General features: G+C 53.1%; 1 protein-coding gene across 1 annotated transcript; it reads left to right on the top strand.

Annotated features, from left to right (window-relative positions):
• The first annotated feature begins 109,652 nt into the window (after window positions 1–109,652).
• Window positions 109,653–276,650, top strand: ZNF618 (zinc finger protein 618). Its single transcript, XM_054393217.1, has 18 exons — window positions 109,653–110,928; window positions 125,705–125,794; window positions 145,790–145,815; window positions 191,631–191,674; window positions 209,289–209,545; window positions 213,500–213,601; window positions 218,005–218,082; window positions 228,360–228,398; window positions 245,690–245,779; window positions 247,159–247,194; window positions 247,967–248,044; window positions 248,991–249,080; window positions 253,800–253,988; window positions 257,935–258,018; window positions 259,086–259,142; window positions 266,612–266,689; window positions 273,496–273,597; window positions 275,137–276,650. Exons 1-18 carry the CDS (start codon window positions 109,653–109,655, stop codon window positions 276,648–276,650), a joined length of 4,230 nt encoding a protein of 1,409 aa, XP_054249192.1.
• The last annotated feature ends 4,228 nt before the right edge of the window (window positions 276,651–280,878 follow it).

Here is a 280,878-nt window from a genome sequence, read left to right as displayed (position 1 = left end):
AGGCTGCTGGAGGCCTGGAGCAGGCTGCCCAGAGAGGTTGTGGAGTCTCCTTCTCTGGAGAGCTTCCAACCCCCCCTGGGCATTGTGCTCCTGGGCAAGCTGCTGTGGGAGCCCTGCTTTAGCAGCAGGGGTGGTCTGGATGATCCCCAGAGGTCCCTTCCAATGTCTACCATGTTCTGGGCTTGCTGGAGCATTTTTTCAGCAGTTCTGTTGAGCTTTCCCAGTTTCCCAGGTGCAAAGCAGCACCAGACTGAGCCCTTTTGTTTTCCCTGGCAGCCAGCAACCAGCCACTCACCTTCCCTGTTGGCTCAGCTCAGCTGCCTCTGCTGTTTTACAAGCAACCTCCAGAGAAAAATGGGACATGGTGACTCCATCCTAAGAGCCTGCCAGAGCTGTGGTAAATTCAGTGTTGGCATCACTAGAGTTGCAGTTCAGGGAGCAACACTTTTTTTCTAGCCTGGTCAATAAATGAGTGGCAGGGAACCGCAGTAACCTGAAGCAAAAATAGAGTCCCACAAATGCAACTTTTCCATGGTAAGAACTAATAACTGCTCTTTGCTAAAATAACATCTTAGTGCCTACCAGCTCAGCAGAAACCCAGGGGCTGGATCAACCCCTTGCAGGGTTCCCACCAACCCACAGGAGTGGAGATTTTCCGATTCTCTGGGACAAAAGTCTGCAGAAATCAAGCTGCCTTGGATTGCCTAGAGACAGACCCACTCAAGGCACAAAGAATAATGGGGCTACAGTGAGCCCCCAGTGCTCCAGCACCCCCAGGAGCTGAGTCACCAGCTGGAAATATCCATGCCAAGTCCTGCAGAGGGTGAAGGCAGCTTCAGACCCTGCTCTCCTGGGGGGGAAATGTCACCCAGAGGCACTGCTGGGCTGCAGCCACATCGTCCCTTGGTCAGCTGTGGTTCGTTATGGCTCTTTAGCACAGCCAACAAAAAACAGCTTGGAGCCTGTGTCCTCCAGGGAACTCTTGTGTCTGCCCAGGGGTGTCTGACTGGGCCACAGCTGGTGCCTCTGGTTAGTCTCAGTGGCTGTTTCTCTCAGCAGGTCCAAGGCTTCTGCAGGAGAGAGCTGGAGAGCTTCATTCATAAAGGTTTGCTGGGAGGAGGGATGGTCTGTGCTGCTCCAGCAGCAGGGGGGATGCTGGCATGGGGGGAGAAGAGGGGCAGGGAGACCAGTGGGATGGTTCACATGTCCCAAGGGAGGGAAACTTCTCTTTCTTTCACTTCTGTGCAAGACTTGACAAGGCAGTGTAAAGGTGGTGCCAGGTGGTTAGACTTCCCCTTCCTCCTGCCTTGTCCAAACCAGATGGACAGAACTGACAGATGGAGAGAATCCTGGGCTGCATCAAGAGCAGGGTGAGCAGTGAGATGAGGGAGGTGAGGTGAGGGAGGTGATGCTCTGGTAAGACCCCACATGCAGCAATGTGTCCAGGTCTGGTGCCCCCAGCACAGGAAGGAGAGGGTCCAGAGGAGGCCACAGAGATGATCAGAGAGCTGCAGAACCTCCCTGTGGGGACAGACTGAGCATTGGGGCTGCTCAGCCTGGAGAAGAGAAGGCTCCAGGGAGACCTTAGAGCAGCCTTCTAGTACCTGAAAGGGCTCAAATGCCTCAAATGCCTCTAACTAGATGATAGGAAGGTGATTTATGGCAGAACCAACTCTGCTGGACATGGTAAACTCTGCTTGCCTGCAAATAGAAGATAGTAAGAAATGGGAGCAAGAAGAAGGTCAAGAGTCCACCTGCAGCACTGCCTCCAGTTCTGCTGCCCCCAGCACAGGAAGGACCTGGAGCTGCTGGAGAGGGTCCAGAGAAGGCCACAGAGATGAACAGAGGCTGCAGAACCTCCCTGTGGGAGAGTTGAGGCTGTTGAGCCTGGAGAAGAGAAAGCTCCAGGGAGACCTCAGAGCAGCCTTCCAGTACGTGAAGGGGCTCCAGGAGAGCTGGGGAGGGACTTTGGACAAGGGCTGGGAGTGCCAGGATGAGGGAGAATGGCTTTGAGCTGGGACAGGGGAGATTGAGAGTGGAGATGAGGAACCCAAACCATTCTGGGATTCCATGGCCAAGGAAGGAATGCTCATTTGAAGGCTTCACACAGCATCCCTGACAAAACCAAAGTGTTGGGACTGCAACCAAATATAACCCACACACTCCAGGCACTCAGAGATAATGAGCTAAGCTCCCTGGGTGGGAAGCCTTGCAGTTTTAGGAATCATTAAGAAAACACAAAGTGTGGATGACAAATACTATTTTCCATGCAAGAGAGAAACCATCTCCATCCTGACCCCGCTGCAAGAACTGAGCAGAGTGCACAGAGGACTGAGCAAGGAGCACAATGCAGACAGGTCTTCCTCTCTATATGCCTTCCAGTACCTAAAGGGGCTCCAGGAGAGCTGGAGAGGGACTTTGGATAAGGGCTGGGAGTACCAGGTTGAGGGAGAATGGCTTTGAGCTGGGAGAGGGGAGATGGAGACTGGAGATGAGGAAGAAATTGTTGAGAGTGAGGCTGGGGAGACACTGGAACAGGTTGCCCAGGGAGGTTGTGGAAGTCTCATCCCTGGAGGCCAGACTGGATGAGGCCTTGAGCAAGCTGGGCTGGTGGGAGGTATCCCTGCCCATGGCAGGGGGCTGGAACTGGATGATCTTGAAGGTCCCTTCCAACCCATTCACCCATTGTAGGATTCTGTCAATCTATGATTCAGTGAAAGGTGTTTGCAGGAGGGGTCTGATTGATGGGGATGTCACCTGTGGTTACCATACCTCTGCAATTAGTTTTCTCACCCAATTCCAGGCATGAAGGAGAAACAGCCAAGGAAAAAAAATAAAGAAAAAAAAACATTTTTCTGCATTATTATTTCATGTGAGCAACAAGAGAACCTCTGCTCCAGAGGTGGTGTCTGATGAGCAGCACTGTGGCTGCAGACACAAGACACTAAAAGGGAATATTAACTTTTTTTTTTTTTGATTGAAAGCAGAAACTTGCTGCTTACTGCACAGTGCAGAGGGCTTGGGAATCCACCTCCTGCTTTGGAGCCATTAATTATTGCTTAATTAGAGCAAGGAGCATTTGCAGATCTGTGATAGCAGCTGAGGGCTGATTCTCCTGAGAGACATGGATCTGGGTACAGAAATAGCAAATTCCTTGCTCAAAGGGCAGCTGATTTCCTTGGCAAGGGAAGAGAAGTGGCTGGTGGAGTGTGTGTGCTCATGGCCAGGGCATGTGGTGGTGGGGCAAAGCCACATGAATGCCCTGTGCCAGCAGGTGTGGTTTAGAGAAGGCAAGGGGAGGGGAAGGTGACCTGCAGAAGGTCTGGGTGCTGGCACGGGACACACAGCCCTGTGGAGGATGGAGAAACCTCCCCTCTCTTGGAGAGTGTCCTTTAGAGAAGCTGCCACCCAGCACCTGGGCTTCTGTGTGAGCATCATGAGGTGGGACAGAGCTCCCGACACTGAGGCAGAGCTCCCCAGGCTGAGGCAGAGCTCCCCAGGCTGGGGCAGAGCTCCCCACACTATGGCAGAGCTCCCCAGGCTGGGGCAGAGCTCCCCACACTATGGCAGAGCTCCCCATGCTGGGACAGAGCTCCCCATGCTGGGACAGAGCTCCCCTCACCGGGACAGAGCTCCCCACGCTGGGACAGAGCTCCCCACACTATGGCAGAGCTCCCCAGGCTGGGACAGAGCTCCCCACACTGGGACAGAGCTCCCCACACTATGGCAGAGCTCCCCACGCTGGGACAGAGCTCCCCACACTATGGCAGAGCTCCCCAGGCTGGGACAGAGCTCCCGACACTGGGACAGAGCTCCCCACACTGGGACAGAGCTCCCCATGCTGGGACAGAGCTCCCCACACTGGGACAGAGCTCCCCACACTGGGACAGAGCTCCCCAGGCTGGGACAGAGCTCCCCACACTGGGACAGAGCTCCCCACACTATGGCAGAGCTCCCCACACTGGGACAGAGCTCCCCACACTATGGCAGAGCTCCCCATGCTGGGACAGAGCTCCCCTCACCGGGACAGAGCTCCCCACACTGGGACAGAGCTCCCCACACTATGGCAGAGCTCCCCATGCTGGGACAGAGCTCCCCATGCTGGGACAGAGCTCCCCTCACTGGGACAGAGCTCCCCACACTATGGCAGAGCTCCCCATGCTGGGACAGAGCTCCCCACACTGGGACAGAACTCCCCATGCTGGGACAGAGCTCCCCATGCTGGGACAGAGCTCCCCTCACTGGGACAGAGCTCCCCTCACTGGGACAGAGCTCCCCACACTGGGACAGAGCTCCCCACACTATGGCAGAGCTCCCCATGCTGGGACAGAGCTCCCCTCACCGGGACAGAGCTCCCCACGCTGGGACAGAGCTCCCCACACTGGGGCTGACCTCACTCTGGGAGGTGGTTTAGACTCATAGAAGTGCTGAGGTTGGAAGAGACCTTTGAGATCATCCCATCCAGCTGCTCACAGTCCCACCATGACTGCAGACCACCACCACCCACCCACGTCCCTCAGCCCCACAGCATCTGTCCTTTAAACACCTCCAGGGATGGGGACGCCACCACCACCCTGGGCAGCCTGGGCCAGTGCCTGGAACCCCTTTTGTGAAGAAATTGTCCCTAATATCCAACCTGTCAGCCTCCTGAACCCTGAACAACCTCAGGACCTCACTGGGGGTCAGGAGGGAGGGGGCAGGCACTGCTCACTGGGATAGGATAAGGGGCAATGGATGGAAACTCCAGCACAGGAGGTTCCACCTCAACAGGAGGAGGAACTTCTGCACTGTGAGGGTCACAGAGCCCTGGAGCAGGCTGCCCAGAGAGGCTGTGGAGTCTCCTTCTCTGGAGCCTTTCCAGCCCCATCTGGCTGTGTTCCTGTGTGACCTGTGCTGGATTCTATGCTCCTGCTCTGGCAGAGGGGTTGGACCCAATGATCTCCAGAGATCCCTTCCAACCCCTGACATCCTCTGATCCTGTGATCCTGTGACTTGTGTTCAAGCCCTTCACCATCTTGGTTGCCCTTCTCTGGACACACTCCAGCACCTCAATGTCCTTCCTGTAGTGAGGGGCCCAGAACTGAGCCAAATCCTGGAGGTGTGGCCTCCCCACAGAGCTGCACAGCAAGGGGTGGTGCTGAGGTGAACCCAGCCAGAGCAGTGGGCAGTGGTTCGTTCCTGCTGAGCTCTCAACCTTTAGGGGTTGTCATTCTGGGTACCCTGGGGCCTCAGGCCTGGGGATCCTGGGTCAGGAGGACATGGGACAGGTACAGAGGGCTGCTGGGGCAGGTGGTACCTAGCCCATGGCTACCCAACAGACCTGAGGCAAAGTTTTGTGCCCCTGGGGCCAGCCACAACACTGCAGCCATGGGGGTGTGCCTTCAAGGGCCACTATGCTTCTCTTATGGCATGGAGATGATGTTAAGATAACAGCTGAAGCACCTGGGGTGCTGTGTCCATTTCTGGGATCCCCAGCTCAAGGAGGACAAAGAACCATGGAGAGAGTCCAGCACAGGGCCATGAAGATGCTGAGGCCAGCTATGATGGGGGCTGGGATATTTAGAGTGTCAGGGAGTGATAGGACTGGGGGGAATGGAGCAAAACTAGAAGTGGGGAGATTCAGATTGGATGTTGGAAGAAGTTCTTCCCCATGAGGGTGGTGAGACACTGGCACAGGTTGCCCAGGGAGGTGGTGGAAGCCTCATCCCTGGAGGTTTTTGCAGCCAGGCTGGATGTGGCTGTGAGCAACCTGCTGTAGTGTGAGGTGTCTCTGCCCATGGCAGGGGGGTTCAAACTGGATGAGCCTTGAGCTCCCTTCCAACCCTGACAGCTCTGTGATTCTGTGATCTCTCATGAGGAGAGGCTGAGAGCTGGGACTGCTTAGCCTGGAGGAGGGGAGGCTGAGGGGGATCTTGTTAGTGCTTACAAGTACCTAAGGGGTGGGTGGCAGGAAGATGAGGCCAGACTCCTCTCAGTGGTCCCCAGAGACAGGACAAGGGGCAATGGGCACAAACTTGAACATAGGAAGTTCCATCTAAACATGAGGAGGTCCCTTCCAACCCCTACCATTCTGTGATCATGTGAAGAGCCTCTGAAGTGATCTCTCATTCACTCAGTGACAGCTGTACTCTATCTCCCAGCCTACAGACACCATTTGGATTGTGGCCTCCCCAAGGAGATGAAAAGAAAAACCTTTTCTTACTTATCAAAGCCAGTCCAGTTAGAACTGGATCTCTCTTGTGCAGAAGTCAGACACTTGAGTTCCAGCCAAGATTTGATTTGCTGTTTTGAGGCAGGAGTGCATCCCTTTCAGAGGGCTCTTCAGCAGATGGCACAGCTTGCTTTATCCCTCCTGCCCTGCTCCAGCCATCACCTTCATCCCCCTCACAGCCATGCTTGAAACCAGTTCTGTGTCCTATCACCATGGCTCCTGTGTAGACTTGAGTGACTTTCCTCCTGCTGGTCAGGACCAGATCTGCTCTCAGCTGCCTCTCCAGCTCTGTTCTTGCACTGCCATTGCTCTTTAGAGATCCCTTCCTCCCCTCAAGTTCACTCTGTTCAGTTTCTAAAGACCTGTTGCTCCCCTTCCAGCCTGGCTTCACACCCCAAGCTTTTCATCTCCTCCTGGAGAATGGACTCCTCATGTCCCTTTGTGGCACTTGCTCCAATATCTGCTCCCCCCTTTGAACTGCAGCTGTGCACAGTGTCTCAGATGGGGTCTGTCAACAGCTTGTGCAGCAACAGTGGCACCTGGGAACACTTTGTCTGGTGTTGCCTCACAGCCTCCAGACTTCAATCACATCACCACAGGGACAACACAGTGACTGCATCCTGGCTGGGATCAGAAGCAGGGTGGGCAGCAGGGGCAGGAGGTGACCACCCCACTGTGCTCAGCACTGCTGAGGCCACACCTCCAGTGCTGTGTTCAGCTCTGGGCCCTCACGGCAGGAAGGATATTGAGGGCTGGAGCATGTCCAAAGAAGGGCAGTGAGGCTGGAGAAGGGTCTGGAGCCTCTGGGCTAGAGGAGGGGCTGAGGGAGCTGGGGGTGTTCAGGCTGGAGAGGAGGAGGCTGAGGGAGACCTCATTGCTCTCTGCAGCTCCCTGAAGGGAGGTGGGGGTGAGGAGAGGATAGCCTCTGCTCCTTGGTGGTAAGAGACAGGAGCAGAGGCAATGGTTGCAAGCTGCACCAGGGGAGGCTCAGGTTGGACATGAGGAAATATTTCTGCACTGAAAGGGAACATTGGAATAAGATGCCCAGGGCAGTGCTGGAGTCACCATCCCTGGGGGTGTTAAGTGCCACGTGGACCTGGCACTTAGGGACCTGGTTTAGTGTTGACCCTGCAGTGCTGGGTAAAGGGTAGGACTGGATGAGCTTGGAGGTCTCTGCCAATCAGATATATTCTGTGATTCTCTGATCTCTCTACCCCCTCCTACTTCGATCTCAGAGCCCTAGGATACAGCAAAATTGTGGGACTGGGCCCACAAATACACAACCTAAGGCCTTACTTGGGAATTTCATTACATTTCTCGTTGCTCCAGTTCTCAGTCACCAAATTCTTTGGACATTCCACACATCCACCTTCTCCTTCCAGCTCTGTGCCAGCAATAATTCCATGACCTCATTCCTGCTTCCTCTGCCAAGGTCACAAAGTAGAAGATCATAGAATCACAGAATCACAGAATCAGTCAGGGTTGGAAGGGACCTCAAGGATCATCCAGTTCCAACCCCCTGCCATGGCCAGGGACACCTCACACTAGATCAGGCTGGCCAGAGCCTCATCCAGCCTGGCTGCAAACACCTCCAGGGATGGAGACTCAACCACCTCCCTGGACAACCCATTCCAGGCTCTCACCACTCTCATGGGGAAGAACTTCTTCCTTATGTCCAGCCTGAATCTCCCCATTTCCAGCTTTATTCCATTCCCCTCAGTCCTGTCACTCCCTGATATCCTAAAAAGTCCCTCCCCACCTTTCTTGGAGCCCCCTTCAGATACTGGAAGGCCACAAGAAGGTCACCTTGGAGCCTTCTCCTCTCCAGACTGCACAACCCCAACTCTCTCAGTCTGTCTCCATAGCAGAGCAGCTCCAGCCCTCTGCTCATCCTCATGGCCCTTCTCTGGACACCTTCCAGCATGTCCAGATCCTTCCTGTAAGAGAGGCTCCAGAACTGGACACAGAGCTCCAGGTGTGGTCTCAGCAGAGCTGAGCAGAGGGGGAGAATCCCCTCCCTGCCCTGCTGGCCACACTTCTCCTGATGCAGCCCAGGCTCTGCTTGGCTCTCTGGGCTGCAAGTGCTCACTGCTGGCTCTTGCTGAGCTTCTCCTCCCCCAGCACCCCCAAGTCCCTCTCCTCAGGGCTGCTCTCCAGCCAGTCCCTGCCCAGCCTGCATTTGTGCTTGGGATTGCCCTGCCCCAGCTGCAGGACCTTGCCCTTGGTCTTGTTGAACCTCCTGAGGTTGTCTTGTGCCCAGCTCTGCAGCCTGTCCAGGTCCCTCTGGATGGATCCCTTCCCTCCAGCCTGTCCAGGTCCCTCTGGATGGATCCCTTCTCTCCAGCCTGTCTGCTGCACCACACAGCTCGGTGCCATCAGCAAACCTGCTGAGGGTGCACTCAGGCAGGGGGATGTCCCTGCTGACTGCAGGGAGGTTGGACTGGATGACATTTGGAGGTCCCTTCTGGCCTGGACCATTCTCTGATTCTCTGATAACTGCTGGGAAATCTTCACTGCTTGGAAATCTCTGCTCTGCTTTGGACCACTAGAGGGAAGTGCCTGAGCTGCTGGAGCCCAGCGAGCGCTGTGACTTTAAAGCGTTTGTAGATAACATGAAAACATCAAACAGGAACTTGAATCCCTGCTACCAGGCTGACAAATGGCAAATGAAATATGAAATAAAAGCTGTCAACTGACAAATGTGCTGCTGAGGGTATGGAGAGCTGATGAGGGAATCACACGGGAGGGGAAGGCTGTGGGTGCAGCTCTGCTGCTGGGTGATGGTGGGGAGGGAGCAGGGGATGGGAGGGGAGAGATCTGAAACAGCAAAGGTGCCAAATGTCCAGAAATTGCTTTGCAAATCAGATGCCTGCTCTCAAGCATCCTCCAAACACCAGGATCAGGTTTTTTTTCTATTTGTATCCCCCAAGGCAAGGCAGCAAAACTGTCCCCCAAGGCACCAGGCTGGGGTGGGCTCTGCAGGGGAGCTGCAGGGCAGTGTTGAATTGTGGGAGCAAGTGGACTGTTGGCCAGTTTGGGACTGAGGGAGAACCTCAGAAAGCAGCATGTGCAGGAAAATTATTTGGGCAGTTGCATTTCTCCCAGCACTGAGTGCAGCAAACCTGAGGAAGGCAAACTAAATCTGATGGCAAACTGCTCAGGAGTCCCAGCAATGGTCCCTGGCAGTCCTGAGACAGCTGTGTGCTGAGCTGCATCCAGAGCAGGGAGAGCAGCAGCACAGGGAGGGGATTCTGCCCCTCTGCTCTGCTCTGCTCACACCCCACCTGCAGCACTGCCTCCAGCTCTGGTCCCCCCAGCACAAGAAGGACCTGGAGCTGCTGGAGAGGGTCCAGAGAAGGCCACAGAGATGATCTGAGGGCTGCAGAACCTCCCCTGTGGGGACAGGCTGGGAGAGTTGGGGCTGTTGAGCCTGGAGAAGAGAAGGCTCCAGGGAGACCTCAGAGCAGCCTTCCAGTACCTGAAGGGGCTCCAGGAGAGCTGGGGAGGGACTTTGGACAAGGGCTGGGAGTGCCAGGACCAGGGACAATGGCTTTGAGCTGGGAGAGGGGAGATTGAGACTGGAGATGAGGAAGAAATTGTTGAGAGTGAGGCTGGGGAGAGACTGGAACAGGTTGCCCAGGGAGGTTGTGGCTGTCCCCTCCCTGGAGGTGTTGAAGGCCAGGCTGGATGAGGCCTTGAGCAAGCTGGGATGGTGGGAGGTGTCCCTGCCCATGGCAGGGGGTTGGAACTGGATGAGCTTGAAGATCCTTTCCAACCCAACCCATTCTATCATGCTAAGAAGGGGATGAGGCAGAGCAAGCTGTCCTGCAGTGAGATGTGCCAAGGAGAAGTTGTGCATATGGAGAACAAGTCTCACACTTCAAATGTGCTATGGAGAAGCAATGCTCCTGGTGTGGCACCTGATCCCCAGCTTCCTTAGCCTGTACCTGCTCTTGTGAACCTTCCTCCTCCTGTGCTTTGCCTCCTCCAGCATTGGGCACTGTCCCTGTGCATGTCCTGTGTGTGCCAGGAGCATGGAGGGAACCTCAGTGCTGCTGTCACCTGCCCCATCCATCCCCACAGCCCTTCCTTGTCTGTTACTCTGTTATGGGGGATGTGGAGCAATTAGCAGCTCACCTTTCTGCCTGTTTTCTGGCTTTTGCTTTTTCTTTCATATATTATTCATTTTTCCTCCTTGTATTCAATGTTTGTAAGCCTTCCTGCTTTGAGCTGTGCAAAGAGCACTGGGCTTGAAATGCCTGCTGGTGGTTGTACCCTGGATTTTTTTATGTTGGTGTGTGCCTGAGCAATTGTGTGTCTGAAAGTGGAACTGATGAGCCAGGAAGAGAGGAGTGGGATCTAAGAACAGGCTGCAGCCCTGGCTCCCATGGAGACACAACCCAGGAGGGGGGACCTAAGCCCTGCCCTGGCCAGGTCTACCTCAGAGATCACAGAATCATAGAATCAGTCAGGGTTGGAAGGGACCACAAGGATCATCCAGTTCCAACCCCCCTGCCATGCCCAGGGACACCTCACACTACATCAGGCTGGCCAGAGCCTCATCCAGCCTGGCCTGCAAACACCTCCAGGGATGGAGCCTCAACCACCTCCCTGGACAACCCATTCCAGGCTCTCACCACTCTCATGGGGAAGAACTTCTTCCTCATGTCCAGTCTGAATCTCCCCACTTCCAGCTTTGTTCCATTCCCCTCAGTCCTATCACTCCCTGACTCCTAAAAAGTCCCTCCCCAGCTTTCTTGGAGCCCCCTTCAGATACTGGAAGGCCACAAGAAGGTCTCCTCAGAGCCTTCTCCTCTCCAGACTGCACAACCCCAACTCTCCCAGGCTGTCCTCATAGCAGAGCAGCTCCAGCCCTCTGCTCATCCTCATGGCCCTTCTCTGGACACCTTCCAGCACCTCCAGATCCCTCTTGGAACAGAGGCTCCAGAACTGGACACAGAGCTCCAGGTGTGGTCTCAGCAGAGCTGAGCAGAGGGGGAGAATCCCCTCCCTGCCCTGCTGGCCACACTTCTCTTGCTGCAGCCCAGGCTCTGCTTGGCTCTCTGGGCTGCAAGTGCTCACTGCTGGCTCCTGCTGAGCTTCTCCTCCCCCAGCACCCCCAAGTCCCTCTCCTCAGGGCTGCTCTCCAGCCAGTCCCTGCCCAGCCTGCATTTGTGCTTGGGATTGCCCTGCCCCAGCTGCAGGACCTTGCCCTTGGTCTTGTTGAACCTCCTGAGGTTGTCTTGTGCCCAGCTCTGCAGCCTGTCCAGGTCCCTCTGGATGGATCCCTTCCCTCCAGCCTGTCTGCTGCACCACACAGCTTGGTGCCATCAGCAAACCTGCTGAGGGAGCCTCAATGCCACTGTCCATGGCACCAACAAAGATGTTGACCAAGCCTGGTCCCAGCACTGAGCCCTGAGGGACTCCACTTGTCCCTGGCCTCCACTGGGACATGGAGCCATTGACAGCCACTCTTTGGGTGCAGCCATCAAGGCAGTTCTTTATCCATCTCATGGTCCACCCATCACACCCATGTGTCACCAGCTGGAGAGCAGGATGTGGTGTGGGACAGTGTGGAAGGCTTTGCTCAGGTCCAGGTCAGTGACCTCAGTTGCTCTCCCCTCATCCATTAATGTTGTGACCAGGTCTGTCAGGCAGGATTTGCAGACGATCAGAGCAGACCTCTGCCTCTCAGCCTTTACACAGTGACCTTAAACCACTTCACACAGCAGTGAGAGGCTTTGGACACAGGACCTGGCATTTCTTTCACTTGCAGCTGCAAGTGAAACAGGGCCTCAGGAGCAGAGCTGTCCACAGGCAGATGAGAAAAAAAAATCTTTCTCTGTGTGGTGCAGTGAAATTAACCACCTGGAGCCCTGTGTCCAGTTCTGGGCTCCTCAATTCAAGAGAGATGTTGAGGTACTGGAAGGTGTCCAGAGAAGGGCAGCAAGGCTGGGGAAGGATCTGGAGCACAGCCCTGTGAGGAGAGGCTGAGGGAGCTGGGGGTGTTCAGCCTGGAGAAGAGGAGGCACAGGGCAGACCTCATTGCTCTCTACAACTACCTGAAGGGAGGTTGTAGCCAGGTGGGGCTTGGGCTCTGCTCCCAGGCACCCAGCAGCAGAACAAGAGGACACAGTCTCAAGCTGTACCAGGGAAGGTCTAGGCTGGGTGTCAGGAGGAAGTTCTTCACAGAGAGGGTGATTGCCCATTGGGATGTGCTGCCCAGGGAGGTGGTGGAGTCGCCGTCTCTGGAGATGTTCAAGAAAAGCCTGGATGAGGCACTTAGTGCCATGGTCTGGTTGGTTGGGTAGGGCTGGGGGATAGGTTGGACTGGAGGATCTTGGAGGTCTCTTCCAGCCTGGTTGATTCTATGATTCTCTACCCCCAAACTAAAATTGCCAGACCAGCTCAGATCAGGGCACTTGGACACAAGCACCTAACTCCAGAGGGTTCCTGCTGCTGCTGCCCAGAGGAGGACAGCTTAAATCCCTTCTGAGACAGGACCAGGGCTGGAAATTCTGCAGGTTAGGTGGAGGTCTGTTGGTTTGTTCATCTGCAGAGTGGACATATTTGGGTGGGGTGGGTGGGTTGAAATTCCCCCCAGCATAAAATTGCCAGAGCATCTCAGGTGGAAGCAAATGAAGCTCCATTTACAAGCACAACTACATGCTAGAAATGTGGAATGCAATGAATATCTACAAAATCTACAATATTTACATAGAGTTACAATGTACAAAGAACACAAGAACCCTCCTGGCCAAAACCAAGGGGCTGCTAAGAGCTTTCCCCTCCCTGCTCCCTTCCCCCACCCTATACAAGGTAAAAGAGAAAGAGAAAAGAGCAGAGAGTAGTTTGTTAGTACTCAGCCACAACAAGAATGCAGCCAAGGTCAGCAACAGCCAAGCAAAAGCTGCCAGCTGGGATCAGCTAGAGTGAAGAAAGCAATTTATAAACAGCACAAGAACCCCCCTGGCTAAAACCAGGAGGCTACTAACCAGGAGGCTTCCCCCCTTCCCCTCATGGACAAGGGAAAAAAAAGGGGGAGAAAAGCAGAGAGCAGTTTGTTAGCACTTAGCCACAACAAGAATGCAGCCAAGGTCAGCAACAGCCAAGCAAAAGCCATCAGTTGGCATCTGCTAGAGCAAGGAAGCCAAAAAACAGCAGGAGTTAGTTTCCACAACTAACTTCATGTTTGTTGTCAGAACAATGGGATTATTACCCTGGCACAGGTTGTCCAGGGAGGTGGTGGAAGCCTCATCTCTGGAAGTTTTTGCAGCCAGGCTGGACGTGGCTGTGAGCAACCTGATCTGGTGTGAGGTGTCCCTGTCCATGGCAGGGGGCTTGGAACTGGATGATCCTTGAGCTCCCTTCCAACCCTGACAATTCTGTGATTCTATGATTTAGACCCTTTTACATCCAAGGGTAATTTCTTTACATTCTAACACTTTGCCTCAATCTGGAAAATTTCCCTCAGCAGAGCCTAAAACTGCCACACTCTGGAACTTTTGAAACATGCTGCCTGAGTCCTGAAGGTCTGACCTCAGTGCTGGACACACATTGCACAGGCTTCCCAGTCTGGTTGTGGTTGAGGGATCAACAACCTGCTAACTCAGACAGAGACTGTCAGAAAAGAGAGGCTCTGGGTCCCCCCAAAAAATCATCTGAGGAGGTAAAACTGCATGGAGCAGTTCTGGCTTGTGTCAGAATGAAGCCCCAGAGCTCAGAGGCTCTGAGAGGTCAGAGCTGGAGAACTTGTCTGATTCTTCAGAAGAACCAAACCAAATAGCTGCAGATGACCTTTTCATACAACACTGAATTTGATCGGAACAGAAGAACATCCACACCCCAGCATTTTCCTTCAGTAATAGTACAGCCAGGACTTGTTCCTCTTCTACCCATCCTTGAATGACAATGGAGATAGAATCATAGAATGGCTTCAGTTGGAAGTGACCTTCAAGATCATCCAGTTCCAAGAATTTCTTCCTCATCTCCAGTCTCAACCTCCCCTCTCCCAGCGCAAAGCCATTGTCCCTCATCCTGGGACTCCCAGCACTTGCCCAAAGTCCCTCCCCAGCTCTCCTGGAGCCCCTTCAGGTACTGGAAGGCTGCTCTGAGGTCTCCCTGGAGCCTTCCTTCTCTTCTGCAGGCTGAACTATTGATGATGTTCATGGTAAGAGTGTTTTATCACATCAGAAGAGTGGCTTTGTCCATTCCTGCTAGGATTTGGGTTAATGCATTCAGGTCTGGTGAACTCTGTTATTGTGACACCAAAACCTCCCCCAGGGAAGAATTGATTCCTGGAGACAGTTGTGGAGAAATCCAACAAGTCACTCCCTGCACACTGATTGTAGAGACACCCACAGGGACTTTGCTTTGCTTAGATCTGTCCTGAAGGAAAGAAAATCTCAAAGTAGATCAAATCCTGTCATTTGGGATGGACTGACATGCAAAACTGGGGTTGGTTTTCTTCTTTTTTGTTGTGTTTTTTTGGTTGGTTGATTGGTTGGTTGTTTTTTTTGCAATTCTACTCAGGCTTAGCCCTGTGGGGAGCTCCAGTAGTGGGCAGCCTGACTGGCTGATGCCAGCAGGCAGGTTTGGAAGCAGTGCACATCAGAGGTTTTTGAGGGAGATCAGTTTTCCATCTACCACCTGTCCAGATGCATTTTATTAAAGTTGCTTTGCAGCTCTGCAGGAATTTTAAGTGGGATGGAGGTTGGAAGGACCTGGCAATGATGATTAACATGGGAGCTGGGACTCATCAGTGTGAGAAAACAATAACAAAGCATTTCAGCTCTGTCTGCAGCAATCTGCAGGCTGTTAAAAGGTCTAAAATGTCTTCAGCAATAGAGCTCTGAGCCTTTGTATCCACACAAGAACCAAGGAGGAGGAAGAGATGTCCCAAACAGAACAAAACCAAACCAAACCCAAACCTAACCCCAAAAATAGAATCACAGAAGATTTAGAGGTTGGGAGGGACCTCCAGAGATCATCCAGTCCAACCCTCCTGCCAGAGCAGGGTCACCCAGGGCAGGGCACACAGGAACACATCCAGGGGGGGTTGGAAGCTCTCCACACAAGGAGACTCCACAACCCCCCTGGGCAGCCTGCTCCAGGCCTCCAGCAGCCTCACACCAAAGATGTTTCTCCTCCTGTTCAGATGGAAGCTCCTGGGTGTCAGTTTGTGTCTGCATTGGTTTAGTACAATCTGCATACAGTGATGAGACCAATAAGTGAAGAAGTTTAAAAGCATCCTGTGATGGAGGGCTGAGGAGTTTTGGCAACTGATGTAGAATCAATTGAAAAACCTCTTCTACATCAGCTCTCTGTGTGCAGAATCACAGAATCATCTTCGTTGGAAGAGACCTTTCAGATCCTTGAGTCCAACCCTTAACCCAACACTGCCAGGGCACCACTAACCCATGGCCCTCAGCACCACATCTACACAGTTCTGAAACCCCTCCAGGGATGGGGACTCCACCACTGCCCTGGTCAGCCTGGGTCAGGGCTTCACAATCCTTTTAGGGAAGAAATTGTTCCTCATGTCCAGCCTAAACCTCCCCTGGAGCAGCATGAGGCCATTTCCTCTTGTTCCCATCTCCTGTTCCTAGAGGGAAGAGACTGGCACATCCCTGGCTCCACTCTCCTTTTATGTATTTGTAGAGAAGATGACTTGGTGGTCATCACAAGTTTGGTCTTTGTCCTGCTTGGATGGGTCCTGCAGTGTCCAAACTGGAAGTGGTTCCTGACCTGTTGGGGTTGTACTCATGTAAAAGGACATTACCTGACTTTCAGTTTCACACAGGACATCTGTCCAGCCTGGCAAGGTCCCTTAGTAGGAGGGCTCTGCAAAGGGACCTTGCCAGGCTGGACAGATGGGCAGAGGCCAAGGGCATGAGAATGAACACATCTAAGTGCCAGGTTCTACACATTGGCCACAGCAACCCCATGCAGTGCTACAGGCTGGGGGCAGAGTGGCTGGAGAGCAACCAGGCAGAAAGGGACCTGGGGGTGCTGGTGGACAGCAGCTCAACATGAGCCAGCAGTGTGCCCAGGTGGCCAAGAGAGCCAATGGCATCCTGGCCTGGATCAGGAATAGTGTGGCCAGCAGGAGCAGGGAAGTCATTCTGCCCTGTGCTCAGCACTGCTTAGACCACACCTTGAGTGCTGTGTCCAGTTTTGGGCTCCTCAATTCAAGAGAGATTTTGAGATGCTGGAAGGTGTCCAGAGAAGGGCAATGAGGCTAAGGAGGGGTCTGGAGCACAGCCCTGTGAGGAGAGGCTGAGGGAGCTGGGGGTGTTCAGCCTGAGGAAGAGGAGGCTCAGGGCAGACCTCATTGCTGTCTACAACTACCTGAAGGGAGGTTGTAGCCAGGTGGGGTTGGGCTCTGCTCCCAGGCAAGCAGCACCAGAACAAGAGGACACAGTCTCAAGCTGTGCCAGGGGAGGTTTGGGCTGGAGGTGAGGAAGAAACCTTTCACAGACAGAGAGATTGGCCATTGGGATGTGCTGCCCTGGGAGGTGGTGGAGTCAGTGTCCCTGGAAGTGTTTAAAATGAGACTGGATGAGGCACTCAGTGCCATGGGTTAGTTGATGAGATGGTGTTGGGTGATAGGTTGGACTTGATGATCTCAAAGGTCTCTTCCAGCCTGGTTAATGCTGTGATCCTGTGATCTTGTCCCTACTTGTCACCATCTGCAGTGACAGCCAATGTGATGGAGAATCACAGCACCAGAGAATGGTCTGGGTTGGAAGGGACCTCCAAAACTCATCCATTCAAGGCCCTCTGCAGTCAGCAGGGACATCCTCTACTAGATCAGGTTGTCCAGAGCCCTGTTGAGCTTCATCTTGACTATCTCCAGGGATGGGGCCCCAACCACCTCCCTAGGAAGTCTGTTGCAGTGTTCCTCATGGTAAAGAGAAACCCAGCAACATCTCCAAGCTTGAAAGTCCTCAAACCAGAGGAACAATTCAGCACCAGGAAGGATTCAAGGGCCACTTCCCCATCATTGGGAGAAGTCTGAGGAGGAACATCTGCCTTTCCCCCAATGGGCTGGCTTGCTTTGAGCCCTGGCACAGATCCAATGAGCAAGTTGTGATGGCAGGAACAGACTCTCCTCTGCTGGGGGAGCCCAAATCTTTTAATATTAATAATTGTCAAGGTTTTGTACTCAGTACAGACGTGCCTGAAACTACAGAAACAGCTTCAGGGAGTTGCAAGGTGCTAAAAAAAAATACATACAAAAAAAAAAAATGTTACAAACTGTCCAAATTGGAATAATTTAAAGTGAGTTAAAAAAAAAAAGGGGGGGGAGGGGGGTTGGAAATTCAAGAATAGACTTGTTCTAAATGTCTCCAAGGCTGATTTCAGTGCCTCCAAACGTGAGGTGCAGGTCTTTGTGGAGTCAGAAGTAGGTCAGGTATTTTTGTCACTCATTACTGCTCCTGGAGAATGTGGGTGGCAAAGACAGCCCTGAGACTGCTGCCTGGGGGATGCAGCTCTCTGCTTGCAGCTTTTGGGGGTCTCTCTCCCTCTCCCTCTCCCTCTCCCTCTCCCTCTCCCTCTCCCTCTCCCTCTCCCTCTCCCTCTCCCTCCCTCTCCCTCTCCTCCCCTCTCCCTCTCCCTCTCCCTCTCTCTCTCCCTCTCCCTCTCCCTCTCTCTCTCCCTCTCCCTCTCCCTCTCCCTTTCTCAAAGGCAATGTTTCCTGATGGCACTCCAAAATCCAATTGTTCCCTCAGCCCAGCACATTGGTTGGCAGCAAGTTCTCCAGGGGACAGCAAAGTGTCCTGGGGACCAAGAATAGGCTCCTGCAGGACATTCAAAAGAGTGTGGCCAGCAGGGCAAGGGAGGATCTCCTTCCTCTCTCCTCTGCCCTGGTGAGATCACACCGGGAATACTGCATCCAGTTCTGGGCTCCCCAGTTCAGCAAACAGAGGAGCAGTTCAGGGATCAGGCTCCCACCCCTGACCTGAAGGGTCTTGCTGAGACATTGAGTCTTCCTAGGAGGGATTCGTCTCACCCAACTTTAGCTCTTTGCAAATAATCCACATTGCCACTGGCTTCACCAACACCCAGCAAACCCTGGGGACATTTTCTATCTCCCTACCACCTCAGGGCAAAGCCTCTGCTTCCCTGAGGCTTTGCCAGCATGATCCCAAAGCTCCTGACAAGTTGACTTTGAAAGGTCACAAAATTGCCTTAAAAAGCACTGAGTAATATTAAGGCTCCAGAGGGACAGGGATCTGCTGGAGAGAGCCCAAGGGAGGGCTCCAAGGATGCTGAAGGGCCTGGAGCAGTGCCTGGGGGGGAGAGGCTGAGAGCCCTGGGGCTGTTTAGTCTGGAGAGAAGGAGACTGAGAGGGATCTGTGAGGCATTCTCACACCTTAACACGAGCCTGAATTTCAGAGAAAAACCTCAACCCACTGGAACAGGCTGCCCAGAGGGGTTGTGGATTCTCCCTCTCTGGAGATATTCCAAACCCACCTGGATGAGAGCCCTGGGGGTGGTTAGTCTGGAGAAGAGAACACTGAGAGGGATCTGATCAATGTCTGTCAATAGCTGAGGGCTGGAGATCAGGAGGGAGGGGACAGGGACAGGCTCTGCTCACTTGCACCCTGGGACAGGACAAGAGGCAATGGATGGAAACTCCATCACAGGAGGTTCCACCTCAACAGGAGGAGGAACTTCTGCACTGTGAGGATCACAGAGCCCTGGAGCAGGCTGCCCAGAGAGGTTGTGGAGTCTCCTTCTCTGGAGACTTTCCAGCCCCATCTGTCTGTGTTCCTGTGTGACCTGTGCTGGATTCTATGCTCCTGCTCTGGCAGGGGGTTGGACTGGATGATCCTTAGAGGTCCCTTCCAACCCCTAACATCCTGTGAGCTGTGAAAGTCCTTTCTGCTCTCACAGAGCTGCCTCTGGAAATGCTGCTGTTGATTTGTGTCCCTGTGTGCTTTCCAAAGACCTGGATGTGTTTTGCTGAAGTTTGGTGAGTTTGAGTCTCACCTGAGCTGCAGAGATCTTCCTCTTGCAGTTATTTCATAGACTCAGAGAATGGGTTGGGCTGGAAGGGACCTACAAGTCCATCCAGTTCCAACCCCCTGCCATGGGCAGGGACACCTCCCACCAGCCCAGGGTGCTCAAGGCCTCATCCAGCCTGGCCTTCAACACCTCCAGGGAGGGGACAGCCACAGCCTCCCTGGGCAACCTGTGCCAGTGTCTCCCCAGCCTCAGTCTCAACAATTTCTTCCTCATCTCCAGTCTCAATCTCCCCTCTCCCAGCTCAAAGCCATTCTCCCTCACCCTGGCACTCCCAACCCTTGTCCAAAGTCCCTCCCCAGCTCTCCTGGAGCCCCTTCAGGTACTGGAAGGCTGCTCTGAGGTCTCTCTGGAGCCTTCCTTCTTTTCTGCAGGCTGAACAGCCCCAAGTCTCAGCCTGTGCCCATAGGAGACGTTCTCCAGACTCTGGTCATCCTGGTGGCCTCCTCTGGCCCCACTCCAGCAGAGAGCTGAGGGGTATCCAAGGCTTCCTCACCCTCATGCTGAAGCACAATGGCTGCACGGACAGGAGGTGCTGCTTCCTGAACTTCTGCAGAGCAGATGAGGACAGATCAGTCTGCAGGGGTGTCCCTGAGAGGTGTGGATGGACACAAGGGACAGATCAAATCCTGGGTGGGATGGGGTGCTGTGGTCAACCTGGTGCCTGGGTAGAGCAAAAGTAAAATGGCAGCTGGACACTCTGCCTGCAGGTTCTTCCAGCACTGCAGCTGTGGCTGATACAGAGAATGTTCTAGCAAGGACAGAGTCACTTTTGGACACAGAATATGCACAGAGCTCCTTGAAACTCCTGTGGGAAGGGCAAGTCAGCCCCAAAGTGCCTCAGTGAGCTTTCCCTCATGCTCTTTGGGGTGTGGGGGAGCAATGGAAGGAGGACAGGCTCCTGCACAGATGTCTTCAGTTTGCCCTTTGAAATGTCAGCAGCAATATGGATGTTGGAGTCATGGCAGGGGTTGGAAGGGACCTCTGGAGACCAATGAGCCCAATCTCCCTGTCAAGGCAGGGTCAGCCAGGACAGGTCACACAGGAACACATCCAGATGGGGCTGGAAAGTCTCCATGAGAAGGAGACTCCACAACCTCTCTGGGCAGCCTGCTCCAGGCCTCCAGCACCCTCACACCAAAGAAGTTTCTCCTCAAACTCAGGTGGAACCTCCTGGGTTCCAGTTTGTGTCCATTGCCCTTTGTCCTATCAGAGGACACCACCAAACAGAGCCTGGGCCCTTCTTGCCCCCCACCCCTCAGGTATTTGTAGACATTGATCAGATCCCTCTCAGCCTTCTCTTCTCCAGGCTAACCAGCCCCAGAGCTCTCAGCCTCTCCTCATCACACAGCTGTTCCAGGCCCTTCATCATCCTCATAGCCTCCCTTGGACTCTCTCCAGCAGATCCCTGTCCCTCTTGAACTGAGGAGCCCAGAACTGGACACAATGCTCCAGGTGAGGTCTCACCAGGGCAGAGTAGAGAGGGAGGAGAACCTCCCCTGCCCCGCTGGCCACACTCCTCCTAATGCACTCCAGGAGCCCATTGGCCTCCTTGGCCACAAGATGTTTCTGCTCCTTCACTCACAATGTTCCCTGCAGCTCCAAAGAAATTTGTAGATAATTTACAGCTAAAGATTTTTTTTTTCCATACTTGCACATTTTGGGTAATCTCTTGGGGCTTTTCTTCTTCCTTAGGGAAAAAGACAAATAGAAGAAAAAGAAAAAAAAGGACAACCCAGATTTTTAGATTTTTCTCCTTCTGGCACTGTAGGCTCTGCTAAATTCCGGCCTCAAGGCTCAAATGTGATCACTTATTGCCTTTTATTTCACTGTTTTGAAATGTCATGTCATGCCAACTCCACAGAACATTCTTTGGTGTCCCAAATATGAAAATAATGAATCAGAAAGTTTACTTCTTCCCTCTTGTGACGGTTTGAAACTGTCTTTTTAATTTTTCTTTGCAAAGTTCAAGCAGAGAAAGTGAAAGAGACACACTTCTAGACCATTTCCTACCACCTCACCTGGTCTCCTTTTTGTCTCTTTCAAAACCTAATGCTCCCTGTCTGGGAAGTGTGTCCTCCACAGACCACCCTTCTCTGGGCTGTAACAGCTGCTGCAAGATGAAGTTCTGCTCTTCACAGGTGCCTAAGGGTTTAGAATCTAAACTCCACAGAAACTGAAGGGAAGGAGCTCCCTAAATGCTTTTGAAAAGCTGGGGCTGGGACTTCTTCATTAGATGCATTTGAAAGCCCAGCTCCAAGCAGAACTGAAGGCAGCCACAGGGCTGACATGCAGAAAATCTGAGCTACAGGTTTAGGATCACAGATCACAGGAGGTTAGGGGTTGGAAGGGACCTCTGGAGATCTTGGAGTCCAACCCCTGCAGTGCAGGAGCATAAAATCCAGCACAGGTCACACAGGAACACAGCCAGATGGGGCTGGAAAGTCTCCATTGAAGGAGACTCCACAACCTCTCTGGGCAGCCTGCTCCAGTGCTCTGGGACCCTCACAGTGCAGAAGTTCCTCCTTATATTGAGGTGGAATCTCCTGTGATGGAGTTTATATCCATTGCCTCTTGTCCTGTCACAGGGTGCAACTGAGCAGAGCCTGTCCCTGTCCCCTCCCTCTTGCCCCCCAGCCCTCAGCTATTGATAGACATTGATCAGATCCCCTCTCAGTCTTCTCCTCTCCAGACTGCACAGCCCCAGGGCTCTCAGCCTCTCCTCATAGTGAGATGTTCTTCAGATAGAAATTTCCACACCCTCTCAACCCCAGTTGTTCCTAAAAAAAAAACCCCAGGCAAAAGGCATCTCTAAAAGGGAGCTGAGTCCATTTGGAGAAGCTCTCCAAGTGCAGCTGGGATCTCATGTCACCAGCTGTGTGGCAGCAATCCTTTGCTATGGGCCCTCACTGGGAAAGCAGAAGAGTTAACCCAGCCCAGGATGGCTGCACACAAAAGGCTGCTCAGCAGGCAAACAAGGCCTCTGCTCTGTAGCAGGGGAGAGGTCCTGAGCCCTCACAGAACCACAGAATCAATGTCAGGGGGTGGAAGGGACCTCCAAATATCATCCAGTCCAAGCCCCCTGCCAGAGCAGGGTCAGCCAGGACAGGGCACACAGGAACACAGCCAGGCAGGTTCTGAATATCTCCAGAGGAGACTCCACAACCTCTCTGGGCAGCCTGCTCCAGGGCTCTGCACCCTCACAGAGTCAAAGCTTCCTCTTCTGTTCCCATGGCACCTCCTCTGCTCCAGCTTGCCCCCAGTGCCCCTTGTGCTGTCCTTGGACATCCCTGAGCAGAGCCTGGCTCCAGCCCTGCACATCTTCACCCCAGCAATGAGGGCAGCCCTCAGGCTCCTCTGCTCCAAGCCTCAGATCCCTCAGCCTGGCCTCAGAGGGAGATGTTCCACTGCCTGCAGCAGCTTTGTGGCTTTGTACTGGACTCTTTCAAGCAGTTCCTGAGCAGTTCCCTGAAGCAGTTCCTTCTTCAACTGAGGGGCCCAGAACTGGACACAATATCCCAGATGTGGCCTCACCAGAGCAGAGGAGAGTGGCAGGAAAACCTCTCTCAGCCTAACCTACTAACCACAGCCCTTCGAATACAGCCCAGAATGGCATTGGCCATGATGATTAGGAAGAGATTCTTGACACTCCCCGCCCAGGTTGCTCAAGGCCTCATCCAGCCTCACACTGAACACCTCCAGGGGGAGGACAGCCACAGCCTCCCTGGGCAACCTGTGCCAGTGTCTCCCCAGCCTCACTCTCAACAATTTCTTCCTCATCTCCACTCTCAATCTCCCCTCTCCCAGCTCAAAGCCATTGTCCCTCTTCCTGGCACTCCCAGCCCTTGGCAGAAGTCCCTCCCCAGCTCTCCTGGAGCCCCTTCAGGTACTGGAAGACTGCTCTGAGGTCTCCTTAGAGCCTTCTCTTCTCCAGGCTGAACAGCCCCAACTCTCCCAGCCTGTCCCCACAGGGAGGTTCTCCAGCCTCTGATGATCTCTGTGGCCTCCTCTGGACCCTCTCCAACAGTTCCAGGTCCGTCTTGTGTTGGGGGCCTCAGTACTGGGTGCAGTGCTGCAGTTGGGATGTGGGATGTGTGGATATGGAGGGATGAAGCAATACAGGGAAAGATGATTGTCTGCAATGCTCATTTCTGGTACCAAGAGCTGGAAGGAAGCAGCCACATCCAGAGGGGAGCTGGAAGGGTTCTGCCTTGTGTCATTCCCCTGATTTAGCCTCTTTGGCCACTGAGTGGGTTGGTAACCCCTCATGTCCTTCTGTAGGGCTTGCAGTGCTTAAGAGCAGGCAAAACATGACCTGAGTCTGTCTGATGCTGTGGGGTTTAACAATAAAAGCAGAGCAGACTAATTCCAGACCAAATTCCTGGGTTCCAAGCAGGGTTTGCCTTCACTGCAGCTTTCTCAACCCCTTTTTTAATAAGTGAGATGAGACATCAGCCTGTGATCTATCACATCACATTGCATCAGTCAAATTGTGTTACATCCAATAATAACCCTCTGCAGCTGATGTTAGCCAAGGTGACAAGCTGAACAGGAACCCAGAGCTGGAAAATTCACAGCAAAGTGCACTTCTGATCAGCCAAGACCTTAAAAATATCTCAGCTGCTTTTGATGGTGATTCTTAGATTCATTCTGAAGTCTAAAGCCCTTGGAGGAATTGGACTGGCTGGGAGCAAGAAATCTTTTTCTATTTCTATTCTATTTCTAGTTTTGAGGATGTGTGTCCTGGAATTAGTTTTCAAATAAACTACAACTTAAAATAAGCTACAGAAATAGAAGCTCCTTGTGTGCAGTGGGCAGTGGAGGGACAACAAGAAAACTCCCTCTGGAAATGGAGAGTCAGAATTATACAGAGAATGGGTTGGGTTGGAAGGGACCTCAAAGCTCATCCAGTCCCAATCCCTTGCCATGGGCAGGGACACCTCCCACCAGCCCAAGGTGTTCAAGGCCTCATCCAGCCTGGCCTTGAGCATCTCTATGGAAGGGACATCCACAGCCTTCCTGGGCAACCTGTGCCAGTGTCTCCCGAGCCTCACTCTCAACAATTTCTTCCTCATCTCCAGTCTCAATCTCCCCTCTCCCAGCTCAAAGCCATTGTCCCTCATGCTGTCCCTCCCAGCCCTTGTCCAAAGTCTCTCCCCAGCTCTTCTGGAGCCCCTTCAAGTACTGGGAGCACTGAACAGGTTCAGTTCTGGCCTGGCTCAGACCAGGACAGCCCTTTGGCCACATGGAGCAACCTGCTTGCTGCCATTGCCAAATCCCTTGATGCTTCCCTAATAGCCTCACTTCTCATTGTCCCTCATCCTGGCACTCCCAGCCCTTGTCCAAAGTCCCTCCCCAGCTCTCCTGGAGCCCCTTCACGTACTGGAAGGCTGCTCTGAGGTCTCCCTGGAGCCTTCTCTTCTCCAGGCTGAACAGCCCCAACTCTCTCAGCCTGTCCCCACAGGGAGGTTCTCAGCCCTCTGATCATCTCTGTGGCCTCCTCTGGACCTTCTCCAGCAGCTCCAGGTCCCTCTAATGCTGGGGGCAGAGCTGTATCAGGACATCCAAGCATCCAGTTTTGGGATGCTGCAGGCCAGCAGTGAGCTCCTGTCCAAGGAGGGATGGGTGGAAATGCATGGAAAGGTCCAAGCCTTCCTGGCTCCTCATTGCCATGCCATGCAGCCAGACATTTAGCTGCACGGGAATTTGTACTAGAGGGAAGAGAATCTCATCAATCAACCCAAAATAACCTCCCCTGGCTGAAGCATCCTGGTGGTGGTTTTGCCTTTGCTTTGTTGTTTCAGGAGCCAGAATGGACACAGAAAATGTCCTTGAGATAGAGGGCAATAAAAATATGAAATCCTTCAGCTAGGAGCTGGAATAAAAGCTGAGTTGTCTGCAAAGTGCTAATTCTTGCAGGAGGAGTGGCATCATCTTATTTTCCTGCATCTTCAAGGGGACTTCAAGGGTGTGCACAGGAGGAGGAATGGCAGGTTCAGATCCCTGTGTACTTCACCAGAGGACTTTTCAAAATGCAAATATCTTGGCAGGCTTCAGCCCACTTTGTTCTGAGCCATTTTGTCTGATTTAGTTGGTTTCAGTGGTGCCCAGGGACAGGCCAAGGGGCAGTGGGCACAAACTGGAACCCAGGAGGTTCCATCTGAACAGAAGGAGAAAATTCCTTGGTGTGAGGGTGCTGGAGGCCTTGGAGCAGGCTGCCCAGAGAGGTTGTGGAGTCTCCTTCTCTGGAGAGCTTCCAACCCCCCCTGGGCACTGTGCTCCTGGGCAAGCTGCTGTGGGTGCCCTGCTTTCTCAGGGGCTTGGACTGGGTGAGCTCCAGAGGTCCTTTCTAACCCGCTCCATGCTGAGACTCTGGGATTTAGTCATAGCTAAATGTGTGCTCTCTAGTAGCAGCAGAGTGCCTTCAAATAATTCCCTACCTAATAGGCATGAGGAACATTTCAGAAGTTCCTGCAACTATAAACTACTCTCCACCTGCATTTGAGAGATGTTCAAGGATTCCAGTCATAGATATTTACTCAAAATTAGCAATTAAAAGCTACTGTCTAAAAGTCTAAATCTCATCAGCCATCCCTTCTGGCCTTTCTGAGCAGTAAGCCAATGAGGATTACCAGGAATCCCCAAATCATCTTTAGTTTGAACTGGAAATGTCCTGAGCTCAGTCAGTTCTGTTGGTAAGTGCTGCATTGGGTCAAAAACTCACAGCAGCAGCTGCTGCCCTGGAAATGCAGCCAGAGCCTTGCTCCTGCTGTTCTCCACATCACTGTCAGAGATTCACAGATCCATAGAATGGTTTAGGTTCAAAGGGATAGGGATCATCCAGTTCCAACCCCCTGCCATGGGCAGGGACACCTCCCACCAGCCCAGGGTGCTCAAGGCCTCATCCAGCCTGGCTTTCAACACCTCCAGGGAGGGGACAGCCACAGCCTCCCTGGGCAGCCTGTGCCAGTGTCTCCCCAGCCTCACTCTCAACAATTCCTTCTTCATCTCCAGTCTCAATCTCCCCTCTCCCAGTTCAAAGCCATTGTTCCTCATCCTGGCACTCCCAGCCCTTGTCCAAAGTCCCTCCCCAGCTCTCCTGGAGCCCCTTCAGGTACTGGAAAGCTGCTCTGAGGTCTCCCTGGAGCCTTCTCCCAACTCTCCCAGCCTGTCCCCTCAGGAAAGGTTCTCCATCTCTGTGGCCTCCTCTGGACCCTCTCCAGCAGCTCCAGATCCTTCTTGTGCTGGGGTCCCCAGAGCTGGAGGCAGTGCTGCAGGTGGGGTGTGAGCAGAGCAGAGCAGAGGGGCAGAATCCCCTCCCTGTGCTGCTGCTCTCCCTGCTCTGGGTGCAGCTCAGCACACAGCTGCCTGCTGGGCTGCCAGGGACCATTGCAGTGGAGATAGAATCATAGAATGGCTTCAGTTGGAAGAGACCTTCAAGATCATCCAGTTGCAAGAATTTCTTCCTCATCTCCACTCTCAACCTCCCTTCTCCCAGCTCAAAGCCATTGTCCCTCAGCCTGTCCCCTTCTTGCCTGAGACAATAAATCCTTTCCCACAGTGCAGTTTCCAGATGGGGGGATAGGGCCATCAGGATCTTATACTACAAGTCAGGAGTCCTTCAAAGGCAAAATCCTCTTGAACCTCAGAATTTTTTCCTCCTACCATGAAACAAAAATTGGAATCCCTCAAATTTTGCAATGCCTCAGTCTGCTTACTGGAGGCTTTGCTATTAACCCAAACCCTCTCAAGCTGCACCTACTCTTAGCATTTTTGTGTTCCTGGGTGGGGGGTGGGGGAGGAATTAAACTTAGTATAGGCAGTGTTTGTTACCCTTTTTATTCCACACACAAAGAGAAAAGAGATTGATTGAGCTGAAATCTGAAGCCAGTCTCAGGGGATTAGTTTCATATTCACTTAGTTTCCTGTAAAGCCTCAGCATTTATAGTTCTTTTTAAAGAAAAGCTAAACTGAAGGTTGAAAGCCATTAGCAATAACTCACTTGGATCTTAACTCATTCTGATGTTGACTTATTTTGATTTTAATGCACTCTGATATCCTTCTGCCATTTCCTGGAATATTTCCATGTAGCCAAGGAGCTGAATTGTTCTTCTTTGCAATACTGCAAGGAAGAAGGAATTCACAGAATTGTCAGGATTGGAAGGGACCTCAAGGCTCAGCCAGTTCCAACCCCCCTGCCATGAGCAGGGACACCTCACACTACAGCAGGTTGCTCACAGCCACATCCAGCCTGGCTGCAAAAACCTCCAGGGATGAGGCTTCCACCACCTCCCTGGGCAACCTGTGCCAGTGTCTCACCACCCTCCTGGGGAAGAATTTCTTCCTAATGTCTAATCTAAATTTCCCCTCCTCTTGCTTGGATCCATCCCCCTCAGTCCTGTCACTCCCTGACACCCTCAAAAGTCCCTCCCCAGCTTTCTTGTAGCCCCCTTCAGATCCTGGAAGGCCACAAGAAGGTCTCCTCAGAGCCTTCTCCTCTCCAGACTGCACAACCCCAACTCTCTCAGGCTGTCTCCATAGCAGAGCAGCTCCAGTCCTCTGCTCATCCTTGTGGCTCTTCTCTGGACACCTTCCAGCACCTCCAGATCCCTCTTGTAACAGAGGCTCCAGGACTGGACACAGAGCTCCAGGTAGTGGATTCAGAGTACGAGGTCCAACCAAATACTCAACTGCCTGTAGATTTAATCTACTCATTTAAGTTCTGTTAATAAAGATTTCCTTTAATCCCTTCAGAAATGTCACCTTCATCCAGCCTGACACAAACATGTGTCCAGAGAAGGGCAACCAAGCTGGGGAAGGGTCTGGAGATGAGGGTTGGGGAGAAGCAGCTGAGGGAGCTGGGGATGTTCAGTCAGGAGAAGAGGAGGCTGAGGGAGACCTCATTGCTCTCTGCAGCTCCCTGAGAGGCTGGAGCCAAGTGGGGGTTGGTCTCTTCTCCCAGGGAACAAGTGATAGGATGAGAGGAAGTGGCATCAAGTTACACCAGGGGAGGATTAGGTTGGACATGAGGAACAAATTCTTCTCCAAAAGGGTTGTCAAGACCTGGCCTAGGCTGCCCAGAGAGGAGTTTCAGAGCTGTGTAAATGTGGTGCTGAGGACCATGGTTTTGTGGTGACCTGGCAGTGCTGAGTTCATGGCTGGACTCAGGGGTCTTTTACAACCAAAACTATTCTGGGACTCTAAATGCCTCCAAATTCATTGAAGGGTATTTTGAAGGTCATAAAGTGTTAAGAGCCACAGCAACCAGCTGTAATATTTCGTTTGGTGTAAGTATGGAGGTGATGAGCAGGTAGCAGCCTCCCACAGGCTGCTGGGGGCTGTGTGTGACTGCAGGCTCTCTGCCTTTCTGTGGCAGTTTAGGCTGGGTGCCCCCTGCCACTGCCGCATGAGATACACCTCTGGTGTCCTGGGTGCCCACCCACAGGGGTGGACACAGGAAACGACGTATTTCTACCCATAAATCCTGCACCCTATAAGGCCATCTGCAAAGTCATTCTCTTCCTCTTTCTTCCCTCTCTGCTCCCATGGGAGATGTCCTCTCTTATCGGGTAATGCCGGGGGAGTATCCTCAAGGCCTCTTAGGCCTGTCTAGGCCTAATGCCAGGAGGAGAATGGAGGGGGGGGCAGTCTCAGACCTGGCCAGCCTGAGACTTGCCTAGCAGCGGGAGGGGGAAGAAAGAGCCCTGGGGGTTTGGGTTTACCCTCAGGTGGGAAGAAGGGAAGGATTGGGAAGCTTTGGGAATTCTGTGAGGGGTTCTGTACGCTTTGGGATACTCTTTGTCACTATGCTTTGTAGTTTGTAGTTTCTTTTGTAGCTTCACCAATTGCTTTTCCATTTAAACTTTCCATCACTCTCCAATCCGTTTGTGTGAGTCTCATTCTTTTGTCCCTTTCGGGGCAAGAGACGATCTGTCTGGCCCCAAACCAGTACAAATTTTTTGGTAGCAGAGGATGGTTCCTGTGCTGAACTCTGCAAATTGGATTGGAGAAGTGCAGAGGTGGAAAAGTTAAAATGGTATCTGGGCGTTGCTGGTATTGGGTGGTTGGGCTCAAGGTTTTGTGCTGGGGCGACCGTGTGGGTGTTTTATGGGTTCCGAGGGGACACCCTGGTGCGTAGCCGTGGCGTGGAATCCCTCCTGCTGTTCCGAAGCGGCAGCGGCGATTCTATAGCTGCAGGCACTGGGGAAAAGCTTAAGAATGCGGTGCCTGTCCCTTTCCCTTTTGTTCCCCGCGGCGCCAGCGGCGAGCAGAGCGGCGCGGAGCCGAGGAAGGGGGAGGGACAGTCGGAAGCAGACCAGGGTCGGCTTGTCCCGCGGCGGTGGGGGCTAGCCGCAGCGGGGCGGTGAGCGGTGGCTCCCGCAACTCAAGAAGGCGGGCGGTGGCTCCAGTTCAAAAGCTGCTTCCGAGGGCCCAGGGAGCGAGTATAGCTTTGGCTGGAAAAGCCGCTCGTGTGGCCCGAGGGGTGGCGGCGGTTTTGATCTGTACCGCGGCTGCAGAGGTGACGGCGGCTCTCGCTGTTATCTCTCCCTTGACTTTCGGACGCGTTCCGAAAATGGCGCCTAGCACCTGGCTCCGCCTCTCTTCTCGGCGGGTTGCAGTGCAGCCACTCCCTCTCCGGGGGAGGGCTGTGTAGCCGGATGCCTCCATGCCTCGGCATGCGTACGCTCAGGGGGAGCGGTGTGCCTGTGCGTGGTGTGCATCCGTATTAGCCTCGGGCCGCGGCTGGAAGCGGTCAGCACTGGGCTTGGGAAAGGTCCGTGCAGCTTTGGAAAGTCTCAGCGTGCTGTTGCCTGCAAGGGGTGGAAGGAGTCGAGTTGAGGAGCCTGATTGCTCAGACTCGATTGCCCCGAGGGGTGGAAACATGCCGCTTGAGTGGATGGAGAAATGTTTGATTGAGAAGTTATGAGGTTGTTTCCAGGTGGCCAGGATGCTCCATCGGATCCATGAAGAGTTCACCGTGCAGAAGAATGAACTCTGCGTCGCTGGGAGGTTCCACAGGATGAGGGAGAAGAGCTGGACTGAACTGTTACCTGAGCCCGAGGGAGAGACTCTTTGGAAGGACGCCCAGATGGAGACTTGGACTTTGCCAGACATGTCATCTGAAGGATGTTTCTGATTTGATGATATGTTTTGGGTGCAGGAATTATGGGTATGAAATAAGGGGTGGAATGTGGCAGTTTAGGCTGGGTGCCCCCTGCCACTGCCGCATGAGATACACCTCTGGTGTCCTGGGTGCCCACCCACAGGGGTGGACACAGGAAACGACGTATTTCTACCCATAAATCCTGCACCCTATAAGGCCATCTGCAAAGTCATTCTCTTCCTCTTTCTTCCCTCTCTGCTCCCATGGGAGATGTCCTCTCTTATCGGGTAATGCCGGGGGAGTATCCTCAAGGCCTCTTAGGCCTGTCTAGGCCTAATGCCAGGAGGAGAATGGAGGGGGGGGCAGTCTCAGACCTGGCCAGCCTGAGACTTGCCTAGCAGCGGGAGGGGGAAGAAAGAGCCCTGGGGTGTTTGGGTTTACCCTCAGGTGGGAAGAAGGGAAGGATTGGGAAGCCTTTGGGAATTCTGTGAGGGGTTCTGTACGCTTTGGGATACTCTTTGTCACTATGCTTTGTAGTTTGTATTTTTTTTTTTATCTTCACCAATTGCTTTTCCATTTAAACTTTCCATCACTCTCCAATCCATTTGTGTGAGTCTCATTCTTTTGTCCCTTTTCGGGGGCAAGAGACGATCTGTCTGGCCCCAAACCAGCACACTTTCCCATGTCAGAGTAGGAATTTCGAGATGGTCCCTAGCTTGCTCTCTCTGCTGACAGGCTCCAGAAACTGTCCAGTTGTGATGTGATTCCAGGCTCAGGCTTTAAACAATCGGTCCCAGGGAGAAGTGAAACAGCAGGCAGGGCCAAGGCAGGCAGGGTCACGGCTTTGGTGGCAGGCTCCTGAGCAGCATTGGTCCCTGTCTGGTGAATGCAGGCAGGTCCCAGGCTGGCAGTGGCAGGCAGGTCCCAGGCTGGCAGTGGTAGGCAGGTCCCAGGCTGGAGGTGGCAGGCAGGTCCCATGGCTGGTGGTTGCAGGCAGGTCCCATGGCTGGTGGTGGCAGGCAGGTCCCAGGCTGGTGGTTGCAGGCAGGTGCCATGGCTGGTGGTGGCAGGCAGGTCCCAGGCTGGCAGTGGCAGGCAGGTGTCAGGCTGGCAGTGGCAGGCAGGTCCCAGGCTGGCAGTGGCAGGCAGGTCCCACGGCTGTGCCAGTCCCAGGTGAGCCTTGCTCAAACCTTGCTTCAAACCTTGTTCAAGCCTTGCTCAAACCTTGCTCAAGCCTTGCTCAAACCTTACTCAAACCTTGTTCAAGCCTTGCTTAAACCTTGCTTCAAACCTTGTTCAAGCCTTGCTTAAACCTTGCTTCAAACCTTGTTCAAGCCTTGCTCAGACCTTGCTTCAAACCTTGTTCAAGCCTTGCTTAAACCTTGCTTCAAACCTTGTTCAAGCCTTGCTCAGTCCTTTCTTCAATCCTTGCTTCAAACCTTGCTCAAATCTTGCTCAAACCTTGTTCAAGCCAAGAAAGGGTTAGGTTGGAGACGAGGCAAAATTTCTTTGCTACAAGAGTGGTCAGGGCTTGGCACAGGCTGCCCCAGGAGGTGGTGGAGTCCCTATGCCTGGAGGTGTTCCAGAAACCTGTGGCCATGGCACTTGGGGCCATGGCTTGATGGCCATGGTGGGGTTGGGTTGCTGGTTGGACTGGATGACCTCAGAGGGCTTTTCCAGCTGCATCACTCTGTGATTCTGTGATCCAGTTGGCTTCTCCTGCTGGGAAACCTCATTGCATTGTGCAGTTGTTGCTGTCAAACCCCAGCCTGCTCTGCTCACAGCCTGAGCAGACAATCCTGCAGCAGAGCATTTGGACAATTTTTAGGTGAGTGGGACTCAGCCCCACTCCCTCAGCTATGGGAGGCTGATGCTGCAGAACTACACAACTCTGCTGCTGTAACTTCTTTCCCTGCTTGTTTTTGGAGCCATATATTGAGGGCAGAACCTCTCCTGTGATATTTATCTTATTGCAGTCAGTGCTTTTGCTCTTCCTCCATGAGCAAATCCCTTCAAAGTTATTTCCTCCCCCCCCCCATTTTTTTGTTTCCCTTCCCTGAGCTTATCAGGTCATTGCAGTGTGCAGAAGCCTTGTCCTGAACATTTTGTGTTTTGACCTTCACTATAAAAAGCTTGAAAAAGCTTCATTTTCCCAGGAAAAAAAAAAAAAGGAGGGGGGGAAAGGCACAGAACAGGAACAATTCAGCCACAGAGCAAAATAAAAGCCATCAGGTTTGCCTGGCATGATTTGCTTTTTAGCAGTCCTGTCCTTTATTCCTTATTGATGTTGCTGCTGCATTCTGGTGTCGTTCCCTGCCTCCACAATCAGTGCTGCAGACAAGCACCCCAGGTAGGGTGGCATTGTGGACATACCAAGCTGGAGAGCATTTCTGAGGCTGTGGGATGGACTGAGGACACAGCTTTGTGTTCTCTGCAGAGCATGCCTCAGCTATCTGGACATCTCCAACTGAAGAGGGGCTAATTGCATCCACACTGCCTGCAGACAACCAGACACAGCTCTGCTGGCCAGCAGGTAGCCCAGCAGTGCTGGTTTAATGGCTGTTAAACCTTTGAGAGTGATTCACTGCCACCAGGGTATTTAAAAATGAGAAGGACTGTGTGCAATAAGGATTTGTTACCTGCTTGGAAAGAAGGAGGGCAGCAGGTCAAAGGAAGGGATTCTGCCCCTCTGCTCTGCTGAGACCTCAACTTTCACAAGCATGAAGATTGGTCACAGAGTAACAGAGTTGTTTGGGTTGGAAAAGCTCTCCAAGGTCATCCAGTCCAAGCATCAACCCAACCCCACCATGGCCACTAAACCATGGACACTAAACCATGGCCACACCTTTCTTCAACACCTCCAGGGATGGGGACTCCACCACCTCCCTGGGCAGCCTGTGCCAATCCCTGACCACTCTTGCAGCAAAGAAACTTTTCCTCATCTCCAACCTAACCCTCCCCTGGTGCAACTTGAGGCCATTTCCTCTCCTGTCACCTGAGATTACAGAAAAGAAACTGATCCCCACCTGGCTTTAACCTCCTTTCAGGGTGCTGTAGAGAGCACTGAGGTCTCCCCTCAGCCTCCTCCACACTAAACAACCCCAGGTCTCTCAGCTGCTCCTCCCCAGCCCTGTTCTCCAGACCCTTCCCCAGCTTTGTTGCCCATGAGCACAGCTGGGGCAGTATTTGGCTCTGCCAAGACAACTGCTGCCCTTGCCTTGAGAAGCTGTGGGCTAGGCAATGCCAGCATGCATCGATGGACCTGCTTGGGCTGACCTCTAAAGACTCTGAACTCAGCCTGTGAGGCTGTCAGGACACTGAACAGGCACAGGAACTCCAATGAGAGCTCCCAAAGAGGCAGGAGTCTGATTATCCCAGACTGGAGGTGGCCATCAAATGGCTCTGCCACCATCTCCCTGAGGAGCCCTGATCAAGTGATCTACCTGCACACATCCTGAATTGCTCACAGATGTTGCAAGAGAAGAGGTGAGACCAAAACTCTGGAACAAATCATTTGCCCAGTTCTGCTGGCAGTGTGCCACCAGGTGACTTGGAAGTCCTGGGGTGTTTCCAGCCAGGAAGAATGAGTTGATTCTCTTTGGGATTCCAGCCTGGGTTTGAGCTGCCAGCACTTCACAGGAGAACCAAAGCACCCAAGCACCTTTCCAGCTGCTATGGCTGTGCTTGCAACTTGGTTTTTGTTTTGCACACTTCAGTTCCCCCTGAGATGTTAACAAACTCAGCTGATTGCTAGCAGGGCACTTAGAGAAACTTCCTTCTTGTCTGCAGAGACCAGGGTGGGGGAATCTGCCCTCACCTGCTGCTGTGGCTGGGTGGGCTTTGGAACAGAGTCAAGAGTGGGGCCTGGCTGTTGTGGTTTAAACTTTCCTGCTAACCCAAAATGTTACAGATTTAGGTTGCCTCCCCTCTCCCTTCTTCCCAGTAGGGAAAAACAAATTAGGCAGGAGAAAAGAGAGGGAAAATCATGAAAGAAACAGTCTAGAATCGATTGGGAAGTAAAAAGGTAAGTTTAACAAAAAATAAAAAGCATTTGAGTAAAGGGAAGGTCACAAAGGTGTAAGGAAAAAGGGTAAATAAAAAATATATACAAAACCAGACACAGCTGGCAAACGATTCCTTGGTGCAAGAGGGAGTCTCTGGTGCAAGATGGAGTCTCTTTGGATGCAGGATGGAGTCTCTGGTGCAAGATGGAGTCTCTGGTGTAAGATGGAATCTCTGGTGCAAGATGGAATCTCTGGTGTAAGATGGAATCTCTGGTGCAAGAGGGTGTCTCTGGTGCAAGATGGAGTCTCTTTGGATGCAGTCCATGGGAGCCTGGAGGAGCATGGAACAGGCCCCTCCACATGGTTACAGCAGCAGCAGGAGGATGTCAGGCAGGAGAAGAGAGCAAGGCAGGAAATGGCTCCCCCTAAAAAGGCTGTGGACAGGACGTGGGAGTGGAATAGACTTTGACCTGGGGACCCTTCCCCCTGGGAGGGGGCAAAATCTCTCTGCCCACCTGGGACAGGTTTCTTTGTCTACCCAGGGCTAGGTTCTTTGCAGTGCACCCCCTCCTGGGCTGGCTGTCACCTAGCACTCTGAGCCCTCCTCCCTCCCCACAGCAGGACATGTGCTGCTTCTCTTCAGCTGGTCTCACAGAATCCCAGAATGCCAGGTTGGAAGGGACCCCAAAGTTCATCTGCTCCAACCTGTCTAAGTAACAGTGCAGTTGGGATGAGCTGGCCCAGCAGCCTGCCAAGCTGAGTCAAGTGTAGGGGAATCTTCTGCTTCCCTTGGGAGCTGATTCCAAGAGAGATGTCTCATAGAAGAGTGTCTTCTCTTAATGGCTTCCACATGGATCCATTTGAGAGCAGAACAGAACTGGCACCTTTTGCCCTTCAGCTCTCCTCTACCCCCCAGTGACAAACTGCTCAGAACATTCCATCACCTGTGTCCAGCAGGAGCAGGCAGGGGATTGTCCCAGCTCTGGGGAGGCTACACCTCGAGTGTTGTGTCCAGTTTTGGGCTCCTCAGTCCAAGAGAGATGTGGAGGTGCTGGAGCCAGTGCAGAGGAGGGAAAGGAAGCTGGGAAGGGCCTGGAGAAGAAATCTGATGAAGAGCAACTGAAGGAGCTGGGGATGGTTAGGGTGAAACAGAGGAGGCTGAGGGGAGACCTCCTGGCTCTCTACAACTACCTGAAAGGAGGTTGTGGAGAGGCTGCTGCTGGTCTCTTCTCACAGGTCATTAGTGACAGAACAAGAGGGAATGGCCTCAAGCTGTGACTGGGGAGGGTTAGACTGGACAGGAGGAAAAAAATTTTTCATGGCAAGAGTGGTCAGGTCTTGGAATGTGCTGCCCAGGGAGGTGGTGGAGTCCCCAAGCCTGGGTGTGTTTAAAGGTGGTTTGGATGTGGTGCTTGGGGCTCTGGTTTAGGGGTGAGCCTTGCAGAGTAGGGCTCTGGGTTGGACTTGGTGATCCTGAGGCTCTTTTCCAACCTGAATGTTCCTGTGAGTCTGTGAAGAGCATACTAAACAGGCCTAGAAAGGAGAACAAGAGGTTCCCTCCTTCAAAAGCAGCCAACAAAGCACTTGGAGAGCCTGGAGATGACAGCAGAGGTAGCCTTCAGTGCTTGGATTTCCAGAAAGGTCCCAGTAAACATTCCCCAGTCCAGAAACCAATTTATAAACAGCACAAGAACCCCCCTGGCCAAAAACAGGAGGCTACTAACCAGGAGGCTTCCCCCTCTCACCCTCATGGACAAGGGAAAAAGAAAAAGAGGAGAAAAGCAGAGAGCAGTTTGTTTGTACTTAGCCACGGCAAAGAAATGCAGCCAAGGTCAGCAACAACCAAGCAAAAGCCACCAGCTGGGACCAGCTAGAGTGAAGAAACCAAACACCAGAGAAAGTTCATTCACAAAACTAACTTTATGATAGTTATCAGACCAAGGAGACTACTTAGACCTTACCATTATTTTAACACCCAGTGGTAATTTGTTTACATTCTACAACGTTTTGATCAAGATCTGTGCAAAATTTCCTAGGCATCAGACTAAAACTACTACATAGGGCAGAAGAGTTCAACGTGGCACTTCCACTGTGGCTGCAGCAGGTGTGTAGCAAAAGCAACTTTACAAGCAGGTGTGTAACAAAAGCACCTTTAGCAGCAGGTGTGTATCTAAAGCATCTTTAGCAGCAGGTGTGTAGCAAAAGCAACTTTAGCAGCAGGTGTGTAGCAAAAGCACCTTTAGCAGCAGGTGTGTAGCAAAAGCAACTTTACAAGCAGGTGTGTAACAAAAGCACCTTTAGCAGCAGGTGTGTATCTAAAACACCTTTAGCAGCAGGTGTGTAACAAAAGCATCTTTAGCAGCAGGTGTGTAGCAAAAGCAACTTTAGCAGCAGGTGTGTACAAGCACTTTACAGCAGGTGTGTACAAGCACCTTTAGCAGCAGGTGTGTATCTAAACACCTTTAGCAGCAGGTGTGTAACAAAAGCACCTTTAGCAGCAGGTGTGTATCTAAAGCACCTTTAGCAGCAGGTGTGTAACAAAAGCACCTTTAGCAGCAGGTGTGTATCAAAGCACTTTAGCAGCAGGTGTGTACAAAGCCTTTAGCAGCAGGTGTGTAACAAAAGCACCTTTAGCAGCAGGTGTGTATCAAAGCACCTTTAGCAGCAGGTGTGTACAAAAGCACCTTTAGCAGCAGGTGTGTAGCAAAAGCAACTTTACAAGCAGGTGTGTAACAAAAGCACCTTTAGCAGCAGGTGTGTATCTAAAGCACTTTAGCAGCAGGTGTGTACAAAAGCTTTAGCAGCAGGTGTGTAGCAAAAGCAACTTTACAGCAGGTGTGTAACAAAAGCACCTTTAGCAGCAGGTGTGTATCTAAAGCACCTTTAGCAGCAGGTGTGTAACAAAAGCAACTTTAGCAGCAGGTGTGTCAAGCACTTACAGCAGTGTGTACAAAGCACCTTTAGCAGCAGGTGTGTATCTAAAGCACCTTTAGCAGCAGGTGTGTAACAAAAGCATCTTTAGCAGCAGGTGTGTATCTAAAGCACCTTTAGCAGCAGGTGTGTAACAAAAGCACCTTTAGCAGCAGGTGTGTATCTAAAGCACCTTTAGCAGCAGGTGTGTAACAAAAGCACCTTTAGCAGCAGGTGTGTATCTAAAGCATCTTTAGCAGCTGGTGTGTAGCAAAAGCACCTTTAGCAGCAGGTGTGTAGCAAAAGCAACTTTAGCAGCAGGTGTGTATCTAAAGCATCTTTAGCAGCAGGTGTGTAACAAAAGCACCTTTAGCAGCAGGTGTGTATCTAAAGCACCTTTAGCAGCAGGTGTGTAACAAAAGCACCTTTAGCAGCAGGTGTGTAGCAAAAGCAACTTTAGCAGCAGGTGTGTAACAAAAGCACCTTTAGCAGCAGGTGTGTATCTAAAGCATCTTTAGCAGCAGGTGTGTAACAAAAGCATCTTTAGCAGCAGGTGTGTAGCAAAAGCAACTTTACAAGCAGGTGTGTAACAAAAGCACCTTTAGCAGCAGGTGTGTATCTAAAGCACCTTTAGCAGCAGGTGTGTAACAAAAGCATCTTTAGCAGCAGGTGTGTATCTAAAGCACCTTTAGCAGCAGGTGTGTAACAAAAGCACCTTTAGCAGCAGGTGTGTAGCAAAAGCACCTTTAGCAGCAGGTGTGTAGCAAAAGCAACTTTAGCAGCAGGTGTGTATCAAAAGCACCTTTAGCAGCAGGTGTGTAGCAAAAGGACCTTTAGCAGCAGGTGTGTATCTAAAGCACCTTTAGCAGCAGGTGTGTAACAAAAGCACCTTTAGCAGCAGGTGTGTATCTAAAGCACCTTTAGCAGCAGGTGTGTAACAAAAGCACCTTTAGCAGCAGGTGTGTAGCAAAAGCAACTTTAGCAGCAGGTGTGCAGGAAAAGCAACTTTACAAGCAGGTGTGTAGCAAAAGCAACTTTAGCAGCAGGTGTGTAGCAAAAGCACCTTTAGCAGCAGGTGTGTAGCAAAAGGACCTTTAGCAGCAGGTGTACAGCAAAAGCAACTTTAGCAGCAGGTGTATAGCAAAAGCACCTTTAGCAGCAGGTGTGTAACAAAAGCACCTTTAGCAGCAGGTGTGTATCTAAAGCATCTTTAGCAGCAGGTGTGTAACAAAAGCACCTTTAGCAGCAGGTGTGTATCTAAAGCATCTTTAGCAGCAGGTGTGTAACAAAAGCATCTTTAGCAGCAGGTGTGTAACAAAAGCATCTTTAGCAGCAGGTGTGTAGCAAAAGCACCTTTAGCAGCAGGTGTGTATCTAAAGCACCTTTAGCAGCAGGTGTGTAACAAAAGCACCTTTAGCAGCAGGTGTGTAACAAAAGCATCTTTAGCAGCAGGTGTGTAGCAAAAGCAACTTTAGCAGCAGGTGTGTAGCAAAAGCACCTTTAGCAGCAGGTGTGTAACAAAGCACCTTTAGCAGCAGGTGTGTAGCAAAAGCAACTTTAGGAGCAGGTGTGTAGCAAAAGCACCATTAGCAGCAGGTGTGTAGCAAAAGGACCTTTAGCAGCAGGTGTGTAGCAAAAGCAACTTTAGCAGGTGTGCAGCAAAAGCAACTTTACAAGCAGGTGTGTAGCAAAAGCACCTTTAGCAGCAGGTGTGTAGCAAAAGCACCTTTAGCAGCAGGTGTGTAGCAAAAGCAACTTTAGCAGGTGTGCAGCAAAAGCAACTTTACAAGCAGGTGTGTAGCAAAAGCACCTTTAGCAGCAGGTGTACAGCAAGAGTAACTTTAGCAGCAGGTGTACAGCAAAAGCACCATTAGCAGCAGGTGTATAGCAAAAGTACCTTTAGGAGCAGGTGTGTAACAAAATCACCTTTACGAGCAGGTGTAAAACAAAGCCAGCTTTAGCAGCACGTGTGTAGCAAAATCACCTTTAGCAGCAGGTGTAGCAAAAGGACCTTTAGCAGCAAGTGTGTAGCAAAATCACCTTTAGTAGAAGGTATACAGCAAAAGTACCTATAGTAGCATGTGTGTAGCAAAAGCATCTTTAGCAGAGTGTGTACCAAAAGCAGCTTTAGCAGCAGGTGTGTAATAAAAAGACCTTTAGCACCAGGTATACAGCGAAAGTAACTTTAGCAGCAGGTGTGCACCAAAAATACCTTTAGCAGCAGGTGTGTAGCAAAAGCACCTTTAGCAGCAGGTGTAGCACAAGTACCTTTAGTAGCAGGTGTGTAGCAAAAGTACCTTTAACAGCAGGGTGTAGCATATGCACCTTTAGCAGCAAGTGTGTAGCAAAACCACCTTTACCAGCAGGTGTACCACAAGTACCTTTAGTAGCAGGTGTGTAGCAAAAGTACCTCTAGCAGCAGGTGTGTAGCAAAAGCACCTTTAGCAGCAGGTGTACCAAGAGAACCTTTACTAGCAGGTGTGCAGCAAAATCACCTTTAGCAGCAGGTGTGTAGTGAAAGTACCTTTAGTAGCAGGTGTGTAACAAAAGCACCTTTAGTAGCAGGTGTACAGCAAAAGCACCTTACAGCAGGTGTAGCACAAGTACCTTTAGCAGCAGGTGTGTAGCAAAAGCAACTTTAGCAGATGTGTAGCAAAAGCAACTTTACAAGCAGGTGTGCAGCAAAAGCAACTTTAGCAGCAGGTGTGTAGCAAAAGCAACTTTAGCAGGTGTGTAGCAAAAGCAACTTTACAAGCAGGTGTGTAGCAAAAGCACCTTTAGCAGCGGATGTGTAACAAAAGCACCTTTAGCAGCAGGTGTGTAGCAAAAGCAACTTTAGCAGGTGTGTAGCAAAAGCAACTTTACAAGCAGGTGTGCAGCAAAAGCAACTTTAGCAGCAGGTGTGTAGCAAAAGCAACTTTAGCAGCAAGTGTACAGCAAAAACACCTTTAGCAGCGTGTAGCAAAAGTACCTTTAGCAGCAGGTGTGTAGCAAAAGCAACTTTAGCAGCAGGTGTACAGCAGAAGCAAGTTGAGCAGCAGGTGTACCAAAAGCACCTGTAGCCGCCAGAGTGTAGCAAAAGTACCTTTAGCATCAGGTGTGTAGCTAAAGCACCTTTAGAGCAGGAGGTGCAGCATCTCGTTTAATGGGGAGAAAGTAGTCAGGACTTAAGGACCTAGAGCATCTCCTCTCAGTGTTGTCTGGTATCCTCCGAGTATCCTCAGTGTTGCATTATGTAGACTAAAATCTGCCTTCAGGTACTGGAAGGCTGCTCTAAGGTCTCCCTGGAGCCTTCTCTTCTCCAGGCTGAACAGCCCCAACTCTCCCAGCCTGGCCCCACAGGGCAGGTTCTCCAGCCCTCTGATCATGTCTGTCACCTCCTCTGAGCTCTCCCCAACAATTGGAGAGGAGGAGCCTGAGAGGTGACCTCATTGCTGGTGATAAAGATGTGCAGGATGAGTGCCCAGAGGCTGGAGCCAGACTCTGCTGGGTGATGCCCAATGCCAGCACAAGGGGCAGTGGTGGAAGTTGAGCCATAGGAAGTTCCATGGAAAGAGGAGGAAAATGTTTTCCCTTTGAGGGTGACAGAGCCCTGGAACAGGCTGCCCAGGGGGTTGTGGAGTCTCCCTCTCTGGACATATTCCAAACCTTCCTGGATGTGTTCCTGTGTGACCTGCCCTGGGTGCTCCTGCTCTGGCAGGGAGGTTGGCCTGGATTTCCAGTCCATAACATTCTGTGACTTTGTGATCACTTTGCTGCTTGAATTCACTGAGAGTGCAGCCAGGAGCTGCTTCAGCTTGGGTTTGACAAATTGCTGCTGTGGATCAGAGCAGGCCTAAGGTCTTCATGGAGGTACCAGCCCTGAGTGACAGCAGCATGTGGAGGAATGACTCCAGCTTCATTTCCTCCAAAATGTTTTAAAATTCAGAAAATTCACCCAGATGTTACATTAACTGAGAAGTGAGGCTCTTAGGGAAGCACCAAAGGATTTGACAATGGCAGCAAGCAGGTTGCTCCATGTGGCCAAAGGGCTGTCCTGGTCTGAGCCAGGCCAGAACTGATCCTGTTCAGTGCTCCCAGTACCTGAAGGGGCTCCAGAAGAGCTGGGGAGAGACTTTGGACAAGGGCTGAGAGTGCCAAGATGAGGGACAATGGCTTTGAGCTGGGAGAGGGGAGATTGAGAGTGGAGAAGAGGAAGAAAATCTTGAGAGTGATGTTGGGGAGGCAATGGCACAGGTTGCCCAGGGAGGCTGTGGATGTCATAAAAATCACAGAACTGTCAGGGTTGGAAGGGACCTCAAGGCTCATCCAGTTCCCAATCCCCCTGCCATGGGCAGGGACACCTCACACGAGAGCAGATTGCTCACAGCCACATCCAGCCTGGCTGCAAAAACCTCCAGGATGAGGCTTCCACCACCTCCCTGGACAACCTGTGCCAGTGTCTGGATGATCTTTAAGGTCCTTTCCAACCCAACCCATTCCATGAATGTATGAATCTATGACTCCCACTCTCCCCAGCCAGCCATGCTCTAGGCTGTTCTTTGGAAAGCTGTTGGTCTCCAGATGTAATTGAGGCACTTCCCAAGTGCTTATGTCCACTAGAAAAGCACAAACTGGTGCTTGGAGTTCCCCCACTAAGAAACAAGAGTGGCTGAAAAGAGTCCTGGGAAAGTCTGTTCCCTACCACCATGAAGTCAGCAGAAATCCTAGTACTGCTGCTGCAGATTTCAGAGACAGGAGGGCTGGGGGTCAGGAAGGGAGGGACAGGGACAGGCTCTGCTCACTTGCACCTGGGACAGGACAAGAGGCAATGGATGGAAACTCCAGCACAGGAGGTTCCATCTCAACAGGAGGAGGAACTTCTGCACTGTGAGGGTCACAGAGCCCTGGAGCAAGCTGCCCAGAGAGGTTGTGGAGTCTCCTTCAATGGAGACTTTCCTGGTTGTGTTCCAGAAAAGGAACATTTAGCAGCTCAGCTCTGCCAGGGAAATTGCCCTCCTACAAGAACAACTCCTCCCAGGAGCCCCTGCATGCAGCACAGGTCTCTGTTTCATCTCCTGTTGCATTCAAAGCCAAGCAAAGACACTGGGCTGGGAAAGGCATCTGTAGGAAGGGAGGTGAGTGGGAGGTGCAATAATAATGATGGTGTAATTGTCCTGATTAGATTTATAAAACAGACTTCAGAAGAACTCCATTGTTCACCCATGCAAGCCTCAGCCTGCACTCTAGTGGTGTCTCTGTTCACCAAGCAGAGCCTGGACTACAGCAAGAGAAGTGTGGCCAGCAGGGCAGGGAGGGGATTCTCCCCCTCTGCTCCACTCTGCTGAGACCACACCTGGAGCTCTGTGTCCAGTTCTGGAGCCTCTGTTACAAGAGGGATCTGGAGGTGCTGGGAGGTGTCCAGAGAAGGGCCACAAGGATGAGCAGAGGGCTGGAGCTGCTCTGCTATGGAGACAGATTGAGAGAGTTGGGGTTGTGCAGTTTGGAGAGGAGAAGGCTCTGAGGAGACCTTCTTGTGGCCTTCCAGGATCTGAAGGGAGCTACAAGAAAGCTGGGGAAGGACTTTTGAGGGTGTCAGGGAGTGATAGGACTGGGGGGATGGATCCAAGCTAGAGGAGGGGAGATTCAGATTGGACATGAGGAAGTTCTTCCCCATGAGGGTGGTGAGACACTGGCACAGGTTGCCCAGGGAGGTGGTGGAAGCCTCATCCCTGGAGGTTTTTGCAGCCAGGCTGGATGTGGCTGTGAGCAACCTGCTGTGGTGTGAGGTGTCCCTGCTCATGGCAGGGGGGTTGGAACTGGCTGAGCCCTGAGGTCCCTTCCAACCCTGACAGTTCTGTGATTCTAATAACCACAGGCAATTAAGGTGCACCAGAAACCTGCTTCCAGTTCCTAAAGGCATTTCCCAATGTCCAAATGCTTGATTTGCAAAATGAATCAGCTGCTCAAGTCCCTTGGTGTGAATCAGCACATCTCAACTGACCTCAGCTGACATCCTCTTACACTCCCTAGTTGAAGGTTGGGTGTTTTGTAAGCCATGTAAGCTCTGGGAAGCATAGAATGGTCTGGGCTGGAAGGGAGCTCTAAAGCTCATCCAGTCCAACCCCCCTGCACTCAGCAGGGACATCCTCCACTAGATCAGGTTGCCCAGAGCCCTGCTGAGCCTCACCTTGAATATCTCCAGGGATGGAGCCTCAACCACCTCCCTGGGCAACCTGTTGCAGTGTTCCAGCAGCCTCCTGGTGCAGAACTTGTTCCTCACATCCAATCTCAATCTGCTCTGCTCTGATTTGAAGCCATTGCCTCTAGTCCTGTCCCTGCAGGCCCTTGCAAACAGCCTCTCTCCATCCTTCTTGTAGCCCCTTCACGTACTGGAAGGCATCTCTTAGGTCTCCTTGGAGCTTTCTCTTCTCCAGGCTGAACACCCCCAGATCCCCCAACCTGTCCTTGTAGCAGAGCTGCTCCAACCCTCTGATCATTTTCATGGCCCTCCTCTGGACCTGCCCCATCAGGTCTATGTCTTTCTTCTATCCAGGGCTCCAGTCCAGGTGAGATCTCAGCAGAGCAGAGTTATGCTCATTGTCAATATTTGCAGTTTGATCTTAAAAGTTAATTGGGGCACTGTGAGCAGTGATGGAATTGAACAGCAGCCAGTGGCCCAGCCTAATGGGCAGGCTTACACCCCCCCACCCACTGCAGAAAGGACTGGATGTCAAGTCCTCTGCTCACAACTGTGTTGGCTGACGCTGCCCTCAGGGGGGAGACTCTTTCTGAAGCCTGAAGTGTTCAGGGCTGCTTTGAGTGAAAGCCCCTTGCCCCAAACCCTGCCTGGATTCAGCTGGTTTAGCCTTCAAGGACCAGCCCCACTCCTCCCAAGGACCTGATTTCCATTTCTGCTCCAGAAGGAGTGCAAGGAGCAGTGGCAGAGAGACACTTCTGCCCCAGCAGCAGTGGGATCCCCCCTTCCCCCCTCCAGCTTCATCACCCTGCCCACAGGGATCTTGTCCTACACCCAGGGTCACACTCTGGAGCAGCACTGACTTGTGTCTGGAGCAACAGTGTGGCCAGCAGGAGCAGGGAACTCATCCTGCCCTCTGCTCAGCACTGGTTAGACCACACCTTGAGTCCTGTGTCCAGTTCTGGGCTCCTCACTTTAAGAAAGATGTTGAGATGCTGGAAGGTGTCCAGAGAAGGGCAACAAGGCTGGGGGAGGAGTCTGGAGCACAGCCCTGTGAGGTGAGGCTGAGGGAGCTGGGGGTGTTCAGCCTGAGGAAGAGGAGGCTCAAGGCAGACCTCATTGCTGTCTACAGGTACCTGAGGGGAGGTTGTAGCCAGGTGGGGGTTGGGCTCTGCTCCCAGGCAAGCAGCAGCAGAACAAGAGGACACAGTCTCAAGCTGTGCAGGGGGAGGTTTAGGCTGATCTTAGGAAGAAGTCCTTCCCAGCCAGAGAGATTGGCCATGGGAATGGACTGCCCAGGGAGGGGGTGGGGTCGATGTCCCTGGAGGTGTTTAAGCACAGCCTGGGTGAGGCACTTAGTGCCATGGTCTGGGTGAGTAGTTAGGGTTGGCTGAGAGGTTGGGCTTGGTGATCTGGGAGGTCTCTTCCAGCCTGGTTGATTCTGTGACGATTCTGTGATTCTGTGACAGGTGTACCTTAAGACAAGGCAGGAGTCTGGGAGCTGCTGGCTACATCCCTCCCCAGGGCTGCTGGCATTCCTCAGGCTTCAGAGGCATCCCTGGGACAAGATTGGAGATCAGGCATCTTCACTGCTGCCTCCTTCCATGTTGCTTCTCCTTGCCCAGGCTCCAGGCCATGCTGTATGAACCCAACCCCATGCAGAGGAGAGCCTGAACATCCTGCAGCAAACTCCCTAACTTCTGGGGCAAGAGTTTTGACCAACTAAAATAGAAGTATGGGAATTGCTCCAGAAATCATATGGGTCCTGGGCTGAGCCCCAGCAGTGTGGGCAACAGGGGCAGGGAGGGGATTCTGCCCCTCTGCTGAGCTCTGCTGAAACCCCTTCCTCACCCCCCTGCAGTGCTGGGGCAGCTCTGGAGCCCTCAGCACAGCACAGACAGGGACCTGGTGGAGCAGGGCCAGAGGAGGCCACAGCAATGCTGGCAGGGCTGGAAGCTCTCTGCTTGAGGCCAGGCTGAGAGAGTTGGGGTTGTGCAGCCTGGAGAAGAGAAGGCTCCAGGGAGACCTTCTGGTGGCCTTGCAGTACACAAAATGAGCCTGTGAGAAATCCAGGGACAGATTTTTGAGCAGGGCCTTTTGTGGCAGCATGAGGGGTGATGGTTTGAAACTAAGAGAGGGAGATTCAGACTGGAGAGACAGGAGAAATGCTTGAGACTGAGGGTGGTGAGAGCCTGGCTCAGGTTTCCCAGAGAGGTGGGAGCTGCCCCATCCCTGGCACCATTGCAGGTGAGGTTGTCTAGGGCTCTGAGCAACCTGCTCTAGCTGGGGATGTCCCTGCTGGATGCAGGGAAGTTGGACTGGATGAGCTTTGAAAGTCCCTTCTAACCCAAACCATTCCAAGCTTCTCTCCTATGAAATCCAGAAGGAGATATCTCATTTGAAATGGATCAGGAATTGAGACCTTTCCATGAAGCTGCCTGTGTGTAACTGCTGGCACCTTGCTCTTGTGCCACACCAGAAAGGTGACTGCAGCTCTGCAGCTGAGTTGCTGCCACAGACCAGCCCAGCCCAGCCCAGAATATTTCTGCTGGAAGGGACCTACAACAAGCATCTGCTCCAACTGCTTGACCAGTTCAGGGCTGACCAAAAGTGAAAAGATGTTGTTAATCAATAAAGAGATTGAACAGGATGGGGACCAACGCTGGTCCCTGGGGGACACCACTAGTGCCTGGCTGCCAGCTGGCAGTGGCACCATTCACCACTACTCTCTGGGCTCAGCCCTCCAGCCAGTTCTTAACCCAGCACAGAGTGCTCCTGTCCAAGCCATGGGCTGCCTGCTTGGCCAGGAGTTTGCCATTGGGGGTGGTGTCAAAGGCCTTGCTGAAGTCCAGGCAGACTACAATCCACAGCCTGCCCCACATTTGTACAGATTCATTGCATTTCATCAGAGATTGCAGTTTTGCCTGTACCATACAGCTTCATTTGCTTCCAGACTGAGCCAGCCTGGTTATTGTCAGTGTGGGAGGGGGATTTCAGCTCTCACACTGTTACACTAACCCAAGCCAGGAGGCCTTTGGCTTTCCTGGACACCTGGGAACTGCTGGCTGATGGTCAGCTGAAGGACAAATTCTCCTCATAGCTTATTGCCCCGAAGTCTCACTGAGGCCGTGGGAACAGAAGACTGAAAAAAAGAATCATAAACTGCCCCAAACATCATAAAGACTATCAGTGAGCCTTAGAGATGTGAATCAACATCTTTGTTGGTGCCATGGACAGTGGCATTGAGGCTCCCTCAGCAGGTTTGCTGATGGCACCAAGCTGTGTGGTGCAGCAGACAGGCTGGAGGGAAGGGATCCATCCAGAGGGACCTTGACAGGCTGGAGAGGTGGGCACAAGCCAACCTCATGAGGTTCAACAAGACCAAGGGCAAGGTCCTGCAGCTGGGGCAGGGCAATCCCAAGCACAAATGCAGGCTGGGCAGGGACTGGCTGGAGAGCAGCCCTGAGGAGAGGGACTTGGGGGTGCTGGGGGAGGAGAAGCTCAACAGGAGCCAGCAGTGAGCACTTGCAGCCCAGAGAGCCAAGCAGAGCCTGGGCTGCAGCAGGAGAAGTGTGGCCAGCAGGGCAGGGAGGGGATTCTGCCCCTCTGCTCCACTCTGCTCAGACCACACCTGGAGCTCTGTGTCCAGTTCTGGAGCCTCTGTTCCAAGAGGGATCTGGAGGTGCTGGGAGGTGTCCAGAGAAGGGCCACAAGGATGAGCAGAGGGCTGGAGCTGCTCTGCTATGGAGACAGACTGAGAGAGTTGGGGTTGTGCAAGTCTGGAGAGGAGAAGGCTCTGAGGAGACCTTCTTGTGGCCTTCCAGTATCTGAAGGGGGCTACAAGAAAGCTGGGGAGGGACTTTTGAGGGTGTCAGGGAGTGACAGGACTGGGGGGAATGACATGAGGAAGAAGTTCTTCCCCATGAGAGTGGTGAGAGCCTGGAATGGGTTGTCCAGGGAGGTGGTTGAGGCTCCATCCCTGGAGGTGTTTAAGGCCAGGCAGGATGAGGCTCTGGCCAGCCTGATCTAGTGTGAGGTGTCCCTGCCCATGGCAGGGGGGTTGGAACTGGATGATCCTTGTGGTCCCTTCCAACCCTGACTGATTCTCTGATTCTAAATATGATTGCAATAATCACTTCTGGGCACATTAAATCACATTTAGAGCTAATAGAACTTCCCTAATGTCCTTTTGGGTTGAAGCCATCCTCTTCACCTAGCTCATCTTAGAGCAGTCTTCCAGTACCTGAAGGGGCTCCAGGAGAGCTGGGGAGGGACTTGTGACAAGGTCTGGGAGTGCCAGGATGAGGGACAATGGCTTTGAGCTGGGAGAGGGGAGATTGAGATTGGAAATGAGAAAGACATTTTTGAGAGTGAGGCTGGGGAGAGACTGGAACAGGTTGCCCAGGGAGGCTGTGGCTGTCCCCTCCCTGGAGGTGTCCAAGTCCAGGCTGGATGAGGCCTTGAGCACCCTGGGCTGGTGGGAGGTGTCCCTGCCCATGGCAGGGGGCTGGAATTGGATGATATTGAAGGTCCCTTCCAACCCAACCTATCCTATGAATCCATGAATCTCCCCTTACAAACATGCCTCATTTCAAGTGGTGTCAGACCTGGTGGACCAAAGTGTGAACTGTTGCCAAAGGAAGACTTACACTGCAGCTGCTGTCCTTCATTTCCTACTGGGGACACCCTCTACTAGTGGCTCTGACAGAAAGTGAAAGGTTGAGCTCTAAATCTTATGCTAAGTCAGGGATTTGGGGCATTTTCCTGAGGTAGCAGCCAGATCCTGAGAGAACTCAGAGCACAGGAGAGAGAAAGACTCAGCAGCCAAGTGCTGGCTTGCTTTTGACAGCAGCTGTTAGGGAGCTGCTCTGCAGCAGCTCCATTGGAGAAGCTGGGAAGAGGGAAGAGCAGACAGTCAGAGGGGTGCAACAGAAAGAGATTTTCCTTCTACCCCAATCAAGAGAATGATCAGGCAAAGGTTTGTCCCACTCTGTGAGCAGGGGAAGGGATCTCAATAGGGGACTTGAGGGTGCCCAAAACATGCAATGCCTCCCTGGCACTCATGAGAAATTCAAAGGCAGCCAGGCAAGGGTCACCATCAGGCCCAGTGTTAAATGGGAACTCCTTAGCCTTGAATACCCACAGGGATGTATTTTCATTTGGCAGGAGAAAATTGCCTGCTCTTTAATTCCATTGTCTACCCTTTCATTTCATTCCAACAGTAGGAAAGGACTTGTGTGGGCAAAGGAGGAAGTTCTTCCTCATGGGGAAGAGCTTCTTCCTAATACCTGATCTGAATCTCCCCACTTGTAGGTTTGCTCCATCCCCTCCTACCTGACACCCTAAAAAGTCCCTTCCCAGCTTTCTTGGAGCCCCCTGCAGATCCTTGAAGGCCACAAGAAGGTCTCCTCAGAGCCTTCTCCTCTCCAGACTGAACAGCCCCAACTCTTTCAGTCTGTCCTCATAGGAGAGGTGCTCCAGCCCTCTGCTTGGACATTTGGTGATGGGGGATCCAGCAGCTCCCCATTCCTCTGACTGCTGCTCCACACTCTACTGTTAGCTGCACCCCACCTGTGATAACTTCTCCTTCCATCATCAGGGATGAGTGATCATGGAATCATAGAATGGATTGGGTTGGAAGGGACCTTCAAGCTCATCCAGTCCCAACCCCCTGCCATGGGCAGGGACACCTCCCACCAGCCCAGGGTGCTCAAGGCCTCATCCAGCCTGGCCTTCAACACCTCCAGGGAGGGGACAGCCACAGCCTCCCTGGGCAACCTGTGCCAGTGTCTCCCCAGCCTCACTCTCAACAATTTCTTCCTCATCTCCACTCTCAGTCTCCCCTCTCCCAGCTCAAAGCCATTGTCCCTCATCCTGGCACTCCCAGCCCTTGTCCAAAGTCCCTCCCCAGCTCTCCTGGAGCCCCTTCAGGTACTGAAAGGCTGCTCTGAGGTCTTCCTGGAGCCTTCTCTTCTCCAGGCTCAACAGCCCCAACTCTCCCAGCCTGTCCCCACAGGGAGGTTCTGCAGCCCTCTGATCATCTCTGTGGCCTCCTCTAGACCCTCTTCAACAGCTCAAGGTCCTTTTTTGTTCTGCGTCTTCAGAGCTGGATGCATTGCTGCAGGGAAGGTCTCATGAGAGCAGAGTAGATGCTGCTGTCACATCATCCTCAGGCTGCCTCTGGAGCAAACTGGCTGAGTCCCAGCTTGGCTTTGGCTGTAGTTAGTCCTGAGTCCTTGCAAGCATCCCAGAAATGGTCTCTGCTTGACCCTGGCCCCTGGGAGAAAAGAACCAGACAGCACTGCTGACCTTTGGGGTGATTTCTTCTTAACCAGAACAAACCCATGGAGGTCTACAGCCATGCCTTGTTCCAGAGGGGCAGTGGGAAGCCCAGTGCCTCACCCTGTGCCATTGTGTGTGTGATCTGAAACAGCAAAGGGCAGATGCTGCAGCACAGCATGGCCTTGGCATTCAGCTAGCTAAATCATAGAACCAGAGAATCAGTCAGGGTTAGAAGGGACCACAAGGATCATCCAGTTCCAACCCCCCTGCCATGCCCAGGGACACCTCACACTAGATCAGGCTGGCCAGAGCCTCATCCAGCCTGGCTGCAAACACCTCCAGGGATGGAGCCTCAACCACCTCCCTAGACAACCCATTCCAGGCTCTCACCACTCTCATGGGGAAGAACTTCTTCCTCATGTCCAGTCTGAATCTCCCCACTTCCAGCTTTGTTCCATCCCCCCAGTCCTGTCACTCCCTGATAGCCTAAAAAGTCCCTCCCCAGCTTCCTTGTAGCCCCCTTCAGATACTGGAAGGCCACAAGAAGGTCTCCTCAGAGCCTTCTCCTCTCCAGACTGCACAACCCCAACTCTCTCAGTCTCTCCTCATAGCAGAGCAGCTCCAGCCCTCTGCTCATCCTTGTGGCCCTTCTCTGGACACCTTCCAGCACCTCCAGATCCTTCCTGGAACAGAGGCTCCAGAACTGGACCCAGAGCTCCAGGTATGCTCTCAGCAGAGTGGAGCAGAGGGGGAGAATCCCCTCCCTGCCCTGCTGGCCACACTTCTCCTGCTGCAGCCCAGGCTCTGCTTGGCTCTCTGGGCTGCAAGTGCTCACTGCTGGCTCCTGCTGAGCTTCTCCTCCCCCAGCACCCCCAAGTCCCTCTCCTCAGGGCTGCTCTCCAGCCAGTCACTATGACGGATGGCAACCTGCAAATCATTCTTGATGGTTGACTCTGGACTCCTCAACAGAGTAAGGACATAGACCTGCTGGACAAGGTCCAGAGGAGGGCTGTGAAGATGGTCAGAGGCTGGAGCATCTCTCCTACAAAGACAGGATGGGAGTGTTGGGGCTGTTCAGCCTGGAGAAGAGCAGGTTGCCCAGGGAGGTGATTGAGGCTCCATCCCTGGAGATATTCAAGGTGAGGCTCAACAGGGCTCTGGGCAACCTGATCTAGTGGAGGATGTCCCTGCTGAGTGCAGAGGGGTTGGACTGGATGAGCTTTGGAGGTCCCTTCCAAACCAAACCATTCTGTGATTCTATGAAGGTTCCAAGGAACCCTTAGAGCTTCATTTCAATATCCACAGGGGACCTCCAGGCAGGCTGGGGAGGGACTGTTCAGAAGGAGCTGTGGGGACAGGACAAGGGACTGGCTTGAAAGTGGAGCAGGGCAGAGTCAGGTTGGACATCAGGAGGAAGTTCTGCACAGTGAGGGTGGGGAGAGACTGGAACAGGTTTCTCTGAGATGTGATTGAGGCTCCATCCCTGAAGACATTCAAGGTCAGAATTGCTGTGGCCCTGGGCAGCCTGATCTGGCTGAAGGTGTCCCTGCTGCCTGCAGGAGGCTTGGTCAAGATGACCTTTGAGAGTCTCTTCCAAGGCCATGCAATGTGTGACTGCAATGCAGAGGATGGAGGAGCAGTGGTGCTCAGTGGTGTGCAGGCTGTGTGTGTGCAGCCCTGGCTGTGTGCACAGGCACTTGAGGCTGTTTCATTTCAATCAGCTCAGCATGCAAATATATATTTCTGCTGTAATTCTGTTCCAACAGCCAAAGTAGAAACAGATGTATTGAAAATATAAATCCAGGGCTTAATAAATATTTCATCATCAAGTGTTTCAAGAGTGTCATCTTTAAAAAGATGAAAATTCAGCCCTGGGAGGACCAAAAACATTTAATCACTCTCAAGAAAGTCTTTAAAGGGGAATCTCTTCACATCAGATTCCTTCTAAAGAGAAGAATGAATTTCCAGGTGCTGGGAGCTGTATTTATTTTCATCAAAATCACTCAGTTAAAAGAGAGAGAATAATCATCAGTGAGGTCATTATGAAGGCAGATAACCACTTCTGAATGAATGCTCTCATTAATCTGATTAGAAAATGGCAGTTTCTGACTAATTAGGGCTTCACTGACTCACTGAAATGTGAGGCTGGAGCCTCTGCCACTGACCCATGCCAGGCTCCTGGCACTGATGCCCCACAGCATAGAGTCATTGGTTGGGGTGGGAAAGACTTCCTGGATTCCTTCATTCCCAGTTCTTTCCTCCTGTCCTTGCAGCCTCTCTGTTTCATCCTAACAGGCTTTGGGCTGAAGTTATTCAGAGAATCATGGAATTGTTTGGGTTGGAAGAGGCCTCTGGGGTCATCCAGTCCAACCAGCAACCCAACCCAACCATGGCCACTAAACCCCAAGTGCCATGGCCACAGGTTTCTGGAACACCTCCAGACATGGGGACTCCACCACCTCCCTGGGCAGCCTGTGCCAATCCCTGACCACTCTTGCAGCACAGAAAGTTTTCCTCATGCCCTGAATCATTTTCTCCAACCTGGAGAGCTATGGATGTGATGAGTGGACTCTGGAGTGGATAAGGAATGGGTTGGATGATCACAAGAGGTAGTGGTCAGTGGCTCAGTGTCCAGGTGGGTGCCAAGTGGTGCCCCTCAGGGGTGCTGGGGCCAGTGCTGTTCAATAACTTCATCAATGATACAGAGAGTAAGACTGAAGCACCCTCAGCAAGTCTGCAGATGACTCCCTGGTGAGTGGTGTGGTTGGTAAGACTGAAGGATGGGATGGCATCCAGAGGCACCTAGACAGGTCCTGGGCTGGACCAGCAGGTCAAGGAAGGTTCTCCTCTACCTCTACTCTGCCTGGGCAAAGCAACATCTGGAATCTTGTGTGCAGTTCTGGGCTCCCCAGTCCAAGAGAGACAGGGAACTGCTGGAAAGAGCCCAGTGGGGGCTGCAAAGCTGCTGAGGGGCCTGGAGCAGTTCTGTGAGGAGCAAAGGCTGAGAGCCCTGAGGCTGAGAGCCTGCAGAAGAGCAGCCCCAGAGGGGATCTGAGCAATGCTCAGCAAGAGCTAAAGGAGCTGTGGGGGGCAAGAGGCTGGGGCCAGACTCTGCTCAGTGGTGCCCAGGGACAGGCCAAGGGGCAGTGGGCACAAACTGGAACCCAGGAGGCTCTGTCTGAAGAGAAAGTTGTTTGGTGTGAGGGTTCTGGAGGCCTGGAGCAGGCTGCCCAGAGAGGTTGTGGAGTCTCCTTGTGTGGAGAGCTTCCAACCCCCCCTGGGCACTGTGCTCCTGGGCAAGCTGCTGTGGGTGCCCTGCTTTGGCAGGGGGCTGGACTGGATGAGCTCCAGAGGTCCCTTCCAACCCCACCCTGCTGGCATTCTGTGCTAAATTCTTTGTGATATTGCTGTAAACCCTTCACCCTTGCACACAGGTCTTGCTCCTCTCCTCAGCTCCTCTCTCTGCTGCTTGCAAGCAAGGAGAGTTTGGAACAGACAGGTTTGCTGTTCCAGCTCACCCTGCCACAGCTCATTGCCTGACTCAGCACTGGTGGCTCTCTGACAGTGCTCTGCTGAGGGGGGAGAGCTCTCAGCTCTGCACCTCTGGCTGCTGCCAGGTGAAGGAGCAATGCTCCTTGTGTAAAACATCTACAACAAATACAGGAAGTGGAGCTTGGGGAGAAGCTAAAATGACATCTCCCTGAGTGAGCTTCCCACACAGCAGGACAGGCCCTTAAAGATTGGAGAAGAAAGAGAGGATTGCACGAACCATAAAGTGTGTGCAGTGCAGTGGTGCCTCTGCAGCAGCAAGGGAGGGGGAGGGGAGGGGAGGAGAGAGGAGGGGAGGGGAGGGGAGGAGAGAGGAGGGGAGGGGAAGGGAGGGGAGAGGAGGGGAGGGGAGAGGAGAGGAGAGGAGAGGAGAGGAGAGGAGAGGAGAGGAGAGGAGAGGAGAGGAGAGGAGAGGAGAGGGAGAGGAGAGGAGGAGGAGAGGAGAGGAGAGGAGAGGAGAGGAGGAGGGAGGAGAGGAGAGGAGAGGAGAGGAGAGGAGAGGAGAGGAGAGGAGAGGAGAGGAGAGGGAGAGGAGAGGAGGGAGAGGAGAGGAGAGGAGAGGAGGGAGAGGAGAGGAGAGGAGAGGAGAGGAGAGGAGAGGAGAGGAGAGGAGAGGAGAGGAGAGGAGAGGAGAGGAGAGGAGAGGAGAGGAGAGGAGAGGGAGAGGAGAGGAGGGAGAGGAGAGGAGAGGAGGAGGAGGAGGAGAGGAGAGGAGAGGAGAGGAGAGGAGAGGAGAGGAGAGGAGAGGAGAGGAGAGGAGAGGAGAGGGAGAGGACTCTGGCAGAGGCTGCCCAGGGAGGCTGTGGCTCCCTCCTGCCTGGAGGTGTTCAAGGCCAGGCTGGATGAGACCTCGAGCAGCTGAGTCTAGCTGAGAGGTGTCCCTGCCCATGGCAGGGGGGTTGGAGAAGATGATCTCTGAGGTCCTTTTTTGAGCCTGAGCCATTCTGTGATTATTTGCTTGGGGGAGGGGGGGAGGGGAGCAGAAAAAAAAAAAAAAAAGAGAGAGAGGAAAGATTTTTCTCCTCCTTATTAACGCCTGCTAAGGATTTTCACAACTATTAGCAGAAACACAACATTTCATCTCACTTCAGCAGATCCAGCAGCCAAGTCCTGTCCTACCAGACGTGTTTTGAAACTTCCAGGAAAAACACTTTGCCACAAATCAGGAGGGAAGTGCCACTTGCTGCCACACTCCCTCTGTTTGCTGCTGCTGCTGCTGCTCACAGCAATGGTCTGCAGCCAGGTGCATGTGGCTCTGGAAACAGAAAAAGCAAATTGTGGTTTCAATTAGGTAAGAAATGTTACTTGGAACCCACTGCAGAAAAGGTCTTCCAAGTTAAAAAAATGAAACTAAATGAAACAAAACAAAAACAAACAAAAACACAAAAACACACACAAAAAAAACCACCACAAAAATCCAAAACAAAACCAAACAAAACCCACAAAACCCCAAAACAAAAAACAAACAAAAACCCACAAAACCCCAAAACAAAAAAACAAACAAAACCCCCACAAAAACCCCAAAACAAAAGCAAACAAAAAACACAAAACCCCCAAACAAAAAACAAACAAAACCCACAAAAATCCAACAAACCAAATCAAAAGCAAACCAAAATAAAACAAAATGAAAAATAAACAAAACACAACCCAACCCAACCCAACCCAAACAAACCCCAAAACCCAAACCCAAAACAAAACAAAAAAATAAAATAAAACAAACCCAAAACAAACCCAAACTAAACCCAAAACCAAAACAAACCCAAAACAAACCCAAAACCAAAACCAAAACCAAAACAAAACAAAATGAAAAAATAAAGAAACAAAACCAAAAACCAAACCAAACCAAAGCAAAACCAAACATTCAGTTTAGCTGCCCTGGATTGTGAGAAGGTGCCCAGGGAAATGAAGCATGTCAGGGAAGGCTGCAAGGATTGGGACTGCTCAGCCTGCAGAAGAGAAGGCTCCAGGGAGACCTCAGAGCAACCTTCCAGTACCTGAAGGGGCTCCAGGAGAGCTGGGGAGGGACTTTGGACAAGATCTGGGAGTGCCAGGATGAGGAACAATGGCTTTGAGCTGGGAGAGGGCAGATTGAGACTGGAGATGAGGAAGAGATTGTCGAGAGTGAGGCTGGGGAGACACTGGCACAGGTTGCCCAGGGAGGCTGTGGCTGTCCCCTCCCTGGAGGTGTTGAAGGCCAGGCTGGATGAGGCCTTGAGCACCCTGGGCTGGTGGGAGGTGTCCCTGCCCATGGCAGAGGTTGGAACTGGATGAGCTTCGTGGTCTCCCTGGAGCCTTCTCTTCTCCAGGCTCAACAGCCCCAACTCTCCCAGCCTGTCCCCATAGGGGAGGTTCTGCAGCCCTCTGATCATCTCTGTGGCCTCCTCTGGACCCTCTCCACCAGCTCCAGGTCCTTCCTGTTCTGGGGGTCCTGTAGCTGGACACAGCACTGCAGGGGGGGAGGCCAGGAGCAGTTCTGGTGTCTTTGCTGTCATCCTCTGAGCTTCTCCCCCTGCAGTCTGGGTCTGCCAGATGAAGGGTGGGGCAGTTCAGATAAAGAGCAGCCCCCAGCACCCTCAAACCTTCCACCCTTCACCCTCCCAGCCCAGGCTGCTGCTGGCTCTTTCGCCTGGGGAAAGGCTCTCTGGGTTCAAACTAACATCACCTCCAGCGTCATTGCAAGCTCCTAACTAAGCAGGCTGGGCTGTGCTGCCCTCCAGCCAGCTCATTCCCCAATGTTTAGCCATTAGTTCTTTCCCATTTGGGCTGCTGCTGCTGCTGGCAAGTTCGGTCTCACAAACAATTACTCTCAATGCCAGCAGTGCCCACAGCTCTGCCCCCTCAGGCAGGGATGGCTGCAGCTGGGCAGACAGTTTGACATTGGACATCCATGTGTGGGCAGGGAGAAGGGGCAGCCACAGTCCCAGAGAGGACTTTTAATTGCAGGAGCCTCATGGGCTGAGCACACAGCTGCAGGTTACAGCTATCTCCTGACACCTCCCGAGCTCAACAGAGACCTGCTGGGAAACCCAGGTGCCACCATCAGAGGTGTAGAGAGGCACAGATTGCACTGGGTGGGAAGGGAGCCTCCAAGGGCATCTTGTCCAACCCCCTGCAGGCACAGGGACACCTCCAACTAGAGCAGGCTGCCCAGGGCTGCATTGAGTCTGATCTTGAATGTGTCCATGATGGGGCCTCAGCCACCTCCCTGGGCAGCCTGCTCCAGTCTCTCCCCACCCTCACTGTGCAGAACTTCCTCCTGAGGTCCAACCTAACCCTGCCCTGCTCCACTTTCAAACCACTGCCCCTTGTCCTATTACAGTTTCTCCCCAGCTCTCCTGTAGCCTTCTTCAGGTACTGGAAGGCTGTTCTAAGGTGTCCCCCAGAGCCTTTTCTTTTCCGAGCCCCAACTCTCTCATCCTGTCCCCACAGCAGAGGTTCTCCTGCCTCTCAGCATCTTCATGGCCTCCTCTGGACCCTGTCCATCAGGTCCATGTCCTTCTTGTGTTGGGGTCCCATAGCTGCTCTGCTCTGGAGAGACCTCACCTGCAGTTCTGTGTCCAGCTCTGGATCCCTCAATACAGGAAGGACATAGAACTGATGGAGCAGGTCCAGAGGAGGGCCATGGGAATGTTGAGGGGGCTGGAGAACCTCTGCTATGGGGACAGGCTGAGGGAACTGGGGGTGTTCAGCCTGGAGAAGAGAAGGCCCCAAGGACACCTAATAGTGACCTTCCAGCACCTGGCTGCAGGGGGACTGCTCACAAAGGCCTTCAGGGACAGGACCAGGGGCAATGGCTTCAGACCAGAGCAGAGCAGATTGAGATTGGATGTGAGGAACAAGTTCTACACCAGGAGGCTGCTGGAACACTGCAACAGGTTGCCCAGGGAGGTGGTCCACCCATCACACCCATGTGTCACCAGCTGGAGAGCAGGATGTGGTGTGGGACAGTGTTGAAGGCTTTGCTCAGGTCCAGGTCAATGACCTCAGTTGCTCTCCTCTCATCTATTAATGTTGTGACCTTGTCACAGAAGACCACCAGGTCTGTCAGGCAGGATTTGCCCTTGGTGCAGCCCTGCTGATTGTACCCAAACACCTCCTCATTATTCTTCTGTCTCAGCAGTGCCTCCAGGAGGATCTGCTCCATGATCGTCCTGGGCACAGAGGTGAGACTGCCTGGCCTGGAGTTCCCTGGTTCTTCCTTCTTACCCTTCTGAAAATGGGAGTTATGTTTCCCCTTTTCCAGTCAGTGGGGACCTCCCTAGACTGCCATGAGAGATATTTACAATTAGTGAGCAGCACAAGGACCCCCCCTGGCCAAAGACCAGGGGAGGCTACTAGCTGAGGATCATAGAATCATAGAATCAGTCAGGGTTGGAAGGGACCTCAAGGATCATCCAGTTCCAACCCCCCTGCCATGCCCAGGGACACCTCACACCACATCAGGCTGGCCAGAGCCTCATCCAGCCTGGCTGCAAACACCTCCAGGGATGGAGCCTCAACCACCTCCCTGGACAACCCATTCCAGGCTCTCACCACTCTCATGGGCAAGAACTTCTTCCTCACATCCAGTCTGAATCTCCCCATTTCTAGTTTTGTTCCATTCCCCCCAGTCCTATCACTCCCTGACACCCTCAAAAGTGCCTCCCCAGCTTTCTTGTAGCTCCCTTCAGATACTGGAAGGCCACAAGAAGGTCTCCTCAGAGCCTTCTCCTCTGCAGACTGCACAACCCCAACTCTCTCAGTCTGTCCTCATAGCAGAGCAGCTCCAGCCCTCTGCTCATCCTCATGGCCCTTCTCTGGACACCTTCCAGCACCTCCAGATCCCTCTTGGAACAGAGGCTCCAGAACTGGACACAGAGCTCCAGGTGTGGTCTCAGCAGAGTGGAGCAGAGGGGGAGAATCCCCTCCCTGGCCCTGCTGGCCACACTTCTCCTGCTGCAGCCCAGGCTCTGCTTGGCTCTCTGGGCTGCAAGTGCTCACTGCTGGCTCCTGCTGAGCTTCTCCTCCCCCATCACCCTTTTCTTCCTCCCTGCCTCCCCCTTAGCCCCCTGTACACAAAGGGACAAATGAAAGAGCAAAGAGAGTTAGAACTTAGCCAGAACAATGCAGCCAAGGACAAGCAGAAGCACAAAGTAATATCTCCCAGCCCAAGGAAGTGAGAAAAGAGAGAAAAATTATTCACAAACTAATTCTTGTGAATGATATCTCTCCAATGGGATTGTTTAGAACTATCTTCAGTTTCCTTTTTACACCCAAGAGTGATTTATTTCCATTCTACTACTTTCTGTCCAAGATCTGTGAAAAATTTCTAAAGGCATAGCCTGAAACTACCACACAAAGCAAGTGGGGATATCCTGGAGGATTGGGCTCCAGGTTCACCATAATGAACAGTTCCCACCCCTGGAGGTGTTCATGAAATCTGTGGCCATGGCACTTGGGCACCAGCTCCAGCCCTCCAGCAGCCTCACACCAAAGAATTTTCTCTTCCTATTAATGGACTCATAGAATCAGTCAAGTTGGAAAAGACCTCAGAGACCATCAGGTCCATCCCATCCCCCAGCACCTCATCACTAACTAACCCCTGGCTCCAAGTGCCACAGCCAATCATTTTTGAACACCTCCAGGGATGGTGACTCCACCACCTCCTTGGGCAGCACATTCCAATGGCCAATTACTCTTTCTGGGAAGAACTTTCTCCTCACCTCCAGCCTAAACCTCCCCTGCACAGCTTGAGACTGTGTCCTCTTGTTCTGGTGCTGCTTGCCTGGGAGAAGAGACCAACCCCCAGCAATGAGGTCTGCCCTGAGCCTCCTCTTCCTCAGGCTGAACACCCCCAGCTCCCTCAGCCTCTCCTCACAGGGCTGTGCTCCAGACTCCTCCCCAGCCTTGTTGCCCTTCTCTGGACACCTTCCAGCATCTCAAAATCTCTCTTGAATTGAGGGGCCCAGAACTGGACACAGTACTCAAGGTGTGGCCTAACCAGTGCTGTGTACAGGGGTACAATGACCTCCCTGCTCCTGCTGGCCACACTATTGCTGATGCAGGCCAGGATGCCATTGGCTCTCTTGGCCACCTGGGCACACTGCTGGCTCATGTTGAGCTGCTGTCCACCAGCACCCCCAGGTCCCTCTCTGCCTGGCTGCTCTCCAGCCACTCTGTCCCCAGCCTGTAGCTCTGCATGGGGTTGTTGTGGCCAAAGTGCAGCACCTGGCACTTGGACTTGTTGAATGCCATCCTGTTGGACTCTGCCCATCTGTCCAGCCTGTCAAGGTCCCTCTGCAGAGCCCTTCTACCTTCTAACAGATCAACACCTGCTCCCAGCTTGGTGTCATCTGCAAACTTACTGATGATGGACTCAATCCCCTCATCCAGATCATCAATAAAGATATTGAACAGGATGGGGCCCAATGCTGGTACCTGGGGGACACCACTAGTGCCTGGCAGTGGCACCATTCACCACTACTCTCTGGGCTCAGCCCTCCAGCCAGTTCCTAACCCATGGCACTTGGGGTTTAGTGGCCATGGTGGGGTTGGGTTGCTGATTGGACTGGATGACCCCAAAGGCCTCTTCCAACCCAAACAATTCCATGATTCTCTGAATAACTTCAGCCCAAAGCCTGTTAGGATGAAACAGAGAGGCTGCAAGGACAGGAGGAAAGAACTGGGAATGAAGGAATCCAGGAAGTCTTTCCCACCCCAACCAATTTGATGACTCTATGCTGTGGGGCATCAGTGGCAGAGGCTCCAGCCTCACATTTCAGTGAGTCAGTGAAGCCCTAATTAGGACCAAGCAGGGAGACTGCAAGGAGAGGAGGACAGAACTGGGCAGCAAATGAACCTGCATCATGAATCCCAGAACGAGGAAAGTGGTGAAAGTCAAGCTGAGATCAAACTGAATCCAAGTAGATTGTAAAGGACTCATTCATGCCATGAATAAAAAGAGAAGAAAGAGGAAGGTTTGCTGATCAGGAGCCATGGAGATTAAAGATCTCCTGGATGTAGCCCCAAAGTTCCACACTTTTTCTTGTGTGTGTGTCAGTCTTCAGTAATAAAGAAAATGTTGAATGCAGAGATGAGAGGAGGATGCTGCTGGGAAGCAGGGTATGGATCCAGGCCTGGTCACCCCCACGGAGAAGCAGCTTCTGAAGACCTCAATGCACCAGAGTCAGGGGGGCTGAGAGGCTCTGCCTCCAAAGAGCAAAGCATCAAATTTCAGGCCCAGCAAAGATTGTTTCATACAAATCTGCTAAGCTGAGGGTGGCACCAGAGGAACAAAGGGTGGGCAGGGGAGTTCCCAGGGCCAGTTAGATCCCTGTGGTCCCCAGGCTCTTAGAGGCAATTTGGGCAGGGAAGAATTAAAGATGTGGTATAAATGAAAAGAGCTCAGTGTGGGTTTATTGAGCTGGGAGGTGCAAGACTAACTTGATGACTTGGAACAAAAAGAGCTTTTCTCAGTCAGGACCTGCAGGGCCTTCAGTGACTGACACTAGAGGGAAGCTTTTGATCAGAGAATCAGAGAATGTTTGGGGTTGGGAGGGACCTTAAAGATCATCCAGTTCCAACCTTCTTGCCAGCTTTTTGGCTGCTCACAGTGTTTCTGATACGGAGACCTCATAACTGCATTTCAGCATCTGAGGGGAACCTAGAGGAAGGCTGGGATGGGACTGTTTAGATAGGCTTCTGGTGATGGGGTGAGAGGGGATGGCTTGAAACAGGAGCAGGGCAGAGTTAGGTTGGGCATCAGGAGGAAGTTCTGCAAAATGAGGGTGGTGAAATACTGGAACAGGTTGCCAAAGGATGTGGTTGAGGCTCCATCATGGAGACATTCAAGATCAGATTGGATGTGGCCTTGGCAGTCTGACCTACTCATTGAATGGCTGGGTTGGAAGGGACCTTCAAGATCATCTACCTCCAACCCCTGCCATGGTTGCTCAAGGCCTCATCCAGCCTGGCCTTGAGCACCTCCAGGAAAGGGACAGATATATGAAGGATCTGGAGGTGCTGGAAGGTGTCCAGAGAAGGGCCATGAGGATGAGCAGAGGGCTGGAGCTGCTCTGCTGTGAGGACAGACTGAGAGAGCTGAGGTTGTGCAGACTGGAGAGGAGAAGGCTCTGAGGAGACCTTCTTGTGGCCTTCCAGGATCTGAAGGGGGCTCCAAGAAAGCTGGGGAGGGACTTTTGAGGGTGTCAGGGAGTGACAGGACTGGGGGGGATGGAGCAAAACTAGAAATGAGGAGATTCAGATTGGATGTTAGGAAGAAATTCTTCCCCAGGAGGGTGGTGAGACACTGGCACAGGTTGCCCAGGGAGGTGGTGGAAGCCTCATCCCTGGAGGTTTTTGCAGCCAGGCTGGATGTGGCTGTGAGCAACCTGCTGTGGTGTGAGGTGTCCCTGCCCATGGCAGGGGGGTTCAAACTGGATGAGCCTTGAGGTCCTTTCCAACCCTGACAATTCCCTGGTTCTATGACAGCCACAGCCTCCCTGGGCAACCTGTGCCAGTCTTTCCCCAGTCTCACTCTCAACAATTTCTTCCTCATCTCCACTCTCAATCTCCCCTCTCCCAGCTCAAAGCCATTCTCCCTCATCCTGGCACTCCCAGCCCTTGCCCAAAGTCCTTCCCCAGCTCTCCTGGAGCCCCTTCAGGTACTGGAAGGCTGCTCTAAGATGATCAGGGGGTTGGAGCAGGCTACAAGGACAGGCTGAGCTTGGGGAGTCTGGAACTGAGGGAGCTGTGGGTGTCCAGCCTGGAGAAGAGAAAGCTCCAAGGAGATCTAAGAGCAGCCTTCCACTACCTGAAAGGGCTACAGGAAGGCTGCAGAGACACTGTTGCCAAAGGCCTTGAGTGACAGGACCAGGGGCAATGGCTTCAAATAGGGAAGGGCAGATTCAGATTGGATGTTAGGAACAAGTTCTTTACTATGAGGGTGGTGGAACACTGCAACAGGTTACCCAGGGAGGTGGTTGGGGCCCCATCCCTGGAGATATTCAAGGTGAGGCTGGAGAGGGCTGTGAGCAACCTGATCTGGTTGGGGATGTCCCTGCTGGCTGCAGGGGAGTGGATGGATGAGCTGTGGAGGTCCCTTCCAACCCAGCCCATTCTGTGATGCTGTGACACAAGAGGGGGTGGCCTGGCTGGCAGTGATGTGCTGTGGAACTGCTGAGGTCACTGAGGTCCTCCTGCCAAGCCTCTCAGGGTGACCATGGAGCTGCTGGCAGGACAGGGCTGGGGCTGGGACTGCAGGGGTGCACAGGCTGCCCACACAAGTTGTGCTGGGGGGATTGTGTGTGTGTGAGCTGCAACTGCTGGGTGACTCCTGCAAGGCTGACCCTTTCCATCTGAAACCCACAAACCCACTCATTAGAATTTTTCTTTCTACATTTAGCTTTGGAAAGGGAAGGGAAAAAAAAAAAAAGAAGAAGAAGAAGAAATTAAAAATGTATAAGGCCCTGTGCAGTGCCCATGTATATTTTATTGCTGTATAATTGGGATCTTCATTAGTTCCCTGGGAAGGGAGGTGACAGCCTTTTCATGTGCTGCACACATCCAGGCACTCACATCCTGGCCTCTCTTTTTTGTTGTTGTTTTCTGGGGTTTTTGTTTTGTTTGTTTTTTGTTGTGTTTTGTTTTGCTCTTTTTCCCAAGCTGCTCCTTCCCAAACACTCCTGGACCTGCTGGGGGAAGGTTCTCCACTGCAGCAGCCCTGGAAGGCAGGACTCTGGTTGCAGCAGAAGGCTGGGCTGGGGACACACACACACACATTTGGAGATGGAGAATGCATTCATGCTGCCAATCCCAAACCCCAGGGCATAACTGCTGCTGCTCTCCAACAACTCTCTCTCTCAACTGCTAAAGTGGGAACAGCTCCATCAGGTTTGATTTAGGGCTGTGCTCCTGAGCAGAGACACAGAGCCAGGCTGCCAGGGGCAAGCTCAGCATGGGCTGCCAGATCCTGATCCCTTTGCTTCCAAGGTTTCCCCCAGTCCAGTGGGAGCTCATCCAGCTCCATCAGAGACAAGAGGGAGAGGTGAGGGTGGAGGAAATTTGTAGGAGGAAGGCTGTGGAGGACTCAGGAGGAATGGCTGAGGGAACTGGGGTTGTTTAGCCTGCAGAAGAGGAGGCTGAGGGAAGACCTCATTGCCTTCTACAGCTCCCTGAAAGGAGGCTGCAGTGAGGTGGGGGTTGGGCTCTTCTCATATGCAACAAGTGACAGGACAAGAGCAAATGGCCTCAAGTTGCACCAGGGGAGGTTCAGGTTGGGTATTAGGAATAATTTCTTCCCAGCAAGGATTCCCAGGCACTGGATCAGGCTGCCCAGGGAGGTGGTGGAGTCCCCATCCCTGGAGGGGTTTAAAAGCTCTGTGGCTGTGCTGCTGAGGGCTGTGGCTCAGCAGCAGTGGTGGAGTTGTGAGCTCTGGGTGAGTCATTGGACTTGATGAGCTCAAAGATCTCTTCCAACCTCCACAGTTCTGTGGTTCTATGATTCTATGACCCTGTGAGGGAAAGCAGATTCCCAAGACTCTTCATCCCCTTTTCTGCCAGAATTCAAGATCTTCTGTTCAGCTCTGGAGTCCTCAGGACAGGAGAGGCATGGACCCATTGTAGTGGAGCCACTGGAGGGCACAACAATGATCCAAGGGCTGGAAGCCCTCTACTGGGAGGCCAGGCTGAGAGAGTTGGGATGGTTCAGCCTGGAGAAGAAAAGGCTCCAGGGACACATTTTCTGGCCTTTGAGTGCTGGAAGGGCTGATCACAAAGCTGGGGACAGACTTGTGAGCAGGGCCTGTTGTGACAGGACAAGGGGTGGAGGGTCTGAAACTAGAAGAGGGAGATTCAGCCTGGAGAGAAGGGAGAAATGTTTGGCATTGAGGGTGCTGAGAGCCTGGCCAGGTTGCTCAGGGAAGGTCATGAAGCAGCTCATCCTGAGTGCCTTTGTGCAGTATCTGCAGGACAACCAGGTGAGCACAGAGCCATGGAATCATTTCTGTTGGAAAAGACCTTCAAGACCATGGAGTCCAACCCTTAGCCCTGCTCTGCCGTGAAGCTGTATCCCCAAGTACCACATCTGCACAGCTTAGAAACACATCCAGGGGTAGGGACTCCACTGGCTCCCTGGGCAGCTTCTTCCAGTGCCTGACAACCCTTTCAGTGAAAAACCTTTTCCTAATGTCCACCCTAGACCTTCCCTAGTGCAGCTTGAGGCCATTCTCTCATCCTATCACCTGGGAGGAGAGCCCAACCCCCACCTCACTGCAACCTCCAGGGAGCTGTAGAGAGCAATGAGGTCTCCCTCAGCCTTCTCTTCTCCAGGCTGAACACCCCCAGCTCCCTCAGCTGCTCCTCCCCAGCCCTGTTCTCCAGACCCTTCCCCAGCTTGGTTGCCCTTCTCTGGCCCTGCTCCTGCCCCTCAAGGTCCTTCGTGGAGTGAGGAGCCCAAAACTGAACCCAGGACTCAAGCTGTGGCCTCACCAGTGCTGGGTACAGGAGGACAATCACTTCCCTGCTCCTGCTGGCCACACCACTGCTGGTCCAGGCCAGGCTGCTGGTGCCCTTCTTGCCCACCTGGGCACACCCATGCTCATGTTCAACTGCTGTCACCCAGCACCCCCTGATCCTTTTCTGCTGGGCAGTTTCCAGTCACTCACCCCCAAGCCTGGAGCTTGGCTCTCTCACAGAGGTATGAGACCCAGTCAGCACAGGTTCCTGAAGGGCAGGTCCTGCCTGACAAACCTCATCTCCTTCAGACCCACTGGGTAGGTGTCCCACTCAATGGATGAGGGAAAGGCTGTGGATGTTGTCCACCTGTGGAGGAGTCCCCGTCCCTGGAGGTGTTCAAGAAACATGTGGCCATGGAACTTGGGGCCATAGTTTGATGGTCATGGTGGGGCTGGGTTGATGGTTGGACTGGATGAGCTTAGAGGGCTTTGCCAACTGTGATTTTGTGATTTTCTGGGCTGGTCACAGTCAGAGATGGTGCAAGACACAGATTGTTATCAAGAAAAGTGTGACCAGCAGGGCTAGGGAAGTTCTTCTCCCTCTCTACTCTGCCCTGCTGAGACCACAGCTGCAATCCTGTGTCCAGTTCTGGGCTCCCCAGTTCCAGAGAGACAGAGAACTGCTGGAGAGAGTCCAAGGGAGAGCCAGGAGGATGCTTAGGGGACTTGAGCATCTCCCTGTGAAGAGAGCCTGAGAGCCCTGGGGCTGTTTAGTCTGGAGAAGAGAAGGCTGAGAGGGATCTGATCAATGTCTATCAATAGCTGAGGGGTGGGTGTCAAGTGGAGGAGACCAGGCTCTTTTGGGTGGTGCACATCAAGAAAACAAAGAACAATGGATACAAACTTGAACATGGAAGGTTTCAGATCAAGATGAGGAGAAACTTCTTTCCAGGGAGGGTGACAGAGCGCTGGAGCAGGCTGCCCAGGGGGGTTGTGGAGTCTCCTTCTCTGGAGACTTTCAAAATCCCTCTGGATGTGTTCCTGTGTGGACCATCCTGGATGACCCTGCTCTGGCAGGGGGGTTGGACCTGATGATCTCTGGAGGTCCCTTCCAAGCTCTAGCATTCTCTGGCTCTGTGACTCTGTAATGTTTGTGCTGGGTCACCTACACAACTGAGGGGCTTCATCCATCTACATCTAAGAGGCTGCTGGGAATGTCAGAGGCAATTCACAGGCTGAACTTCAGTTGCCTCCACAGGAGCACAGGTGACTAACTCACCATGCAGGAACCCAAGCCTTTATTTATTGCTTCAAGTGGATTTGAGCTGGGTGTCTTCTGCTGTCCTAACACATCCCATTTGCCAAGTGGCTGTGAGAAGCTCTTGCAGTAAAAGCTGGGATGTGCTCCTGCAAGTCAAGGCCTTCCTGACCAGAGCTGACTGTGCTCACCAGCATCAACCAAAGAGCCTGGCAGAAGGAGCTTTCAGTACAACAAACAGCACAGAGGAACGAAGAGGGAAGCCAAGCAGCTGTGCAGGCCCTGGCAGGGGCTGGTCCTAGCCTCCAAGCATGTGTCAGGGATGCTTGTGGAGTGATTCATGAGAAGTTCATTAGAACATGGAGCTGCAGAGAAAAGAGCTCTGTGCACCAAGGAAGGTGCTGCTGTGAGTGGGGGAGCAGAATACCTTGGGGAAAGTGCAAGATTTGATGCTCACAAACAACTGTGAACCACTGAGTGTCCCAGGCTGGGTCTCTTCAGAGTGTTGGTTCTATGAACAGGATCAAGTTCTGCTGCTTTCTCCTTCAGTGTCAAATCCTGAACCACTTCTACTGCTGCTAAGATCTCTGACTGAGAATGCCTGCACTGGGGAGGTCACCACAGCATGGAATAGGAATCGGAGAATCATGGAATTGTTTGGCTTGGAAAAGGCCTCTGAGATCATCCCCACCATGGCCACTGAACCATGGCCCCAAGTGCCATGGACCCAGGTTTCTGGAACACCTCCAGGGATGGGGACTCCACCGCCTCCCTGGGCAGCCTGTGCCAATCCCTGACCACTCTTGCAGCAAAGAAATATTTCCTCATCTCCAACCTAACCCTCCCCTGGCACAATTTCCTCTTGTCCTATCTCCTGATACTGGGCAGAAGAGACCAATCCCTTGCTCACTCCAAACTCCTGTCAAGGAGATGTAGAGAGCAATGAGGTCTCCCTCAGCCTCCTCTTCTCCTGGTCTGAAGGTCAGTCAAAATCTCTACTTACTCTTCTTGCCCATCTCTACAGCTCTTAGAGTTGGTAAAAGATTTTGGAGGCAGTTGCAACAGGAATGCCCAACAGAGTCAAAAAGTGTCCATTCCATGGCTTTCCACCTCCAGTGAGCTGTGTTCTGCTTGCTCCAAATGTTTTCTTTGTTTCCTCACACCTCCTTTATGAGCTCCACCAAGGATTGTGCTGATGGTCCCAAGGATCACAGGATCACAGAATGGTAGTGGTTGGAAGGGACCTCCAGAGTCTAATCCTCCTGCAAAAGCAGGGTCAGCTAGGGCAGGTCACACAGGAACACATCCAGATGGGTCTTACAAGAAGTCTCTCTAAAGCTGACATCTTTCTACATCCTCATGTTAAAGAATCACAGAACAGAGTCAGAGAATCCCAGACTGGTGTGGGTTGAAAGGATCTGTAAAGCTCATCCAGTCCACCACCCCTGCAGTCAGCAGGGACAGCTGCAACAGAGGTTGCTCAGAGCCCCAAATCTCACCTGCAGTGGTGCCAGCCATGGGGCAGCTCCCACCTCTCTGGGAGCCTGGGCCAGGCTCTCAACACCCTCGGTGTCAAACACTTCTCCTTTCTCCCCACCCTCAATCTCCCTCTTTTCATTCAAAGCATCATACCTCTCCCTGCTCAAGTCTGTCCCCAGCTTTCTGCTCAGCCCTTGAAGCACTGCAAGGCCACCAGAAGGTCTCCCTGGAGCTTTCTCTTCCCAAGGCTGAACCACCCCAACTCTCTCAGCCTGGCCTCCCAGCAGAGGGCTTCCAGCCCTGGCAGCACTGCTGTGGCCTCCATTTGTGTCTGCATCATGCACTGATGAATATTTCATTCCATCTGCACACCTATTGTGATGTCTGCATCTGTGCATTTGGAACCCTGATGTGTTCTAGCTCCCAGCTGGGATGCCAGGGTACATCCATCAGTTCCTCCCCACACTCCTGACCAGGATGGTCCTCCCCATGCTGACCACTGGAAACTGCCCTGGGCTGCTCCTGCAGTGCCTCAGAATTTCTCAGCATGGTGTGAGCCAGCTGGGGAAAAAAAAAAAAAACAAGGCAAAGGCCAGGATCAAAACTTAAGAGCAGAGTGAATTCCACTGCCCAGGAAGGTTCCCTGGCACTGCTTAATTTATTGTTGTAGGCAGATTCCCCTGATTCCAGCATTGCTCTCTTGAGACAGGAAGGTTTTCATCCCTGCATTTTCCTCTGGCACTGCAGTGCCCACTGCACCATATAAGGAATTTTCCTTTTATCCCAGGACTGGAGAATCTTTACTGGCAGCTTTCTGGAAATCCAAGCACTGAAGGCTACCTCTGCTGTCACCTCCAGGCTCTCCAAGTGCTTTGTTGGCTGCTTTTGAAGGAGGGAACCTCTTGTTCTCCTTTCTAGGCCTGTTTAGTATGCTCTTCACAGACTCACAGGAACATTCAGGTTGGAAAAGAGCCTCAGGATCACCAAGTCCAACCCAGAGCCCTACTCTGCAAGGCTCACCCCTAAACCAGAGCCCCAAGCACCACATCCAAACCACCTTTAAACACACCCAGGCTTGGGGACTCCACCACCTCCCTGGGCAGCACATTCCAAGCCCTGACCACTCTTGCTGGGAAAAATTTTTCCTCCTGTCCAGTCTAAACCTCCCCAGTCACAGCTTGAGGCCATTCCCTCTTGTTCTGTCACTAATGACCTGTGAGAAGAGACCAGCAGCAGCCTCTCCACAACCTCCTTTCAGGTAGTTGTAGAGAGCCAGGAGGTCTCCCCTCAGCCTCCTCTGTTTCACTCTAACCATCTCCAGCTCCTTCAGTTGCTCTTCATCAGATTTCTTCTCCAGGCCCTTCCCAGCTTCCTTGCCCTCCTCTGCCCTGGCTCCAGCACCTCCACATCTCTCTTGGATTGAGGAGCCCAAAACTGAACCCAGCACTTAATTTGTGGCCTCCCCAGAGCTGAGTCCCAGGGGACAATCCCCTGCCTGCTCCTGCTGGACACAGCATTGCTGATCCCAGCCAGGATGCCTTTGGCTTTCTTGGCCACCTGGGCACTGCTGGCTCCCATTCAGCTGCTTGGCCATCAGCACCCCCAGGTCCCTTTCTGCCAGCAGCCCCCAGCCTGCAGAACTGCTTGGGGTTGTTGTGACCCAAGGTCAGGACCTGGCCTTGTGGCAGCTCCTCCTGGGAACATTGGGCATGGATCCAATCTCTCCAAGTCCCTCTGCAGAGCCTCCCTGCCCTGCTGCAGATCAGCTCTGCACCTCCCTTGGTGTCATCTGCAGGCTCACTGCTGACACACTCTGGGTCTTCACCAAGGGCATCAATAAAGATGTGACACAGAAGTGGTCCCAACACTGAGCCCTGAGGAACACCACTGGTGCCTGGCCCCCAGATGGGTTTAACTCCACTCAGCACCACTCTTTGGGCCCATCCAGCACAGTGCCTTCTCCAGCAGAGCATTGCTCAGCCCAGCCATGAGCAGACACTTTGTCCATGGGAATTCTGCGGGAAAGTTGAGGTAGACAACATCCACAGCACAGCTGACATGCTGAGGAGAGGCTGAGAGCCCTGGGGGTGTGCAGTCTGGGGAAGAGAAGACTGAGAGGGATCTGATCAATGTCTATCAATAGCTGAGGGCTGGGGGTCAGGAGGGAGGGGACAGGGACAGGCTCTGCTCAGTTGTGCCCTGGGACAGGACAAGAGGCAATGGATGGAAACTCCAGCACAGGAGGATCCACCTCAACAGGAGGAGGAACTTCTGCACTGTGAGGGTCACAGAGCACTGGAACAGGCTGCCCAGAGAGGTTGTGGAGTCTCCTTCTCTGGAGACTTTCCAGCCCCATCTGGCTGTGTTCCTGTGTGACCTGTGCTGGATTCTGTGGTCCTGCTCAGGCAGGGGCTTGGACTTGATGATCTTCGGAGGTCCCTTCCAGCCCCTGACATCCTGTGAGCTGTGATCTTCATTGTAGTGTCCCCCACTTTTCCTTGTTAAAGATCAGGCTTCCCATTTCACAGCTTTCCACAGTGCCACTCCCACTCTTTGGAATAAAGTGGAAAGAAAACCTCCACCTACTGATGACTACTGACTGGGCAGGTTGGAGTGACAGATTTCCCAGCACAGTTCATAGGCTGGAATTTAATTTTTTCATTCCTTCACAGCTCTCTGGAAAATACCATCTGGTCTTGATGATTTTTTATTATTCAGTTTTTAATTTTGAGCCTAAAATACAACCCAGCTCCTTCTACTCATCCCTTGGAAGGAGAATTTCCCATGTGGGAGCATTCCTGAATGCCTCTGTTTATTTAATTCCCCATTGTGCCCTTTCTGTCACAGCTCTCCCACTGAATTCTGATCTTCCATGAGCTGTGCTGGCCCTAAGCCACACAATCACCTTCTGGTTCATGCATTCATGGAATGGGTTGGGTTGGAAGGAACCTTAAAGCTCATCCAGTCCCAACCCCCTGCCATGGGCAGGGACACCTCCCACCAGCCCAGGTTGCTCAAGGCCTCATCCAGCCTGGCCTCAACACCTCCAGGGAGGGGACAGCCACAACCTCCCTGGGCAACCTGTGCCAGTGTCTCCCCAGCCTCACTCTCGACAATTTCTTCCTCATCTCCACTCTCAATCTCCCCTCTCCCAGCTCAAAGCCATTCTCCCTCATCCTGGCACTCCCAGCCCTTGTCCAAAGTCCCTCCCCAGCTCTCCTGGAGCCCTTCAGGTACTGCAAGGCTGCCCTGAGGTCTCCCTGGAGCCTTCTCTTCTCCAGGCTGAACAGCCCCAACTCTCCCAGCCTGTCCCCACAGGGGAGGTTCTCCATTCCTCTGATCATCTCTGTGGCCTCCTCTGGACCCTCTCCAGCAGCTCCAGGTCCTTCTTGTGCTGGGGTCCCCAGAGCTGGACACATTGCAGAGCTGTCTCCTACCCCTGGAGCACAGTGTGCTTGCTCTCACTGAGCCCTTTCTCCCCATCCATGCAGGAAATTTCAGACCACAGATAATTGGTTCTACCTCCTCAGCTTCTTGACATTTCCTATCTCTCTAGGGTGTCTCCTCCACTGGTGCCATTAACTCTGCTGTTACTATAGGAATTACACCACAGTGTCAGTGTCTCACTGATTGCTGTAAGCCAGCTAGCATCAGAGAATCACAGAATCATCCTGCTTGGAAAGCACCAGGTGCTGAGGGACAGGCCAGGGGGCACTGGGCACAAACTGGAACCCAGGAGGTTCCAACTGAAGGTAAAGAGAGGCTGCTGGAGGCCTGGAGCAGGCTGCCCAGAGAGGTTGTGGAGTCTCCTTCTCTGGAGAGCTTCCAACCCATTGTGGGCATTGTGCTCCTTGGCAAGCTGCTGTGGGTGCCCTGGTGGAGCAGGGGGTTGGACTGGATGAGCTCCAGAGGTCCCTTCCAACCTGCACCATGCTGGGATTCTGTCACATCACATCCTACAGCTGACATTTTGTGGCCTCCACTGGGCAGGTTTCCCTCTTCTCTTGGATTTCCCTGGAGAGCTCTCAGTGACCATGGAACAGCAACCCAAATGTCACTGGAGGAGCTGAGATGAGAGAGGTGTTGTGCTTGGGCTGGAGCTCTTAAAGATGAGTGAGAATGGATGGGACAGGTCTGAGTTAATGCCCTAGAAGGGCTCAGTGCAGCTTCCTCAGAAGCTCTTGATAGGATTGCTGGAGGGTTTGGATGTCCTGCCAATATTTTCTCCCAGTTAAAGATAATTTAGAAATGGAGCCAAAGCAGCACAGCAAACTCTGTGCTATTTCCAACACTTTGCTGAAGCTCAGAACCCTGGGAGAACTCACTTCTCTTCTACCTCTATTTTTATACCTCAATATCCCTATTTTTAGCTCTTAATATCTCTATTTTTATGGGGTTTTTATGTTAGGAAATGAACTTTTGTCTTACCTGTTCCAAGTCTCCAAGGAACAGAACTCAAGGATGGAGACCCAGTTGCAGCAACTAGTGTAGAGATGACTTCCTCCTGCTGCAAGCACCACAGAAGGATCAGGTGCAGTGGAGGTGGTGGAGGAAATAGATTCCCAGGGAGGTGGGGAAGAGGGAAATGATGTCCTTAAAATGGAAATGGGAAATGTTTATGGCTGGAGATACATGCACAGAAAATGGACCAAGAAAGAGATTGTGCTCCTCTGCTGGGCACTGGGGAGGACAGACCTGGAGGGCTGGGTTCAGGTTTGGGCTCCTCACTCCAAGAAGGGCATTGAGGGGCTGGAGAAGGTCTCACAGATGGTGCTCAGCACTACCCTGCCATCCCAAGAACCCTCCTGTGAGCCCTGCCCCACTTGTGTACCAAGGGGCTCAGTGTCCTCTTGTGCTGGCCAAGGACCAATTTGCTGTTCAGATCTGCCTTTGGTTTTGTATTTGGAAAGGGAAGCAGCCAGCTGGAGTCCTTCTGTACATCATTTATTAACTCGTGGAGTTGTTTCTGTTGGAAAAGACCTCCAAGATCATCCAGTCCAACCAGCAACCCAACACCAACCATGGGCACTGAACCATGGCCCCAAGTGCCATGGCCACAGGTTTCTGGAGCACCTCCAGGGATGGGGACTCCACCACCTCCCTGGGCAGCCTGTACCAATCCCTGACCACTCTTGCAGCAAATAAGCTTTTTCTCACCTCCAACCTAACCTTCTCCTGGCACAATTTCAGGCCATTTCCTCTCCTTCTATCACCTGAGACAAGGGAGAAGAGCCCAGCCCCCAGCTCACTGCAACCTCCTTCTGAGGAATTGTAGAGATCTGAGATGATCAAGAGCATGGCAGTGTGACAGACAGGCTGGTGTGAAGATGATGATGGTGGTACTGTACTTATGAAATTACTTGCTGGTTCTGGTGTCCCCAGCAGCAGAAGGACACAGAGCTGTGGAGTGAGTCCAGAGGAGGCCACAAAGATGCTCCAAGGGCTGAAGCAGCTCTGCTGTGAGGCCAGGCTGAGGGAGCTGGGGGTGTGCAGCCTGGAGAGGAGAAGGCTCCAGGGGGACCTTAGAGCTGCCTGCCAGGACCTGAAGGGATCCTGCAGGAAGGCTGCAGAGAGACTTTTGCTGAGGGTGTCTGAGACAGGCCAAGGGAGAATGGTTTGAAGCTGAGGCAGAGCAGGGTTAGACTGGAGCTGAGGAAGAAGTTCTTCAGTAGGAGGGAGGTGAGACTCTGGAATGGGCTGCCCAGGGAGGCTGTGGCTGCATTCTGCCTGGCCAGGTTGGATGAGGTCTTGGGCAACCTGGGCTGGTGAGAGGTGTCCCTGCCCATAGCACGGGGGTTGGTGTGGATGGTCTCTGAGGTCTCTTCCAACCTCAGCCATTCTGTGATCAATATTTTGCTGATTTAGAGTTCCACAAGAGCCACAGGAGGTCTAAAAAGAGCAGAGAACTGTCAGGGAGCTGCTCTGCCAGCTTTGTACTCAGTCTCTGATGCCTCTGAGCTAACCCTCACATAAGCATCACTGGGAGCTCACCCTGTGGCTGCTCACTTCCCTTCAGCCTTGCCTGGCACACTGCAGCTGCCTGTCAGCTCCATGGGCCATTGGCTGTGGCACAAGAGGAAGCATAAGGCATCTGTCAATTCTTTCTCTCTTTGATACTGGTTGAGCTCTGCTCTCTTGTGCCCTCTGAGCCAGGCTCATCCCTCTGCACCTTACCTGATGCCAGGTGCCCCCTAAGCTGCTCTGCATTGCTTCCTCACATGAGTTTTCCTTCCTTGAGGAGCATGTGGGGATGTCTCTCTGGAACCTGGCCAGCTGGCTTGGCATGCCCAGCAGCCCCTTGCAAAGTTTCTCCTCCTGTTGAGGTGAAGCCTCCTGGGTTCCATTGCCCTTAGTCCTATCAGAGGACACCACTGCAGAGGGCCTGGCCCCTTCTTGTCCCTCACCCCTCAGATATTTATAAATACCAATATAAGATCCCCTCTTAGCCTTCTCTTCTCCAGGCTAACCACCCCAGGGCTCTCAGCCTCTCCTCACCACACAGCTGTTCCAACCCTCCCCTATCCTTGCAGCCTCTGTTGGACTCTCTCCAGCAGTTCCCTGTCCCTGTTCAACTGTGATCCCAGAACTGGACACAATGCTCCAGCTGTGGCTTCACCAGGGCAGAGCAGAGGGGGAGGAGAACCTCCCCTGCCCTGCTGGCCACACTCAATGCACCCCAGGAGCCCATTGGCCTCCTTGGCCACCAGGGCACTTTGCTGTCCCATGGAGAACTTATTGTCCCCCAGCACTCCCAGGTCCTTCTCCATGGAGCTGCTTCCCAGCAGGTCACCTCTCACTGTAGTGGTGCTGGGGACTGTTCCTGCCCAGCTGCAGGACTCTGCTCTCCTTCCCAGGGCAAAAAAAGGAGTGAAGAAGAATTTTGAACTGAAGAGATGGTACTTATGATGGGGGTGGGTGTGGAGGGGGTGCCACAGGGCTGGGCCAGGAGCAGTCTGCAGCCATCTGTCAGGGTTCACATGGTTAATGAAATGCTGCTGCTCCCACAGCTTTAATCCATGCAGTGGAGTTCAGAAGCTGCTGATAATAAAACCTACTTTCTAATTAGGCTTTATCAGCAATCAGTTAATTTCCAGGCCCCTAATTCTCAGGAAGGTATTTCAGAGGCTTTGCTCATGACATGGTGGAGCTAATGCCCACAGACACCCAAAGCACAGCGAGAGGCTGGAAACACATCCCAGGGTGATCCTGCTCTGGAGCTGCTTCAGTTCCTGACCTCAGATGTCGTGCAGGGGCTGTGACACGAGGGTGCCTCACTCAAACACATCAGGAGCAGCCTGCTGGTCACCTTCCCTGGGCCTTTAGCCAGCAGTGATCTCCTGGGGGTCTCTTCCAGAGGTCTGATGTGTGCTCAGAAGTCCCACAGAAGGGAAGGGAAGATGCTGATGGGGAGGGATGCAGCCAAGGCTGGGTAGACTCTGGGGCTGAGAGCCTGGAGAAGAGCAGCCCCAGAGGGGATCTGAGCAGTGCTCAGCAACAGCTAAAGGCTGGGGGGCAAGAGGCTGGGGTCAGACTCTGCTCAGTGGTGCCCAGCAACAGGACCAGGGGCACTGGGCACAAACTGGAACCCAGGAGGCTTCATCTGAACAGGAGGAGAAAGTTGTTTGGTGTGAGGGTGCTGGAGGCCTGGAGCAGGCTGCCCAGAGAGGTTGTGGAGTCTCCTTGTGTGGAAAGCTTCCAACCCCCTCTGGGCATTGTGCTCCTGGGCAAGCTGCTGTGGGTGCCCTGCTTTGGCAGGGGGTTGGACTGGATGAGCTCCAGAGGTCCCTTCCATTCCCCACCACTCTGTAACTCCCATGCAGTCAGTCATAGAATGACTGCTAAAGACCTCTCAGATCACCAGGTCCAGCTGTCAGCCCAACACCACCATGCCCTCTGAACCATGGCCCGAAGTGCCATCTCTACACATTTTCTTTAGCACCTCCCTGGGCATGGCAGATGGCATCTCTCACCTGGGTGGTGCCAGACATCACCTCCACATCTAAATCAACAGCCTGTGGAGAACCACAGAAAGTTTCTCACAGGCTTCAGGTCTGATGGTTCCAACACTGCCAGCCTGGATCAGTGGAAGTTCCCAAAGTTTCCCAGCTGCTGGGATCTTGCTAGTGGAGCTGATGCTTGGCCACTGCTGACTTCTGGGGCTTGGGGATGCATTCCGAAATCATTCCAGCCTTTCCTGCAACCATATCACCCTGCAACCCCATCTCCACCTTCCCATCAGCTCTCCCCATGCTTCTAGACCTCTCTCAGAACCACAGGATGGGTTGGGTTGGAAGGGACCTGAAAGCTCATCCAGTTCCAACCCCCTGCCATGGGCAGGGACACCTCCCACCAGCACAGGGTGCTCAGGGCCTCATCCAGCCTGGCTTTGCACACTTGCAGGCAGAGGACAGCCACAAGCTCTCTGGGCAGCACTGACTCTTCCCACAACTCTGACTCCTGGTTTCTCACCCAGGTCTCATGCTGCTCTCCCTCCAAAGCAGTGAGCAAAAGCCAGGTCAGACTCTCCCTCTCTCTAGTCCCTTTCAAACCTCATTGTTGTCCACTCAGCCTTGTTTGTCTCCCAGCTGAAGCACAACCCACAGACCCCCTTGCTGGGCTTGCTTGCAGAGAGCTGATAACTAGGATAAGACCAAGCCCAGGCTCTAGTGAGCCCAGCCTGGTGCCTTGCAGTGCAGTGCTCTCCTCAGCTGTCATTTCTCCAGCCCTTAAGCCCTCTGTGAGCTCCCAGCAAACCAGTTTCAATTAAATTTCAATTAACACATCTGAGCAGAGTGTTCCCTGCTAGGAGCTCTCCAGGAGGGCTGGATTAAAGCACAGGCACCAGCAGCTCACCCCAAGGTGCTGGCTCCTGGGACTGTGAGGCCACAGGAGAACTTCCCTTGGCTCTGACAGCCATAGCTGCTCCTGGCAGGCTGCTGAGGGTGGAGCTGGTGGGAACTGCGAGGAGTCACCATCCCAGAAGGGTTCAGCCTGGAGAAGAGAAGGCTCCAGGGAGACCTCAGAGCTGAATTTCAAGATCTGCAGAGGACCTCCAGGCAGGCTGGGGAGGGACTGTTCAGAAGGGGCTGTGGGGATAGGACAAGAGGCAATGGTTTGAAAGTGGAATAGGGCAGAGTTAGGTTGGACATCAGGAGGAAGTTCTGCACAGTGAGGGTGGGGAGAGACTGGAACAGGTTGCCCAGGGAGGTGGCTGAGGCCTTGTCCCTGGAGACATTCAAGATCAGACTTGATGTGGCCCTGGACAGCCTGCTCTAGCTGGAGGTGTCCCTGCTGCCTGCAGGGGGGTTGGACAAGATGAGCTTTGAGGCTCCCTTCCAACCCATTGCAATCTGAAACCCTGTGGCCACCCAGCCTGCAGGAGCCCTGGGCCAGCACATATGGAGTGATGCTGCCTGTATGGCACTGCCCAGCTGCTGCACCATGGCACAGCCCTGCCCTCAGCCCCTGAGCCTGCAGAGCCCTGCATGGGCACCCAGCCTTGGGCCCCATTCTCCAACACAGCCCTCCAGCTCCTTGGCTTCCCTTTGGGTTGGTCTTCTGAGTGCCTCTTTCACCATTTCATTTGTTCTACTGAAACTCCCCTTCTGAAGAGAGCTTTTATGAAGTCATTCAGGATCTCAGCTCCATTCCATTTCCTTCCACAGCCTCTGCCTTCCCCCCTGTCCTCCTCTCACCCCACCAGCCCACAGGGTATTTCTCCTCTTCCCATGTGCAATGGCAGCCCAGCTCATGCTGCTGTTTTCCAGCCCTGCCTTCTCCCTTTGAGCTCCTTGCCCTCATCCCTTCCACTCCCCAGCCCACTTCTCAGACAGGTTTTCCTTTTCCCCTCAGATCTAGGAGCTGCTCTTTCCTGGTGCCACATCAACTGTTTCTCCTCCTCTCCTCCTTGCAGAGGAGCTGCAGCCTGTGGTGCTTTAATTAAAGGGTATTAGTAGTGGCAGGTTATTGATTTGCTACACCTTTGCATCAGCTGAGAACTTTACTCTCTTATCTGATGGGCAGAGGGCTGGTAGGGTGCTCTGAGCTTCTCCTTGTGGAGCACCAAGAGGAGATGCTACCTGGGTAGAGCTGCAGAGCCCTGGCTGGTTGGCAGCAGCTTCTGTTGTTGCCAGCCACCAATCCAGCTGATAAGGCACAAAGCTCCAACACCAGCTGTGTCCAGCCTGGCAGGACCTGCCACTCCAAACCTTCCATGTTAAAGAATCAGAGAATCAGTCAGGGTTAGAAGGGACCACAAGGATCATCCAGTTCCAACCCCCCTGCCATGGGCAGGGACACCTCACACTACATCAGGCTGGCCAGAGCCTCATCCAGCCTGGGCTTAAACACCTCCAGGGATGGAGCCTCAACCACCTCCCTGGACAACCCATTCCAGGCTCTCACCACTCTCATGGGCAAGAACTTCTTCCTCATGTCCAGTCTGAATCTCCCCACTTCCAGCTTTGTTCCATTCCCCCCAGTCCTGTCACTCCCTGATGGACTAAAAAGTCCCTCCCCAGCTTTCTTGTAGCCCCCTTCAGATACTGGAAGGCCACAAGAAGGTCTCCTGGGAGCCTTCTCCTCTCCAGACTGAACAGCCCCAACTCTTTCAGTCTGTCCTCATAGCAGAGCAGCTCCAGCCCTCTGCTCATCCTGGTGGCCCTTCTCTGGACACCTTCCAGCACCTCCAGATCCTTCCTGGAACAGAGGCTCCAGAACTGGACACAGAGCTCCAGGTGTGGTCTCAGCAGAGTGGAGCAGAGGGGGAGAATCCCCTCCCTGCCCTGCTGGCCACACTTCTCCTGCTGCAGCCCAGGCTCTGCTTGGCTCTCTGGGCTGCAAGTGCTCACTGCTGGCTCCTGCTGAGCTTCTCCTCCCCCAGCACCCCCAAGTCCCTCTCCTCAGGGCTGCTCTCCAGCCAGTCCCTGCCCAGCCTGCATTTGTGCTTGGGATTGCCTTGACCCAGCTGCAGGACCTTGTCCTTGGTCTTGTTGAACCTCCTGAGGTTGTCTTGTGCCCAGCTCTGCAGCCTGTCCAGGTCCCTCTGGATGGATCCCTTCCCTCCAGCCTGTCTGCTGCACCACACAGCTTGGTGTCAGCAGCAAACCTGCTGAGGGAGCCTCAATGCCACTGTCCATGGCACCAACAAAGATGTTGACCAAGCCTGGTCCCAGCACTGATCCCTGAGGGACTCCACCTGTCCCTGGCCTCCACTGGGACATGGAGCCATTGACAGCCACTCTTTGGGTGCAGCCATCAAGGCAGTTCTTTATCCATCTCATGGTCCACCCATCACACCCATGTGTCACCAGCTGGAGAGCAGGATGTGGTGTGGGACAGTGTGGAAGGCTTCATGCTTCTGTCTTCATTGGCCTGCCTGCAGCACCAAAAAAATGGCTTCTGCCCCACCTGCAGGATGGGGACAGCACAGCACAGCAAAGTGCACACAGCTCGGGAAGGGTCTGGAGAACAGGGCTGGGGAGGAGCAGCTGAGGGAGCTGGGGGTGTTCAGTCTAGAAAAGAGGAGGCTGAGGGGAGACCTCATTGCTCTCTGCAGCTCCCTGAGAGGAGGCTGGAGTGAGGCTGGGTTTGGTCTCTTCTCCCTTGTAAGGAGTGATAGGACAAGAGCAAATGGCCTCAGGTTGCCCCAGGGGAGGTTTAGGTCGAACATTAAAAGAAACTTCTTCACTGCAAGGGTTCTCAAAGCCTGGCACAGGCTGCCCAGGGAGGTGTCTGAATCCCCAGCCCTGCAGGTGTTTGAAAGAGGCAGAGATGTGGTGCTGAAGGCCATGGCTTAGCCCCAGCCTTGGTAGAGCTTGGGAGTGGTTGGCTTCAGTGATCTTGAAGGGCTTTTCCAACCGAACTCATTCTGTGATTGCTTCAGAGCAGGCTCCCAGAGGGTGAAGGCACATTATCAGTGTTCACACCCTGCGGGGAAACCTTTTTCTGCCCCCACCAAGATGAAAAGGCAGCTCCTGTGCCCCCATGTCACCCAGCAGCAGCACAGCTGTGCCAGACACATCTTGGTGGCACACTGTGGCTTGGAGCTTACTGCTCCTTCTTTACACCCCAGATATTTCCACACATTTCAGAAAGCCTTTTGTCTCACTGGTGGAGGTCTCCTCACTTCCCCATCACATACTGAGCTCAGCAGCCTATTGATGTGGCAAAGAGAGGACAGGGACATGGCACATCTCAGGGGGCTCAAGGAACCACACCACACACAGATGAGAGAAGGTTGGCAAGAGAAGCATGGAATCTGTCACTCTGCTGTCACCTCAGTTAGATGGGACAGGGCATGCCCCTGATGGGAATCAGGCTGCCAGAAGAGCTCCACAAAGGACCTCAGCTGATCAGAATCATAGAATGATAGAACTGTTTAGGTTGGAAAAGATCTTAAGACCATCAAGTCCAATCATGAGCCCAGCACTGCCAAACCCACCTCTAGCCCATGGCCCTCAGCACCTCAGCTCCACAGCTTTTCAATCCCTCCAGTGATGGGGACTCCCCCACTGCCCTGGGCAGCCTGGTCCAGGCCTTGACAACCCTTCTGGGGAAGGAATTGTTCCTCATGGCTCACTTAAACCTCCCCTGGGGCAACTTGAGGCCATTTCCTCTCATCCTGCCCATGGCCTGGGTACCTCAAGCTGGGTGAGCTGCACTTCACAGCTGCTGCCTGCTGTCCCCTGTGCCACTCAGCCAAGCTGGAAGCCCTGACCACTGTGGGATGTCTGCAGTGCTGCTGTGCACAGCTGGTGGGAATATGTGGTGGGACCTTAGGAAAACTTAGGAGAAGAAGAGAGGAACTCTGCAGACAGTAGTTGTATAGCTTGGCTAACACAGCTGAAGGCTGTGAGGCCATTCAGTGAGACCTGGACAGACTGAGAGCTGGGCAGAGAGGAACCTAATGAGGCTCAAAAAGGAGAAGTGCAGAGTCCTGCAGCTGGGAAGGAAGAATGAACTGCAGCAGGACAGGTTGGGAGGGGATCTGCTGGAGTACAGCCCTGTGGAGAAGGATCTGGGAGTGCTGGGGGACAACAAGTACTGCATGGGACAGCAATGTGCCCTGGGGGCCAAGAAGGCCAATGGGGTCCTGGGGGGCATTCAGAGTGTGGCCAGCAGGTCCAGGGAGGTTCTCCTCTCCCTCTACTCTGCCCTGATGAGACCTCACCTGGAATATTGTATCCAGTTCTGGGCTCCCCAGTTCAGGAGGGACAGGGATCTGCTGGAGAGAGTCCAAGGGAGGGCTACAAGGATGCTGAAGGGCCTGGAGCACTGCCTGTGAGGAGAGGCTGAGAGCCCTGGAGCTGTTTAGTCTGGAGAGGAGAAGGCTGAGAGGGATCTGATCAATGTCTATCAATAGCTGAGGGCTGGGGGTCAGGAGGGAGGGGACAGGGACAGGCTCTGCTCAGTTGTGCCCTGGGACAGGACAAGAGGCAATGGATGGAAACTGCAGCACAGGAGGATCCACCTCAACACGAGGAGGAACTTCTTGACTGTGAGGGTCACAGAGCCCTGGAGCAGGCTGCCCAGAGAGGTTGTGGAGTCTCCTTCTCTGGAGACTTTCCAGCCCCATCTGTCTGTGTTCCTGTGTGACCTGTGCTGGATTCTGTGCTCCTGCTCCGGCAGGGGGTTGGATCTGATGATCTTCAAAGGTCCCTTCCAACCCCTGACATCCTGTGAGCTGTGATCCTATAATTCTGTGACCATGGCTGTTGCCTACTCATGAAGGTGCTGGCTGCCCACAGGGGCAGTGAGGAACCTCCTTGGCAGCAGGCTCCCCTGGGGTGTGGGTGGCTCTGGTTTCCAGGGGTGGCTAAGCTGGGTTCACTTTGTAAGGCTCTGCAGTGGCTTTCCTGCCCAACATGCCTTGAGCAGAGGGAGCAGTGGAGGCAGAGGATGCTGACCCCTCTGGCTCCACAGCCTTCATCCTCATGCCCTCTGCACAGGCACTCTCAGCTCCTCTGTGCGTGGTTCCTAGACTGGCACTCATGCAGCACCTGCTTGAGGTTGAGCCTTTCCCTGCAGTCTCTTCTGCTGGCATTCAGGGACAGCTTTGACACAAATCAAGCAGGGATCCAGGAGGAGCAGCAGCAGATGGTCATGTTGGGCACATCGATCTTGCAGCCCATGTGGAGCAACTCTTCTGCCCTGCTGAGACCATGAGAGCACAGCTGGAACATTGTGTCCAGTTCTGGGCTCCCCAGTTCAAGAGGGACAGGGATCTGCTGGAGAGAGTCCAAGGGAGGCTTATGAGGATGCTGAAGGGCCTGGAACAGCTGTGTGATGAGGAGAGGCTGAGAGCTCTGGGGTGGTTAGCCTGGAGAAGAGAAAGCTGAGAGGAGATCTGAGTGATGTTTGCAGATATCTGAGGGGTGGGGGGCAAGCAGGGGCCAGGCTCTATCAGTGGTGTCCTGTGATAGGACAAGGAGCAAGGGACACAAACTGGAATTCAGGAAGTTCCACCTCAGCATGAGGAGAAACTTCTTCACTGTGAGGCTGCTGGAAGCCTGGAGCAGGCTGCCCAGAGAGGTTGTGGAGCCTCCTTCTCTGGAGGCTTTCAAAACTTGCCTGGATGTGTTCCTGTGTGAGCTGCCCTGGGGGGCCCTTCTCTGCTCTGGCAGGGGGTTGGACTTGGGGATCCTCAGAGGTCCCTTCCAAGCCCTGAGATTCTGTGGTGGTGATTCTGGTCTCTGCTTTGCCACAGAGCTCACAGCAGCTGCACCAGCTTCCCTCATTGCCTAACTGAGCAGCTCAGAGGGCTCAAGCATTTCAGCTCCCTTCCTGACCCTTCTGAGCATCTGAGCAACACTCTGAAAATCTCTGCAAGTACCAACACTGAAACCACATCTGCCTGCTTGTGCAGAGCCTGGAATTCCCCCAGCTCCAGCTAGCAAGGGAGCTGCCCTGCAAAGTACCCCTGGCCAGAGTGATGGAATCAGAGATTGGGTTGGGTTGGAAGAGATCTAAAAGTTCCAACCCCCTGCCCTGGGCAGGGACACCTCCCACCAGCCCAGCTTGCTCAAGGCCTCATCCAGCCTCACATTGAACACCTCCAGGGTGGGAACATCCACAACCTCCCTGGGCAACCTGTGCCAGTCTCTCCCCAACCTCAGTCTCAACAATTTCTTCCTCATCTCCACTCTCAATCTCCTCTCTCCCAGCTCAAAGCCATTCTCCCTCATCCTGGCACTCCCAGCCCTTGTCACAAGTCCCTCCCCAGCTCTCCTGGAGCCCCTTCAGGTACTGCAAGGCTGCTCTGAGGTCTCCCTGGAGCCTTCTCCTGCAGGCTCAACAGCCCCAACTCTCCCAGCCTGTCCCCACAGGGAGGTTCTGCAGCCCTCTGATCATCTCTGTGGCCTCCTCTGGACCCTCTCCAGCAGCTCCAGGTCCTTCTTGTGCTGGGGGCCCCAGAGCTGGAGGCAGTGCTGCAGGTGGGGTGTGAGCAGAGCAGAGCAGAGCAGAGCAGAGGGCAGAATCCCCTCCCTGTGCTGCTGCTCTCCCTGCTCTGGATGCAGCTCAGCACATGTTTGGCTTTATGAGACAGAGCCCCCACAAGGACACACAGGACACATCCCCACACTGCCATCTCCAGCAAGGCCAAAGAAGATCCTCACAGGAAGGTTTTCACTTCCCAGCAAAGCACAAAGTGCCAGGGAAGGACCATGCCCATGGGCTGCAGTTCTGCACAGCTCCTGAGACCAGCCTGGGGCAGGAGCCAAGCACTCAGCCCATGCCTACATGAGCTCATGGCCCAAGACCTGCACTAAACCCCATGCTGGCTGAATGAAATCTTGTGCTCAGGTCCCCACTGACCTTGCATGGAGAAGAGAAAGCTTCCATGAATCTCCTCCCTGGGCAGCATGGTCATGATCACCCTGCCCCTCAGCACAGGCAACCTGACTCGAGAAAGGCTCCCAAAACCTTGTGTGAACAACCTTAGCCACTTGTTGACTCCAGATCCAAGGCACAGAGGGTTTGTGGCCACTCTGGAGGCAGACCCCCAGCTCTTCAGACAGGCTCTGTGCCCTGGTGCAGCACCCTTGCCCTTGGCCAGCTGGGTCTGAGCCTGGCATCCCCTCCAAGAGCAAAGCTGAACAGCTGACAGCTTCAAATCTCCAGGGTTGCACAGGCACCTCCTGCCTTGGGGGGAAATCCAGCAGCAGGAGTGAACCCCACCCTGCTGGAAAATCCCAGCACTCCTTGGGAAGTCCTTTAGGAAGGGTATCTGCAAAAAGGCTTCTGGACCTGCCCATGCACTGGCACCCTGCAGAGTCTGGAGGGCGACCTGCCCACCCCAGGCAGCCTCTTGCCCACCCATGTTCATGGCATTTCCACACCTGCCCCCTGCCAATGCCCAGCTGAGCAAGCAGAGGCCTCAAGCAGTGTCCTGAGCTGCTGCCTGCTCCTCATGCCATGAGCAAAGTCCTGGACAGCTCTGTTACCCCAGTGCAAGGAGGAGGGAGATGTTGTCCAGCAATAGCACTCCACAGAACCACAGAAGTGTTTGGGTTGGCAGAGACATTTCAGATCCAGTCCAGCCATGACCCCAGCACTGCCAGGTCACCACCAAACCATGGCCCTCAGCACCTCATCCACAGGGCTTTTAAACCCCCCAGGGATGGGGACTCCCCCACTGCCCTGGGAAGCCTGGTCCAGGCCTTGACAACCCTTCTGGGGAAGGAATTGTTCCTCATATCCAACCTAAACCTCCCCTGGGGCAACTTGAGGCTGTTTCCTCTTGTCCTGTTGCTCATTCCCTGGGAGGCAAGCCCAACCCCCACCTGACTGCAGCCTCCTCTCAGGGAGCTGTAGAGAGCAATGAGGTCTCCCTCAGCCTCCTCTTCCCCAGGTTGAACACCCCCAGCTCCCTCAGCTGCTGCTCCCCAGCCCTGTTCTCCAGACCCTTCCCCAGCTCTGTTGCCCTTCTCTGGACCTGCTCCAGCCCTCAATGTCCTTCTTGGAGTGAGGAGCCCAAAACTGAACCCAGCACTGCAGGTGTGGCCTCAGCAATGCCCAGCACAGGGGCACAATCCCTGCCCTGCTCCTGCTGCCCACACCAGTGCTGGTCCAGGCCAGGCTGCTGCTGACCTTCTTGGCCACCTGGGCACACCCAGGCTCATCTTCACCCTTCTCATCTTCAGCCTCTCCAGCCAGGTGAACTTTGTGGCAAAATTAGCCACAATCAGGCACCTTCCTGCCCCTCACCTTCCTGCCCCCCACAGAGATGTTTTGCTGCACTTGGGTAGACCTTTGGGAGCTGTAAGATCTCCTGCTTGCCCCCCTAGAGCTTCCTCACAGCTTGGACATCTCATCCCTGTGGTCAGTGCTCCAGCTGGCTGCACTCTTCACTCCTTTCAGAGGTCTGTCAGTGCAGGTCCAGCTCCAGCTGGTCTGCAGCACTGCCAGCTGAGTGATGATGTCCAACTGCTCTGACAGTTGTGATTAAACACATTCTGGGGGCAATGCAACAGAAAACTGAAATGAGAAGGAGTTGGTCTCTACTGATCTCAGCAAGCTCTCAGCAACAAGGTGTGCCAGCAGCAGGGTTCTGTCTGGAGGCTGACCCAGCTGAGCTAAAGAACTCAGTCTCTGCTCTTCATGACACTTGTGGCAACTTCCTGAAGCATTTGTGGGTTCAGAGTTATCTGAACAAGTTTACAAGGGAAGGGAGTGCCAGGATGAGGGACAATGGCTTTGAGCTGGGAGAGGGGAGATTGAGAGTGGAGATGAGGAAGAAATTGTTGAGAGTGAGGCTGGGGAGACACTGGCACAGGTTGCCCAGGGAGGCTGTGGCTGCCCCCTCCCTGGAGGTGTTGAAGGCCAGGCTGGATGAGGCCTTGAGCACCCTGGGCTGGTGGGAGGTGTCCCTGCCCATGGCAGGGGGTTGGAACTGGGTGATCTTGAAGGTTCCTTCCAACCCAACCCATGCTAGGATTAGGATCAGGACACTGCTGTGTGCAGCCTTTCACCCACCAGGCAGAAGGTTGCACAGAGAGTCCAAGGGAGGCTATGAGGATGCTGAAGGGCCTGGAACAGCTGTGTGATGAGGAGAGGCTGAGAGCCCTGGGGTGGTTAGCCTGGAGAAGAGAAGGCTGAGAGGAGATCTGAGTGATGGTTACAGATATCTGAGGTGGGGAAAGCAGGGGCCAGGCTCCATCAGTGGTGCTATGTGATAGGACAAAGGGCACTGGGCACAAACTGGAACCCAGGAGGTTCCACCTCAACATGAAGAATAATTTCTTTGGTGTGAGGGTGCTGGAGGCCTGGAGCAGGCTGCCCAGAGAGGTTGTGGAGTCTCCTTCTCTGGAGAGCTTCCAACCCCCCCTGGCCATTGTGCTCCTGGGCAAGCTGCTGTGGGTGCCCTGCTGGAGCAGGGGCGTTGGACTGGGTGAGATCCAGAGGTCCCTTCCTACCCTCACCATGCTGGATTCTGTGAGACTCTCTTCCTCTTACACTTCAGCCCTCACCTCTCTGCCTGCTCATCACTGTGTTGCTGAGATCTCTGCCTTGTGCTGCTCTGCCTGGGAAATCCCTTCCCTTGATTCCCATACATCACCTTCAGTCAGTGATCCCACCCAGAGATATTCCCCACCCTGATTTCAATCCCTGCCCCAATTGTTCCACCTCAAGCACCTATTGCAGCCTCCAGCAGAAGCCTCTGTCTCAACATGTTGGACCTTTTCCCAAAATTCTTTCGGTTTTCCTGAGAAAATTGGAGAGAAATTAGTTTGGCCACATCTGCATTAGGAGAGAAGAGGAAAAAATCACAACTGTCCTACTTCGGACAAAAAAAAAAAAATCATTAGTCACACAATGCAACCAGCTCTAAAATGCTGGAAATCTGCATTCTGCCAGAGCCACTTCAAGTGACAGAGGGAGAGGAAATGGCCTGGAATTGCACCATGGGAGGATTAGGTTGGAGATGAGGAAAAGTTTCTTTGCTGCAAGAGTGGTCAGGGATTGGCCCAGGCTGCCCAAGGAGGTGGTGGAGTCCCCATCCCTGGAGGTGTTCAAAGAAACCTGTGGCCATGGCACTTGGGGCCATGGTTTAGTGGCCATGGTGGGGTTGGGTTGAGGGTTGGGCTGGGTTGATGATCTTGGAAGGCTTTTGCAACCCAAACAGTTCATGATTCTATGATGGGGAAGGTGCTGTGATGTATGGAGGTGGAGAGGCATTGAGAGGAACCAGCAAGGGGATAAAGCTTTGGCTGTCCCCGGTCATGGCATGGTTGCTTGGGATGTATGGGCAGGGACTGGCTGGAGAGCAGCCCTGAAGAAAAGGACTTGGGGGTGCTGGGGGATGAGAAGCTCAGCAGGAGCCAGCAGTGAGCACTTGCAGCCCAGAGAGCCAAGCAGAGCCTGGGCTGCAGCAGGAGAAGTGTGGCCAGCAGGGCAGGGAGGGGATTCTCCCCCTCTGCTCCACTCTGCTCAGACCACACCTGGAGCTCTGTGTCCAGTTCTGGAGCCTCTGTTCCAGGAAGGATCTGGAGGTGCTGGGAGGTGTCCAGAGAAGGGCCATGAGGATGAGCAGAGGGCTGGAGCTGCTCTGCTATGAGGACAGTCTGAGAGAGTTGGGGTTGTGCAGTCTGGAGAGGAGAAGGCTCTGAGGAGACCTTCTTGTGGCCTTCCAGTATCTGAAGGGGGCTACAAGAAAGCTGGGGAGGGACTTTTTAGGCTATCAGGTAGTGACAGGACTGGGGGGAATGGAACAAAGCTGGAATTGGGGAGATTCAGACTGGACGTGAGGAAGAAGTTCTTCCCCATGAGAGTGGTGAGAGCCTGGAATGGGTTGTCCAGGGAGGTGGTTGAGGCTCCATCCCTGGAGGTGTTTAAGGCCAGGCTGGATGAGGCTCTGGCCAGCCTGATGTAGTGTGAGGTGTCCCTGGGCATGGCAGGGGGGTTGGAGTTGGATGATCCTTGAGGTCCCTTCCAACCCTGACTGATTCTCTGGTTCTATGACAAAATGCCATTGGTGTGGCTACAGAGGGCTGTCCCAGCTCATCTTTGTGTCTGTCACACACAGGGAGGATTCTGCTGTGGCTTCAATCAGTTTCTAATCAGCTAAGCACAAGCCAGGGGATGGTAGTGCCCTGTGCCCTGACAGGATCATTTGATGCCAGTCTTAAGCCACACCATGGTGTCTGTGACTGGCTTCAGCAGCCTGACATGGTTCAAACCCTCTTGGGATGTGCTCTGCTTGGAAACAAAAGGCTGACCAAATGTGGTGCTCCTGATGAGACAGAAGCAAACCCAGAGCTGCCAAACCCCTGCAGGTCCTCCTGGGCTGAGCTGCAGGACCTGGCCTTGTGTCCACCCTCCTTGAAGCACAATGCACTCACACAGCCTGCCCTGGGAGGCTTTGGTTGGGGATCCCTGCTTGGGCAAAGCTCCACAATGGCTGCTGCTGGGATTGCCAAGAATTAGGTGGGTTGCTTTGCTAAGATTTTCCTGCTGTCCTTGCCTCCAGTTGAGTCTCTGCTTCATAGAGCAGCTCTGAACAACATCCCTGAGCTTTTATCTGCAGGTGACAAACAGAGGCATACAAACTGGATTGGCAGGAACACAAAGGAGGCTTTCATCTCCTCATTGCATGAGGCACTTACAGTAACTTCCCAAGGAAAAAAAAAAAAGAGAGATTATGCATCAACATTGTGAGCATAAAGACAATTTAAAAGGGATGTTAAGAAACTTCATGTCAGGAAAATATAGAACATCTGCAAACAGATGAGGATAGGCTACATCAACAGTCTTGGAGGCAGGAGAGGCTCCTCCTTCAGTGACAAGCCCAGAGCCCATCCCAAAGTGGATTTGCACAGCCTGGAGTGCTCCTCCTGCTCAGGACAATCACTTGGCTGCGTGCCACAGGCAGGTTTGCCTCACCTGCTTGGGGCTCTTTGCTGCCTGTCTCTGCCACATCTGCCAGCTTGGCTCCCTCTTGGGGTGAGGTGGTGAGGAGCTCAGCCCCAGGTGACTGTCCCAGAAGATCTCTGCACTTGGCATCTGGGCAGCTACTTGGTTCCATGGCATTGTATGGTGCTGGGCAGGGTTGGGGTCTCAGGGAGGGGGAAAGAAGCAGCAGGATAGAATCATGGAATTGTTTGTGTTGGAAAAGACCTCCAGGATCATCCAGTCCAACCAGCAACCCAACCCCACCCTGGCCACTCAACCATCGCCCCAAGTGCCATGGCCACAGGTTTGGTGAACAGCTCCAGGGATGGGGACAGCTGCAGGCTCTGTTCCAGCCTCCCTCCTGGGTGACACTGTGACCAGTGGTGCTTTGCAGGAGCATGTCTAGGAATTGTTATGGTTGGAACACTGCAGGAAGGCATCCTGGCCTGGATCAGCAATAGTGTGGCCAGCAGGAGCAGGGAACTCATCCTGCCCTCTGCTCAGCACTGCTTAGACCACACCTTGAGTCCTGTGTCCAGTTCTGGGCTCCTCACTTTAAGAAAGATGTTGAGATGCTGGAAGGTGTCCAGAGAAGGGCAACAAGGCTGGGGAGGGGTCTGGAGCACAGCCCTGTGAGGAGAGGCTGAGGGAGCTGGGGGTGTTCAGCCTGAGGAAGAGGAGGCTCAGGGCAGACCTCATTGCTGTCTACAACTACCTGAAGGGAGGTTGTAGCCAGGTGGGGGTTGGGCTCTGCTCCCAGGCAAGCAGCAGCAGAACAAGAGGACACAGTCTCAAGCTGTGCAGGGGAGGTTTAGGCTGATCTTAGGAAGAAGTCCTTCCCAGCCAGAGAGATTGGCCATGGGAATGGACTGCCCAGGGAGGGGTGGGGTCGATGTCCCTGGAGGTGTTTAAGCACAGCCTGGGTGAGGCACTTAGTGCCATGGTCTGGGTGAGTAGTTAGGGTTGGCTGAGAGGTTGGGCTTGGTGATCTGGGAGGTCTCTTCCAGCCTGGCTGGTTCTGTGAGAAGACACAAGCACTGAACAGAACCTGGCTTACCTGGTGATTAGTCTTCTACTTAATGGCTAACTACTGTCACTGCAGGTCAGCAGTCCCCACACCCAGCTCTGCAGTAGGTGCTTTAGAGGTGCCCAGAACCACCAGGAAAGCACACAGCTGGATTCGTATGCTGGCACAAGCCCTGCCATGCCTGCCAGGCTGAGATGGTGCTGCCTTTCCCCAGCTGTCTGCACCTCTTCAGGGCTCTGTGCCCTCTCCTCTGCCAGCTGGATGCAGCATATATGCCAGCTGGGGAGATTTCTAACTTCTCTGAGATGTGCCACAAGCTGAGCTTGTTGCCTTCTGCTGTGCTAACAGCCAGTGGAGAGCTGGCTCAGAGGCTCCCTGTGGCCACACTGCCACCACTGTGCTGAGCTGGGACATCAGCTGCATGGAGAAGAGTGTGGCCAGCAGCTCCAGGGATGATTTCCTCCCCTTCTGTTCTGCCCCAGTGAGGCCACATCTGGAGTCCTGGGTCCAGTTCTGGGCTCCCCAGTCCAAGAGAGACAGGGAACTGCTGGAGAGAGTCCAGGGGAGGCTGCAGAGCTGCTGAGGGGCCTGGAGCAGCTCTGTGAGGAGCAAAGGCTGAGAGCCTGGAGAAGAGCAGCCCCAGAGGGAATCTGAGCAATGCTCAGCAACAGCTAAAGGCTGGAGGGCAAGAGACTGGGGCCAGATTCTTGTCAGTGGTTGCCAGGGGCACTGGGCACAAACTGGAACCCAGGAGGTTGCAGCTGGACATCATGATCATGAGCAACCTGTGGGTGACCCTGCTGAAGGGGCCCTCCAGGCAGTCTGGGGAGGGACTGTTCAGAAGGGCTGTGGGGATAGGACAAGGGACAATGTCCTGGAAGTGGAGCAGGGCAGAGTTAGGTTGGACATCAGCAGGATGTCTGCACAGTGAGGGTGGGGAGAGACTGGAACAGGTTGCCCAGGGAGGTGGTTGAGACCCTGCCCATGATGGCATTCAGGATCAGACTTGATGTGGCCTTGGGCAGCCTGCTCCAGCTCGAGGTGTCCCTGCTGCCTGCAGGGGGGTTGAACAGGATGACCTTGGAGGGTCCCTTCCACCCCAATGTCATCTGTGTCTCTGCGATTCAAGCATATGAACCTTTGTGCAGCATCTGCCCAGGCTCTGCAGAAGAATCTGAGCTACTCCAAGTGAAGATCCTGTCATCTCCAGCCACTTGTCACTCCCTGTTTGTCCTTTCCAGCAGCACTCTGATGGCAGAAGGAAACCTGCCAGCTATGGGTGTGGATCTCCCACTGCCCCTGTGCCTGGCTGGGCTGGTCCATGGGCAGGAACAAGCAGCCAGGGTTGTGGCCACGTTTTTCACCACTTTAACCACTTGAAAGTGAGCTCACAAGTTGCAAGGAGGACAGAGAGAGCTGGAGGAACAGTTTGGAGGGGGAGGAGGGGATGGATATGGGAGTACACAAACCATCTGAGCACAAGCTGCTTCCTGCAGGAGTTGGCTCAGCAAAAGCAATGTTTGAACTGCAGTGTTTCAGTGGGCAGGAGGAGTGTGAATGATCTGACTTGCAGCAGATGCCTGGTGCTGTTTTAAGCACCTAGATGTTTGGCAGCAGCTCCTCTCGACTCCCCCAAACCCCCTCAAGATGTTGCTTCCATTTGGCACACTGCAGAAGGATGTCCACACTGCCTGCCAGGGGCTGCCTCTCAAGGACAGCCCTGGGGGAGACTTAGAATTATAGATTCATAGAAGGTCTGGGTTGGAAGGGACCTCCAGAGCTCATCCAATCCAACCCCCCTGCAGGCAGCAGGGACATCCTCCACTGGATCAGGTTGCTCAGAGCCCTGTCCAGCCTCACCTTGAATATCTCCAGGGATGGAGCCTCAACCACCTCCCTGGGCAACCTGTTGCAGTGCTCCAGCACCCTCCTGGTGCATAACTTGTTCCTCACATCTAATCTAAATCTGCTCAGCCTTGGTTTGAAGCCATTGTCCCTTGTCCTGTCACTGCAGGCCTTTGGAAGCAGTTCCTCTGCAACCTTCTTGTAGCCCCTTTCATGCACTGGAAGGTCATTATTAGTTCTCCCTGAAGCCTTCTCTTCTCCAGGTTGAACACCCCCAGCTCCCTCAGCCTGTCCCCATAGCAGAGGTTCTCCAACCCTCCCCATACCATTTGTGCTGAGATTCAGTTTCTTGAGATGTTTTCCAGTCCCTGCTGGTGTTCTTGTATCTGTCCCTCAAAGCAGTCAGGGCCCCCCAGCTCTGGGGTTCTTCCTCAAGGGCTGCCTTTCTGTCAGCTCCCCCTGCAAAGCAGGATCTCTGGACCAGGCAAGCTTGTGCCTTCCCAGGGACCACAGCTCACCAGGAAGCTGTTCCCCAGATCCTGTCTTGTTCAACATCTTCATCAATGACTTGGATGAAGGGAAGGAGTGGGCCCTCAGCAAGCTTCACAGAACCACAGAATGTTAGGGGTTGGAAGGCATCTCTGGAGATCAAGTCCATCCCCTCACCAGAGCAGGGTCACCCAGGGCAGGTCACACAGGAATGCATCCAGATCTCCAGAGAGGGAGACTCCACAGCCTCTCTGGGCAGCCTGCTCAGTCTGATGGTGATGCAGAACTGGGAGGAGTGGCTGACACCCATCAGGCTGTGCTGCCATCCAGCATCACCTGGGCAGGTGAAGAGTCAGGTGGAGGGAACCTCATGAAATTCAACAAGGGCCAGTGTGAGGTCCTGCAGCCGAGGAGGCACAGCCCCATGGACCAGTCCAGGTGAGGGATTGGGTTGCTGGAAATCCGCTCCATGGAGAAGGACCTGGGAGTGCTGGTGGACAAGAAGTTGTCAGCAATGTGCTCTCATGGCCAAGAAGATCAATGGGCTCCTGGGGTGCCTTCAGAAGAGTGTGACCCTGCTTTAGCAGGACTGGATGACCACCAGAGGTCCCTTCCAAGCCTCACCAGTCTGTCATTCTGTGAAGAAGGTAGGAGCTTATGCCCTCCAAGTGGTGCATGTGATGGCCTCCATCCAGCCCCAGCAGTGGTGCGGAGCTGGGCTGCAGGAGGGAGGGGTGCTCAGTGCAGAGGGATGGCAAAGCTGCACCTTTGCTTTCAGCATGGTTTGATCCTGAGGCCTCCCTGCTGCCATGGTACATGGTGCTGATGGCTTCTGGGGGTTATCTTGTGTGTGAGCCCTGGCAGATAGGAAGACACAGCAGAGGTCTTCTGGCAGATGTGACTTACAGCAGGTGTGATGGAGGAGGAGGACGAGGAGTGTGTGCAGAAGGGAGCACACAGGAGGCTGTGTGCTTGTGTCTGTGAAGGGCTTTATTGACTTTTCACCACTTTCTGAGCATCATGGAGGTGTTCAAGGCCAGGCTGGATGAGGCCTTGAGCACTCTGGGCTGGTGGGAGGTGTCCCTGCCTATGGCAGGGGGTTGGAACTGGATGAGCTTTAAGGTCCATTCCAAGCAATCCATTCTGTGAATTTATGAACCTTCTACATACAAATCTCAGCTGGTAACCCCATGAGGCAGACTGCTTGGTCTGCATGGGATCCAGGTATCTGAAAAGATTTTGGTGGCCCAGGTGGTCAGCACCTCTGAACCACAAACAGGCAGCCAGTTTGGAAAAGTCTTGGAGAAATTCCACCCCAGATGGTTACTCACACAGGCACTGAAACACAGCTCTCTGAACCTCCTTCCCTTTGTGGGGGAGACACTGGGACAGGTTACCCCAGGGAGGCTGTAGATGTCCCCTCCCTGGAGCTGTTGAAAGCCAGGTTGGATGAGGGAATGGTTTAGTGGAAGGTGTCCCTGCCCATGGCAGGGGGGCTGGAACTGGATGAGCTTCAAGGTCCCTTCCAACTCAACCCACTCTGAATCTAGGAATCTGTGACTTGTTTGGGGCTGATTTCCAGACTGAAATGAGACAGATGAAGATCTTAAGCACATGGTCCTTCCTGCCATCCACTGCCTTGCCCAAGTTTTGACTGAACTCCTACTTAATTAATCCAGCTCTGTCATTTAAGGGATGTTGCAGCAATAAGAGATGACAAGGTGTGAATTATAGGACAATAATTCATGCCTGGAGCACTGTCAGGCACAAGGCTGGAAGCTGAGTGCCATCCATGCAACTCAGCATGAATTATTGCACCATAATTCAAGCCCTGAGGAAACAATGAGGGACTGGGCAGAGACTATCAATACAGAGAGAAAAAAAATGGGTTAAATCTATTAATTTTATTTGGGTTGCAGGAATAGAAAGAAAAATGATGCAGTCTGCAACATCCCTTTCTGTCCATCCCCATGTTGTCTTGGCAGAGAAGTCAAACTAGAAACAATGACTCCAGTTTAGTGTGAAATGGGAGAGGGGAGGGCCTGGGGTCCTTGGTGGGGGAAGCAGGGAGATGCAGGCAGAGCAGATGGAAGCTGGCAGCTACCTGCTCCTTTTTCACAGAGTCACAGAGTCACAGAATCACAGAAGCTCAGGGGCTGGAAGGCATCTCTGGAGAATATCCATTCCAATCCCCCTGCCAGAGCAGGGTCACCCAGGGCAGGTCACCCAGGATCCCATCCAGGCAGGTTTTGAGTCTCCAGTTCTTCAGTATGAGGGTGGTGAGACTCTGCAATAGGTTGTGGATGTCCCTTCCCTAGAGGTGTTCAAGGCCAGGCTGGATGAGGCTATGAGCAACCTGGGCTAGTTGAGATGCATCCCTGGAGTAGGCTTGGAGTAGGTATCTCTGAGGTCCCTTCCAACCTGAGCCATTCTAGGATTCTATGACTCCCATGACCCATGCCAGGTGCAATTTCAGCTCCAGAGACCAAAGACAGCCAATCTTTTTTTTTTTTTTTTTTTAGTCTAAACCCAAGCCAGAGGAAACAATAATGGATGGAGATACAATCACAGAATCAGTCAGGTTGGAAAAGACCTCCAGGGTCATCAAGTACAATGACAATGTTGGTCTAAGCCAGCTGTGCTCAGTAGAGCTGGGTTTAAATCAGCAGCTTTCATCACACTTCTCAACTTTGAAATTCCCTAATTGATCCAAAATGTTTCAAAACATCTTCAGGACTCAGCACACCACGGGTGGGCTGGGTGGGATTCCCTCCGTTGTTCTGGTGGGGACACAACTTGGAAGCTCTTCTGCCCATGCCCACAGGTTTGTGCTTGGCGATGCAGCATGAGGGGCATGGATGAGTTGGAAGGGGCAGGAAGAGTTGGACAGTCTTCTTCCTAAGGAGAAATGCAGGAGGTTATTGAATCAGAGAATCACAGAACCATTTTGGTTGGCAAAGGCCTTAAGGATCATAGAGTCCAACCTTCTCTAACTCTGCCATGGCTGCTGCTAAACCGTGGCCCTCAGCACTACACTTTTAAACACTTCCAGGGATGGGGATTCAATCACCTCCCCAGGCAACCTGTGCAAGGCTTGGAGAACCCTTTCAGTGGAGATGTTTCTGCTCATGTCCAGCCTAAACCTTCCCTGGTGCAACTTGAGGCCACTTCCTCTTGTCCTGTCACTTGTCACTAGGGAGAAGAGACCAACACCAGACTCACTCCAACCTCCTTTCAGGGAGTTGTAGAGAGCCAGAAGGTCTTCCCTCAGCCTCCTCTTCTCCAGGATGAACAACCCCAGTTCCCTCCCCAGCCCTGTTCTCCAGACCCTTTCCCAGCTTTGTTGCCCTTCTCTGGACCCACCCTGGCCCCTCAATGTCCTTTCTGGAGTGGGGGAAGGTCTCTTGTGCATACTGAAGCAAGATAGGAAGGGCTGCGAGGAGAGGAAATATTGGTGGTATTGTATCTACCCATGAGTGAGAGGGAGCCCCTGCCCACAGTGGTGGGGTTCAACTAGATGATCTCTAAGGTCCCTCCTTCACCCAGCCCACTCTCTGTGCTAAGCAGTGGCAGTCCTGGCACTTTGCTGAGCAGTGACACCAGCATGGTACAATGTGCTGCCTGAGCTGGTGGGGCCAGGCTGGCTGTGGGCTGGTCCCTGCCCTGCCAGCCCATGCTGGGTGCCCCTCAGGCCATTGCTGTGGGAGGTAGCTGCTCGCAGACCTCCTGCAGACAGTAATAAACCATCAGTGGCATCACTCCAAATTATCTGTGATCATTTCCTCCCACAAAAGGGCTGGCACCTAAGGTGAGGTAATTCTATTTTAGATCTTAGGATGATGGATAAAGATGAATTGATCACTGAACTAGAAATCGGTGGTTGCCTAGAAACCGGCGATCATGACCTGATTACATTAATTATGGGGTAATAAAAGACAGCCCTAAGCAGGCACAGCTACCTGCTGCCTCTCCCTGAAGCTGAATAAAGAGATGAGTGAAAGTGGCTGGGAAGGAAAATAAACAGCAAAGTAAATGAGTGAGGAAAATGAAAAGTTCCCTCTCAGACTTCCCAACCTGGCTACAAAGTTCTATTTCCACTCTGATTTTAAAAGAATGGGGGGTGGGGGTGGTGATTTTTTGAGGTCTTTCCAGGTGAAAATGAAAGCAGCAATTAGAGAAGGAAGTGGCATAGAAAGAATGGAGAAGGGGGATGGGGAAAAAAAAAGAAAGAAAGAAAGAAAAGAAAAAGTAGTAATCAAGATAATTTAACATTTCTGAGTGGTAGAAAAATGATAAGGGAAAGGCAAAGGCGTTAAAGAGAAATCCAGCTGATGAGTTATGGATAATAGGAGCTGTTATTATCAACAGGAAAAAAAGAAGCTTAATTTTGGTGTTCACTGAAAGCTGGCAAAAGATGAGGGAAATGATAAAATTACCTCCTAAAATTAATAGCAGTGACACAGGGAAGAGCCAACAAAAAAGGCAGTGCCATTACCTTGGTCAGGCAGCTCCTAGGCTGCTCCAGGGCATTGGAGGAAGCTTGCATTTAGAAAGTCTACCAAAGACTTTGAGGGCTCTGGGGCAGTGGTGGGAACGGTGAGTTGGATGTTGGGGGACTGACATGTGGCATTTCATGGAGTCAGGGAATGGGCTGGGGTGGGAGAGACCTGTAAAGGGCATCCAGTCCAACCCTCCAGCAGTCAGCAGGGACATCCCCAGCCAGAGCAGGTTGCTCAGACCCCCAACCAACCTCACCTGGGAGGTTCCAGCCATGGGGCACCTCTCACTTCTCTGGGCAGCCTGGGCCAGGCTCTCACCACTCTCAGTGTCAAACATTTCTCTCTTCTCTCCAGTCTCAATCTCCTTTTACTTGCAAACCCTCACCCCTTGTCCTGCCACCACAGGCCCTGCTCAAAGTCTGTCCCCAGCTTTCTGCTCAGCCCTTGAAGCACTGCAAGGCCACCAGAAGGTCTCCCTGGAGCCTTCTCTTCTCCAGGCTGCACAACCCCAACTCTCTCAGCCTGGCCTCAAGCAGAGAGCTTCCAGCCCTGCCAGCACTGCTGTGGCTTCCTCTGGCCCTGCTCCACCAGGTCCCTGTCTGTGCTGTGCTGAGGACTCCAGAGCTGCCCCAGCACTGCAGAGGGGGGCTCAGCAGGTAGTAGAGGTGAGAGCTGCCCCATCCCTGGAACCATTCCAGGTCAGGTTGTTTGGGGCTCTGAGCCACCTGCTCTAGTTCAGATGTCCCTGCTGACTGCAGCAGGGCTGGACTGGATGAGCTGCAGAGGTCCCTTCCAACTCACCCCAATCTGGGATTCTATCACCTCAGACTTGGTTTCTCCTCCAGCCTCTGGAGCGGGCAGGAGCTGTTCTGAGCTGCTGGGGAAAACTGGGCTCAGGGTTCCCAGTTCCCCCCAGCCAGGAGCACCTGCCTCTGGGAGGGGACTGCCCAGGGGGGCTTGGCGCTGGGATGGGTTTGCCTTGCTCTGGAATGCAAAATACTGGTTTCCAGAATGCCCAAAAGGTAATTTCAATGTTAAACCATTTGTGATTGCACAAACTGCATGCAGTATTCCCACTGAACTGTAGTGGGATTAATCTGACCTTAATAGAATACCACTAATAATTTACATTATTACCTTTAATAATATTAATTCTACTTAATTTTTTTTTCCTTTTTATCCCCCATTTACTTTGTTCATTTAAGGGCAGCTCCACTGAGCTCTGGAGCACTTTAGCTCTTGGTATGCAGCAGTCACTTATCATTTGCACAAGTGGGGATTCCACCAGGCAATTTCCAGGGAAATAAAGATCATCTTTCAGTGAAAGGAACTTTAAAGAAATTATAGCATTAAATGAGTAGATATTAATGTCTTATATTTGGAATATAAACCAACCCTTAATCTGTTCTGAAGAGCCTTCCACCTAAACAGACATTTATTTATTTTTTTCCCGTTCCATCTAGAAGGATCTTTTATTCTGCTGTTTAGCTTATAAAGGCAACCTCAAGAGGTTCAACAAGACCAAGTGCAAGGTCCTGCAGCTGGGTTGGTGCAATCCCCAGCTGGGCAGGGACTGGCTGGAGAGCAGCCCTGAAGAAAAGGACTTGGGGGTGCTGGGGGATGAGAAGCTCAGCAGGAGCCAGCAGTGAGCACCTGCAGCCCAGAGAGCCAAGCAGAGCCTGGGCTGAAGCAGGAGAAGTGTGGCCAGCAGGGCAGGGAGGGGATTCTCCCCCCCTGCTCAGCTCTGCTGAGACCACTCCTGGAGCTCTGTGTCCAGTTCTGGAGCCTCTGTTCCAGGAAGGATCTGGAGGTGCTGGGAGGTGTCCAGAGAAGGGCCACGAGGATGAGCAGAGGGCTGGAGCTGCTCTGCTATGAGGACAGCCTGGGAGAGTTGGGGTTGTGCAGTCTGGAGAGAAGGCTCTGAGGAGACCTTCTTGTGGCCTTCCAGGATCTGAAGGGAGCTCCAAGAAAGCTGGGGAGGGAATTCTTAGGATGTCAGATAGCAATAGGACTCGGGAGAATGGAAGAATGTGGATGTTAGGAAGAAATTCTTCATGAGGGTGGTGAGACACTGGAACAGGCTGTCCAGGGAGGTGGTGGAAGCCTCATCCCTGGAGGTTTTTGCAGCCAGGCTGGGTGTAGCTGTGAGCAACCTGCTGTAGTGTGAGGTGTCCCTGCCCATGGCAGGGGGGTTGGAACTGGATGATCCTTGAGGTCCCTTCCAACCCTGACAATTCTGTGATTATATGAGAAAAGAACTGTTAGGATCAGTGTCAGGGAAACCAACCCCCCCTGGCAGTGGGACGGTGCTGGATCGGGGGCTGTGCATTTCATGAGGATTTATCTCACAATGCCAAGGGATGAAGCATTATTTCATTAAGTATCTGGAAATTTCAACCAGCCTAATGAAGCTGTCAAAATTCTATTAATAAAGCAGTGGCAACCCTTATTTTTTGTTTGGCAGCAGGCAGTTGCCATCAGGTGCTGTGGTACTTGCAAGTTACTAATCCCCCTGCGCAGGCGCAGCACGAGGGTGAGCCCCGAGGGCCAGGAGAGAGGCTGGGGGCTGGGGGCTCCCATCTCAACCCAGGCTTGGTGAGGGGCTCACAGATGGGCAAGGGGCTCACAGTTTGGTGAGGTGCTTCCAGTTTGGCAAGGGGCTCCTGGCTTGGTGAGGGGCTCCCAGCTCAGCTTGGGTCTCTCAAGCTTGGCAAGGGGCACTCAGCTTGGTGAGAGGCTCCCAGTTTGGCAAGGGGCTCCTGGTTCAGTGAGGGGTTCCTGGCTCAGTGAGGGGCTCCTGGCTCGGTGAGGGGCTCCTGGGTTGCTGAAGGGCTCCCAGCTCAGATTAGGACTCTCAAGCTTGGCAAGGGGTGGCCAGTTTGGCAAGGGGCTGCTGGCTTGGTGAGGATCTCCCAGCCTGGCCAAGCCCCTCTGTAGAACCTCCCTACACCCTAGCAGATCAACAGTGCCACCCAGTTTGGTGTCATTTCCAGACCATGAGCACTGTGCAGCTGCCTCCAATTTCCAGCTCAAATGTGTCCTCACCAGGCAGAAGGGATGAACACAGGTCAGAGATGGGTTGGAGGCAGCAAGGCTGAGAGATAAATAAACCACACAGGGATTTACTGGGGAGGCAGCCCAGGGAAGGAGCCTGTACAGAGGCTGAGCATCACTCCTGGTGCTACCTTTCACACAGAATCACAGAACAGTAGGGCTTGGAAGGGAGCTTGAAGGGTCACCAAGTCCAACCCCCCTGCTAGAGCAGGATCACCCAGGGCAGCTCACACAGGAACACATCCAGGTGGGAAAGTCTCAGAGAAGGAGACTCCACAACCTCTCTGGGCAGCCTGCTCCAGGGCTCTGTCACCCTCACAGTGACAAAGTTTTCCCTCCTGTTCCCCTGGCACCTCCTCTGCTCCAGCTTACCCCCAGTGCCCCTTGTGCTGTCCTTGGACATCCCTGGGCAGAGCCTGGCTCCATTCTCCCCACACTGCCCTGCACATCTTTGTCACCAGCAATGAGAGCAGCCCTCAGCCAAGAGGTGAGGGGTAGCAGGTCTGAGGGGCAGCAGGCTGCAGGGAGAGCTGAGCAGTGCTGCAGACCACCAGCACCACAGAGCCCCAGGTGCCGCCGGGGGAGGCTCTGCGATTCCCTGCCAGGTGCATCCCTGGACTGGGCAGCACCCAGGATTGCCCGAGGTGGCTCCCCAGCTGAGGTGGGATTACAGCTGACAATGTGCCACGTGTGAGGCTCCTTGTCTGGGATGAGCCCAGGGAAGTTTATGAGCAGCTCTCAGAGGTGATGCTGTGTGTGGTGGTGCGGCACAAAGGGCTTCCCTGGTGTGCAGCTGGGCTGGATGCATGACTCATGCATGGGCAAGCCAGGAGTGGGTGGTTTGGAGCACCCCAGATGAGTGCTAATAAAATTAATTGCCCTGGGCCAGACATGCATTTAGCATATCCTATTGGTGACAGTGAAAAATAGCTAAGAAATACTGCACTGCTTCAGCCTCCCAACCCGTGGCCCACACACAGTGTGCTGCAGGTGGAATGATGACTCCAAAGCCCAGCCTGTGCTCAGCACTCCAGCCCACATCTCCCAGGGGGCTGACTGCTTGCTCTTGCACCAGAGCAGCCACAAACCTCCAGAGTTCACTGCTCCCTGAAGCTTCACTCCAACAGAGCAACTCAAGTTCCCCAGCATCATAGAACCACGGAGTTGTTTGGGTGGAAAAAGCCCTTTAAGATCTTCAAATCCAACCATCAACCCAACTTCATCAAACCTTTTGCAGCCAGAGAAATGGCAGGCAGGTGAGGACAGATGCAGGTCACCATATCTTGATCCTTTGAGAGCCAGGACATCCTTTTTGTGGACAAGAGAATTTGCTCAGTCAAAAATAGAAGAAAAACAACAGGTTGTCTTTTCATGGAACCATAGAATGGTTTGAGTTGGAAGGAACCTCCAGAGCTCATCCAGTCCAACCCCTCTTAGGATTTGTCACAGAATTATTTTGGAGGAAAAGCCCTCTAAGACCATCCAGTCCAACCAGCCATCCAACCCCACCATGGCCACTAAACCATGGCCCCAGGCATGGCCATGGCCACAGGTTTCTGCAACACCTGCAGGGATGGGGACTCCACCACCTCCCTGGACAGCCTCTTCCAATCCCTGACCACTCTTGCAGCAAACAAATTTTTCCTCATATCCAAACTAACTCTCCCCTGGCACAATTTCAGGCCATTGCTTCTCCTTCTATCACCTGAGACAAGGGAGCAGAGCCCAACCCCACCTCACTTAACCTCCTTTCAGGGAGCTGTAGAGAGCAATGAGGTCTCCCTTAGCCTCCTCTTCTCCAGACTGAACACCCCCAGCTCCCTCAGCTGCTCCCCAGCCCTGTTCCCCAGACCCTTCCCCAGCCTTGTTGCCCTTCTCTGGACCTTCTCCAGCTCCTCAATGTCCTTCTTGGAGTGAGGGCCCAAAACTGACCCAAATATTCAAGGTGCAGCGTCCCCAGTGCTGAGCACACCTCTTGGGGCTGCAGTGGTTCTCCTGACACAGGAAACCGCAGGAGCTAGAAGAGAGGTGAATCCTTATGGAGAGCTGAAGGAAAATCTTGCAAACCATCCTGGTTTAATAAACTTCCAGCTCTGAGTTTTCATCTCCTAACAGGGCTGTTCAGTCTGCAATAAATTCTGGCTGTGAGATTTCTCTGTAAGGCTTCCCTGAGTTTTAATTACCCAGGCAGGTCACAGGGTCTGTGTTGTGCTGTTAATAGGATCCCCAGGAAAAAGAAAAAAAAAAAAGAAAGGAAAAAAAAAAAGGCAGACAGGTCTGCCACAATGCATGAGATTTGTTAAAGGGTTGGGTTTTAATTAGTTTAAACTGATAAGTTAATGAATGAATTTGCAAATACACAGCCAGGGCATGTATTCGATATCAACAAGCAGATGCTGGGATTTAGCAGCCAGCATTTTGAGACTGGAGAGGAGGAAGAAATTCTTTCCGGTGAGGCTGGGGAGACACTGGCACAGGTTGCCCAGGGAGGCTGTGGCTGTCCCCTCCCTGGAGGTGTTCAAGGCCAGGCTGGATGAGGCCTTGAGCACCCTGGGCTGGTGGGAGGTGTCCCTGCCCATGGCAGGGGTTGGCACTGGATGAGCTTTAAGGTTCCTTCCAACTCAAACTATTCTCTGATTCCCTGCCCTGGTGAGGCCACACCTGGAATACAGTATCCAGATTGGGGCTTCCCAATTCAAGAGAGACAGGGATCTGCTGGAGAGAGTCCAAGAGAGGCTATGAGGATGATTAAGAGACTTGAATATGTCTTCTGTGAAGGGAGACTGAGAGACCTGGGGCTGTCTAGTCTGAAGAAGAGCAGCCTGAGAGGGATCTGATCAATGTCTGTAAGTATCTGAGGGGTGGGGGTCAGGATGAAGGTGCCAGGCTCTGCTTGGTGGTGCCCTGTGATAGGACAAGGAACAATAGAGAGGAACTGGAATCCAGGAGGCTGCACCTCAACATGAGGAGAAACTTCTTTGGTGTGAGGCTGCTGGAGCCCTGGAGCAGGCTGCACAGAGAGGTTGTGGAGTCTCCTTCTCTGAGACTTTCAAGCCCCACCTGGATGTGTTTCTGTGTGAGCTGCCCTGGGTGACCCTGCTCTGGCAGGGGGTTGGACTGGATGATCTCTGGAGGTCCCTTCCAACCCCTGCCTACCATGCTGTGATTCTGTGATTCTATGAATCTATGATTTAGCAGGGAACCCTCATCAGCAAAGAGCCCCTGTGCCTGCCTGGAGTGCAGGATCCAAGCCAGCTAAGGATCCCCACACAGTGATTTCCATAATTACACAGTTAAAGCAGAAATGCTCCAGTTAAGGCATGCAGATAGTCTTAATTCTGCTCTGACACTGGAAAGAAGGGAGGGAGGAACCTGATGGTGGGCCCAGAAAGCCACAATTCCTCTCTGACAGGCTGGCAGAGCAGAGTCAGGATTTCCTCAGCACTCCTGCTAAGTCCAACTTTAACTTTCAATTCCTTCCATTGACACTGCTTAGCAGAGGGATAACTGCAAATCACTTTAATCTAATTTACCCCCAAACAGCAATGCTATGTCTCTCACTGCAAACTCCTTCTTAACACTGCATCTCTCCAGGAATATCAATGCCACAGATGAGTTTTCAATTAAAGCAGAAACTCAGCCTTTTTTTTTTCTCTGTCGGAGCAACGTTTTTGTAGCATTTTCTGAGCTTACAGCCCCTGATGTGTGGATAAGAATTCTGTCTTCTGGGGATTTTCAGCTAAATCTATTATTTAAATCCCATTTATTAAGGTTCTTTGCTTCGGCATCTGAATTTTCTTGGACACCTTTTTTTCCTGCCAAACACAACCCTCAGCAGAATGCAGCTCCTGAGCTGTACCCTGAGCACTCAGCCTTGCTGCATGTGCAGCCTGTGGGCACTTGCCAAGCCTGAGCAGCTCCTGGGGTTAGCAGCCAGGCTGACTGCACCCCTGGTGTCTTCTCCTGCAGTCCAGTATGTTGGCCAAGAAGGCCAATGCTACAGTCTGGGCAGCAGGTCAAGGGAGGTTCTCCTTCTCCTCTACTCTGCTCCTGTCTGAGAGGTGGTTCTCAAGAAGGGGTCTGGTTCTTTTCAGTGGTGCCAATAGGACAAGGAACAATGGGCAGAAACTGGAACCCAGGAAGTTCCACCACAGCATGGGGAGAAACTTCTTTGGTGTGAGGGTGCTAGAGCCTTGGAACAGGCTGCCCAGAGAGGTTGTGGAGTCTCCTTCACTGGAGACTTTCAAGGCCCTGCTGGATGTGTTCCTATGTGACCTGCTCTAGGTTGTCCTGCTTTGGCAGGGGGCTTGGACTCTATGATCTCCAGAGGTCCCTTCCAACCCCTGCAGTTCTATGGTTCTGTATTTCCTGGATGAGGGCACCCAATCATGGCAGCCTCCAGGAGGGCAGATGGGCTCCAAGCATTCTCCTTCTATAAAGGAGGTGGCCAAGGTGGACCTGCAGGTGGAGATCTGCTGCCTTGCACCTCCAGGTAAAGGCAGGGTAGATTCCCACAGTGGGAGAAGGCTGCTGCATTAGTCAAGAGCAGAAGGAAGCTCTTTGTTGTAGAAATAAGGCTCTCACTGTCAGCAGAATGTGGTGCACCATCACTAAAACACAGGTAAGAGGTGTCCCATGGCTTGGGATTTTATTGCCTTGCAGTTTGCTCTCAGTGTTGTGTTCATATAACCAAAGGCTTCTTTTTTCCCATAGGTAAAATACACATTGGAGTGGCTATAAATGCTCCTACACCCTTGCATTTGCTCCTGAAGTTCAGCTCTGTCCTGGGACGTGCAGAGCTCCAGCTCTTCACAAACCCACTAAGAAGAGGGGGAGCAAAGCACCACATGGGTCCAAACCCAGACTGTCAGCTCTGCACTCACAGGCTGTGGAATTGCCCAGGGAATTGTCACCTCTCCAAACAATTGCTCCTAAAGACTCAGCCTCTGTGATGTCCACAGAGGCTTTGATGCAAATGAAGGACTTGGTCACCATCCTGCAGGGAACAGCATCACACCTCAGCCTGTATGGTCTGGGGGCTTCCTGGTTCAAGAAGGACAGGGACCTGCTGGAGAGGGTTCAGCAAAGGGCTACAAAAATGCTGAGGGCAGTGCAACATCTCCCTGATGAGGACTGGGGCTGTTTAGTCTGGGAAAGAGCAGACTGAGGGGGATCTCATCAATGCTGATCAATACTTCAGGAGGATGGGACCAGGCTCTTGTCGGTGGTGCCCAGTGACAAGACAAGGGGTAATGGGCACAAACTTAACCATAAGAAATTTCATCTAATCATGAGGAGGAACTTCCTTAGCTAAAGGGTGACAGAGCCCTGGAACAAGCTGCCCAGATTGGTGGTGCAGTCTCTGTCTTTGGAGGCACTCAAAACTTGCCTGGATGTTTCCCTGTGTGTCCTTCTTTAGGTGACCCTGCTCTGGCAGGGAGGTTGGACTCAATGATCTCCAGAGGTCCCTTCCAACCCCTGCCATTCTGTGACTCTGTGATCCTGCTCCCCACAGTGGTTACCCAGTGTGTTATTGGCACCAACCCATGGCAGGAAGCCCCAAGCTGTGCTGGATGGAAGGTCACTGAAGATCCTTCAGAGGAAAGGACCTGTAGGTGCTGACAGTGAGTGCTCAGAGCACTGGCAAAAGAGGAGGGAGACCACAGCTGGGGAAGAAAGGAGTGGTTCAGTGCTGACAAGGACAAATACAGCCCAACACTTCCTCTTACATAACTGTTGGCAAACATTTCTGGTGAGCTTTAACGCCTGAGAAGAAAGCAAACAGACGGTGCCGGGGTCAGGAGGAGTGAAGTGGGGATTATTTTTCCTGCTGGTCTCACGACCATCTCTGCACACAGCAATGACTGCAAACAGTCCTCTGGCCATTTCCTGGCTGTGGGTTGCCAGCTCTGCCTTCCTTATGTCCATGCACGAGATGTCTGTGTGGTTTGGCCCAGCATGGGGCTTGACCTCCGTGGTTTGGACACAAAGTTCCAGGTTCATGGCAGGCACTGACACAGAGGGACCCCCCATGCCCCGTCAGGACAAGCTTTGGGGTAGATGAGTGAGTGCTGCAGGGGAATTAGGAGATTCTGAGCTCTAGATTGACTTGAGCAGGCTGCTGTCAACAATTTTCTGCTCCAGACTCCTGATCAGCACCCCACAAAGAGGCTCCTGGCTGGGAACAGCTCAAGCGCCTCACGCAGGATCCTCAGCACCTTGCTGGGCTTCACCTTCAGTGTGCCAGAGCTTCATCCTTGGCTGTGCTTCTGCAAAATGCAACTAGTTGTGCACTGTAAGAAACTGCCCAGGGGGCAAGTGGCATCTCCCCAATGTGTTCATTCAACAACATTCTCCTGTTATCAACATCCTCAACACGACAGCTCAAGAAGAAGTCTATGCCCCAGCATGCAAAGTCCCTTTGTGCTCCATGACCTCATGACAGATGTTGTGTGGTTAAAACCACAACAGGAGGATCGATGCAAATCCAGCATGCCCAAAGGTTATCAGGCTGCCAGAAACAGCCCTCCTGCTTGTGTGTGTTATGACAAACTGGTCACAGAATCATGGTAGGGCTTGGAAGGGACCTCTGAAGATCACCTAGGCCAAAGTCCCTGACAAAGCAGGGCACCCACGGCAGCTTGCCCAGGATCACAATGGCCAGGGGGGGTTGGAACCTCTCTGGGCAGCCTGCTCCAGGCCTCCAGCACCCTCACTCCAGAGAAGTTTCTCCTCCTGTTCAGATGCAACCTCCTGGGTTCTAGTTTGTGTCCCTTGCCCCTTGTCCTGTCCCTGGACACCACTGACAAGAGTCTGGCCCCAGCCTCTTGCCCACCATCCTTTAGCTCTTGCTGAGCATTGCTCAGATCCCCTCTGGGGCTGCTCTTCTTCAGGCTCTCACCCCCAGGGCTCTCAGCCTTTGCTTCCCAGAGAGATGCTCCAGGCCCATCTGCATCTTTGGAGCCCCCACTGGACCCTCTCCAATAGTTCCATGTCTCTGTTGAACTGGGGAGCCCTGAACTGGACCCAGTACTCAAGTTGTGGCCTCACCAGAGCAGATTCTCCCTCAGTTCCCTTGTCACACTCTTCTTAATGCACCCCAGGAGACCCAGGCCATGAAGCCACATTGATGGCTCATGGTGAACTCTTTCAAATTGCCACATCAGTTTATTGAAGCTGGGGCTCTACCTCACAGAATCACAGAAACGTTCAGGTTGGAAAAGAGCCTCAGGATCACCATGTCCAGCTGATAACCCTACTCCACAAAGGTCACCCCTAAACCATATCCCCAAGCACCACATTCAAACCACCTCCAAGTATGGAGATTCCACCACCTCTGTGGGCCACCTGTTCCACTCTTTCCATGAACATTTTTTTCCTAAGGTCCACATGGGAGATTGGTTCCTACCAGGATGACATTCCCAGTCTGCAGTGACTACAGAACTCTTGGGAATGAAGCACTGCAGCTGCTGTCCCCTTTTGCAGGTAGGAAACCAGAGAGGAGTCACTACCTTAGCTGTGACACACCTGGTGCTGCCCAGACAACAAGGTCCCAGGAGGAATTTGAAGCTTCCAGGCTGGGAATCCCATGGAGGTGTGAGCATAGTGTGCCCTCCACCTGCAGACACCAGGAATTGGGATGAGAAGAGAAAAGAGGTTGATCTTTATTGGCAAGTCAGTTTTGAAATGTGATGGGGAGAGCTCCAGGCTGGAATGGGCCTTTTAGTGGTTGTCACCCAATGAAGGTCTGAAGGCACTAAACCAGGAAAGATGTGGGATTTCAGGCTCTGGTCACTGATCATGGGGAAATTTTGAGAGATAAAGCAAAAACTTGATACCAGTCAGGAGAGCTGAGCCGGTGGAATGCTACTGGAGTGGTAGGTGGGCATGGGCAAAACTTCTGTCCCTAACAGACAGGAGAAAAGGCCAACTCATCATGAAGGACTTCCTCCTGAGTGACATGATCCTGCCAGGATTACAACATTACCCCTTAGACCTTCCTCTGACAGGAGAAGGAGCTGCTCTTCAGGCAGAGGGGATCTCCATGTGATGGTTCTTGTTATGCGTCAACAGCATGAAACCCACACTCAACAGCAGGAGGAGATGCTGGATCTGGAGGGCTGCTTCACAAAGCAAAGGCTAACCAGCAGCCAAGTCCCTCAGGATGAAGGCTTCAGTCTCTGACGTCTCACCAAGAACTGGTAACTCTCTCCTGTGAGGTCCCAACCCCACCAGCAGCGTGATGGCCATGGCAGTGGGACAGCCAAAACAGACTTCATTCTAAACACACCTATGAAAAAGCCCTGGCTGGGGTCCCTGGTGGCTTCCTGGTTGCTGCTTGATTCCTGCATCCATTCTGTGTCCACAATCAGAAGCAACAGGAGAAGATTTAGGATTGGAGAACTCAAGCACTACCCTTCCAGAGGGAAGAAAGACCCCAGGAGAAGGCAAAGGCAAGACTTCCCTATGTGACTGGTGGACACAGGGTGGCAGGAGGCTCTTCCCCATCCCAACAAGTAAGACTAAACCAGGGTTAGGCTAGAAGGGAGCCATGGCTTCCTCTTTCAGCAGTGGAGGAAATATGTGGTTGGGCCCTGAGGTGTGATGCTGAAGATGCTTAGAAGCAGGCAGTGACTGCATGAAACAGGCCTTTGGACATCATGGTACACAGAGGGCTGGAGATCTTTTCTCTCCACTTGGACTTCAGGAAGGAGAGCAGGAGCTGGTTTTCTGAAGGCTGTTGAGGGTATCCGGATGCATCTTCTCATCCTGCAAACCCCAAATCAAAACAACTTTTCCCCCCAGCACTCCACAAACTGTATCATTTGATAAACAATTTCATAGAATCCTAGAATGGATTGTGTTGGAAGGGACCTTCAAGATCATCCAGTTCCAGCCCCCTGCCATGGGCAGGGACACCTCCCACCAGCCCAGGGTGCTCAAGGCCTCATCCAACCTGGCCTTGAACAATTCCAGGGAGGGGCAGCCACAGCCTCCCTGGACAATCTGTTCCAGTGTCTCCCCTCACTCTCAACAACCTCTTCCTCATCTCCAGAAAGAAATCCTCAATCTCCCCTCTCCCAGCTCAAAGCCATTATCCCTCCACTCCCAGCCCTTGCCCGAAGTCCCTCCCCAGCTCTCTTGGAGCCCCTTCAGGTACTGCAAGGCTGCTCTAAGGTCTCCCTGGAGCCTTCTCTTCTGCAGGCTGAACAGCCCCAACTCTCCCAGCCTGTCCCCATAGGAAGGTTCTGCAGCCCTCTGATCATCTCTGTGGCCTCCTCTGGACCCTCTCCAGCAGCTCCAGGTCCTTCTTGTGCTGGGGGCAGCAGAACTGGAGGCAGTGCTGCAGGTAGAGTCTGAGCAGAGCAAAGCAAAGGGGTAGAATCCCCTCTCTGCGCTGCTGCCCCACGGGGGATTCCTTCTGGCTCCTTTTCACGCCCGCGCTGGGGGTGAGAGAAGCTCATGAGTGGTTTTAGTCTCTTGACTTCCCACATCCCTTCTAAGCTCATTCGGAAAACATCTCTCCTTGCCCAACGTCTCCAGCAATTCCCCTGCCCCTTTGTTTTTCTGGAGCTCTGTAATTACATTATCTGAGCGCGCAGCTTCGGACTGCAATCTGCAGGAGAGATGAGGAAAAAGCAGCGCAGGTTTTGCAACATCTTTGAAGCTGTCTTTAGTCCGGGCAGCAAGGACAAAACCAGCCCTCCATTCTCCACAAACTTCCAGCTTTGTGGAGCTCTCGGGAAAGAAGGTTCCATGGGCCAGGGCAGGAAAATCCATGAGTTCAGGTTATTCTATTAAGACTATTAATAACTACTTTTTTGGCAGCGCTTCACAAAGGAGAGAACCAGCAGGTATGCAGGAGGTGTAATTAGGTTGATAGTTAACACTCTGTGTTTTCCAGTGGAAGAAAGGTGTCCCTTTAATGCTTGCTTCTTCCTGGAGGAGGACAGCAAAGCTTCTTAGGTGACATGGAGTGTCCCGAGTATGTGCCAAGGGAAAGCTCTTTGCAGAGGAAGATGAAGCTGGGATGAGTTTTTCACATGGGGGTGGGCACAGATCATTCCGCATTTTGGATAATGCCGGAACAGCTCTGACACAGAGCCTGGGATTAATATCTGAGTCTCAGACATGGGGAGGACCAACACGTAGGAGTCTTGGACCTGGGTGGGCGAACATCTGGGAGTCTTAGGGAGGGGGATGAACATCTGGGAGTGTGAAACATGGAGTGGACCAACATCTGAGAGTCTTAAACATGTGGGTGACCAACATCTGGGGTCTTAAACTGGAAGCCTCAATCATGGAGGACACCAACATCTGGGAGCTTTGGGGCTGAAAGGCCAGAAGGGCTCTGGATGACAGGAGAGCATACTGAGGGGAAGAGGAAGGCGAGAGCAGGCAGGGGCGATGCTGCCCAGGCCCTTCTGCTACTCCCGTTTGTCCTCTTCCACCCCGATTCCTCTTGCGTGCCGCTTTGCCGCAGGGCCCTTCAAAAGCGCGACCGACCCCTCCCGAGCGGCCGGGGAAGCCATGCCGGACCGCAGGCTCTCTCTCCAGCTGCAGCCCCCCGGGCGTTCCCCACTGCCCCGGGCCCCCTCGACGCCCTCGGGTCCAGGCCGGGGTCGCAGAGCGGAGGCGGGGGCCCGAACCGTCGCTTCGCCCGGGACTTCTCGAGCTTGCGGACGGGGGTCCGCACCACCCGCCGCTCCCCACCTCAGCGTTGCCCGCACGGGGCTACCCCACGGGGGGCGCCGCGGCGACGGCCCCACGGCGCGAAGCGGCCCCGCGCCCGCCGGGCGGCGGCGGCTGCCGGTCTGGGCGGCCGCGGCGCGGCGGTGCCCGGCGCGGGGCCGGGCCGGGCCGGGGCCGGGCGGGGGCGGAGGGCAGCGCGGGGCCGGTCGGCGGCACGGCGCGGCGCGGCTCCCGCGCTGGGCCAGACTCAGCCCCTTTCTCCCGCCGCCGCTGGCTGCGAGCGCGCTGCGGCTGGAGCTGCCCCCAGAGCGGCTTCGTGATGGCGGCGGCGCGGGCTCGGCAGCGGGAGGCGCCCGCCCAGCCCTGCGCGCCGCGCCGCTAGCGGCAGCGCCCGTGCCCGCGGCGGCCGCCCCGGCCCATGCCCCCGGGGGGAAGGGGGGCTGCAGCAGCCCGGCGAGCCGCCCACCCGCGCAGCGGGGGCATCGCCCCCACTCGCCGCTCCTGGGAAGGCGGAAAGGAGGCAGCGGCGGCGCCGGCATTGTGCGCGGCAGATCGCAGGCCCCGGCGGCGCGGGGCTCGCCTGCCTCCCGCCCCAGCCTCATGAACCAGCCGGACGGCTCCGCTGCGGCGGCGGCGACGGGAGCGCAGGTACGCGGCGGCCGGGCGGCGTGTCCCCCTGGGGGAGGCGGAGGGAGCGGGGAGGAAGGGAGGGAGGGCGGCAGCCGCAGCCGCCCCGTCGCGGAGCCCCGCCGGCGGCGCTTTGGCGCAGTGCGCGGGGGGCGCCGCCGGGGCACGGCTCCCCTGGACCCGCCGCGGCCCGCGGCCGGACCCGCCGCCTGGCCCCGCAGCAGGGCGGAAAACAAAGCGGCGCCCATCAGCCATGTCGGCGGGGACAAGTCGCCGGCCGCGGCCCGGCCCGGCCCGGCCCGGAGCCCGCACCCTGGCCCGACTGCCCCCGGCCCGGCCCGGCCCGGCCGGCCCAGCGCTGCGGGCCCGGAGAGCTCCGCTCGCCGCTGCCCTGCTTCGCTTCGCGGGGCTTTTTATTCTTCTTTTCTTCTTTTTCTCTCTCTTTAAAAAATTTTTTTTTTTTTGTAATTCTCTAATTTTCCTCCCGAACGGTCAGATTTGGGCTGTTTTTTCTTTTTCTTTTTTTTTTTTTTTTTTATTTTTCCATTAAAACGACGCCACCTAGAGGAGGCTATTTCGTAAATAAAAAGAAATTAAAATTGGGAAAAAAAAAAAAAAAAAAAAAAGGAAATATTCTGCGATTTCTTAATTTTTCCAGAAAGTTGGGGCCGGCGGGGGTGGTGCGGACCCGCGCATCTTCCCCCTACATCCCCTACCTCCCCATAAATCCTAGTTTGATCCATTTGGAAGCAAAGCCCAGCTCTCATCTAAATGAAAATTAAGCTGGAATTTGAATGAATTCAGGGTTGGTTGTTTTTGGTTTTGTTGGTTGTTTTTTTTCCCCCCTTCGTCCCCCACTTTTTTTCTGGAGGAACAAGGAAGCTGGGAGCGGCAGAGTGAAGGGAAAGTGATCCAAGTCGGAGGTGGGCAGCGCTGGCTGGGGCTGCCATGGAGTGATTAGTTTGGGAAAGTGGGAGAATTGCTGTTCCGGAGCAATTAGGAATTGTACTTCATTGTAATTTTGAACTTGTGCAGCACGCTCTGCCAAAACCCACTGCATTTTCCTTTTTTCTCTCTCTCTTTTTTTCCTTTCTTTTACTGCAATGCTTAAAGTTATTTGTTTCAAATGAGGACTTTTGCAGGAAAATCAGAGCAGAGAAAATTTGCTGTGGACACACCCAAATTTTTCTCCCCTTTCCTCCCCCCCCTCCCCCCCCCCCAGTTTCCCCTTTTTTTCCCCCGTTTTTCCTTTTTGTTTTGTTTTTGTTCTTTTTTTTTAAATTGATTTTTGGATTTCATGCAAAACTGCTCTTAAACAATGAGCTCCTTAAACCCAGTCCAGGAAAACACGAGAAGAGGCAAAAAAATTAGGAGTCAAATGTCAGTTTTATTTTGGAATTTCTTGGCTTTGCTGATTGGGTTTCTCCTGGCATAATTAAAAGAGAGTTTCCAGCTTTTAATTTCCTACTTCTTTTGTAAAGAGGGAAAAAAAACCCAAAGAAATTCCATAAGAAGGTTTTTTTTTAAATCTTGGGTTTATTTTTTTCCTCTTCTTTTTTTTAAACCACACTGTAGCAACTCTGTGGAGCCCAGAAATCTGCTGTTTCCCCAGGTTCATTAGGAGCTCTGCCACGCCATTAGCAATCTGCATAATTAGCAATATTCTGGGGAAAAAAAAAAAGTGAATGCAGATTTAGTAATTCTGATTTTTTGTTTGTTTTTTTTTTAATCATGCACGAACAAAGATAAAAAAATCAAAGGCTCAGCCATGACATTTTGCACAATTTCAAAATCCTCTTTTCTCCCTTCTCAGAGTTTAAATTGAAAATATTTTTTGAAATTTTTTTTCTTCATAATTTTTGGGTGATTTTTAAATTTTTTTTTCTCCCTTCATATTCTCCTCCTGTTATTTTGTTGTTGCAAGGGGAAGCCTTTGAGTTGTGTGGACTGTTCACACCCTGCTTTATTATTGTAGGGTTGCCCTTGAATACTGGAGGGGGGTTGGTATCGATTTTTTTTTTTCCCCAAACAAATAACAAAAGAGCACTGAAACCTGCATTGTTTCAAGGAGAGAAAAAAAAAAAAAACAATCGAGGCGAGATGCTGCCACCAAACCGAGGGGGAAGGGAGAGGAAGGGAAAGATTAGGTCAAACATTTGAGTTTTACCAACCTTGACACAGTCTCCTCTCTAAAATGGGGACAAAATAGCCAAGATGGCTCCACAGCTGCAGCAGGCTGGCAGTTGGGCTTGGGTTTGGTTTGGGTTTTGTTTTGTTTTTATCCTTTGTAAAAATAAAAAAAAGCGCATTTTGGAAATTTAGAACTCCCAAGGGATCTTTCTGGAGCAGCAAATCCTAAAATCTGGGCAACTCAAAAAACAACAACAACAAACCCCCCCACCCAGAAAAAAAAAAACAACCAAGGTGAAATTTTAATCTGGAATGGATTTTAAAATCTGGATCTCAAAAGCCATGGAAAGTTTTGTAGGGATTTTTTTTGGTCGTTTTTTTTCTTGGGTTTCTTTTCCCCTTTTTTCTTTCTATTTTTTACCTGCCTTTTAATTTTTTTTTACTTCCTTTTTCCTTCCTTTTTTTCTTCCTTTTTGTTCCTTTAAAATTTTTTCTATTTTTTTATTTTAAATTTTTTCTTTTTATTTTTTCTTTCCTGATTTATTTTTCTTTCTTTTTCCTTCTTTTTCTTTCTTTTTCTTTTTCTTCATTTTTCTCTTTTTCTTTCTTTTCTTTCTTTCTTCTTTCATTTTTTCTTTTTCCCCTTTTTTCTTTTCCTTTTTTATTTAACTTCCCTTTTTCCCTTTCTTTTTCTTTTTTCCTTTTTTTCCTATTTTTTCTTCTTTCTTTTATTTTTTCTTTTTCCTATTTTGCTTTTTATTCGACTGTGACTTTGCTGTTTGCTGAGAATGAGGCAGGAGTGCCTGGTGAATTCAAGGCTCAGGGGCTGCTTTTCACTCCCCTCCCCTTGAATTGTTTCACATTTTGGGTTGGTCAAAGTGTGTGGGGGGAGGGTGGTGATGGAAAAAATAATTTGCAAAGCAGGATAATTCTTGGGTGGAGGAAAAAATACTCTGGCACGTCAACTTCAGATTTTGATTTTTGCCTTGATTCCCCTCCCTGCCCCCCCTGAAAAGGACCCACCCCCTTCCTGAGTCTTGTAGCAAATAAAGGAGCGAGTGCCAGGGGGGGAGCCCAGCAGAGGTGCAATTAGAGTGGGCTCAAAATTCCACACAATGCTCCAAATTGGATTGAAAAATTCCCAGAGATTTTAGCCATGGTTTCATCCAGGAAGCTTTGCTGTGGTGGTTTTTCCATCTCCTTAGCACTCCAAGAATTCCCATCCTTGAGCTGCACCCCGTAACTTTCTCTTATGCTGTGATTAAAGCCACAGAAACTGTTCCACCAGCATTTTGGGGGTTTTGGAACGTTTCTGACCTTTTTTCCAAACACATTTTTTTGATGCTGCTCTCTCCCTTCCCATCCCCACACCCTCACCCCAAGACCTGGGGAGCAAGACTGTGGCTGTGCCTTGGCATTGTGGGGGGCACCCATTGATGGCTCCTGCATTTTAATGACCAATTATGACACATATTTAATTTTGGGGGTGTTTTTGGAAGGTTTCAGACCTTTTTTCCAAACACATTTTTTTCTTGGTGCTCCTTCCCTTCCTGCCTCCCACCCCCATTCCCAGACCCTTACCCAAGACCTGGGAAGCAAAACTGTTGCTGTGCTTTGGGATTGTATGGGACTCCCATTGCTGGGTGCTGCATTTTAATGCCAAATTAAGACATATATTAATTTTTGAGGTCTTGGAAGTTTCAGACAGTTTTTCCAAACACATTTTTTGATGTTGCTCTTTCCCTTCCCATCCCTACACGCTTTCCAAGAGCTGGGAAGGAAAACTGTGGCTGTGCCTTGGGATCATGGGGGACACCCATTGATGGGTTCTGTATTTTAATGACCAATTACAACACATATTTAATTTTGGGGGTATGGAGGCTTTCTGACATTTTCTCCAAATACATTTTCTTGATGCTGGTCTTTCCCTTCCTGGCCTCTGACCCTCATGCCAAGACCTGGGGAGCAAGGCTGTGACTGTGCTTTGGGATTGTGGGGGACACCCATTAATGGGTGCTGCATATTAATGACCAATTATGTCATATGTTTAATTTTTGGGGTGTTTTTGGAAGGTTTCAGACCTTCTTTCCAAACAGTTTTTTCTTGGTGCTCCTTCCCTTCCCACCCCCACAGCCTCACCCCAAGACCTGGGAAGCAAAACTGTGGCTGTGCTTTGGGATTGTGGGATACACACGTTGCTGGGTGCTGCATTTTAATGCCAAATTACGACATATATTAATTTTTGGGGTCTTGGAAGTTTCAAACAGTTTTTCCAAACACATTTGTTGATGCTGCTCTTTCCCTTGCCATCCCTACATGCTCATTCCAAGAGCTGGGGAGTAAAACTGTGGCTGTGCTCTGGGTTTGTGGGGGACACCTGTTGATGGGTTCTGTATTTTAATCACCAATTATGACACATATTTAATTTTGGGGTTCTGGAAGGTTTTTGACATTCCTCCAAACACATTTCTTGATGCTGGTCTTTCCCTTCCTGGCCTCTGACCCTCACCCCAGGACCTGGGGAACAAGGCTGTGACTGTGCTTTGGGATTGTGGGGAACATTCATTAATGGGTGCTGCATTTTAATGACCAATTATGACATTTATTAATTTTTTGGGGTCTTAGAGGTTTCAAACAATTTTTCCAAACATTTTTTTGATGCTGGCGTTTCCCTTCCCATCCCTACATGCTCACCCCAAGACCTGGGGAACAAAACTGTGGCTGTGCTTTGGGATTGTGGGGGACACCCATTGCTGGGTGCTGCATTTTAATTACCAGTTATGACATATATTTAATTTGGGGAGTCTGGAGGCTTTCAGACATTTCGTCCAAACATGTTTTTTGATGCTGTTCTTTCCCTTCCTGGCTTCTGATCCTCACCCAGTGCCTGGGTGAGGGCAGTGTGCTGTGACTGTGCTTTGGGAGTGAGGGGGCACCCATTGGTGGGTGCTGTATTTTAGTGACCAATTATGACATATATTCATCTTTTGGGATCTAGGAAGTCTCAGACCTTCTTTCCAAACACATTTTCTTCTTGGTGCTCCTTCCCTTCCCACCTCCACACCTTCACCCCAAGACCTGGGGAGCAAGACTGTGGCTGTCCTTTGGGATTGAGGGGGGACACATTGCTGGGTGCTGCATTTTAATGACCAATTAGGACATTTATTAATTTTTTGGGGTCTTGAAAGTTTCAGACAATTTTTCCAAAGACACTTTTCTGATTCTGGTTCTTCCTTTCCTGGCCCAAGACCCTCACCCCAAGACCTGGGAAGCAAAGCTGTGACTGTGCTTTGGGATTGAGGGGGTCACTTATTGCTGGGTGCTGCATTTTAGTGACCAATCATGACATATATTTAATTTTGGAGGTCTTGAGGGTCTCAGACATTTCTTCCAAACACATTTTTTTCTTGGTGCTCCTTCCCTTTCCACCCCCACCCCCTCACCCCAAGACCTGGAGAGCAAGACTGTGGCTGTTCTTTGGGGATTGTGGGGGGCACACATTGCTGGGTGCTGCATTTTAATGACCAATGATGTATTAATTTTTGGGGGGGGTTGGATGTGATTGTGGCTGTGCTCTGGGACTGAGGGGTACACATTGCTGGGGGCTGCATTTTAACGCCAAACCATGCCATGTAGTTAATTTTTGAGGTCACAAAGACAACGTTTTGCACTTCTATCTTTAGAAGTTCAGCCTGCTCTCCTAAAATAGAGGCATTGAGGCTGGGCAGAGCCTAGCTGCTGTCTGTGCTCAGCTGTTGTGAGAGCGCAGGGGGTTGGCTGCAGCGGGGTTGGCTGCAGCGGGGTTGGCTGCAGCGGGGTTGGTTGCAGGGCTGCTCTGCAGAGCTGCGAATGCAGAGGCAGAGTCCTCAGCTGCAACTCGTGGGGATGCCGTCAGCCGTAGGTGTGCGCCGCAACCTTGCCCAGCGTTAACTCTCTCCAGAGCAGTTGCTTTGCCACTGCAGCTTCCATGAGCCCTGCTGCAGGCACGGAAAGCTGCTCCCAGCTTGGAAGGGGTTGCTGCATCTCACCTCTCCCTGTGCCTCTGTCCTTCCAGGAGAAACCTGCTCCTGCCTGCAGTTTGGGTCATCATTTTTCAGTGCTGTCTGAGTTCACAGAGAGTTATTTTATGTTAATTTAATTTAATTTTTAAATTTAATTAAATTTAATTTTTTATTTTCATTAAATTTTATTTTAAAATTTTATTTTATTATTTTAGTATATTTCAAAAATATTTTACTAATTTTAATTTTCTTACATATATTTAATATTTTAAAATTTTGTTTTAAAATTTATTATTTTAAATATATATTTTAGTATTTTATTTATTTTTTAAAAATATTTTAATTTATTTTTAATTGTAGCACATTTCATTATTTGGTATATTTTTTAATATTTTATTTTTATTGTAATTTGTTTCATTTTATTATTCTATATATTTTTAATATTGCAAGTTTATTATTTTATATATTTTTAATATTTTATTGTAATTTGTTTTATTTTATTTTATTATTTTTATATATTTTTAATATTTTATTGTAATTTTTTTATTATTTTATTTTATATATTTTTAATATTTTATTTTTATTGCAATTTGTTTTATTCTATTTTACATATTTTTAACATTTTAAGTTTTATTTAATTTTATTATGTTATTTAAATTTTATGGTTTTATTCAATGCTATATTTTATTAATGTAACACATGTAATTTCCTTTCTAATTTCACTTTATTAGTTTAAAATTTAATTTACATTTTATTATTTTTAAAAAATTTAGTTTAATCTTCATTTTATTTAATCAGTTAAATTTATTTTTTAATAAAATTTTTATTTTTTTAATTCCATTTTAGTTTTTATTTTGCTTTACATTTTATTTATTAATTTATTTGTGTGATTATTAATTTATTTCATTTATTTGTTTTAATTTGATTTGATTTTAAAATTTGATTTAATTTAAAAATTTGATTTAATTTTAAAATTTTATTGCTTTAATTTTTTCATTAACATTTAGTTAGTTTTAGTAATTTTTTTTTCCCCAAAAAAATCATTTTCTAGTTTCTTTTATTTTTTTTCTGGAAAGTTGATTTTTTAAAAAATTGCTGCTTGGCTGCCTGGGTGGAGGAAGAGGAGGAGGAAGAGGAGAAGGAGGAAGAGGAGGAGGAGAAGGAGGAGGAGGGGGAAAAGGAGGAGAAGGAGGAGGAGGAGGAGGAGGAGAAGGAGGAAGAGAAGGAAGAGGAGGAGGGGAAGAGGAGGAGGAGGAGGAAGAGGAAGAGAAGGAAGAGGAGGAGGAAGAGGAGGAGGGGAACCCTTGCAGAGTCCTAGCAGCAGATTTCACCTGAAATATATTTTATCAAAGGATTAATAAAAGGGAAGATTGGCAGTGGCTGGTGCAGGGTGAGGATGGTCAGCAGCCATCTTTTCATGCCTGGTTGCAGCCAGCCAGAAGCTTATTAAAGATAATATTTAGCCAAGCATCACCTGAGAGCTTTGGAGGCTGCTCCCTACCTCCAGGACCATTCCCACCTTTCCCTGCCCTGCCACCAGCTCTCCACCCTGGCTGTAGCTCTGGGGGTGCACAGGCAGCTCTGCAGCCTGGTGCTGAAATCAGTGTGCCCCAAACTGGGGGCATCTCGCTGGGTTTTTCAGGGGGGTGAGGGAGTTGGAGCCTGTTGTAAGGCTTGAACTGCTATGGATTCAGGATGTGTGCCCTCCCCGTTGGATGCCAGGCCTGGGGAAGGGTTTAGAGCTTCACACCGTGGTGTGCTGGGGCTTGCAAGGTTCATGGTGCCAGATGCCCACAGCTCCCCATGGCATAACTCCCCATGGCACAGCTCCCCATGGCACAGCTCCCCATGGCATAACTCCCTATGGCACAGCTCCCCATGGCATAACTCCCCATGGCACAGTTCCCCATGGCATAAGTCCCCGTGGTACAGCTTCCCATGGTACAGCTCCCCATGGCACAGCTCCCCGTGGCATAGCTCCCCATGGCACAATTCCCCATGACACAATTCCCCATGGCATAGCTCCCCATGGCACAGCTCCCCATGGTACAGCTCCCCATGGCACAGTTCCTCATGGCATAAATCCCCATAGTGCAGCTCCCCATGGCACAACTCCTCATGGCACAGCACCCCGTGGCACAGCTCCCCATAGTGCAGCTCCCTGTGGCACAACTCCCCATGGCACAATTCCCCATTGCACAGCTCTCCACTGCACAGCTCCCCATGGCACAGCTCCCCATGGTGCAGTTCCTTATGGCACAACTCCCCATGGCACAGCTCCCCATGGTGCAATTCCCCATGGCACAGCTCCCCACGGTGCAATTCCCCATGGTACAACTCTCCATAGTGCAGCTCCCCATGGGGCCAGCTCCGGGTGGGTGAGTTGTGGGGAACTGCACTTCTCAGGGTTCCTGACATTGCAAGTGGGGCTGCTGCTGGCTTCAGCTTGAGCACCTTGGACCCCCCTTGGATTTCAGGGCTGGCATGGTGCAGGCGTTATCCCTGCAGGATAGGTTGGGGGTGTGGTCACCCAAGGCAGGCAGCTTCTGTGGGACTCACGGTGTGCATGAAGCACACTGCACGTGCCCAAGGGCTTGCTGGATCCCCCCTCCACCTGCTGGTGTCAGCCAGGCTGCTGTGGGTTGCTCCAGTTCCGGCTCAGATCCATGTAAACAATAATTAGTGTGCTAATGGTGCTGGGGACTGTGGACTGGGTTGGTCCTGCAGTCTTGGGGAGCTGCCCATCAGCACAGGTTTGGTCAGAGGTGCTGGTAGCAGGATTAGGCCTTGTTTGTGCATCCTATGTTAGGTGGGGAGCGAAAGGGGAGGGCTGGGGGTGCCTGGGCAGGGGCTGCAAGCGTGGCTGGGGGCTCTGGTTGCTTTTTGGTGGGGGAGTGAAGGGCACTGGGAGGTACCTGTTGTAATTCCTCCATTTCTGAGTCTCCAGTGTTCCCAGTGTCTAAGGTCTCATGGTGATGGATCCAGTTGGGCCATACCATGTTTTCTGGGGAAGAAGTTTCTAGTTTTTCAAGGTCTTTTATGGATTAATTGCTAGTCATCTGCCTCCTTTTTGCCTTTGTTTGGTTTCTTGAATGTCTCTTGATTATTTTGTACTATGTGGTGCCAATTTAGTGGTTAAGTAGTATGCAAACTACATCTGGACTTGTTGACTTTGCATTAACAATCATGGATTTGTCTGAAGCAAGGGAATAGAAATGAATGCTGCTGTTTGCCATGGGTAGGAGATGAAAAATAACCATTTGCAACGTGTCTTTCATCAGTGGCACACGACTCTGGGGCCACTTGGCACAGCAGTCATGTGAGGGCTGGCCTTAGAAACCGTGGAACCAGGAGAAGGGAGGAGGGCCCTGGAAGGCAGCAGTGTGTGGGGTGTGGTGAAGGGATTGACTCCATGTGCTGCTTGGCAGAGGCATGGCATGTGCGTCGTGGGTACCTTGATTGGCTCTGGTGACAGCAGGAGTGGGGGGAAGTTGGAGTGCAACGGCATTGGAAAGAAGTTTCCTAGGTGAGAAGCTGGAGATGAGCTGGCACCAAGCGCTGCCAGCCCAGAGCCAGCCATGCCCTGGGCTAGTACTCAGTCCTCAGCACAGCACAGACAGGGACCTCTTGGAGCAGGGCCAGAGGAGGGCACAGCAATGCTGGCAGGGCTGGAAGTCCTCTGCTGGGAGGCCAGGCTGAGAGAGTTGTTCAGCCTGGAGAAGAGAAGGCTCCAGGGAGACCTTCTCATGGCCCTGCAGTACCTAAATGGGCTCTGCAGAAAGCTGGGGACAGACTTTTGAGCAGGGCCTGTGGTGACAGGACAGGGGGTGAGAGTTTGAAACTAAAAGAGGGAGACTCGGACTGGAGAGGAGGGAGAAAATTTTGACAGAGGGTTATGAGACAGAGGGTTATGGCTTGGGTTTCCCAGAGAGGTGGGAGATCTTCCATCCCTGGAACCATTCTGGGGCTCTGAGCAACCTGCTCTAGTTGCAGCTGTCCCTGCTGACTGCAGTGGGGTTGGACTGGATGACCTTTGAAGGTCCCTTCCAACCTAAAGCAGTCTGGGATTCTATGGTATCAATATATAAAGTATATAACACATAAGGTGTAATATACAACAAATACATTCAGAGAAACCTTTTCACTTGGGGACTTATTCAAGAGGATGCGAAACTTAAATAAGCAGTGGATTAAGCTGATGATGAGTGGCTTCAGCAACAGTTGGTTCTCCACGAAGCCTGTGGTGCAGCAGCCAGGTTGGCTCTGTCTGGAGTAGAGTTTGGTGCCTCCCATCCCCAGCTCATCTTAGGGAAGCTGAGATGCACCCCTGGCTGCTGGGTGGTGGGATGTAGGAAGGCACTGCTATACACCTGTGTCAGCTTCAGAAGAGGGGTATGGCTGGAGGAGATCTCCATTCTGTAGACCAGGTCCTTTCCCAAGACATGTACATGCTGGAGACATCAAAGCTGCCATGCCTCCCTCCTTGAGCAGGGTGTTTATAAAAGCAGGGCTGCTTTCCCTTGCTTGATGTTGGAGATCAGAGAATCACAGAACGTTAGGGACTGGAAGGGACCTGGAACAGTCATCCAGTCCAACCCCCCTGCCAGAGCAGGAGCACCCAGGGCAGGTCACACAGGAACACATCCAGGTGGGTCTTGAATATCTCCAGAGAGGGAGACTCCACAACCCCCTGGGCAGCCTGTTCCAGGGCTCTGTCACCCTCACAGGGGAAACATTTTCCTTCTGTTTCCATGGAACTTCCTATGGCTCAACTTCCACCACTGCCCCTTGTGCTGGCATTGGGCATCACCCAGCAGAGCCTGGCTCCAGCCTCTGGGCACTCATCCTGCACATCTTTATCACCAGCAATGAGGTCACCTCTCAGGCTCCTCCTCTCCAAGCTCCAGAGCCCTCAGCTCCCTCAGGCTCTCCTCATCAGGAAGATGTTCCACTGCCTTCAGCAGCTCTGTGGCTCTGTGCTGGACTCTCTCAAGCAGTTCCCTGAGGTCCTTCTTGAGCTGAGGGGCCCAGAACTGGACACAATATTCCAGATGTGGCCTCAGCAGGGCAGAGGAGAGGGGGAGGAGAACCTCTTTCAACCTACTAACCACAGCCCCTTTTAATCCACCCTAGGATGCTCTTGGCCTTCTTGGCCACCAGAGCACATTGCTGGCTCATGGTCAACCTCCCATCCACTAGGACCCCCAGGGCCTTTTCCTCTTTGCTGCTCTGCAGTGCAGATTTAGACTTTGAATCAATCCTGACATAGTCCGGGGCCTTTCTTGCTATCCTGTTGAGCCTTCTTATAGAATCATAGAATTGTGGAGTCATTTGGGTTGGAAAAGACCTCTGAGATCATCAACCCAACCCCACCATGACCACTAAGTCATGTCCCAAAGTGCCATGTCCACAGCGTTCTCGTTGCAGGTGGTGGGACTGCGGTGTGTATGGTGTTGAACCTGAGTCTTGGTCATGCTTTTGGGCTGGGGTCAGCAGCCTGGGCTCCTCCCTCCCAGAAAAGGCTTTGCTGGGCTCTGAACTGTGCCTGTGTGGGTTGGGTACCAAAATGATGGCCTTAGGGTTTCATACAGCAAGGCTGCTGAGGGTGTAAATGCTTGTGGGGGTGCCAGGCAAGCTGTGTGATGGCTCTTGGGAGTTGCTTTGAGGTTTCTTTATTTGAAGTTGTCTACTGCTTGTTCTCAAAGTGTAAAATATGGCAGAAAAAAGAGGTTTAGCTGAGAAAATTCTCCTCTGTATTCTTTGCTAGTGCAACTGTGAAGAAGTTTTGCGTTCACAGGATCACAGATGTTAGGGATTGGAAGGGACCTCTGGAGATCTTTGAGTCCAACCCCCCTGCAAGAACAGGACCATAGAATCCAGCACAGGTCACACAGGAACACATCCAGACGGGTCTGGAAAGTCTCCAGAGAAGAAGACTCTGGGCAGCCTGTTCCAGTGCTCTGGGACCCTCACAGTCAAGAAGTTCCTCCTCATGTTGAGGTGGAACCTCCTGTGCTGTAGTTTCCATCCACTGCCCCTTGTCCTATCCCAGGACACAAGTGAACAGAGGCTGTCCTTGTCCCTTTCTTCCTGACTCCCACCCCTCAGATAATTTACAAACATTGATCAGATTCCCTCTCAGTCGTCTCCTCTCCAGACTAAACAGCCCCAGGGCTCTCAGCCTCTCCTTACCAGGCAGTGCTCCAGGCCCTTCATGATCCTTGTAGCCCTTCCTTGGACTCTCTCAAGTAGATCCCTGTGCCCCCTGCAGTGGGGAGCCCAGAGCTGGATGCCATAGCCCTGTGTTTGGGGAAGGATGCAGTACTGAGGATGCTGGCTGTGTAAAAGTGGTACTAGCAGCTTAGACTCTGGAACCCTGCTTAAATCACCTCATGATGAGGGTGCTGGAGCCCTTGAGCAGGCTGCTCAGGGAGGTTGTGGAGTCTCCTTCTCTGGAGACTTTCAAGGCACATCTGGATGTGTTCCTGTGTGACCTACCCTGAGTGATCCTGCTCTAGCAGGAGGGTTGGTCTGGCTGATCTCCAGTGGTCCCTTCCAACCCCTGACATTCTGTTTGGCAGCTGGACAGCAGTCAGCTCAGGTTTGAGTACCAGCCTGTGAAAGCTGGTGCCAGGGTGCTGGAAGCCTCTGCTGGGATGCTGCATTAGGTGGCTGAGTGAGCAGAAGCGGTGTGGGGGGTCCTGGGCATATGATACCTCTCCTGGGGAGGCCAAACCAGCTGACCCCCCATGCCTGTGCCTCCATGGGTGTGGATGGGCCTGAGGGTCTCTCAGCCAAGGTCAGGGCAGAGTTTCAGACTCCTGCCAGGTGAGATGTGGTTGATGGAATTGTGCCCTCTGGAGATGCTGGAGACCCTGTGGTACATTTGGGGTGAAACTGCACAGCTGTGAGAGCTCCCCATGGCCATATCCATAAGCAGGGCCTGGGGTGGCTGCCCATGGTGCTTTTTGGAGGTGGAACCAGTGTCACTCTACCAATTCTGCTGCTGGTGTGGCTCTTCTTGGGTGTCTTCCTCCTCTCCAGTTCCCTCAACTGCATGGCCAAGGCACTCTCAGTGTGTTCTTGGAAAGGTTCAGCTGCTGAACTGTACCTGCAAAGATTTAATTATACAGGCAGGGCCTTGCCTGCTTCTAATTTACAGCACTCCTGTGTGTTTCACTTCTGTGCTTGGCTGCAGGAAGGTGAAAAATGAAGCTGGCAGTGGGAAAGCAGCCACTGTAGATTTTGCCTGCACCAACATTGGGCTGGCACAGGGAAATGGTGTGTGGAGCAGAGGTTGGGGGCTGCAGAAGCCGTGGAGGAATCACCAAATGTATGAAGGATCACTATGTGGATGTGTGTTTGTACATATGGATGCGTCCAGGAGACTCAAGAGATTCATAGAATGGGTTGGGTTGGAAGGGACCTTAAAGATCATCCAGTTCTAACCCTCTGCCATGGGCAGGGACACCTCCCACCAGCCCAGCTTGCTCAAGGCCTCATCCAGCGTCACACTGAACACCTCCAGGGAGGGGACAGCCACAACCTCACTGAGCAACCTGTGCCAGTCTCTCCCCAACCTCACTCTCAAGAATTTCTTCCTTCTCTCCAGTCTCAATCTCCCCTCTTCCAGCTCAAAGCCCTTGTCCCTTGTCCTGTCACTCCCAGCCCTTGTCCCTCCCCAGCTCTCCTGTAGCTCCTTCAGGTGCTGGAAGGCTGCTCTGAGGTCTCCCTGGAGCCTTCTCTTCTCTAAGCTGAACAGATCTCTGGTGAGTCTGGGATGCTGCTGGGCTGTTGAGGCCACACCAGCACAGGGCACACCAGCGTTTGGGTCAGGTCACAGTGACCCCCCCAGGAGCTCAGTGAGCCATCAGTATCCTCTGTGTTGTAGAAATTCAGGATGTTACCAGGCAAGGTTCAGTTTCCCAGCAGCTGCTGACTGTGAGCACAGCCATGTGTGCCATCAGCAGAGAGCTGAGCAAGGCTCAACAGCTGCCATGGGCCAGATGTGGGCACGTCCCGGTGCTGGTATCCCGATGCTGGCATCCTGGTGGCATCACCGTGTTTTCAGGCTCTTCAGGTCTGAATGGTTGTTGTGATTTCATTTTGCTCGCCAGGCTCAGGCAGCAAATCATCTTTGGAGAGTTGATGTTCCAGGGTGTGGGTGTAGGGATCCTTTCCTGCCCCAAAATAGCAGCAGCAGCAGCAGCAGTGAGTTTTCAGGAGAAGCTGGGTGTGCTTGCGTGGAAGGGCCGTCATTTGGCTTCTGCTTCCAGTGCCTTGGGAACAATTTTAGTACAAGTATTTAATTGCTTTAGACCTATTTTTAGAAGCATTAAACCTCACTTTTCAAAACTCTGCTGCAACCAAAGCCAACAGCTCTGCCCACGTGGGAGAGCCTTGGAAGGGAACCTGGAGGCAAACCTGGTGATGTGCATTCACCCCGCTGGGAGCAGGACGTGGTCATGGTCCAGGGCCGGGGCTTGGGGCACCTTGAGGTGCATGCTTGGAAATGAGTGGTCTGTATTTTGGTGAATTGGCTTTTTTGTTGCTTTTCTGGTGCCTTGGCTCCACGAGGGGAGGGCAAATGAAGTCCTCTTTCAGCAGATTGCTCAGAGAAAGCCTGCAGGCTGGTGGGGGGAGGTTGGAAACTGAGCTGAGGGTATCCTGCAGATGGCCCTGACAGGTCCATAGCTTGAAACTCAAGAACAGCTCCAGCTTTCTGGGTGTAAATCTGTCACTTGAGGTCAGACTAAAGCCCACACTTTATTCTGTGAGCTGCAAATCCTGAGCTTTTGCTGGCATGTGTGAGATTGGTAATTTCGAGGGTGGGAAGGAAGGTTTGTGAGCACACAGGGTAATTGTTCGCTGGAAGCAAAACACCTTTTTGATTTTCTGCATGCATTCTGGAAAGCTGCACAGGGAGGCATGGCTGGGTTTGGGTTGGGCTGGTAGCAGAAGGGATCTGCAAACCCCTTGGGAATCAGCAGGATTTCTCTTTGCAATCAGGTGATGCCGTCGACAGGAGCCCACGTCGGGCTGTCGAGATGCTCAAGTCCGTCAAGGACCGACAGCGGTGCCAGCAACACCAGGGGACGGGTGAGACCTGGCACTTGATGGCCCTGGGGTCGCTGGGTGGGTGCTCGGTGGTGGGACTGGTGTGGGCTGGCATGGCTGGAGATGAGCTTCAGCAGGGAAGGTGCAGTGACTGAACACCAGGGAGATGGTCCCTGCATGTGTTTTGACTCCATCAAGTTAAGGCTGATTTGGGGCACATGGCTTTGGCTCTCTGGTGCTGGGTAATACCAATGAGGCACACTACACAGGAACTCTGAGGGAGCGATATTTTTACCTTCTTATCTGTCTTTAGAGGCCTATAAATTTGGCTGGCTGGTGATAACAGCAATTACAATTAGCATGTCTCCCTAAGCGGGTTTGTTAGGACGCTGCCAGAGACACAGCCTTGGAGGGGTACCTGCTCTGCTGCAAGCTGGCCAGGAATTAAACCTGCAGATGGATCCAAGTAAATTGCATTAAGTGAAGGGAAAATACATCTGGAGCAAGTTTGCAAGATCCAAGTTGTCTCAGATGAGATCTGAGAGCAGCAATTCCCACTCCTGGAAGCAGCTCACAGACGTTGCAGGGATGTGGGCCTGAGTCCAGTGGAGTATCCTCAGTGGAAACTGAGGTGGCATTGGGAAAGGAGGAAAACCAGCCCAGCATGGAGAGAAATAGAAATTTTCCTGAAATCTTACATTGGGCTGGAGCAGCTCTTCTACAAAGACAGGCTGAAAGAATTGGGGCTGTTCAGCCTGGAGAAGAGAAGGCTCCAGGGGGACCTTAGAGCTGCATTTCAAGATCTGCAGGGGACCTCCAGGCAGGCTGGGGAGGGACTGTTCAGAAGGGCTGTGGGATAGGATGAGGGGCAATGGTTTGAAAGTGGAGCAGGGCAGGGTTAGGTTGGACATCAGGAGGAAGTTCTGCACAGTGAGGGTGGGGAGAGACTGGAACAGGCTGCCCAGGGAGGTGGCTGAGGCCCTGTCCCTGGAGACATTCAGACTTGATGTAGCCCTGGTCAGCCTGATCTAGTTGGAGATGTCCCTGCTGCCTGCAGGGGGGTTGGAAAAGATGAGCTTTGAGGCTCCCTTCCAACCCAATGCAATCTGTGGATCTGTGATTCTTGTTTACACCACCATTTACTTGCTCAGGGTAGATTTGCTGAGGGTGAGGCTTTGCTTTTGGTCCCTGCTCAGGAGGGGTGACAGCAGTGGCAGGCCGTGGGTGTCTGTTCACCTGAGTCACAAACCTTTGTGCTCTCCTGGCTTTTCAGAGAGCTTTTTGGCCTCCCTGCTCCAGCACAGGCACTATTTGTGATGGTATTTCATGATGTGATGTTGGAAATGGAGGAACTGCCATGGTCCTGTCTGCTTTAAGCAGACATATGTCTGCATTTTACAAATTAACCTAATTAAATATATATGTAGAAATTGATGATATTCAGCTCCTAGCACAAGGTATGTAATTAGCATCCATGGAGCCAGGAAGGAATTTTCCATTTGTGTCTTGACTTTTCCTCTTAGGATGGTTGGGTTTTTGTTGTTGTTTGGTGTTTGTTTTTTTTAATCTTCAGTGCTTGTAGTTTTTATTCTGCTTAGGAATTTACTCAGGGAGCAGTACTGCAGGGATTCAGGCTTGTGGTTTAAATTTCCCCAGAAGTGGCTTTGAGTGAAGGCAGTAAAATGGGACCTAAATGCAGTGCCTCAGCCTGCCCCTTGCACTCTGCAGACAGAAGGGTTTCATTTTGTTGAGAGAAGAGCCTCACGAGCTAAAGAGCATTCTGCAGGAAAAATGGCATTAGAATATTTACATTTTTCAAGCCTCTTCCTTCCTCCCACCCAAAAATAGCAAAAAAGTAAAAAATAGTTCTCTGTCTCCTCTGGATTGATGTAATTTTCAAGTGTTTGGCCACTGTTGTTTCCAGAACACTCCAGGCCTCCACCTTAACCCTCTGTGGCAGGAGAGCCCTTCAGAACAATACATGGGAGGGATTCCAGTAATGGAGAAGTTCAGCTACAGAGATGCTGGTACCACCAAGAACACATTTGAGTTTCTTTCAGCCAAAGCAATGCTTTTTTTCCCCGCCTGGTACTTAAAGTTTGATCACATTATTAGAGTTTGTTATAGTAATAATTCATAGAATCCTAGAATGGTTTGGGTTGGAAGGGATCTTAAAAGCTCATCCAGTTCCAACCCCCTGCCATGGGCAGGGACATCTCCCACCAGCCCAGGGTGCTCAAGGCCTCATCCAGCCTGGCCTTCAACACCTCCAGGGAGGGGACAGCCACAGCCTCCCTGGGCAGCCTGTGCCAGTGTCTCCCCAGCCTCACTCTCAACAATTTCTTCCTCATCTCCAGTCTCAATCTCCCCTCTCCCAGCTCAAAGCCATCTCTGTGGCCTCCTCTGGACCCTCTCCAGCAGCTCCAGGTCCTCCTTCTGCTGGGGACCCCAGAGCTGGAGGCAGTGCTGCAGGTGGGGTGTGAGCAGAGCAGAGCAGAGCAGAGGGGCAGAATCCCCTCCCTGTGCTGCTGCTCTCCCTGCTCTGGATGCAGCTCAGCACACAGCTGCCTGCTGGGCTGCCAGGGACCATTGCTGGCTCCTGGGCAGTTTGTCACCAACTGACACCCCCAGGCCTTCTGCACACTGCTCTTGAGCCACTCTTCACCCAGCCTGGATTTGTGCTTGGGCCTGTCCAAGCATGGAATCATTTGGTCTGTTTTGCATATCAGTAGCTGAACCCATTTTATTCACAAGAAGCCTTTTTTCCCCCCACAGACCTCTCCACTGTTCCATCTCAGAGGGTTCTTTTTCTTAGCAAAACCCACCAAGTAACTGACATTCCCAGCTCAGCTATTTTAATGATCCCACAAACCCAAAAAAAAGGCAGCAGGAAATTTTTCAAAAGCAAACTGCAGAAACTCTCTTTTTTTTTTTTTTTTTGGTGGGGACCATAGAACTTTTATGAAACTTTTGGGTTTTTTTCCCCAATTATTTTTGCTGGATTTTTCTGAGGAGGCTTCACAACAAGCTGTAAACTCAGAGACTTTGGAATTGCTTGTTCTTTCTGGGGATGGGTTGGTGGTTTCAGAGGGGACTCAGGGCTTGAAGAGCATCCCCCAGTGAAGCTGAGCACACAGGCAGCATGCTGGCTCTGTTCAGAATCTCTGTGTCAAATGTTGGATCATCACAGGCTCACAGGATGTTAGGGGTTGGAAGGGACCTCTGGAGATCATTGAGTCCAACCCCCTGCCAGAGCAGGACCATAAAATCCAGCATAGGTCACACAGGAACACAGCCAGATGGGGCTGGAAAGTCTCCATTGAAGGAGACTCCACAACCTCTCTGGGCAGCCTGCTCCAGTGCTCTGGGACCCTCACAGTCAAGAAGTTCCTCCTTATGTTGAGGTGGAACCTCCTGTGCTGGAGTTTATATCCATTGCCTCTTGTCCTGTCACAGGGTGTAAGTGAGCGGAGCCTGTCCCTTCCTTCTTGACCCTCAGCCCTCAGATATTGATAGACATTGATCAGATCCCTTCTCAGTCTTCTCCTCTCCAGACTGCACAGCCCCAGGGCTCTCAGCCTCTTCTCACCAGGCAGTGCTCCAGTCCCTTCAGCATCATACATAGCTACTGTTCCCTTCTTGGGGGCCTCTACAAATCCATCCTTCACTGTTTCCTTTCACCATTGAGTGTGGGCTCCTCAGTTTAAGAAAGATGTTGAGATGCTGGAAGGTGTCCAGGGAAGGGCAACAAAGCTGGGGAGGGGTCTGGAGCCCTGTGAGGAGAGGCTGAGGGAGCTGGGGGTGTTCAGCCTGGAGAAGAGGAGGCTCAGGGCAGACCTCATTGCTGTCTACAGCTCCCTGAAGGGAGGCTGTAGCCAGGTGGGGGTTGGGCTCTTCTCCTAGACAACAGTGACAGAAGGAGAGGACACAGTCTCAAGCTGTGCCAGGGGGGGTTTAGGTTGAGTGTTAGGAAGAAATTCTTCACATACAGAGACATTGGCCATTAGGATGTGCTGCCAGGGAGGTGGTGGAGTCACCATCCCTGGCAGTGTTTAAAAACAGACTGGGTGAGGCACTCAGTGCCATGGGTTAGTTGTTGGGTGATAGGTTGGATCTCAAAGGTCTTTTCCAACCTGGTTGATTCAGTGTTTCAGTGTCATCCTAGCTCTCTGTTTCAAGAGAGAGGAAAATTGCTCCAAATCTGCCTCTCTGGTGTCTCAGGATGAGGTCACTGGTTTCTGCTACCCTCCCTCGATGGTTTTGTGCCCTCTCTCTTATGGGGTATACCTTTCTATGTGAGGTACTGAAGACCCAGAATCACAGAATGGTTTGGGTTGGAAGAGACCTCCAAAGGTCTTCTAGGCCACCCCCCTGCAGTCAGCAGGGACATCTCCACCAGACCAGGTTGTGGAGAGCTTTGTTGAGCCAGACCTTGAATATCTCCAGGCATGGGACCTCAACCACCTCCCTGGGCAACCTGTTGCAGTGTTCCAGCACCCTCATGGTGCACACTTGTTCCTCTCATCCAATCTAAATCTGCTCTGCTCTCGTTCCAAACCGTTGTCCCTGGTCTTGTCACTGCAGGCCTTTGGGAACAGTTCCTCTGAAGTCTTCTTGTAGGCCCTTCAGGTACTGGAAGACTTCTCTAAGTTCTCCCTGGAGCCTTCTCTTCACCAGGCTGAACACCCCCAGCTCCCTCAGCCTGTCCCCATAGCAGATCTGCTCTGATCACTTTCATGGTTTCCTCTGGACCTGCTCCATCAGGTCCATGACCTTCCTGTGTTGAGGGCTCCAGAGCTGCATCTTTGATTCCCAGTTCTCCATCACCAGGTGTTGAGTGGTGACCCAACTATAAACTGGAAGCAGCAAACAGTATTGCAAACTCTTCTGGCTTTCTTTGTCAGCCTGCAGCTTTCTCAGCAACCTCTGCAGGGCACAGCCATGTCCTGCAGAACTCCAGGTACAGGGCAGATGATTCAGCTTTATTGTCCTCTCTGGCAGGTCTAGCATCCAGCTGTTTGTTGCTCACCTCTGCTCCCCAGTGCTGTGCCCACCCTTTGGAGGCCCCTCCTGTCCCTAGGACGTGCTGCAGCCCCTGGTTCTGTGGATTTACAGTAGGCTGACATTACCCTGCTGAGGCAATGATTTGGATAATTGCAGCATCTGCAATTTATTTAGGCAAATAGAAGCGTGAAAAATATTTGCTTTGCCTCGCTCCTGGCATTTATTTCTGGGGTTAGCTTTGTGCTTTGAGGAATGAGGCCCAGCTGTCCTGCATGGCCCTTCTCCCTGCCCAGCCTTGGGGTGCTGCTCCTCAGGGCTCTTCAGAGAATCACAGAATGGGAGGGGTTGGAAGAGACCTCTGGAGATCATCCAATCCAACGCCCCCCCTGCCAGGGCAGGATCACCCAGGGCAGGTCACACAGGAAAGCATCCAAGAAGGTTTGGAATGTCCCCAGAGAAGGAGACTCCACAACCTCTGGGCAACCTGCTCCAGGGCTCTGTCACCCTCGCAGTGACAAAGCTTTCCCTTCTGTTCCCTTGGCACCTCCTCTGCTCCAGCTTGCCCCCAATGCCCCTTGTCCTGCCACTGGACATCCCCCTGACATCATTGACCCTCTGGTACCTGCACACCCTGCACATGCTGTGGGAGTTTCTCTCTCTGGATCCCCCTTGTTGCCCTCCTTCTCTTCCTTTCTTCCCATTTGATTGCTGCAGTTGCTTTCAAGGAGGGACCACCAGAACTTTGTTCAGTGCTAAGGGTGCAGTGTTGTGCATTGGCACATTTCTGGTTTCTTTACTCACAGTGAGTAATAACTCATCCTGAGCCAGCCTTACTGGCTTCCAGCATGCTACTGGAGAAGTGCCCTCAGTGCCTTCTTGACTGCTTTAGTGAATGCTAATGCCATAGAATCATAAAGGTTGGAGAAGACCTCAAGATCATCAAGTCCAGCCTTCTACCCAGTGCTACCATGACCACTAAACCATTTCAGTCTGAAGCTTCTAAAAGAGATAAAGTGCCACAAAGATTGCACTGCATTGTCTGATGTAGACTCATAAATACACAGAACCATAGAATGGGCTGGATTGGAAGGGACCTCAAAGATCATCCAGTTCCAACCCCCTGCCATGGGCAGGGACACCTCCCACCAGCCCAGCTTGCTCAAGGCCTCATCCAGCCTGGCCTTCAACACCTCCAGGGAGAGGACAGCCACAATTTCCCTGAGCAACCTGTGCCAGTGTCTCCCCAGCCTCACTCTCAAGATTTTCTTCCTCATCTCCAGTCTCAATCTCCCCTCTCCCAGCTCAAAGCCATTGTCCCTCATCCTGGCACTCCCAGCCCTTGTCCAAAGTCCCTCCCCAGCTCTCTGGGGTACTGCAAGGCTGCTCTAAGGTCTGCCTGGAGCCTTCTCTTCTCCAGACTCAACAGCCCCAACTCTCCCAGCCTGTCCCCACAGGGGAGGTTCTGCAGCCCTCTGATCATCTTTGTGGTCTCCTCTGGACCATGAGCTCCAGGTCCCTCATGCTGGGCACACCATCACGTTTCTGGTTCTTAGGCTAGCAGTGACTGTGTGGTGGTTGGGTAGTTTGCTTAATGCCTTTCAGGCTTTTGGTTGGGTGCTGTCTGGCCCTGCAGATTTTTATGTTTTCCCTGTTAATTTTACTGGGCAGATCTGCATCTTGTTCTGTGAGCCTGCAGCTTGAGGCAGATCCTCAGCTCAGTCTTGATGAAGAAGGAGTCCAGGAAGGGAAGTGCTGAGCCCTGTCTTCAGTGAGCACTGGTGCAAAGGAGCTGAATTTTTATCCTGTGGTTTTCTCTTTCTTCAGTGCTTGATTTATAGCAGGATCTGGCAGACTTCTGCTGCTTCTGTGTTTGATTTGTATTTTTATTTTTAAATTAGGTTTTATTCCTTCAGTGACTTGTTTCTCAAAGTCTTTTTCTGGGTTGGGTTTTTATGGCTGTAAGTGGAGCTTCCTTGGGTTTACCTTCTCCTGATGCTGATTTCTTTCTGAGGGTGTCTTTTGTTTTCTGTTGGCCTCTTTCTGTCTGCTGTTAAAATGCTCTGATCTGTTCAACAAGCCCCCTTGGCTTGGTGATAAGCATCTTCTCCAAGCTCTCCACCTCACCTGCAAGGCCTTTGAGCTGCTCCATTACCAATCTTCACACATTTGCCCATGCCCATCTAAGTTGTTTACCTGTTGGGCTCTTCTGTGGCTTTTGTGTTCTGAAGGCTTGGTTTTGGCTGCATGCTAAACTCTGCTTGGGGGGTTTGGTGGTTGTCTCCTGAGTCACATCAGTGAGACCAGCCTCAGAGGGGACAGGAGCAGCAGGATTGAGTTGTGGGTTGAGGGGCTCCACAGCCAGCAGAATCATAGAATTGTTTGGCTTGGAAAAGCCCTCTTAAGATTATCCATCAACCATCAACCCAACCCCAGCATGGCCACCAAACCATGTCCCTAGGTGCCATGGCCACAGGTTTCTGGAACACCTGCAGGGATGGGGACTCCACCACCTCCCTGGACAGACTCTTCCAATACCTGAGACTCTTGCAGCAAAGAAATTTCTCCTCATATCTCACCTAAACCTCCCTTGGCACAGTTCAGGCCATTTCTTCTCCTTCTATCACCTCCATGCCAGGCAATGCCTGGTTTCTTCTGCATGTGCAGAGGCTCAGTGTCCCATGAACTGCAGAGCAGTAGTTGTGCACATCTGCATTCCCTGATGTTCCTTGGCTGAGGACATGGTGTGGGGAGAGGTCCTGTGTGGGACCTAGAGCAGCATTTCTTCATCAAACCTGGTTTGGCATTGGCAAGTCTTTGTGGCATTCTTTCCAGTGAGGGTGGTGCCCAGGGAGGTTGTGGCTGCCCCCTCCCTGGAGGTGTTGAGGCCAGGCTGGATGAGGCCTTGAGCAAGCTGGGCTGGTGGGAGGTGTCGCTGCCCATGGCAGGGGGTTGGAACTGGAGGAGCTTGAAGGTCCCTTCCAAGCCAACCCATTCTGTGGTTCTTTGACTCTCTGGTTGACTGAGTTTTCCTGTTGCTCTGACTGGATTTTGAGCCCTGCAGCCTGTCTGGTATTTCTTGGCACTTTGCAGACAGTCACCATCCTTTTGCACTCCCTGGTGCTGTAGCTGTACTCTGCTCTTCTTGGATGGGCTTCCAGGCCATAAATGTTCCCTGCTACCTACTGGCATAATAATAAAGTTTAATGAATTGGGCTTCACTTCCCTTCTCTGTCAGCACAGCTCCATAACTCCTCCGTGATTTGGACGTGGCCTGTAGTGCCCTGAGCCTTTTGTTTCCTCCCTAGGTTTCTATTCCCTTTTTCCAGGGCTGTAGAACGTTTATGACCTCATCAACAGAAAATGCTTCACATCAACTGAGTGTTCTGCTACCCTTGTTTGATTTTCTCAGGCTTTAGTTTAAATAGGTTTTTATACGCTGGCATCTGGTTTCATTTTGGGTTTGATGGCATCTGGCTTGTAGGGGTTTCATCCCCTATGGCAGAAGGCCTCCTTCAGGTCACACCTTGCAGCCTTCTTAACCTGCCTGGCCCTGCAGGTGGTTCCTGGTGGGATTTGAGGAAGGCACTGGGTGGGATTGCTGTCCTCTGTGTCACAGTCTCAGAATGGCTGAGCTGGGAAGGGACCTCAGAGATCATCTACTTCAAGCCCCCCTCCATGCTCAGAGACACCTCTCAACTAGACTGAGCTACCCAAGGCCTCATCCAGCCTGGCCTTGAACACCTCCAGGCAGGAGGCAGCCACAGCCTCCCTGGGCAACCTGTGCCAGAGTCTCACCTCCCTCCTACTGAAGAACTTCTTCCTCAGCTCCACTCTAACCCTGCTCTGCCTCAGCTTCAAACCATTCCCCCTTGGCCTGTCTCAGACACCCTCAGCAAAAGTCTCTCTGCAGCCTTCCTGCAGGATCCCTTCAGGTCCTGGCAGGCTGCTCTGAGGTCCCCCTGGAGCCTTCTCCTCTCCAGGCTGCACACCCCCAGCTCCCTCAGCCTGTGCTCACAGCAGAGCTGCTTCAGCCCTTGGAGCATCTTTGTGGCCTCCTCTGGACTCACTCTACAGCTCTGTGTCCTTCTGCTGGGGACAGCAGACCTGGAGGCAGGATTGGAGGTGCTTTTAGCCAAGGACGGTTGCTGCCATGGTTGTTCTAGAATGAGAATGCAGCTTGTGTTAATTCAGGACACAACAAGGCCAAGTGCTGGGTGCTGTGCTTGGGCCACAACAACCACATGAATGCTCCAGGCTTTGGGAAGAGTGGTTGGAAACTGCCTGGTGGGAATAAGCCTGGAAGTGTTGATCAACAGTGGCTGATGATGAGCCAGCATCTACCCAGGTGGCCAAGAAGGCCATATTTTGAATCCTGGGGGCAGTTTTGGGCCCCTCACTCCAACCGGGACATTGAGGGGCTGGAGCAGGTCCAGAAAAGAGCAATGAAGTTGGGGAAGGGTCTGGAGAACAGGACTGGGGAGGAGCAGCTGAGGGGACTGGGGGTGTTCAGCCCGGAGAAGAGGAGGCTGAGGGGAGACCTGGGTGTCTATAGCTCTCTGAAAGGAGGTTGGCATGAGGTGGAGGTCATCTCTTCTCCTGAGGAACAAGTGATAGAACCAGGAGGAAATGGTCTCAGGTTGCACCAGGGGAGGTTTAGGTTGGCCCTGAGGAACAGTTTCTTCCCCTTGAAAGATTTTCAAGGCCTGGCCCAGGCTGCCCAGCACAGTGGTGGAGTCCCCATCCCTGGAGGGGCTTCAAGCTATAGTAGATGTGGTGCTGAGGGCTGTGGTTTAGTGGTGACCTGGCAGTGCTGGGTTGATAGTTGGACTCAATGACCTTAAAGGTGTCTTCCAGCCAAAAGGGTTCTGTGATTCTGTGCCCCTGAGCTCCCCTCTGCTGCTGGCCACCCTCCCCCAGGAGCAGGCTGGGCTGCGGCAGGAGCCGGGCAGCGTTGTGCCTGTGAGAACTAAAAAGGAAAAGAAGGCAAAAAAGAGAAGAGGAATAGTAAAAGGAAGAGCTGACAGTTATCCTTGAGTCAGGAGTTATCAAGTGCAGCAAATTGATAAAGGAAGTTAAAAACACAAGGGGGAAAATCTGAGCCTGTCAGTGCGGGGAACAGGCAGAAAGTGTTTGTGTTGGGAACAAAAGAAATTCTAATAATGGTTTGTGTAGACTCCTCACGACTGAGCAGAGGTAAAATGCATAATAAAGCAGCAAAAGTAGACATGTTTAATAAATACTGCTGCTCCCTGCTTGGGAGGAAGAGGGATGAGACACTTGGAGCCTGTGTGCAGGAGAGCTTCCAGGTCCAGCCATAACTGGGCAGGTGTGGTGCAGAGGCTGGGAGCTGGGAATGTTCTCTACATGTAAGGCAACCCTCAATGGCAATCCAGGCTGGGGGTGATGATTGAGAGCAGCCCTGCAGAGGAGGACTTTGGGGTGCTGGTGGAGAAGAAGCTGGACAGGAGCCAGCACTGGGCACTGGCAGCACAGAAGGCCAAGGGCTGCTTCCAAAGCAGCATGGCCAGAGATGGAGAGAGAGGATCCTGCCCCTCTGCTCTGTTCTGGGGAGACCTCACCTGCAGGGCTGTGTACAACTCTGGAGTCCTCCATACAGGAAGGATATGGAGCTGATGAGAGAATCCAGAGGAGGACACAAAGATGATCAGAGTGCTGGAGAACCCACCCTGTAGCTGAAAGAATGGGGATTTATCAGCCTGGAGAAGAGAAAGGCTCTAGGGAAACTTTAGAGCTGCATTTCAATATCTGCAGGGGACCTGCAGCAAGGCTGGGGAGGGACTGTTTAGAAGGGTCTGTGGGGGTATGGTGAAGGACAATGGTTTGAAAGTGGAGCAGGGAAGATGTAGGTAAGACATCAGGATGTTTGTTTACTCTTCAGGCAGAAGTTGCTAACGAATAAGGTTGTTCGGGAACACATTAGGACCAGGGACAATGGCTTTAAGCTGGGAGAGGGCAGATTGAGAGTGGAGATGAGGAAGAAATTGTTGAGAGTGAGGCTGGGGAGACACTGGCACAGGTTGCCCAGGGAGGCTGTGGCTGCCCCCTCCCTGGAGGTGTTGAAGGCCAGGCTGGATGAGGCCTTGAGCATTCAAGTCTAGTTGAGAGGTGTCCCTGCCCATGGCAGAGGGTTGAAATTGGATGATCTTGAAGGCTCCTTCCATCCCAAACCATTCCATGAATCCATGAATTACTAGTCTGCTATCCCTAATGCCACGGAGACAGAGCAGGGCAGAGGAAGTGTTTAAAGCAATGGCTATGAATGTGGCTTCTCTCCCAGTGCTGTGTGGTCTAGAGGAGACTTCAGTCCCTCTCCCAGATACAAGGGGAAGATAGTGTAGAAAACCCAGGAGGCATTTACAAACTGCTCTAGAGATAGGAGAGGAAATTTCCTCCTGGTTAGCTCTGGAATAAGGCAAGAAGCAGCAAGTGAGCTGAGGTGGCTGATGGAAGATGTAAACAGTGTTAGGAGCAGTAAGCAGCAGGCTTTTAAAGAGTATAAACAGTCTGCGAAGGGGGAGGATAGCAAGATCTATTAAAATAAGCAGAAGGCAGTTAAAAGGGTAATTAGGAAGGCAAAAAGAAATAGAGAAGATCTAATTGCTGAGTATATTTTGACTTCAAAGGCTTCTTTCAAACTATTCAGAGCAGGCAGAAGCTAGCAGAGGAAATGTGTCCAGTGAAGAGGATGATAGCAACTGGAGGCAGGAGATGTGGGGGCAGCATGGTTGTAACTGAGCTCTTCAGTGCCTTGGGTTGCTGTTCCCTGCCTTGAGTAGGTGCTAGGCACACCTGGGTCCAGGACCCAGAGTTTGCTGATGGCACTAAGCTCTGTGGTGCTGCACTCACTTGATGTAAGGGATCCATCCAGAAGGATCTTGTCAGGCTTGAGAAGTAGGACAGTGCCAACAGCATGGGGGTCAACAAGTCACAGGGCAAGGTCCTGCACCTGGGTCAGGCCAAACCCAGGCACAAACCCAGGCTACAGAGTGGGTTGAGAGCAGCCCTGAAGAAAAAGCCTTGGGAGTGTTGGGTGCTGAGCAGCTCCCCAGGAGCCAGCAGTGCCCTCCTGCAGCACAGCAGGCAGCTGTGTGCTGGGCTGCAGCCAGAGGAGTGTGGGCAGCAGGGCAGGAGAGGGGATTCTGCCCCTTGGCTCTGCTCTGCTCACAGCTCACCTCCAATCCTGCCTCCAGCTCTGCTGTCCCCAGCAGCAGAAGGACACAGAGCTGTGGAGTGAGTCCCGAGGCCACAAAGATGCTCCAAGGGCTGGAGCAGCTCTGCTGTGAGCACAGGCTGAGGGAGCTGGGGGTGTGCAGCCTGGAGAGGAGAAGGCTCCAGGTGGACCTTAGAGCTGCCTGCCAGGACCTGAAGGGGTCCTGCAGGAAGGCTGCAGAGGGACTGTTCCTGAAGGCATCTGGAGACAGGCTAGAGGGAATGGTTTGAAGCTGAGGCAGAGCAGGGTTAGACTTGAGCTGAGGAGGAATGAGGGTATGAGGGTGTGAGTATGGGGGTGGTGAGACTCTGGCACAGGGTGCCCAGGGAGGTTGAGGATGCCTCCTTCCTGGAGATGTTCAAGGCCAGGCTGGATGAGGCCTTGGGCAGGCAAGTCTAACTGTGAGAGGTGTCCCTGCCCATGGTGGGAAGGTTGGCAGTAGATTATCTCTGAGGTCCCTTCCAGCCATTCTATGGTGACCCAGTCTGTGTCACCTGCTGGGAGCTCCACGATGAGCAAAGGGAGTTCCAGAGCACTCAGGCATGTTTGTTTTGTTTTTAAAGTAAGAGCTGCATGCAGCTTGCCAAGGAGCTTGAAGGCTTCGTGTTGCACAACAGAAATGCCTTCGTGCTGTGCTCACCTGCTAAGTGTGGAGGTGACCTCATGTGGACAGGCTGGAGGGTTAGCTCACAGGGCTTTGAGAATCTTCATGACTTAGGACAGAGATTCACACAGCACTGTTACTGTGTGTGTGTGTGTGTGTGTGCCATGGGAGTGCATGGAGAGAGGCATCTTGCACAGAACCACTAAGCAGCTCTCCTGGAAGTGGCCATTCCCAGTCAAAATGACTACTCTGGGCTATGTGTGTTCATTGAATGCTTCACCTCCAAATTCCTCCCTACCTTCTACAGGCACATAAATGAGGAAGGGGACAATGGCAGTCAGCTGATGACAAACTGCCCAGGAGCCAGCAGTGGTCCCTGGCAGCCCAGCAGGCAGCTGTGTGCTGAGCTGCATCCAGAGCAGGGAGAGCAGCAGCACAGGGAGGGGATTCTGCCCCTCTGCTCTGCTCTGCTCAGACCCCACAGAGAGGGTCCAGAGGAGGCCACCAAGATGATCAGAGGCTGCAGAACCTTACTGCGGAGAAAGGCTGGGAGAGTTGGGGCTGTTGAGCCTGGAGAAGAGAAGGCTCCAGGGAGACCTCTGAGCAGCCTTCCAGCACTGGAAGGGGCTCCAGAGAGCTGGGGAGGGACTTTGGAGAAGAGCTGGGAGTGCCAGGATGAGGGACAATGGCTTTGAGCTGGGAGAGGGGAGATTGAGACTGGAGATGAGGAAGAAATTGTTGAGAGTGAGGGTGGGGAGACACTGGCACAGGTTGCCCAGGGAGGCTGTGGCTGTCCCCTCCCTGGAGGTGTTGAAGGCCAGGCTGGATGAGGCCTTGAGCAAGCTGTGCTGGTGGGAGGTGTCCCTGCCCATGGCAGGGGGTTGGCACTGGATGATCTTGAAGGTCTCTTCCAACCCAACCCATTCTATGATATATGGTAATGCCACAAATGCAATCAATGCCTTCTGGCTACAGGTTCATGAGTTCTGGGGCATGAGTGCAGCTGCTCCAAAAGCTCTGTGGATTTTCTGTTTTATGATCTGTGGCAAGGGCCTGAAGGCTTTGAGCAGAGCTGCTTTTCTCAGCAAGCTGCCCCTGCAGCAGGGCTGGAGTGTACCCAGTGAATGTCTGTGGAATTGCTCCCTGCCATCTCAGCATCACACAGTGGTTAATGTTTCACCTCCAAACACAAGTTGGCATTCAGAGGCTGGGGACATCGGTAAGTCTCCTGGTGTGGGATGCAAGGGCAGACAGATCCAGTGGTGTGAAATAGGGAGGATTGGTGCTGCACCATCAGGCTCTGCAGCCATCCAAGTGAGATGTGGCCAGGCTGAAGAGCTGGGCAGAGGGGAACCGAGTGAGGTTCATCAAGAGTAAGTGTAGAGTGCTGCAGCTGGGCAGGAGCAACACCATGCACCAGTAGAGGTGAGGGGTGACCTGCTGCAAAGCAGCTCTGTGGAGAAGCACCTGGGAGTCTGGTGGACAATAAGTTGACAATAAATTATCCATGGGACAGCAAAGTACCAAGAAGGCCAATGGGCTCCTGGGGTGCACCAAAAAGAGTGTGGCCAGCAGGTCAAGGGAGGTTATTCTCCCCCACTACTCTGTCCTGGTGAGACCACATCTGGAGTGTTGTGTCCAGTTCTGGGCTCCTTGGTTCAAGAGGGACAGGGAACTATGTCCAAGGGAAGCTATGAGGATGCTGAAGGGACTGGAACCTGTGTGTGATGAGGAGAGGCTTTGAGCCCTGAGGCTGGGAGCCTGGAGAAGAGAATCCCCAGAGGGTTCTGATCAATGTCTATAAATACGTGAGGGGTGGGTGTCAAGAAGAAGGGTTCAGGCTCTTTTCAGTGGTTTCTGGTGATAGGATAAGGGTCAGCGAGTGAAATTGGAACCCAGGAAGTTCCACCTCAGCATGAGGAGAATTTTCTTTGTTGTGAAGGTGCTGGAGTCCTGAAGCAGGCTGCCCAGAGAGGTTGTGGAGTCTCCTTCTCAGGACCCATCTGGATGTATTCCTGTGTGACCTGTCCTGGGTGATTCTGCTTTGGCAGGGAGATTGGACTTGATCTCTGGAGGTCCCTTCCAGCCCTAGCATTCTGTGAGTCTGGCATCTCTGGGCTCTTCTTTGCCTGTTTATGCTGACTTAGAGAGTAGGATTAGCAGTGCCAGAAGATCGTGTTCTGTTCTGGTTTCTGTGTTTAGGAGGATGGACTCCACCTGGAGAAGTTGTCTGAGAGAGGTGGGCACAGGGAGATTGTCCCACTGGTGGACACCTCCTGTTGTGCCCGGCAGCATGCCCCCATTGCTAGCTGGTTAAAGACAGATCTGGTGCCCAGGGTCTGAAGTGCTGCTTTTGACCCAGCCACCACACCACCAGAAGCTAAATTTCAGGGAGTCTGGGAGGAAATGGGCAGAGTGTGAGGCAGCTGCAGCTGGGTTCCTGGGGTGCTGTGGTTGCTTGGGCTGTGCCAAGCCAGCAGAGGCAGGTTCCATGCCAGGCAGTGCCAGATGCCTGCTGTCACAGCCTGACTGGGGGGTGGGATTCGTGCTGCCAGGAGTGTGCCCAGCTCCATTGTTCCCAGATCAGGGCCTGTCCCTGGAAGCCAGGCAGCACTCAGGCAGAGCCCTTCAACCCCACAGCCCTGCCTGCTTCTGTTTAGCATGGGGTTGCCAGCTCCAGCTGCTTGAGTGAGGTGCCCAGCTATGAGCTGCACAGCACCATGCTGCTGTCCTCATCTCAGACAGGGCCCTGGGCCTCCTGGGCACTGCTTCTTGCACAGCCCTCCCTTGCTCTGCAGGCAGTGAAAAAGCAAGATACAAGGGCTGGGAGTGATGGGATGAGGGGGAAGGGATTTAAACTTGAGGAGGGGGGATTGAGACTGGAGATTGGGAAGAAATTCTTTAGAGTGAGGGTGGGGAGACGCTGGAACAGGTTACCCAGGGAGGCTGTGGCTGCCCCCTCCCTGGAGGCTGAAAGAATGGAGGTTGTTCAGCCTGGGGAAGAGAAGGCTCCAGGGAAACCTTAGAGCTGCGTTTCAATATCTGCAGGGGACCTGCAGCATGGCTGGGGAGGAACTGTTCAGAAGGGCTGTGGGGATAGGCTGAGGGACAATGGTTTGAAAGTGGAGGAGGGCAGGGTTAGGTTGGACATCAGGATGTTTGTTTACTCTTCAGGCAGAAGTTGCTAATGAATAAGGTTTTTGGGGAACTCATTAGGACCAGGGACAATGGCTTTAAGCTGGGAGAGGGCAGATTGAGAGTGGAGATGAGGAAGAAATTGTTGAGACTGAGGCTGGGGAGAGACTGGCACAGGTTGCCCAGGGAGGCTGTGGCTGTCCCCTCCCTGGAGGTGTTGAAGGCCAGGCTGGATGAGACCTTGAGCAAGCTGGGCTGGTGGGAGGTGTCCCTGCCCATGGCAGGAGGTTGTAACTGGATGATCTTTAAGGTTCCTCCTGACCCAAACCATTCCATGATTCTGTGATCCTTCCTCAGCATAAATGAGCTGCTGGGGTGGGAGGGTACCAGCAGCACCCTGGATTCACAGTCTGGGGCTCAGATGCAGCCAGCAGAGAAGTAGCCAGCAGCAGGATGGTGTTCTTTAACCTCTTACTACAGCAAGAACCTTGAGGGGCTGGAGCATGTCCAGAGAAGGGCAATAAGGCTGGAGAAGGCCTGGATCCCCTGGGCTAGAGGAGGGGCTGAGGGAGCTGGGGGTGTTCAGGCTGCAGGAGAAGAGGCTGAGGGAGACCTCATTGCTCTCTGCAGCTCCCTGAAGGGAGGTTGGGGTGAGGAGGGGATAGCCTCTGCTCCTTGGGGACAAGGGACAGGAGCAGAGGCAATGGTTGCAAGCTGCACCAGGGGGGGTTCAGGCTGGATGTTAGGAAATATTTCTGCACTGGAAGGGATCTCGAACATTGGAACAGGCTGCCCAGGGCAGTGCTGGAGTCATCATCCCTGGGGAGTTCAAGCACTGTCTGAACCTGGTGCCTGGGACATGGTTTAGGGTTGACCCTGCAGTGCGGGGTCAAGGATAGACTGGATGAACTTGGAGATCTTTTCCAAGAAGCCAGATTCTGTGATTCTGTTTCTAATGGAGTGGAGAAATGTCCTAAATATCAAATACTTCATTTTTCCAATGGGATTGGAGAGGCTTCCTGCTGAACATTATTAGCCCAGATAAGGAGTTAGTGTTAGGAGTGAAGGAGCTCCTTGTGCAGAGAGACATCTTAGCACTGATACTGGGCAAGTTCCAGCAGGCCTGCAGTGGATGATTTCCATGTGCCCACGCTGGGTTAGTATCAACCCTCTTTATTTTCACCTGTGTGAAGTGCTAATGAGAGCAGGGAGGCCTTGGGGCTGAGTGGGAAAGCAAGCAAGATGGGAGCCTGTCATTGTGCTCTGCTTCCCTCCTTCCCTCACATCTGAGAGCCTTCAGCTTGGTGTTTCATTTGGTCAAATGACGAGCAGAGGAAAATGGTGATGTGATTGAAGGGGAGAAAAGTTAAAGTCAGAACTCAGTATGGGGGAAGTGCTTGTGCAGAAGTAGCTGTTTATAGATCCATAGAGTGGGTTGGGTTGGAAGGGACCTTAAAGGTCATCCAGTTCCAACCCCCTGCCATGGGCAGGGACACCTCCCACCATCCCAGCTTGCTCAAGGCCTCATCCAGCCTGGCCTTCAACACCTCCAGGGAGGGGACAGCCACAGCCTCCCTGGGCAACCTGTGCCAGTGTCTCCCCAGCCTCACTCTCAACAATTTCTTCCTCATCTCCAGTCTCCATCTCCCCTCTCCCAGCTCAAAGCCATTGCCTTCATCCTGGCACTCCCAGCCCTTCTCCAAAGTCCCTCCCCAGCTCTCCTGGAGCCCCTTCAGGTACTGGAAGGCTGCTCTGAGGTCTCCCTGAAGCCTTCTCTTCTGCAGGCTGAACAGCCCCAACTCTCCCAGCCTGTCCCCACAGCAGAGGTTCTCCAGCCCTCTTGATGGCCTCCTCTGGACCCTCTCCAGCAGTTCCATGTCCTTGTGCTGGGGGCCTCAGAACTGGATGCAGTGCTGCAGGTGGGGTCTGAGCAGAGCAGAGGGGCAGAATCTCCTCCCTGTGCTGCTGCTCTCCTGCTTTAGATACACTCCAGGAGGTGGTTGGCTTCTGGGCTGCCTGTGACCATTGCTGGCTCTTGGGGAGAGCAAACATCTTGAGGCAAAGCTGTTGTGAATCAGCAAAGTTGTGAGTTGTACTAGAAAATGAGGGCTGTGGAGTCCTGCAGCCATCAGCCCAGGTACAGAAGAGATCAGAGCAGGAGGTGCTGGTGGAGGGCAGGGCTGGCTGGTGAGATCTGCTTACTGCGCCAAGCCTCTCGTGCTGGAGCTGGCACCAGGGTTGTTTTCAAATCCCAGCTCACTCTGGAGAGCAAAGTGAACATATTGCTTGGGAGCCTGCCTGCAGCAGAGGAGTTGCTCTCTGCCAGCTTCTCTCAGTGTGCTTAGGTGCTGCAAACCTGCCTGGGTGCAGGAAAAGAAAACCCTTGTGGGTAATGTTCAGATGTAAGAGGGCATCTAGGTACTCAATCTCAGGTCCCAGTGTCTTACATAGGTAGCTGGACCTCGATGGCATTGCAGGAAAATCAGAACATGTCCTGTGAGGAGGGAAAACTGGAGATTTTGGCAGCCCTGCTCTCAAATCCCTTGTTTGACCTGCAGTGATCTGGGGCTAGCTGGCCAGCTTGCTGTCCCCACCCCAGGTGGACTGCTGCAGCTCTCAGACTGATGGGGACCAGTCATCAGATGATTTCCTCTGAGAGCAGAGTGGCCAGGAGGTGAAGTTTTCACTTGACACAGGGGCTGAGGTTGGAACAAGAGCAAACCAGAAGTGAACATGAGCCAGCAGTGTGCCCAGGTGGCCAAGAAGGCCAATGGCATCCTGGCCTGCATGAGAAGTAGTGTGGCCAGCAGGAGCAGGGAAGTCATTCTGCCCCTATACTCATAACTGGTTAGACCACACCTTGAGTGTTGTGTCCAGTTCTGGGCTCCTCAATTTAAGAAGGACATTTTGATACTTGAATGTGTCCAGAGAAGGGCAACAAGGCTGGGGAGGGGTCTGGAGCACAGCCCTGTGAAGAGAGGCTGAGGGAGCTGGGGGTGTTCAGCCTGAGGAAGAGGAGGCTCAGGGCAGACCTTGTTGCTGTCTACAACTACCTGAAGGGAGGTTGTATCCAGGTGGGGGTTGGTCTCTTCTCCCAGGCAAGCAGCACCAGAACAAGAGGACACAGTCTCAAGCTGTGCAGGGGGAGGTTTAGGCTGGAGATGAGGAGAAAGTTCTTCCCAGAAAGAGTAATTGGTCATGGGATGTGCTGCCCAGGGAGGTGGTGGAGTCCCCATCCCTGGAGGTGTTCCAGAAAACTGTGGCCATGACACCTGGGGCCATGGTTTGATGGCCAGGGTGGTGTTGGGTTAATGGTTGAGTTGGATGACCTTAGAGGCCTTTGCCAACCCAAATGATTCTTTGAGGCACCATTTCCGTGTTTGCCAGGTACAGGCTGGGCTTGAGGTGCAGGGTGGGCAGGGTGGGCAGGGCACCTTTCACAGGGTCAGTGCAAGATCTGTTTCCATGGTGCAGGTTTGCTGTAAGCAGCTTTCTCAAACCCTGCAAAGACTCAGCTCTGCGGTAATTTCATTAAAGTCCAGATCATCTCCAAAGCTACAGCTCCTTGCTCTTCGGGGTAAGATCCCCTCTGCATATTTAGCTGGAGGATGGATTTTCCTGCAGATACTGAAATGAGGCTCTAAGGTCTCCCTGGAGCCTTCTGTTCTCCAGGCTGAACAGCCCCAATTCTTTCTACATGTCCCGGTTAGGGAGGTGCTTTGGCCCTCTGATCATCTTGGTGGCCTCCTCTGGCTCCATGTGTCTCTTGTGTTGGGGGTCCTACAGCTGGACACAGCAGGATCCTCTCTCTCTGTCTCTGGCCACACTGCTTTGGATGCAGCCCAGGCTGCCCTTGGCCTTCTGTGCTGCCAATGCCCATTGCTGGCTCCTGTCCAGCTTCTTCTCCAGCAGCACCCCTGAGTCATGCTACAGAGCCTGAGTGGTGATCCAGCACTTGAAGTCATGGCAGTGATAAGAAGCAAAGGAAGAAGCAGAAGACAGGCCTGTGTGTTTTCCAAGGGATTGAGGAAGAGGGATGCTCAAGGACTCCAGCTGAGATGAGCACCGTGCTCTGTGGTGGATCTCAGGGTGAGCATAAATAGAAGGGAGATCATCCATGGAGGAGGTGGGAGAAAAGCAGGGGTGAGATGGATATCATCCAGTGTTGCAAAAAATGGGGTGAGAGAATTAATATTTTGGGGTCAGGCTTGTCAGTGGAGCTCACCAATGTGCTTGACATTCATAAGGAATGTGAAAATGAAACCTCCCAGCAGTGCTGCCAGTTCTGCTCTCCCCACACATTGCACTTGGGTAGGTCTTTCCTATCAGCCCAAAGGCAAACAAAGGGGGAATCCTAGAATGGTTTGGGTTGGAAGGGACCCCCAAAGGTCATCCAGTCCAACTCCCATGCAGTCATCTGGGACATCCTCCACCAGACCAGGTTGCTCAGAGCCTTGATGGAGCCTGGACTACCTCCCTAGACAACCTGTTGCAGTATTCCATGGTAAAGAACTTGTTCCTAACATCCAAGGAAGGAGATGACCAAAAGGAGTCTCTTAATGTGCCTTTGGGATAGTAGCCCAGCTGTGAGTGGCTGCAACAACATCACTCTGGGATGCAGGACACTCTCTTGCGACTTGTCACTCTCAGGAGACCTTGCTCTGGAAAAACTGGAGCTCAGGTCCTGCAGAGGAGAGGTGGTTGATTAGATCTTGTGCCTGTGGGAGCAGTCATGGTAGATAAGACCAAGACTGTGCCTGAGATGCCCTCCATGTCTCTGCTGTGCTTTGTGGCTGAGAGGTCTGCCAGCACTCAGGTCCTTCAGGGACATTTGGTTGGAGGTCTTGCTGGTTCTGACCCATTCCAGGCATTGGATTTGTAGTGAAATGTTACTCCTGAAACCAAGAGATTCTGTTCTTCCCACTTCTAGAGATGAATCCTTTTTCTTCCATGCAAGGATTGTGGGAGTCTCTAAAAGCTTTTCCTGCAGTGAGCTTTCCCTCCTGGACCTGTTGCCATCAGCCCCTAGGAGGGGCAGCGCCAGAGTGGCTGCCCACGGCCTGGCTTGGTGTGCCATGCTCTGGGCCCCAGCAGCCCCAGCACTGCTCTGTGCTGTGTTAGTGATTGCTGGCCTCCAGCAAACAGCTGCTGTGTCCTCTGGAGATGCTCTGCCATGCTCCTGGCTATGCTCTTGTGTCTTTTGGCATCCCTCAGCAGGTCCGTGGCTTTGGCTGGCGCTGCAGCCTCCTTCCCTGCTTGGCTGCTGCTGCTGGAGCAGTGTGAGGACCTGGTGTCAGACTACCACATCCAAACCATTGACTCCTTGGCTCGACCTGCTTTTGAGGCTGCCTGCTCTGCCTGCTGCCTTCACGTTCAGAGTCATCCAGGATTTCCTTTAAAAATAGCTCTTGGCTGGGGAGCATTTTCCAAGTGCAGCCTGGAGGCAACCAGGACCTTACAGCCTCCGTCAGGCTGCCGGCAGCCATCCTGAGTCACTGGAGGTGTGAAGTCCCTCAGCCCTCGTTTGTTGGATGTTAATGACACTGCTGGTCCTCCCCATGGAAGGGAGGAGTGGGTGGCAAGGAGCCTGCAAGATGGGGAAGGGAGACCAGCCAAGAGCAGGCTGTTGCCAAAATAAGGAGGTGCTGGTCCTCCGCCTTCTGTCCAGGCTCTTCTGCTGCCTGTCTGAAGGGCTGGGGTTTGCTGGAGCCTTCTGTGAGTTGATTTATCTCCTTCACCCAGGAAAAGCACGTGAGAAAAAAAGCTGTGGAGGGGAGAGAAAGGCAGGGCAACCTGCCAGGGTGGGAGAGGGAGAGGAGGAGGAGGGGTGGGCAGAGGAAGGCAGAAGGCAGCATGCTCGGTAGCATTGGGCCAGTTACTCAGGGGCCTACCCCCGAGCGACTGACCCCATCAGACCACTTCAGTTACTCAGGGGCTCACCCCTGAGTGCTGTAAGGGGCTGTAACCCCCTCACACCAGGGAAGTAAAGAGAGGATTGAAGTTGTTCAGCAGTGGTGAGGATGTGAAGGGAGAAGTTTCCATCAGGACATGGTTGTAGCTTGTGGGGTTGGCTGTGACTTGGAAGGGATGGCACTGCAGCAGCTTTCAATAAAATCCAACCTTCTGTGTCTTAATCACCTACCCCTCAGGCAGGCTCTGCTGCCCTTGGGCTCTGTGTGCTGCTGCCAGTGCCTGCTGCCATTTGGGCACAGCTGCCCTGCCTGCAGCCCATGCCAGCCAGCATGGCCGTGGGGCAGAGCAGAGGGCTCAGCTCTGTTCCTGCCTTGTGCATTAAGGCATCATGAGGAGTCTTGATCCCTCCGTGGTCACACCATCAGAGGTCTGACACCAGTTTCTGGTGTGACTTGGTAGTGGTGTCTCTGGCTTATGTCACATCAGCTCCTCAGCATGGCTGGCTGAGGTCAGGTCTTCTGGAGTCATGTAGTTTGTACTTCAGTTACAAATGGTTGAAGGATAAACCTTTCCCGGGGCCATGGACAGGACCTGGGTTTCTGAGCCCTGGAGCAGTGCCAGGTCTCCCAGGTCCAGGAGGTTGGACTAGGCCCTGTCATGCCACAGGATCCTGGGGCAAAAACACCTCCAAGCAGCATAGTCACCCTTCCAGCTGCTGCTTGGGCCTCCACTGGATTGGTACCACCTTAAGTGGATTTTAACTGCAGGCTTCACTGCAGTTTGGTGAGCTTGCTGCTCTGCAGACAGGCAGCTGGAGCTGTGCAGGGGCCAGCAAGTCCTTGTCCAAGGAGCTGGTGGATCTTAAAGTGAAGTCAGCTGGAGAAATTTGGTTTAGCACCTGCTGTGTGAGAACATTTGTGTCTCGGTATTTCTTGCTCCCTGTAGTCATTGATGTGCCAAGTCTTGCTCTGAGCAACTTTGCAGCCTCAGGGCAGTCCTAGAAGACTCTGAGAAGAGCTGTAGAAAGCCCCAGACTTGCTCCTGTCACCCTTTCCAGCCCTCTGCCCTCTCCAGGAATTTTACAGCCCTACTGTTGGCTCTGAGCAGTTGCACTTGCTTGCAGAAGCAGTGTTGAGCAGGTTCCTCACATGGCAGCAGCCAGCTTGGTTCCCTCAGAGCAGAGCAGAGCTCTTGGGTGTGCAGGGCAGAGCTTCTGGCAGGCAGCCTGTCCCCACAGGCAGGAGCCCTGCCCCTCAGCAGGGAGGGCTTCTCCCGCAGGGTCATGGCTCCTGGGCTCTCACCCACTGATTTGGAGCCTGTGGAACAAGGAGGTGGTGCTGTGGTCTGAGCTGTGCTCTCCTGAGGGACTGGACAGGGAGGTTTGCTCTGGGCAGCTCCAGCCCTCGTGCTGATGCAGGGTACTTCTCTCCATAGTCCTCTTCCCTGGGCCTGGAGCTGGGGGAGCAGGCAGCAGGTGAGCTCTGCTGCATGCCCTGTGCAGTAGGGACTTGTTTCCACCATGATGGTTCCACCACACCCCGAGCTGCCAGCATCTGGCCAGCTGTGCCCAGCAGACTGGTGGGATGCCAAACTGCCTGCCAGTGCAGCATTATCAGAGGCAGCCTGGCCCCCAGCCATGCGTGAGGCCATGCCAGGCTGTTGCTGTTTTCCTGGCAGGGTGGATGCCAGTGCCTGCTGCCCTGTGGTCTTGTGTTTGCAAGGGCTGGGATGCAGCTTGTGCTGCTTGGAGCTAAGCCACCTCAGGTTGCACTCTTCTGCTTTCCTGCAGTGGAGGAAGAGACTCCTCTGGCTTGCCCCAGCTAAGGGCAGTGATGCTCTCTCCCCTTGCCCAAGACTGGCCACAGCCCAGCTTGCCCTGTGGGGCCACACACAGCCCTCCTCTGAGGCAGCTCAGCTCGGGTTCTGCTGGTGCTGGTGCAGGCAAGGGGATGCTGGCAGTGACCGTCGGGCTGGTGGCACCTTTCCCAGTGGGCACCACCCACCCATCCTCCATTTAGGCAGCTGCTTTGCAGTGCAGCCCTTAGCTGGGAGCTGGCAGAGGGAATTTTACCCCTTCCCTGCACAGAAAGGTGACAAATCTGAAACAATGGGTGGTGTCATTCCATGGGGACCAGCTGGGCTGGGGCTACAGGCAGGGGATACAGGCAGGGAGTGCAGGTAGGGGCTGTAGGCAGGGGATACTGGTAGGGGATATAGGCAGGGGATACAGGCAAGGAATGCAGGCAAGGAGATACAGGCAGGGGATATTGGTTGGGGCTGCAGGCAGGGAATACAGGCAGGGTCTGTAGGCATGGACTGCAGGCAGGGAGAAGAGGCCTGCAGCTGGGAGCTCCTGCTGTTTGTTTAGGAAGGGAAGCACTCCCCAGCAGGTCCTGCCCTCCAGGACATGTCCCGGTATGGCTGAAGGAAGCTGGTGGAGAGGTTGGATTTTTCTGGACTGAGCTCTGAGTGCTTTGAAACTCTTCTGAAGTTTTATTGGCCTGGGAAGCGTTTAGGAAGTGCTGCTGAATCCATTTGGCTGATAGAGTGCAGCAGGCTGCAGAGCAGTGGTGCTGTAATTAATTTAATTACATGCTCATGCAGCCTTCCCTCAGCCAGGGATCTTGCAGAAGGCTTTTGGATTCCATGAAATGGGATTTCTGTGGGACAGGAGCAAGGGAAGGCATCCACATTTCAAGTGAGATTTCTTGTCCCAGGCTTGCTGAGCCTGTGCCCTCTCCCTGCTGTCACCCTGGCCCCACAGTGCCTGCTGTGGGCACCTCTGCCCCCAAGCCGTGGGCACCCCAGGCCATAGTTTGTTTGTTTAGCAAACTCCTGCCTCTGCTCCAGGCTTCCCTGCTGAAGGGAAACCTTAGAAAGAAACTTCCCAAATGACATCATCAAAAGCCTTTTCTGGCCCCACCTCTTGGGCTGCATAGTCTGAAGAAGAGAAGGCTGAGAGGGATCTGATCAATGTCTGTAAATACCTGAGGGTGGGTGTCAGGAGGAAGGGGCCAGGCTCTGTTTGGTGGTGCCCTGTGATAGGATAAGAAGCAACAGGTGCAAGCTGGAACCCAGGAGGCTCCACCTCAACAGGAGGAGAAACTTCTTTGGTGTGAGGGTGCTAGAGCCCTGGAACAGGCTGTCCAGAGAGGTTGAGGAGTCTCCTTCTCTGGAGACATTCAGAACCTGCCTGGATGTGTTCCTGGGTGACCTGCCCTGGGTGACCCTGCTCTGGCAGGGGGGTTGGACTTGATGATCTTCAGAGGTCTCTTCCAACCCCTGACACTCTGTGATTCTGTGAAAGAGGGCTCAAGAGGCTCAAGTAAGCCTCACTCCAGCACTTGAACCAGTCAAAGCTGTGACAAACACCAGCAAAGTGCCTCAGACATGCTGATGTCTCCTCAAGAAGAGTTAATATTGACCATTTTGAAGTGAGCTGAGGAAATCATTTGTCTTTAGTTCTTGGGAAATCTAAGACATTACACAGGTTGTGGAGTCTCCTTCTCTGGAGACTTTCAAAACCCACCTGGCTGGGTTCCTGTGTGAGCTGCCCTGGGTGATCCTGCTCTGGCAGGGGGGTGGACTGGATGATCTCCACATGTCCCTTCCAGCCCCTCTGTGATTCTTCCATCGTTGCGGCTATCTAATGTTGGTTTCTCTCACTGCTTTTAATTGCCTTCAAATCTGACCCAAATGATTTATGATGTAATTGAGCTAATGAGTTCCAACCCCCTCTCCGTCTTCCCAGCACAGCACAGCAAGCAGCTAATCTCTTCCCAGTTTACCTTTTTCCCTCTTTTGGGTTGTTAATTTCAAGCTGTCATTTCCAGATCTGTTGTTCCTCCTCACTAAGTCTCATTTTTATGTGTTAGGTTCTTTTTTTAAATACTCTTCAGAAGGCCATGAATGAGTAACCAAGTATCTCCTGGGCTCTGGCATTTAACAGGCTTTGCCCTTGGCTCAGATGGGTCAGTGCAGGAATTCACAAGTTACTAAATTAAAGAGCAGGAGAAAAGAAAAAAGGCAAATGTCTGATTGTGGATTGGATTGAACACAGAATCATAGAATGGTCTGGGTTGGAAGAGACCTCCAAAGCTCATCTAGTTCAACCCCTGTGCACTCAGCAGGGACATCCTCCACTAGATCAGGTTGCTCACAACCCTGTCCAGCCTCACCTTGAATATCTCCAGGGATGGAGCCTCAACCACCTCCCTGGGCAACCTGTTGCATGTTTCAGCACCTTCATGGTGCAGAACTTGTTCCTCACATCCAATCTCAATCTGCTCTTCTTTCATTTCAAACTATTGCCCCTGGTTCTGTCCCTGCAGACCTTTGGGAACAGTCCTGCTGCAGCCTGCTTGGAGCCCCTTCAGGTACTGGAAGGTCATTATTAGATCTCTCTGGAGCCTTCTCTTCTCCAGGCTGAACAACCTCAACTCTCCCAGCCTGTCCCCATAGCAGAGATGGTTCAGCTCTCTGATCGTAATCATGACCTCCTCTAGACCTGCTCCATTTCTAGCAGTATTTCAGCATTTCTGCTGATTTCTAGCTGTGGGTCCCATATCTAAATCTCCTGCAGCCCAGCAGGCAGCTGTGTGCTGGGCTGCAGCTAGACGAGTGTGGGCAGCAGGGCAGGAGAGGGGATTCTGCCCCTTGGCTCTGCTCTGCTCACACCTCACCTCCAATCCTGCCTCCAGCTCTGCTGTCCCCAGCAGAAGGACACAGAGCTGAGGAGTGAGTCCAGAGGAGGCCACAAAGATGCTGCAAGGGCTGAAGCAGCTCTGCTGTGAGCACAGGCTGAGGGAGCTGGGGGTGTGCAGCCTGGAGAGGAGAAGGCTCCAGGGAGACCTGAGAGCTGCCTGCCAGGACCTGAAGGGATCCTGCAGGAAGGCTGCAGAGAGACTTTTCCTGAGGGTGTCTGGAGACAGGCTAGGGGGAATGGTTTGAAGCTGAGGCAGAGCAGGGTTAGAGTGGAGCTGAGGGAGAAGTTCTTCGGTTTGAGGGTGATGAGACTCTGGCACAGGTTGCCCAGGGAGGTTCTGGTTTCTTCCTGCCTGGAGGTGTTGAAGGCCAGGCTGGATGAGGCCTTAGTCAGCTCAGTCTAGTTGAGAGGTGTCCCTGCTCATGGCAGGGAAGTTGGAGGAGGTGATCTCTGACATCTCTTCCAACCCAAACCATTCTGTGATTCTGTGATTTTTCTATGTAAGAAATTGGGAAATCCAACTCTGATGTCAGGACAGAGCTGGGCAGGCTGGGCAGAGCACTCCAGGGGTGGTTAAGATCAGGTGCCAAGGCTTCTTGTTGGGTACAAAGCAACTGTGAACGAAATCATTTCCCTCCTGCTCCTTGAGCAATTGGTTCTTGGTCATCTCCCCATAAACACTGCAGCTGTGTCTTCCTTGTCTTGCTCCCAGTTGCTCCTGCAGGCTTGGTGGTGCTGCGTGTGTGCAGGCATTGGCACAGGCTGCCCAGGGAGGTGGTGGAGACACCCTGGAGGTTTTCAAGAAGCCTGTGGGCATGGCTCTTGGGGCCATGGTTTAGTGGCCATGGTGGTGCTGGGTTGAGGGCTGGAGTGGATGATCTCAGAAACAATTCTGTCATCCTGTGAAAGGTTTGATGGGCAAAGGTTAGTGCTGGGGAGAGGGTTTCCTTAGTCTGTCTTGCTTGAAGAAGCAAATAGTGCCAGGGGATTGTGGATAAAACTGAATGTGAAGCAGCAAAGCAAGGAGCTGACCCAGGCCCTGTTTGCATGGATGGGCTGGGACAGGCAGAGCCACCTTCATCTGCAGAGCCTCAGCAGATCCCCTCAGCTGCTTAGGAGTCTGTCTGTAGGGTAAATAAATAAATCAGTGATGTTCCCATTGAAATAGAGCTGAGGGCAGCAGTGCTGGGGTCTGCTTTAGACCAACTGAGGGTTTGGCTTTGGCTTTAGCCTTATTCCTGAACAGAGACCCATCCCCTGGCCAGGAGGGGAGCTGGGCTGGGCTGGTGGCTGTGTGCTGGGGTTGCTCCCTCTTTGGTGCTGCTCTTCACGAACAAGAGGAGGCCTTGCTGTGCCTTTTGATGAAGAGCTGCCCAAGCAGAGCATCCTTGGGAGGGACAGGAGGAGCTTCCAGGTGCTGGCAGGGATCCTGCAGGTGCAGGAAATCTCCACAGGGGACTCAGTTACCAGGAATAGGACATGTAAAGCTCAGCAAGGCTGCTGCTGGATTTGGGATTTTGGGAGAGATTGCTTGAACTTTGCTTATCTTCTTCCTCCCATATGGCCACATGAGGTGGCCAGGCTTTGTGTTTGGGCTGTCACCATGGCTCTTGGAGCTCCAGCAGTGCCTTTTTGGGCTGGTTCATGCTTTGCAGCTTTGCAATATTTTCCATGGTGTGGGAGCCACCTCCCACCCTTCTCCTGGTGGCCTTTGAGTCAGTTCTGAAACATGCCTTCCTCTGCTCCAGCTGCTCAAGGAGATGACTTCCATGCTGCCTCCTCCTCCTTTGTCTTTCTTCTCACCCTCCTCTCTCATGTTTTTAAGCTCTGAATGGAGGATGTCCAGGAGTTGAGCTGGCAAGCAGAGCTGGTGATGCTGGTGCTCAGTGCCAGTGTGACTTGAGGACTTTGGATCTGCCATGGGAGGTGATTCAGCCCCAAATTAAGCTTGTCTCTGTTACATGGAGCAGTGGCAGTTGATGTCTAACAAGAAAAGACTTCAAGCCTAGGTTTTTCTAAGTGGAAATGCATTTTGTTGTATGCAAATTGGCAGCCAGTCCCAGTTTGGGTGACTTTGGCTGTTGGCTGCCTCAGCATTGCCTTTGAGAATGTTTTGCATTCAAAATGCTAAATGCAGCTAGAGACCTGAAGTGACCTGAATTTCTCCAAAGTAGATGCCTGATGCCCAATGTGACAGCCTCAGAGTTAAAATTAATTTCAATTTTGTAAATCAGTAGCCTGACCTTTTGGTGAACTGGAAAGAAATGTCAGGTTTGTGTTTTCCTTCACCCCTTCTGTAATCAGCCCTCTGTATGAATGAATTATTCCTAATTTTGAGATTGGAGCTCCAAAGGGCACTGGGATGGCTGAAGTCCCCCAAGAAGGGATGACCTTTTGCTTCTCTCTGATGGAGATTCAAGATTCTCCCCCCCCTCCCCCCAAACTTAGCAGCCTCTAATGGACTTCATGAGATGCTGCTGTGCCTTGGTAGGAGCAGGTCCCCATTTCTTCCCCTCCTGGTTGTGGTAGCACCATAGGATCCCCCAGAGCACCTTCACAGTCTTGTAGGAGCAGTCAAGGTGTAGTTAAGATGGGGTGCCAAGGCTTCTCTTCAGGTACAAAGCAACTGTGAAAGAAATGGTTCCCCTCCTGCTCCATGAGGAATTGATTGTTGGTCATCTCCAGCTTCCAACACAACACCTGTGCTGTCCCTGCCTTGCTCCCAGTTGCTCCTTCAGGTGTGGTGGTGCTGGGTGTATGCAGGAGGGTCCTCTGCTCTCTCTTGCTTGAGAGGACTTCGAGGTCTCTAAGGAACAGTCTGTGTTCCCTGCAAGATGTTAGAGACATGGAATCCAAGCATGGAGAGGTTGGAAGGGACCCAGCTCTTTGTGTCTGTTGACTGTGGTGACTTTGATGTTTCTGCTTGCTGAGTTATGTCTCTGCTGGCAGTGTCTGGTTCTGTCACCTGCCCCATGGGAACACTTCAGGAAACCTCCTTGGTTTTTCTGAGAGAAAGCTCTCAGCAGAGCTGAGTTGGGGCTGTTCAGCCTGGAGAAGAGAAAGCTTCAGGGAGACCTCAGAGCAGCCTTCCAGTACCTGAAGGGGCTCCAGAAGAGCTGGGGAGGGACTTTGGACAAGGGCTGCGTGTGCCAGAACGAGGGACAAGGGCTGGGAGGAACGAGCTTTGAGCTGGGAGAGGGGAGATTGAGAGTGGAGATGAGGAAGAAATTGTTGAGAGTGAGGCTGGGGAGACACTGGCACAGGTTGCCCAGGGAGGCTGTGGCTGTCCCCTCCCTGGAGGTGTTGAAGGCCAGGCTGGATGAGGCCTTGAGCAAGCTGGGCTGGTGGGAGGTGTCCCTGCCCATGGCAGGGGGTTGGAACTGGATGAGCTTCGAGGTCCCTTGCAACCCAACCCATTCTGCGTTCCTGTGAATCCATGAATCAATTCCTGGGTGATTCCCAGGTCAGAGCTGAGGCTCTCCAGCAGTAACCTCACAACACCTTCAGTGTATGCTGCTCAGGCTGTGGATAAAGTCCTTCTCTATTGCTGTCACTCTGCCATCTTCACTGGCATTGAATTTTTTTCCCAAGTTGTAATAAAAAATAATAATAAAGAATGAGAGAAGTTGCCTCTGGCTTGGCTGTTGAGCTCTGGCAGTAGCCTTTGGAGGAGTGCAGCTTTGCTCTGGGAGGAGAAGGTCTCCATGGCTACTGTCCGTGCCGTGCTGGCTAATGCAGCAGAGCTTTGGCTTCTCCTCTGGCAGGCAGTGAATAGCAAACTGCTGTGTGGGCATCAGGAGAGGCACCTCACAGAGGGGAAGTGTTTCAGTGCTGGAGCTGCCAGTCAAGGCACTCAGCTAAAAGAAATTGGGCAGCTGAGGAGAGAAAGGGTTTGTAAGAGAGAAAGTGGGAAGGAAATAATTCATATCTCATTCCTGCTATCTCTTTCTGGGTTCTCTGACTGTCAGGCAGGATCCCCCAGTCCAAGCTCTGCAGACTTTTGTTAGGTGTGATCAGATTTGCTTGGGTTTGGACAGGAGCCCTTCTGACTAATTCAGCAAAAATAAACAGGCTCATGGACTGTAGTCAGCCAGGCCTGGAAGGGTTAAAACCATGGGGCAGCAATGTCTGAACAGCAATACCGTGGCTCCAGATGATGCTCTGGCCACCTTCTGTGGACTTGGAGCTTCCATGGCTGGAAAGGTTTGTGGTCATCCAGCCACAGCCTCCTTCACTGCCCAAGGCAGCAACTCTGGAGTCAAACCCCTGGGTTTTGTTTGGCCCTAAGGTTATCTTCAGAATCACAGAATGTCAGGGGTTAGAAGGGGCCTCTGGAGATCATCCAGTCCAACCCCCCTGCCAGAGTAGTGTCATCCAGGCACACATCCAACTGGGTTTTGAATGTCTCCAGAGAAAGAGACTCCAAAATCTCTCTGGGCAGCCTGCTCCAGGGCTCTGTCACCCTCACACTGACAAAGTTTTCCCTTCTGTTCCTGTGGCACCTCCTCTGCTGCAGCTCACCCCCAGTGCCCCTTGTGCTGTCCTTGGACATCCCTGAGCAGAGCCTGACTCCAGCCCTGCACATCTTTATCCCCAGCAATGAGGGCAGCCCTCAGGCTCCTCTGTTCCAAGCTCCAAGCCCCAGCTCCCTCTGCCTGTGCTCACAGGGAGGTGTTCCACTCCCAAAAGGTGTGTGGCCCTGGTTTCAGGGCTGTGGGTATGACATTGGTCTGTCCCAGTTTTGGATGCCAGCAGGGAGTGATACCTGCTGTAGGCTGTGTGTTGGGTGCTGGATATGCCTCTTTTCCATCTTGTTTGTAACTGGTACATGAGGAATGGAAACAGCTCAAAATACTGATGTCAGTGCTGGTGTTGGGACACTGCACAGCCTCATTGTCCTCTCCTGAACACCCCTGACCTCCTTCTCCACGATCTTCTGTGGGCAGAAACACTCCACCACTACAACTACAGATTCAGAGATTGCATTGGGTGGGAAGGGACCCTCAAAGGGCATCTTGTCCAACCCCCCTGCAGGCAGCAGGGACACCTCCAACTAAAGCAGGCTGCCCAGGGCCACATTGAGTCTGATCTTGAGTGTCTCCAGGGATGGGGTCTCCCCCACAGCCCTGGGCACCACGTTTCCAGTATTTCACCACCCTCATTGTGAAGAACTTCCTCTGATGTCCAACCTCAGTCTCACCTCTTCAAGCTCAAAGCCATTGCCCCTTGCCCTGTCACTCCCAGCTCTTGTCAAAAGTCCCTCCACAGGTACTGGAAGGCTGCTCTAAGGTCTCCCTGCAGCCTTCTCTTCTCCAGGCTGAACACCCCCAACTCTCCCAGCCTGTCCCCATAGCAGTGGTTCTCCATCCCTCTGATCATCTTCGTAGCTTCCTCTGGACCCTCCCCATCAGGTCCAGGTCTCTCTTGTGTTGAGGGCTCCAGACCTGTACACAGCCCTGCAGGTGAGGTCTCCCCAGAGCAGAGCAGAGGGGCAGGATCCTCTCTCTCCAGGTCTGGCCACACTGCTTTGGATGCAGCCCAGGCTGCCCTTGGCCTTCTGTGCTGCCAGTGCCCATTGCTGGCTCCTGTCCAGCTTCTCCCCCCCAGCACCCCCAAGTCCTCCTCTGCAGGGCTGCTCTCAATCATCACCCCCAGCCTGGATTGATACCGAGGGTTGCCCCGACCTAGGTGCAGGACTTTGTGCTTTGCCTTACGGAACCTCATGAGGTTCTCCTCAGCCCAGCTCTGTAGTGTGTCCAGGTCCTTCTGGATGGTTCCCATCCCATCCTTCACTCTTATCAACCACACCTCTCTGAGACTTGCTGTGATCTGCAGACTTGCTGAGGGTGCCTGAACTTCTCTGCCTGTATCATTGATGAGCTCAGTGGTTTCCAGCTGTTCTTTCAGGCCAGTGTCTCTCTGCTGCATGTAGAGGTTGGGTTGGGTTGTTTTATTTTTTTTTTGTTTGGGTTTTGTTTGGGTTTGTGTTTTTTTGTTGTCGTAGATTTTTGTAGGGTTTTCTTTGTTTGTTTTGTTGCTGTTTGTTTGATTTGGTTTTTTGCTAGCTGTGCAGTCTCATGTGTTGCTCTCTGCCACTGCATCCTGTCTGGAGGAGCCATCGATCCAGCTGCCATTGCATTAGTGCCCTGTCCTCTTTAATTACCTGCAAGTGATCTTTAATTTTACTTGGTCTGCAAACAGGACTGGTAATGATTTTCTGGCTGCTGTTGAATCCTCTCAGGGCTCTCTTTCTCCTGGAAGAACTCAGGCTGCCCTCATTGCAGTCACTTTGCAGAAGGTATCCAATAGCCATTTTTTTCAATCCACTCAGTGCACCTTTCCATGACTGCTGGTCTAGGGCTGCTTACCCTTCTGAATCAACATCTTGTGCAGTAGTCAGCCCCACAAAACTCCAAGTCTCTCAACCTCAGATAAATCTCTTTCTCAACCAAAGGCAGAAATCGTACCAGGAAGTGGTGCCAAGGCAGGCTGGCAGGGCTGGCTGGCAGGGCTGGCTGGCAGAGCTGGTTTTCCTTCTTCTTCCCCAGAGGAGCCCATACAGGCTGAACACCTTGCTCAGCTTTGGCAGAGGATGTTCACACCTCCAGAAGGATTAATTTGAATCCTTTCCCCACCTTGCTCTGTCTGAGGTGTGTTCTTGTGTCTGCCATGGGTAGTGGAGGCTCTGGTCTGGCAGCACCCAGCAGGAGCTGCCATCTCTCCATAGGGTCATTAGTTCCAGGGCTTTTGTTAGGAAGGGCAATGTTACCTGGGGCTTACAGACACAGACTCAACTGGGAGCTGTTTGCAAGCTCCATCTGTGTTCAAAGCCTATGTTACTATCAGAGAACAGGTTGGGTTGGAAGGGACCTTCAAGCTCATCCAGTTCCAACCCCCTGCCATGGGCAGGGACACCTCCCACCAGCCCAGGTTGCTCAAGGCCTCATCCAGCCTGGCCCTGTACACCTCCAGGGAGGGAGCAGCCACAACCTCCCTGGGCAACCTGTGCCAAGTCTCTGCCCACCCTGACTCTCAACAATTTCTTCCTTATCTCCAGTCTCAGTCTCCCCTCTCCCAGCTCAAAGCCATTGTCCCTCATCCTGGCACTCCCAGCCCTTGTCCAAAGTCCCTCCCCAGCTCTCCTGGAGCCCCTTAAAGTATTGGAAGGCTGCTCTGAGGTCTCCCTGGAGTCTTCTCCAGGCTGAACACCCCCAGTTCCCTTAACCTGTCCTCAGAGCAGAGCTGCTCCAGCTGCTGGATCACCTTTGTGGCCTTCTCTGGACTGACTCCACAGCTCCAGGTCCTTCTGCTGGGGACACCAGAACTGGAGGCTGTATTGGAGTTGGAGTCTCAGCAGAGCAGAGTCCAGGGGCAGAATCCCCTCTTGCCCTGCTGCCTACACTCTTGGTGCAGTCTAGGACATGGTTGCCTTCTGGGCTGCATAGGATGTTGATATGAGGTGTTCTGCTAGAAATCAGCAGGGAACAGAGTGTGAGAAGTTTAAAACCTCTGTCTTTGGATGCTGAAAGCCTCCCTGGTTAGTGAACCTTGGTGTAAAGGTCTTTGTGAGAGAGGCTCCCCTGTACTTCAGGGTAAAAGCAGCCAAGCCCTGGCTGATCAAACTAAGCAGAATTCTCCCCCTGCATGGGCTGGTCCATAGCTGCTCACCTCAGAATTCTGCCTTTCAGCTGCTGATGGCACTGTCACAGGCAGCACATCACTTCTGCCATGCATCCCCATGCTGGTTTTGTTCTAAGGAGACACAGTCTCCAGAAGGGGATTCTGGTGGTGCTTTAAAGGAGAGCATAATTGATTGCAGGCTGGAGGGGCACAACAAAAGAGGAGACTTTGGGTCTGTGCAGGCCAAAGCAGTGCTTGGTTTGAGAAGAGATGCTGTAGGCAGCCTGGGTGAGCCAACACAAAATCCTAACTGGGCAAAACTTCTGTATGGTTCTCAGGAAGGGCCAGAGGACAGACCCATGGAGAGCAGCCTGCTGTCTGTGGAGCAACTATTGTCATGCTCCTTGGGACATAGCCATAGGGATGGGCTAGAGGATGAGAAGCTGGGAGAAGAGCTGAAGGGTGCTTTAAAACCAGTCTGTGAGCATTTGTTTGGTGAATCAGAGGGGGAAATGCAAAAGAATTTAGGAAAAGGGAGGATCAAAATGAGTGTGGTGTGATGTGATACAGCAGAGGGACAGGGGCCTCTCCTGGAAAGGGCTCCAGAACCTGCTGAGGCTCAGTGGTTTCAAAACTTGCAGATGATATCAGCAATGACAGAGCCTGGGAGTCTCCTAAGAGGACAGGCTGGTAGAGTTGGGGCTGTGCAGCCTGGAGAAGAGAAGGCTCCAGGGAGACCTTGTGGCCTTCCTGTACTTTGAGGAGGCTACAAGAAAGCTGGGGAGGGTCATGGTCAGGGTGTGTAGTGACAGGACAAGGGGCAATGGCTTTGAGCTGGGAGAGGGCAGATTGAGACTGGAGATGAGGAAGAAATTCTTTGTAGTGTGGGTGGGGAGACACTGGCACAGGTTGCCCAGGGAGGCTCTTCCCTGGAGGTGTTGAAGGCCAGGCTGGATGAGGCCTTGAGCAAGCTGGGCTGGTGGGAGGTGTCCCTGCCCATGGCAGGGGGTTGGAACTGGTTGACCTTTAAGGACCCTTCCAACCCAAACCAGTCTGTGACTCTATGACCTCCTCTCCAGTGGTGGTGAAGGTCCATGAGATGTCAGCAGTCATGAACAATGCTTCCCCCTGTTCAATCTCTGCTTTACTCAAATGAATGTCAGAGGCTTCTTAACAGTCAGAGGAGCATAAAAACCTCAGTGTATCACAATTCATCATCCTGTAAAAATTGAATTTCTATTGAGTTGTGCCCTGCTGCTGCAGTGCTGAGGGAAAGCTCTTATTATTCATCACCATAAATCCTGGGATGTGGAGGGTGAGCTGCTGCCTGCAGGCTGGATGCTGCACTTTGCTATTGACAAAGCAAACAGCCCTGTGGATTGCCTCAAATCTATGGGACCAGAGGTGGCTGTGGCAAGCAGCAGTGCCTCTCTCTGGTCCTGAGACATCTCTGACTAGGCAGCAAGGCTTTGGTCACTTTCATCCTTCAGGCCTGAGATAAAGAGCCAGCAAAGAAACCCCCAAGATAGCAATAAAATAAACCAAGAAATAAAATCATTGTTGGGTGCTTGCTCTTCCTCTTGGCCAGCAGCTTGAGCAGCCTGCTGCAGGACATGGTTTGGGCCCAGCACCAGCTAGGAGGGAGTGCTTGGGTTTCTGATAGCAGAGAGCCAGTTCTGTGGGCTGAAGGACAAGGGGGAAGAACTCCAGAAGGAGATCACAGATCACAGGAGGTTAGGGGTTGGAAGGGACTTCTGGAGATCATTGAATCCAACCCCCTGCCAGAGCAGGAGCATAGAATCCAGTGCAGGTCACACAGGAACACATCCAGATGGGTCTGGAAAGTCTCCATTGAAGGAGACTCCACACCCTCTCTGGGCAGCCTGCTCCAGTGCTCTGTGACCCTCACAGTGCAGAAGTTCCTCCTCATGTTGAAGTGGAACCTCCTGTGCTGGAGTTTCCATCCATTGCCTCTTGTCCTATCTCAGGGCACAAGTGAGCAGAGGCTGTCACCCAGATGTTAGTCTTCATCAGGAAAGAAAAGCAATTGGTTCTTAATTAAAGAGGCCTTCCAGAGGAAGGTTCTTTCAGGACCTGCCATAGGAGGAAAGGCTGAGAGCTGGGTTTGTTCAGCCTGGCTTAGGGGAGACCTTACTGCCATGGAGCAGGACAGAAAGGGTGGCTGCCAGGAGGATGGAGACTCCCTCTTCACAAGGAGTGCCTTGGAGAAGCCAAGGGGAGATGGGGACAAGTTACTGCTGGGGAGAGTCCCAGTGGACTCCAGAAGAAAGGTTTTCCCATGGGAACAGATGGAGACTGGAATCATCTCCCAAGGCAAGCAGTGGAGTCCCCTGTCCTGGACAGTTTAAGACTCATCTTGCCAGGGTGCTGAGCCAGCTCATGGCAGCTCTGCTGTGACCTAGAAAGGTTGGAGCAGATGGTCCTTGGGGCATTCTGTGAGTCTCTGATTCTTGGTGGGCATTTCTGAACACCTCAATGTCCCACCTCATCCCAGATGAACATTTAAAGAGACCTTGGCCCAAGCATGTCATTGCTGATGAGGACAGACCTGGCTTGGCAGAAGTTTGCTTGGGTTTACATTTTGTGAGGCTCTCTTTGTGTGCCCTGGAGGAGGCTGCCCAGAGAGGTTGTGGAGTCTCCTTCTCTGGAGACTTTCAAACCCTGCCTGGATGTGTTCCTGTGTGGACTATCCTGGGTGATTCTGCTCTGGCAGGGGGATTGGACTGGATGATCTCTGGAGGTCCCTTCCAGCCTCTAACATTCTGATTTGTGTTTGTTTTGGGCCTGCAATGTGAAAAAGTCCTACAGAGAATGAGGGGCAATGGTTTGAAATGAGAGCAGAGCAGATTGAGATTGGATGTGAGGAACAAGTTCTGCACCAGGAGGCTGCTGGAACACTGCAACAGGTTGCCCAGGGAGGTGGTTGGGGCCTCAGCCCTGGAGATATTCAAGGTCAGGCTCAAGAGGGCTCTGGGCAGCCTGAGCTAGTGGAGGATGTCCCTGCTGAGTGCAGGGGGTTGGACTGGATGAGCCTTGGAGGTCCCTTCCAACCCAAACCATTCTAAGATTTGGGTGCTGGGCTGGGGCAGTATTGGAGGCCTTCCCACACAAAGAGAAGTGAATGAGACTTTGACAGGAAATCATTGACAGATGGAAAGCATTTTTAAGACCCTGCTGGGGTAAATTTGCTCTCAGGGGACAAGGTGGGAAAGGCTCTGATTGGCTTTGGAGGGGTTTTTTGTTTTGGTGTGGTTATAATTAGGGATGTACAGATGGCAGAAGGGTCGCTGCTGGGTGGTGGCCATCAGAGCCTGTAAATGTTTGCAGCTCTGTTTGCTTTGTGATCTCTTTGCTTAATATAGAGATATGCCCTCACAGAAATGTAGCAGTGGCATGTTTAACTTTTGACTTAGTTTGGACATTTCAGTTATTTTTGTTGCAAAATAACTTGCTGAATTTTTTCTTTTCTTTGTTAAAACCAAAAAAATGGGAAAAAAAAATAAAGCCCTTGGGAACTGAAATTCTGCATTTGAGAAATTGCAAAAGCCTCCATTTTGGGCTTTCTTCCACTGAAAGCAAAGCATCAAATTTGGTGATTTTGTAGTGGTTGTTATTTCTCTGATGTATTTAAAAATCTGAGAGCAGCCTGGAGGAGAAGGCCTTGGGGGTGTCAGTTGGTGACAAACTGCCCAGGAGCCAGCAATGGTCCCTGGCAGCCCAGCAGGCAGCTGTGTGCTGAGCTGCATCCAGAGCAGGGAGAGCAGCAGCACAGGGAGGGGATTCTGCCCTCTGCTCTGCTCTGCTCACACCCCACCTGCAGCACTGCCTCCAGCTCTGGGGACCCCAGCAGAAGAAGGACCTGGAGCTGCTGGAGAGGGTCCAGGGGAAGCCACAGAGATGATCAGAGGCTGCAGAACCTCTGCTGTGGGGACAGGCTGGGAGAGTTGGGGCTGTTGAGCCTGGAGAAGAGAAGGCTCCAGGGAGACCTTGTGGTGTCCTTGGAAGGGCTGATCAGAAAGCTGGGGACACACTTTTGATCAGGGCCTGTGGTGACAGGACAAGGGGTGAGGATTTGAACTATAAAAGGGAGATTCAGAGTGGAGAGAAGGGAGAAATGTTTGAGGCTGAGGGTGGTGAGAGCTTGTCCCGTGTTGCCCAGAGAGGTGGAGGATGCCCCATGCCTGGCACCATTGCAGGTGAGGTTTGGGGCTCTGAGCACCCTGCTCTAGCTGCAGTTGTCCCTGCTGACTTCAGGGGGGTTGGACTGGATGACCTTTAAAGGTCTCTTCCAACCCAAACCATTCCCTGAATTTGTGTTTTGTGTTTCAAAGGCACTGGCTGGGTTTTTTCCATGGGCATAGGCCATTTGTCACTCAGTTGGAGCCTCTCTGGGATGCCCAGAGCTGCTGGTCTTACTTCACATGACTCTCCCCTGGGGGGCAGGTGTCTGGCCTGGGTGCTCCTCAGCCTCCCTGGTTAAAGATTGCCCTGAGACTGCTCAGCAGTGGAGTTGGTGAATGCCTGCAGTGAGCACAGAACCAAACCTGAGCAGAGGACCATGTCCTGGTGCTCATCCTGCATCCCAGCACAGTGAGCAGTGCTTGGGCAGGACCAGGCCATTGGACATTTCTCCACCTCCAGTCCTAGTTGGTATGGTGGTCCCAGTGCTCTGCTCAGATCCAGAGTCTGGATGTGAAAAGAACTGGAGAATTGTTCCTGCTTCCCAGAGCTGAGCCTTGGGGTGGTGGCACCTTGGATGCCACCTTGGTCCTGGGGGCATCAGCCCTAGGCTGTGTGTGCCTTGACATGCAGCAGAGAGAAACTCCAGCTCAGAGGACCAGGCCTCCAAACACATTCTTTTATTTAAACAAAATTCACAGCTTCACAGATTGCATTGGGTTGGAAGGGACCCTCCAAGGGCATCTTGTCCAACCCCCCTGCAGGCAGCAGGGACACCTCCAACTAGAGCAGACTGGCCAGGACCACAGCAAGTCTGATCTTGAACATCTCCAGGGCTGGGGCCTCAACCAGCTCCCTGAGCAGCCTGTTCCAGTCTCTCCCCACCCTCACTGTGCAGAACTCCCTCCTGATGTCCAACCTAACTCTGCCCTGCTCCTCTTCCAAACCATTGCCCCTTGCCCTATCACCACAAACAGTCCCTCCCCAGCCTTCCTCTGGGTCCCCTTCAGACACTGAAGAGCAGCAATGATTGCTGCTGGAGAGGCACTCAGCTCTGTGTCTCTTAGGAGGCTGTGCTGGGGCTCTGGGAGGGTGTAGAGGAGCAGTAGGGACCCAGCAGAGCTCAGCCCCTGTCCTGTGCCCAGCACCTGACTGCATTGCAGAGCTGAACCCAGACCCACAGAGCACTCAGTGCCACCTTCACATGACAGCCCCCAAAGGCCACTTTGTGTTGATTTCCCACCACCCCTCCAGGTGTTTGAGCAAGGCCTGGCTGGCACTGCTGGGCACTGCTGGCTCACAGCTTGGCTGTGTGTGGCAGGGATTAATGATTACAGGCTGGATGCTGGTTAAAGAATGCCTAGCACAGGGAAGAACCACACAGGGAGAATCTGAGAAAAACAAAGAGGAGAAAAATGGCTCTGAGGCACTGACTGCTGAAAACAAAACCTATATTGGAGGTTTGCTGTGGCACCTTTGCTTGAAAACGACCCAAAGGGGAGCAGCTGTAGCCCTGGTTTGCTCAGCAGCTGGTTGGCTCCAGCACCGCTCCAGAGAGTAAGAGCATCACTTGGCCCCAGCCTGACCATGAAATCACAGAATGGGCTGGAAGGAACCTTCAAGATCATCCAGTTCCAATCCCCTGCTGTGGGCAGGGAAACCTCCCACCAGCCCAGCTTGCTCAAGGCCTCATCCAGCCTGGCCTTGAATACCTCCACAGAGGAGGCAGCCACAGCCTCCCTGGGCAACCTGTGCCAGTGTCTCCCCAGCCTCACTCTCAACAATTTCTTCCTCATCTCCACTCTCAATCTGCCCTCTCCCAGCTCAAAGCCATTGTCCCTCATCCTGGCACTCCCAGCCCTTGTCCAAAGTCCCTCCCCAGCTCTCCTGGAGCTCCTGCAGAACTTGTTCCTCATATCCAATCTCAGCCTGCTCTGCTCTAATCTCAAACCATTGTCCCTCATCCTGTCCCTGCAGGCCATTGGGAACAGTCCCTCTGCAGCTTTTCTGGAGCCCCCTTCAGATATTGGAAGGCTGCTCTGAGGTGTCCCTGGAGCCTTCTCTTCTCCAGGCTGAACAGCCCCAACTCTCCCAGCCTGTCCTCACAGGGGAGATTCTCCAGCCTCTGATCATCTCTGTGGCCTCCTCTGGACCCTCTCCAGCAGCTCCAGGTCCTTCTTGTGCTGGGGTCCCAGAGCTGGAGGCAGTGCTGCAGGTGGGGTGTGAGCAGAGCAGAGCAGAGGGCAGAATCCCCTCCCTGTGCTGCTGCTCTCCCTGCTCTGGATGCAGCTCAGCACACAGCTGCCTGCTGGGCTGCCAGGGACCATTGCTGGCTCCTGGGCAGTTTGTCACCAACTGACACCCCCAGGGCCTTCTCCACCCACTAAAATAAAGCCAATATAAAACCTTAAGTGTTGCTTTAATCTCTTTTTTTTTTTTTTTTTTTTTTTTTTTTGAGTACAATACTTTATGAGCTTCAGGTATTAAAGGCTTTCCCCAAGCTCAGCTGTGCTTGTTTGGGTTGGGATTTGCAAAGCACCTGCATGGCACTGGGCTGGGCACCTCCCGGGGAAGGGGCTGGCACTGGGGCTGTGTGGTTCAATTTTTCCCTGTTCCCTCCTTCCCCACATTGCCTTTCTCTGTGTTCTGCTGGCAGCAGCATTGAGGAGGGCATGGGCCAGCCATGCTTTCAGGTTTCTTTCCTAGTTCTGTTTGAAAAAGAGATGAGCAGGAGCTGGTGGTGACCCTGCCAGGGCAGGGGGCGTGTGACATGCTCCTGAGTCACTCAGCTTGGGGTTTGTTCACTTCCTCAAAAAAGGAGAAAAACTCTGCCAACACCCTCTTGACCTCAGCTTGCCCAGTCCGTGCCACCCTGTGCTACTGCCTGTTTCATCCTCACACCCTCTGCTGCCCTTACTCCTGCAGAGGATTGAAGTGGTTTGAATGAACCTCTCAGGTCTGCAGCCCCCTTTTGGCTTCAGCTTCATTTGCCCAGCTGCAGTTAAGGGCAGGAGAAGGCCTGGGCAAGGTGTGTGGAAGCATCTGACCTGGTGTTGGCTGCCTGCTTTTAGGTGCTGGGTGATTGCTTGGGCACTGGGTGCCTGTTTGGGTGCTGGGTACTGCTCTGCTGGCACTGTGTTCCTGTTTGGGTACTGCTCTGGTGGCACTGTGTTCCTGTTTGGGTGCTGGGTACTGCTCTGCTGGCACTGTGTTCCTGATCAGCTACTCAGTTCCTGCTCTGGCACCAGACACCTGTTCAGTTGCTTTGTGCCTGCTCAGGTGCTGAGTGCCTGTTCTGGCACTGGGCACCTGTCCTGGCACTGGATGCCTGCCCAGGCACTGGGTGCCTTCTTGAGTGCTGGGTGCTTGCTTGGGTGCTGGGTACCAGTCCTCTGCTGGGCTCATACTCAGCTGCTGCTCCACCACTGGGTGCCTGCTCAGGTGCTGGGTGCTTGCCTGGATGCTGGGTGCCTGCTTTGGCACTGGGTGCCTGCTTGGGTGCTGAGTGCTTGCTCCAGCACCAGGTGCCTGCTCTGGCACCCATCTCAGCTCTGGGTGCCTGCTGGGTTGCTGCTCCAGTGCCGGGTGCCTGCTTGGGCACTGCCCTGGCACTGGGTCGCTGCCTGCTGGGTGGTGCACGGCGTGCCCCGGGCTGGCTGCTGGTGCTGGGCATGCCTGACTCTTTGAGTGTGTAATAAAGGCAGGACTTTGTTCCTCCCCAGGGGAGCCCGGCCGTGGCTGACAGCCCTTCTGCTCCTGGTTAACAGCTCCCCTTGCTCCCCACACAAGCCCTTGCCTGGCATCCATCTGCCAAACAAAGCCAACAAACAACCTTTCCTCTGCAGCCTCTCCAACGTGCCCCCGACCACACCCCCCGACTCCTCCTCTGCTCTGAGGAGGAATCATTCAGCTTGGTCATTTCTTTTTAACTTTGGATTGATTTTTCATTTTGCCCTTTGCTTCCCCTGGGTGTCAGTGCCACAGGCAGGGCTGGCAGCAGTGCTGCTGGTGGGCATTGCCCACTGCAGTGGAGCCCCTGCCATCGGCTCTGCCAAAACGTGGAAAGTGCTGGGGATCAATTTTTCCAATGTCCTTGGAGAGGCTGCAGCAAACACAACCTGGCTGATGACTGGGGATCAGAAGAAGAAGGGTTTGCCCATGGTGAGCCCAAGAAGTTGCCAGGGGTGTGGGGGAGAGCCTTGTGCTGGAGCTGGGCAAGCCTGGGGATCTGCTCTTCAGGGGTCTGCTGTCTTTGGATGATCTTTACGAGTCCCCTGGGCTCAGCACTGGTGAGGTCACACCTGGAGAACTGGGGTCAGGTCAGGTCAGTTTCAGGTCACTCACTCCAAGAAGGACATTGAGGTGCTCTGGAGGTCCAGAGAAGGGCAACAAAGTTGGGGAAGGGTCTGGAGAACAGGGTTGGGGAGCAGCAGCTGAGGGAGCTGGGGATGTTCAGCCTGGAGAAGAGGAGGCTGAGGGAGACCTCATTGCTCTCTACAGCTCCCTGAAAGGAGGCTGCAGTGAGGTGGGGGTTGGTCTCCCAAGTTAGAAGCAACAGAATAAGAGGAAACATCTCAAGTTGCCCCAGAGGAGATTTAGGTTGGACATGAAAAGAAACTTCTTTTTTGAAAGGGTTCTCAAAGCCTGGCACAGGCTGCCCAGGGAGGTGGCTGAATCCCCATCCCTGGAGGTGTAGATGTGGTGCTGAGGGCCATGATTTAGCACCAGGCTTGGCAGAGTTGGAGGATGGTTGGACTGGATGATCCTAAAGAGCTTTTCCTCCCAGAATGATTCTGTGCTTCTCAGATATTTCATGGGTTCTGAGACCTTCCCTCCTAAACAGGGACCTGCTGGCCCCAGCAGCTGGGGCAGGGCTGGTGCAGTCACTGAGTTCTTGGCTGTGGCACAGGGGGCAGAGCTGTGAGTGGAAAATGGGGAGAAATCTTGGGATTTGAGGAATGTGGCACTGAGGAAAAACAGCCTTGATCCAGCTGAATTATTAACCTGGGCAAGCACCTGAGCTGCAGATCCTCAGCCAAGTCCTGAGGTCAGCTGGGTGGCACACAGTGGGGCTGAGCAGACCATGCCTCCAGTGTCCTCTGGTCCTCTCCTTGTCCAAAGAAAGCACAACTATGGGAGGGAAACACAACCCAAAACCCAACCAACCCAACAGTTTTGAATTAGTTCTATAAAATATGCCAAAAGTTGTAACTCCAAATGAACCAAATCATTGCTCTGCACACTGCAAGATCAGTCAGTCTGCTGCTCCCCCAGCAGAGCAGTGCCTGCTAGAAATTGTCTTTTCTTTCCCCTGTATTTGTTTTTTTTTTCCATATCAGACTGAGTGCTGGAAGAGTTCATAGATCCATAGAATGGGTTGGGTTGGAAGGGACCTTGGACATCATCCAGTTCCAACCCCCTGCCATGGGCAGGGACACCTCCCACCAGCACAGCTTGCTCAAGGCCTCATCCAGCCTGGCCTTCAACACCTCCAGGGAGGGGACAGCCACAACCTCCCTGGGCAACCTGTGCCAGTGTCTCCCCAGCCTCACTCTCAACAATTTCTTCCTCAGCTCCACTCTCAATCTCCCCTCTCCCAGCTCAAAGCCATTGTCCCTCATCCTGGCACTTCCAGATCTTGTCCAAAGTCCCTCCCCAGCTCTCCTGGAGCCCCTTCAGGTACTGGAAGGCTGCCCTGAGGTCTCCCTGGAGCCTTCTCTTCTGCAGGCTGAACAGCCCCAACTCTCCCAGGCAGTCCCCACAGGGGAGGTTCTGTAGCCTCTGATCATCTCTGTGGCCTTCTCTGGACCCTCTGCAACAGCTCCAGGTCCTTCTTGTGCTGGGGGCCCCAGAGCTGGATGCAGTGCTGGAGGTTCCAGTTTGGGCTTTTAAACTGGGCTGTTTTGATGGTGCTGTTGGTTGCTGCTTGGTGGTGATGCTTGGTTGGTTTCCAGTGGGTTGGTGCATCCCTGTTTACTTTATCTGCTAATTTCCAGTTTCTTCCACATTTTTCCTTTCAACCTCACATCTTAATTCTGGTGCTGTATTAATCTATCTAATTAGATGGAGTTCAAGTTGTTTGAAATCCACTTATGTCAGTGTAGGAAGTACTTAGTGCATTAATCAAACCAGCCAAGGTGGCTGCTCCTCTGAAGTCCTTAATTTGTGCCATCCATATTTCTCCTTCTCCTCGTCACATCAAGCTCTGGAACCATGCAGGTAGCCTCAGGACACTCTGAACTGGATCCATGGGCAGATCTCTTCTCAGTACACACAGAATTCATGCAGGGGTCTGATGTTTCCTTGGGTGGCCACCTCAAACACCATCAGCCTACAAAATCTCAGCAGCAGGAGGGGTGGCTGACACCCATCAGGCTGTGCTGATGTTCAGCCAGACCTGGACGGGTGGAGGGTTGGGTGGAGGGAACCTCATGAACTTCAACAAAGGCAAGGGTAGGGTCCTGCACCTGGGGAGGAACTCCTGCACCAGCAGAGGTGAGTGGGGACCTGCTGGGAAGCAGCTCCATGGAGAGGACCCTGGAAGTGTTGGTGGACAACAAATTCCCCCTGCTCCAGCAATGTGCCCTTATGGCCTGGAAAGCCAGTGGTCACCTGGGGGGCATTAACAAGAGTGTGACCAGCAGGCTGAGGGAAGCTCTCCTCCTGCTCTCCTCTACCCTAGTGAGGCCACATCTGGAGTATTATGTCCAGTTCTGGGCTCCCCAGTTCAGGAGAGACAGGGAACTGCTGGAGAGAGTCCAGAGGAGGCTACAAAGCTGCTGAGGGGCCTGGAGCAGCTCTGTGAGGAGCAAAGGCTGAGAGCCCTGGGGCTGAGAGCCTGGAGAAGAGCAGCCCCAGAGGGAATCTGAGCAATGCTCAGCAACAGCTAAAGGCTGGAGGGCAAGAGGCTGGGGCCAGACTCTGCTCAGTGGTGCCCAGGGACAGGACAAGGGGCAAGAGGCACAAACTGGAACCCAGGAGGTTGCATCTGAACAGGAGGAGAAAGTTGTTTGGTGTGAAGGTGCTGGAGGCCTGGAGCAGGCTGCCCAGAGAGGTTGTGGAGTCTCCTGTGGAGAGCTTCCAACCCCCCCTGGGAATTGTGCTCCTGGGCAAGCTGCTGTGGGTGCCCTGCTGGAGCAGGGGTTGGTCTGGATGATCCCCAGAGGTCCCTTCCAACCCCCATCCTGCTGGCATTCTGTGTTCTCTGCAGGGTCTGCAAAAGGCTGTAGAGAAACATCTGCTTAGAACATCAATCAGTCTCTGGAAGGTGTCAAATATAACATGTGAGGGAAGCCCCTGAGTAGTGAATATCTGAAAAATGGAATAGCACAAAAGGTTTCTTAAAGGTGTGAAAATGTAGTCAAAGAAGCTCTTAGGAAGGGCATCCAAGGGGAGGGAGCAGCCCCTGGGCGGGGCGGGGGGGGGTTTCTCTGGCTTTGGGTGGAAACATCTCTGTTTTGATTGCTGTTATGTTACTCTTTTGGGGAAGGCAAGAAGGGTTTGCAGTGCTAGGTTAGGGGTTGGACTTGATGATAGACTCATAGAATGGGTTGGATTGGAAGGGACCTCCAAAGGTCTTCTAGGCCAGCCTCCTGCAGTCTGCAGGGACATCCTCCACTAGATCAGGTTGTTCAGAGCCCTGTCCAGCCTGACCTCGAATATCTCCAGGGATGAGGCCTCAACCAACTCCCTGGGCAACCTGTTGCAGTGTTCCAGCAGCCTCCTGGTGCAGAATTTGTTCCTCACATCCAATCTCAATCTGCTCTGCTCTAATCTCAAACCATTGTCCCTCATCCTGTCCCTGCAGGCCTTTGGGAACAGTCCCTCTGCAGCCTTCCTGTAGCCCCTTCAGGTACTGCAAGGCTGCTCTGAGGTGTCCCTGGAGCCTTCTCTTCTCCAGGCTGAACAGCCCCAACTCTCCCAGCCTGTTCCCACAGGGAGGTTCTCAGCCCTCTGATCATCTCTGTGGCCTCCTCTGGACCCTCTCCAGCAGCTCCAGGTCCTTCTTGTGCTGGGGGCCCCAGAGCTGGAGGCAGTGCTGCAGGTGGGGTGTGAGCAGAGCAGAGCAGAGGGCAGAATCCCCTCCCTGTGCTGCTGCTCTCCCTGCTCTGGATGCAGCTCAGCACACAGCTGCCTCTGGGCTGCCAGGGACCATTGCTGGCTCCTGGGCAGTTTGTCACCACCTGACACCTCCAGGTCCTTCTTGGTGATATGTTTTAAGGCAGCACCTATCAGAATGAGGACCAGGCACTTATTTTTTTAATCCCCTTGTGGTGGTTGTGCTCCTGTGTCTGTTGGCAAGGGTGGTTTGCCTGTTGGGTGATTTGGGAGGAGCTGTGCCGGTCCTGGCAGCGTTGGGCACACAGCAGGTCCCATCCTCTCTCCTGAGCCAAAGTGTGGCACACCAATAATAGCAGTAAAGTTTCCAACTGGAGGAAAGATACTCTGTGTGTGTGTGTGCTTGTGTGTGGTGCTTAATGATTAATTAGGTCAAATTCTCCAAAATTAGACCGCTGGAGAAGGCAAGGGCCAACAATTTGCATTTGGACAAAACCCTGTGACAGGAACTGGTGGGGGCCAGTTCCACCTCCTCCCCCCAGCATGCTCCATCCCATGCCCCAGACTGGTTTCTCCCCAGAAGAGCTTGGTGTTTAGCAGCTCCATGAATATCCTCATTTCCTCTCCTCCCCCCCCTCTACCTTTTCAAATCTTGCATTAAACCCCTGTAGATTCTGCTTTAAGTAGGCAATTAAGCTAACAACATAATTATATCCCTTAATGCTCATTTTAACCGGTTTAGAGAAGAAACAAAAGGGGAAAGCAGCCTCAGATCCCTGGAAAGAAAAGCTGCCTTGTAAAGCTGTTTCTGATAGTGGGGAGAATTTGTGGGCATCCAGGCTCTGCCCATTAGTGGCTGCAGGGAAGCCCAGAGGTCAGGTTTCAGAGCCTCCCAGGCACGGTCGGGTTTTATCTTCTGAGGGCTCTTTCTCTGAAGCCTCTGCTGGCTGTGGATTTTGGGGAATCCCAGGAGGCTCAGGACTGTGTCCACTCCTACTGCAACAGAGTGGCTGCAGAGCTGGGTCTGGGAGGTTTGCCCTCAGTCACCAGAGACCAACACATGGAGGCTGCAAGGTGCTGCCTCTTGTGGTGTGGTGAGTTGAAACTACTCCCAACATCAAATCGCCAGACTAGCTCAGTTAGAAAGCAAATGAAGTTCTATTCACAAGCAGAACTACAATCTGAATATGAAATGCAATGAGTATGTACAAAACATACCATCTTTACATACAACTGATGAGCAACACAAGAACCCCCCTGGACAAACCAGGGTACTAAGAGCTTCCCCAGTCCCTGCTCCCTTCCCTTCTCTCTGTACACTGGCCAAGAGAAAGAGCAGAGAGTTGCTGTTAGTACTTAACCACAACAGGAATGCAGCCAAGGTCAGCAAAGCCACCAGGAGCACAGGTTAGTACCTGCCAGAGTGGGGAAGCCAAAAAGAGAGAAAGTTAGTGTGCAAAAATTAACTTTTCTATCAGAGATCTGTCCAATGGGATTATTTAGACCTTATCACAGAATCATAGAATTGTATAGGACTGGGGGGAATGGAGCAAAACTAGAAGTGGGGAGATTCAAATTGGATATTAGGAAGAAATTCTTCCCCATGAGGGTGGTGAGACACTGGCACAGGTTGCCCAGGGAGGTGGTGGAAGCCTCATCCCTGGAGGTTTTTGCAGCCAGGCTGGAGGTGGCTGTGAGCAACCTGCTGTGGTGTGAGGTGTCCCTGCCCATTGCAGGGGGGTTGGAACTGGATGATCCTTGAGGTCCCTTTCAATTCTTCATTATTTTCCTTTTTTGCATCCAATAGTGATTTCTTTACATTCAACTACTTTCTGTTCAAGATCTGTGGAAAATTTTCAAGGTGCAGCCTAAAACTATCACGCATGGGTGTGAGGAGACCTGATGGTGGTGGAGTTGCTGCAGGAGTCCCTGGGCAACCTGCTCTAGTTGGAGGTCACTCTGCTGACTGCAGGGGGGTTGTGCAAGATGATCTTTGAGGGTCCCTTCCAACCCAATGCAAGCTGTGAAGCTGTGAATCCATGCTCATGTAGCAAACCCCTGCAGTGAGGCCCTTTGCTGCCTGTGCAGACCAGGCTCACAGGGCAGTTGTGCCCTCTTGGTAGTGGGCAGAATTTGTTTGGCTTTCTGCAGAGCACACAACAGCCACAGGATTCTGTGTGCAAGGCACAGAGGTTTGTGAAGAACCTCCAAGCTCAGAGCCAGGAAGCTGCTTTGGCATCTCAGATCCTTCTAGGGAGCCCAAATCCTTGGCTGAGGCCTGACCTGCTGAGGTAGGCTGCATGGTGGGCACAGGCACCTGCAGGCACTGCTGCACTTGGCACAGTCATAGAATCATAGAATCATAGAATCAAGAAGGTTGGAAGAGACCTCCAAGATCATCAAGTCCAACCTGTCACCCTAAACCAAATGTCCAGTCCTGGACATTTTCACTCTCCTCTCTACACTCATTCCAGTAGGGACAGGAAGCTGCCATTCAAGCAGTTTGGCCCAGGTTTGAGGATCCTGGGGCAAGCATCTCAGAGCTGTGAGCTGTTGTCTCAGTGTGCAAGTGATAGAGATCAACCAGATCTGGTGAGGAGCTGCTGCAGCTTGACCATCTCTTGGAGGTCATTCATGTGAACCAATGAATGTTCAGAGGGTTGGACTGGATGATCTCCAGAGGTCCCTTCCAACCCCTACCATTCTGTGGTTCTATGATTTCTCCTGACACCAAAGCCACTGGGACCCTTGAGCACAGCTGCCTCCACGGGTGTGCTGCCTGCTCGGACTGGCCGTGGCACATGGGCACCTCCACTTCTGGGGACAAGGGAGCTTAGACAGGAAAGGACTTACCTCTGCAGGAGCTGTGATTAGACCTGCAAGATGCTTTCTCATGTTCACCAGTCCCTGGGGAGGCATTCTGGGTGATAGCAGCAGATACTCTCCTCCCCCTCTACTCAGCCCTGGTTAGACCACATCTGGACTACTGTGTCCAGTTCTGGGCTCCACAATTCAAGAGGGACAGAGAGTCCAATGGCAGATACGAGGGTGATGAAGGGCTTGGAGCATCTCTCTTACAAGTAGAGGCTGAGAGACCTGGAACTGTTCAGTCTGGAGAAGAAAAGGCTGGGAGAGGACCTTATAAATATCTACAGATACCTGCAGGGTGGCTGTCAGGAGGATGGAGTCAGCCTCTTTTTCAGTCATGCCCTGTGATAGGATGGGGGGCAATGGACATCAACTCAAGCACAGGAAGTTCCACCTCTACAGGACAAAAAAAAATTACTGTGAGGGTGCTGGAGGCCTGGAGCAGGCTGCCCAGAGAGGTTGTGGAGTCTCCTAAACTGGAGACATTCAAAACCTGCCTGGGCATGTTCCTGTGTGAGCTGCCCTGGGTGATTCTGCTCTGGCAGAGCTTTGGACTGGGTGCTCTCTGGAGGTTCCCCTGACATTTTGTGATTCTATGACACTGCCCTGGACAACTTGATCCTTGGCTTCTCTGCACATACTGCCTGCCAAGAATGCAGTGAGCATCTCGTGGAGCTGTGGCATCGCTGGCTGGAGCTCCTGTTGGCTGGAAGGAGAAGGTGGCTTCGGTTTGAGTGTGCCAACAAATAGCCATTAGTTGGTAGCAATTCTCCATTTGCACTAAGGTGGTCTGCTTTGAAGCCACCAGTACAGGAATTCAAAGCTGTCTGCATCGTTCCTAGTGGCCAGGGAGGTGTTGTTCCTTACCTAGGAGTCTTGGGGGTTGTGGTTGGCAGAGGAGTACAGGAAAATATCTGGAGATTGGCAATCTGTCTTGAAAATAATTGTTAGATAAAGAAGTGAAGGAGTGGGATGGCTGGGTGGGTGTGCTCTGGGTTGAATGACATCCACTGTGTGACTGCTCATCTGAGGGGGAGGTAGGGCAAGGGGAAATGTCTTTGAGCTGGAAGAGGGGAGATTGAAACTGGAGCTGAGGAAGAAATTGATGAGAGTGAGGCTGGGGAGACACTGGCACAGGTTGCCCAGGGAGGTTGTGGCTGTCCCCTCCCTGAGGGTGTTCAGTGTGAGGCTGGATGAGGTCTTGAGCAAGCTGGGCTGGTGGGAGGTGTCCCTGCCCATGGCAGGGGGTTGGGACTGGATGATCTTGAAGGTCCCTTCCAGCCCAACCCATTCTGTGATCCTGTGAAGTTGTGACTTCCTGTCTGGGGGAGAATGTGTGCAGACAGGCATCTGAAGGTCCCTTCCAGCCCAACCCATTCTTTCCTTCTGTGATGTTGCTGGTGACAGGGCTGCACAAAGAATAGATTCATTGGTAGGGGTTCATTGAAGCTCTGACAGATGGAAGAATTCCTTTTCAGGGTGAGCCAAAGAGAATGTGAATTGATCTTCATTTTTGTTGTTCACCAGAAAATATCTTTCTGGGTTGCATGGTTTGGAGTTGAACAGAACCTGGAGTGCCTGAGGGCTTTGGTTACTGTTGGAGCTTATCTTACAGTCCTGGCTTTAAAGAATCACTAGGGCAGTTTCTTGTGTGCCTTAATCAGAAGATTTTAAATGGTGTCACTCCCAGGTTTTGAAGATGAGTTTCATACTCCAAGGTCTGCATGGTTCACCAAAAGTGACACTGATTCATAGACTGGTTGGGCTTGCTGGAGCTACACCTTTGCTTGAGGATAATTTCCCTGAGGTTCTCTGCCCTCATTTTTTTAAGCTTCATGTGTCTGGGTTGGGCCAACCCCAGGCACAACTCGAGGCTGGGTGCAGAGTGGGTTGAGAGCAGCCCTGAAGAAAAAGCCTTGGGGGTGTTGGGTGCTGAGCAGCTCCCCAGGAGCCAGCAGTGCCCTCCTGCAGCCCAGCAGGCAGCTGTGTGCTGGGCAGCAGCCAGAGGAGTGTGGGCAGCAGGGCAGGAGAGGGGATTCTGCCCCTTGGCTCTGCTCTGCTCACACCTCACCTCCAGTCCTGCCTCCAGCTCTGCTGTCCCCAGCAGAAGGACACAGAGCTGTGGAGTGAGTCCAGAGGAGGCCACAAAGATGCTCCAAGGGCTGGAGCAGCTCTGCTGTGAGCACAGGCTGAGGGAGCTGGGGGTGTGCAGCCTGGAGAGGAGAAGGCTCCAGGTGGACCTGAGAGCTGCCTGCCAGGACCTGAAGGGATCCTGCAGGAAGGCTGCAGAGAGACTTTTGCTGAGGGTGTCTGAGACAGGCCAAGGGGGAATGGTTTGAAGCTGAGGGAGAACAGGGTTAGAGTGGAGCTGAGGAAGAAGTTCTTCAGTTTGAGGGTGGTGAGACTCTGGCACAGGTTGCCCAGGGAGGCTGTGGCTGCCTCCTGCCTGGAGGTGTTCAAGGCCAGGCTGGATGAGGCCTTGAGCAAGCTGGGCTGGTGGGAGGTGTCCCTGCCCATGGCAGGGGCTTGAAATAGATGATCTTCAAGGTCCCTTCCAACCTGAGCTGTTCTGTGATTCTGTGGTTCTGTGAACTGTAGAGAATTGAAGGTCACAGAGGCTGGGTCCAGGGAATATTTGTCATGTGCAGACCACTTGGAGACCAAAGACTTCAGCCCAGTGGATGGCTCAGAGATGGCAGTTTGGGAGTGACAAAAGCAAAGGTCCATGGTGCTGGGTGACTTCCATGCTCTTACCAGTGCCCTGTTTGCTTTGAGGACTTCAGAGTGAGGGTCCTCACCCTCCCCTCTGCCCCTGGGCAGTGTTTGGGTTGCTCGAATCAACCAGGTTGGAAAAGACCTCAGAGATCATCAAGTCCAACCTATTACCTCGTACCTAACACCTCCTGACAACTAAACATGGCTGCAAGTGCCTCATCCAATCTGGTTTTGAACACCTCCAGGGCTGGTGACTCCACCACCTCCCTGGGCAGCACATCCCATGGCCAATTGCTCTTTCTGGGAAGAACTTTCTCCTCACCTCCAGCCTAAACCTCCCCCTGCACAGCTTGAGACTGTGTCCTCTTGTTCTGGTGCTGCTTGCCTGGGAGCAGAGACCAACCCCCACCTGGCTACAACCTCCGTGCAGGTAGCTGAAGAGAGCAATAAGGTCTCCCCTGAGCCTCCTCTTCTCCCAGGCTAAGTTGTTTCTCCTCTTCCCTTAATTTCCAGATTCCTTTGTCCTCAGGATGCTGTCAAAACCCCCCAGGCCCTGTGGGGTTCAGTTGGGCTTTTGGTGGCTTTTGGTCTTTTTTTAATGTAGATTTCACTGTTTTTTGTTGTTTTTTTTTTTTTCGCTCTTGGAGCTTTATTTGCTTTTTTATTGATTTATTTCTGCTCTGGGAGTCAATCTGGTGATATTTATAGGCTTTGTGGTTGCCTGATGGGAATTATTTTGCAAGCAGAGTTTCGAAGTGTTCTACTTGAAGCCTGCTCTTTCTCCAGATCCTTCATTTTCCTCCTTCCTGCGTTTTTTTTCCTCTTTTCTTTTTTTTCTCATTTTAATATTTTTTTCTTGCCTTTTCATTTGTTTTGCTTGTTTGTTTGGATTCTTAGTTTTGTTTTGCTGTGTCCTTGAAGGAGCCAGGCAGACTAAACTCTTTCTGAATCTCCCCCTGTAATTACTGCTCTTTTTTTAAGTTTGAAAAACTGACCCAGCTTGGTGCCTTCCCCCATTCTTACTTTTGAATTGATGTGGTTTGAGCCTTTTGGTTGTTGGGGTTTTTTTCCCTGTCTTCCCTTTCCCAAGTAAAATTGCCACCATTTGGTGCTATTAAAACAACCAATCACCCAAAGCTGGCAAGGAAGGCGACGTCCTGCAGTTAACCTCCCAGGGGCTGAGGGTTGTTTATCTTCATAGCATCACAGAATGGCTCAGGTTGGAAGGCACCTTGAAGATCAACTATTCAAACCTCCCTGCCATGGGCAGGGACATCTCCCACCAGCCCAGCTTGCTCAAGGCCTCATCCAGCCTGGCCTTCAACACCTCCAGGGAGAAGACAGCCACAGCCTCCCTGGGCAACCTGTGCCAGAGTCTCACCTCCCTCCTACTGAAGAGCTTCGTCCTTAGCTCCACTCTAACCCTGCTCTGCCTCAGCTTCAAACCCTTCCCCCTTGGCCTGTCTCAGACACCCTCAGCAAAAGTCTCTCTGCAGCCTTCCTGCAGGATCCCTTCAGGTCCTGGCAGGCATCTCTAAGGTCCCCCTGGAGCCTTCTCCTCTCCAGGCTGCACACCCCCAGCTCCCTCAGCCTGTGCTCACAGCAGAGCTGCTCCAGCCCTTGGAGCATCTTTGTGGCCTCCTCTGGACTCACTCCTGAGCTCTGTGTCCTTTTTCTGCTGGGGACACCAGAACTTCAGCCTTAGCCCAGCTCTAAATGCCACAAGTGATAAAGTTTGTAAGGATAAAATGGGTGTTTTGCACATGATCAGCCATCCACACTTAACCTCAGGAAGGGATCATGGATACCAGCCTTGCAGGAGATTCTTGGCCAGCACTGAACCTCCTCATGGTCCTGTTCCTGACACCTTCTTACTGCCCTCTTTAGTAGATTGCATATTTTTTAACTCTGGACATGAATTTTCTGCCTGTGAAGATCTGAGCACATGAGGAGGGATGTGCTCAGAAGAGGCAGCAGACACAAACTGGAACCCAAGAGGTTCCACCTGAAGAGGAGGAGAAAGTTGTTTGGCATGAGGCTGCTGGAGGCCTGGAGCAGGCTGCCCAGAGAGGTTGTGGAGTCTCCTTGTGTGGAGAGCTTTCAACCCCCCCTGGCCATTGTGCTCCTGGGCAAGCTGCTGGGGGTGCCCTGCTGGAGCAGGGGGTTGGACTGGGTGAGCTCCAGAGCTCCCTTGCAAGCTCCTCTGTGCTGCATTCTGTGACCTCCAGTGGGGAAGGGTTGGATCTCTGCAGGTGGAAGGTTCCTGGTGTGCCCTGCTGGGGTGATCCATGCCTTGAGAAGCTCTCACAGCATTTCAAACAGAGCAGCCCAGGCAGAGGCAGGAGCTGTGCCTGCTCACCAGCACCTGAGCAGAATGGGGCCTGTAGTGAGCCATGGGGGAATTCCCTGTCTGAACAATCCTATTTTAATTGTCCTTCCCTTGTGCACTCCTAGCTTGTCACTTCTGTTTGTTTTATCAGCTTGGAAAGCTGCCTGTGAAGGGAACTTTTTATTTATTTTATATAAATATATATATATATATATTTTTTTTTTTTTTTTACAAACCTGATTTCCTGTGAAATGAGAAACCCAGAGAAAAGGGGAGGGGAGGCCCCTGAAATGCCTCCTTCTCCCTGATTTTTATGCTTTTTTCCTCACAAGTAAAAGATAATAATCCCCTCCTCCTTCTCCCCCAAGGTTTCATTCCATACACATTTATTCTTTAAAAAAAAATATTTCCAGCTGTTTCTTTTAGCTGGGGAAAGTCAGCCCAGCTGTAAACAATTGCTGCATGCAGATGCTGCTGTTTGTTTTGCCTGCTCACTCTTATTTTCCACCTTTTGTAACAGCAGAGTTCAGACATAATCAGCGATGCCTCTGCTCCTCCTTACCCTCAATTTGATTATTTTTGCTGCTAAAGAAGGCAGTAAGGAGAGTGCTGAGCACCAGGAGATGGGGAAAAAATAATATTGTGATTACTTTTCAGTTACTTTTAATCAAGGAGCAGCTCTTTAAATCCAGCATTGATTTAATTCAGCATTTTCATTTCATGACTGTTAGGGGAAAGGAAAAAGTATAATAAAAGGGTTGTCAGGGTTGTAGTAGCTGAAGGGATCCACAAGAAAGCTGGAGAGGGACTTCCTACAAGGGCTTGTAGTGAGGAGAGGCACAAAGATGATCAGAGGGCTGGAGAACCTCCCCTGTGGGGACAGGCTGGGAGAGCTGGGGCTGTTCAGCCTGGAGAAGACTCCAGTCAGACATTAGAGCAGCCTTCCAGGACCTGAAGGGGCTCCAGGAGAGCTGGGGAGGGACTTTGGACAAGGGTTGGGAGTGCCAGGATGAGGGAGAATGGCTTTGAGCTGGGAGAGGGGAGATGGAGACTGGAGATGAGGAAGAAATTGTTGAGAGTGAGGCTGGGGAGACACTGGCACAGGTTGCCCAGGGAGGCTGTGGCTGTCTCCTCCCTGGAGGTGTTCAAGGCCAGGCTGGATGAGGCCTTGAGCACCCTGGGCTGGTGGGAGGTGTCCCTGCCATGGCAGGGGGTTGGAACTGGAGGAGCTTGAAGGTCCCTCCAGCCCAACCCGTTTCATGAATCTCAGAGTTCTCAGCACTTGTTTGAACATTGTGGTTTCAGGTTCAGTTTGTTGACTGTTCCCTTTCCTCTGCCTGCTTGTGCCACTTGAATTTCCCTGGGCTGCCACGGGAGGAGAATTGACATTCCAGGCACGGATTCTGCCAGCACTTTCAGCAAGTTCATAAAATTCCTCCTCTGAATATTCCCTTGACTCCATGGCGGCTGCTCACAGCCCTTAAACACGTCTGTGTGTAGCTCATGGAGCAGGAGCCAAAGCAAGGGGCTGGTGACACAGCCTGGGACCTCCCAAGGAAGGGTTCTGGTGGCTTCCTCAGAGGGTTTTTCACTGCCCCAATGCTGTTGGTGTGCTCAAGGCTCCTCTCCTGGGCAGAACAACCCAGAGTGAGCCTTTTCCAGTGGGAATTTGACCTTTGGAGTCTGAAACTTTTCAGCAAAATTTGTAATTTGGAGTTAAGGAGGCATCTGGGGCGGGGGTGGGTGCCAGCAGCACTCCCAGGTTATTAATTTGGGTTAATAAAACCAGGAAGAGAATAAACAGCAGGCAAGGAGTGAATGCAGTGAGACTGAGCAGGTTGGCCGAAGCCAACCCCTTGGAGTTCAACAAAGTCAAGTGCAAGGTCTTGCACCTGGGGCAGGGCAATCCCAAGCACTGATCCAGGCTGGGTGAGGAGTGGCTGGAGAGCAGCCTTGAGGAGAAGGCCTTGGGGGGGCCTCCTCAATGCTGCTGCCAGCAGAACACAGAGAGAGGCAATGTGGGGAAGGAGGGAACAGGGAAAAATTGAACCACACAGCCCCAGTGCCAGCCCCTGCCCCGGGAGGTGCCCAGCCCAGTGCCATGCAGGTGCTTTGCAAATCCCAACCCAAACAAGCACAGCTGAGCTTGGGGAAAGCCTTTAATACCTGAAGCTCATAAAGTATTGCACTCAAAAAAATAAAAGGAAAAAGAGATTAAAGCAACACTTAAGGTTTTATATTGGCTTTATTTTAGTGGGTGGAGAAGGCCCTGGGGGTGTCAGTTGGTGACAAACTGCCCAGGAGCCAGCAATGGTCCCTGGCAGCCCAGCAGGCAGCTGTGTGCTGAGCTGCATCCAGAGCAGGGAGAGCAGCAGCACAGGGAGGGGATTCTGCCCCTCTGCTCTGCTCTGCTCACACCCCACCTGCAGCACTGCCTCCAGCTCTGGGGTCCCCAGCACAAGAAGGATCTGGAGCTGCTGGAGAGGGTCCAGAGGAGACCTCCCAGGCACCCAGCAGCAGAACAAGAGGACACAGTCTCAAGCTGTGCCAGGGGAGGTCTAGGCTGAGTGTCAGGAGGAAGTTCTTCACAGAGAGATTTGCCATTGGGATGTGCTGCCCAGGGAGGTGCTGGAGTCACTGTCCCTGGAGATGTTCAAGAAAAGCCTGGATGAGGCACTTAGTGCCATGGTCTGGTTGGTTGGATAGGGCTGGGGGATAGGTTGGACTGGAGGATCTTGGAGGTCTCTTCCAACCTGGTTAATTCTATGATTCTATGAAGATGATCAGAGGGGTGGAGAACTTCCTTTATGGGAAGCTTATAAATGCTGACGCAGGGCTTGGTGGGTTTGCCCCAGAGTCAGACCAGGGTATGCTTGCAGACCCTGTAAAGGGTATTGGGGGACAGGAGACCCTTCCTCCTGGGGCTCAGCTCAGAGGAGATGCCTCAGGCAGAGCTGAGATTTCTCCTGGCAGATATTTTTATTATTATTATTTTGATTGTTCCTTGAGGGGAAGCTGCAGCTGAGGAAATAGGCAGCACATTCCTCCAGCCCAAGGAACTCATTCCTTGGTAGAAAATTCATCCCTTTAAGAAGACAAAGAATGAGGATGGGACAAGCCACAGCAGTCAAAAGCATTGGGGATCATTTTCCTTTGCCCAGGGGATGCCCTGGCTCTGGGAAGTGCCAGGCATGGGTCCTGCTGGTTCAGTGTTGCTCCCTGCTTTTGGTTGGGAATGGACTGGATGATATCCAGAGCTGCCTTCCAACCCTTACCATTCTATGATTCCATGATTCCATGATTGTATGATTCTATGTCTCTATAATCCATGGACTGTGGGAGACATGGCTGTGGAGTGAGCAGGACAATATGGACATGGTTTAGTGGTCATGGTACACCTGGACTCAATGATCTGAGAGGTTTTTTCCAGCCTTATTGATTGTGTGGGTCTGTGGAGGTGGCACAGGGGACTGTGGTGCCCTGCAGAAGCTGGGGTGTGGGTGACATTAGCATCCTTGTCTCTAGGATGGAGAGACAAGGACTTGGTGGATGAACCACTGGGTAGATAAGGAGCTGGCTGGGTGGCTGTACTCAAAGAGCTCTGATCAGCATCCAGGTGGAGACCACTAAGAACTGGAGTTCCTCAGGAGGCTGTTCTGGGTCCAGAGCTGTTTAACATCTTTGCCAGTGGCACTGAGGCATCCTCAGGAGATTTGCTGATGACACAAGCTGTGTGGTGCTGGACTCACTTGAGGGCAGGGATCTGTCCAGAAGGGTATTGAGAGGCTTGAGAAGTGAGCCAGTGCCAACTGCGTGAGGGTCAACAAGTCACAGGGCAAGGTCGTGTGTCTGGGTCAGGCCAAACCCAGGCACAAATCCAGGCTGGATGCAGAGTGGTTTGAGAGCAGGCAGCTGTGTGCTGAGCTGCCGCCAGAGGAGTGTGGGCAGCAGGGCAGGAGAGGGGATTCTGCCCCTGGGCTCTGCTCTGCTCACACCTCACCCCCAGTCCTGCCTCCAGCTCTGCTGTCCCCAGCAGAAGGACACAGAACTGTGGAGTGATTCCAGAGGAGGCCACAAAGATGCTCCAAGGGCTGGAGCAGCTCTGCTGTGAGCACAGGCTGAGGGAGCTGGGGGTGTGCAGCCTGGAGAGGAGAAGGCTCCAGGGGGACCTTAGAGCTGCCTGCCAGGACCTGAAGGGATCCTGCAGGAAGGCTGCAGAGAGACTTTTGCTGAGGGTGTCTGAGACAGGCCAAGGGAGAATGGTTTGAAGCTGAGGCAGAGCAGGGTTAGAGTGGAGCTGAGGAAGAAGTTCTTCAGTGTGAGGGAGGTGAGACTCTGGAATAGGCTGCTCAGGGAGGCTGTGGCTGCCTCCTGCCTGGAGGTGTTCAAGAGCAGGTTGGATGAGACCTTGAGCAAGCTGGGCTGGTGGGAGGTGTCCCTGCCCATGGCAGAGGGATTGGAATAGATGATCTCTGAGGTCCCTTGCAACCTGAGCCATTTTATAATTCCATGATCTGCTGTCCTGGCAGGAGGAGGCAAAGATCCAAAAGTGAGGGACGTGGGCTTTGTTTTGGTTTGGTCTGTTTTTTGCTATTTAATGAAAATTAAAGATGGAACTGCCATTGTCTTGCCTTTGTTTAAGAAGAAGAACAAAGAAAAAAAGCAACAAAGAAATGAATCCCTCCCTGCTTGTGGCTCTGAGGTTAACATCAGCAGGCAGCACAGGGAGGCAGAGGATCTCCTGTGTGAGATCTGCCTTCAGCTGCTTCTCCCCTTGCCTAAGTTTCATTATTTGGGGTGACAATTTCCACAGAGTCACAGATTGCAATGGGTTGGAAGGGACCCTCAAAGGGCATATTGTCCAACTCCCTGGACATCTCCAACGAGATCAGGCTGCCCAGGGCCACAGCAACTGTGAACTTGAATGTCTCCAGGGCTGGGGCCTCAACCACCTCCCTGGGCAACCTGTTCCAGTCTCTCCCCACCCTCACTGTGCAGAACTTCCTCCTGATGTCCAACCTAACTCTGCCCTGCTCCACTTTCAAACCATTGTCCCTCAGCCTATCCCCACAGTCCTTCTGAACAGTCCCTCCCCAGCCTGCCTGGAGGTCCCCTGCAGATTTAAGGCCATTTTCCCCTTTGGGAGTGCTTTGGCAGTGGTAGATTGGGAGGACCCTGGCACCCCTCTCCTGTGCTGGGCATGATGCCCATGGGAGCAGGTCTGAGCATGGTTTACAGGGATGCAAATCCAAGTGGTGTGAATAATTGTTTCTGATGCTGGTGTGAGGGAGCAGCAGGAAGGCCACTCCAACCCCTTCCCAGGTCTCAGCACTGGGATGAGCTTTGCTTATGTTCTGTGTGTGTTTTGCAGTGACTGCTCACACACTGGGGGCTCTCCCAATCTAGCAGAGCCCTTTCCAAAAACATGGATTTCTCAGGTCAGTTCTACATCTGCTGGGGTTCCTCCTTTTTGACACTTGGGAGATGCTGACTGGGAGATTTTTTTTTGTTATTTATCTCATGAGTTACTTTTTGCTTCCGACTCGAGGCGTGCAGCATATGGCCAGCACCCACACTCTGCTCTCCTGCATTTCCATGGCAGAGCTAGTTATTAGGCTCAGTTTAACAAACCTGCCTTAGACATCCCCAGTCTGCAGGGAGGCAGCTTTAAGGGCTCAGATTTTGCATTGGAAGTGATGGGCGGTGACAGACTCAGGGACTAATTACCCAGCAGCTGGCTGCCAGCAGGGTGCAGCTCTGCTTCTGCTGCTCTTCTGGCTTTAAATGCAGAAGTCACTGAACTGAATTCCTGAATAAACTGAGGTGTGGGGTGCAGAGGTGCTGAGGGCACTGCAGCTTCTCTCTGATGAGTAGGGACTGAGAGGCTTGGGGGGTTTTAGTCTGGGAAAGAGCAGCCTGAGGGGGATCTCATCAATGCTGATCAAGGGTGGGGGTCAGGAGGATGGGGCCAGGCTGTGTTCAGTGGTGCCCAGTGACAGGACAAGGGGCAAAGGACACAAACTTGACTATAAGAAGTTCTGTCTGAACATGAGGAAGAACTTCTTTAATGTAAGGATGATGGAGCAGGCTGCCCAGAGAGGCTGTGGAGCCTCCATCTTTGGAGACTTTCAAAACCTGCCTGGATGTGTTCCTGTGACCCTCTCTAGGTGAACCTCTCTTGGCAGGGGGGTTGGGCTCAATGATCTCCAGAGGTCCCTTCCAACCACTACCCTTCTGTGATTCATAGATTCGTACAATCACGGAATGGTTTAGGTTGGAAGGGACCTGGAGATCATCTAGTTCCAACCCCAAAGCCAGAGCAGGATTCCCCAGGGCAGCTCACACAGGACACAACCTCTCTGGGCAGCCTGCTCCAGGGCTCTGCACCCTCACAGGGACAGTTTTCCCTTCTGTTCCTGTGGCACCTCCTCTGCTCCAGCTTGCCCCCAGTGCCCCTTGTGCTGTCCTTGGACATCCCTGAGCAGAGCCTGGCTCCAGCCCTGCACATCTTTATCCCCAGCAATGAGGGCAGCCCTCAGGCTCCTCTGCTCCAAGCTCCAAGCCCCAAGCCCCAGCTCCCTCAGCCTGTGCTCACAGGAGATGTTCCACTCTAGAGGTGGAAGTTGCCCAGGCTGTGAGGGTTTTTATGGGCAGCACAGTGGGGGCTGGCACCCAGCCCTGCATCAAAGACAGATCCACCAGTTCCAGCCTGTGTGACTTGGGTGTCAAAGGTTCTTTTTGAGATGTGCTTTGTGTTGTGAGGTCTCTGGGGAAACCTCAGAACAGCCTTCCAGTACCTGTAGAGGCTCCAGGAGAGCTGTCCATGGACTTCAGATTAGGACTTGGAGTACCAGGACGAGGAACAATGGCTTTGAGCTGGGAGAAGGCAGATTGAGACTGGAGATGAGGAAGAAATTCTTGAGAGTGAGGGTGGGGAGACACTGGAACAGGTTGCCCAGGGAGGCTGTGGCTGTCCCCTCCCTGGAGGTGTTCAAGGCCAGGCTGGATGAGGCCTTGAGCACCCTGGGCTGGTGGGAGGTGTCCCTGTCCATGGCAGGGGGTTGGAACTGGATGAGCTTTGAGGTCTTTTCCAACCCAGCCCATTCTGTGAATCTCTATCCAAGAGTTGGAGCCACCTGACAGGGTCATGGGCATCACACTGTGGTGGCCCTGCCTGTTCCTCTGGGGAGCTGAGGGACTCACATAGGTCAATTTAGATAGACATTGCTGGACTGTGGTGGTCATTGTGCAGGTGTGAGGGGAGCATCATGGCACTGCTCTGGGAGACCTTTGCACTCCACATGCTGTGTGTGATGGGAGGAAATCATCCTCCTGCACTTTGGCTGGGCATGCTCTGGTCCTGGGTGGTGCAGAAGCCACTCAAATCTGATTTAATCTGCTTGCAGCCTTGGGAGAGGCTGGGGTTGGCCATGCTTGGCACTGCAGAGGTGCTGAACCCAACAGAGCTGTTCCTGAAGAGTCTGGAACCAAGACAGGTTGCTGGCACAGGGCCTTGGCTGTTAATTGCATGCTTGGGAATGGGAGCTGTGTGTGAAGGTATCTTCTGGTGGCACCTTAGGTGAGGCTGAGCATCCAGAAACCTTCAAGACAGCCAGATCTGATTTCCTTCAGGCTCAGCTTGCTGCTGAGGTCTGATCCAAATGTAGGAGGCAGCCCTGGCCTTGAGGCAGCCCAGACCCAGCTGTCCTGCCCATGGCCATGGGTAGGTTTGGAGTTTCCCCAGCAGAGATGGCTCTTTTCCAAAAGCATCTTGACTGGTGTGAAGCCATCTAGGCTGAGAGCTCTGACCTCTTAAAGGTCCTTTCCCTTCCCCCCTCCTCCTTGTTCTTTCTTGCAAAATAAGGAAACTCCCTAACTCTGGTGAGGTCATGCTGTGACACCTCCCTTTTGTGTGCTCCTCCTGCATGTCTTGGCCTTCTGGTCCATGCTGTGTCCTTAGACAGAAGAGTTCATTAACTGCTCATGGAAAGAGGTCAAAAAGCAAAATAAAAAGCAATAAAAAGCAATAAAAAAGACAGAACGGGGAAATCAGGCAGGAGAGTGACCCAGGATGGGGAGGGGAAGCTAAAAATGCAGCTGTGAAAAGGGACCAAGGGTGAAGAGCACTCAGGACCATGAATGAACAGCTGGGTGGTTGGGTGCAAATCCCAGCAGAGGCAGCAGCTCACGCCTGTGTGTCACCAGGAATAAAACTGGGCAGCAGGACAGCCAGGTGCTTCATGATGGCAGAAGCAGCCCTGCACAACCTCTTCCAAAATAAATTTCACAGATGGCATCAAGCTAGAAGGGAGCCTCAAAGGGCATCTTATCCAAGCCCCCTGCAGGCAGCAGGGACACCTCCAGCTAGATCAGGCTGCACAGGGCCACATCCAGTCTGTTCTTGAATGTCTCCAGGAACAGGACCTCAACCACCTCCCTGGGCAGCCTGTTCCAGTCTCTCCCCAGCCTCACAGTGCAGAACTTCCTCCTGATGTCCAACCTAACCCTGCCCTGCTCCACTTCCAAACCATTGTCCCTTGTCCTATCCCCACAGCCCCTTCTGAACAGTCCCTCCCCAGCCTGCCTGGAGGTCCCCTGTAGACCTTGAAATGCAGCTCTAAGGTCTCCCTGGAGCTCTTCTCCAGGCTCAACAGCCCCAACTCCCCCAGCCTGTCCCCATAGGGGAGGCTCTCCAACCCTCTGATCATCTCTGTGGCTTCCTGTGGTCCTGCTCTGGAGCAGCAGAGGGGAATTGCAGCTCAGGTTCTACATCCAGGCTCCTTTCCCCCTCTTTTTCCCTCTTTCTGTTTTGTTTTGCACACCCAGACCCAATCACCTACCAAACTCCCTGAAGCCTGGAGCAATCTCCCAGTTGCAGGAACCCATAAAGTTGGGGCTTTTCTTGCCTCTTTTTTGCCCCATTGTGTAAGGAAGACAAATCACTAATTTGTGATTGATTGCTGTGAATTGTGGCTGCTCTGACATCCTTTCTGGAGCTGAACAGCTGTATAACAAATGAACATATCAGTGCTCACAAAAGATTGGAGATCTAACAGAAGCAATTACATTGGCAGCTCCTCTTCCCTCCTGGCTTTTCCCAACCGAGGGAGGGAGCAAATTCTTTTTTTTTTTTTTAAGAGAAACTCCTCAAGTGGCTCAGAATAATAATAAACAATAAATAATGTGTAAAAATGCCTAATAATAATACTAATTAATTTAAAAAAAATACCCTTTTCTAAATGAATTATCACAGAATCACAGAATGGCTCAGGTTGGAAGGGACCTCAGAGGTCATCTGATGCAATCCCTCTGCCATGGGCAGGGACACCTCCCACCAGCCCAGCTTGCTCAAGGCCTCATCCAGCCTGGCCTGGAACACCTCCAGGGAGGGGACAGCCACAGCCTCCCTGGGCAACCTGTGCCAGTGTCTCCCCAGCCTCACTCTCACGAACTTCTCCCTCAGCTCCACTCTAACCCTGCTCTGCCTCAGCTTCAAACCATTCCCCCTTGGCCTGTCTCAGACACCCTCAGCAAAAGTCTCTCTGCAGCCTCCCTGCAGGATCCCTTCAGGTCCTGGCAGGCAGCTCTGAGGTCCCCCTGGAGCCTTCTCCTCTCCAGGCTGCACACCCCCAGCTCCCTCAGCCTGTGCTCATGCTCCAGCCCTTGCAGCATCTTTGTGGCCTCCTCTGGACTCACTCCTCAGCTCTGTGTCCTTCTGCTGGGGACAGCAGAGCTGGAGGCAGGATTGGAGGTGAGGTGTGAGCAGAGCAGAGCCAAGGGGCAGAATCCCCTCTCCTGCCCTGCTGCCCACACTCCTCTGGCTGCTGCCCAGCACACAGCTGCCTGCTGGGCTGCAGGAGGGCACTGCTGGCTCCTGGGGAGCTGCTCAGCACCCAACACCCCCAAGGCTTTTTCTTCAGGGCTGCTCTCAACCCACTCTGCACCCAGCCTGGAGTTGTGCTTTGGGCACCAGAACTGGACCAGCATTGGAGGTGGGGTCTCAGAAGAGCAGAATTAGATCCTTCCCTCTTTACTTCCAGTGGATTTCTTAAACCTCCTGAAGCCAGGATGTGTTTCTGGTTTGGGAGAATCCCTTCAAGCAAAATTTCACACCAAGAACAGAAGAGGGGAAAAAAACCCAAAAACCACCACCTGAAATGAAATTGGGATTTTTGGTTGCTATTCCTTTAAGATTCCAGAATTGCACCAGTGCACTAAATGTGACCTCCATAACTTTTAAATTAAGAATTTATGCTGGCTTGAAATTTATGAAATATTTCAGCATGAAAGAAAAGCCTTTTTCCCTCAGGAAAATTGAGCAATAAATCACAGCACTCTCGATTTACTGCCCTACAGTCAGCCAAAGATAGGATTTTTTTGTTATTTATTTATTTATTTTATATATCTTTTTTTTTTTTTTTTTTGGCCTTCATTCTGGGGGAAAAAATTAAAAAAAAAAAGAAAAAAAAAGGAAAAAAATGTAATCATATAAGACAGCTTAGCTGCTATCCTCCCACTCTCTAGAATTTTTAATTTCAGCTGTTTCTGCTTGGATTTATTTCCAATATTCCTGCTCGGCTTTTCAATTTCCTCAGTTATTAAATTTTAATTCAGTGCATTAGCATTTAAATTAAAAAAGGGTTTATTTTGCTCCAAATCGTTGGCTGGCCCCCATCCTGCTGCAGAGGAATTGCCTCCCCCTGCCATTTGCACAAAATGTGCAATGCAGGCAATGCCTTTGCACTGCTGTGCACCAATTCACCAGCGCAGAGGTTCAGGCCCTGCAAGAGTCTTGCTTTGCCTCAGGGAAGCCTCTCGGTGCACAGCTGGTGGAAAGGAGATGGCAAAGAAGGAGGACACCCCAGATTCTCCCTGCTCAGCCCCTTCCCACCTCCTGTGGGGGCTCCCTGAGGTGGTTGGTGGCTGATGAAGAGGGGTGCAGGACCTTCAGCCACCTCAGCGTGACCACAGCACTGAGCCAAGCTCCTTCTGCCTGACTGCCCCCTGCAAACCCCAGCAAGGTGGGGTTGGAAGGGACCTCTGGAGCTCATCCAGTCCCATGCCCCTGCTCCAGCAGGGCACCCACAGCAGCTTGCCCAGGAGCACAATGCCCAGGGGGGGGTTGGAAGCTCTCCAGAGAAGGAGACTCCACAACCTCCCTGGGCAGCCTGCTCCAAGGCCTCCAGCAGCCTCACAGTGAGGGTCACAGGGGGAATTTGAGCATAGAAAGGGCCTTGGGTAAAGCACAATAAAAGAACTGGAGGCTGAGAAAGTCAGCCCTGAGCTGGGGCTGGGGCTGAAACCCTGCCTTGACCTCCTCTGAACGTGGGGTTCAGTGCCCAGCTGTCCAGCTCCCTGGGCACTGCCCATGGCTGCAGCTCACAATGGAGACTGCGCAGGGGTGTGGGTGCAGCGTGCTGGCAGGGAGGGTTTGGAGGCCCTCTCACCTTTCCTAACCTCTAAACAGCCTTTTTGTGTTGTTCTTTGTCCCTTCAGGCCGAGGAGAGCAACAGCAGTGGGCGAAGGAGCTCTTCCAGCAGGTAGGTGACTGCTTTGCTCTGCCAGGTGGGAGGTGGTGGCAGATGCAGCTCTGCTGGGATGCTGCATCCTGGAGATGGGTGGTGGAGGGGGACTGCAACACAGGGAGGGACTGGGAGCTGTTAGAGCACAGAGTCCACACACCCAGCTTGGGTTTTGCTGACCAGACAGAAGAGAGGAGGCTGCACCTGGCCTTGGGGGCTGTGAGGAGAGGCAGTTTGCATGCTGCACAGGGTGCTATGGCCCAGGCACCCCAGCCCTTGGCCCATGCTGTGGTGCAAAGACCATCACAGAATGAGGTTCTTGGATGGAGAACTTGGTCTGTGCTGCAGTGGTTGGGTGCAGGAGGAGAGGAGGGGGCTGCCCAACCATCCCAGCCCCTTCTGATGCTGGTGATGGGTGTTCACAGCACCCATTCTGATGGATGCAGGTATCATGCAGGGGAAAGACCTTGAGGAAAGCTTTAGAGCAGTGATGAAACCCTGCTGCTGCTGAAGTTCTTGGCCCACAGATAGACTTCAAGGAGCAGTTGAAACACTCTGGACATGGGGAAGTGGCCCAGATGTCTTCCTGAGGCAATGGAATGGCATGGAGTGACAGGACAAGGGGTGGTGGCTTCACACTGGAAGAAGGTGGATTAGATAAGACATTAGGAGGAAAGGGTGATGAGATACTTGAACAGGTTGCCCAAAGGAGTTGTGGAGGCTCCAAGCCTGGAAGCATTCAGGGTCAGATTGGATGAGGCCTTGAGCAACCTGGGCTGGTGGGAGGTTGGAACTGGATGATCCTGAAGGTCCTTTCCAACCCAAACCACTCTATGATCCTATGAATCATTCTCCTTTCCAATCCAACCCATTCTATGGCTCTGTGGCTCTATGGCTCTCTGACTCTGCTCCAGGTGCCTCATTTGCTGCCACCCACAGTCTGTGTGGTGGTGGCAGAGTGCCCATGGCAGGGTTCCCAGGGCATGTGGCAGCTCCCTGGCCAGCCCTGACACACACAAGGGAGAGGGAGGTGCTGAGGGGAGGTGCTGAGGTTGGGTCTGCCCTGTGCTGGGGCTTCTCCATCTCCTGCTGATGCTGTAGGGCATCACAGCCTTCTTGGTCCCTGTCTGCTGCTGGAATCAGCTGGAACTGCATGGCCCCTTTCTCTTGAAGGCCTCTTTCTACCCAAACCATTCTATGGGTCCATAATTAGTGGCTGGCAGATGTGTCTCAAAGCTGTTGGTGCTTGAAAGTCTCACTAATTGTAAATAGCAAGGAAGCTTTTAACAACTAATTTTATCAGGACAAAATAAAAGCAAAATAAGGCTGCCAGGACCCCTGCAGCTTCCTGCAGCTTCTGGGTTTTTCACTGTAATGTGCTTGATTTTAGCCTGGTGACCAATGTTGGGTTGATCCTGTCACTATTTATTTATTTATTTCTTTGTTTGTTTGTTTGAGTTGGAAGGGACCTCAAAGGTCATCCAGTTCCAACCCCCTGCCATGGGCAGGGACACCTTCTACCAGCCCAGGGTGCTAAAGGCCTCATCCAGCCTGGCCTGGAACACCTGCAGGGAGAGGATATCCACAATGCCTCCCTGAGCAACCTGTTCCAGTCTGTCCCCACCCTCACTCTCAAGAATTTCTTCCTCATCTCCATTCTCAGTTTTCCCTCTTCCAGCTCAAAGCCATTGTCTGTTGTCCTGTCTCTCCCAGCCCTTGTCCAAAGTCCCTCCCCAGCTCTCCTGGAGCCCCTTCAGGTACTGGAAGGCTGCTCTAAGGTCTCCTTATATTGAATTGATTATTGATTTCATTATTGAGTTTGTTCTCTGAAGGTAGAGGATTTTTATGGTCTTACCACCCCCCAGCTCTTATTTGCCTTCTAAGTAGCACAGCTTGGCTCCTGCAGCTCTCTGCAGCTGAAGAGTAGGTGGTAGCAGAAAGTCCTCAGTGTTCTTCTACCTTACCAACCTGGGTGGGGTTCCTGCTCCTCACTGTGTGCTTTTCATGGGGAAATGTTAAGAAGTGAAGAGGCTGATCAGGAGATAAACCCCCTTCACTGAGGGGAGGGAGCTGGAAGGGAGGTGGTTGCTTGCCTGGGAGAAGATGACATCTAAGAGACAACCTGACAAAGCTGTGCATGTTTATGAACACTCCAGAAAAGGTAGATCAGAGGCTGCTTTCTTCCTTCTGCAGGGAAAAAAAGAGATAGTCAACAAAATTAAAAGGCAGCCAATTAAAAGCCAATAAAAGCAGAGTGTTGTGCTGCATGATGGGCAGCTTGCTAGGCTGGAGCACGTTGCCAACCGTCAGGTGCTCGAGGGGGCTGAGAGACAGCTGAAAGATGGCATCAGGTGTGACATGGCCTGGGGGGGTCATAGCATCCTAGAATGGTTTGGGTTGGAAGGGACCTTCAAGATCACCCAGTTCCAATCTCCTGCCATGGGCAGGGACACCTCCCACCAGCCCAGCTTGCTCAAGGCCTCATCCAGCCTGGCTTCAGCACCTCCAGGGATGAGGCTTCCACAGCCTCCCTGGGCAACCTGTGCCAGTGTCTCCCCAGCCTCACTCTCAACAATTTCTTTCTCATCTCCACTCTCAGTCTCCCCTCTCCCAGCTCAAAGCCATTGTCCCTTGTCCTGGCACTCCCAGCCCTTGTCAAAAGTCCCTCCCCAGCTCTCCTGGAGCCCCTTCAGGTACTGGAAGGCTGCTCTGAGGTCTCCCTGGAGCCTTCTCTTCTCCAGGCTGAACAGCCCCAACTCTCCCAGCCTGTCCCCACAGGGGAGGTTCTCTAGCCTTCTGCTCATTGTGGTCTCCTCTGGACCCTCTCCAGCAGCTCCAGGTCCTTGTGTTGGGGCCCCAGAGCTGGACACAGCACTGCAGGTGAGGTTTCAGCAGATCAGAAAAGAGCAGAGACCAGAGGGATCAGTCACCCTGCTGCTGTCTACAGGAAAGGTTCTAGAACCTTCTGAAGCTGCACATGAGGGACCAGGTTTGGTGTCACTCACTGGTGGGAGTCTGTGTGGTGGACCAGAGGGCAGTGTGGGAACAGTGCAGCTAGCTGCAGACCTCAGAGAATCACTGAATCATCCAGTGCACCCTGCCCAGGGCAGCTCACACAGGAACTCATCCAGCTGGGTTTGGAATGTCTCCAGTGAAGGAGACTCCACAAGCTCCATGGGCAGCCTGCTCCAGGGCTCCAGCAGCCTCACACTGATGAAGTTTTTCCTTCTATTCCTGTGGCACCTCCTCTGCTCCAGCTTGCCCCCAGTGCCCCTTGTATTAAGTGGCTGGGAGTCTCCAGAAGGCCATTGTGGGAGGATCCCCTTGCCAGTAATGAATGGCAGCCTTCAGCTGGTGGTCTCAGCATCCTGACAGGAGCTAACAGCCCCCAGGAGTGCAGTTGGGTGTGACAGGCAGCGCGGTGCAGCCCTGTGTCAGGCAGGGCTCTGTGGCACTGTGCTGGGTGTCAGAGGCAGGAGGAGCTGCACTTCCCAGGCCTCTGTTGGCTATTTATTTGAAAGTCATTAGGTTTGTTTTCAGACTTAACTACACTTAATGTGTGAGACTCCTGCTGAATAAATCAGCCCCTGCTGGAGGAGCTGCATCTGCCGGCACGGGGCACGGAGCCAGCTGGAAGCTCAGCGCTGTCTGCAGCAGGGCTGGCACCAGCCGGGCACCCGCTGGCGGCACAGATGGAGCTGTGCAGGGAAGCAGAGTCTGCTCCTCGTGTAGACAGCCCAGAGCCCGTGGCTGGGAGCTGCTCTGAGGGCACCAGGCAGGCAATCCTGGAATCACAGAATGGGAGGGGATGGAAGGGACCTATGGAGGTCAGTGAGGCCAAGCCACTGCCAGGGCAGGGCACCCAGAGCAGGGCACACAGGAATGCATCCAGGTAGGTTGTGAAAGTCTCCAGAGAAGGAGACACCACAACCACTCTGGGCAGTCTGCTGCAGGCCTCCAGCACCCTCACATCAAAGAAGTTTCTCCTCAAGCTGAGGTGGAACTTCCTGGGTTCCAGTTTGTATCCATTGCCCTTTGTCCTGTCACTGGGCACCACTGAAAGAGCCTGGCCCCTTCTTGCCCCCCACCCCTCACATGTTTATAAACATTAATAAGATTTCCTCCCAGGCTGCTCTTCTCCAGGCTAGCAGCCCCAGGGCTCTCAGCCTCTCCTCATCACACACAGGTTCCAGTCCCTTCAGCATCCTCATAGCCTCCTTTGGACTTTCTCCAGTAGTTCCCTGTCCCTCTTGAACTGGGGAGCCCAGAACTGAACACAGCATTCCAGATGTGGTCCCACCAGGACAGAGGGAGAGGAGAACCTCCCTTGACCTGCTGGCCACACTCTTTTTGGTGCACCCCAGGAGCCCATTGGCCTTCTTGGCACTTTGCTGTCCCATGGATAATTTATTGTCAACTTATTGTCCACCAGACTCCCAGGTGCTTCTCCACAGAGCTGCTTTGCAGCAGGTCACCCCTCACCTCTACTGGTGCATGGTGTTGCTCCTGCCCAGGACACCACTAGTGTCCTTGTCCACAAGAGCACTTTGCTGTCCCATCTTTACTGCAACACTGTGGTAGAGGCCCTGAAGAGGGTGGGAGGTCTCTAGGAGATGGAGATGCAGCAGAAGGGCTGTGCAGTGCTGGGCTGGAGGCAGGCAGAGCACTGTGCAGGTAGGAGTGCTCCCAGTGGGGGCTTTAGACTGGGGCATGGAAGTCTCCCAGCTCTGACCAGGGGCAGGTTTCCCTGCTGGAGCAGAGCAAGCTGCAGGCTTGGCTAGCCTGGTCCTGCCAGGCTCTGCCTTGGAACACAGCCTGAGAGAGGTGGGGTTGTTCAGCCTGGAGAAGAGAAGGCTCCAGGAAAACCTTCTTGTGGTCTTCCAGTATTGGAAGGGGGCTGAGGAGAGCTGGGAAGGGACTTCTTGTGAAGGCAGGTAGTGACAGGACCAGGGGCAGTGGATTCACACTGGAAGAAGCTGGATTTAGATTGGGCACTAGGAAGCAATTCTCCCCCAGGAGGGTGGTGAGGCACTGGAACAGGCAGTCTGGAGAAGTTGTGGAGGATCCATGCCTGGAGGTGTTCAAGGCCAGACTGGATGAGGCCCTGAGCAACCTGGTCTGGTGGGAGGTGTCCCTGCCCATGGCAGGGGGTTGGAACTGGATGATCCTGAAGGTCCCTTCCAACCCAACCCATTCTATGATCCTGTGAAGTTGTGACTTCCTGTCTGGGGGAGAATGTGTGCAGACCTGGTTGCACATACTTTGCTCCTTCTCAGCTCACCCTTCAGCCTCACTGGTGGCATCTTTCCCTCTCCTCCCCACACTACCTGCTCTGTCCTCCCTGGCAGCTCCTGCAACCCAAGGGATGGTCTGCTGTGGGTTGGCACCAGCTCTTCCGCAACCTCCTCTCCCACCTGACCATTCCTCTCCAGGTCCTCAGCCTTTGTGGCAGGACAACCTCTGTGATTGCCCAAGATGGAAACCTGGGAGAGGGCTCCACACCCTGTGGAGGGACAGGCTGAGGGCTGAGTGCTTCCAAGAAGTAAAATTGTGGAAGTTGTTTGCCCTTTCTTTGAAAAGGGGACTGGGGGATTTTCAGTGCCAGAGCATGAGGAGCTTCTTCCTGCATCAGAAAGAGAGAAAACTGTTTGTGACTGGGTGAGGAACTTTGCAAGTGTGGTGCTCTCTGAAGGCTTCACCCCAACCATCTTCAAAAAGAAACAAACCAGCCCAACCCCCCCAAAGAAGTCCCCTCTGGCCAAGTTGAAGCTTTGTGCTTCCACAGTGCAGGAGCTGTGGAAAACCCAGGCAGGTTTCCTTGAAACACAAGTCAACAAAGAGACAGCAGCACCTCAGACACAGCCCAGCTCCCACGGGACCTGCATGTCCCCTGTGTCATCCACATCAGCCTGCCAAACACCAGAGCCTCAGAGGGCTTCAGATGGTGTGAGGTGGAGAAATGTCCCCTTGAGGGGTTGAGAAACCCTGAGACATGGCAGCTATGATCATAGAATCACAGAGTGGCAGGGGTTGGAAGGGGCCTCCAGAGATCATCCAGTCCAACCCCCGGCCAGAGCAGGGTCAGCCAGGGCAGCTCACACAGGAACACATCCAGATGGGTCTTGACAGTCTCTAGAGGAGACTCCACAATGTCTTCAGCAAAGCAGAGTTACCAGGACATTGCTTTCCTTAAGTCACCTCATCTCCACACTGCTGGCCAGCCTGGGGTTGTTCTGGTCATGGCACAGAGCCTCATGGCTTCTTTGTGTGAAGTGTCTGTGCATCTCCAGCAGCAGGACATCTGCTGCCACAGTTGTGGCTGTCCCCTCCCTGGAGCTGTTCAGGGCCAGGCTGGATGAGGCCTTGAGCACCCTGGGCTGGTGGGAGGTGTCCCTGCCCATGGCAGGGGGTTGGAGCTGGATGATCTTGAAGGTCCCAAACCATTCTATGACTGAAGGGTCTGTGACTGTTACCTAGCAGGGTTGGCTCAGCTGATCCTTGGGGTCCCTCCCAACCTCACATTCTGAGTTTCATCTCATGGCTGTGCTCTGCCACACAGCCACTGGCAGGTCAGTGGCAAGGTCCAGCACAGGCTCCTCGTGGCCACTCTGGGGGACCTAGGGCCACTTGCAGCAGGTTGTCACCCCTCAGTGATTTCTTGGGCTAGCAGCACAGAGCTCTTTCCCTGGCACAGATAAATCCTTCATCTCTTCTCTTTGTTTTGCCCTGAATTTCCTTCTCTCTGTTGACATTTCCACGCTTGAAAATTTCAAGAGGCTGGCAGCAATTCCATTAGCAGCTGAAATTCAGTTCCTAACCTGCATCATTTGTTGCATTTTTTTTGATCTGACTGAATTCTTTTGCTTTTGGCAAGCAGACCCTGTTTGTTTTCTTGTTGGAGAAGCCAAATCTTTTATTTTATTTTTTTTTCTGTTTGGTTAAACTTTCCTCTTCAAACCATCCTCAAGATCTTCCTAATAAGGACTGCAGGGAATTTGTTTTGCTAATACCTTAGGAATTCTTTGTGGCTCTTGACTATTGTTCTGGTTTGGAGTTTAATGTTTCCTGTCCAGAGGAGAGGCAGCCTGGTTGGGTCCTGCAGGTTATCTTTGCTGATGGATCTGGAGCTGCTGAGCACCCTTTGGGGAATGGGCACAGGATTAAATTCATAGAAAGAGAGAATGGTTTGGCTTGGAAGGGACCTTCAAGATCATCCAGTTCTAACCACTGCCATGGGCAGGGACACCTCCCACCAGCCCAGGCTGCTCAAGGCCTCATCCAGCCTGGCCTTCAACACCTCCAGGGAGGGGACAGCCACAACCTCCCTGGGATGTCCTCTCACACTGGCTGGAGCAAGGTTTGCTGTCAGGACAGATGGAAAGATGAACTCTGCTGCCTTGATTGTTTCTTTTCCCTGGATTTTAGCATTGACACCACAGCACTGAGTGCTGGGTGCCTGGCTCTGGAGTCCTTGAAAGCTGTTGTCTCCATTTTTAAGAGCTGTTTGCATGTGGAAGTTGGTGGTGATCCTACTAGAGACAGTGGCTTGAGGGCAGAGTGGAAGAGAAGACCTTGGGGGTGTCAGTTGGTGACAAACTGCCCAGGAGCCAGCAATGGTCCCTGGCAGCCCAGCAGGCAGCTGTGTGCTGAGCTGCATCCAGAGCAGGGAGAGCAGCAGCACAGGGAGGGGATTCTGCCCTCTGCTCTGCTCTGCTCACACCCCACCTGCAACACTGCCTCCAGCTCTGGTGCTTCCAGCACAAGAAGGATCTGAAGCTGCTGGAGAGGGTCCAGAGGAGGCCACAGTGATGATCAGAGGCTGCAGAACCTCCCCTGTGGGGACAGGCTGGGAGAGTTGGGGCTGTTGAGCCTGGAGAAGAGAAGGCTCCAGGGAGACCTCAGAGCAGCCTTCCAGTACCTGAAGGGGCTCCAGGAGAGCTGGGGAGGGACCTTGGACAATGGACAAAACAAGTCCAGAGATTTGAAGGAACACTTAGCAGTGTAGCAGTGACCTTGAAGTCCTTGAAGCATGAGGTTCACCAGGAGCAGGTTGCACATGGAAGCTGCCCTACAGCTCCAAACAGCTATTTCTGTTCTGTTCAAGAAAGTTATCCCTCCTCTACCTCTGATGGAGGAAGGAGGTCCCACTCCCTCAAACAACCTCAGAGGGTGACTGAACAATTTTTCCTGAACACTTTGCTTCCAGAGGTTAAATCCACACTGCCTGGAAAATGGTAACTGGGAGGAGAAACAAAGTCTCCTGATAGAACACAAGTGACCATGAACTCCTCTGCAAGTCTGGGACCCAGAGCAAACTGAGGGTTCAGAGACATGTCCAGCATCTGCTCCTGTCACCATGTGTCACTGGGAGTGCTGGTGGCATATTTTATCCTGCTCTGGTACTTGTGCTTCAAAATGTGGTCTCATGGAAGGAGTCCTCAGCTGGACTACTGAGGCCAGTTCTGGGCTCCCCAGTCCAAGAGAGACAGGGAACTGCTGGAGAGAGCCCAGCAGAGGCTACAAAGCTGCTGAGGGGCCTGGAGCAGCTCTGTGAGGAGCAAAGGCTGAGAGCCCTGGGGGTGTTGAGCCTGGAGAAGAGCAGCCCCAGAGGGGATCTGAGCAATGCTCAGCAAGAGCTAAAGAAGCTGTGGGGGGCAAGAGGCTGGGGTCAGACTCTTGTTAATGGTGCCCAGGGACAGCACAAGGGGCATTGGGCACAAACTGGAGCCCAGGAGTTTCCACCTGAACAGGAGGAGAAAGTTGTTTGGTGTGAGGGTGCTGGAGGCCTGGAGCAGGCTGCCCAGAGAGGTTGTGGAGTCTCCTTCTCTGGAGAGCTTCCAACCCCCCCTGGGCATTGTGCTCCTGGGCAAGCTGCTGTGGGTGCCCTGCTGGAGCAGGGCTTGGACTGGATGAGCTCCAGAGGTCCCTTGCAAACCCCTCCATGCTGGTCTCTGACTCTAGAAGGCACAGCTCAGTGTCAGGAGATGTTTGCTGTCCTTCATTCCAGAGGAAGCAGAAGGGACTCTGCCCTCCCATGGAGAGGTGGTTCCTGGAGTCTCTTTTCCAGCAAACTGAGCAGATTGTGTCTCAGTGGCTGGAGGCAGCAGTCCCTGCTTCCAGATGGACAGAAATGACTCAGAGGAAAGCCCCAGAGGTGTGATGGTTACATCCTGATCAAGACAGGCTCTGCACTGGCTCCAGCTGCAGATGTGGTTGTGAGAGGAGTGGTTCTGTGAGCTGTGGCACACCTTGGGTTGGATGAGGAGGTTGATGTCTGTGAGGGGACATCTGAAAGCTGAAGCAGGAGACATGGAGACTAGAAGTGCTCAGCTGTGCCACTGGGAAAGATAGCTCCTGTCTGTTCTCTCTTTGAACTCTGAACTCAAAACCTTCTTGCCCAGAGAAGTCTGGGAAAGAGCTGTCCCTGATGAAGGACCTCAGGCAGTTCCTCTGCTTCCTGACCTGCTCCACCTCCTTTCTCCTGGTGTAAGGCACAGTGCCCATGCAGCTGGGCTGTGCCAGGGAGCAAGTGACAGCTGTGGGGAGGGAGTAGGAGGCCACCATAAATAATTTATCAGACAAGCAGATTTGAATTTACATCTTTTCTTTTTCTGTCTCTGCCTGCATCCTCCTCATGTAAAACAGGAGTTCATTTAGTTCATTTACATCTGCTCTGTCCATTCCACTTCCCTTAGCTCCACTCATGGCAAGAACCTTCTGGTTCTCTTGAAACCATGGCAGACATCTGGAAATGGAGCCCAGTTTCATCCTCACTCATCTTTTGCTCCCTGTCCTTTCTGGCAGCTGAGGACTTTAGATTTGGTCTCAAAGGGGCCAGCTGCACATTGGTTTCAAGAGCTGTACCATCATAGCTACAGTCCTGGTGTGCTCTGCAAAGCATCTTCCTTCAGCTGTCCATGGCATGGTCTTCATTACTGAGCTCTTCTGAACCTCTTTTGTCCTGTGGACCAGAGGAGCACAGCAAGGACCAGACAAGAGTGTGACTCAGTGGTGTAAAGAGGCACACAGCATACTCTGCAAGGGGACTTTGGGATCACAGTGCAGATGACACTAGACTAGGTGATCTTCTGGAGGGTGGAGAGGCTCTGCAAAGAGGTCTGGCCAGGCTGGATCCATGAGCTGAGGCCAGTGGGATGAGGTTCAACAAAGCTAAGCTGCTCTTGGGTCACAACAAGCCCATGAATGTTGCAGGCTTGGGGCAGAGTGGCTGGAAATTGCCCAGCAGAAAAGGACTGGGGGGTGCTGGGTGACAGCAGCTGAACAGGAGCCTGGCTGTGCCCAGGTGGCCAAGAAGGTCACCAGCAGCCTGGCCTGGACCAGCAGTGGTGTGGGCAGCAGGAGCAGGGCAGGGATTGTGCCCCTGTGCTGGGCATTGCTGAGGCCACAGCTTGAGTCCTGGGTTAAGTTTTGGGGCCCTCACTCCAAGAAGGATATTGAGGGCTGGAGCAGGGCCAGAGAAGGGCAACAGAGCTGGGGAAGGGTCTGGAGAAGAGGGCTGGGGAGCAGCAGCTGAGGGAGCTGGGGGTGTTCAGCCTGGAGAAGAAGAGGCTGAGGGAGACCTCATTGCTCTCTGCAGCTCCCTGAAGGGAGGAGGGGGTTGGGCTCTTCTCCCTACTCTCAGGTGATGGAACAAGAGGAAATGGCCTCAAATTGTGCCAGGGGAGGGTTACATTGGAGATGAGGAAAAATTTCTTTGCTGCAAGAGTGGTCAGGGATTGGCAGAGGCTGCCCAGGGAGGTGGTGGAGTTCCCATCCCTGGAGGTGTTCCAGAAACTTGTGGCCATAGCACTTGGGGCCATGTTTTGGTGGCCATGGTGAGGTTGGGTTGCTGGTTGGACTGGGTGATCTCAGAGGGCTTTTCTCACCCAAACAATTCTGTGATGGTGTCACTACCATCAAGGCCCTAGGGATGTGCCTCTGGTTCTTCCAGCTCCAGTGATGCCCCTGACAAACCCCAAGATGCTCCACACTGGCCCCTGGGGCAGGAGAGCTTTGGTGCTGGTGTGGATCCAGGGTGCTGTGTCCTCCTCCACCTTTGTTTCCTTTTTCTTTGGAGGAGAAAACACAGAGGGGCTGATGCTGAAGGCTGCTTGTGCACTTTGCCCTTCCCCACGAGCTCAGCAGGATGTGTGCTGCAAGAATAGCCTCATTAGGAGGCATCTGAGTACACATGGCAAGCACAGAGCAGTCAGGAGGGAGCAGCCAGCACTCATGTTGCTGTTGCTGTCTGCAGAGAATTACATGACAAATTATTCCTAGCTGGGAGAAATGTCCTTTTATAATTGGGATTTTTTTCCCCTCCCTTCTTTCAGGAGGGAGGAGTGTGTGTGTGTGTTTTTTAAGTAGCTTTTAGTCACTTTCATTATTTATGAGAATGCTGCTCCAGATCAGAACAAGCAAACTGCAAGTGCAGGTTGCTTCTGGCTGCAGCAGCTGATGGGCTCTGTTTGCTTCCTCAGTCAGTGCAGGTTCTGCTTATCACAGCCAGCAGGAGATGCTATCCAGAGCTGAAAATGGCACCGTGCTGCAGGGCTTCCCTTTGAACCCTCTTGTGCCACAGGAGACCAATAGCTTTGTGGGCAGAGTACTGCCCTGCAGAGCTGAGCAGTGTCACCACTCACAGAACCCCAGAATGGGTTGGCTTGGAAGGGACTCTCAAGATCATCCAGTTCCAGCCCCCCTGCCATTGGCAGGGACACTTCCCACTAGCCCAGGTTGCTCAAGGCCTCATCCAACCAGGCCTTGAACAATTCCAGGCTTGGAGCCTCTGCAGCTTCCCTGGGCAACCTGTTCCAGTGTCTCACCACCCTCCTGGGGAAGAATTGCTTCCTAATGTCTTGTCTAAATCAAGTTTCCAAGCCCCAGACATGGGCAGTGACATCTTCCACTAGACCAGGAAGTCATTTCCTTCCTGTTTTTCCATCTGGAAGAGGTCCTGCATTGTCTTTCATTGCTCCTTGCACTGATGCCAGGGAGGCATCATCCAGGCTTCACAGCCCAAGCTGTACTTCTTGCAGGGTCATCTGTCCATACTGTCTTGCTGCATCATCCATCCATGGGGAAGCCTCAGGCCTTCCTGAGCTGTCACTGGGTGTAGGACCAAGGGAATCACAGAATCATCACAGAATGACTGAGGCTGGAACAGACCTCTGAGATCATCCAGTCCAGCCCATGACCCAACACCACCACATCGACCAGACCATGGCACTGAGTGCCACATCCAATCCTCCCTTAAACACCTCAGGGACAGTGACTCCACCCCTCCCTGGGCACTCCATCCCAGTGTCCCTTTCCATAAGGAAGTGCTTCCTTACATCCAACCTAAACCTCCCCTGGTAGGTCTTGTCACAAGTTGGCTGGGAGCAGAGCCTGACCCCCACCTTACTACAGCTTCCCTTCAGGTAGTTGCAGAGTGTGATAAGGTCCCCTCTGAGTCTCCTCTTCTCCAGGCTGAGCACCCCCAGCTCCCTCAGCCTCTCCTCATCATCCTTCCCCTCCAGTCCCTTCCCCAGTCTCTTTGTTCTCCTCTGGACCTGCTCCAGCCCCTCAGGATCTTTCTTGCAGTAAGGGGCCCTGAGCTGCACAGAGTCACAGAATTAACCAGGTTGGAACAGACTTCTGAGGTCATCCAATCCAGTCTGTCAGCCAGCACCATCCAGTCCAGCCTGTCAGCAGCACCATCCAGTCAGCTAGACCATGGCACTGAGTGCCACAAAAGCACACAGCACTCGAGGGGAGGCCTCACCAGTGCCCAGTGCAGGGGCAGAATCACATCCCTGCTGCTGCTGGCCACACCATTCCTAATCCAGGCAGAGATGCCCTTGGCTTTCCATGCCCACTGGGCACACTGCTGGTTTCTCTCCAGCTGTGGTCACCCAGCACTGCCAGGTCCCTCTCTGCCAGGTGCTCTGCAGCCACTCATCCCCCAGACTATAGCCTGCATGGGGTTGTTGTGGCCAAAGTGTAGGGCCCTGCACTTGGCCTTGCTAAACCTCATCCCATTGGCCTCAGCCCATGGACCCAGCCTGGCCAGGTCTCTCTGAAGTGTCTTTCTACCTTCCAGCAGATCCACACTGCCCCCAGCTTGGTGTCGTCTGCCAGTGTGCTAAGGGCAGACTCCATCCCTCCATCCAAGTCATCAGTAAAGATGTTGAATAGAATCAGAGAATTGTCAGGGTTGGAAGGGACCTCAAGGCTCATCCAGTTCGAACCCCCTGCCATGGGCAGGGACACCTCACACCAGATCAGGCTGGTCAGAGCCACATCCAGCCTGGCCTTCAAAACTTCCAGGGATGAGGCTTCCACCACCTCCCTGGGCAACCTGTGCCAGTCTCTCACCACCCTCATGGGGAAGAATTTCTTACAGATGTCTAATCTAAACCTGTCTTCCTCTAACTTGGATCCATTCCCCCCAGTTCTATCACTACCCAACACCCTCCCCAGCTTTCTTGTAGCCTTCTTCAAATCCTGGAAGGCCACAAGAAGGTCTCCTGGGAGCCTTCTCCTCTCTAGACTGCACAACCCCAACTCTCTCAATCTGTCTCCACAGCAGAGCAGCTCCAGCCCTCTGCTCATCCTTGTGGCCCTTCTCTGGACACCTTCCAGCACCTCCAGATCCTTCCTGTAACAGGAAGCTGCACCTAAATGGGTCCAGGAACCCATTTTTACCCCTACTTTTCCAGCTCCCCAGGATGAGTCTTCATCAAGGCCTCCTTAAGTCTCTTCTGCCTTCACATGCCTGTGTTTGACATGAAAGTGGCCCTACATGATGGGGAGATGAAAGGCTGCTGATCAAAGCAGGCAGCAGTGCTGAAATGAGCATCTGGAGATGGCAGAGCTGGTACTACAGTAATTGGCTACGTGGCCTACTTAGTCAGAGCAGGGATACAACAGCTGAGGGTTGTTTGCCTCTTTCATCTTCCCAATCCACACAGCCTGCTCTGGGAAGGGGATCAGGACCTCACCTGGAGGAGCACCAGGCCTGCGCCCGGTGACAGTGAGCTCTGCGTCACCCCAGGGCTGCTGCCTCCTCTCCTGCAGCCTCTTGGGTTGCCAGGCCCCACAGCTCAGTCAGGACAAGGGCAGTGCCTGGAGGAAGGTTGTGTTCCCCAGGAGAGCTCCAAGGCTTGCAGGAGAAGGCACCCAGGGGAAGGAACGGGGGAGGGTGTAAGCCAGGTCATGGAGTCACAGCACAGGTTGGGTGGGAAGGGACCTTCAGGATCACCCATTCCAACCCCCTGCCATGGGCAGGGACACCTCCCACCAGCCCAGGTTGCTCAAGGCCTCATCCAGCCTGGCCTGGAACACTTCCAGGGAGGGGACAGCCACAGCCTCCCTGAGCAACCTGTGCCAGTGTCTCCCCAGCCTCACTGCAAAGAATTCCTTCCTCATCTCCACTCTCAATCCCCTCTCTCCCAGCTCAAAGCCATTGTCCCTTGTCCTGGCACTCCCAGCCCTGTCACTCTCAAGAATTTCTTCCTAAGTCACAAGAGTGCCATCAGCACAACCCTTCAGGGCAAACCAGCAGTGAACACGGTGGGGAAAATGCTCTCAGCTGGTCAGGGACCAGCCTGGTGCAGGGCAGAAAGGAAGCCCAGGGAGGCTGTGGCTGCCTCTGCCCTGGAGGTGTTCAAGGGCAGGCTGGATGAGGCCTTGAGCAAGCTGGGCTGGCTGTGTGTCCCTGCCAAGGCATTGGGTGATCTCTGAGGTCTTTTCCAACGTGAGCCACTCTGTGATTCTCTGGTTTGGGGTTGGTGTTTCTGCACTTGGCTTGCACAAGCTGGATGCTGGGGTCCTCAGTGCTGGGAGCCAGGATGTGACTCATGCAGGTCAAGTCTGTGGCAGCTCAGGGTGTCCTGGGGCTGCCCTGGGAGAAGGGCTGTGACAAGGTCATCTTTCCAGAGGTGCAGGCAGCAGCCTCCTTCCACGTGTGTGTAGACACAGACACACTGCTGGGGGGGGGTCTTTGTGTTCTTATGGAGATGGAGAAGCTGAAAAAAGGTCTTAATGCTCCTCATTTCTGCCCTACCCAGCACCTTGGAGATCTCTTTCTCTGAGGTTGGGGTAAGACACATGGAGGTGTTTAAAAGACATTGCTGCTGCTCTGGCAGGGGGGTTGATCTAGATGATCTTTTGAGGTCACTTCCAACCCCTAACATTCTGTCATTCTGTGATTCTATGGATGAGGACCTTAAGGGGCAAGGTCCAACAGCTGTGTGCAGGGAGATGTTAGGTTGTGGTTGGAGTCAGTGACCTCAGTGTCTTTTCCAGCCAGGCCATTCTAGGTGGTTTGGTTATGGTTGGTCTCCATGATCTTGGTGTCCTTTCCAGCCAGGCCATTCCATGATTCTGTGGCTGTGTCTCTGCTGGGTCAGGAGCACTGCACATGGTGCCAGGCTGCTCGGTGGGGAGCGGCACAGAGCTGTGGGCTCTCCTCCCTGGCACACACAGGGGGCACATTTGTACCCCCTCTGGAACCAGCTGCCTCTGCTAACTGCAGCTGGCTTCTCTCCTAGAAAGCTTCCCAGGGCAGACAACTGTTTGTTGTCAGATGGTTGTTAAAATCCAGCAGGGCTCTGTGGTTTATGGCTTTGCAGACTCCCCTCAGGGCTTCTGTCCGATGAAATCATAGAACAGAAGCCAAAATATTTGGGGCCAGTTTCTTTGTGTACACCAAGTACCTGCTCAGGCTTATGACATTTGGGGCAGTGTTGGAGGAATTGTGTTGCCTTCAAGTAACCTTTGCAAGTTTAGGTCCCAGCAAAGAGCAGATGGCCCAGCTGGGAACTTAGCTCCTTGGCAGAGATGGATCCAGAAGGTCAGGCAGTGTGAAGAGCAAAGTTTTTGAGGGTCAGTTGGTCTAATAATTGATGTATTCCTACAGCTTCAGACCACCAAGTAACAGAATCACAGAATGGTCTGGGTTGGAAGGGACCTCCAAAGCTCATCCAGTCCAACCCCCTGCACTCAGCAGGGACATCCTCCACTAGATCAGGTTGCCCAGAGCCCTGTCCAGCCTGACCTTGAATATCTCCAGGGATGGGGCCTCAACCACCTCCCGGGGCAACCTGTTGCAGTGTTCCAGCAGCCTCCTGGTACGGAACTTGTTCCTTACATCCAATCTAAATCTGCTCTGCTCTGCTCTCATTTCAAACCACTGCCCCTGGTCCTGTCCCTGCAGGCCTTTGTGAGCAGTCCCTCTGCAGCCTTCTTGGAGCCCCTTCAGGTACTGAAAGGCTGCTCTAAGGTCCCCCTGGAGCCTTTTCTTCTGTGGCCTGAACACCCCCAACTCTCCCAGCCTGTCCCCACAGGGGAGTTTTTCCAGCATCTTTGTGGCCTCCTCTGGATCTGCTCCATCAGGTCCATGTCCCTCTTGTGTTGAGGGCTCCAGGGCTGGACAGATTGCTGCAGGTGAGGTCTCACCAGAGCAGCTTGGCAACTGCACATCTGTACTGAGCCCTGTACCCTGGGGCCAGCCAGCTATGGATGCTGTGGATGTGAGGACTTAGAGAGATTTGCTGTCCCTGAGCACACCTTTGGATGGTTCCAGTGGACCACCATCCATGCTTGTATTTTATGCCTCATTTCAGCTGGTTCCAGCATCCAGGGCTGAGCTCATGCTGTGCTCTTCCTTGCCAAGCTCAGGACAGGCAGGATTTGCTCCCCATGAAGATGATAATGTGCTGCAGTGTGGTCACCTCACAGCATTCCTTTTGGCATGACACACAGGCTGAAGCTGTTTGGGCTCACAGAGTCATAAACTCCCTCCTCTGAGTCTCAAACCACTTCAGGGTCTCTTTTTTGGACCATCTCCAGTTTTTCTAATCACCTTCCAAACCCAAGAGCACTCAAATGGGTCTGCTGCACGCTGGCACTTGCTTCACCACGGCTGTGGGCAGGGAGCAAATATCTCCTTGTCCAACGTGGAGCACATCCAGATGGGCATTGGGTTAGTGCTTCAGGTCAGACCATGGCTCTGTGGGCTGCAGCGTGACCTTGCCTGCTGGAATCACAGCTGAGCATGTGGCTGCTGTTTGTGGGTGCTGCTCCTGGGTGCACCCAGGGTCCTGCACATGTTCGACTACATTGCAGCTGCTCATCTTCAAATCATAGGACCCTCGAGCATTTAGGCTGGAAATCCCCAGAGCCTTCTCTTCTCCAGGCTCAACAGCCCCAACTCCCCCAGCCTGTTCCCACAGGGGAGGTTCTGCAGCCCTCTGATCATCTTCATGGCCTCCTCTGGACCCCTTCCAGCAGCTCCAGGTCCTTCTTGTGCTGGGGGCCCCAGAGCTGGAGGCAGTGCTGCAGGTGGGGTGTGAGCAGAGCAGAGCAGAGGGCAGAATCCCCTCCCTGTGCTGCTGCTCTCCCTGCTCTGGATGCAGCCCAGCCCAAGGTCATTTTCCATACCAGAAGATGGATTTGTTGCTTTTGTCTGGTTCCATTTTAATGACCACAAATGGTAGCCACAGCCCTGCCTGTGCTGATTGTCCATAAGCTGTACTCAACAAAAGGACAGCGAATTAGGGCCTAGGGGTGACAAAGTGGGCCTAGGGGTGACAAAGATGGTGCTTGACAACCAGGGTTCATCTCTCCTCCTCTTTCCCCCATCCAGGGAGTGTCTGAAGAGGAGCCCGCGGAGCCCCAAAGCGGAGGGCTCGGAGTCGGTGACGTCTCAGTCGTCCCCCAGTGAAGAGGCTGGAATGATGACTGAGGTGAAAGTCAAAACAGAGGTACCAGATGACTACATTGAAGAGGTGATCTGGCAGGACGACACCAAAGATTCCAAGAAGAACATCAAGGACGGGCAGGGAGATGTTCCCGCGGAGATCTGCGTGGTCATAGGGGGGGTCCGCAACCAGCAGACGCTGGGTAAGCCATGGGGACAGCAGCCAGCAGCCAGCCCTGCTGGGGCAGAGAACCAAGCTCTGCAGAGAGGTGCTGGGAGCTTGGTCTGCTGGAGGGACCAGAGCCAAGGTGCAGATCAAGGTTCCAGTTCCTGAAAGGGGCTCCAGGAGAGCTGGGGAGGGACTTTGGACAAGGGCTGGGAGTGCCAGGATGAGGGAGAATGGCTTTGAGCTGGGAGAGGGGAGATTGAGAGTGGAGATGAGGAAGAAAATCTTGAGAGTGAGGCTGGGGTAGGTTGCCCAGGGAGGCTGTGGCTGTCCCCTCCCTGGAGGTGTTGAAGGCCAGGCTGGATGAGGCCTTGAGCAGCCTGGGCTGGTGGGAGGTGTCCCTGCCCATGGCAGGGGTTGGAACTGGGTGATCTTGAAGGTCCCTTCCAACCCAACCCATTCTGTGATCAGTCTTGGGGGCCTGGCTCAGGATTTCTGACCTTCTCTGACTTCCACTGTCTGTTAGAATCTGGTCACCTCTAAAGACTAAACCAAGATCAGGGCAGCTGTAAGAAAAAGCTTAATGTCCTCTTCTGAGGTGTTAAAGGATTTGTCCATCAGCCATGTGCAGAGTGACCCCAGGGCTGGCGCTTGGTGTGCTGGGCATGTGTGAGGCAGTCAGGAGGAAAGCCTGAGGAACAGCTGCAGGGTTGTGAGGAGGGTGGCTGCTTCCTGTCCATAGGCAGACCTGGCTCAGAGCCAGGGCTTTCAGGTTGCTGCTTGGTTTTCTGAGCAGCAGGAAGGTTATGGGAATCATTTTGCCTGCTGGCTGTGCTGTGCCACTTCCAAAAGAGCACTTCCTGCCGTCACCTCAAGCTGGGATGAGAAGCTTTTTCTCTTTCTCTCTGAACATCCCCCTGCAGACCCTGGAAAGGCACCACTCCTGCTAAAGAGACTCCTCTGCTGGCTCCAGCATGGAGCAGCTCCCAGCAGTGGCTCAGAGAGCTAAAGGAAGCTGCTGATACAAAGAGCAGCTGGACCATTTTCCTTCTGAGGGAGCCAGGAGAAGATGAGTTTGAGCTGCCCAGCACTGCTGCTGGGTTTGGTTTGTGTTGGAGAGGAGAGAAAAGAGGAAGATTTTTCTCCTGCTTTTTGCTTGATCATTGCCAACAGTCCTGTAAAGAATCCCTGGAGACTGTCATCAGCTGGAGGCTGTGTTGGGAGCATCGTTGTCCTGCCTGTCCTGCTCCAGCAGCACAGCAGGGTTGGAGCTCCCTGCTCCTTATGTAGGCTCAAAACATGTAGAGAAAGCCTCCAAAGGCCAGAACTGTTTACAACTAGAGGGTGGTGAGGCACAGGTTGCCCAGGGAGGTGGTGGAAGCCTCATCCCTGGAGGTTTTGAAGGCCAGGCTGGATGAGGCTCTGGGCAACCTGCTGTAGTGTGAGGTGTCCCTGCCCATTGCAGGGGGGTTGGAACTGGATGATCCTTGAGGTCCCTTCCAACCCTGACAGTTCTATGACTCTATGACATACTCTGTGGATACTGAGAGCTTTTGTGTTCCCACAGCTTTTGAGAGGAGGATCACTGCATGGAGGGATGGGTGGAGAGACTGCTGCTGGTCAGAGGCAATAGGAGCTTCTCCTTCAGCTGTGGTCACCAGCCCTTGATGAAAGCATCTGCAGACTGGGTGTGTGTCATGTCCCCATGGCTTCAGGGACTCCATGATCACTGGAGGTCCCCTCCAGCCCCTAGTGTTCTGTGGGTCTCACAGCTTGGCAGCAGCTGTGCTGCAGGTGATATCCCCTCAGCTGACTTGATTGTGCTAAGTGGGGAACAGGCTAAAGTAGTTTGACAGCATCCTGTTGGACCTGTAGAGAGCACTGGGGACAGGCTGGGCTGAGAAGGGACACTGGGCAATGTGTAGGCACCACAAGGAGAGGGACAGAGAGTTACTGTGGTAGGACAAGGGACAATGGGTTGAAGCCTGAGGAGGGAGATGGAGACTGGAGATTAGGAAGAAATTCTTTCCAGTGAGGCTGGGGAGACACTGGCACAGGTTGCCCAGGGAGGCTGTGGCTGTCCCCTCCCTGGAGGTGTTCCAGGCCAGGCTGGATGAGGCCTTGAGCAGCCTGGGCTGGTGGGAGGTGTCCCTGCCCATGACAGAGGGTTGGCACTGGATGAGCTTTGAGGTCCTTTCCAACCCCTTCTGTGATTCTCTGATGCAGGATCAAGTGGTGAAGCTGAAGTAAATGAATCCTTGTCCTTCCCAAGGAAATGTTGACCCCCAGGCTGTCTCCTTTCATGTTGTGCTGGGGATGGTCATGAACTGGGGGCTGTGTTGTCAGAGCTGGGGCTGTGGTGCTGCAGGCTTCATGGCACAGGTGGCTGCAGGGGCAGCAGCTTTCCTGCCAGGCTCAGCTTTGGCCTTGGCTGCAGCTGGCAGCAGGGGCAAGCTGTGCGTGCCCTGCAGCAGCCTCTGGGTCTGTGTTTGCAGCTGTACTTGGAGCACTTTGTGCCAGGGCTTCCCAGCTCAGTTGCTGCTGTTCACTTGTGCCCTGTGTGTGCTGCCTCCTCCTAGGGCACACGTTCACTCCCCTGCACTCTGGACTCCTCCAGGCTCTGTTCCCATCCCTTTGGAGCAGCCCAAAGCCCAGGATGTCTGGGAGGGGCTGCAGTGAAGCAGGATGGGTGGTGGCAGGGGCTGCAGTCCCCCAGCAGAAGCAGCAGTGCTGAGCTCTGTGGCTTTGGACCATTTCCCTTTCCTCTGCTTTTCCACAAAAGTCTTGCAGGCCCCTTGGGGCCCCACTTCTGCCACCCAAGGAAAAGAAGCCAACAAGAGGTTGGCTGTGTCCCTGTGTCAGGCTGGCACTGCTGCTGCAGATTCCCCTCCCCTCCCCATCCTGTAGCCCCCACAGCACCCCCAGGCCTCCCAGCCTCATGGGTGCTGTGTTTCTCACCCTGCACAGCTCAGAGCTGCAACACTTCCTCCTCTTCTCTTTGCTTGCTAGCTTCACATGCTGGCCCTGGGTCATTTGAAGAGGTCCAACTGTTTCCAGAAGCCTGCAGGGACAGGACCTGGGGCAATGGTTTGAAATGAGAGCAGAGCAGATTGAGATTGGATGTGAGGAACAAGTTCTGCACCAGGAGGCTGCTGGAACACTGCAACAGGTTGCCCAGGGAGGTGGTTGAGGCTCCAGCCCTGGAGATATTCAAGGTGAGGCTCAGCAGGGCTCTGGGCAACCTGATCTAGTGGAGGATGTCCCTGCTGAGTGCAGGGGGCTGGACTGGATGAGCTCTGGAGGTCCCTTCTGACCCAAACCGTTTCAGGATTCCATGATTAACATTCCTGAGGGCAGGGCTGGCAGGGCAGGAAGGCAGAGAAGTGCACCCTGAAGGTGTCTAGAAGGGAGAAGAAAGAAAATGTTGCTTGTGTTGTAAATCAGAGAGAAAGGGGAAAGACTGTTTGGCTGCTGTGGAGCATTCCTGGTGCTGGGAACCCCAGCAGGTCAGTGTTTGTGTTTTGGAGGCCTGAGTTATCTGCCAGTGGATCAGGAGAAGTTTTATAGAAGACTCTTGAAGCTCCCAGGCTGTTCTGTGCTTTACCAGGAGCACCTGGGAGAGGATTTTTGAAGTACTGCTTTAAATCAGAGATGTTTCTGAGCCCAAGTGAGGAGAGGACTGCCTGGAGCCTCTCAGTCACACACACAGACACACAGACACACACATACACACACAGACACACAGACACACCCCCCTGAGGCATGCCCTGATGCTGGTGTCTCAGCTGCTGAGCTGCTTGGTGGATATCATTCAAGAGCTCTCTGAATTTCTCCCAGTTAGCCCAAGTGAAGCTGTGCTGCAGAAGCCTTTGTGTGAGCACAGGGAAGCCACAGGGACAGATGGAAACTTGGAACAGGTTTGAGCCATGGTGACTCTTGGAAATGCATCCCCTCGAAGGGCTTTGCTCTCATTCCTCTTGGCACAATGTAGATGGCAGAGTAGTGGAAGGTGGCTGTCCCGTGGGATATGCAGGAAAAGGCTCCTCAGAGAGCTGGACTTTTGACCATGCATTGAGATACACATCTGGGATGTGCTGGAAGAGGGTGCCAGCCTCTGCATGGGGCAAGGGAGAACTCTGGATGCATCAGGTGCATCTCCCACATTGCAGCTGCAAGGCTCAGGAAATGTCTGGCACCACTGACTGCACCCCGGCAACACTGCACCCCTGGCAACACTCACTGCACCCCTGGCAGCACTGACTGCACCCCTGGCAGCACTGACTGCACCCCCTGGCAACACTCACTGCACCCCTGGCAGCACTGGCTGCACCCCTGGCAGCACTGACTGCACCCCCTGGCACCACTGACTGCGGTCCTGGAATCACTGACTGCATCCCTGGCAGCACTGACTGCATCCCTGGCAACACGGCACCCCTGGCAGCACTGACTGTGCCCCTGGCAGTACTGACTGCACCCCTGGCACCACTGACTGTGGTCCTGGCATCACTGACTGCACCCCCTGGCAGCACTGACTGCACCCCTGGCAACACTCACTGCACCCTGGCAACACTCACTGCACCCCTGGCAGCACTGACTGCAGCCCCTGGCACCACTGACTGCACCCCCTGGCATCACTGACTGCACCCCTGGCATCACTTACTGCACCCCTGGCAACACTCACTGCACCCCTGGCAACACTCACTGCACCCCTGGCAGCACTGACTGCACCCCCTGGCACCACTGACTGCACCCCCTGGCATCACTGACTGCACCCCTGGCATCACTTACTGCACCCCTGGCAACACTGACTGCACGCCTGGCAGCACTGACTGCACACCTGGCAACATTCACTGCACCCCTGGCAACACTCACTGCACCTCTGGCATCACTGACTGCACCCCCTGGCACCACTGACTGTGGTCCTGGCATCACTGACTGCACCCCTGGCAACACTCACTGCACCCCTGGCAACACTGACTGCATCCCTGGCAACACTGACTGCATCCCTGGCAACATGGCACCCCTGGCAGCACTGACTGTGCCCCTGGCAGTACTGACTGCACCCCTGGCACCATTGCATCCCTGGCAGCACTGACTGCACCCCTGGCACTGACTGCACCCCTGGCAGCACTATCTGTACCAACTAACCAAACCCCTGCTCACCTCCCCTCCTACCACAGGCAGCTTTGCCCTGCATGGCACATCCTGGTGTGGGCAGAGCCCAAGCCATGCCCACAGTGGCAGTGGCCAGGGCACCATGGGCATGCTCTTTGTCAGCCTTCACCACAGACGCTTTGGGGTTGTCCCTGGTTGTCTTTCCTCCACTCTGTCACACTGATTGTGTGATCCTTCCTCCAGATGAGGATCTGTCCCTGCCCCCAGGTCACAGTGTGCTGAGCACAGAGCTGTGGCTGCTGAGCTGCCTCTGGCTGCCTGCAGATCATTGTCTGCAGTGCCCCCTCCCTGGCAGCCTCCAGACTCACTGTGTTCTGGGGCAGTGCTCTGCTGGGCACATGGAGCTGGGTAGAGCTGCCCACCTCAGGAAGATGGCTTCAGCCTTGCCTGGGCTGCACCTGAGCCCTGGGTGCTCCAGGACATCCATACAAAAGCTCTGACCATGGCATGTGTTGGGCCCTCAGCTCCTGCCCTGGGCTCCTGCCCTCAGCTCCTGCCCTCAGCTCCTGCAAGTGGGAAGGCACTACCCAGCTTCTTGCACACTTTACACTCTTCCTGAAGAACTCCTGCAGAAGCATTTCTGTCCCACTCTCTGTTTCTAGAGAAAGGGGGAAATATGAATGGGAAAGAATGGGAAAAAAGTTCCCTCTGGAGCCCCTGGCTGCTGTTGGTCTCTTGCCCAGAGCTCAGGGTGCCTGCAGGGCTGTTCTGGGTCGTGGGTGGCATTTTGCTGTTGGTTCCTGGTTGGTAGGGCTCAAGTGAAGGTGAGCTCTTGCCTTCTGGCCATGCTGCTTTGGGGCTCTGGCTGGAGTAGTCTCCAGGAGAGAATTTGGGAGGCTGAAGATGAATCTAATGAGTCCCTGAGCATGGGAAGTGAGGGCTGGCAGATGCTGCTGGCTGGCTGGTGCCCAGGGTTGCACTTAGAGAAGGCTGTGTGGTGGCTGTCCCACAGATGTGTGTCTTTATATAAAGTCCAGCTGGCTGTGATGAGGAGGAGGCTCTGGAGCAGATCAGACACAGGGGGCTGGCCACAGTCTCAGCTCTGAGGAGCATTTTCTCAGCTGTGTGCTGTGGTGTGTCAGGCTGGAGCAAATTGTCTCTTTTCAGCAGCACTGACAAAGCAGCCTCCTGAGCTCCAAAGGCAGTCCCAAGTGATGCTGCAGTGATGGGCAGGGGACTCAGCACTCTGGTGGACTGGAAGGAGGGAGGTTTCTTCCCCAGGTGTAAGCAGCAGGGCACAGGCAGGGTGGAAAAAGCCATGGGCAAAGCCTGGTCAGAAAACACCACTGGGCTGGTTCCTGGGCAGAGCTCACCATGAGCAGCACTGGGTGAGTATGGCTGGAGAGGGCTGCTTGGGAATCTTCATCTGCATGGCTTGGGCTGGAGATGAGGAAAAAATTCTTTGCTGCAAGAGTGGTCAGGGATTGAAAGAGGCTGCCCAGGGAGGTGGTGGAGTCCCCATCCCTGGAGGTGTTCAAGAAACCTGTGGCCATGGCACTTGGGGCCATGGTTTGGTGGCCATGGTGGGGTTGGGTTGAGGGTTGGACTGGAGAGTTTTGGGCCCTCACTCCAGGAAGGACATTGAGAGGCTGGAGCAAGTCCTGAGAAGGGCAGCAAAGCTGGGGAAGGATCTAGAGAACAGGGCTGGGGAGGAGCAGCTGAGGAACTGAGCAATTGGGGTTGCTCAGCCTGGAGAAAAGGAAGCTGAGAGGAGACCTTCTGGCTCTCTACAACTCCCTGAAGGGAAGCTGGAGTCAGCTGGGGGTTGGGCTGTTCTCCCTAGTCTCAGATGATAGAAGAAGAGGAAATGGCCTGAAATTGTGCCCGGGGAGGGTTAGGTTGGAGATGAGGAAAAATTTCTGTGCTGCAAGAGTGGTCAGGGATTGGCACAGGCTGCCCAGGGAGGTGGTGGAGTCCCCATCCCTGGAGGTGTTCAAGAAACCTGTGGCCATGGCACTTGGGGCCATGGTTCAGTGGCCATGGTGGGGTTGGGTTGAGGGTTGGGCTGGATGGTCTTTGGAGGGCTTCTCTAACCCAAATGATTCTGTGTGGGTGTGAATGTTTTGGTCTTGTTTGTGTTTCCTCCCTGGATGCTCTTGATTCATCCAGGCAGCAAAAGATATTTCAAGGCTGCATGAGGAAGCCCCCACGGAATCCAACTGCTTCCCTCACACCACATCAGCCCTTCTCCTTCCCACTCCTCCTCACTCAGTGCTGCCCTCAGCCTGCTGGAGAGCACAGATAGCAGCACAGCTGCTCAGCTGCTGCTGGGGAGCTAAGAACTGCAGTGCAGGAGCTGAGAGGTGAATTCATTGCCTGCTCACTGTGCTGGAGTGGGGCAAAAAGGTTGAATCAAAGAACAAATTAATTTCTCTCTGCCTGCCCAGCCATGAGAAGAGGCTAAATCCATTGCATCATTTCACAAATGATTCTCCCAGCCCTTTTTTTGTTGTTGTTTGTTTTTTGCTCTGCTTTTGTGTTTCAAATGAATGTTTGCAGATGTGTGCTTGCTGGAATTGGAGACAAATTGAGAAGAGAGACTGCTGTGGTCATGTGCTTTTCCTTAAAAAAGGTCAAAAGTGCTATTTCTATCTGCTTGGTTTACTCTGGGTGGATATTTACCAAATCTCTGTGGGTTTCTTGAGAAATTTTGTACATTGTGCATTTCTTGAGAAATTCTGGAGGCTCTTTGCCTCAAGATAACTTTTTTTTTTCAATTGAAAGCTGCTTCTTTCCTTTTTTTTCTTCCCCATCTACTAAGAACTTGCTGTAAAAAAAAAAATAATAATAATTCAAGGTTATTTCTGTCCATAGGAAATCTTAGTCATTATTAGAAAATTCTAAACCAGGCTATTTCATCTTAGCAAAGTTAAAATTCTAAATCAGGCTCTTTCATCTTAGCAAAGTTAAAAAGATACCCTGAACATGGGGAATGTGCCAAGGAATCTTCAAATAAGGCTAAAAAAAAAAAAAAAGAAATAAAGAAAAGGATTGAGTCTGGGAGAGTGAATTCCTGCATTTATCTCCCATCAGCCTTCCAAAAAGGACATATGCTGCCAGCTGCACTCTGTGGTGCCCACTTTCTGGAGAATCACAGAATCATTTAGGCTGGAAAAGACCTTTGAGATCATCAAGTCCAACCATTACCCCAAGTCTGATGCTAAACCACAATTCAAAACACTGTTTTTAAATCCCTCTGTCCAAAAGAGAGGCAAAGTCAGTGTCCCCTGGCCACAGCACCCTCAGGGATCCAAAGGTTGTGGTGAGGCTGTTTCTCCTGGGCCACAGTGGTGATCTCTGCTTCTCTGTCTTGTTTTGCAGGGTCTTACGAGTGTGGAATCTGTGGGAAGAAGTACAAATACTACAACTGCTTCCAGACCCACGTGCGGGCACACAGAGGTACCTCAGGGCCTGGGACGCCTGGGGGGACAGCCAGGGGCAGGGACTGGGGTCAAGAAGCTCTTGAAGATGCCTGACTGCTTCTCTCTTCATCAGAAATGCTCTTCTTGGGTGGCCCATTCACAGGATAAACTTGAGGGGTGTCTTGGCTTTGTGGCTGTCTTGGGAGAGAGGGATGGGGACAGGCTGCAGAGCTGTGCCCAAGGCAACCTCCTGAAGGTCAGCAAGGCCAAGGGCAAGGTCCTGCAGCTGGGGCAGGGCAATCCCAACCATAAAACCAGGATGGGGGAGGAGTGGTTGAAGAGCAGTCTGGAGGAGAAGGCCCTGGGAGTGTCAGTTGGTGACAAACTGCCCAGGAGCCAGCAATGGTCCCTGGCAGCCCAGCAGGCAGCTGTGTGCTGAGCTGCATCCAGAGCAGGGAGAGCAGCAGCACAGGGAGGGGATTCTGCCCTCTGCTCTGCTCTGCTCACACCCCACCTGCAGCACTGCCTCCAGCTCTGGGGTCCCCAGCAGAAGGAGGACCTGGAGCTGCTGGAGAGGGTCCAAAGGAGGCCACCAGGATGATCAGAAGGCTACAGAACCTCTGCTGTGTGGACAGGCTGGGAGAGTTGGGGCTGTTGAGCCTGGAGAAGAGAAGGCTCCAGGGAGACCTCAGAGCAGCCTTCCAGTAGATGTCATCTGTGAGTCATCACAGATTCATAGAATGGTTTGAGTTGGTAGGAACCTTAAAGCTCATCCAGTTCCAGCCATGGCAGGGACACCTCCCCCCAGCCCAGGGTGCTCAAGGCCTCATCCAACACCACCAGGGAGAGGACATCCACAGCCTCCCTGGGCAACCTGTGCCAGTGTCTCCCCAGCCTCACTCTCAACAATTTCTTCCTCATCTCCACTCTCAATCTCCCCTCTCCCAGATCAAAGCCATTGTCCCTCATCCTGGCACTCCCAGCCCTTGTCAGAAGTCCCTCCCCAGCTCTCCTGGAGTCCCTTCAGGTACTGGAAGGCTGCTCTGAGGTCTCCTTTCTATAGGTAATTGCTTTCTAAATACCATCAAAATTCCTAAAACTCCTTCAAATGTGCTACAAAGTGGCTTCACTCTGCAGCTTAAGAAAAAAAAAAGATCTCTACAATAATAGTGAGCAGCAGTAATTTGCTGACCTGCAGAATGCTTCACTGTTGCATCACAGCAGTGCAATAATTTTGCAATAATAATTTCAGGATTTAGAGTTGGGTCACTCTTTGATTTTATTTTACTTGTGTCCCCCAAGCACTAAGAGCTTCTTAATTCAGATGCCATTTTGGGAGCTGTGTTGGTATGAGGTGACCTCTAGTGTGTGATCTGATTGATAGGAATGTATAGAAATATCCTTGGGATCAGCACAGGCTGGGTGGTGAAGGGCTGGAGAGCAGCCCTGGGAGAGAAGGACTTGGGGGTGCTGGGGGTGCAAAGCTGGACAGGAGCCAGCACTGAGTGCTGCCAGCCCAGCCCCAGCCTGTCCTGGGCTGAGCACCAGCAGGGGCAGGGAGGGGATTCTGCCCCTCTGCTGTGCTCTGCTGAGACCTCCCCTGCAGTGCTGGGGCAGCTCTGGAGTGCTCAGCACAGCACAGACAGGGACCTGGTGGAGCAGGGCCAGAGGAGGCCACAGCAGTGCTGGCAGGGCTGGAAGCTCTCTGCTTGAGGCCAGGCTGAGAGAGTTGGGGTTGTGCAGCCTGGAGAAGAGAAGGCTCCAGGGAGACCTTAGAGCAGCCTTCCAGTACCTGAAGAGAGCTACAGGAGAGCTGGGGAGTGACTTTTGACAGGGATTGGAGCAACCTAGTCTCGTGGAAAATGTCCCAGCCCATGGCAGGGGGGTTGGAATTAGATGATCTTCAAGGTCCCTTCCAACCCAAACCACTCTATGAATCTATGAATTGCCTTAAGACACTGAAAACCCTGATGAGATATTTATTCAGGATCAGCAAGAGAGCAAACTGAAAGCTCTGTAATGTGATTCTCCCAGGAAGAGAACCTGAGCTGGCAGTGAAAGCAGGCAGGCAGTGAACCTGTCTGCAGAGCAAGCACCACTGCATTACATGCACTGAATGTATAGGGAGGCAAGGGACACCCTCAGTGAATCTGCAGATGACACCAAGCTGAGTGGTATGGTTTATAAGAGTGAAGGATGGGATGGGAGCCACCCAGAGGGACCTGGACACACTGCAGAGGTGAACTGAGGAGAACCTCCTGAGGTTCAGTAAAGCAAAGCACAAAGTCCTGCACCTAGGTAAGGGCAACCCTCAGAACCCATCTAGGCTGGGGGGTGATGATTGAGAGCAGCCCTGCAGAGAAGGACTTGGGGGTGCTGGGGGGGAGAAGCTGGACAGGAGCCAGCAATGGGCACTGGCAGCACAGAAGGCCAAGGGCAGCCTGGGCTGCATCCAAAGCAGTGTGGCCAGACCTGGAGAGAGAGGATCCTGCCCCTCTGCTCTGCTCTGGGGAGACCTCACCTGCAGTGCTGTGTCCAGATATGGAGCCCTCAACACAAGAAGGAGCTGCTGGAGAGGGTCCAGGGAGGCCAGGTGATGATCAGAGGCTGGAGAACCTCTTATGTGGGGACAGACTGGGAGAGTTGGGGCTGTTCAGCCTGGAGAAGAGAAGGCTCCAGGGAGACCTCAGAGCTGCATTTCAATATCTGAAGGGCACCTCCAGGCAGGCTGGGGAGGGACTGTTCAGAAGGGGCTGTGGGGATAGGACAAGGGGCAATGGTTTGAGACTGGAGCAGAGTTAGGCAGAGTCAGGTTGGACATCAGGCGGAAGTTCTGCACAGTGAGGATGGGGAGAGACTGGAACAGGTTGCCCAGGGAGGTGGGTGGGGTTCCAGCTCTGGAGACATTCAAGATCAGACTTCATGTGGCCCTGGGCAGCCTGCTCCAGTTGGAGATGTCCCTGCTTAGTGTGGGGGGTTGGACAAGATGAGCTTTGAGGCTTCCTTCCACCCCAGTGCAATCTGTGAATCTGTGAACAATGCACTGCATGCACTGACTGTAGAGGTAGGAAGACAGAAGGAAGGATTTTATGAAGGAAAGCCGCATGAGGTATCATCCAGTGAGAAGTGTCCCCAGAACTGTACCAGTAACAGTGCTGGGAACAGGATGAGTCTGCAGGACTGAAGGCTTTTCCTGGCAGGTCCATCTGAGATGTCCTACAGAAGTGGCTGGTACTGCCCCATCCCCTACACTGAGCTGACCTGGTGCTTACAGGGATCAGTGCAGGCTGGGATGGAGAGCAGCTCTGGGGAGAAGGACCTGGCAGTCCTGGTAGGCAACAGGATGTCCATGAGCTGGCACTGTGCCCTTGTGGCTCTAGAGGCCAAGGGCATCCCGGGGTGCATTAAGGAATGTGGCCAGCAGGGTGAGGGAGGTTCTGCTCTGCTACTCTGCCCTGGTGAGGCCTCATCTGGAGGCCAGCAGAGGGCAATGAGATGCTGAGGGCACTGGAACAGCTCTCATGAGGAGAGGCTGAGAGCTGGGGCTGCTTAGCCTGCAGGAGGGGAGGCTGAGGGGGATCTTGTTAGTGCTTACAAGTAGCTAAGGGGTGGGTGGCAGGAAGGTGGGACCAGACTCTTCTTGGTGGCCCCCAGAGACAGGACAAGAGGTGCTGGGCACAAACTTGAACACAGGAAGTTCCTTCTAAACATGAGGAGGAACTTCCTCACTGTGAGGGTGGCAGAGCCCTGGAGCAGGCTGCCCAGAGAGGTGGTGGAGTCTCCATCTCTGGACACTTCCAAGGCCTGCCTGGATATGGTTCTATATGATCTGCCCTAGGTGGTCCTGCTCTGGTGATGCAAAAGCTTTAGCCCATGGTGGAAGACAGTCATGGTGTTGACCTGGTTTGGACCTTTGGGGCAGAGCAGTTGCAAAAGCCACCTGCCTAGCCAGTCCCACTGCCACCATTCAGTCACACAGCTCTGTCACAGTGAGACCCCCACCCTGAATACTGCCTCCAGGTCTGCTGTCCCCAGCAGAAGGACACAGAGCTGTGGAATGAGGCCAGAGGAGGCCACAAAGATGCTCCAAGGGCTGAAGCAGCTCTGCTGTGAGCACAGGCTGAGGGAGCTGGGGGTGTTCAGCCTGGAGAGGAGAAGGCTCCAGGGGGACCTGAGAGCTGCCTGCCAGGACCTGCAGGAAGGCTGCAGAGAGACTTTTGCTGAGGGTGTCTGAGACAGGCCAAGGGAGAATGGTTTGAAGCTGAGGTAGAGCAGGGTTAGAGTGGAGCTGAGGGAGAAGCTCTTCAGTAGGAGGGTGGTGAGACTCTGGCACAGGTTGCCCAGGGAGGCTGTGGCTGCCTCCTGCCTGGAGGTGTTCAAGGCCAGGCTGGATGAGGCCTTGAGCATTCAAGTCTAGTTGAGAGGTGTCCCTGCCCATGGCAGGGGGGTTGCAGTAGATGATCTCTGAGCCATTCTGTGATTCTATGATAGGAGTTTGGAGGTGTCAAGATGTCCTTGGTTTGACTTGGGTTACCTCTAAGTTGGTTTTTGTACAGCTTGATGTCCATTTTGGAGCTGGAGCAGGAGAGCCTGGGGCTAACAGCTTGTGGCTAACACTGGTTGGAGGTCTTTTGCCCTCTCTCTGCTCTTGCAGTTGGTCCTTGTCAGCCACTTCAGACCTGTGCAAAACATAAATTTCTTCTCATCCTTTGAGCTGGTCTGTCCAACCTGAGGACTCTGGCACTGCCCACATCATGGTTTGCTTTGTAATGATCCTTCTGGGGAGAAGTTTCCTGCATGTTTTTATGCCTGCACCTGCCTCGTCCCTGGATCATCTCCATGGTGGAGAAGCTGTGTTGGAGGTCACCTCTGTTCTTTTGTGGCTGGGGCTCTTATGGGAAAACTGGGCACTTTCTTAGCTTCTTGAGACCCCCTGTGGTGGTTGGCAATGGCTGAAGAATTCCAGGGAGCAGTTGATGTACCTGAGGCAGCCTTTTCTCCTTGGTGGCAAGGGACAGGAGCAGAGGAAATGGTTCCAAGCTGCATCGGGGGAGGCTCAGGCTGGATCTCAGGAAATATTTCTGCCCTGGAAGGGTTCTCAGACATTGGAACAGGCTGCCCAGGGCAGTACTGGAGTCACCATCCCTGGAGGTGTTTAAGCAGCTGTGGCCCTGGTGCTTAGGGACATGGTTAAGTGGTGACCCTTCAGTGTTGGGTCAGAGGTTGGGCTGGATGAGCTTGGAGGCATCTTCCAACCAAAGATACTCTGTGATTCTGTGTTCTCCTGGCAGTTTGCAAGTGCAGAGGGCTCTAGTTCAAGATGTGCTGCCTCCCAGGGGCAAGCTGCCTTTCTGCTGCACTGAATGCCAAGATGCAGGCACAGAAAACCCCAGGCAGAGAGCTCAGCAACGGCTCAGCAGGGCAGGTAAGGAACTGCCTCACTGCATCTGGCCGGGGAAGGGCTGCAAAGGCTGCATCCTGTCCCCAGAACACCCAGAGAATAAAGAAACCCAACCCAAAGAAAAGTGATGGTGTGGAGCTGAGGGGGCTGCTGTGCAGCCCAGCAGGACTGTGGCTCCTTCCTCCTGCAGAGCTGCTGGAGTGCAGCCAGAGCAGCAGGGCTCTGCCTTCCCGAGCGTCACCGCCTCGCCTCCAGCCCAGCCCCTTCAAGCTGCTGTGCTTGCAGGGCTTTGGTTGAGCTGCCTGGGGGCTTTGCAAGTCATTAAAGGGTTTGGGTTGCCTGCAGGAGGTAGTCAGCTGGAAAGCTGGGATTGGTAGGGTTGGGTCAGATTGAAGCAGCACCAGCAGCGAGACATTGGCGTGGTTTGAGTCAGGAAAATTCTCTCACTTTTAGGTTAAGTCCCAAAAAAGGCTGAAATGACTTTATTAGACTTGCAAAGAGTGCATTGAAAAATGTCTGGGCTGAGGCCAAGCACAGGGAGATTTTTACCCAAAGGAGAACTCTTCTGAAAGCAAATGAAAGAAAAACCAAGGCTGAGGTTTAACCCCTGCAGGATACCTCACCTCTGCCCTCATCATTGCTGGAAGTTCTCTGGTTCCAGAGAAGATTTCCTGGGCTGAATGAGGATTTTGTTCCAGTTCCTTTCCCTGATCATTTATTTACATCATTTACTTTCTGCATTGCCTCTCTCTGAACCCATCAGCTCTTTGCTACCTTCCCATGGCTGTGCCAGCCGAGGAGCTGATCTGTCATCAGAATAGGTGCTGAGCACACTGGAGCAGGAGCTCATGGATTCACAGAATGGGTTGGGTTGGAAGAAATTTCTAAGATCATCCAGCTAAAACCCATTCTTGGTGGCTTTTCTAGCCCAGCCATGTTCCAAATCCTCTAGGTTTTCTCTGGGCTCTAAACACATCATCTAAGAGCATCCCAACAGTCCTGAAAGCGTGACTCAATCAGTGCCACCTGCCAGAGCAGACAGAGTCTGGAGGAGGACAGGAAGACAGCTCTGAACCCTCCCCCCACACCCTTCCATTCAGAGACATTTCCAGAACTAGGACAACAAATGTGCCTCCCTGTGTTTGGGAAGCCTCTGACACTCTGCTTGGAGAGAGTGAACAGCCCAACAGAAACAGCACAACAGATTCAGAGACTCACAGAATAGGTTGGAAGGGACCTTAAAGATCATCCAGTTCCAACCCCACCAGCCCAGGTTGCTCAAGGCCTCATCCAGCCTGGTCTTGGACACCTCCAGGGAGGGGACAGACACAACCCCCCTGGGCAACCTGTGCCAGTGTCTTCTGATCTTCACTGCAAATAATCTCTTTCTCATCTCCACTCTCAATCTCCAGTCTCCCAGCTCAAAGCCATTGTTCCTCATCCTGGCACTCCCAGCCCTTGTCCAAAGTTCCTCCCCAGCTCTCCTGGAGCTCCTTCAGGTACTGGAAGGCTGCTCTGAGGTCTCCCTGGAGCCTTCTCTTCTCCAGGCTGAACAGCCCCAACTTTCCCAGCCGGTTCTCAGCCCTCTGATCATTTTGGTGTCCTCCTCTGGACCCTCTCCAGCAGCTCCAGGTCCTTCTTGTGCTGGGGGCCCCAGAGCTGGAGGCAGTGCTGCAGGTGGGGTCTGAGCAGAGCAGAGCAGAGGGGCAGAATCCCCTCCCTGTGCTGCTGCTCTCCCTGCTCTGGATGCAGCTCAGCACTCAGCTGCCTGCTGGGCTGCCAGGGACCATTGCTGGCTCTTGGGCAGTTGTTTTCTTGAGGTGAGGCTTTTTGGTTTAACCAATTGTTAAAAAGCTTCTCAAGGTTTATAAAGTTTCAGATGAAGATTTTCCAAGAATGGGTTCTGCTTAATAGCAAAAATGTGCAGAGGAAGAGGATTTGTTGAAAGGATGGAGATGGAAAATGTGGTTTTCCAAGGTGCCCATTTTTGGAGTCTGAGTTGAAGCAGTTCAGTGACTGCAACCATTCTGGGGTGAGAAGTTGAAAATTAAGAGTGAAATAATCCTGCAGAGGAGAGCTGGTGCTCCTGATCTGCAAAAAAGTTTGGTTTCATCTGTATAATGACCTGCTACTGAAAAATCACAGCATTTGGAAATCCAATGATTTCCCAAGGATTTTCATTAGGAAAAACTTGTTTGGTGTGAGGGTGCTGGAAGCCTGGAGCAGGCTGCCCAGAGAGGTTGTGGAGTCTCCTGTGGAGAGCTTCCAACCCCCCCTGGCCAGTGTGCTCCTGAGCAAGCTGCTGTGGGTGCCCTGCTGGATGATCCCCAGTGGTCTCTTCCAACCTCCACCACCCTGGAATTCCATGACCGGGGGGATCCTTTGCCCTCTGCATCCCAAGCCTCCGTTTTTTTCCTGTGGAAGTTTCCCACCCTGCAGCAGATTTTTCCAGGAGCTGCAGAAGTCACTTGAGGCTCAGGAGTTAACTTGCCTGTGTCCCAGCCCTCCTACAGGCCTCCCTACTCACGCAGCTCTCTCACAAATCGCTCTTTTGTTTCAAAGCTGTAATTACTTGGTCTCAGCCCAGAGGTGGTTTAAAGTGGGTTGGTAGGGGATTTTTAGGTTTTTTTTTAATTCGTGGAGGCTTCAGTCTGCCCTTATGACTAAGGGTAACAACATTTCTTAGCAGTTGAGAAAGGGCTGCTCCTTAAACCTGTGTGTGCTGCTGCATTCTCCTGAAGTTTGACTGAAGGACTTCTTGGAGCTGCTCAGATGGCAGACACGGCCTGGTGCATGCATGGTGCAGATCTGTGATGGTTTATTGATGCTGCTGTCTGGAGAGGGTCCAGAGGAAGCCATGAAGATGATCAGAGGGCTGAAGAACCTCCCCTGTAGGGATAGGCTGGGAGAGTTGGGGCTGTTCAGCCTGGAGAAGAGAAGGCTACAGGGAGATCTTAGAGCAGCCTTCCAGTACCTGAAGGGGCTCCAGGAGAGCTGGAGAGAGCTTTTGACAGGGGCTGGGAGTATCAGAACGAGGGACAATGGCTTTGAGCTGGGAGAGGAGAGATTGAGAGTGGAGATGAGGAAGAGATTCTTTCCAGTGAGGCTGGGGAGACACTGGAACAGGTTGCTCAGGGAGGTTGTGGCTGCCCCCTCCCTGGAGCTGTTGAAGGCCAGGCTGGATGAGGCCTTGAGCAACCTGAGCTAGTGGGAAGTGTCCCTGCCCAAGGCAGGGGGTTGGAACTTAATGATCTTCAACCAATCCTTCCAACCAACCCATTCTGTGAATCTATGAAGGGCAGGAGAGCATTTTGCAGAGCTCCACTGTTCCATAGAAGGCTTGTGCCACGGGTGCTGGGTGACCATTCCAAGGAGCAGCAGCTGTGGAGAAGCACAGGGCTTGGTGCTTGGTCTGTCAAGGTTTTGTGCATGCTGCCGAGCCTTCCTCATCTGGGCCCTCCCTTCATGAAGTTGTGCCAAATTAATCCGGTTGCCTGGAACAGCAATCTCATCAGGCAGGGTAATCAAGTAGAAAGGTACAGATTCACAACCCCACAGTTGTTTGGTTTTATTTAATTCCTAAGAAATAAGGAAATGAAAGGAGTAAACAGTGCTCATTACTTCAGGTTGCAAATCTGCAGTTCAGCAGCGGGGGTGACATCCTGCAGCGTGGTTTTCGGAGCAGTGCATGCTCAGTTCCAAGGACAGACATTTTGAGCTGGAGTTGGGCTATTAGCTAATGTGACATCCAGTACAGGCAATTCAGGATGAGTACAAAACACTAAGTGGCTTGGAAATCCTCATCATTTATGATCCTTGACTTGGAACCCTGCTTTTTGTCTTCCAGCTTGAGCTTTGCCCATTGCGTTCATCGAGACCTTGAACATGATGAAATGCGTGGCCATGGCACTATGGGACATGGCTCAATGGCCATGGTGGTGTTGGGTTGATAGTTGGACTCAATGATCTTAGGCCTTTTCCAACTCCATCATTCTATGATCTTTTCTGTGTGCTTTGCACATGTTACAGCAGGGGAAACTTTCCCTCCCATCTTTTCTCACTGCGTTCAGTAAGACCAGGGCAGAACAGCCTAAGGAGGCCAATTATTCTGGCCCATCTTCACTAAGAGGAGGATGGAATAGGTCTGAGAGGGACTCTCCTGAGCCATCTTCTGTAAGAGCAGGATGATAGCCCTGGGGGGATTCTCATGAGCTGTGGAGGCTCTGCAATAGCTGTGAGGGGAGGCTCTGGTGCAGGCTGTGCTGTCTCCCGTGGGAGGCTGAGCTGGGTGCACTCTTTACTGCTTGCTTTCCTGGGCTGACAGCACTTGCCCCGCAATTAAACACAGGAGTGATGTTAACCTTCTTCAGATATCATGAAACTCATGGTCATGACCTCCATTAGTGGCAGTGGGCTTGTGGGGATGTGTCAGCCCAGCCTGGCACACCTCAGCCTGGACAGCCACCATGCACCAGGCTGAGGCTAGGGGGTTGGGTCTTCCCTGGGCACAGCAAAGGACAGCAGGAGAGGAAACTGCCCCGGGCCACGCCGGCAGGCAGCCCCTCGCAGCCGCACCTACCTGCTGCTCTCTCAGGGTCCCTGAAGCTCCCAGGAGCAGTGCCCCCCCGTTTGGATTGCGGGCCCCGGTGCCAGCGTGGGAAACCAGCTCCCGCGGGCAGCCGTCTTGTGTCAGCAGCCCTGGAGGTGGCTGGGCTCGGCCCCACGGCCCCGGTACGGGCGGGCCGCTGGCCTTTCACAAGCGGCACCTGTGGGCTGAGGTCGCCATGGCGGCGAGCGGCGGCGGAGCAGAGCCGCGGCCGGAGCAGAGGGAGCAGGCGAGGGCCGGGCAGGGCCGCGGCGCAGCCCGGACAGAGTCGGCGATCGGATCTAAGTGCAGCTCTTTCTCTTTGCAGACACTGAAGCTGCCTCAGGGGAAGGAGCCTCACAAGGCAGTAAGTACCGACGGCGCCGTGGCTGCGTAAGGGGGCACCGGCGTGTGGCAGCAGCGCAGGGCGCTCCGGCGGGCGCTGCCCCTCGGACGTTTGGTGGCCGCAGCATCCCCTCGCCCCCGGCGGAGGTGCGGCAGGGCGGGGAGCCGGGAGAGCGGGCGGCGGCGGCGGCGGCAACGGCAGCCGAGGCAGGAGGCGGAGGGGCTGCGGCAGGGCGGCAGGGTGGCAGCGCGGCCGGCAGAGGGAGCGCGGCGGAGCCCAGAGCCGGGCGGGCTCGGGTAGCTGCGCAGCGAGAGGAGATACAGCGCGGCCCTGAGCAGGGATGCTGGGGGCTGCCACGCCCTGCGGTGGGATCCAAGCCTGGAGCATTTCTAAACCTTCAGTCTGCGAGGGGCTGTCCCTGCCCCGAGGCAGGTCGCTGATGACCCCCAGGGTCCAGCACAGGCCCCCCTGCCCCAGCTCATCTCGGCAGCCCAGGGACCTGTGTGCCAGAGAAGGAGGTGACACCAGGAGGGTCTGGGGGCAAACTGACTGCTCCTGTGAGGGGATGGCCGGAGGGATGGAGCCAGGCGGTGCACAGTGGCAGGGCAAGGAGAGATAGCAGGGATGGAGTGGAAAGAAGAGAGGCTGAGGCTGTGTTGGAGGAGAAGCTTTTTGCCGTGCTGTGGGCATGTTGTGCAGGGGGGCTGTGCCATTTGCACCCCTGGGGGGTTGTAAGACCAGCTGTGGATCAAGTTGTGAATAAGCTGGGCTGAGCTCAGACCCTGCTTTGAGCAGGAGGTCAGCCTGGATTTTGCTATGAACATGTTAGGTGAGAGCTATGGTTTGCATTGGAAAGGTAAGTTAACAACCCTGGTGGTTGCAGAGGGCAGCCTGGAAGCACCAAATTTACCCTGGGTGGTTATAAAAATGTAAATAGCCAAGAAAAATAATAATTAAACAGTAGAACAATGCTACTTTTTTAGAGCTGCTGTTTTTTTCAGGCCAGTTCTGTGCTGGGTGAAAAGTTTGGGTTAGCTTGGGAGAGTCTTGGCTTTGTGTGTGCAGAAGGAAGCAGGACTGACTTCACTGAGGGGCTCAGGCCTGAGCTGAAACCTGTCAGTAGCAACCAACCATCACACAGTGCAAGGCCTCTGCTGGAACCCACTGCAGGGGAGATGAGCCCTGCAGCTGGACCCTTCCTCTGCCCCACGGCTGTGGGGATGGAGAGGCCCTCCCAGGCTCCTGTCATTTCCTTTTTGCCTCTTTTTCTGTGGGTATTCTGCTCCCTGTCAGTGTTTTAATCTTTCCAAACTCGTCTTGGAACACCTAGAACACTGTGACCAGTTTTGGGCTCCCCAGTTCAGGAGAGACAGAACTGCTGGAGAGAATCCAAGGGAGAGCCACGAGGATGCTTAGAGGACTTGAGCATCTCCCTTGTGAAGAGAAACTGAGAGCCCTGGGGCTGTTTAGTCTGGAGAAGAGAACACTGAGAGGGGATCTCATAAATGTGTATAAATATCTGAGGGGTGGGTGTCAAGTGGAGGGGGCCAGGCTCTTTTGGGTGGTGCACAGCAACAAGAACAAGGAACAATGAGTTCAGACTTGAACAAAGAAGATTTCACCTCAGCAGGAGGAGAAACCTCTTTCCAGTGAGGGTGACAGAGCCCTGGAATAGGCTCCCCAGGGGAGTTGTGGAGTCTCCTTCTCTGGAGACTTTCAAACCCCACCTGGATGCATTCCTGTGCAGACTGCCCTGGGTGACCCTGCTCTGGCAGGGGGGTTGAACCTGATGCTCTCTTGAGGTCCCTTCTAACCTCTGATATACTGTGAGACGGTGATCTTGTGGCCTACCTTGCTCTGAATTTTGACAGTGAGCCCCATGGTGTTCTGGTCTAGGCTGTGTGGGTGCTGGGTTTGTTATTTGAGTATTGAACATGGTATCTTTTTTTGCCAGAACTTGGGAACCACTTTGTGCAAAGAGATTCTCTCTGTTCAAAATTTCCTCTTCTACCCATCACAGGAATTTTTGTTGGTTAAGAAAGGCAGGGCAGAGCGAGGTGTGGAGAGTAAGGGCTCATGGCAAACCCAATGTCATTGGAGCCATGAAGGATTTCTGTGGCCACAGCTGCTGCTTCTGTGGTGGCTGGACCTTGGGAGTGTGGGAGAGTGGAAAGGCACAGGCAGAAGGGGTCTCTGAGACAGAACAGTGATGAGGAGCTGCTCTCTGCACAGCCTGCAGTGGACCTGCTGTGGCAGCAGTAGAGATGGAGCAGGGAGCAGGGAGCAGCAGGAGGGCAGGGACTGCTGCCACCTTCACGCAGGGCAGTATGAATCTGACCCTCTCCCCAGGGCAGGAATTGCTGAACCTCCTCTGTACCTGCCATGCTCATTGCTCTCCCAGAAAAGTCTCTCCCAGCTGAAAGGGCTGGAGGCAAGACCAATCCATCAGAACAGATGGTGTAGGGGATGGGGGAAGAAGATCCACCACAGGCACCCACCCTGGTGAGGAACACTCTGTGCATGTCACCTGTCCTGCAGAGTGAACGTGGAGCTGCTCGGCCACTGCTGCTCTTCCCGAATGCAGCTGGTTGTCATTTCCTGACAGAGTCATCTGCCTCTTCCCCTCCTCACTGCTGCAGAGGGACAATTCAGCTGTCTTCTTTCCTCCCTGTGCCTAGTCCCTGCAGCTGGATTCAATCCCTGGCCTGCCCTGCTTGCCCCTGCATGGCTCTTCTCCTTTTTCCACTCAATGGCCCTCTTGTTTTCTTGTCAGCCTGTTTGCTCCTCATATATTTTAGGAATTTTTTATTTATCTTTCCTTTCCTGCTATTTTTGTTTTGCCTGCTGCTCCAGTGCTATTCCTCTGTGGCCTGATTTGGCTGCTCACAGCCTCTCTGTTACAGATGTCTGCATTGTTCTACTCTTCCTCTGCTATTTCTGTCTCATTGAGAACCTCGAGGTTCATGGGTTCTGCAGCAATGGTTTGTTGCCTTCCTCCAGAATTTCTCAGTGTTTAAAGGATACAGCAAGACATTGTTTGCTGTCATGTGCTTCTCTCTGGGGCATCAATTACAGCAGTGTGAGCAGCAGGACAGGGAGGGGATTCTGCCCCCCTGCTTTGCTCTGCTCAGACCCCACCTGCAACACCACCTCCAGTTCTGGTACCCCCAGCACAAGAAAGACCTGGAGCTGCTGGAGAGGGTCCAGAGGAGGCCACAGAGATGGTCAGAGAGGGAGACCTTAGAGCAGCCTTCCAGTACCTGAAGGGGCTTCAGGAGAGCTGGGGAAGGACTTTTGACAAGGTCTGGGAGCGACAGGACGAGAGACAATGGCTTTGAGCTGGGAGAGGAGAGATTGAGCCTGGAGATGAGGAAGAAATTGTTGAGAGTGAGGCTGGGGAGACACTGGCACAGGTTGCTCAGGGAGGCTGTGGCTGTCCCCTCTCTGGAGGTGTTCAAGGCCAGGCTGGATGAGGCCTTGAGCAAGCTGGGCTGGTGGGAGGTGTCCCTGCCCATGGCAGGGGGTTGGAACTGGATGAGCTTTAAGGTTCCTTCCAACCTAAACTATTCTGTGAATCTATGAATCCCAAACTGGTGTGGGTGGGGAGCTCCCTGGAGCATCATTGTGTCCTTGGTATTAGTTCAGATAAGCAGAGTTGCAGGTTTGGAAGAGCTGTTCAGGTTTTCTCCATGGTGACTTTCTGAAGGCAGCTGCTACAGCCACAGCAGGCACCTGGGAAGTGTTCATAAAGGCAACCTTGTGTGCCAAGTGAGGAGACACCTCAGCTGAAGAGCACAGCAAGGGTGCCTTGGCTTGCCCCCAGGGCAGCTTTGCTGGCAGTTGGCTGTGCCCCAAGCGCAGCAAGGTGTCTTTGTTCTTGGGAGGCAAAGTCTGCACCTTCCACACTGGGTCTGGGAGCGACTCGTGCCTGGCTGGTCAGGAGGGTGAGTTACTGACTGGTGGGTGAAGCTGTGCTGTAATGGGGCCCTGCCTGTAATATGGTCTGAAGGGCTGTGGGAAGAAGGGGCTGCTGCTGCCTGGCCTTGGTTCCCTGGGGAGAAGGGAGACAGGGGCCAAGCTGTGGCCAGTTGGTTGTTTGCTGCCTGCCTAGAGAGGAGGCAGCAGTGCTCAGGCTTGCCAGCCAGGGAGGCACTTTGGAGACTCCCTTGAGGAAAACTTGGTATTTTCAGTCTTTGGGGTGTTTAATGTATAGATGATATCTCTGGGACTCCATTTTGTTTGGGACCCACTCTTGGGCTGCATGGCTTTGGGAACTGCTTTTCCAGCCTTGGCTCAGTGTCTGAGACCGGAATTCCCACATGGAGACGAGAAGACAACAAAGCAGCCCATAGTGCTAATGTGTTAATAAAAAGGCCTCTCCAGCTGCTACCAACTCTGGCTGGCAGGAGCAGAAAGGGAGGAGACAGGCTTGGAAAAAACTTTGTTTGCTGTTTTCCATTGGGCAGGGGAGGGCAGTGTGACATGGAGGTCACAGACTGTCCCTGTGCAAGAGTCTGACTGTCTGCTCCGAGACACTTGGACACCTCTGGGCTGTGCTCCAGGCTTTTGGTAGTCCTTGGGAAGAAGATATTTGGGCTAGATCTGCACCATCGTTCTCATGGAAATCTCAGGCGTGTTTAGGGGAGTTGCAAACCTTGTAAAAACATCTCCCTGCTGCTGGCATTCCCCAGGAGGTGCTTGGCAGCCTGGCAGGGGTTAAATGAAGCCACCAATGATCTGGGGTCCTCACACCCAGCAGGGCCATTGTGCCAGGGACACAGACTCTGGGAAGCATCCTCCCTGCCCTGAGCAGGTTTGGCACTGTGCTGGGACACAGAGCAGGCTGTGGTCAGTGCACAGGCACAGTCTGGGGACAATAGGTGTGGGAGCTGGGCTGGCACCTGTGTTGGATCAGCAGTCCTGCCCCTGGCAGTGCCTGGTCCTGAGAGCTGTGCTTGAGTCAGGAACAGAGCCCAGAATGGTCTCCCTGCTGACAGTTTGTTTCTGGGCCCATCCCCAGGAGGTGGAGGGGAGGATGACCTTCCACCAGCCAGCCATGGTCTCTAGACCGTGTCCAGCTGTGTAACTCTGCTACACATGGTCCCTACAGGACTTCCCAGCAGGGAAGTGACTGCCCCCTGTGTTCAGCACTGGTGAGGCCACTCCTTGAGCACTGTTTAGTTTTGGGCCCCTCGCTCCAGGAAGGACATTGAGGTGCTGGCTGGGTGCAGAGATGAGCAGTGAAGAAGCTGAGGAAGGGTCTGGAGAACAGGGCTGGGGAGGAGCAGCTGAGGGAACTGGGGGTGTTTAGACTGGAGAAGAGGAGGCTCAGAAGAGACCTTCTGGCTCTCTACAGCTCCCTGAAAGGAGGCTGGAGCCAGGTGGGGGTTTGTCTCTTCTCCTTAGTATCATGTGTAGAACGAGAGGAAATGGCCTCAGCTTGCACTACAGAAGATTTAGGTTGGACATTAGAAGAAACTTCACTGAAAGCGTTCTCAAACCCTGGCACAGACTGCCCAGGGAGGTGGTTGAATCCCAGGCCTGAGGTGCTTAAAGCTGCAGAGGTGTGGTGCTGAGGGCCATGGTTTAGCCTCAGATGTGGTAGAGCTAGAGAGTGTTTGGACTGGATGATCCTAAAGGGCTTTTCCAACCAAAGTGATTCTGTGATTATGGGTTGTGATTTTGGGATTGTTCTTCTCTGTACAGAAAAGGAACTTAGGTACAAGAATATCTCCAAAATAACCAGAACTGCCTTGCAGAGCTCAAAGTTAAACTGAGTTTTATGTTTGCCTGTGAAACCTGAATTATTCTGGATAATAAACATAACATAAGCATAACACAAAGCAGAAACACCTAAGCTTTTGTCTACATGCTGCTTCTCATGGTGTCCCTGCCTCCTTAGACCAGGTTGGGACAGAAGGCTAGGCTGGATGAGGCCTTCAGCAACCTGGGCTGGAGGGAGGTGTCCCTACCCATGGCAGGGAGGTTACAACTAGATGGTCTTGAAGGTCCCTTCCAACCCAAAGCATTCTGTGGTTTTGTCATGTGGCACTTGCTCATTTCTGCTTACCAATGGCCTTTCCATGCTTGCTTTCAAAATGCCAAATGTTCACAGATCCAGCAGTAGTGCTGCTGGACCACAGCACCCCTGAGCCTTTGCTCTCCTGGAGAGCCTCAGATCACTTCACAGAGGGGTTTGGTGCTCTGCAGGCAGAGAGCAGCAGGCTTGCAGCCAGTCCTTGCCTGCTGGGCTCAGCCTGACACTGCTGGATAGGGGAGAGAGCAGGGAATGAATGCACAAAGAGAAATGGGAGGGGAAGAACTGCTAAAAGCTGAAGGTGTCTTAAAATTCAGCAGGTGTGTTCACATCTCTCTGCTTAGCTCTTGGAGACCTAGTGAGTGCTGCTCTTCTCAGGAGAAGTGCTGCTGGAGCAATGCTGATGAATGTCCTTGGGAAGGGTCTCATCATTCCTATGATCTTGGAATAAAACCCTGTTCAAAGTGGGGAGGATCAGGAAGGGGAGATTGCAGGAGTCTTGAGCTCATCTGCAGTGTGTCAGCCAGGCTGGTTGAGCTCAGGGGAGTGTGCTTGCTGCTGCTGTGCTCTGCTCCCTTCCCTCACCCTAGAAACAGCTCTTGAAGACCAGAAGCAGCAAGTTGTGGTTGAAGAGCAGTTGGTGCTACCAGGCAGTAGTGGGCACACAGGAGAGGTCTGCCAGCATGCTGCCAGCCTCTGCTGTGGTGTGTAGAACAGGATAAAGCAGCCCAGTTCCAGTGCTCCACTCGCTTCCCTTGCTGGCACTGTGGCACTTTGTTACTATGGCAATTTGGTGACACTTGCTGGAGGCTGGAAGACCACCAGTGGTTGTTCTCTGTGGTAGATCCTCTTTCTCTGTCTCCATCCCCTGCTTTGACCTGAGTGCAGTTCTCTTCAAGAGGCAAAGCTTCGTTTCCTGCTGGATCTCAAAAGCAGATCCCTCTGCACATGCTGCCAGCAGGGTACTCCCACACAGCTCTGCAGTGACCTCTACCATCTGGGAGCTGCCTGAGCCCACAGCATGCACAGCCTGTCTGGGAGCCCAGACAGCACCCAGCTCCCTTCACTCATGCCTTAAATCATGGTGGAAACAGGAATGACTGTTTTAGACCATGGACTTGTTAGAGAGGGTCCAGAGGAGGCCATGAAGATGATGAGAGGGCTGGAGAACTTCCCCTGTGGGGACAGGCTGGGAAAGTTGGGGCTGTTCAGCCTGGAGAAGAGAAGGATCCAGGCAGACCTCAGAGCAGCCTTCCAGTACGTGAAGGGGCTGCAGGAGAGCTGTGGAGGGACTTGTGACAAGGGCTGGGAGTGCCAGGATGAGGGAGAATGGCTTTGAGCTGGGAGAGAGGAGATTGAGAGTGGAGATGAGAAAGAAATTCTTTGCAGTGAGGGTGGGGAGACACTGGCACAGGTTGCCCAGGGGGGGTTGTGGATGTCTTCTCCCTGGAGGTGTTGAAGGCCAGGCTGGATGAGGCCTTGAATAACCTGGGCTGGTGGGAGGTGCAGTGCCCTCATGCTGAAGCTCCCACATTGTGGCCCAGCTTTTAGTGGGTGCCTGATGTCTGAGGCATCTCTCTGCCAGCTCTTAGAGCCTCTTAATGGGTACCTAGATGTAGCAAAGCATTTGTGCCTCAGTGCAAGATATGCTTTGTTTTGTGGTTATTCCCAGCTGCCAGTAGCTGGAATTCTCATCAGACCCTTCAAAGGGTCAAGAGAGGCATCTTCTGAGAACTGAATAGAACTGAGCTTTATTTCCTCCTTCCCCATCCCTGGTGGTACCATACTGGTGTGCAGGATTGAACCCGGACACTGCTAAGATGAGACATTCACAGACTGCATTGGGTGGGAAGGGAGCCTCAAAGGGCATCTTGTCCAACCCCCCTGCAGGCAGCAGGGACACCTCAAGGTATCAGATCTTGAATGTCTCCAGGGATATGAATGTCTCCACCTCCCTGGGCAACCTGTTCCAGTCTCTCCCCACCCTCACTGTGCAGAACTTCCTCCTGATGTCCAACCTAACCCTGCCCTGCTCCACTTTCAAACCATTGTCCCTCAGCCTATCCCCACAGGCTCTTATGAGCAGTCCCTCCCCAGCCTGCCTGGAGGTGCCCTTCAGATATTGAAATGCAGCTCTAAGGTCTCCCTGGAGCCTTCTCTTCTCCAGGCTGAACACCCCCAACTCTCCCAGCCTGGCCCCATAGCAGCGGCTGTGCAGCTTCTGATCATCTTCGTGACCTTCTCTGGACCCTCTCCATCAGGTCCAGGTCTCTCTTCTGTTGGGGTCCCATATCTGGACACAGCCCTGCAGGTGAGCAGGGGGCAGGATCCCCTCTTCCATCTCTGGCCACACTGCTTTGGATGCAGCCCAGGCTGCCCTTGGTCTTCTGTGCTGCCAGTGCCCATTGCTGGCTCCTGTCCAGCTTCTCCCCCCCAGCACCCCCAAGTCCTTCTCTGCAGGGCTGCTCTCAATCATCACCCCCAGCCTGGACTGATACTGAGGGTTGCCCCAGTCTGAGTGCAGGACCTTGTGCTTTGCCTTACTGAACCTCATGGATTCTCCTCAGCCCACTCTCACATTTGCTGGTAGGGAGGATGCTGACTTCCAGCTGGGTCTGAGGCTGCTGTGGGCTGCAAGCTGAATGCTCTTTTTTCTGTGCTGTTTCTAACCAGATGCATTCAGACCCCATCACCTGCAGCTGCGACAGCAGCCATGAGCAGTGTCTCCACTCTATGATTTAGCTCCAAGGAAGGGAAAGAAGAAGAATTGCAGGGTTGGGGTTTTGTCCAAACTGGACTCCAGAGTGACTGTTTCACAACCTCAGAAATCAGAAATGCTTGGTCTGAGCTTTTATGACACATTTCCCTTTGGGCTCTTCCTAAGCATGGGAAAGTTCAGCCAAGGAGGGGACTGACTGAAAAAGCTGGGAAAGGTTGGGAGTGAGGATGTGGTCTGGAATGGCCTTGCAGCTTCAAGTGTGGGGGCATGGTGCTGATGCCCTGCATGTGCAACACATTGTGGGGGTTGTGAATTCCAACTCTGACATCCAAACATTTCAAAGCAAGGTTCTCTTGCCCAGGCCTGACAGACACAGGATCTGAGGGGTTCGATGCTCTGACTGAGGGTGTAAGAGATCTGGAAGTGGTTTGCTGCTGTTAAGTGAAGGTTAATGAAGAACTTTAAGCATCTTTGTTTCTTGATTACTTTCAATCATTCAGATTTAAGGGCACAGCTTGAGTGCTGGGTTCAGTTCTGGGTGCTACAGGGTAAGAAAAACCTTCAGGTGCTGGGGGCTGTCCAGAAAAGAGCAATGAGGCTGATGAGAGGCTTGGAGGGCATCATAAGAGGAGCAGCTGAGGGACCTGGCTTTGTTTAGTCTGAAGAAGAGGAGGCTCAGGGGAGGCCTTGTTACTCTACAGCTCCCTGGAAGGAGGCTGCAGTGAGGGTGGGGGTTGGGCTCTTCTCTCATGTATCTCACTGGTGATAGGACCTCAAATGGTGCCAGGGGAGGGTTAGGTTGGAGATGAGGAAAAATTAGTTTGCTACAAGAGAGGTTAGGGATTGGCACAGGCTGCCCAGGGAGGTGCTGGAGTCCCCATCCCTGGAGGTGTTCCAGAAATGTGTGGATTTGGTGCTTCAGGATATAGTTCAGTGGTTATGGTGGTTGGGGTGCAGTTGCACTCAATGATCTTAAAGAACCTTCTCCACCCTTAATGATTCTGTGATTTGCAAACCTAATATTTCCTGGAAGTAAATTTTAGCCTTTTTATTTTCTTTTACTTTTTAGGGGGCTAACAGAGCACAGGATCATAGATTCCTAGAATGGTTTGAGTTGGAGGGGACCTTAAAGATCATCCAGTTGCAACCTCCTGCCATGGGCAGGGACACCTCCCACCAGCTTGCTTAAGGCCTCATCCAGCCTGGCTTTGAACACTTCCAGAGTTGGAGCCTGTTCCAGTGTCTCACCACCCTCATGGGGAACAATTGCTTCCTAATGTCTAACCTAAATGCTGCAGCATCCAGCTCAAAGCCATTGTTCCTTGTCCTGTCCCTCCCAACCCTTGTCCAAAGTCCCTCCCCAGCTCTCCTGGAGCCCCTTCAGGCACTGGAAGGCTGCTCTGAGGTCTCCCTAGAGCCTTCTCTTCTTCAGGCTGAACAGCTCCACAGTGGAAGGTTCTCTGCTGTGCTGGGCAGAGCTCAGGACTCCCTTGCAGTGTTCAGAACCCAGTGTAAGGCTGTGTCCAGGCATCTCCAGAGCCATTTACAGCTTGGTGATTAATTTTTCAGGGTTCTTATTTAATGATTCTCCTGCTCCTTGGGGAGAGCTCTAAAAATGGATTTTATTTTTCTGCATTTTTACTTTTTGCATTTTAAGTAGGTGAAGTCTCTTCAGATTCCCCTTTGCCTACCAGGTAGGTGAATATGTTCATCTTCCAATTTAAATGCCCAGTGGGCTGAGACCAAGATGATAAAGGAGGGCATTAAGAAAATAATAAAGGAACTTAGTTCTGGGCTCTACAGTGTGAAGAAATTTTCGTAGAACCATAGAATTGTTTTGGTTGAACAAAGCCCTTTGAGATCACCCACTCCAGCCAGTCTCTAACTCTACCAAGGCTGGGGCTAAGCCATGGCCCTCAGCACCACATCTCTGCCTCTTGGAAACACCTCCAGGGATGGGGATTCAGCACCTCCCTGGGCAGCCTGTGCCAGTCTCTGAGAGCCCTTTCAGGGAAGAATTTTCTTCTAATGTCCAACCTACACCTCCCTTGAGGCAGCTTGAGGCTGGTTCCTCTGGTCCTATTTCTTGTTACTAGGGAGCAAAGCCCAACCCCCACCTGGCTCCAGCCTCCTCTCAGGGAGCTGCAGAGAGCAATGAGGTCTCCCTCAGCCTCCTCTTCTCCAGGCTGAACACCCCCAGCTCCCTCAGCTGCTCCTCCCCTGTTCTCCAGACCCTTCCCCAGCTTTGTTGTCCTTCTCTGGTACTCTCCAGCCCCCAATGTCCCTCTTGGAGTGAAAGGCCCAAAACTGAACCCAGGATTTGAGGTGTGGCCTCCCCAGTGCCCAGTACAGGAGGACAATCCCTGCCCTGCTCCTGCTGCCCACACCATTGCTGCTCCAGGCCAGGCTGCTGGTGACATTCTTGGCCACCTGGGCACACCCTGGCTGATCCTCAGCCACTGTCAACCAACACCCCCAGGTGGCACTTTCCAGCCACTCTCCTCGCAGCCTGGAGCATTGCAGGAGGTTGTTGTGTCCCAAGTGCAGGACCAGTACTTGGCCTTCTGGATTTTCAAGAAGGTTTCTGCTTCCTTCCTGCCTTACCTCAATTCAGGTTTGTTCCTTGTGAATTCTTTATGAAGCCAGGATCTCTTGTTCAGTGCTCCACAGTCATTTAACTATCCCTTTTCCCACCCACTTGGGGAACTAGACATTGATATTCCATCTGAATTCCCATCTGGAAATCACAGCAGGAACTAAGTTCACAGTGATGGACAGATGAGTAGGGAAAAGTCAAGATGAGGTTTGCTTTTCCTCTCTGAACCTCTCAGTACTCCCTCATCTCACCTCAGCAGCTGTGTTAACAGCCAGCAGCATGCTCCCAGCCATCTGGATTGCAAAAGGAGGGACAAAGAAGGCAGCCTGGGCTGGGTGCTATGCATGACCCCACAGTGTGGGCTGAGCTGAGCTTTTCACTTCAGACAGACATTCAGCATCCTTCTTGAAAGAGGGGAGAAAGCTTCCTGCATCAGCAACTTCATCATGGACAAGGGTCAGGGCTGGGCTGGCCACCAGCCAGGGGCTTTCTCTGAACTCCTCTGCTTCCCAAAGGGAATGAGGGAGAGAGACTGATGGGGTGAGAAAGAGAGTGAACCAGCTGGGATGGAAATGAGAACAATCCAATGGAATAGAAAGAGACACAAACCAATGTGGAACCCAACCCCTGGTGGCCATGATGGCACCACTGGCATCACTGAGGGCAGACACTGGGGAAGTGCCAGCCTGGACTCAGCAGCAGATGGGAACTGGATTCAGGATCCAAAGCAGAACAGAGCCCTCCTGGGACACTGGGAATTGAAGAAGAGGTTGGACCCTGCTGATCCCTCAGCTTTCTCCTGAAGATGCCCTCCATGGGCTGCATCCCTTGCTGGGCAGTTGAGGGTCACCTGTCCTGTCCTCTCCTCCCTGCAGATGCCACCTCTGACTTCCTGCACCCCAAAGTGGGGCACCAGCTGTGGCAGTGCCCTTGGTCTCAGGCAGAGCCTTTCTGCAGCCCAGCCCAGCTCCTCATCAGCTTCTCCGTGCCAGGAGCAGCCCGTGGCTGTGCCAACCTGCCCTGAGCTGCAGAAAGTGCCTCAGTGAGCAGAGCCTGAGCTGGGCAGGGACAGCACCGAGCAGGATCAGTTCTGGAGCTATTCAGCCTGGAGAAGGCTCCAGAGGGAGCTTAGAGCTGCATTTCAATATCTGAAAGCGCACCTCTAGGCAGGCTGGGGAGGGACAGTTCAGAAGGGCTGTGGGGATAGGATGAGGGACAATGGTTTGAAAGTGGAGCAGGGCAGAGTGAGGTTGGACATCAGGAGGGTGGTAAAATACTGGAACTGATACTGTGGTTGAGGCTCCATCCCTGGAGACATTCAAGGTCAGACTTGCTGTGGCCCTGACCAGCCTGCTCTGGTTGAAGATGTCCCTGCTGCCTGCAGAGGGGTTGGACAAGATGCCCTTTGAGGGTCCCTTCCACCCCAGTGCAGTCTGTGGATCTGGGAAGATGCTCATTTGGGGATAATCATAAAAATCCAGGATGCTTTCACTTCAAATTGCTGATATTTGCTGCCTGTTTGGACTCAGCTTTAACATGCTCTGACCTGTGGGAGAAGGCAATTGCCTGGTGTGTAACAGCCTGCAAACTCCTGGGGACTCCTCTCGCTCTCATCTTCAGTGAGCAGCACCCAGAACACCTTTTCCCAAAAGTGTGTTAATAACAATGGCCTTGAGTGGCCATCAGACTGCTCTGAACAAGAGCAATGCCTTTGAAAAATCCAGTTAGGATGTTCCCCTCTGGATGGAATTCCCTGCTGGTCTGGCATCAGGTTTCCAAACTGGAGGGATTACATCCAGCCCTGCTTTTCAGTCCCCAGTGTGCTGATGTGGTTTGGATGAGGGATCACAGAGTTAGAGCCTTCCCTGTGCAGCCCTTGAGAGCGGCTTAACAAAGGCTGCAGGCTGCGGCCAGTCCTGGAGCTACTGAGTGCATCTGCAGCAGCTCTTCTTAGGAGCTGAGCTCTGAAATGCTTCTGTGAGAAATCCAACACAAGCCTGTGGCTCCCTGTCCTCACCTGCCACAGCCTCTTGTCACCTGAAAGGCAAGGGAGAGGATTCTGCCCCTCTGCACTGCTCTGCTCTGCTCAGACCCCACCTGCAGCACTGCCTCCAGTTCTGGTGCCCCCAGCACAAGAAAGACCTGAACTTATTGAAGAGGGCCCAGAGGAGGCCACCAAGATGATCAGAGGGCTGCAGAACTTCCCCTGTGGGGCCAGGCTGGGAGAGTTGGGGCTGTTCAGCCTGGAGAAGAGAAGGCTCCAGGGAGACCTCAGAGCAGCCTTCCAGTACGTGAAGGGGCTCCAGGAGAGCTGGGGAGGGACTTTGGAGAAGGGCTGGGAGTGCCAGGATGAGGGACAATGGCTTTGAGCTGGGAGAGGGGAGATTGAGACTGCAGATGAGGAAGAGATTCTTTGCAGTGAAGATGAGGAGACACTGGCACAGGTTTCCCAGGGAGGCTGTGGCTGTCCCCTCCCTGGAGGTGTTCCAGGCCAGGCTGTTTGAGGCCTTGAGCACCCTGGGCTGGTCCTTGCCCATGGCAGGAGGTTGGAGCTGGATGACCTTGAGGTCCTTTCCAACCCAAAGCAGTGCAGGATTCTGTGAAGGTGAGCTAGGTCCTGCATCACAGTTTGGTAGTTTGAAGGGGGTTGTCCCCTCTCTGTTAGGGTCTGGGGTGACCTCACTCTTGGCTTAGCAGCTTGCAGCCTGAGGCTCCTCCTTTGCCAAGCATGGAAAGCACCATTCTGGGTTCAACCAGTGTGTGCCTGGGTGTCTCCTGTGGTCCTGACAAAGGCCCAATGCCTGTGGGGAGGAAGGAAGTGCAGCTGAAATGAGGGACCTGGAAGAGTTTGCCCACAGGGAAGGTATTTTCCTAAGCCCCCTTAGGCACTGGCCTGTGTGTGGTGTGTGAGGGCTCCTGTCCTGTCCAAATGTCTGCATGTTATTGTTGTTTAATCCTTGTTAATGTAACTCTGGATACCTTAATCCTCTTAAGGGGTTGCTGCTGACTTTGGGCTCAGTCCTGCTCCCTTTTCAAGGAGTTTTGCCATTTGACACCTTGAAGTTGAGCTCTTATGGGGACTGCAAGTGGTTTCACTGGCAGCTGTCTACCAGGCTGTGAGATGCAGTTGTAAAGCTCCTGACTCTGAGACCACACTTGGAGGGAGGGGTGGCTGAGGGCTTACAGGCAGTAATGTCTGCACACCTGCATTCTGCCTCTCTCCAAGTGCCAGACCAGCATCTAGAGGGCAGCTGCTAAGGGTGCCAGAGGGTTTGGCTGAGGGAGTGTCCTGGGCGGGGGTGTCCTGCAGCTAGGAAGCCATAAACATCTTCCTTTCCATCTAGGTGCCCCTCTGGCTGCGGGAAGGGAGAAGAAGCCTCTCTCCAGAGCTGTCTTTGTGCTGCCCTGGGTGGAAACCACAGAAGCAAGTGAGGGTCCCACATGTTTTTACTCCCTGCTGTGTTGTAAGGAAGCAGGAGCTGCCCTCTGAATCCTCTGGGGAGGCTGCTCAGGGTCTGTGCTCTGGACACAGAGGTGTTTGCCAGTGGCAAGCACACATACCTCAGGCCATGCCAGCCTTTCCTCCTCCTTGGCACCAGCTGGTTTAGTCGTGGTGGCTTTGGCTCTTCCTGAAGTGCTGGAGCTGCTGGTGGCTCCTTTTGGTGAGGCAAAGAGCCCAAGGAGGACAATGCTGTCCTGTGCTGCTCCACAGCCACTCACCAGCTCCAGCCCTCTGCTTGTCACCAGCAGGACTCCAGCGTCTGCCAGCAGGGTTTCAGGAAGCAGTTAATGAAGGTGAAACTGAGCAGCAGAGCATCTCATGGACTGTCCTGGGATCCCCTTGGCTGTGGCTGAAAGGTTGATGCTGGTTGTCACATAAGCCTCACTCAGCCTGTGTGGGGACAGAAACATCACAGGCCCAGAGCAGTGGCAGACTCCTGTGTTGCAGTGAGCTTAAGAAATCCAGCCCCTGCCCTTCCAGAGGTGCTGGGTGCTGGGCTTTATGAACTGTTTGGGAAAACTGGTGAGCCAGGAATGTGGAATTCTGGAGTCTGGTGCTTCCTTTGCCATTCTCAAATGTTGTAGTGTGCCTGTGCCACCCTGACCATGGAGCAGGACAAGTAGTGCTGCCCTCTCTGCTTCCATTTTTCTTGATGAGGACCCGGAGCACTGCTGGATTTCAGGAATAATTCAGCAGGCTGCGGCAGTCTGTCTGCACTCAGCAGTTGTACCCTTCCATGTTTGGAGGCTGTACCTGCTAGGCTCTGTTTCTGCAGTGCTCCCCAAGAGGATCTCTTGGGATTCAAGGGTACCTGCAGAGTGCCCAAATGCTGTGAGAGCTTCTCTACTGAGTAGCTTTTGTGGCTTCTTTTGTGGTCAGTCTGAATTCTGGGTCACAGTGGAAATTGTTCTTCACCTTGGAGAAGTCCTTAAGAAGCCCCCAGCATGCTGGCCCCTTGATGGGATGTGCTGCCTGCTGCACACAGCTCTGCAGCCCAGAGGGAACTCCTTTGTACCCAGGTCTTGTGGGCTCAGATTACTGCAGTTAGGAAGGTGGGAAAAGTGATCTGGACTTCTAGCTGGGGAGAGGGAATTCCTGACCCTTCAACACTCAGTGCTGTCATTCCCTGCTTGGGTTTCTGGAGACAATCCACTAGGGCCCAAGGAAAGAAGCTGCTGCTTTTGCCTGCCACTGCTGGGAACGTGTTCTCAGATGCACAGAATGGGTTGGGTTGGAAGGGACCTCAAAGCTCATCCAGTTCCAACCTCCTGCCATGGGCAGGGACACCTCCCACCAGCCCAGGGTGCTCAAGGCCTCATCCAGCCTGGCCTTCAACACCTCCAGGGAGGGGACAGCCACAGCCTCCCTGGGCAACCTGTTCCAATGTCTCCCCAGCCTCACTGCAAAGAACTTCTTCCTCATCTCCAGTCTCAGTCCTCTCCCAGCTCAAAGCCATTGTCCCTCATCCTGTCACCCTTGTCCAAAGTCCCTCCCCAGCTCTCCTGGAGCCCCTTCAGGTACTGGCAGGCTGCTCTGAGGTCTCTTTTTCTCTTGTATGTAAGGTCTGGTTGTCTCTTGTAGATCACCCCATCCTCTGCCTTCATTCTGCCAAGCAGAACAAAGGGCACAAAGGGATCCTTCTTTTAGTGCTGTTCTGTGCTCAGCTGCCAGGTGCAGTGCTGCAGGTTGCAGTGGGGGACTGCTTACAGTGGTCCATCTGCACCCCAAGATGGAAACCTCAGCAAGCTGATAAGTGATTGGTTTTCCCCTTGCTTTGCTGTGAACCAAAGACATTCCTTGTCCCCAGGTGGACCAAGACAAATTCAGAAGCATCCTGAGCTCTTTGCTTCTGTCTGTCCTCCCCCCATAGCTCTGCTGCAGAGTGTCTGTTGTCACTGGGCTGAGGAGGGAGGGTCTAGGGTACACAAAACCAGGCTCCAGCAGCCTCCAGCTCCTTGAGCACCTTGTGCCCTGCCTGGCTTGGGTTGTTGGTTCTCTTTGGGCTTGTTATAAGGTGGCCATAGGGGATGTGGGGTGCAGGTAAGCAGCAGCAGTGGGAGCCAGGTGAGGGGTGAGCAGGGAGGCACATCCAGGCTGTAGTTGGCACATTAAGCCTTTGACATCTAATATGTTGACTCTGTGTCCCCATCCTGACCAGTCCTTGCCTGCTGTAGCCCTGACCTTCCACAGGGGATTTCAGCAGGGCCTGCTGCTCGTTGCTGTCAGGTCTGCTGGAGGCTGTGCTGGAGAGCAGAGCTGCCTGAATAGGAAATAGGAGCTCAGAATATGCCCCAAGCCATGCAGAGAGGGGCAGGCAGGGCTCTCTGAGAAGCAGGAGGTGTCTCTGTGCCTCAGAGCCCTGCCAGAGCAGGGGGGGTGAGTGTAAGTGCAGGGGGTGTCTGACTGAGGAGGCTGTGCCTCAGGGTTTCTAACCTGGCCTCTTTTCTTCTCCCTCCAGACAATTTTAGGTACACATGTGACATTTGTGGGAAAAAATATAAATATTATAGCTGTTTCCAAGAGCACAGAGACCTGCATGCCGTGGATGGTGAGTACTGCTTTGACACTCAGACACCCAAACCAGAGTGAGAAGTCACTGGGGAAGGCAGAATGTGGCCCATCTGGTCCTGCAGAACCACATTCTGCCTTCCCCAACCACTTGGTGTCCAGGACACTGCACAGCAGAGCTGGCTCCCCTGTGCCAGTGGAGGCAGAGTCCACAGGCACTGCAGGGAGAAGTTTCCTGTGCTGGATTCTCTTTGTGTGCATCAGAAGAACCTCCCTCTGCTGGGACCTGTGGTCCTGGAAGTGCTGTCTGTGTGCAGGTCCATGGCTAGGCTGGAGCTGAGCACCTCAAGGCCAGTTGGGCCATCTGGCTACTTGCCAGGCAAGGGTTGGTTGCCTTTTGCTTTCTGACTTCCCAGGTTTGTTCTCAGCATGCTCTGTGAGGACTCACACTGCAGAGCTGAGAAATGTTGTGTTTCATTTGTGTTGCTCACTGAGGCAGTGAACTCAGGCAGTTGTCAGTGGACCTTGCAGGCCAATTCTTCCTCTGTGTAGGCATCATGACACTGGGACAGAAGCAGACACCCTCCAGGAGCAGTGCTTCTTTTGGAGAGAAATAGAAGCAATAACATAGTGGCTTTGGCTTGCCCCTCTTCTGCTTCCTGGGCCTCAGATGCTCCAAACCCTCACTGTGTGTGTCACAACCTTTGAGTGCTTCTTGGCCAAGGAGGGAGCCCTGGCAGAGCTCTAGAAAGAGACTTCTTGGAAGGCAGGAGGTTTGGAATGGCTGAACTGTCTTGGAAAAGTGCTTTTGACAAGAGGTGGTGTCTAAAAATATTGCTGGTTTCAACTGGAACCTGGGGACTTCTGAACCCAGGAAGTTCCACCTCAACATAAGGAGAAACTTCTTTGGTGTGAGGGTGCTGGAAGCCTGGAGCAGGCTGCCCAGAGAGGTTGTGGGGTCTCCTCTGGAGAGATTCCCAGACCCACCTGGCTGTGTTCCTGTGTGACCTGCCCTGGGTGCTCCTGCTCTGGCAGGGGGTTGGACTGGGTGATCCACAGGTGTCTTCATCACTGTGCTTCAGGGAGCTCTGCCTAGGCTTCTGGGATGGCTTTGGAAACAGCTTCCACTTGTGCCTTGCTTAGACACTGCTTGTCTCAGCTGCTGCCAGGGTCTGGCTGTGTTTTAGCAGACACAAGGGTGAGGCTCTGTCAGTGTCAGAACAAAGGCCTTGAGAACCTGCGTGTTAGGGCTGGGCATGTCTGAGTCGTGCCTGCATGGATGCTGCTGGGAAGAGGAGGGACTGGGGCACAAAGCCTGCTGCAGTCTGTGGGGTGTGGAATGCAGGAGGACAACCAGGCCATTTGAGAGGATTTAATTTCTGTTTTGTTTCTTCCCCTCCTTCTTCTATTCTGTGTTAGTTTTTAGTGTGGAAGGGGCCCCAGAAAACCGGGCAGGTAAGCAGAGATCCTTCGTGTGCTTTACTTCACAAACTTTCCCCAGCATTCAGGAGCTCAGGCACAGCAGGTCTGCTTCTCCACTTGGACAAGTCAGGGCAGTTGTGTCACTGCCTGCAGCTGCAGAGGGGCTGCCCCTCACCCTCCTCCAGTGTCTGCAGCCAGAAGGTCAATGCCCAGCCCTAGCAGATCCCAGACTTTTGTTGTGTCTCCAATCGATCAGGCTTCTGAAAATCAGCAGGCAGATGTCTCATGGCTTTGGTTGCTTAGGGAATTGTTCAAGGCATGAATGAAATGACTTCCGCAAGTGGGTTGGGTCTGGTTTGTTGCTGGCTGTGCTGTGAGATGGCAGAAGCTCACTGGTCACTGTTGGTTAGCTGACTTGCTTGCAGACTGCACCCCCGTGCCCACTGCAGACAGCCAGAGAGAGGCTCTGGAAGACAACCAGAAAGTAGGGATCAGGCTTTGCAATGGCTTTGGTCAGTCTTTCTCTGTAGTTTTTAAACATGATACAGCTACAAAATATGTCCCTGGGCTGGGAGCAGGGCAGTCCTGGGGCACCTGAGGAGGAGGAGAGGAGACTCAAGTCAGACAGAGGGTCATTGGGTTGCTCTTGGTAGATCTTTGCGCATAGAAAGTGTTTGTGTTCCTGTGCTGGCACTTGGCACAGAGTGAGCTGTCAGTGCAGTGCAGGAGCACTCAGTGCCGTGCAGCTGTGGAAGCAAAACCTGAGGCTGTTGTCAGCTCTCTTGCTGGTTCTGTTCTCTTGCAGACCCCTATGACCAGGCTGTCATAGCAGCAGACGAGGTGAAGGAGGAGGAGCCGGAACCCTTCCAGAAGATTGGTCCAAGTATGAGACATTTAACAGCTTCACATGGGGAGGAGAAAGCACAAGGGTTCAGATCTGGCAGCAGCTGGAACACCTCTAGGAAAACCAGACAGCCCTGCCACACACAGGGGTGTTGGGGCCTTACTGGTGCTGAAAGATAGGGTTAGGTTCAGTGAACAGCAACCACCAGCAGCCCTGGCCCTGGGAGATGCAGCTCTGTGATGCTCTCTGCTCAAGAGCTCTGTGAAGAGGTTCAGGAGACAAACTGTCTGGCAACCACTAGAGAGGCTCTTCAGGTGTATTGAGAGAGGTGCAGGTGTCTTGGTGATGGTTGATCAAAGAGATCACAGTCAAACCAAGACCAGACTTTGCCAAGCATGTCTCTGACTAGCCCTGGCTTCTCCTGTGGCTTGCAGCCTGCCGCCAGCTCTGTACTCCCAGCACTGGCACTGCTGTGTGGCTCCACTGCTGCATTATTGGAGGTGCCCTCAAAGCAGGGATGAGCACAGTCAGTGCAGAGAAGCCCCTCCTGCAGGAGAGCCCTACAGCCCCAGTAGGAAGGGTCTGCAGTTCAGCTTGACAACTTGTTTCCTGCTTTGGCTGTTCCTGGTGCCCATACCTCAGGCTGGCTGTAACCAAAGACAAAACTGTGTCAGCTGTGACACAGACTTCAGCAATGGATTCTCTTCTTTGTTTTCCACACTTGCTGTGATTTTGGGATAGTCTGCAGCTTGTTCAGTTCTCCTGCACCTTTTCTGCACAGTCCAGCACTCTGGACTCTGGCCTTAAGGGCTTCCTTTGCAGGGGAGGAGGATATGTGAATTAGAGGGCAGACACTTTCCAGGAGCAGGAGGAATTTGCTCTACTTTTGTCACCTAGCCAGTTTCTAGGCAGCTAGGCAGGAAGGGGAGTGTGTGGGAGGGTGCTGCAGTGCTTGCTGATCTTTGCGTTTGTTTCATCTTCACAGAAACTGGCAACTACACCTGTGAGTTCTGTGGCAAGCAGTACAAATACTACACTCCCTACCAAGAGCATGTGGCACTGCATGCACCTATCAGTGAGTATCCTGCTGGAGAGCCAGATCCTCACAGGCAGGTTTGCAGTGGTTGGTGGGAACCACGAGGGCTGCAGGAGAGGGTCTCATCCTTGTGGATCCTTCTACTGGACCTGTGGGATGGCAGCTGGCAGGATGTAGATGGTGTGCTGGCCACTGGAAAGCTGAGCTGGAATCTCCTCTCAGAGGGACAGTGGGACTGGAGGTCTCTGAAGTCACTGAACCCCTGCCAAAGGCCAGGCACTTCTGCCTCTATTCCCTGGGGCTTTGAACTGAAGGTATTGAACTGAATGATAAGGAAGGATCCATGCTAGGGAGGAAACATCTCTCTTATGAGCTTCTGATAAAAGATTTCAGCCAGTGAGTTAAAAGTGGTGTTCAGACTCCTGTGTGTTCCCTTGGCAGCTTGCTGCTGAATCACAGGCAATGAAATCCTTGTTCCAGGGAGCTCAGGGAAAGGCAGCTCTCAGCACTCTGCAGGACACTGCCATCTGCACTCTGGAGGGACTCTGATCTGCACTCCCCAGACTAAGAAGAGCTTGCAATGAGCAGTTCAGTGCAAAATGTTAGTAGAAGGGTTGAGAGACTTCCTACACCTCTGCTATGAGGACAGGCTGAGGGAGCTGGGGTTCTTCACCCTGGACACCTTAGAGCAGAGACACCTTAGAGCAGCCTTCCAGTACCTGAAGGGGCTCCAAGCAGGCTGCAGAAGGACTGTTCCCAAAGGCCTGCAGGGACAGAACCAGAGGCAATGGTTTGAAATGAGAGCAGAGCAGATTGAGATTGGGTGTGAGGAACAAGTTCTGTACCAGGAGGCTGCTGCAACACTGCAACAGGTTGCCCAGGGAGGTGGTTGAGGTCTCATCCCTGGAGATATTCAAGGTGAGGTTCAACAAGGCTCTGGGCAACCTGATCTAGTGGAGGATGTCCCTGCTGAGTGCAGAGGGGGTTGGACTGGATGAGCTTTGGAGGTCCCTTCCAACCCAGACCATTCTGTGATTCTACACAGTGGTTTGTGGTGCTTTGAAAGGATGCAAAGAAGTTCTTTACAGCTGAATTTCTTTCCTGCCATTCCCCTGTGCTTCACTGGGGAGGTCACTGGGTCTGCCCTGCTGCCAGTGTTTTGGCTGATGGTGAGGATGAGCTCAGGAGCTTGGTGAGTTTCTTAGGTGCTGCTCTGCAGCCAGCAGAGGGAGTGCAGACTCCTTGCTGCACAGATCCAGCTTCCCTCAGGCCTTCAAGTTATTATCAAAAGCAGCTTTGCATTTAGACTTAGACAGAAATAAATTAGGAGCATAGTCCACTGCTAAGGTGAGTCAAGACTTGGTGGCTCTTGACAGCTCCCAGGCAGCTTCTCCATTGGAGAATGGAGTTGGATCAAGATCTTGGCAGAAGGTATAGGGCATAAAATCCCTCTACTGCCATCATCACAGAGTTAGACTTATCATCTCCCAACAGGTATTCCTAAGCATCCCTGCAGCCCCAAACTCCACCTCCTAGTTCAGGGGTTTGGGGTCCCCAGAGAAGCCCTTGGTGGTGATGAGCAGTGGGTCAGCCTCTGGTGCAGACAGGCCCTCAGGCTTCAAGGCTTTGGTGTCTCTGGTGCAGCCCTGTACAGAGAGCTGGGGAGCAGAGTGCTGGAAGGACTGGGCCTTAGCAGATTGTTGTCTTCCTGTACTTCGCATTTCCAGGGGATTTGTGGCTCTAGATCTCTCTCCATCCTCCCAACCATCTGTAGCAACAGGCTGCAGCTGCTGGTTCTGGGCCAGGCTCTCCAGCACAAGAGAAACACACAACTGTTCTTCTCTCAGAGGTGGCTGCCCTCAGTGGGCCCTGCAGACATCAGTGGCCCAGGCACTGCCCATCTGCCTGTGCAGAGTGCAGCTGCAGGCTCCTGATGCCTGCATTTTGGCTGCCAGGAGCCAGTCTGGGAGGAGAGGGCACATTGTTCAGCATGCTGGGGTTGAAGCCATGCTTGCATGATGGTTTCTGCAGTAAGCAGCTGCAGACCAGGGCAGCAGTGACTGAGATGTGCAGCTGGCTCTGCAGTCATGCCAGCAAGTGTCAGTGACTATGAGCACACCTAAGATCAGGCCAGGATTATATTTTCACAAGGTTTAACTCCCTCCCCATAAACTTTTCTTTTCCCTTTTTTTTTTTTTTAACCTCTTTTTCCCTCTCCCAGTTCCCCTGACCAGTAGGATTCATGATTGTCAGTGACAAACCCCTAACCCTGATGAGCGTCCAGGAGAGGGCAGGGTCAGCCCCCAGGGCAGGTGGGCATCCTCCCAGCTTTCAGCTGCTCAGACTTTGCTCTTCCTATAAACCCAGGGTGCTGTCAGCAGCTGTAGACACAGGACTTGTGACAACCACAACTGACTTTCCTCAGGCCCTGGCAGGCAGAAGTAAAGCAAAGTTGAGATTCTGTCTGTACGCTGGGCTTGCTCCCCTGCTTATCAGGCAAATGCTGGGAACAGAACCCTGGTGGGAGAGGGGAAGGAAACCACTTCAGCATGAGCAAGTCCTCTGATTAAGTGCAAGCTTCCCTTCTGCAGCCTGGCTTTCTGGTTTTCTGTGATCATGGATAAAAATTCATTGCAAATGAGCTAAAACCAAGGACTCACATCCTGCAGGGCCAGTGGGACCTTGCAGGACAATTTTTGGTGAGTGCTGCAGGATGCGTGCTGTCTGGACAAGAGCTCTGCTGGAGGCTTCTCAGGAATTGTTAATGCCAAATGTCTCCTGCAGAAGTTCCCTGTTGGTAATGATGAGCAGGGGCTTTTTCACATGCTCACAGCTGGGTTATTCCTCTTTTAAAAGACTCTCTGCTCTGCTCTGCTCAGACCCCACCTGCAGCACTGCCTCCAGTTCTGCTGCCCCCAGCACAAGAAGGACCTGGAGCTGCTGGAGAGGGTCCAGAGGAGGCCACAGAGATGATTAGAGGCTACAGAACCTCCCCTGTGGGGACAGGCTGAGAGAGTTGGGGCTGTTCAGCCTGGAGAAGAGAAGGCTCCAGGGAGACCTCAGAGCAGCCTTCCAGTACCTGAAAGGGCTCCAGGAGAGCTGGGGAGGGACTTTGGAGAAGGGCTGGGAGTGCCAGGATGAGGAACAATGGCTTTGAGATGGCAGAGGATTGAGCCTGGAGATGAGGAAGGAATTCTTTGCAGTGAAGATGAGGAGACACTGGCACAGGTTGCCCAGGGAGGCTGTGGCTGTCCCCTCCCTGGAGGTGTCCAAGACCAGGCTGGATGAGGCCTTGAGCACCCTGGGCTGGTGGGAGGTGTCCCTGCCCATGGCAGGGGGTTGGAACTGGATGATCTTTAAGGTCCCTTCCAACCTATTCTGTGAGTCTCTGAATCTGTTGTGCTGTTTCTGTTGGGCTGTTCACTCTCTCCAAGCAGAGTGTCAGAGGCTTCCCAAACACAGGGAGGCACATTTGTTGTCCTAGTTCTGGAAATGTCTCTGTGTGGAAGGGTGTGGGGGGAGGGTTCAGAGCTGTCTTCCTGTCCTCCTCCAGACTCTGTCTGCTCTGGCAGGTGGCACTGATTGAGTCACACTTGCAGGACTGTTGGGATGCTCTTAGATGATGTGTTTAGAGCCCAGAGAAAACCTAGAGGATTTGGAACATGGCTGGGCTAGAAAAGCCACCAAGAATGGGTTTTAGCTGGGTAAGTCCAGGGCCAGGAGTGTGCCCTCACCACATCTTCCTCAGGTAACTGCAGATAAGGCAACAGACTCCCTGGCAGGTGGTTGGAGTGGGAGCCATGTTCACATTTGCATGGAAGCAGCTGCTGAGGGATGAAGGCAGTTGTTGGCTTCTTGCTCCATTTTTGTAGCTGCTGGTTTTATCCCTGTGGCCTGGACAAAAGGCTGTCCTTCTGAAGGTTCTTCAGGTGGCTTTTGGCGTTGAGAATTCCTGGTGATCCTCACTGTGCATTGCAGAGACCAAAATGGAGAGACTCTCAAAGACACATCCCAGAAATTGCAGAATTTCTCCACATGGCACAGAACCTGTCCGGAGATAGGGGCCAAAGGGCCTCTCCTGTCTGGCAGGATGGGGACTCTGCCTCCTCATTCCCCTCCATTACCAGCAGCCTCCTTTCCTTTGTGTTTGGTTAACAAGACAAAGGATGTTGCTGGAGTAGGCTCAAGTACCAAAGATGTAAGCTTCTCCCTCATCAGAGCTCTGAGTATCACATGAGTAACCTGCTGGCAGGGTGCATAGGAACAAGGACAGAGATGCAGGTGACCCAGCCAGGCCCTGACAATCAAGTAGTGCTCCTGGCTGGGGGGGCTGATGCTGCTGGAGTAGGCTCAGGTACCAAAGAGCTACCACATCCCTCCTCAGAGCTCTGAGTATCACATGAGTAACCTGCTGGCAAGCTCTAGGTGCACAGGAACAAGGACAGAGATGCAGGTGACCCAGCCAGGCCCTGGCAATCAAACAGTGCTCCTGGCTGGGGCGGTGACACTGCTGGAGGAGGACTGGGTTGGTCAGGTGGCAGTGAAAGGTGTGGAAGGGAAGTACCAAGCTCCACGAGCCTGTCCCCGGGGCGAGCAGCAGAGCAGGTTGGTGCCGCGGGCTCGGCACAGCCGCAGCCGCCACAGGTCCCCAGGCAAGGGCCTGGAGCGTGGCTGTGTTAGAGAGCAACCCTCCCAGCAGGCACACGGCCTGGGGGCTGACTGACTGTCCAGGCACTAGTTCTGAGTGTTCACATCCAGAGTTCTCTCGATCTCCACTCTTCGTGGCAGTGAAGACCCAGGGGAGCCAGTCCAGCAAGAAGCCTCCGGCCTCCATCAACCGCTGCTCCGCACTGCTGCACCGCAGCCCTGCCGCCGGCCCCCCTGCCTCCCAGGCCCAGATGTTCCGCGCCCCCAACTCTGCGTCCCCAGGAAGCAAGGCCATCACAGGTACCACCTGCCTTCCTGCCAGCAACTGCCCAGTCCTGCCCTGGGTTGGCTTCCTTCCCTTCCTGGCCTCGCTCTGCTCCATCCATGGCTGTCAGGAAAGCTGCTCCCAGGAGCAGTCGCAGGGCTCAGACCCTTTGGCGCGTTGCAGATACAAGCCTGGGAGCCCTGGGGCTGGAGAAGAGAAGGGTGAGAGGGGTGGGTGTCAAGATGAAGGGACCAGCCTCCTTTTGGTGGTGACCAGCAGTGGGACAAGGAACAACAGATACAAGCTGGAACCCAGAAGGTTCCACCTCAACACGAGGAGAAATTGTTTGGTGTGAGGGTGCTGGAGGCCTGGAGCAGGCTGCCCAGAGACGTTGTGGAGTCTCCTTCTCTGGAGACTTTCAGGGCCCATCTGGATGCTTTCCTGTGTGACCTGCCCTGGGTGACCCTGCTCTGGCAGGGGGTTTGGATTGGGTGATCTCTGGAGCTCCCTTCCAACCCCTGACACTGTGGTTGTATAAAGCTGTCCTTCAGCAGCAGGTGTTGGTAACCTCTTCCCAGTGACAACCTCTTCCCCAGTTGATTGTTTCTGAGCATCATGCTAACCACAAGGTACAACAGACCCTGTTTCAAATCCTGGTGTCACAAACTGGAGAGAGCTTCCTGACAAGGGCTGGCATAGTCTGGAGGGTTTGGTTTGGTTTTCAGCTTCCTTTGGCATTTAGAGTTTGTTTCCCTCAGGGTGCTATTTGCAGGGCTGGAACTACCACACTGAGGAAGTCAAGTGGAGTGCTGGGGAGTGCCCCACTCCCCACAGGAGCAACCAAGAGAGAAGCTGGACTGCAGCAGCAAGATTAACGCTACAGAACCATTAGAGAGGTGTTAGGAGACTTAAGATTGATCCTCCCATAGTCCCAGTTTCCTCCTTCCACACAAGATCAAACCTTAAACAAAAAGGACTTAAAAAAAAAAGAAAATAAAAAACAAAACCAAACAACAAAGCAAAGAGCAGTGAAAAATAACTGTTCATAACTAGGATGAGAGCTGTAGAGTTCATGTGTCCAGGCAGCAGGGAAGCACTCAGATCCATAGGATTGAGAGATCCATGCTCCACCTCAGGACAGAAAAAGGTCCATCAGCTGGTGTTTAAACACCCTTCAAGTGCCTGGCATGGAGAGATGCCCAGCAGCAGCAGTGGCTGTGGTGGGAGAGGCTGCAGCAGGAAGGACGCTTTTTATCAGGTCTCACAAACCCACAGGTGGCAGTGCTGCAGAGCAGGGCCTGGCTGCTTCAAGCTGGTGAGCCCTAGGATTCCATGCTCCTGCTGCACCCCTTCACCATTTGTACGGCTTTGATACTAATTTGAGGTCCACCCAGTTCAACCAAGCTGGGAGTTCAGGCTGAGAAACCTTAAACTTGGCAACAGCTTCTTCTAGGTTCATGCCTCTCCCAGAAGTGGGAGAATTGGAAGCCGCTGGTCTGAGGCCAGATCCAGCTGAGCAGCAACTGGGAGATGGTTTTCTGAAGGCAATATTTCCCCCACCTTGGCTTAACAAAAAGTGTCAGCAACATTGGGTAAAAACTTGGAGCTCTTCTCTTTGTGCATGGAGGAAGGAATCACATCATGCTTGAGCCTGGCAGATTGGCCTTCTAACCTGGAGCTCCTCTCCTGTCTATCTGCTGGCATCATTTCCATGGTGGCTTTCAAAGCAGTGCCTTGAACAGAGCAATCTGAGCAGCTCCTTAATGTTGAGGTAGAAAGGCACTGACCATAGCACAGTCTCCAGAAGGGGCACCTCCCATGAGAGCTTCCATGTGGAGCTGGCTGGTGCCAGAGGCAGTGAAGCTCCTCTGCACTGGCAGTGTTTGCACAGCCCCTTGATGAGTGGCACCTCCTTGGTCTGCACAGATTACTCTGCTTTGCAAAAGGGCCAGGTACAAGGAGAGAGGGAGAGAAACAACCTGTAGCACTACCCTCTCCTGTGTGGGAAGGACACAGTAAGACCAAGCAGATGAATTAAATAATTTTTAACTCATTGCCAAACTTGACTGAAAAAAACACAATTTAAAAGGTGCATGCAAATTTATTCCAAACCTGTTGGGAGCCCTCCAGCTCACTGCCAACTGTGACACAAGCCACAACCTGAACCTGGGTGTCTTGCATCCATTTTGTTGTGGTCCCTTTTTCCCTTCTGTGCTTTCTGATTTTAGCTGCCTTCCAATAGTGGAAGAGATCCTGCAGGAAAGCTGCAGAGAGACTTTTCCTGAGGGTGTCTAGAGACATGCCGAGAGGGAATGGTTTGAATCTGAGACAGAGCAGGGTTAGACTGGAGCTGAGGATGGAGCTCTTCAGTTTGAGGGTGGTGAGACTCTGGCACAGGCTGCCCAGGGAGGTTGTGGCTCCCTCCTGCCTGGAGGTGTTCAAGGCCAGGCTGGATGAGGCCTTGAGCAGCTGAGTCTAGCTGAGAGGTGTCCCTGCCCATGGCAGAGGGGTTGCAGTAGATAACCTCTGAGGTCCCTTCCACCCTGAGCCATTCTGTGATTTTCTGGTTACTTAAGGCCTCTCATTCCAGTTATTTCTCTGCCAAGGGCAGTGGACTAGGTAATGTCTCCAGTTCCTTTTCAGCCCTGTTTCATGTGATTCTCGTGTTTTAACTTGGTTTGGTTCCAAAGTTTTCCTGCATTTTTAAGAGTCAGGAATTTGAGAAGCCTGCTTAGGGCTTGGAAGAGTCCACTAAGGACTGGCTGGACCAAAACTGATGATCTTCCTGCAGTTCAGGTCTCTTCTAGCCATAAGACACAGAACCAATGTGTTTGAGCCACACCAGCACAGGGAGGATGTGAGGCTGCAGGGAGCTTCATGGAAGTCGTGGCAGCAGTGCTGGGGCCTCCAGGGGTCTGCAGAGATACTGAAATAACAACCTGGCAGCAATGCTCAGCAGTCCCTGTCCCCCAGCTCCATCCCTGGACAATCTGCATGGGCTGAGGCCAGCAGAGCCTTCCAGAGCTGTGTTCAGATGAACCCAGAGGGTGACTGTGGGCTCCACAAGTGAGTCCTTGTGTTGGAATCTCTAGCATAAAGCACAGGCCATACCCATTGCCCTGGCCAGTTCACCTTTCAGTTATTTACTTCTAGGTTACCCTTTGAGCCACCACAGTAAATCCACCTGCCCAGCAGAGCTGGCTGAAGTGAGATGAGACCTCACCCTGAACTGTTGATCTTGTGAGGAGGGACACCAGCTTGAGAAGGCTGGGGGGCACCTCAGCTGTCCTGGGGCCTTTCAGGGCTCTGTAGCTGCTGCCAGGACCAGGAGCCATAGCTGCAGGCTGGAGGAGCTACTGGGAAACTGCCCTGCACTATGTGGGCAGCAAGTGAAGTGCCAAGGGCAGGGGCTGGCAGCTCACTGCAGGGGAGCAGAGCTCCCTGCTCAGCCTGGGAAGCTCACTGCTGGCAAGTGATCTACCAGAACTTCCCCAGACAGCCTGGGCAGGCTCTGAGACAGCCTTTAGGCTTCTACTGGCACATGCCAGGGAGGGTGGGTAGGAAGGGAAGCAGAGGGAGGGTGGGTAGGAAGGGAAGCAGAGGGAGGGCTGGCTCAGTGCTTCTGTAGGTGACACACTGAGTGGTGTGGTGGGGCCCAGACCTGGTCACAGTTTTAAGAGCTGCTTATTGCTTTGAGGAAGAGTAAGGTAAGGGTTGGGTTTTTTGCAGGGGAGGAAGCCATGACCCTTCTGGTTCAGTCAGGCTCCCCAAGAGCCAATCCAGGCCACCTCAGCCAGAAGGCACTCAAGAAAAATCCCTTCCTGTTACACCCTCAGTGAACCTGGCCCAGTTACCTCCACAAGGAGGCTGTGTTCAGGGGCTGCAGTTCCGTGGCACAGGAGCAGCTTGTCTTGCCTTCTGTTTGCATGGTCCTGCACCCAGCATTGACCAGTCACCATCCCTGCTCTTTTCTCCACCCAGCAGAAAGTGCTTTCAGCAGGAGAGTGGAAGGCAAAGTGCAAAACAACTTTGAAGAAGCCAACAGCAATTCTCAGAACTCCAGTGGTAAGTGTGGTCCCTCCCTCCTGCTGCTGCTCACCACGTCCCTCTCCACAGCAGGACTCAGCTGCCAGCAGGCACTGTGCAGATATTTGGGGAATCTTCTTTAAGCTTGCAGCTGCCCCACCTGGGGTAGTGCCCTTTTCTCCCTCCTCCCCAGGGTTCCTGGCACTCCAAGCCTGCAAAAGAGGTGGTGGTGGAGATCCTGCTCCCAGGGTTTTCAGTGGGGAGCAAAGAGAAAGGGAAGCATGGGTGGAGATCCAGCAGTACTTTGTTCTTTTGTCTGTGCATCAGTGAAATCCTGGTGAAGCAGAGCTGTTTGCAAGAAGCAAGGGAAGTGTAGGGACTGGGAAAAAAAGAGCAGGTTGCATACCACAGTGATGCTCAACCTGGCAATTGATTTACACCTCTGTGTAAGCAGAGTCCCAGCTGCTTGTGAGGTCAGTACCTGAAGGTCACAGCATGCCAGATGCTTAGAGAGGGGACCAAAATACATCTGCTAGAAAGAAGGAGGATTTCCTCCACTTCTGGAGTTCACTTTAAGTCCAAGTGGGAGTTACTAACCAACCACTAGCCTAGACAATTTTGTTCTGGTTCAGCACTTACAGAGTTTTCCTGAGATGTTCTTTATCCTGCCCCTGTGCCTTGCCTGCCTGCCTGCCTGCAAGTGGGACGTGGCCATTCTGTTGTGCTCTCTAAGTGGAGCATAAAGAGCTAGACCCTGATGAATGGAATTATGGCTGCTTGATGCCATAATAAATAGCACACCAGCACAAAAGGCTGGCTCTCTCCATTCCACAGTCACTCAAGAGTTCCAAATCATGGGCTGGACAGGTAAGGCAAGGGATTTCTCCCTGGAGCAGGTTACACAGCGTCTGCTGGGAGGGGTTGTGTCTGCCTCTGAAGCAAGCAAAGGGCTTCCTGGAATGAACCGTGTTAAAAATGAATGAGGTGGTGTGGGAAAGCCCTGTGGGTGATAGGGAATGGGAAGAAATGTGATTTGTTACTGAACTGCTGCATTTGTGTTCTGGGGAGCAATCCTGTACTAATCCAAGCATTCCCCACAATTACAGCTGCTCACTCGGGGACAGAAAAACCTAAAGAAAAGAGATGTAAGCAGAACCCATCAGGTGAGCTTGTCTCTCTGTTTCAGGCCATTGTTCTCTTCAGTTCTGTTCCACTTGGGGGAACAGCAGGCAAGGAGACCTTAGGGGCTGGCCAAGACTGTCTCAATGAGGTGGACACCACACAGAGCAGCTGAGAGCTGCTGGCCTGACTCGCTGCTCTGAGCCTGGACACTTGCCTCTCAGCAGCTCTGCTCCTCCTGGCTTGTCTTCTGTGAGGGGTGTGAGTGGTTTGTCAGAAGGGTTTGAAAGTCTTGAAGTGCACATCTTCAAATGCCAAGATACCATTTGGGTTCCTGACTCCTCTGGGGCCCTTTGAAAGCAGCAGCCTCAGATTGCTCCTTTTTGCTTCCTGTCAAGCCCGGTGTAGCCTGCAGAGGAAGGACAGAATTCTCCTCCTTCAGATCAAACAGCCAAGGGAGCTGCACTGTCAAACCTAGCTGCAAACCTCTTGTTGAGCTCTGCAGGAGTGGCAGTGAACCTGTAGGCTGGGAGGGGCTCCATGAACCACTGCCAAGACAGTACAGAGTGGCTGTACTGAACAGTCCAAGAGCTCAGCTCTGTCTGCACTGCTGTGAAGCTCTGCCCCATTGTGCTGTGCCACCTCTCAGCCTCTCCCTGCCACCACCTCTCAGCCTCTCCCTGCCACCACCTCTCAGCCTCTCCCTGCCCACCACCTCTCAGCCTCTGATAAAAGCTCCCAGGAAAATGCAAAGCAAGGCAGACATTCTTACAAATGGAGTGGTGAGGTTGACGTCATTTTGCTCATCTTACTTCACTGCAAGAAGTGCTTCAGTCTGCACCATGTGCACAGCTTGGCTTAGTGGCTTAGTCCAGAGCCTGGCAGGCTGCAGGGGAGTTGCAAGGTGCTCACCTAAACATGGAATCAGAAAGCCTGAGGAACTCAAGTGTGAGCTTCTCTGGAATGGGTTCAGGGGGGTTGGGCTCTGGTTGGAAGCAGCTGACACACTCCTGCAAGCCAGACTGGTGCAGAAGGATGCATAAACATCTTCCCTGTCTCCCCTTCCCTGTCCTGCACCCTCCTTTCTTCCCCAGCCCTGTTTTCCCCCTTGACTCCATCTTTGTGCTGCTTCCTGTGTCCCATTCAGTGCCCTCTTCCAGCTCTTGTACCAAGCCATTTCTTTTTGCTCTCAGGAGTCAGGCTCAGTGTTCTCACTGTCAGCAGCCTGAGCAAGCATCACCAGGGCAGACTGTGACTGGCACTGGTGATGAGAGGCCATGGAAGCATCTGTGTGCTTGGGTGTCCAAGCAGAGCTCTCAGTAACTCCTTTCAGAGGAGGTGGCATGTCCTCACTTCCCTATTTTCCTTCTTCCCAGGGCTGTGTTGCATTAGGAGGGACAGACTGTTCAGCTAAGTGTTCACATGTGTGATAAAAACTCTTGGGAGTAATTCTGGCCTTGTTGGCTTCTTCTGTGCTCCAGCCAGCAGCTTGTGCACAGGCAGGGAGGCAGCTGGTGCTAATGTGCTGGAGAATGACAGAAGGATGGGCACAGCCATCCTCCCCACTCCCATCTGCTGCTTGCCACCACACTCCTGCTGCTGCAAAGAATAATCCCCAGGTTTGGGAGGTGAATGTAGGTCCCAGCTGAGCAGTGTGAGAGCTGTAGCTTGGCCTTGTTAACAGCTCAGTGCCCTGAGCCAGTGCTCCTTGTGGGTGTGAGCTCTGTGGCACAGGCTCGCTGGCAGTGGCAGCAGAGCAGCAGGATTCCAGGCCACCCTCTGGGTACATTGTGCTCTTCTCCTCTGGCCCCATCCTGAACTGCAGGTGGGAGGGAGGGGGAGGGCAAGCAGATCAAGGTCAGCAACCAAAGCCACCTGAGATGAACTTGAATGCAGTGCTGTGGGGAGTCCTGGACAACTGGAATGGAGGATGTTGGATTTCAGATGCCTGTTGCCTATGCCCAGCCCCTGGCCTTGTCTTAGTGAGTGCCTGGTGTCCTTACTGGGTAACCTGGGATCTTCCTGCCCAGAACCAGCAGCTCCTGTTCTGCAGGGTGAGCCCTGCCTTGTGCTTGTGTTGGAAGGCCATCTCCTAGCAGAAAGTCCATCTCCCAGCAGGGCATGATGGAGCCACAGAGTGGATGGAGAAGGACTCCTCAGCTGTCACCCCCCTGGTGACTGGGAGAGCGTCCTTTCTGCTAAATGGGAAGGAGTCTCCACAGCCCCTTAAACCTGCTGCTGGATGAGACCTGGAAGTTTTGTGGTGCTTTAAAAAGAATAATCTGCTAAAATGTGCAGATGGTTTCCTCCTGCTGCCTCTGGGCCACAGGCAGCCAACACAGAGGTCTCAGGTCTCCTGAAGCTTGTGGTTATTCACTGATGAGCTAAGCAAGGTCCAGAAAACAGACATGACCTGACCCTGCTGGGTGGAAGTGGCTCCTTGCAGTGCTGTTAACCATCTTGCTGGTGGTCATTGCACTCAGTCTTGACTCAGGGAGGGGTTTCCTGTGCCAAGCAGGAGTTGAAGACCAGCTTGCAAAAGCTGGTGATGAGCAGCCTGAGCATGGCAAGGAGAGAGCCCCAGAAAGGGGCACATCCAGGTGTGGTGCTCAGTGGTGAGGGCTCACTGCCTTCCTCTTCCAGCAGGCACAGCTGGAGCCTGCAGGCCTGGCCCTGCAGCACTCTGGTATGTGACCACACCTGGTCCAACCACACAGCTTCTCAGTGCTGAGCAAGAGCTGAAGGGCCAAAGAAGCTGTTTGCACCATGCAGGTGGGCATGGAGCCAGCTGGGTGTGGAGCAAACACTGGGCCCTTGCTCCTCCTCTGTTGTTGGCTCTTCTGCTCATTCTCTGCAGCCCAGTGACCACAGAGCCCATCTGCCTGGAGTGCTGTTGGGAAGATCTGACCTTTAGGGGAGGATTTTTGGTGGATGAGTGCAGCTCTGATTCTCAGAGCATAATAATTCTTGATTCTCTGGGGATCTTCCCAGCACTGATCAATATCTAATGAGTAGACTCCAGAGGCTGGGGCCAGACTCTTGTCAGTGGTGCCCAGGGAACAGGCCAAGGGGCAATGGGCACAAACTGGAACCCAGGAGGAAAAACTTCTTTGGTGTGAGGATGCTGGAGGCCTGGAGCAGGCTGCCCAGAGAGGTTGTGGAGTCTTCTCCTGAGGAGAGCTTCCAACCCCCTCTGGGCATTGTGCTCCTGGGCAAGCTGCTGAGGGTGCCCTGCTGGAGCAGGGGGTTGGACTGGATGAGCTCCAGAGGTCCCTTCCAGTCCCCACCATGCTGGGGTTCTGTTAATTCCCAGGCTTTTGGGTCTCTCTGTTGTCCTACTTTTTGTTTGACTTCAGAAAGCCTCAGGTACAACAATGCCCATCTCTAACCCAATGGCTGTAGCAGGATTCAGCCTTGATCTCTTGGTTTGGATGCTGTGGATGACTCCTTGGTTAAATGAAGAGTTTGCTGTTATACCCCCTCTGGGCCTGGAGGGATGAGGGACATTGTGAGATTTGAAGAAGGAAAAGAAACAAAGCAGAAAGGAAAAGTTCTTTCGTTGAGAGCAGCTCTGAAGGAAAAGCCTTGGGGGTGTTGGGTGCTGAGCAGCTCCCCAGGAGCCAGCAGTGCCCTCCTGCAGCCCAGCAGGCAGCTGTGTGCTGGGCTGCAGCCAGAGGAGTGTGGGCAGCAGGGCAGGAGAGGGGATTCTGCCCCTTGGCTCTGCTCTGCTCACACCTCACCTCCAATCCTGCCTCCAGCTCTGCTGTCCCCAGCAGAAGGACACAGAGCGGTGGAGAGAGTCCAGAGGAGGCCACAAAGATGCTGCAAGGGCTGGAGCAGCTCTGCTGTGAGCACAGGCTGAGGGAGCTGGGGGTGTGCAGCCTGGAGAGGAGAAGGCTCCAGGTGGACCTTGGAGCAGCCTGGCAGGACCTGAAGGGATCCTGCAGGAAGGCTGCAGAGAGACTTTTGCTGAGGGTGTCTGAGACAGGCCAAGGGAGAATGGTTTGAAGCTGAGGCAGAGCAGGGTTAGAGTGGAGCTGAGGAAGAAGTTCTTCAGTAGGAGGGAGGTGAGACTCTGGAATAGGCTGCTCAGGGAGGTTGTGGCTGCCTCCTCCCTCTTCAAGGCCAGGCTGGATGAGGCCTTGAGCAACCTGGGCTAGTGGGAGATGTCAACCCCTATGGCAGGGGGTTGCAGCTGGATGATCTTTGAGGTCATTTCCAACCCAAACCATTCTCTGATTCTGTGCCTGCTGCTGTTTCCAACACTTTATTCCATGGCTCTGCAGGAAGATGCAGTTCCTCTGCAGTTCTCTGTTATTCCAGCTAAAGCCAGAGGAAACACTGGGGGGGAACACTCAAATGCTTCCCTTGCAGCTCTTCTGCATTTGTTTTTCATCAGACTGTGGGCAGAAGTGTTGAAATGTGGGTCTGTGCTGGTGAGCAGAGAACTGCCTGGGGGCCTGCTCCCTGCACAGCTGAGCTGGCTGCTGCCTTTCACTGCAGCACCATCAGCTCAGGCTCTTTGCTGTTGGAACTCGCTGGAAAAAGCTCTCAGCTCGTGTTCACTCCTGGCCTCCAACCAGGCTCTGCTGTTTTCTCTGGCTTAGATGTGGCAATGAGATTTAACTTGGGAATTGGAGTGATTTACTTAACCTAAGCACCAGGGCTGGTGCTTGCTGCCTTGGCTTCTGCAGGCTGCTGCCTTGCTCTGCAGCCTTGTTCCCTGGCTGTGTTAAAAGTACTATTAAAAGTCTCTAATAACAGTCCTGGGGAAACAGGTCTGAAGTGGTGGAACTACCTCTGAGTGTTAGCTCTGTGTGGCTCAGGAGAGGGAAGTCCCTTTGTTGTGGGAGAACTTGGGGAAGGAGTCAGAGTGCACTGAGCTCAGTTGGCTGCAGTGCAGCCCCTCTCTGCTGGCAGGCAGAGCATCTTCAGTGATTTTCTTCTCCTTCCAGACTTCCCAGTCTTCTGTCTCCAAAGAGCTAATCAGCATCTGCGTCCTGGCTCAGCACAGTGTGATCCTCAGGCTGCTGGAGGGAGCACTGCAGCTTCAGAGAGGACCATCTCTGAGAGCTGGGGTCTGCTCCTCTGTGTGGCAGGCAGTGGCAGGAGTGGGGAGCACAGCAAGAGCTGGCATGGCTCCAGAGGAACCTGTGACAAGTGGTGTCCCTTAGGGGTCCCACCTGGGACCAGTGCTGTTCAGTGTCTTCGTCAGTGATACAGTGAGGCTGAGGCACTCTCAGCAGCTCTGCAGATGACACCAAGCTGAGTGGTGGTGTTGATAAGAGTGAAGGAGGGGATGGGAGCCATGCAGAGGGACTTGGAGAGGCTGGAGGGGAGGTCTGAGCCCAGGTGGGGTCTTCTATTCTCTGATAATTACAACATAAATCTAAACCAATTTCTTACCTCTTGTCCATTTTGCCACAACCATTTCCCCACTGATCTCAACAGGAGCAGCCAAGACCACCTTAGTACCCCTGGTCCTGAAATTCCACCTGTGGCACTCAGCTGCCCACGTCTTCCCTTTTTTTCACAGGCACAGCTACTTAAGGAGGGTATTCCCAAACTTCCTCAGCGCAGGAAAAACACAGGAGTAGCATCACAAGCCAATACAGCAAGTTAAATAAAGCATTGGGTCCTGCTCCTCTAGATGGAGCTGACTCCATCATTGCAGAGCAGAGGTGCAGGGTGGTTCACCTCACAGCCTGTAAGGGAAGGAGGAGGAGAAATGGCCTGAAATTGTGCCAGGGGAGGGTTAGGTTGGAGATGTGGAGAAATTTCTTTGCTGCAAGAGTGGTCAGGGATTGGAACAGGCTGCCCAGGGAGGTGGGGGAGTCCCCATCCCTGCAGGTGCTGAGGAAATGTGTGGCCATGGCACTTGGGGCCATGGTTTTAGGTTGGACATCAGGAGGAAGTTCTGCACAGTGAGGGTGGGGAGACACTGGAACAGGTTGCCCAGGGAGGTGGCTGAGGTCCCATCCCTGGACACATTCAAGATCAGACTTGCTGTGTCCCTGGGCAGCCTGCTTTAGTTGGAGGTGTCCCTGCTGCCTGCAGGGGGGTTGGACAAGATGCCCTTGGAGGGTCCCTTCCAGCCTGATGCAATCTGTGAATGGTTTAATGGCCATGATGGTGCTGGTTGATGGTTGGACTGGATGATCTTCGAGGGCTTCTCCAACCCAAACAATTCCATGATTCTCTGGCTCTCTAACGCTTACATGAACCACTCCTGGGCTCTTTCTGTGTTTTTCCTTGCAAGCTTCTTGTAGCCATGTGGTGAGCTTTGGGGTTTGCTGCCTGAGATGGACTTCTCCCAGCTTGCAGCTAAGTCAGGCTTTTGTTTCCCCATGGTTGTGTGCCTCCATCCTGGCTGCTGCTACTGGTGCTTGTTCAGTGATCCAGAGCTGTCCCCTCTGAAGGCAGCTGCAGGTTGCTGAGCCATTAGAGCAGCAGACCTTGCCCTGTGTGTGCCAGGCATTGTGTGCAGAGTTGTTCATGTGCCACAGACTTGCATTTGTCCATTCTGCTCTTAGGAGACAAAAGGAGGAGGAGATGGTGGCAGTGAACTGATCTGTCCTGAGGGGTAGGAGCCAACTGCAGAGTTAACAGTTTCAGCCCCTCTGGCTTGATCCTGCATCTGTCAGCTGAGGCACTCAACTAATGCTGTTTGAACCAAGCAACTGCAAACTTTTGCTGCTAGGTTAATCCAGTGGAAAAAATGCACTTCCACCTTCCTTGTTGGGACAGAACTGGAAGGTCTCTTCCAGCTCATGAGGGAGCTCTGCACCCACCTCTGTCCTGACTCCAGCTCATCCACATTACTCTGGCAGTGTAGCTCTCCTGCTCTGCTCTCAGCCTTCTGGCTCAGCTCTGATTCCTGGGCTTCTCCCCCTCCATCTCTGCTTACCCCAGTGGCTTTCTGCCACCAAGCCCAGCAGCACTCAGCAGTCTCCAGTCTCACTGCACCTGCTGACTGTCACAGCCCCACACACCCCCCTCAGCTCCCCATGGCACTTCTCCATACCCTGCTGAGCAGCAGGATTCTGCACAACCCAGTGCTCTTGTCTTGCTCAGGAGAGGCAGCAGAGACTGGAACTGGACTGGAACTGGAAATGAGTTCAGCCTGCTTTGCTCTCAGGCTTAGCCAGAACAAGGCTGTGCTTGGAGCAGCCTGCAGCAGGCATCAGCTAGGTCAGCCTGCAGCCCTCCACCCCTGCTGCAGCTCCCCTGAGCTCACACACACACAGGAGTGCAGGAGCTGCCCCTCTGCCCTCCCAGGGCAGTAAGGTGACAATGCCAGGCCCAGCCCAGGAAGCAGTGACATGCCCTAAGACCTGCCCAAGTCACAGCCCCTGGGCTCAGTGCTAAGGAGCTGCCATGCCAGGCACAGAAGGGCTGAGGCGAGGCCCAGGCCCGGAGGCACTGCCCTGCTGCTGTACAGACTGAAGCATGCACTTGTGCTGCTTCCCTGCATACTGTGTGTAATTCTTCTGAACTGATCTCTCCCAAACAGAGCCTTACACCTGTGGAGCTTGTGGAATCCAGTTCCAGTTTTATAACAATCTCCTGGAGCACATGCAGTCCCACGCAGGTAAGCTGGGCACCTCGACTCGCTTCCAGCAGGCACTCAGCTTCTCTGTTGCTGCTGCCTGACCTTGCCCCTGGTGTCTGTCAGTCCAGCTTTCTGTGCTCACCCTTTCCAAAGCCCCACTGATGGCACCTGCAGAGGCTGGGGCACACAGCAGTGGCTGCAGCAACGCAAGGCTCACAGGATCCCATAAGCAGCACTCCTGTCCTTAGGGAGAAAGGAATGGTGCTGCGGCAGCACCAAGCACACCAGAGTGCCCACACCAGACTGCACACTGCCCTTGCCCACAGCTGTCTAGGGCCTGCTCCTGGCATAGCCATCCATGGGACACTCCTACAGCAGATGAAATCCTTCCTGCAAGAGAGGCAGTTCTCACTGAAGCAAATGAGGCCAAACAACTGGCAGGGCAGCAGAGCCTCTACCCACACCAAGTCTTGTTCTGTGCTTGTGGCTCCTGGAGTTGTCCACAGGACTGAAATGTGTTCTCAGAAGAAGAGTTTGATACTTCAGCAGCTGTGTTTCTGCCCCTCTCATCTCTCTTCAAAAGAACAATCCAAGCAGTTGCTCCACTGCTCTGTTTCCAAGCCACCTTTTCCAGCTCAGCACAGAAGAGGCAACTTCACCTTTGCAAAGGCCAAGCTGTTCCAAGGCAGCATCCAGAGAATTCCAAAATGTAGATCCAGGATTATTTTTATACTCTTTTTCTATTTTTTTTTTCTCCTCTTAAATGAAAACTGAAGTGATTTAACCCAGGTTTCCAAATCAGTTCACCTTTGCCAGCCCAGTGTTCTCTGGCAGGAAGCTGCTGTCCTGAGACCCAGGCTCAGGACTTGAGTTTGCCTTCACTTCAGTCTTAGGCCTGAGTGGCACTAAAGGACACATGGCTGGAGGAAAAGCCTTTCTCAGCAATTCATAGATTCACAGAATAAGTTGGGTTGGAAAAGACCTTCAAGATCATCCAGTTCCAACCCCCTTGCCATGTGCAGGGACACCTCCCACCAGCCCAGGTTACTCAAGGCCTCATCCAGCCTGGCCTTCAACACCTCCAGGGAGGGGACAGCCACAGCCTCCCTGGGCAACCTGTGCCAGTGTCTCCCCAGCCTCACTCTCAACAATTTCTTCCTCATCTCCAGTCTCCATCTCCCCTCTTCCAGCCCAAAGCCATTGTCCCTTGTCCTGTCCCTCCCCAGCTCTCCTGGAGCCCCTTCAGGTACTGGCAGGCTGCTCTAAGGTCTATTTCTTGTATATGAGGTCTGGTTTTCTCTTGTAGATCACCCCATCCTCTGCCTTCATTCTGCCAAGCAGAGCAAAGGGCATACAAAGCCTTCTCTTCTGCAGGCTGAACAGCCCCAACTCTCCCAGCCTGTCCCCACAGGGGAGGTTCTGCAGCCCTTTGATCATCTCTGTGGCCTCCTCTGGACCCTCTCCAGCAGCTCCAGGTCCTTCTTGTGCTGGGGGCCCCAGAGCTGGAGGCAGTGCTGCAGGTGGGGTCTGAGCAGAACAGAGCAGAGGGGCAGAATCCCCTCCCTCATCCTGCTGCTCTCCCTGCTTTGGATGCATCCCAGTTCTAACCAGAGTTCCAGCTGAAGTTCCCATCTTGTGGTTTTAGTTGCAGCCCTGACACTGATGAGCGTCCCTTGAGCTCCTCAGCTGCACAGCTCCGTGGCTCTAGCCCAGGTCTCGCTGGGGAGTCTCTCTGCAGGCCTTGTGGGTGGTTCAGCAGCCACTTTATTGATCACCTTTGCAATGTGAGGAGGCATTTCAGGTGCTTTGGGTCGAGGTGGGGTGAGTTTGTGGGATGGTGCTTTCAGGTAGAGCATTGCCTGGTTGGTGTGGAGTGAGTGGACATCATGAGGCTGCGCTCAGGGCAGTGGCTGCCATCACTCTGGGGGCTTGGGGTCTCTTCCTGCTGTTTGTTGGTGGCAGTCTCTGCTTGCCTACAGTTGCATCCTGACCATCCTGTTCCTTGTTCTGTTCCCTGGTGCTGAAAGGCTGCATTTTGAGTTCTAGCTCTTGGTGACAGTAGAGGAGCTGCAAAGGAAGGACCATGGCTGTGGTGCCCAGGTGGGGAGTGGCAGTTTGCTGCAGGGTGTGACCTGTTGAAACTTCTAAGCTAGTGCTGTCTGCAGCCCCTTCCTTCTCTCCTCCTTACAACTGACCCATGGCCTCTGGCCTTGCTCACCTGGGTTGCCTTGGACACAGAGCAAGGCTGGAGGGAGCAGGTATTGGTGATCTGACTCATGTCAGCAGAGATCCATTCACAGGTAAATTCCCTCTCCTCAACCCAGCTGAACTCTGCTTCGTCATCCCTCCTGCTCTGTTTTGTAAGTCACTGTCTCCTCCTTGGCTTCTTCCTCTGAGCTGTCTCACTGACAGCAATCTTGTCCAGCTCTTAAGTGCTTTCTGCAGGCCTCACTGAGCCCATCCCCTGCTGTGGCATCTCTGTGCTTGGTGCTTGCCTTCCTCCAGGGCTGTGCAGCTGGGGGTGACCATTGTGATGTTTGCTGCTGTGTGCTGAGGGCAAAACAAACGGAGAGGTGGGAAAGCTACAGAGACCTTTGGTGGATGTCTGCTTCTGGGTGTTGAATTTAAGGAGAGCAGCAGTGGAGATGACACAAGGCCTGCAGCTCTTCGGGTCACAGTTTGCTGCCTTTTAGCCTATCAGAGCTTGGGGATTTCCAGCATCAACACAACATCTCTGGAGTCTGGGGGTACAGAGACCTTGCAGTAGTCAGCAGAACTGGTGGCACAGGATCCACATACTGGGAACACTGGCATGGTAGAGGTTTGTGTCCAGAGCAGGGGTTTGGGGCCCTCACTCCAAGAAGGACATTGAGGGCTGGAGCAGGTCCAGAGCAGGGCAACAAAGCTGGGGAAGGGTCTGGAGAACAGGGCTGGGGAGGAGCAGCTGGAGGAGCTGGGGGTGTTCAGCCTGGAGAAGAGGAGGCTGAGGGGAGACCTCATTGCTCTCTATAGCTCCCTGAAAGGAAGTGGGGGTTGGGCTCTTCTCCCTAGTCTCAGGTGATGGAACAAGAGGAAATGGCCTCAAATTGTGCCAGGGGAGGGTTAGGTTGGAGATGAGGAAAAATGTCTTTGCTGCAAGAGTGGTCAGGGATTGGCACAGGCTGCCCAGGGAGGTGGTGGAGTCCTCATCCCTGGAGGTGTTCAAGAAACCTGTGGCCATGGCACTTGGGGCCATGGTTTGGTGGCCAGGGTGGGGTTGGGTTGATGCTTGGACTCAGTGATCTCAGAGGGCTTTTCCAGCTGCAACAAGTCTCTGATTCATATGCCTGGCTCAAGGAATGTTTCCTTATGGGGATGCAGAGATGAATGAGTCCACCTGAGTCAAATCCTCCCTCAGCTAATGTGTTCAGGAGTCCATGGTTTGTCATGACTGATGCCAAGAGCTCATCTCCTCCAACTAAATGTGGTGCATCCACTGAGCCTCTCTCACAAGTGACTGAAGATAGGAACCTGCTGCTGGCCTCCAGGAGCACAACCAGTGCCGTCCTGGATCTTGAGTCATTCAGAGGGCTGTGCCTTGAGGCTAGGAGGTAATAAGGAGAGATTATAGCTCTATAAAGCAGCTCCACAGTGAGAAGAAGCAATTAGCATGTAAATTGATTGCTGGAAGGCAGAAAGAACAGCAGAGCACCAGGCAGAGGAATTTGTTCTGTAATTACAGTGTACAATGTACAGCCTGGGCTCCCTTTGGAGCACTTTGTTCAGCCTGAGTGCTGCCACATAAAGCCCTTCCTACAATCTGAGCTGAAAAATGAGAGGGTGGCTGGGCTGAACCTGGATTAAGGGATTGGAGGCGTGAAGAGAAATGAAAGAACCATGTCCTGTGCACATCATAGGCTGCCTGAATGGGAAGATGAGGTTGAAGTGCACAAATCTCATTCATGCCACATTGAATGCCAGCAGGTATTTGTGCACAGTGAATCCCCCATGATGATGAAATGGATAAAAAGCTGGGGAGAGGAAGTACAAAGGGGTTCTGCCCACACCTCAGCAAGACAAGGAAGGGCCTGAACTCTGAACAAAGTTAGTTGGCAATATCCAGCATTTCCCAGTAGGTTACATCCAGCATTTCCTTTTGCCTGCCCACAGGTGCTTGGAGCTGAGGATGGTGATGGCATGAGCTCAGGAGCCCCAGGCAAATGCTGGGGCAAAGTGGGTGTGCCCTGCCCTGTGCTGCAGCCCTCAGCATGGCAGTGCTCCCCAGGTGCCACCCAGCACCAGGGAATTCCCTGGGCACACCTGCAGGCAGTTACTGACTCTGCTTGGTTCTCTCATATGCTGGATTGCTCTTAGGTACTGATCCAGCCTGTGGCCAGTGCAGTGCCCAGACCTAAAGCTGTGGCTGTCCATCAGCAAGGTTTGTGAGTGCCCTTGCAGGTCCTCTGCAGAGCTGTTCTGATTTGAGTGGACTTGCCTATAAGTAGGAGGGCACTGGAGTTTCATCACATCATCTCTAGCTCCTTGCTGGTCTCCCTTCTCTCCCAGGCCATTGCCTCACATGAAGGAGAGCAACTCAGTCCTCTCCTGTTTGTTCTGATGGGCAGCCCCCAGCTCTGTCCAGCAGCAGCTCAGCCTGGGCTGCAGGGCAAAGCTCTGTGTGTGCCTTAATGAGGCATTCCTGTAGTTTCTGCTGGCTGCATTTCCCTGCATGCAGTGTGCCCAGGCCATAGATATTGCCAACCTGGACTCCCTTTATAGTCAGTGGAGATGAAGTCATTGACTCCAGGTGAGCTCAGAGCGTGAGGGATCTTCTGCTACAAGAGGCATCTGGTTCTGCCTGGGAGAATGAATTCCACTCTTGAGGCAGTTTTTCATCCAGTGCAAAAGGAGCTGTAAGGGCCAGATCCAGAGGTGTGTCTGACAGAGATGTTAGATAGAGAAGGGCCACAAGGATGGTCAGAGGGCTGGAGCTGGAGGTCAGAGGCTGAGAGGGTTGCGGCTGTTAAGTCTGGAGAAGAGAAGGCTCCATGGAGACCTTCTTGTGGCCTTCCAGTATCTGAAGGAGGCTACAAGAAAGCTGGGGAGGGACTTTTTAGGGTGTTGGTTAGTAATAGGACTGGGGGGGATGGATTCAAGCTGGAGGAAGATAGATATACATTAGACATCCAGAAGAAGTTCTTCCCCATGAGGGTGGTGAGACACTGGCACAGGTTGCTCAGGGAGGTGGTGGAAGCCTCATCCCTGGAGGTTTTGAAGGCCAGGCTGGATGTGGCTCTGAGCAACCTGATGTGGTGTGAGGTGTCCCTGCCCATGGCAGGGGGGTTTGGAACTGGATGATCCTTGAGGTCACTTCCAACCCTAACAGTTCTGTGATTCTGTGATGTCCAAAATGAGGTAAGCTGAACCCATATGTGGTCAGCAAAGGGCCTGTTCAGTCTTCTTTGGATTTAATTCCGTCCTTCTGCTCAGCCTGGTCATCAGCCTCTCCATCCTTCTTCATCTTCCACCTCTGTTCATTGTGCACTTCCTTGTTGCTTCACAGCCTGTTGCAGAGCAGTTTCATAGTGAAGCATACCCAGAAGTAGCAAATTCCCTCTAGGGGGTGGGGAGATTCTTGGAGCACAGGAGAGGAGAGAATATGGATACAATGCAGAATTCACTGCTCCTCCTTGCATGTCCTTGACACATCCATCAGGCTGGCAGAGTTGAGCCCAGTGACCTGCACAGCAATGGGAGCATGAACACAAAGACAGTCACAGAATGCATCAGGTTGGAAGGGATCCTCAAAGGGCATCTTGCAGTCAGCAGGGACACCTCCACTAGATCACCTCCCCTAGGCTGCCCAGGGCCACATCAAGTCTGACCTTGAATGTCTCCAGGGACACAGCCTCAGCCACCTCCCTGGGCAACCAGTTCCAGTGTCTCCCCACTCTCCCTGTGCAGAACTTCCTCCTGATGTCCAACCTAACTCTGCCCTGCTCCACTTTCAAACCATTGTCCCTCGACCTATCCCCACAGCCCCTTCTGAACAGTCTCTCCCCAGCCTGCCTTTAGCCCCCTTCAGATATTGAAATGCAGCTCTATGTTCTCCCTGGAGCCTTCTCCTCCCTGAGCAGCCCCAAGCTCTCCCAGCCTGTCATCGTGCTCCAGCCCCATGGCCATTTTCATGTCCCTGCTCTGTCCCTGTCCCAGCAGGTCCAAGCCCCCTGGGCAGCTGTATCTTTGCAGCCATAGGAAGGAGCAATCTTTGGTCACAGCCCAGAGACTCGAGTATTTTCTTACTTGTTTGCAGTCTGAGGCAGCAGTGAGCAACCCCAGAGGAGCTTGCTGCTCTCCCTGGAAGCTGTGCATGAAGGATGCAATAAGATCCTTAGCTACAGAGGAGTTGAGCAGAGCTTGAAAAACAAAGTGCTGAACTGTGAAGAACAGAGAGGCCACCAGCAGTGTAGGAAGAGGCAGGGAGGCTAAAGAAGGGTCAATGTTGGTTACATTGCCTCAGGTCTGAAATGAAGGCAAAGTGCACAGGCCAGGCTGCACAAGGACCTTCAGCTGGTGGGCAGGCACTTCTCCAGGTGTGCTGCTGGCATCAATGTCTCTGATGCACAAAACAAGCCAGTGGCATCTCAGCCAGAGGCTGGGAGATGATGGCTTGCAAGTCCAAAGCCCTTCTCAAGGTTTCTGAGGGTCCTCTGCTGTCTCACTGCCAACTGCTCAAACGCTGCAAAGAGCGTAGGCTGTAGGGGAACCAGAAGGAAAGGCTAAGCAGATGGGTCCTGATCCCTTTCTTTGTGCTCTGAGTGTTCTCTTCTTGTGCTTCTAACACCTTCCTGTCTTTTACCCCACAGCTGACAATGAGAACAACGTTGCCTCTAGCCAGCCCAGGTCACCTCTAGCTGCTGTTGAAGAGAAGTGGAAACCTCAGCTCCAAAGAAATAACACCAACAACAGTACGTAGCAGAGCTTCCTGCCCCCCAGGCCTGCTGAGCCTCTGGCTGACAGGCAAAGAGGCTGCAGCGGGATGGGCACTGCCCAAGGCCCTTGGCCTCACCCAGCTGTACTTGATTTCACCCAGAGCTCCTGTGCTACCCTGCAGAGCTGAGCAGAGCTCCCACTGCAGCAGCACTCATGTGCAGAACCTACTGGGAGCCCTGGGGAGGTGGTTGGAAAGCTTTGGGAGGAAGATTCATAGATTCACAGAATGGTTGGGTTGGAAGGGACCTTCAAGATCATCCAGTCCCAACTCCCTGCCACAGGCAGGGACACCTCCCACCAGCCCAGCTTGCTCAAGGCCTCATCCAACCTGGCCTTGAACACCTCCAGGGAGGGGACAGTCACAGCCTCCCTGGGCAACCTGTTCTGGGCTCTCTCCAGATGCATTTGGGAACTCCTGGAAAAAGTTGCTGATTCCAGGTCAGACTTCCCAGACTGGGGTTAAACCACCAATCCATGGTGAGCCATGGGCATGACTCCCTGTGCTGGCAGGCAGCATCTGGCCTTAGCCTCAGCTTGCCCTGTGAGCTTGTCCTCATCACATGGAGAGGTCAGTCACAGCGCCTGAGCTGGGCTGCCTGGGTGTGGGGACACAAACCTGTAGTGCTGTTGTGTGGTGGTCTGGCCAGAGGAGACATTCAGGTTGCCCAAAATCAGCCACAGAAAGTGGGGTGGCTGGAGTTCAGAGGAATCACCTAAAGGGGGCTACAGGAAAGCTGGGGAGGGACTTTTGACAAGGGCTGGGAGTGCCAGGATGAGGGACAGGACAAGGGACAATGGCTTTGGGCTGGAAGAGGGGAGATGGAGACTGGAGATGAGGAAGAAATTGTTGAGAGTGAGGCTGGGGAGACACTGGCACAGGTTGCCCAGGGAGGCTGTGGCTGTCCCCTCCCTGGAGGTGTTGAAGGCCAGGCTGGATGAGGCCTTGAGCAACCTGTGCTGGTGGGAGGTGTCCCTGGTCATGGCAGGGGGTTGGAACTGGATGATCTTTGAGGTCCTTTCCAACTCAAACCATTCTATGAATCTATGAAACTTGGTCCTCAGCACTGTTTGTGATGGGGAGGAAGTTGTGTGCATCTCCTCTTAAAATGACTGCCCCAAGGCAAGGGCTGGAGTCACAGAACTGGAAAGCTGTGCAGCCTTGCAGCTGGACCAGGAATCCAACTTCCATGGGTTGTTCCTCAGTGAACACCATGGAGGTGCCACTGGTTAGAGGCACCTCTGGCAGCGGTGAAGGCACAAGGGAATAGATGGCATTGCTCTGTCTCAGTCCCCACAGCAGGGAGAGCACACAGCTAAGCTCCTTGCTGCTCTTAACTACAGCAGGACCTGGAGGTTCCTCTTCCAGAAGCCCTTGAGGGAAGAAATGCAGGGCTGGGGATGTCTTGCACCGTCTGGGCACGTTCCACCTGGTGGTTTCGTGCCTTCCCGCTCTGATGCTGCAGAGGAGCAGCGCTGACAGGCTGCTCTCTGTCCCTCCCTGTGTCCCGCTGCAGCGCCGCCGAGTGGCTCGGTGGGGAACAGCACCATCCCGGAGAAGGAGAGGCAGAACATCGCCGAGAGGCTGCTCAGGGTGATGTGCACCGACCTGGGGGCCCTCAGCGTGGTGAGCGGCAAGGAGTTCATCAAGCTGGCACAGACCCTGGTGGACAGCGGCGCTCGCTACGGAGCCTTCTCCGTCACCGAGATCCTGGGCAACTTCAACACACTGGCCCTGAAGCATCTGCCTAGGATGTACAACCAGGTGAAGGTGAAGGTCACCTGTGCCCTGGGCAGCAACGCCTGCCTGGGTATCGGGGTCACCTGCCACTCGCAGAGCGTGGGCCCCGACTCCTGCTACATCCTGACGGCCTACCAGGTGGAGGGCAACCACATCAAGAGCTACGTGCTGGGCATCAAGGGCGTGGAGCTGCGGGAGAGCGGCGACTTCATCCCGCACTGGGTGCAGAACGTGCTGTCGGAGTTCGTCATGTCGGAGATCAGGACGGTCTACGTCACGGACTGCAGGGTCAACGCCTCGGCCTTCTCCAAGGCGGGCATGTGCCTGCGCTGCTCCGCCTGCGCCCTCAACGCCGTGGTGCAGAGCGTGCTCAACAAGAGGACGCTGCAGGCCCGCAACATGCTGGAGGTGATCGAGCTCCTGAACGTCTGCGAGGACCTGGCGGGGTCCACAGGCCTCTCCAAGGAGACCTTCGGCTCCCTGGAGGAGACCTCTCCCCCGCCCTGCTGGAACTCGGTCACCGACTCCCTGCTGCTGGTCCATGAGCGCTACGAGCAGATCTGCGAGTTCTACAGCAGAGCCAAGAAGATGAACCTCATCCAGAACCTGAACAAGCACCTGCTGAGCAACCTGGCAGCCATCCTGGCCCCGGTGAAGCAGGCGGTGATCGAGCTGAGCAACGAGAGCAGGCCCACCCTGCAGCTGGTGCTGCCCACCTACGTCAAGCTGGAGAAGCTCTTCACCTCCAAGGCCAACGACGCCGGCGTGGTCAGCAAGCTCTGCCACCTCTTCTTGGAGGCGCTGAAGGAGAACTTCAAAGTGCATTCGGCACACAAGGTGGCCATGATCCTGGACCCCCAGCAGAAGCTGCGGCCTGTGCCGCCCTACCAGCACGAGGAGATCATCGGCAAGGTCTGCGAGCTGATCAACGAGGTGAAGGAGTCCTGGGTGGAGGAAACAGAGTTTGAGCCTTCAACCAAGAAGCCTCGGGCGGCAGGGGAGGCCACGGCAGCTCAGGAGGAAGATTGGTTCGGGAAAAATGAAGTCTACGATTACTTGCAGGAACCTCTCTTCCAGGCCACCCCTGACCTGTTCCAGTACTGGTCGTGTGTGACCCAAAAGCACACGAAACTTGCCAAGCTGGCCTTTTGGCTCTTAGCAGTGCCTGCTGTGGGGGCCAGAAGTGAATGTGTAAATATGTGTGAGCAGGCTCTCTTGATCAAAAGGAGAAGGCTACTCAGTCCAGAAGACATGAACAAACTCATGTTTCTGAAGTCCAACATGCTTTAAGACTTTTGAATTAAAAACAAACAAACAAACAAAACAAAAACAAGTTTTCAAACACTGTTCCAAACAAAGAAAAAAAAAGACACAAAAAAAAAAGAATTTTAAGTTCTAAACACTGTGGACCTCATTATGAATGCCCCTGGAAACCAAGTGCTTTTTTATATATATATATATATAAAAATATAAATATATCTAAAAATTAAGTTGGAAAGGAAAGCTGAGCACAGGAGAGAGAGACACAGCCCTCTGCCAGGCCTGTGCTGCTTTCCCTACCTTAGTGTGTGGACTTGCAGACTCTCTGATGTTTTCAAGTGGGCAGACAAATGGGAGGCTGATGTTCTAAAGTCTTCAGGCAGCTGAGATCTAAAGTGACTTGAAGTTTCTGGGTTTTATTTCTTTTGTTCCTCCTCCATCCCTACCTTTCCTCTTGTCCCCCTGGGCCATCTTGCCGTGGATAATCAGACGACAGCCAACAGCCCCCAGTTCTGCGCTGGACTTTGCTCCTTTGACTTAACTCTGCACCTTGAGGGACTTTGTCTGCAGCCTTCTTGCCACACCAGCAGGGCAGCTGTGGTTTATGAGCAGCAGTAGCTGGAAGAATTAGGAAGGGAGACCTTAAGGCTGTATTTTTAGTTCATTTTTAACATTTTAAACCCCAAAAGTTCTTCCCCTGTGTCCACTCCCAGGCTGGAGTTTCCCCTGTTAGCTGGTGCTGGTAAGTCAGGTTTCAAGTCCAGAGCAGTGGTTCCTGGCAGAAAATGTCTGACATTTGTTACATTTCTTGGGGTTTTGGGTTTGTTTGTTTTGTTGTTTTGGTTTTTTTTTACAGCACAACTTCCTTCCTGAATTCCCAGTGCAAATTCTCTTCTCTGTGAATTTGGTACATCAGAGCTTCTCCAACTTCTAGAGCAGCCCATTTGTGTTTTAACACCAACCTTACAGGAACCGCAGCAGCTAGAGACCAGGAAAAGCAAGCAAGTGGTGGCAGCTGAGATGTCTGTCAGCCACCACTGAGCTCACTGGAGTCTGCCAGCTGCCACTGAGAACCCTTGCAGCCCAAATTTAGTTCCAGAGTTTCTCAATACCCTCAAACTAAGCCAAGGCCAAGGCCAACCCAAGGTGTACGATTTTTCAGGGGAACAAAGATCATCAGCTGTGGCAAACTGGGGTTTGAAGGAAGCTTAAAGAAGTGCATGGGCTCAAAGATCCTTCTGAATGTAAGTGCTCCTGATTGAGTGCAAAGAACCTCTTCCCATTTGCTTTGCAATGGTTTCCTCTGGTAGCACGAATGTCTTTGATACCTGCAGTGCATTACACTACTTGCTGTGTTGCTGAATCTTCTGCCTAGGAAGGCCATGGGTCCTTCAAGGTTCACACTTAGTGGCTAACCCCAAATGCAATTAGAGATCCTCATAACCCAAAACCACCTCAGTCTCTCTGCTGGCCACCACGGCCGGTGCTCTGCTGCTCCTGCTGCCCCTAGGCACAGAGCTGGCTGCTGGAGGAGGGTTTGGTGCCTCTTGGACAATCCCCAGCTTCTGGTGCCAACCTGTTCGTTTCTCATTTGGGATTTACATCCCAGAGGCAAATTGAAGCAGATTCTTACTTTGGAAATTGTCTGTCCTGCTTTCAGGAGAGTGCTCTGGGGCTGTGGTCACAGTGGCAGCAGAGCTCAGGAGGGTGGAGTTGCTCAGCTGCAAGCAGGCAGCTGAAGCCCTTGGAGGGCACAGGGGTGTCCTCTGGTGTGGCAGTGCAGTGGGGAGCCTTAGGGTCCTCTTTGCACTGCTGCTGTTGAGCAGATGTGAAACCAAGGTCCCACCTACCTGGCTGTGTTAGAAGCTGCAAGTCCCAAGACATGAGAAGTGGCTAACCCAATCCCTCAGGCTTTGTGTGCAGCTGTCTGGAGTGTGATAGGCACTGCCTGGCAGCTTCCCTGCAGGGGGCTCAGGGCAGCACTTTGATGGCTGGAAAGAGCAAGCCCTAAAGTCCATGAGAAGAGGAGCTGGTTGGGCAGCCCCCTTCTCCAGTGACTTGTAGGAGGAAGCCACAGCTTTCATGAGTCTTAGACATGGTTACAGGGTGGTGAGCTCAGGATTGCTGTTTGGGCTGTGCCTGCTCACAGGCTGACTTCTGTCTGGTACTCTGTGCTCCATTAAAAGGAGAGGAGTACATCTGGAGCACCTAAATGCCACAGCTTTGCTTCTTTTTCTCCTTCCCTCTTCAAGACCTAGGTTGGGGTTCTGGGGAGCAAAGGGGTCTGAATTTGGGAAGCTCTTAGTTTGCCAGGTTCCTCAGACCCAAACTCCTCTGTTCCACGATTGGCTCAGTGGTGTGGAGCAGCACTTGTGCACTGCCCATCTTCTGTGAGATACCCAAGAGGAGAGGGTCTCTTAGTTTGGCCAGAGCTGTCATGAGGTTCTTCTCTCTTTAAGCTGGGAGGAGAAGTCCTCAGGATTGGGCTCATCTTCTGGCAGGTCCTGCTGGGAATTTGCCTTCTGCTTGTTTGTTTCCTTCACTCACACCTGAGAAATGTGCTGTGTCCCCTCCAGGCATCCATTTCTTTCTGCTGCTTACTCTGTGCCTGACATTTCAGACTTCGCTTTCTGACTTCACAGTTTGCTCTGGCAGGGCTGATGATCTTCAGGTGGGGAGCAGGCACCAAAAGGAGTTTAACTGTAAAGAAGGAAGGACCTTCCAGTCCTGTTTGAAGATCCTTGTTCCTAGAAAAATGGGGAAGGGGGATCCAAAGGTGGAGCTCTTTGTTCTTTCTGTGTGAGGAGGACAGCCAGAGGGTCAGTGGAGAATGTGGAGCCCAGATCTGTCTCCTCAGTCTATGTCTTCTCCTCGTGTCTCCAGCAGTAGCTGTGTTCTGGCTTGCAAGATGGACTCAGTGTCTTGCATCTGGGTGGGTTTCAGATGGAAGAAAACTCCTTTCTGTCAAAGCTCTGTGACTGTCCTCAGAACACTGGTTTGGTTGCGTTGGAACTGGTGAGTCTGGGAAACCTTCTGGGAAAGCTGACTGTGCTCTCAGGCTTGTCCAGTTCCATTCTCTGGTCACTGCTGCTTAAAATACTTTGGGATGAACTGTTTTGGAGTGTCCACATGAACCACCTGCACTGGTTTAACTGTGCTTGCTGGGTGTTCTCCTGCTGATCAGAGAATATGCCCAGCAGCAGCTCAGGGACTCCTGACACCCATGTGAAGTTGTGGCAGATGTTCTCCAAGCTTGGGAATGGCTGAGAAGAGAGGGGAGACACTTCTGAGAGCAGCCTGAGCTCTGAGTGCTGGTGTCTGAGCTCAGGCAGCCTTCAGTGAGGTGCCTCAGGGTGGGTGGTTTGTGTTTCTCCAGCTGCTGGCAATGCCATGGAAGGTTCAGCAGGAGAAGACATCACTACATAAATCCATACTGGTGGAGGAGTCTGCTCAGCCTTGCCCTGCCTGAGGGACCACTTCCACCTCCTGGCTGCTGCAGGAGACAAGGCAGGATGTAGGGCAGCACAGGAGGCTGAGACAGTGCTGGGTGCGTTTCCACAAGGTTAGTGCTGAACCCAAGGGCAGCCAGAGAGTCAGGGAAGGGCTGGAAGTGCTGCTTGGTGCTGCAGAGGGACTTGGGTCTCTGATGGCATCACTCTGGCCACAGGAGGTGGAGAGGAGCTCGGTGAGCACTCAGGGAGAGCACACACGGGAAGGGACAAGTTCCCTAAGGAATAGTTAGGAGAATTGGGATGAAAATGAACAAAAAGACACTAAAGGCAGCTTCTGGGAAACCTTCTCAGGGTGGAGAAATCTTCCTCTGTTACAGGAGTGGGGTTTTGAGCCCTGTTGTGTGCAGAAGGCTCCCAGCTCCCTGGAGCACACTCAGTAAGCTTAGCACAGGGCTGCTTTGGGCCTTGCCAGAGGAAAGGGGCTGGATGTAGAGGTGGGAAGTGCCAGTCCTGCCCAGGAGGTCCAGGAGGGTTTACAGAGCATCTTCCTCCACCTTGTCCTGCTCCCCACCAGCACCAAACCCTCCCCAGCACTCCAGTATGGGCCCTAAGCAGGTGTGACAGAGGAGGGAGGTGGCTGCTGGGCTGGTGGGACAGAGGAGCAGACACCAGCTGAGGAGCGAACATCAGCCCTGGCACTGCCAAGAGGTGAAAGGACTGGGTGGGGAGGGAACATTAAATGTGTTGCTGCTGCTGCTGTGCATGTTTTTTGCTGCACCATGGTCTTGAATCCGTGGGATCCGTTG

The sequence above is a fragment of the Indicator indicator genome, chromosome 28 (assembly GCF_027791375.1).
Source record: "Indicator indicator isolate 239-I01 chromosome 28, UM_Iind_1.1, whole genome shotgun sequence".
Classification (NCBI taxonomy): Eukaryota; Metazoa; Chordata; class Aves; order Piciformes; family Indicatoridae; genus Indicator; species Indicator indicator.
This window is presented reverse-complemented; position numbering and strand designations above follow the sequence as displayed.

Coding starts and splice junctions, on each gene's coding strand:
- ZNF618 (XM_054393217.1), top strand. CDS start 109,653: ATGCTGCCCAGGCCCTTCTGCTACTCCCGTTTGTCCTCTTCCACCCCG. Junction 228,399..245,689: donor GGAAGGAGCCTCACAAGGCA/GTAAGTACCGAC, acceptor TTCTCCCTCCAG/ACAATTTTAGGTACACATGT. Junction 259,143..266,611: donor ATGTAAGCAGAACCCATCAG/GTGAGCTTGTCT, acceptor TCTCCCAAACAG/AGCCTTACACCTGTGGAGCT.